Source organism: Amia ocellicauda, chromosome 1, assembly GCF_036373705.1.
Source record: "Amia ocellicauda isolate fAmiCal2 chromosome 1, fAmiCal2.hap1, whole genome shotgun sequence".
Taxonomy (NCBI): Eukaryota; Metazoa; Chordata; class Actinopteri; order Amiiformes; family Amiidae; genus Amia; species Amia ocellicauda.
The window spans coordinates 39,559,048-39,764,765 of record NC_089850.1 but is presented as its reverse complement, the minus strand read 5'-3'; the positions used below and the strand labels follow the sequence as shown (position 1 = coordinate 39,764,765).

Genomic DNA, 205,718 nt, shown 5'->3' with positions numbered 1-205,718 from the left:
TATATATATAATTTTGTTTAAAATAAAGAAGTAAAGAAAATTATCATTACATACTGGAAATCAACATCTCATCACAAAAATTAGGTAATTCATTTTCTAAATCTGAATCTGAATTAACCAAGAAGGAATATTCTCATGACTGTTTAAAAATGTTATACATTAAGCTAATTAAATAACAGATTTGGTTCACCAAAATGTCAAATATGAAATGTAATTCCTTTAAAAGCTGTTTATGTATTTAATTATTTGATTTCAAAGCTAAATTATTATAGGGTCTTCGTCTTAACAATTAATTATGATGTATGGGTCAAAATGGCAATATAATGTTTATAAATGAATTAATATGAGTTTAACATATATATGTAAGAATGTCAAGAATAGTACATGGATAATGTACTAAATAACTGCTTTATCAAAAGTAGACACTAGATGGCAACAATGATGAATTCATATGAAAAAATCTGGAAAGGAAATGACGTTGGGAAGCAGGTAAAGCGTCAGTGTTCGCAGTGTTGTGTTTTTTATGAGAGGACTGGGTGTGGGTTGCATTGGCTCTACATACAGAAGAGTCAAGATAAATGGTCTGCTAGGGGAAAAGCCTCAACTGCATTCTTAAATACTCAACATGGTTGACTTTATTTCCCCATTGAAATATAACTAAAAACTGCATTGCAGTATAGGGTTTTTTTCAACAATGATGGCTTCCCTTGTCGAGAGAGGTTGGACTGCACTAGTGTTGGTCATCAATTTTGGGCACAAGTGAGCTAAACCCTTCCCCAAATTATCTGGACACTAGATGGCAGCCATATTGAGAGCAGAGTCGGCGAACAGGTATTCAGGAAGTGACGTCACTAACCCCGGAAGGCGGAGGGGGGAGCTTCAGAGAGCAAGATGGCAGCGAAATCTGATGGCGTGGGGGTCGTTACCGGTTTCGCCCAACTGCACAACCTGGACGAAACGGTGGGGAACGGCGAAGGGGATCCCGGGGAGAGCAGCTCCATTCACATCTGTCATTGCTGCAACACCTCGTCGTGCTATTGGGGCTGCCGGAGCGCCTGCCTGCGCTCTCTCCTGGGGAAGGGGAAAGAAGCCAGGCGGCCGCCGCCGCAGGAGGAGCGCCTGTGGCTGGACTGCCTGTGGATCGTCCTGGCGCTGTTGGTCTTCTTTTGGGACGTGGGCACGGACCTGTGGCTAGCCGTCGACTACTACTCCAAGCGGGACTACCTTTGGTTTGGGTTGACCCTGTTCTTCGTGCTCGTCCCGTCGGTGCTGGTCCAGATCCTGAGCTTCAGGTGGTTCGTGCAGGATTACACCGGGGGAGGTCTGGGGGCGGTGGAGGGGCTCAGTAGTCGGAGAGCCGCGGCGGGCTTGAGTGCTGGCATCCACGGCAGGGACAGGTGCTGTCAGATCTCCGTGTGGATCTGGCAGTCTGTCATACACATCCTGCAGATGGGACAAGTATGGAGGTAAGGGTGGCCGTTGTTTTTTTTGTACCTAATGCAGACCTGTCCTCCTCTCCTCTCTGTCACACCCCCTTCTTCTTCTGCTGTCTCTCCATGTCACCTGAATTAACCCGGGGTGCATGCCTGAACACACCTGCCAAACTGTCTGGCGCAAAATGGTTAATGGTCTCCCGTTGCTTCGTCTCCTCTTCCCACCGCTGCTCCGTGCAGGGGGTTGGGTTTTTTGGTGTCTGTGAGCAGAGCATACGTGAGCTGAGGGGAGTCTCGGTCCTTTCGAGAAAATACCTTGCTGTCAGTGATGCTCTTTTCTCCCCATTGAACGCCTCTGCTAACTCTACACACGATAAAGTTGTTGGAAAGTTTCTTGTGTTCAGAAAGCTGATAAAAGCCTTGCTATGTGTTCCCTGGGTAGCGCAGTGGGTTTTCTGTGTGCTGCGTGGTGCCTAGTGCATGTAAGGTCTCCCAGCCTTGTTTCTCTGTATGCATGGCATTACTCAACCCATCGACTGGACAGATTTTCCTTTTTTCTTTAGAGACGCGTCTTAGCACAACATAACGAGGGCTTGGGTGATAATCGTGCACATATGATGCAGTAATTACGTTCAGATGCTGCTGTTTTTGTTGTCCTGTAGCCTAACATTTTGGTAAACTGTGCAGTGGAAGTACGTGTCTCGTTGACTGCTCGTTGCAGGATGCATGTACACCGATGTGACAGCCAGTAGCTAGTGCAGTCTTGCAAATGCGGTCTATTGCTACTATCACGGTACAGTGCCCGTGTTTCCAAGCGGATACATGATGTATATATAATCGTTTATTTGTAATGAGATCCTATCGGCGTTGCTGTTGAAGTGCCTGCATACCGAAGTGGTGTGTTGCGTGCTCTTTAAAACACAGGGTCTCATGCCTGCGTGTTGGAATGTGTAATCAATGAGCTGGATAATTAATTTTGCAGGATGACCTTTTTTTTTTTCTTCTTCTCCCTTCTTCGTCATGTTGTGCTTGTGCTAAAGGGATTCCAGTAAGGTGATGATTCATTTCCAGTCTGAATGCGCTGTCTGTGGTTTAGCAATGCTGGCTTAAGAGATGGTGTAATCGTTTTGCAGTGCATAGCAAAGATTGAGTCGCTGCATTTTGTATTTGAAGAGTGCGTTCTTGATTTAAGATCTGCATGAGGCATACATATATTTTTCAATAATGCTGACTTTTATTATATATTTAAATCTGTTACATGCAAAATTGATGAATAATGTACCTCAACCCTGAATGGGGCTTCCACGAATAACCCATGTTTTGCCATTGAAAGGGTAACATTACAATCTGAAATTCAGCTGCAAAATTGCTCTACCTATCTGTGCACTTGGTTCAGTCTCCTGGTTCATTCTTATGAAGGTAAAAACAGTAACCACAGCACTGCCTCTTGAAGCACAGGTTTCAGTCTTTTATGCATTTCAAAATGTAACCGAATCTCCTGTATTTAATTTTTTTCAGCAACAGAAATTCAATTATTTTGATACATTATGTTCCTTTTTTCCTGCCCTGGCATTTTTCACCGTCAGTCTGCCATTGGAAAAATACTTATTTTGTCACTGCACTGTGCCAGGCTACCCAGACAGATGACAAGCTTTGTGTTTGATTTGTTACATGCTTCATGTGGGTAGCGTATGCTGTCTTTAATTAAGCTTGATGCCACTGTATCCCACCAACATGCACATTTAAATTATTTATCCTTTGAAAGCTTTTTTTTTGGATTTGTGACTTAATTGGTGTCTATCCATTAGGTCCCTTTATTTGCTTGATAAATATAACTCTTAACTGATTTTGATCAATTCAAACTTCGCAGAGGAATGGGGGTTTAAAATGTGTTACTTTGATAAAGCAATTACAGTATGAACTGGAACATCAGTGTTTAAATCTTTATTATTTTTAGAATAATTATTATGAAAATTACATGCTTATATGTTCTAAAAACACAAGATTTTAAAATATTTTTCTCATCTGAATACACATCCCTACTGGCAGCTCTGTACCCTCTGTGATGGATTATCTTCATGCAGTTTTATTTGGCAGGACATGAACTACTGACCTGCTGGCTTCTCTGCTGCAGCACTAATTTACCATATCAAAAGTTCTGTATGTTGATGTACATTTGGCTTTTGCCTTTATAATTATATGCTTGGTTGCCAACGATCATACAAGCAGAGATGGTTGCCCAAAGTAGATGGATATATAAGCCTAAAATATTACTTAATGATTCTGGTGATTATGTTGAACTGTGGATGTTGTCTATAGAAAGATTAAATGCTTGAATAGTTTTCACTAAACATTAATCAGTTGGAAATGTCCCTGGGTCAGTGAAAAGTGCTGATTTACTGGACCATGTAAAGTGAACTATGCACAGTTTGTCCTAAATAATAATAATAATGCAAAATCTGTTTTGATTTCAGATTTCTGAAAGCTCTCAACCCCTTAATAGTCTTGTAAAACTAACATTTGGTGTGCTCCATGTTATGCTTTTTCCATGCTTATAATACATTTCAATCAAATTGTAAGCCATAATTCTGAAATCTGTTCTGAACTCTGAAATAAACAGTAGGCGATATAAATGCTATTAAATATGTTCAGCAGTGTTTAGAGCGGTTTTATCCAGTGTATGATGCCAAGGGTCTCCAGACTATTAGAATTAGTGAGAAATGTGAAGCAAGCTGACTGGCAGACTGCATGTCTAAATCCTGCTTTCTAAGAATCTCAGTTGGTACTTTAGGCAGCTGCATGGTCCTTGTTCTTCTCCTGTAGTGAAAACAGACAGCTACAGCAGTTTAAGCTCATCAGAAATCAGTACATAGTGGTTTACAGCACATAATACCAAGGTATTATAATCAGTCTGTTTCTCATCTTTTTGTAATACACAACCGCAAATCATATGATAATGATGAGATATATATATGTGTGTGTGTGTGTGTATGTATGTATATATGCATATACACACTCACACACATATATCTGTGTGTGTAGATGCAGCAGCATTTAAATACATTTCTTTATTTTTGTCTGAGTAAACCAAAAGTATTGCAGCAATAAGGGTTTTCACTCCGTATGGGAAAACATGCAAAAATCCTTCTGAAGCTTATCTCACATTATTATAATATTTTTTACTTGTCTTCATCCAAGCCTCGGTTGTCTTTCAAATAAAATCAAAGCATTGTAAGCATTCTTAAAAGAACACTTTTCCTTTTTTCTTCTTCTATAGTCTTTGAGGCTCTGGCGCTGTCCATAGAGTGTGGTGCTGAAATTATGTATTGTAAAGGTTGTGTGTATGAAGCACATTTTTTCACCCTGATTAGCAGCCTAATATTAGTAAATGGTGAATATGATTTATTTGTTATATTCTGTTCATATTAATGATTACTTAATGCATTTGAAGCACTCTTAACAGGCAGGTTATACAATTGAAGTGCAGATATGGCAGCTGGCAGGCTCTGTATTACTACTGGCAGTATTTTTACCTAATTCGACTGGTATACTGTATACAATAACCTTTGAACCAGATAATGCCAGGTGAATGGTCAGACTGCATGTAGTCTCCAGTGGATTTAACCTATATGCAGTGTCTCTGATAGCTGAACGACAGAGAGAGAGGGAAAGAAAATTGACTTTAAAAGTGTAAAACTCTGCAGTGTTTAATCTCTTAAGGTTTTGTCATCGGTTTGCTTTTGATATACTTCTAAACTTCATCCATTTATTCAAAGTAATTATCCTTTTTTTTCTTTGTGAAACGGCATAGTGAATTTATTTATTTATTTTCCAAGGGGATATCCCTCTCAATGTGTGGAATCAAAGCTTTTAAATAAAAAATGAAAGTGTCTGCACTGGCAGAATGAAAAGCAGAATTCTCCAGTGAATTATTAATGGGATTCTTTTTATTTCTGAGTAGGAAGGGTTGCATGTGGGAGGCTTCAGAACCTGTGGTAAATATGTGTGCGCCATCAGAGTCTGCAGATATCTCCGGCATTTGAGAAATACTTAATTCCTTCTGAACAATCCAGGTTTTCATTTTCCTCGATTTCTTTAACATGTTAATTTTGAGCGGTCTGAATTGGTTTGCATCTCTAGTATCCAGCTAAGCATCTAGTCTGGAGAAATAAATTAAATAATAATCTGTGTGCCAGATATTTTCCAACTCCAGAAATGCCATAACTCTTTGCTAAGGATGATCTGTAGATGATCTGGTAACAAATCACTGACATAATGTCTACCATAATCTTGCAAGCCAGAATGCTAAACCACAATCACTGTTGTTTATATTAATTTAAGGAATAGCCTACAAAAAAGCTTACAATTCTAAATAGTTTTTCTGGTACCAGGATAGTGGCATTTAATACACCTTTTCATGATTGTTAAAGTAAGTTCTCATTACTTTTGTGCTTTTCAAACAAGAAGTAGGACTAAGTGATAAGCTAACAGCAAAATAATAAAAAAAACATTTTGAAACTGTAGTTCAGTGCAAAATATAAGCTTTTGATAATTAAATGTTTTTGTGTCTCTACAAAATTGATGAATTGCTTTCTAAAGGTCTCAAGAATGCTTTTGCAAAAATAAGTACATATTGAATTGCAGTGTGTACTAGTTGTTGTTGGAGATGTATGATTTGTATGTTTGTGTGTACCCTTTTACAGTCTGAAACAAATTTTGGATGATTCAAATGCTTTCAGCATGAGCTGAGTTACTTCACTGGCCTTCAGCACTTTGACAGTGTCACCCTGAAGTGATTGGTATTTCCAGTAAGAATTCCCTGCTTTCTGCTTGGTGTGTCTGAGTTCTGCTTTTTTTTGGAACTGTCTATAATTTTAGTAATACAGCCTAATTCCTATACAGGATACAGTTAAAAATTAAGAGAATGAAATGCATATTTAATAAAATTTAAATGTTGAGTTATAGTTGCAGTACATAGTTGCTAAATATTTTCTTTATCAAGAAAATCTATAAAGATGCATGTAGTAAAAGCACTACTCATTTACTTTTCTGTTTTATTGGTGCTGTTATTACATTTTGGTCATTTAAAATGTTACGTTTCCATAATGTTTTCAACTGTATTGTTTAAATTAGTGCCATAGGTTTCATTAACTTTTTGATTAATGGTAGGATTGCTGGAGTGAGCTTTGTAAAAGTTAGGTGTTAATCGGATAATAGATTTGTAGACTAGGGTTATGCAATAATAATTTTGGGTAGCCCAATATTTTCAGTGCGCACATTATTACTTTATTTACAATATTTAAGATTAATTTGACCTACTATACCTATACTAGTACCTATACTGCACCTATACAATTACATAACCATGGAGTTTATAATCTGCACTATAATCACAATGCCAAGACCAATACCTTGTTTAAGTAATATTTAGATCTTGTAAATCTGGTCTCCAGCTTGCATTTTAATCAAACATAAAGCTGGCTAAAAGCAATGTGACATGGGGGGGATGTGCTTTTCTTGAAATTACAAGCTGTTCAGTGTTATCAAACTGCAGAATACTAATATAAACTGTATTTAAGCCAGAAAAACACTGGGTTAGCGTGCCAAGGCAACAATATGCCAAAGTCGTTGTTCTAGCCAAAGAAGTGTTTTCATAAAGCTTCCCTGCACAGTCAGACATACATTCTGTATTTGATTAAGTCTTTCCTTGTAAGCATTGTAAAAAGTGGTGTCAGTAAAATAAATCCGTGAAAAGCTCCTTTTTGTCAAATGTTTGCCTTAAATTTTATAAAGACATTATGGGTCATTACTGTTTTGTGAAGTCCACGGCAGTTTTCCTAATGAGCATAAAAACAGAAGTTGAGAAATGTCACGTAAATGTTTCATTGTGCTCCTCTTACAGTTAGGAAAGGCACAATTGTTTATTTTTATTTATTGTTGGCCATTGGGTGTTTGTTTTTTGACATGAATATGTTTTTCTACTGAATATGCCCCAAAGTTTTTTTTCTTCTACACAGTAACAATTATCAAGGTTATACAAATTGACCTAATAGTGGTTTCTCAAAAAGAAAGGACATCTTTCCATAAATTAGGACACAAACCTTCTTGTACCGTGATTTTTGCCACCAGGGCTTTAATTCCTGATACTTGTCCTATTAATGCTTTCTGGAACAAGGTTATGAATTGCCCTCCAAACAACATTCCCCTTACAATATCAATGCATATATGCTTTTATTGAGACAGGCTAGACACCTGTTCTGCTGTTAGTCATCTGTTATATTGGTATTCTGCTCAATTTAGTCAAAGTTTGGTCCAAATTGAGCTGCTTCTGGTTACTGACTAATTGAAATGGTTACATTTTAATTGTTTGACTCTTTGTGTATGAGGTGCCTCATGTTTACTCGATTCAAAAGTTGTATAGGCTTGTCTGGTGGGTGTGTAAAACCTTAGAAACAAGTGTTGGACTCTTTCAGCCCAAATTGATGAGCACAATTTACGTGCATGTAACCTTGTGGAATAGATCAAATCTATTTTTTAAACTGAGAGAAAGGTGGTGATTATTAAATTTAACGAAAATACATATTGTTTCCCACTGTAAAGATGTTTGTGCATCTAATCCTGATATTTCTATAATAAGTTAACATCATGTTAAGGGTGTCTCTTATTGTATAAAAGGCACAGTTTGTGCAGCATGAACCATTTGGCTTCGTCTTGCGGTCAGCTCGCCTAAACTACGTATGAAATGACATCTCTTATATAATAAGAGACACCCTTCAAATGACCTGTTAACGTATAAGATAGAATGTTTGTAAATACATAAGATTAAAAATAAGCAAAGTATGTCTTTGCTCCAGAACAGATTTCCACAATTTTTTGAAACCGTCTCCTGCTTTACATGGCTGGCAGGCTTTATTACAGTATTAATTTGCACATTAACACTGATAAAGGGGAGCACCGGTCCTCTCAGCAGCCACTCCTGGAAAGGCAACAATTACCATACAAAGCAGCCTGTCAAGTTAAGGGAGATGCTGGCATTCAGCTGAATAAACACTCATGTTTTAAGAAAGAAATTGCATATTAAGATGAAAGCAAATGAATGCAGAGTTTTATTTATTTATTTAGTTTATTTATTTATTTATTTTTTGTTTGTTTACTTGCCCTTAACCATGTGCAAATATTTCTCTTGCCCTAATTGGTTTTTACAGGATATATAACAGCTCCTCATTCATACATGAACACTGTTATGTCTCCATTGATTTTAGTCTTCGAAATGCATACAGCAGGGAGGTAAAAAATAATAATGCCCAATTAAATCTCCCCAAGCGCTTTGCCGAATAGGAAATGCTGCATTTAATCAGCCCTGGGGGGTTGGCGGAGGCAGAGTGTTACTAGCTGGAGTCAGACAATTCATACTACAACACAGACAGTTGACTCCTTTAGAATAACTCTACCCCCCGTTGCCCTTCCTCCATTCTTCTTTCCCCTGTTTCCTTAGTATAGTAGATATCCAAGGGCCTTGCTTTTTATCCCATAGCTGCTACAGAAAATCACCTCCTGTTTTTGTTTCCCTCCCACAGCATGCAATTAAAAAAAAGAATAAAACCCGGTAAATTCTACCACTGTTCCTTGAGGGATCTCGAGAGCCTTTTCATTTCACATTGAAGTTTTCCCAACCCCATCTCTCTCTCCCTCTGCTAGTTAAAGCCATCATCTGTTAGCTTCACATAAAGCTGCACTTGACCTCCATTTCTGTCAAGGAAAATGGGAACATCTGCCTGCCTCCCCATTATTATTGTTATTTTTTCCAGTGGCAGATAAGAGAAATTTTAAAGCCTTCCCTAAGCTTCTAACTTGTTCATTTTTGCTGGCTGAATACCACTTCAGACTGATACAACATTTTGTCCCAGGGCTTTTTGTGACAACCAGGTCCTGACTTAATTTTAATTGAACCTCCTTAAAAATAAAATAATGAATACAATATTTTTGTCTTGTGTTTTTTTTTTTTTTTGGCTATGTGATTGATCAATTGCACCCAACTATCATAAATCGAGGCTGTCTGGCCATACAAATGCATGAACGGCAAAAAAACAATTAGGAAAGAAGACACAAGCACACATGCTCCGCCCCGTGCTCTCATTCTTGACCAACCACCCCAACAATTAAATAACAGACCACCATGCCTATGTTATTTCTGGGGGTTTCATGGTAATGTTAATGCATCAGTGTAACTTCTATTCAGAATTTGAGTAAGAAAGCTTTATGAAAATTTGTAGTTTTGTCATAGAATAGGAGTTATATGCATTATTTGATTTAGAATTACAAGCTATCCTTTTTTTGCAGTCTCTACCATTAGTGGCATAAACATTAAAAAAAATGGAACATACCTTTCAGTGGAAAGAGGTATTCCTTGAAACTGTTATTCCGAAGCAAGAAAAATCCCTTATCAAATATTGATTGTAAAATAATCATGACTTAGAGCATAGCATACCTCATAATTTGGATACATCTCTGTGCTGAAAGTGTGCAAAATGTTAAAAATATTCAAGCCCATCTCTGCTCGTTGTTTCCTTTTCAGTGATCAATATATCCAATAAGTTTGTGTTTTTCCAGTAAGGCTTTGTCTTGAAAAATAGTAGTACTCAAAGGTGAACTTTTGCAGATCATTAAATCATGTGTGTTATTATGTTTTGTGTTTGGTACTACTGTCTATATCTACTGGTTGTCCTGGTCTGATGTTTATTATACTAGTCTAAATAGTCGACTGAATAAAAGCATTGGTAGTCATGGTGTGACATCAGTCTTTTTTTTAATGTAAGGTGCTTTTGCATCTCTGTCTGTGGTATTGAGAAGAAGAATGCTAATTGTAGCAAACCACATATGTGACTGGGCCCTGTCTGTGTTCCTTTGCTTGTGATGTGATGTAAAGGTATTTGAACTGATGCATGAGGAACATTGCTTTTGATGCTCTTCTACTGTCTGCTTTTCGATTGTTGAAGAATCAAACTAAATAGAATTAACAGAATGTCCCGCAGCTTGTGTTTTGACTAGTTTTGGTTTTCATTTGCAATAAGGAGCTGGACTCCTGCTGAGCAATTGCAATGCCAACTATATGCCAGTCTTTAGTGCTGCCTGTTGGACTAGCAGACCATTGATAGGCTCAGATCAGGCATATCATAATCTTCAGGGTAAGCCATAGGCTTTAGAAAACAAATTGCAGTTTGTCTTTGGATGGTTGGTCTTCTAGAGTCCTTTAAAAGTATTTTATTCAGTGTTGTGGCCTATACCTGCCATATTCCTTGAGGAGAAACATGTTTTCTTATTCTGCCTGTGTACACTAACCATACCATAGTGTTTTAATTTATTTTAATCAGTGAATCGCTGCAGAACATATTCCTCAGAACATGCTGTTTGTGGGGAGTGGTCACAGAATACTTTGTGTGTGCTGATGCATTAGTCTAAATGTGCCTTGTGCCTTGTGCCAGTGTATCACGGACTAACAGTGATCTTACATAAAACGTTCAAACATCTTCATGATAGATAGAATATTTCATCCTTCATTTGCTTTTGACTATGCTTCTAATTGAATTATTTTATGTATGTGTATAGTTTGACATTTGAAAGTGGTATCTGTACCTGAATGGGTTTATGTTTTGTGAAAAATTGTGTAAGTACCAGATTCTGCAGAGACGATGCCCCAGGGCAAAGAGCTGATTTACCACCAAAAGTGGTAGGTGGGCATTGATTTGAAAGAACTGAGATTTTATAGCACTATTTATATGGCATTTTTAACAGTCAGTAGATGAGTAACATTCAGAGCAAAACACATTCAAATAATAAATCGTCAAAAGACTTTAACATAATATGGTAAAAGATTACATATCACAGAAAGCAATTGAACATAAAGAAGTCACAAGGGTGAAGTCGAAGATTTTCAAAGTAGCTGCATAATGTCCCCTGTTTTGCTGTTTTGAAACTTTAAATAAAATAAGCAGTCAATTAAGTTGGGGAGATAATTCACATGTAAGCCCCCCCTTGAAGAAACCATACGGGTGATTAACCATGAATGTTAGATTAACCGTTAGATTACACTTTTTTGTTTTGGAAGCGAAATCCTTTAATATTAGAAACTGGTTGTTTGGCGAATGTTATTTAACATTGATTTGATTAAATGCATGCATAGGACAGATTCAATCACATTTAAAGATCACATGCATAATCTGTAATCTCTTCAGTGATTACTAGATGAAAGACAACATTATTGTTTTTCTTTTAGTTTTGTTACTTTAAAAGCTTGCAATAATGAGCCAAATAAGCACTGTGGTGGCATAAAAATGAGCAACACATAATGTGCCTTCAGGAAATGTTATTTAAAATGGAAATAAAATGGAAATAAACTGGAAAAGTTGCGGATGGGTGATTGTTTTGAATAAGATACTATTGTTTCTAACATTACATTACCACAGTATTTTGCACATACCAATTAATGCAATGCAGATAAGGGGCAAATGATGGTGACATAAATGGGCCCTAAAAATAAATATCACTCTCACCATCACGTTTAATGACCTGAATAAAAACCTCCTCTGCATGGTATTTAAAACCATGTGTGTGCAGCAGTGCGTTCCTAGATAGAAGGACCTAGATTATTTTTTATAGTTATTTCATCTTTTTTGTGCCTATATAGCTGATATAAAAACTCTGCTATTCTTTTTCGCCCAATAGGATCTAATGCAGGCTATTCCCAGCCCTCATTCCTACTGACGGCAAAGTAGCAGTGATGATCGAAATCAACTGATGGCGTGCTGAACCGTGTTGTGCATTCAGGGCATAAGTTTGACATCTGTATTGTACATTACTAGGTTTTTAAAGGTCACATCATTACCCATAGCCTAATTCAAATGCTCAATTTTAAGACGGGATCATAGTGGAAATAAAATATCCATATCTCTATGTACTTGATTTATGTATTTTTTTTCCTTTCTTTGTAATAAGTCTTCTGTATGTGCTTTGAAGAAAAAAAATACATTTTTTTAATTTTTAAATCTTACTCTCCCTGCAGTATTTTCTTTTTATACTCCCTTGAGTGATACAGTGTAAGATATAATAAGAATCATGCAGAGAAATACCTAAGGTTATGAGTCATTTTTTAGTAGTAGTTTGCTTAAACAAAATTCCTTCAAACAATTCAAACAATTTATGGGCAATAGTATGATCATAACGGAGTAAAATGCAATGCATTGTGCAGCTGTTTTCTTTTTTTGTCATTTTTAGTGTACATCTGGGATACTATTTTGAATTCTTCAAAACCACTCATGCAACTCAGAAGCTTTTTTGGTACTAACACTGGCATGTTTGTTTTTATTTTTAATTGATAGCAGAGAGGATATGCTCACAGAAGGCCAGGTGGGTGTACAATATTCATTTTTCTGACCAAACACTAGGCTAATTCTGAGGCTTCTAGAGAAGTCTGTCAGCTGGAGTGCTGTACTGGAAAGGTGAAATTCCTGTCAGTGGTGTACTGGTTCTTATTGCATATATGATTCTTAGACCTCTATTACAAAATATTCCTCAGTTACAAAGGACATAAATGAGATTTTTGAAGCCGTATAATGTTTGCCATTCTTTTTTTGAGCAGCCTACACATGCTCCTACATAAAATTATAGCCCCAATCACACTGAAACAATTGCCGGCAAGGTCTGTGTGAATGGGTTATTGCCGGCAAACCATTGCTGGCAATTTTCCAGCAAGGGTCCTAGTCTAATTGCCATCAATTTGCCGGCAATGGGTCTGTGTGAATGGAGCAGGAAAATGATTGCTGGGAAATTCAGCGTCAAGTCCTTGCGTGTCAACGCAATGTGTCAGCTAACTGCCGTAACCAATCAGAATAGGGGTGCATTTTTGCGACCACAACCCGACAAGGTTAAGCCACCTTTGAACAAGTGACCGTAACGAGAAACACACCAGGTTGTTAGAGCCAACAGGTTGGAGTATGTAATGCAAACTATTGTCACACATTATATACCAATAAGTCATACAAAATATAATCTCTATACAGGCAAACGTGTTACCCCCTCACACTGCGTTTGTTTAAAACAAAATTGGTTGGGTTTGTTTGCTTTGAAACAATGTATCAGTGTGCTTGCCATTCACACTTGTCTTGTGTACAAACTGCTCAGTTTGTTTGGAAACTAATTTGAGTTTGTTTTTGTGATTCACTTCTTTGTTTTCTCAGGACTCCAATCATATTGCAATAATCAAGTGATATTTACATTTTACATGAATAGTGCATATAAGAAATGGCAGCATAACATGTACAATAACAAATACAGTAAACAATACAATGTAGTCATATGTATATTTCCTAAACGTGTGTAAATTGCATTATGCTTTGAACTGTACTGTATTTTTGCACTTTGTATTGCTCTATTTGTAAGTTGCCCTGGATAAGGCCATCTGCCAATAAATAAATAATAATAATAATAATGACAGCAATAAAGTTACTACATGCAGTAGTCTAACACATTTGACTTCTGATACAACCAACACATGGGTGCGTTCACGTTGTGCAGAATGTGTGCAGATCTGACCAGCAAAGCGATTCATTTTCAGTATCTGTGACAACAGTCTGAATAGTGACTGCATCCAACTGTCTATTTTAACACACTGTATGCAGTTTTTGAACAAAACAATAGGCTACTATATTTGTGAATATTATAATCAGCATTACACTGCCAAATGATGATTGTTTTGCCTATATAGAAATATACAATAACAGTAGTGTGACATCTCTTAAATATCCATATTGGCGTATTTTACTGCTACTGCCATACCTTTAAACGGGGAAGTGATCGAACTTGTACAACACATTCAGAATATCGGTCAGTGTTTCCTCTCCCGATTCCACAGGCTTCTGTAGCGTCTCGGTCCCATGGCCACAGCGCTCTTGCCGGCAATCTCCGTGTTCTGTGTAAATGGATCCTTGGCGACAATTTTCCAGCATTCAAACCCAATGTGAATTGGGGCAACAGGAAAAAAGCAGGCAAACGTTGCTGGCAATTGGGCTTATGATAGTCACTTGTCTTACTTGGACAAATGTTAGATGGCTCTAATAATTCATTCATGTAACATTTCAAATATAAGATGAATTTGGACTTTGACTTTGTGCATAGCACTTGCAATTTCCCCACCTCCTCCTAACAGCATTTGAAGCAGTATCACTGCACCGAGAGCTGACCTCTGGCCAAAGTAATGGACACTCTAATACTCAGTGTATTCTCATTTCAAGAACTACAATCCCCACATGAGAGGATATATATCTACAAAGAAATAAAAAATATATTGGATTCACATACACATATTCACTGAGAGGAAAACAGTGAATTTTCACATTCATGTCCTCCCAGACGTATTGGATGTTTAACAGGGAGCTGAAGTCACTATAGCGCCAATTCAGTTCCCCGAAGGATCCTGGGGTTGATCCTTCATACGAAGAAGGTGTGTGGTGCCAACTCGTTCCCACTTTCCTCCAAGCGGCCAAATGCAAAAGGCTGTCAGGCAGAAAATAGCACAGCTAAGAGCTGGAATGCTGACAGAATGTACGATCGGATTCAGACTGGGTTCTTCTCTTCACATTTAAGCATTCTGCTCCAGACCACAGGTAACTCTCTGTTTTGAGAGTCACCGAAATGGCTTCTTTCCTGCTTACCTTTTCCCTTAAAGAAGGAAACGAAGTGGACTCCCCGGCAGCCATCCTCCCCTGGCACTGGAGTCGCACGCAGGCCTCAGAGGGCTGTGCAGCTCCAGGTGTTTTCCTTTGAATCCACTGCTGTGCATTTTCAACATTACGAACTAAAGAGGTTGCAAGAGCTCAAGTGTAGCCCCGTTTCATGTCCACTTCTGCAGCCCTAAACAGACTACCTTTCTCACACAAGCGGAGTGTGTTATTTAAGGATGATTAAAAAGGGGGCTCCTTCATTCATTCCTTTTATATTTCCTACTAAGCCAAAAACCTCTCTTGGACTAGCTGGCCTGGATTGAGCTGTAGAATAATACAAAGAGGAATGGAAAACAAGTGCTCACACCCTTACTGTTCTTGTAATGTGACACAGTTACATTATTTTAATATAACTTAGTTGTTGGCAGCTTTGATTTTACCTTAACAGCTGCTCACCCAGTCCTGATTAAATGTTTTTTCCTGACATGAACATATTCCACTGCTCTAAAAATTACCAATCGGGTAATGGACTTCTGTGACATCTTAAAAAAACAAAATACACCATCATCCACCATTGTCCAGAAACAGATTTTAGACATACGTGTATTTTTATCTTGCCACACACAGTGTGCTTTGGACATTTTTACCATATAATGCTCCCAAGCAACAGATAATCGCTTTCAGAATGATTGCACAGCATGTTTCCAAAAAATAAAAAAGACTTTTCACTGGTGTCTGTCTTTGATGTGGGCAGAGAGGGTTTGCCACACTACCTGGGCCAGACAAATTGTGTGACCCGCATGACCGTAGGCAACAGACAGCACCGCGAGACTATGCGGTGTTGCACAGGGCTCCAGCTGGCGGGGAGTTAAAATATATATATATTTTTTAAAGTGCTTTTCATCCTGAAGCATAAAAGAAAATTGAGAAAACTAGGAGGAAGTGGAAAAAAATGTAATCTGTGACAGCCAGCCTAGACAGAACAGAGAAGGCATCAGTCTTGTCTTTTCTTTTTCCCCTAATAAAGGGAGCAAAGAGCAGCAGAATCCCAGTTCAAGGCTGGGGACTGTCTTATCACTGCTGGTGCCTTTCAAAGTGAGGGCACAGATTGTTGCCAGTGGTCAATAGTAATCTGCTCAGAGGCTGTGCTCGTGTACTGTGTTGACAGGAGTCTGTCGAGAAATTAGCCGTTTCCTCCTGCCAGCTCCCCCGGGCAGCAGCTTTCCTCATACTCACACCTGCACACCCTGCCCTGCCTCAACACTGCAGAGCCCAGCACCTCGAGCTTATTACATTTTCAAATCGCAACAAGGCAGTTTTATTTTGGACATCTGTCAGTTCTAACCCTTTACCGAATGTCCATTAAAGGAAGATATATTATTTAATGATGGTAGTCTAGGGATAATGTATGCTGGTTCTTCAGGAATCTTTTTCCATTTTTCAAATCAGCATGCATTTTTAGTATTCAAATACGTAGCCTGTAAAAAAAGAATTCCCTTTTGTCACTGTAAAGAGGTCAGATTAGATTAATCTATATGTTGCAGACCCCTTTCCTTGGGTGTATTACCTTCTGGGTGTGAATTGTTTTGCTTTGAAACTTTGACTATATTGAAAAGATATATTCCTCTGAGAACACCAGCCTTTGCATCCCTGTTGCAGTCTTGTCATTTCTTTCATTGCTTGGTATACTTTGTAGAACACTTGTTGCCAAAGTTGTTTTACTTTCAGTAACCAAATGATGAAGTGGATTAAGTGGATTACAATAATAAAAAAAGACAAAATACATCCCAATCTGTTGTTTCTGATCCCCTTCGTTCCTCCTGGCAGATGCTGTTGTTGTGTTTCAGTTGTGCTCAAATCTTCATGATTAAACATCTTGACACATGCAGTATGTTTCAACAGCTTCTCTTATCTGGGTGTATCGTAGCTGCCTGAATCATTCCTCTGGAGAGCTGAATAACTATTAACACAGCACTGTTAGCAGAGGAATTACTTTAATGTGACTATGCCATGTATAACTTTTCATTTTTAATTTTATTTTTCCCATATAGAAAGCCATTGTCATTGACATCTTCCTCTGTGAACAACCTGTCTGAGCAGAGCTTTGACCTTTTATTTATTTATTTATTTATTTATTTATTTATTTATTTATTTATTGTAATTAAAACTACCATACGGTTCTACAGCTAGTTTCATATTTTACCGGAAAATTACCATTATTTAAGCTAGTCATTAAAATAATGATGGCATACAGTGACATTGAGTGGGAGCATTGTTAGTTAACTGATGATAATAGTTTATGATCCAGCCAATGTGTATGACCCTTACTGGCTCAATTAGCTCCCGAACCCTGAGCTGCACAAGCAAAGGAAGTGAAATTTGTCGCAGATAAATAGATTCAAATTCCGCACATGGTCTCTGGCACAGAAACTCCACCGCAGCTTGTGACTCTGTTGGTATTGTATCTTTTGAACCAGTGACATAATGCCTTCTTTTTTTAGGTTTATGTCACGTGTACAATAGGTACAAAAATAAAAAAAAAGAACCCTAATGTTATAATGCCTCCCAGAACTTTATCACTCATGATAAGGACGTGGTCTGGATTAACCTGTAGTCCAATGCAGACATTGTATAATATGAGATGTGTATGTGGGAGATCAATACATGGTTCATATCTTAATCCACCTCAAAACTTCAATTATCTAAATGAGATCTTTAATCAAGACCATTTCAACTTCTCAAACCATGAATGTATTTCAATTACTACCCTAATTTAATGCTCAGGATTTTTGTCTGTCCTTTGACCTTGGATATCTTATGTCCATAGTCACGCATCCTACAAGATGCAGAGTGACCAGGTCTTGCAGTACTTATCCTTGAGCCCTCAGTGAACATCTCGGGATGAAGCAGCATGTTCCCATCCATGTGAGGTTGTATAGACGTAGACCCTATTGCCTTCTGAGTTAATCCCAAATCTACAGGGATTGACAAAGGCAAGTGTTCATGGATCTCAGATGCAGGTAGAGTGAAGGACATTCTTCAACTTGTGCAAGGGACAGCAGACAACTGACCAATAGTTATACATCAAATGTTTGGCTTACGCCGTACCCCCCATGTCCATTGGTTTGTTCTTGGATATGAGAGACTTTCTATTCCAAATAAACAAATGCATACTATTGTCTGCAACTGCTAGAGTAATAATAAGCAGAATACCTTACAGAAATGTAGGAAAATAAGTGCATCTTATTAGAACTAACATAACCTGTAATGTAAAGGGGCAGAATTGATCAATTATTAGGAATCGAGTAAAGGGGACCTAGAAGTAAATGCATGTTGTTGTCATTGTGAAGAGGTTAATAAGTGTGTTATATGTGATTTATTTCTGCTAAATAGACTGTGATTCCCTCCCCCGGTGCGTTGCATAGGTCTGGTCTGCGGTGGGTCTTTTTATTGCCGAGCTCCTTGTTTACAGCAGGTGTCTGAGGTTGTAGGTCTCGCAGGCGAGAGAGGACCATCAACTCCACAGGCTGGTTTCCATTAGCCGCCACACTGGGGTCCCCAGGTACACAAGCTGCAGCCCTCCCCCACCATGCTGCATTTGCATGTGTAAACAGACCTATTTTCCCAAGAGGTGCATTTCTCCCTCTCCCTCTCCATGCTTCCTTCCCGCTCTGTCAAAGTGTGAATTACATGCTAATGGCTGCTGATTGCGACTGCATCTGCTAATACTTCTCGCAGACTGCAGGCTTTTGGCCCTGGAGGTAATAAAATACTGTGGCAGTTTTTGTACATGCGCACACACAGGCACACATATACACAACTTCTAGTGCATCACCACCCCCCTTTGCTGAACAGAGATGTGAAGCTGTGATTGCACCTGTGTGATGTGATGGAGGAATGCTGGAGGATGCCTCAGGGCTTTCTCTGTCTGCATAAGAGGGATGTAAGAGCTGGGATTTACCAGGCATTTCATTTATTATACAGTGCTGCCTGTTTCATCATTTGTGGATGAATGCTAGAAAGCTTATTGCTTCAAAAACAAAAAGAACAGAAAAATACCTCTTCGCATTGTCAAGGCAGAATGCTACAGCAGAACGCACCAGTACCAAGGATTAATATACTCGTTGCTTTTAAATGCAGCTGCTTGAAAGGCTTTAAAAACAAATTATCTGGATATTGGCATTTTCTTTCAATTTAGAAAAATGTAGGAGGGCTTTTGATCCTCAGCAGGGGGTTTAGTACTGTGTATGAAACTGCTATTCAGATTGCTGGGTAATAATGAAGGATATGCTGCTAGATAAACTCCTACATTTCCAATCAGGTGTCTCAGATATTGTTGAAATATTAGGAAGTAACAATCTAAACCTGATCATAGAATATGAAAAAGGACATGTGCATGCTCTGCACTCACTTATAAAAACATGTTCTGTGTTTTTCTTCTGTTGCTGTAACAAAGCAAACTACAATCTAGACTTTTCTGGCAGAGATTACCCTTAAGGAATTCATGGGTTCTTCATTGCACTGCTGTTGACTCAACTGTCTGTTTTCAGAGATAATTAAATTCAAGCGCCCTTACAATCTCCAAGTTACTGATCTGTGCTGCAAGGATTCACGAGTACCCAGTGGAAAATGAAGCTCAGCTTGGACGGGTTTTTTTTTTGAGAAAACATGTGATAACCATTGGAAAGCCATAATCTGTTAGTGCAGTTGCTCTGCCATGCATGTATCCAAACTGACAGCGGCTTTAAATGCATACAAAAGTCAGTATATTTTTGGAAATGTCAAATGAAATACAGAACCATAAATATAGTAGATGCCCAGCCCAAGTACAGTTTTGGATCCACAAGAGACCTGTAGCCTGTGGGCATGTTGAAAGATACAGTATTAATAGAATGGTCGGTATCATGACCTCATACTTGTTACAATATTTGAGTGGTCAGTATAATGACCCCATACTTGTAACAGCTCATTCTTGTGTAAAATGTTTTATTGGGTGGGAGTTAACCACATTTTAAACACATCCTTGTATCCATCTGCTGTGTCTTTGTGTATCTACCTGATTAGTTATTGTAATGACAGACTGAAGGGGGGCCTTTTTTGAAGGATCAGGATTTCTAAGGCCAAGAGGCTTCCTTACTCTTGTTTGATTTCTCAATTTGAACCAGATGGTGCTGCATAATGTTGCGGAGCACATGGAACATAGAGCAGCACACAGGAAGCTGTGGCCTTGGTCAGTCTGATGAACTCTTCAACTTGAATTCATCTGCTCTGTGTTTGTGTCACAGTGGGTTCAGATCTTTTGTTCTTTTGGCCAAGCTGATGCTGAGGTGGCCTATGTGTAATATTAAACTAATGATGGAGAGTATTGTATCCAGTCCATCTTGACACCAGACATTTTTGATGCAGTATATTTTGCTATTTGTTAAAATAAATATACAGCTTTGTGTATCCAGACACTCCATCATTAATCACAATAACCACCTTTCCTTTAGATGACACCTGTCTTATAGAGAGAGCCTGCTCTCCTCCTGGATACCGGTCTCCATGTTAAATTATCCAGCTTCAGTTTCCTCTAGTTATTGCTGCATTTTCTGGCCCTCCAACTACAGTAATTATGCTGTAGTTAATAGCATGGATCTCCGCCATCCATACACTTATAACAAAATGTATGCTGCAATTGGAATATTTTGCAATATTCCATATTTCTTGCTTTCTGCACATTTTGAAATTTAAACCAGAGGCAACCTAGCCAAGTGTTTACTTTATTCAGATCTAATATTTCTAACAGATGAATTAGGATTGGAGTTCCCTTGTGTTCCTTTCATTGACAATTCAAGGTAGGTGTTAGTTTTCTTGAAAGAATAAAATGTTGTTGCTTTACTATATCTGGAAGCAATGTAATAGTGAAACAATTGTTTCTGGTTTACATAATGTAAGACAGAATCGCAAAATGTCCCAGTTTCCTGGTATTAGTTTCTCTAATGCTCCATGGCAAGATTTAAGGCCAGTTTACATGTTTCAGCAGTGCATGAGCCTAACCTTTATGATGAACAACACTTTAACAGCTGTGCCACACCATGTAATTCCATATAGGTTTCTAGTGCTATAGTAGGTTATTTCAAAATACAGTGAAGCCAGATGCCTGTCATGTAGAATAAGAGCGGTCAACCCAGTCTACGAATCATACCCATAATGTTCAAGTGACTGGTGCAAGGGTGTGAGAGTGCTCGGGGCCTGGGGCTGGGTAGGTGGGCATCTTCTGTTCTTTGCCCTTGATTTCTCTACAGAGAGGAGAAAGTGGAGGCAATTAAATCCCTGCCGTGATGAAGCGGTCTTGGCAGGTTCAGCACGTGAGCGCCCACAGCACTGGCAGGCAATTGGAGAAAAACGCTCCCTGTCAGCCCTACTTAAGCTCTTCAGATATGCACATATGCTGCCTTTGGCAGGCTTAATAATAATAATAACCCTTTACTACAACTCGGGCCTGCTTTCACGGAGGGACAGCAGGCAGAGACTGAACTGTTTCAGGAAAATGAAACTGGCCGGTATGGTGTGCACTGCGCAGTACCAACCACCATTCTCACCAATTCCTCTCCTTATTATGCCCATCCCTTAAAGAGGTTTCATAATTAAATGGAGGAAAAATACCAAAGAGAAACTGAATGTCAATGTTTGGAAAATGCTAAACTATAATACAAATTTAAAAAAATAGTGTTTATAAACTAAACCACATTTTAATGTATAGATAATGTGATGTCTTAAACCTGCAGTTCACATGTTTTGAATGCCTGTAAAAGATGCAGGAGTATCATCTCTAGACAGCATTGTTCTCCCTTTCAATACAGCCAGTGTAGCATAGTGGCTTTTGATATTGGTTGACCCCAGCTCTGGTGTGGACTAATGGTCTAATTAGGCACTCACTCCTGAAATGTTTTTGCCCAAAGCCAGTGCAATGCTGATAGTGTGTGTACAGTAGAAAGTGATATTAATTTTGTCCAAGACTGTTAATTAATGTAATATGTTAATATATTAAACACTTTAAACGTATACATTCAGAATTGAGCCATTTTCCTTAAAGGCATCATCATATACATATTGTTCTTTTTGAGCAATTTGAGATATGTATGAATGTTTTTTAGATCCACTGGATTTGCTTTGACCACAGTGAAAGTAAGTGCTTTTATAAAATATGCTGGTCGGACAGTGAATCCACAGAATGCTGAATGTGTGGTGACAAGCCTGTGGTATTCATCCTTGACAGTTTTGTCATAACACTTAAGTAGATGAGTGACAGGACTGGAAATAAAGGAAAGGCCTGATTTTGATGGAAGTTTGTTTACACTATAAAGATGGTATCTTTAATTCATTAAACTCAAAATTGTGGAATAGGTTCTTTGTCAGCCCACACTAAAATTCAAATAAGAGGTAGGCTGACTTTTCAGTCCCACCTGATTTGCAAGAATGCTACTGTACCTTCTGCATGAAATAAACGATAATTGACATAATAATAATAAAAATAATTCTAATGAGAAGCCCTGTTTTTTGTGTCTTCAGTCACCATTAATATGTCATCATGCCTTTTTTATGGCTATTTTTTTAAATATATAAATCAATTCACATGAAAACCTTCTAGAATTAATTATTTTGACTATTCTAAGATTAGCAGGGTGTTCTCTTTTGACAAGCTTAACATTTATCCGTGAGCCAGGAAAATACCATGTGGAAATCCTCTCAGAATTGAGGGTATGGTCTAGGGAATTGAAAAAACTAGAGCTCTACTGTATTCTCACTTGGATGTGCTTTATCAGTGTGTGTGGAAAGACTCCAGTTAAACAGCTTGTGCCATTTTAAAATCAGACACAGGGAATTGTAAAGCTTTTGCTTCACTGAATAGTAAGTGTCCTTTTTCCATGTCTTATTTTATGTTTTCACTGGAAGAAAGATTGTGAGGACATTACTAAATATATAGGCCTATATGACAAACAGTAGATGATTTAATTGGTTTATCTTGCCGGTTGTTAGTCCAATGCCTTCGTCGATGTATCCAAGTGTATTGTCCTCTTATGTGTTTTTACAGCACTGTGCAATACCAACACAATTCCCGGTCTATGCTTGTGCTCCTTACTGTGGAGCAAATGCTAAGGATGGTCATTTTCAATGAATGTCTCTTTTCTGGATTGTCTATGAGATTAATCACCTTTGCCACATACTGCAAAACAGTGATCACCAATCAAGGTCACAGAGAACCACAGTACTGCAAGTTTGGTTGGTGTTGTTAAACCTTCAGCACTTGGCATCAGCTGTCCAAACTAAGAGAATTAAACTGTTGAAAATCTCAAATTAAAACAATATTTGAATCCATCTGCTCCATTTTAATATAATTTTGGAATTTGTTCTCAAGGAGGAAAAGAAAAGTAATTTAGAAAGTTCTTTTACGCATTGTATTTGCCATATTCTTGACAGTGTTGCGTTGCTTCTTCATTCCATCGCTGATTGAAACATTGCAGTGATGGTGTAGCTGGGCTATGCATACTACAGATCCTGAGGAGAGTGCGAGTGAGTGCAGTTGGGATGCCCTTCCTGGAAAAGTCATGGGGGGGATTTTTTTTTTTTTTCAAGGAAAGTCACGGGAAATTACCGGAATATTTTAAGTCATGAGAAATAGCAAAACATATACACAGTCAAACCCATTTACAACATACATGGGATATAATGTACACTCATGGTTCATGATGCAGAATAAATTACTAAATCCTGTTTAAATTTTCCTTTTAGTGTGTTCTCTGTAATACATGTGGTTATTATGAACGTCATGGCACACAGTGGTCTGTGCCACATATTGTGTACACACGGATTTCCAAGTCTTGGGAGAGTCTGTGTGAAGCGCATATACAATAAGCACAACTCCTAAAACCATATAGCAACACACAGAAGCTTGGTGCGTTCTTGCAGACTTTCGGCATTCTACACAGATTCTCAAGACAATTTGTTGCATTCTTGTACTACAGTTGTATGTAATTCTGAAGAGAATCTGACCATTTAGCCAGTAAATTCACAGTATATGTGTAGAGTCTGAGCAGAATTGTGTAAATCTGTGTACACGACTAAATTGGTCAGGATCTGCCAGAATGATGATCGCCCTTTTATGTGAAATAAAGTTAATAGTAAAAGTTAATAATGCACACATCCAGCTTACTTAGTAGGTGAAGGGTACAACAAAATCCATATAAAGTAAAAAGAAAGAAATACCCACTTACTTACCACAGCTGCAATGCACAAATTAAAAGTAGTTATGTAACCCATGCTTCACAGGTTTTTATCAAAAACGTTTCGATTTACACAAGATCTTCATCAGGATATGGATCCTGATGAAGATCTCTTGTAAATCCTAATGTTTTTGTGAAATAAAGTTGAAATGCTGTTTTAATTGTTGTTTTCTCATTGTCAAACACGGAAAAAAACAAAACAAAAACACTAAAACCGGGTGAAGATCGGTGCAAAAAAATTATCGGGTTTATTAAGATGAAAAGAAAGGTTTTACTATAGCCTACACCAGTATTTCTCAACCCAGGTCCTGACAAACCACTGTCTCATCTAATGTTCGCTCTCAGCTCTCAGTTATTTAAGCAAATCTGTAATTGAACAAATTGATTAATTTGACATTTCCTGTTATTTTCAGCTCTTATGTGTTGGTTGATAATTCCATTTAAGGTTTCAATTAAACAAGTGAGCGCTCTGTTAGAACAAAAAACAGCAGACACAGGGGCTCGCCAGGACCAGTGTTGAGAACCCCTGCCTACATTAAATGTTCAAACTTAGTGAAGTGTCTGTTTTGCATTTAAATTAAGTAGCCAAATGTATGATGTGCATATTTATTTAAAATCAAGTAAATAATACCAATGCATATTGTTCTATTCAGCAAGTTAAATATTATTTCAAAACCACAAACAAGTTCTACAGTAGTCACCAGTATACACTGTTTATCCCAAACCTCACTTTTGCTGAGTTTCTTGTGCCGTTTGCTTTTAACATGCTGCTTTATTCTGTCAGCACTGTCCTCAATGCCACAATGCTTACCAACCTCCGTATGTGAGCCAATCATAGCACACAATATTAAACGCATCACCTCCAGCAGGCATCTGTGTGAGTTGTACACTGCAGAACAGCTTTGATGTGAGTGCTGACAAGATAATGTTGTAATATCAAACAAGCTTGTGAAGTAGTGTTTCATAAAAAAAATTAGATAAGAAACTGAAAATAAAATTGAGTATGTATAAAATGGGTATGAATCAGTAAAATCCAAACTCCTCAAACACAAAAATCTTCTAATGTATTGGTGAAATCATGGTTTTTTTTTTTTTTTAATAAAAAAATGAATCTTTCAAGTTTAAAACACAGCAGACGTCTAAAATACTTATTTGGCAGCGTACAGGAAAGGATTACTGTAGGCCCCTACTAAACTGACCATTTGTATATTGTAATGTTTGAATGTTTATATATCTGATTTATAGTAGTTTATATTCAAGGCAATTCCGAATCACTCCTAAAATCATTAAAATACAGCTTGTTAATTTTGTAATTAACATTTATACTACATACACCGATCAGCCATAACATTATGACCACCTGCCTAATATTGTGTAGGTCCCCCTTTTGCTGCCAGAACAGCCCTGACGGGTCGAGGCATGGACTCCACTAGACCTCTGAAGGTGTGCTGTGGTATCTGGCACCAAGACGTTAGCAGCAGATCCTTTAAGTCCTGTAAGTTGCGAGGTGGGGCCTCCATGGATCGGACTTGTTTGTCCAGCACATCCCACAGATGCTCGATTGGATTGAGATTGGGGGAATTTGGAGGCCAAGTCAACACTTTGAACTCGTGATTCATCAGACCAGGCCACCTTCTTCCATTGCTCTGTGGTCCAGTTCTGATGCTCACGTGCCCATTGTAGGTGCTTTCGGCAGTGGACAGGGGTCAGCATGGGCACCCTGACTGGTCTGCGGCTACGCAGCCCCATACGCAACAAACAGTGATGCACTGTTTGTTCTGACACCTTTCTATCAGAACCAGCATTCACTTTTTCATCAGTTTGAGCTACAGTAGCTCGTCTGTTGGATTGGACCACATGGGCCAACCTTCACTCCCCACGTGAATCAATGAGCCTTGGCCGCCCATGACCTTGTCGCCGGTTCACCGCTTTTCCTTCCTTGGACCACTTTTGATAGGTACTGACCACTGCAGACTGGGAACACCCCACAAGAGCTGCAGTTTTGGAGATGTTCTGACCCAGTCGTCTAGCCATCACAATTTGGCCCTTGTCAAAGTCTCTCAGATCCTTACGCTTGCCCATTTTTCTTGCTTCTAACACACTTACTTACTCACTTGCTGCCTAATATATCCCACCCACTGACAGGTGCCATGATAACACGATTATCAGTGTTATTCAGTTTATCTCTCAGTGGTCATAATGTTATGGGTGATCAGTGTATATCGATCAGATAGTACTAGGTTTAATTTGTGTACTCTATTAGTTGATGGTAGCTTGTTTTATTAAAGTGGCTGTAAGGGGAGGAGTTGATTATGTGATTCTTTCCTATTGTATTTATCAATATCCTCATTATTTTCTGTGTACATTTCCAACTTTCCAGAATTTTTGGTATAAATGAATAAATAATTTAGTCATGGAAAATGATCATGGAAAAGTAATGTAACCCTGCATTGTCTAAGTGGTGACGAGCTCTATAGCTCTGTGTACATCCCATTAGGCGGTGGTTGCACTCGTTTTCAAAGTGGGTCTCAGGTGGACGAAGGAGCTGCTTTAGGGGTGCCTTGCCTACAGAAAACCCCACTCCTGCTCCTGATGGCTCTGCCCCTGACCTCCTATCACTCCTATTTCCATCTTCAGCTTAGTTATAGCATGTGTCTCCAGTCAGGTGTGGTCCTGTGATATGCCTGCTACAATAGCTATCAGAGCTGTATTTCCTGATTATTATTATTTTTTATTTCTTGGCAGACACCCTTATCCATGGTTGATCTGTGCCCCATGTCATGTGGCTGTCTATTATTGTATTTGGTAATCAAGCGTTTGTTGTTGTTATATGGAATTACATAACTGAACAAATAACATGCTGACTGGAGCATTGCTTACTGTGTGTCGGTGCATACATCTGAGTGAATGTTTTCTTTTTAAAGCATTGAGGAAGCTATTTTTACACTTATTGTGACTGATTACACTTTTATTTTTAGAAACCTTCCTAAACATTATGCTTACCTCATTGGATCCAATTCGGTAGTGTAGTTTGTTCTACAATTCTGTTTGTTTGTTTGTTTGTTATGATTTCAGAAATGCACAGATCCTCCATGTGGTGATTCTATTGGAATGTGCTGAAGTGGAACAAATTGTTTTTGTTGAAACGTACAGTTAGCGAGAGATTATTTCTGTACCAAAACCAGTTATAATGCAGTGTCTGGTTGCCATCCTTTTTGGTGAAACTTGTGCATGTCCAGTTTAAAAATACAAAGAAGGAGAAGCAGTCAAATATATATATATATATATATATATATATATATATATATATATATATATATATATATATATATATATATATATATATATATATATATATATATATATATAAAAATAAAAGTGTAACTTTAAAATCTTGCAACAAAATTGACAGCACTCCTTAGGAATAATGACTACAAACCCAGAGAAAACATAAATGTGATGACGAAACTGATTCTCAGGCATTCATATATATGTGTGTGTATGTGTCTGTGTGTGTATGTATTCATGCATGTATGCATATTGAGCACTATATTGAGTTTTCCTTTGGAGGCTTTTTAACAATCTTTATGTGAAGTGTACAGCAGCTCTTTCAATTACATTGAAAGCTCAGAAAATCATGATTTATCATAGTGTATATTTGATTTCAAACAAACCTTGAAATCCAAAACTTTTGGAAATGAACAGCATTATATATTAAGGCCAGCACACGGTGACACTTGAGCCGTTACACTCACATCTCTGGAAATTATTACAAAGCAACAAAGCGGGCATAGGACACATAATTAAAAATAAGGATGTAATTTTAAAGATATTTATGCTCGGAGGTTTTCTGTGATATGCCCAGTGCAGTGAAGCGTTGGATCCCTTGGTGTGGCACAGCTGGGCTCTCACATCCTGCATGCGAGCGTCCCTCTGCAGCTGCGCAGACTGCCCTCGCCTCTGGTGTTAAAGCCCTTTCCCTTTTGAGGAGCTGACCGAGCCCTGGCCCGGCAAATTGAGATGTGCCTGCAGCATGGAGGGTTGCATGTACAGAGATGCACGTCTAGTGAAAGTGCTTAAAGAGCCGTGTAGGGTGAATTAAGGTCAGTGTGTTAGTGCTGCCAGTATCATTCAGACTGGCCGCTTTTCACAGGCCTCCCAGCTTCACCTGCAGTCTAAACCAATGGCAGCACTCTGCTGCCACACTCTTCTCCAGGAGAAGGTGAAGGGGCAAGTTATTATTTTGTTTTGTTTTTGTGGAGTGTTTGTGTGTGGGGGGTCTTGTTAGCTAGGAGGCTGACTTTCACAGCATGGCTCATACTTTAAACTAGGTCAGCCCTGACACTGCAAACAGGAAACCAAATTAAAAGAGGCCTTAACATGAAAACAAGGGACTGAAAGGGTACTCACGATGGACAAGTAGAGCTGGCACAGGGTTAGAGGTCCTTGTGAAATTATTCAGGTGTTTTCATCCCCGTTTGGATGGCTGTGAAGTGACCACTCTGAAACAGTTTTTCTCTTGGCTTTCCAAACACTTAGTTCTGCCTCCCTACCAGTTGTGGCTTTTTTAAATTTAGTGTAGGAATGCTATATTCCTATAGGACACCAGTGCTGATTCAGCTGCATGTGAATGTCATCAGACCCTGGGAAGTTAACACGTTGAGGACACTGCTTTCCTTACTGTGGTTGGATGCTACACTTAAAGATTACTTTAGATCCTATGCTTCTTGTATCTATGCATACTTGCATAAATTGTGCAGGTCCTATTGCTTTCTAGAGAAAATATGAATTAATTTAATATTGCACACTAAACCAAAAGAAAATGTAATAAAAGAAAAACATGGCCTGGATGAAAATGCACAAAATGTATAGCTGTGCACCAGGAGCAAGAATCATTGGGCCAGCCTCCAAACTGGATGGGGATGGAAACAGAGATTGCTCCTGGCATGGATTAAAGCACAGTACTGGAATAAAGTGACTACTGTAGTGGGGCATGAAACTGAATTATAGGCATCCAGAGCGCGCACACTGTAGGGTCCTCCACAAGAAGTAGGTCAGTGCTGGCACAGGATTCAGGGCACTTCCGTTCAACCGTGCTCCTGTGGAGGGATAGTGAACCCCCGTGTGAAGGAGCCATTCTGCTCACAGACAAGCAGTGCTTTATACTCCAGTCATGTGTCTAATATCAGTTATTACTCATGATTATTTCAGCATTGATCAAATACAATATTGCCTTGATTGTATCCACTGAATTATAATGGTTTTGTTTATTCAAGCTGGATTTATACTGACCTGTTAATAAAGGCTTCAGAGCTGTGATTTTAAAGATGTTTTCAGTTTGCGTAATACACATTTAATATGATAACATACTACGAATATAAAAGTAATTTTTTTAATCTTAATGGTTGTGCACTCTCTACAGTTGATAGACAGGCAGTATGGGGAGATAATGCTTAAATGAGTGCACAAATGATGCATTTGCTGTGCTGTTTTCCGCTCTCTTATTCTGTAAAAAGACATGTGCCATCTCTCTGGTGATTTAATCTTCACCTGCATTATGAGCCCACAAAGATGGAGGCAGCTCATCCACAGACACCTGAGGGCCGTACTGTTCCTTTAACCTGGAGAGAGGGGAGGGGATCTACAATTCCACCACTGCAGTCCCCCACCACCCCACCCCTGACTGATTTGTCTAATGGTTCGATCTTGGTTGTCTGCGGTTGGCAGTTAATAAAACTACCATCACAACCACCCCCCACCCCCCACCATTGTATCAGCTGCCATAGCTTTACAGGCTAATGTAAAAATCTGATTCGACAGACGGACTCCCAGCATAAACTGCCTGTAATCCTGCACTGTGGATCACCACCTCATTCAAATCCCATCTGTGTGCCTCACTGCTGATTGCGGCTGTGTGAAACAGTGAGCTCATCTCTGTGCTCCGAACCCCTCATCTTAAAGGGGGAAGGCCTGTGGTTTTCATTCACCCTTAAAGCATAGTTGTTCCACATGCTTTGGTTCTCCAGTGTTTTTTTTGTTGTTGTTTTGAACAGTTATGTGACTGCACATGTGTGTCAAAGCAGAACAGCCTATTTGTCACAGTGGTGTATGCACAAAAATACTGTTTTACCTGAAGAGATCCCAGGGGCTTGCAGTCAAACCCATCGCCAGTTGTGTTTATCTTTATTAGCAGGCTGCACTAACCAGGCTGCAGGCCTTTGTCATCGTTCGGTGCATGACAAATCCTCTCTTCATTTTTGTGTTTTCCAAAGTGTGATCTTCTCTGCTGTGCATTGGGTCCTCATCTGATAGCTACATTTAACAAAAAAGCACAGGATGTAGTACTACCATGAAATATAAAGATGTTTCCAATTTCCAGGGATGACAAAACAAAACATTTGTCATTGATGTGAGTCTTTTAAAGGATGCTGATTTCTGAGGCTTCTCCATTTTGTGATCTTTATAAAATGTGGTTATTACAAATTCTGGCACCTGAATTGTAATTGATCAGAATGTCGTCCATTTCTTAATTCCTCCATACAACCTATTTAAATTATCCAGTTATCCTTCAGATACCAAATGGGTTAAAAAATAAATGTCTGTTCTCATAAGATGGATTTACGCTCTTCAGACTCACAGCTGTGTTAGGTTTTTAATATTTTCTTTTGTTTTTTTTCCTCCCCCCCAGCAAGGCAACATTTTCTCCTTAAAGCATCTCAAGCAGTGGGCCTTGATAAAGTACTGCCATTGTTCTTATAATCGGACCTTCGTCACACAGGGGTTTGTAATCACAGTGATGGGCAGAGGCTCACAGAGGACACTCTTGCTCCATTTCCATAGGCCAACAGACTTCTCCCAGCAGCTGCCCAATGTGTGGGAAAGGCCATGGATGAAGCTAGTGTCCCCAATGGGATGCCTTGCTGAACTAGCACATTTGTGGGATGTGCAAGGTGAGCCAAAAACACAGCCTGCCAGCTTGTGTCCCACAGGCAGCAACCTTCCCGTTTTTGTCTATGGATGCACACTGGGCTAGCGCTCCCACATGTCACAGTGGAGCACATTAGTCAGGGGTCCTAAGCAGCCAGGAGGCTAAGCAGACCCAGCCATGGCTGAACTTTGAATCCTTTTTGACTTTGACTTTAGCTATGCATCCTCTAGTTATTGGGTGTAAATAATCTGCTGCAATCGGGCAGCAGATAAACCCCTTAACCAAATATAACCAGATTCTGATGTCCAATAATTGTGAATAAGGCAAATTATCCACCAAACATGAAGAATTTGCCATGCAGTTATTAAATGAAAGAAAGAAGGTGGAGGTTGCAAATACAAGATACCTGCAGTGGTGGAATTGTAGATCCCCTCCCCTCTCTCCAGGTTAATGGAACAGTACAGTCCTCAGGTGTCTGTGGATGAGCTGCCTCCATCTTTGTCGGCTCATAATCAAATTGAAATGTAAAAGTATTTGTGGTCTGATTTGCCGTAGTGGGCAGTTTTGAGTAAACTGTGGTTTATCACAAATGTCTTTAATGAGAAATGCCTACATTGTTGTAAGCGTGTATTTGAATTGCCCAGTTTAGAACATGACTCCTCATTTACTTAAAGCTCCCGCTAGGAGAATGTACAGGCATGCCTTATTTACAGAGCAAGCATCGAAGTGAGGCCAAGGAAAATCCAAATGGCACTAAGTGACAAATGTAATAATCTCTTGGAAGGATATTTTTTAGAGTAATAGGGTTAAGCAGATTAACAGATATGTGAGGATTTACTGTGATCTTAATTAGACGCACCGCGGCTTAATTACGTACATCCCAGTGGCTGTTAGCTTAGGTGTAACTAATAAGCTCATATCAAAGCCTGCACCGACTTGAGCTGTGAATTGAAACGGCCTGTATTTGTTATCCTGTGTGGCAGAGTTTTTACTACAGGAAACTGTTCAAATGGTTTGCTCTGCCAGCCTTCACTAGGTGAGTTTCTCCTTACATTCATGGAAGTGCTTATGTTTCTACACAAGGGATTTGTCTTTATCACGGCTTCCTTAGTCTGACATTTGTCAATACGTTTAATTTGATTTTGAATAATAATTTTGTCCCAGTATTACCATAAGGGACATAACACCATGCCGTGCAGCCGGCGGTGTGGCATCCCTCCCTCCTTCTCACTCTCTCTCGTGGTTCCTCTGCTCCTCACCCGCTGCTCGTAGGTCCTCAGAAGTGATGACAGCTGTATTAGCAGTTGATTGCAAGGCTGTGCTCTTTTGGTTCCACTGAGACCAAGTGAGAGAGAAAGCTGGGGAGAGAGACAGAAATTCAAGTCCAGAACTGGCAGGCTGAAATCTGAGGGCTGAGAAGCATGCCGGGGTTACAGTGTGTTGTGCTACATCAGTTCACATTCCTCACGCCAGCATGTCAATAGTGATCCTTTGACACAATGAGCTTTATTGTTATAAGTTATTATTATTATTTGTGGGCACTATAGCTTTCTTACATTCGACACTATCTATTGCTACAAATCTGAGGCAATAGAGACCAAAGGGTTACTCTTTCTTATTTTTGTTTCGCCTTGGGTAAACGCATACACACACTCAAACACAAGTTCCAGACACTGAGTAACAGCACAGTTAGGAATACGAAGGAAGAACAACAATAAAAAGGGACAGAAGAGAAATATTTATTTTTGTATTTTTTCTACCAGACTCTGAACCAATACCTTTGATTTTATTTTATATATGCATTTTATAGCTTTCATTGACATGATATTCTCTTTGTCTCACATATGGAACAAGACTAGCATGGGTTTACAGTAAATAAGAAACAAACCGCTTCTGATTTATAATTCCATTCTATGTATTCCATATAATTGAATTATAATTCCATTTCATTTTGTTATGAGCTTTAAAGATCTGATATGTACTGGAGCCAGTACTTTATATTTGTATTGTATTAATCCTCTCACCTGGGTTTAAGTGCTTAGATTAGATGATCCGCCATTAACAAAAATTACTACTGTTGGGGCTGTGTATCTGCTTTAAAGATGTGTTATATACTAATGAAAGCACCTTCATGTTTTCAGAAGGTTTTAACTTCTCTTCTTCTTAACCCATGTCATAGCCAATAGTTGGGACAGCACTACAAGCAGGTAATCTGTCAGAAATGAACCACTTCTACACTCACTGTAATAAAATGGGGCACTTTGTCTAGGCATGATTTAATGCAGCCAAATTATATAGTTACTGTGTCTTTAGTCAAGCTGTAATGGTAATTCTGAGTACTATTCATTCACTTCTTTAAAACAAATCTGAGACAAAGTTGGGGTCTTTGAAATATAAACCAGGGAACATTCAATATTGTTTTAATTAACCAATGAATTTGCAACACATTTTAAATTAAACAGCTGTAACACACACTGCTTTGTGCCTTGACACAGAAATTTTGAGAAATCGGTTAAATGCAGAAGAGTGACTAGGCCTATCGGGGGTCAATCTTAACACTAGCCCGCTAGCCAATGCCTAGTGCAGATCGCTGCGGGCCAGTACAGATTCTGTAGAACTGTTCCGTGTGGCTTGTGCATATTATCTCACGTTTTAGAGCTTTTACGTTTGAAATCTACGGATTCTTCTGCGATTTTTGCCATAAAACATCATTGACTTTGTCCTTGGTACGCTACTTCCAGTGCAGTAGTTTCGCGCATGTGCACTACCGACCACGTGTTAGCGGTCGTGTTTGGTTTGTGTTATCCAGCCTTACTCCAGTAGTATTTTATATAGAAATGTATTGGAAACAATCGCTACTCGCACACATCAAGGTGTAATTGAATGTACCACTTGCAGCAGACGACAGAGGTGGTCTGTGGAGTGACCAAAGCATCATTAAACGTGAGTATAATCATAAAACAAAGCCAAAAAACAAGAAAACTTGTGTATCAATCCTTAAACACAGTTGCATAGACCATAAATAAGCTACACAGTAAGTTACGATATACAGTGCATCCGGAAAGTATTCACAGCGCTTCACTTTTTCCACATTTTGTTATGTTACAGCCTTATTCCAAAATTGATTAAATTCATAATTTTCCTCAAAATTCTACCAACAATACCCCATAATGACAACGTGAAAGAAGTTTGTTTGAAATTTTTGCAAATTTATAAAAAATAAAAAAACAAAAAAAGCACATGTACATAAGTATTCACAGCCTTTGCCATGACACTCAAAATTGAGCTCAGTTGCATCCTTTTTCCACTGATCATCCTTAATTGGAGTCCACCTGTGGTAAATTCAGTTGATTGGACATGATTTGGAAAGGCACACACCTACTATATAAGGTCCCACAGTTAACAGTGCATGTCAGAGCACAAACCAAACCATGAAGTCCAAGGAATTGTCTGTAGACCTCCGAGACAGGATTGTATCGAGGCACAGATCTGGGGAAGTGTACAGAAAGATTTCTGCAGCATTGAAGGTCCCAATGATCACAGTGGTCTCCATCATCCGTAAATGGAAGAAGTTTGGAACCACCAGGACTCTTCCTAGAGCTGGCCGCCCTGCCAAACTAAGCGATCGGGGCAGAAGGGCCTTAGTCAGGGAGGTGACCAAGAACCCGATTGTCACTCTGACAGAGCTCCAGCGTGTCTCTGTGGAGAGAGGAGAACCTTCCAGAAGAACAACCATCTCTGCAGCACTCCACCAATCAGGCCTGTATGAGTGGCCAGACGGAAGCCACTCCTCAGTAAAAGGCACATGACAGCCCACCTGGAGGACTATCAGACCATGAGAAACAAAATTCTCTGGTCTGATGAAACAAAGATTTAACTCTTTGGCCTGAATGGCAAGCGTCATGTCTGGAGGAAAACAGGAACTGCTCATCACCTGGCCAATACCATCCCTACAGTGAAGCATGGTGGTGGCAGCATCATGCTGTGGGGATGTTTTTCAGCAGCACGAACTGGAAGACTATTCAGGATCGAGGGAAAGATGAATGCAGCAATGTACAGAGACATCCTTGATGAAAACCTGCTCCAGAGCGCTCTGGACCTCAGACTGGGGCGAAGGTTCATCTTCCAACAGGACAACGACCCTAAGCACACAGCCAAGATAACAAAGGAGTGGTTACAGAACAACTCTGTGAATGTCCTTGAGTGGCCCAGCCAGAGCCCAGACTTGAACCCAATTGAACATCTCTGGAGAGATCTGAAAATGGCTGTACACCGACGCTCCCCATCCAACCTGATGGAGCTTGAGAGGTCCTGCAAAGAAGAATGGGAGAAACTGCCCAAAAATAGGTGTGCCAAGCTTGTAGCATCATACTCAAAAAGACTTGAGGCTGTAATTGGTGCCAAAGGTGCTTCAACAAAGTATTGAGCAAAGGCTGTGAATACTTATGTACATGTGCTTTTTTTGTTTTTTATTTTTAATAAATTTGCAAAGATTTCAAACAAACTTCTTTCATTTGTTCATGTGTTGTCATTATGGGGTATTGTTTGTTGAATTTTTAGGAAAAGAATGAATTTAATCCATTTTGGAATAACACTGTAACTTAACAAAATGTGGAAAAAGTGAAGTGCTATGAATACTTTCCGGATGCACTGTAAGCTTGCTTATCTTTGCAAAACATTATTTGAAAACAAAACAAAAACAAGGTACCCTCACAACAGCAAAATTGAACTTGTTTTTCGGCTTGGTGCTGAACTACTCTGAAGTGCCTTCTCAGGGAGACAGAGCCACAAAGGCATACAGCCCCACGCAGTACAGCGTCTTTCTCTTCTGTGTGTTTAATAATTCAGCAATGGAGAGGAGGGGTGGAGTCAGACCCCTGCGGTTTATCTGTGGGTTTAATCGTTCCTAAAGCGAAGGTACAGCGATTACCAGTGACACGCACAGATCCATCCTCGAAGACAGCAGCGTAAAAGCCCCAGCGATGCCCTGTGCCTGCTGGGAACTAGTGTCAGGTTGGTGGCTGAAGTGGGAATCAAGATGTACTGTAAGCAGTAAAATTGGACTTCTAGTCCATTCTCCTTTATTACTAGAAAAAGCATAATTATAGTTGATTTATTTGTTAATAGAACTTACTCTAAGTGTTTTTGTTGGTACTTCTCTGCCTGCCACAGACCCTCGGCTAACTTGGATGGGACTAAAGTGCAGCAACGCCAGTGCACATAAAGAGGATCTACTTGCTCTACCCACCTTGTGTACTTTCTGTGGCCTTGACAGTTCCCATTATATTGCTCAAAAGGCTACCGGAATCGGAAAAGAGCTATTTGTAGGCCTGAAGCTATTTGGAAAAAGGTTTCCTTTTCTGAGGTTGTCCCATGTGGCACTGTCATACAGAATGGAAATGTTCTGTGAAAGTCTAGGGGAGATGATAACAGACACCACCTCGGTCTCTCAGGCTTAAGAGATGTTGCCTGTTTTGTGTGTGTGTGTGTTTTTAGATTGGTATTTAAGAATTAAGAGTAAAAGTGGGTTGTAAGTTACTTACCGAAATAATTGAGTGACAGTAATGCCTTTTTTCTCCGCTGTGTTGAGCAAATTGTTTTGAGAAGAAATACATTATAAAACTGAACAGATTAACAGGGGAATTCGTTTAACATTCTTCAGGGTTGGGAAACCTTCTTGCAGGACCCAGGCTTTCGCTGTGCAGCTCAGCTTTTGTTTTCACGATCAGCCAGTTAGAGCAGCAAAGGTTATTGCTGTCTTAGCACCAAACTAATCTCAGTGCATGCATACACCATAACAAACTGATTTTTTTTAATTTGTCTGTCCGCCTGTGATTCATAGCAAGGGCAATCGCTTCTCATCGGCCTGTTTCTTAACGAATTTACATTTTTAAACTATAAACTGCATATCATGCTCTGTGTAACTATAATGTATGCATGTACCTTGATGTATTTTTAATAGCTTGAGCTCTCTGCGTGCAGTTGGGTTGGCTGTGTCACCATCAATACACTGGGGATGTTGTTACAGAGATGTGCTGCAGAGAAATCAGCTGGTTCCATTTGTTTCCGAGTGAGTAACAGTGGCAACATATGTTTTACATAATCTTGAGAAGGTGGACTAGTGGTATAACCTTCTGTGTCCTCAATGAGACACGGCGTGGCATGGCTAATGTATCTGCTGAACAACGACCTCCGGCTCCTCGGGCCCTCAGAGCTATGCCAGGCAATCAGCCTGCAGAACCACACAGACCCTGAGCTTTTATTACCATCCACCTCCCTGCAGGGACGAGTGTTGCCACTGGTACTTAAGGAAAGCACCTACTCTTTACTGGCTAGCTGCTGCACCTTTTCTTATATAGTATGCTTTATAATCAAGCCCCCCAGCTCAAGGACTAAACTTCAGGGTAGAAAAATAAATACTTATCCAGTGTTGGAATGAAAGCTCAAATTGGCCAATTGTGTAACTGTTTTTTTTAATTATTATTAATAATAATAATAATAATAATAATAATAATATTATTATTATTATTATTAAAAGGATATAGTAGCATTTCAAAGTAAATGAGACTCAATTGCATGGGTATTAACCTGTGTAATGTTATATTAAAATAAATAGAAGACATTTTGACTATGCTCTGTCTGTGTTCTTAACCTGGATGTCTGGAACATAAAGACACTCCAGCCCAATAGTAAATGAATATCTCTGTGAAATAATTTAATTAGTAGCTGTTTTTCCTTTCAAGACTTTGTGTTTGAACATGTTGGCAGTTTTGTGTTGATGCTGCTCACTGCTCTCTATTGCTGCATGGCCAATCATATCACTATTAATTAAAACTATAATCCTAGTGTGTATTGTATATACAGCTGCATTCGATTACCTCATTTAGTACCAGTCCTGGACTACCAAATTTTATTTTAGATAGTGTAATCCAAGAATACAGGTTATCTAGTTCCTTTGAGCTGGGGTTGTTAGAATAACACATGTGTCTGCGATCTCTTTAGTGATTTCTGCACCCAGTCATCTGATGTAATGCATTCTGTATCTTTAACTACTTGTGAGTACTAAGTAATTATCCCATGAAAGTAGCTAGTTGGTAGAGGTCTCTGCATGTAACTAAATCAGCATTGTGGTAGAGAAAAATGCCTCCCCACAAGGTCTGTTGAATAAAAAACTAGTTCTGTACTTATTTTCTGTTTTGTACATTTTCAATACTGCAGTAGATATGTGGAATTTGTTTTCATTGACGCCCGGCCTAGAAATGCCACTTTACATTCATTTCAATCTGTTCAGTGTATTCTATGGGTATCTTGATTTTTTGTAATTTTTAGGATGTTTTGTGCTTCACTGACATAGGATGTTAACAACAATACAACAAGTATTACGCATTGTGATGCTGTTGGTTTTTGTTTATAGCTGCAGTCTGTAGTAGCTGAAGAAGAGTGTGTGAGAAAGGCTGCATGCTTATCTGTTGTGGACATTTTCACAGCAAGCATAATAGATGGCTGTGATTCCCTTCTAAAGCTGAATAATCCATTTGAATGAAATGGGTCTTCGTGGAGGCTCTAAAGGATTGTTGCTCAACAGGGAAACTCAGCCTTTACCATAAATTAGGAGAACTTGTGTGGTTTTAATTTGCATCAGATACAGACATGGTCTGCTTTCAGACTGTGTGAGTGCATATTGCAAATACTGACTGTAGCTGAAGCTTCAATTAATGATTGCATCCGTATTTCCTTTTGAATGCACACCCCCTCTTTCAGCTCTGATTTTTTCCTTTTCTTATTTCTGCATGAATTATTTGTATTATAATTAATATGTTATGTTGTTATTGTAATGGTTGTAACTGTAGTGGTAGTGTATTATGACTTTGTTCAGAAGTTACACTTTCAGGAATTCAAATTTACTATTGACAATATATAATCAAGAAAAGTATTTAAAATCACAAATACAATTAAACACATTCCCAGCCAAGCATACAGGGTTGGCGCATTGTTGGGTTCTAAAATAAATCACCACTGTCCTCCATTTCTCCCAGAGACTCAGTCACTCATAATGACACAAATCAGAATACCAAGGTTCTGTAATATAAAATGGTACTAATCATACCCCTGGGGAAAGAAAACAAATAACTATTGTTTTTTTCACAGAATAATGTATCCTCCCCCAGGGATTTAATAAATAATAAGAATAACATGGTTTTTGCATGTGGATCGTTGCAGGATGCAATGCAGTGTCGCATCCAGGCTCCATTTATTTACAATTACAATTTTATGATGTTTTTTTGTATTTGTGCTTAAATTATCTTCTAACTTGATAGTTATTGAAAAAAACCTGCAATCTGGTATAAATTAATCCCTGTTCTCACCTCCCATGGTACTCCACCGTAGTCATCCCATGTGATGTACCAGGGTTATGTTTAGTTCCACTTTCCAATTCCAATTCCAGTTCCCTTTTTCTGACCCATTCCAAATTCCAATTACAATTATTTTTACTATTAACATAATAGGTAACGAAACGGAACTGGAATAGAAGAAAATGGAATTGACCCCAGCCCAATGATATACACTTCATCACAGCGTCTTAACAACAGAGTGACAACAGTTTTGATACTTTTATTCATACATTGCTAGTTGTTCACCTGCTGCCACCAGGAACTGTTCTGATCAGAACAAACTCAGCGGTATAAAAAATAAATGTAATTATCATTGTTGTTTGCACATCTGCCACAATACAGTGGAATTGCTGAACCAATCTCTGAATGAAAGCTGTGAGTGGGAGAAAATGTGAAGAGCTGTTTCCAGATTGCAGAAGACAAAAGATTCAACATATAAAAAAAATAAAACTCTATCTAAACTGTTTGTTTGAGTTTCTACTTAACTTGAAACCATAGATACATCATCACACCATCGTGACACGCAACACATCATGTACTAAACACACAAAACCCTTAGCTTTTTTTTTATTGCTTACTTTTTAATCCCTGTTGGTGTTTATTTGGGTGCCTGTTGATTTATCCCATATATGTGTATTGTATTTGATTTGATTTGATTTCAGTGTTGTTTTCCTCCTAATTTTTCCCATTCTCATTTCATAAATCCATTATTTTCTGTTTGTTTGCTTTAGTGCCCCAGCAGCACTGCCCACAGAACCTGGAGGATCCCACCCTAATGAGAAGCATGTGGTCTGGGGGAGGGGGGCAAGGTCTGTCACTGAAAAAATCCCAAACGGAGAGACCCTCCAGGCCATTATACCATCCGGAGACCAGGCATGCTGCTCATAATTTCCTGGTAGTTACACACTAACAACTTCATGGGCCCTTCTTGTCTGGAGTGTTGTAAACTACAAAAGGGGGAAAAAACTATAATGAACTAACATTGTATTTGTTAATTTTCTATGTCAATCTTTTAACAAGTTTGAGGATTTATTGCACATCAAATGAGAGGTAGGTCTTGTAATTTGTTTGGTCTTATAGCAATTGACCCACATAGATAAGATTTATATTGAAATCTTCCTGCAGGGAGTAAATAAAGTGAATCTGGCCTTAAGACCCCAGCATTAGTGAAAGCTTCTATTGTTTACTCCTGCTGAGTGTAAAGCAGGCAATCCGCAGGCCGAGCGAAGACGGTGGTGTGTTTTAGTAATACTACACCAACAGGCTAGCAGATACACCCATATCCAAAAAGCTACAGAAACAGTATTTTAATCATTTTACCATCAGCCAGGCAAAATGAACAAAGAAGCAGTTCGTTAACTATCACTTTTTTAAATTTAAATATCTTTTTATTATTTACACAGGCTGTTGTGTTACATACGCATGTACATGTATCTAATGACTATGCACAAGAATAGGGTATAGTAGATGGATAAATGTGATGTACATTGTGTAGGAATGCATTTTCACCTTAAACATCTGTTGTCAAGAACTCATTTGCCTTTGACATGTGGGGCAGTTTGTTGCTGAAAAGAATGATCATTTAAGAGTAATGCTAAAAAATGTCACCCTTCGTCTCTATTAATTTGTGTCCACTTAAAACACCTTTAAGTTCAAGTTGGTACACAAGTACCAGTGATCACTGCAAGAAAAAAATATTTTTCACAAAAGGAATACTTGGTTCTTGCTTCTTTTTGATGTAGATGTTTTTGTTTCCTTTTTTATGTAAGGATACCCAGAACCAACTTTTTAGTTTTTCTGTATATAAGTATATCTGTCCTGCTTTTCACAGATCATAGATTTTGTTTTAAAACTTTGGACCTCACAGGAATATTGTCTATAAAAACATGTGGAAAATGAATAAATTGGGAGTAAATTAAATTAAAATGTTTCACACACTGCATTTTTACATAAAATATTATGACAATCACATAATAAATTCAACCCTAGCTCTAAGGCAAATCATTACTGCTAATGTATTCTTTATTAGTTACAAGGAGCTGATTAGATAAATGCAGCCCCACTGTGAGATTAGACCTAAGAGTTTTAACTCCTCCCTTGGTTTTCAACAAGTTTGCTTCCACTGTGCTCTCATAGTGAAGAATAGCAGATGCACCCGTTTAGCTTCCCTCAAAGAAGCATCCACTACGCTCTGATTTTCACAGTGTGAGGCTGAAAAGGATTACCTGCACATTCTGTAAAAGTGCAGAATAAATAATCCACCTGTCAATTGGGGCCCATTATGAACAATTTGACCATCAACATCTTTACGTCCATGGAGAATACTGAGACTCACACACAGTTTTATTAATATTTAATTTTAAACTTATAAAGTCTTAGTGAGGTGACCTGTTTGTGTTTCCATGGGGAAAAGTTACATGAAAGATCACATAGATATGATTTCATATTTAGTTGAATACCACCTCAAAAAGTCACCACCATCATTCCTCTGATATCATTTGTGGGATGCTAGAATTTTAATAAATGATCATGCCTTCACATGTAAACTTTTTTGTTTGTATTGTTTCTCATTAAAAGGTATATGCACTGTTTGTACAGTACTATTTTTATATTGGTGTATGGTTCCATTTTGTTGTCCCCTCACTGCCTCAGTCACATCAAAAAACATTTTCTTGAATAAAAGCGATTTCTTTCAGATTCATTGTATAGTTCTTTAATGTGGAGGAGAGGAAGAGAAATCCCATTTGATAATCCTCTCTTGTAAAATTTTAATAGGAAAATGCCAAGGATCCCATGGGCTTTTCTGTTTTGTTATTAATCTGAGGTACAGTACAGTGCTTTCACAACTAGCAGCTACAAAGGAGCTTCCCACTGGTCTAATCTGAGTTGTGTAAAACTCGACACAAAGAAAAGGTTAACATTAAAACTGAGGTGTTTTTGCTTTGCATGTCTGTTGTGCTCTATTCTACTGCCTGGTATTCTGTAGTGAGTCTCTGATAGATTCTCCAGGTGTTTTATCCAGAAGAAAATGGAACATGATTTAATTATGTTTTCAGTCTAATGTGTATATTAAGGGTATGCAGAATGATCAGTGTTTCAGGATGTTTTGTTTGTTTTACAGGTTTCAGTATTATTTGTAAAGAAAATCATAATAGCGATGTATTTAAAATGAAAGTGTTGCATCTTACCAAAATAAAATTATGCAACAACGGTCAATGGAAACCAAAATCACCAACTCATTGAGGGCTGGATTCAAACTCCCACTGAAAATCAAAGTAAACAATTGAAATCACAGGCTGCTCCAACTTGCGTGAATTTCATCACGGCAACTCATAATTTGACTCAGTAGTGTGTATGGCCCCCAAGTGCCAGTATGCACTCGTGAAAACGTCTGGGCATGCTCCTGATGAGACGGCAGATGGTGTCCTGGGGGATCTCCTCCCAGACCTGGATCCTGGCATCAGTGAGCTCCTGGACAGTCTGTGGCGCTACTTGGCGGCAGCAGACGCACCGATACATAATGTCCCAAAGGTTCTCAATTGGATTCAGGTCTGGGGAACGTGAGGGCCAGTCAATGGAATCAATGCCATCATCATCCAGGAACTGCCTACACACTCTGGCCACATGAGGCCAGGCATTGTCCTGTGCCAGGAGGAACCCAGGGCCCACTGCACCAGCGTAAGGTCTGACGATGGGTCTGAGGATTTCAACAGCAGTCAGGGTACCATTAGCTAGCACGTTGAGGTCTGTGAGACCCTCCAAGGATATGCCTCCCCAGACCATCACTGACCCACCGCCAAACCGGTCATGCTGGATGATGTTGCAGGCAGCATAACATTCACCACGGTGTCTCCAGACTCTTTCACGTCTGTCACATGTGCTCAGTGTGAACCTGCTCTCATCTGTGAAGAGAACGGGGCGCCAATGGTGGACCTGACAATTCTGGTGTTCTCTGGCAAATGCCAATCGAGCTGCACAGTTTGGAGGTCATTTTGTAGGACTCTGGCATGGCTCCTCCTGTTCCTCCTCGCACAAAGGAGCAGATACCGCTCCTGCTGCTGGCTTGACCCTGTCCATTTCTCCTCATGTAACAGCCCTTCTCTTGGTATCTCCTCCATGCTCTTGAGACTGTACTGGGAGACACAGCAAACCTTATTGCGACAGCACATATGGATGTGCCATCCTGGAGCAGCTGGACTACCTGTGCTACCTGATTGGGCTTCAGGTACCGCCTCATGCTACCAGTAGTGACAAGGACAATATCAAAATGCAAAACTGGAGAAGAATCAGTCAGGAAGGATAAGGAGAGAGCAATTGACTGTGGCCACCACCTGCAAAACCATTCCCTTTTTCTGGGTTGTCTTGCTGTTGCCTCTCCAGTGCACCTGTTGTCACTTTAATTTGCACCAAAACAGGAGACATTGATTCACAATCACTTAGGCTTCCTAACTGGACAGATTGATATCCCTGAAGTTTAATTGATTTGGTGTTATACTGTGATGATTATGTGTTCCCTTAATTTTTTTTGAGCAGTGTATGTATATGTGTGTGTGTGTGTATATATATATATATATATATATATACACATACAGTGAGGGGAAAAAAGTATTTGATCCCCTGCTGATTTTGTACGTTTGCCCATTAACAAAGAAATGATCAGTCTATCATTTTAATGGTAGGTGTATTTTAACAGTGAGAGACAGAATAACAACAAATAAATCCAGAAAAACGCATTTCAAAAAAGTTATAAATTGATTTGCATGTTAATGAGGGAAATAAGTATTTGACCCCTTCGACTTAGTACTTGGTGGCAAAACCCTTGTTGGCAATCACAGAGATCAGACGTTTCTTGTAGTTGGCCACCAGGTTTGCACACATCTCAGGAGGGATTTTGTCCCACTCCTCTTTGCAGATCCTCTCCAAGTCATTAAGGTTTCGAGGCTGACGTTTGGCAACTCGAACCTTCAGCTCCCTCCACAGATTTTCAATGGGATTAAGGTCTGGAGACTGGCTAGGCCACTCCAGGACCTTAATGTGCTTCTACTTGAGCCACTCCTTTGTTGCCTTGGCTGTGTGTTTAGGGTCATTGTCATGCTGGAATACCCATCCACGAACCATTTTCAATGCCCTGGCTGAGGGAAGGAGGTTCTCACCCATCGTCCCTTTGATGCAGTGCAGTTGTCCTGTCCCCTTAGCAGAAAAACACCCCCAAAGCATAATGTTTCCACCTCCATGTTTGACGGTGGGGATGGTGTTCTTGAGGTCATAGGCAGCATTCCTCCTCCTCCAAACACGGCGAGTTGAGTTGATGCCAAAGAGCTCGATTTTGGTCTCATCTGACCACAACACTTTCACCCAGTTCTCCTCTGAATCATTCAGATGTTCATTGGCAAACTTCAGACGGGCCTGTACATGTGCTTTCTTGAGCAGGGGGACCTTGTGGGCGCTGCAGGATTTCAGTCCTTCACGGCATAGTGTGTTACCAATTGTTTTCTTGGTGACTATGGTCCCAGCTGCCTTGAGATCATTAACAAGATCCTCCCGTGTAGTTCTGGGCTGATTCCTCACCGTTCTCATGATCATTGAAACTCCACAAGGTGAGATCTTGCATGGAGCCCCAGACCGAGGGAGACTGACAGTTATTTTGTGTTTCTTCCATTTGCGAATAATCGCACCAACGGTTGTCACCTTCTCACCAAGCTGCTTGGCGATGGTCTTGTAGCCCATTCCAGCCTTTTGTAGGTCTACAATCTTGTCCCTGACATCCTTGGACAGCTCTTTGGTCTTGGCCATGGTGGAGAGTTTGGAATCTGATTGATTGATTGCTTCTGTTTACAGGTGTCTTTTATACAGGTAATGAGCTGAGATTAGGAGCACTCCCTTTAAGAGAGATTTAAGATAATGAGATGTTAGAGCAAGTTATATAGAGAAGTAATCTAGAAAACAACAAGGTATTGCTTATATAGAAAAAAGATAATGAGTGGGAATAGAACCAGGGTCATGAGGACCCCAGACACATGAAGAAACCATCCCTGATGAAAAGGCCAGAGTATGGCTGCCACAAACAGGGGTACTGGTAGGTAAGTTTACCATCATAATGCATGGTTTTTATTCTAGCTACTTTCTTTGTAACATGTTCTTTTAAAATGACAGTGTTGCATCGTGTCAAATGGCCCTATTTCAGGTTGCAGGTAATTAGTTGGTTTAACCTACCTTCTATAAACATACAAACTGCAGTGTACCTACTTGTGCTGCACAACTGTCACAATCTTATTTTTTTTCTCATTTTCACATTTCAGCTCCAAATCATAAAAAAATCAAAAATACTATTATGTAATCTAGTTCTAAAATGTACAACATTTTAAAAAAAGTAACCAAGTGGTATGGGCTTTGGGGAGTTCATGGCTAGCAAGGCAATCCACCCAAACAAAAACATTGTGTCTGCAGGCCACGCCAGATATTATGTGTGAGTGTAAGTGTAAATGTGTGTATGTGTGTGTGAGAATTCATTTATGTGTGTATCTATCTATCTATCTATCTCCAGAGGAAAAATGTCAGATACAGTTAGGTCCATAAATATTTAGACAGTGACAGTCATCATTTTGGCTCTGTACACCACCACAATGGATTTGAAAGGAAACAAGATATTCTTTAAGTGTAGACTTTCATCTTTAATTTGAGGGTAGTTACAAAATTGGGTGAACGTGTAGGAATCACACTCAATTTTATACGTGGTCCCCCCAATTTTAGGGGCTCAAAAGTATTTGGACAAACTAACAAAATCATGAATTAAATTGTGAGTTTCAATACTTGGCTGCAAATCCTTTGCAGTCAATGACTGCTTGAAATCTGGAACCCTGCCTGAAGTGTGGACATTACTAGATTCTTAAAAATAACAGGAGGTAGGTGTATCTGTGTCAAAGTCAACAATTGAGAAGACTTCACCAGAGTAAATACAGAGGGTTTACCACAAGATGGATACAGGAAACAGGAAGACCAGATTAGAGTTGCCAAAAAACATCTAAAGAACCCTGTACAGTTCTGAAACAACATCCTATGGACAGATGAGACAAAGATCAACTTGATGGGTACCAGAATGATGCAAAGAGAAGAGAAGAGTATGGAGAAGGGAAGGAACTGCTCATGATCCGAAACTACCCACCTCATCTGTGAAGTATGTTATGTCATGGGCATGTATGGCTGCCAAAGGAACTGGTTCCCTTGTATTTATTGATGATGTGACTGCTGACAAAAGCAGCAGGAAGAATTCTGAAGTGTTTAGGGCTATATTATCTGCTCAGATTCAGCCAAATGCTTCAAAACTCATTGGACGGCGCTTCACAGTGCAGATTGACTGCGAAAGCTACCCAAGAGTTTTTTTAATCCAATTTAGCAGCATTTCACTTGCTGAAGGCAAAACGCCCCAAGAACAAGCAGGAACTAAAGACAGCTGCAGTGCAGGCCTTTCAGAGCATCACCAGGGAAGAAACCCAGCATCTTTTCCCAGTTTCCTTTCAAATCCATTGTGGTGGTGTACAGAGCCAAAATGAAGATAATTCTGTCACTGTCCAAATATTTATGGACCTAACTGTGTGTCGTCTATAATTATATTTGCATCCCGTAATTGGGTTTATCTTCCCAGCATAATTTGTTTTCAACTCCACAGCATGTTGAGATTTTTTTCCAAGATTTGGAAAACTGTGAAATCTTTAAACCATGTAACTCAATATTGCCTGATTTTATTTCATGCGATGTTCTTGACAGGACTTTGTATAATGTAGTGCCAAAAGAAAAAGTGAAAATCAGGGTGTACTCTACTAGTATTGAAGTGGGAAGTAAATGTATAAAATACATTATACACAATTAAGATTACATGAATTAGTTCATTATGTTTGCATATGACATAAGAAAAACAACATTTTAGACATTTTACAATCCATATTTTATTTAATTGGCTGATTTATTTGTCTTTATTTTTAAATATAATCTGATTGTGACTGCTTGTTTAAGGATTTTATATTTCAAGGAAACAATAAATCAGCTAAAATACAGATCCAGTGCCGATGTTAAAACCGCATAGCTAAGAAACATGCAAGAGACTGTTTCATTCATCGTCTTTTAAAGTCACTCTGTCTTGTGTCTAGTGAATGTGAAGGGCAATTCACAGTCTGTTTTTTTAATTGTAGTTTTCTTAAAGATAATAAGTGGTGTGTTTTCATTTTGTGACTCAGTTAGTTAAAGGCTTCTATCTAGGCTATCTTTTTAATATGCAAATACCAGGTTTGTTCAAAAGCCAATGCTCAGTGTTTGCAGTTTGTTTAGGGGATGTGATTAAGGGGTAATTGATAAGCAGAGCAGTTGGCTGCTGGCCATGTGAGGAGGAACCTCTGACTAGTGGATTCTTTTCTTTTTACTTCTCTACGTTATTACCAGATCTGGCAAATAAAACACTAAACATGAAACGGAAAAAATCAGCTACTGAATTAGAAAAGGAGGATGTATAGTGTATGAGCCATGTTAAATAGATATAGATAATACAAGGGTGGGGGGTCATAAACATTAAGCAGGTACATCATGCAAAACCAAATACCGACAGTCATAGAGAAAGGCTGTATTAACTATAGGAGTCCACAAGTGAACACATTACAAGTGAAAATATACATTAATTGCTCTTTTACACGAAGGAACCTTTCGCTGGCATTAAAACATGTCTTTCTCCAGTCACATTATCACGCCAGGCTATAGTGACTGTACAGCCTGCAGGAGCTGCAGAGCTGTCTCCATGTCAAACTGCACCTCAGCCAGACTGTCAGAAGAGTTGCATACAAGACCAGGCCAGTCAGACCCTCGTTCTTGTCTGGGGAATCTATGCAGGATTTCACACAATAATCCAGGAGTGTCTGCTGCAAGTATGTGTAGATTGGGTAGGTGTTACTTGTGCATTGTGTAATTTGAAGATCTCTGATGATGATGATGATGTTGATGATTTTAATTCTACACTTTTCACTAAGCTTTTGAGGGTTGATAGCTATTTTATAATTCTTCCCCACACTGTCTAGATGGATGTATTCACCTCAGTAGAGCACTGTAGCATCTGCTTGTAAAATGTGTGGGGGTTCACCTTACCAGACCAATATGTCCTTTCCAGAGGCATCCTGAAGACAAGAGATCAAAAAGTGATGGGCTTGTGAATGTAATCTTTTTATTTGGATGGTCTCTACAGAGAGGATTTCACAAATATAAAGAAGGGAAAAAAGGGTCAGTTCAGTTCAGTTGGTTTTTGAACAAAACAAATACAAAGCAGTGTTTATGCAAATATTAGCTCTTTAAGAGTTCACAAGAGCATTAAATAAAACTATCAACTGGCGCAGATATTGCTGGATGATTTTAATGAAACTACTTAAAAAACCTCTTGAAAACCTCAGTACTAGTTCTGGATTAGTCATAAATTACATGAAGTATCTTTCCAGAAGTCTGTAAGTTAGAAAAAACATGTTAAGTTTATTTGTGACTGAGATGATTGCAGTTTTTCACAGATGAGTACTTAGATAAACTACATTAGCCTTGTCTCAAATAAAGTCTATCTTTCTCAACCATTCATGCTTTCTATTTTAATATTTTTTAAGTATATACACATATACATATATTTGTATATGTATCTATATCGTGTATGTATCTAAGTTACTTCATTAATGTTTCTGCCATTCGTATTTATATCATGCACTGTTTTATTGTGTTCTTCCCTACTTTTATAGAATTCTGTATTTTGATGCACACAGGGCTATTTGTGTAAGTGCACTTAGTGCTTTAAACAGCCATGAGTGCTTTAGTGTCTACACTGGGCCCATTGTTCTCCAGATTTCTTAGCAATATTCTGCTCGTGATTTTTTTTTTTTTTTTTTCTTTCATTGCTGGAGGAAAGTCGCTGTGTCATCTCCCTGTTGCGCTGAGCTGGGGGTTTGTGTTTGTTTTTTCTGCAATTTGTTGTTCTCGTTAATCTCCCTCTTTGATCTTTGTTACTTATTTCTCTACATGCAGCCTGCTTGCAGAGTGTCTCTGATGTCGAGGTAGTAAGCATTAGCAGGAGCGGATTACAAAGCTGACGTCTCCTGTGTGGCCTTTCAGGACCCGAAGAGACGCAAAACGATGAGAGGGGGAAAAAACAAACTTATTTAATAGCACGGAAGCTGTATGATTTTATTATTATGAAAGGTAAAGGCCAGCAACAATAGTAGCATCTTTCATATCATTGCACACACACAGCAGTCACACGCTCCGTTTTCTGCTGTTATTTCGATTCAGACATGAAGCTACATACTTAACACTTGGATAGGCAGGTCATTCATTTAGGTGCCGGGAATAGGTGCCAGAAGTTATCTGGTGCCAATAGTCTTGGACACATTTTTAAAACAATGTATATATATTTTAGAACCTGTTATGTTTCAATTACCAATTAAAAAGAAATATGTATAGGCAGATTTTTACCTGCAAAATTCAACTAATATCTTGCTAAATCACTGAATTACCACCCTGCTGATTAAACCTGAATGTTTTAAATTTCCATCCATTTGGCTACAAGAAGTTTCGGTAATACCAAAAAGCATAAACCGTGTGCATATAAGAACCCTAAATTGCAAAAAAGCAGACTAACATTTATATTAGGTTAATTAATATACTCTTCATTGCTGCTGCTTGCTTTTAATGCAAATTGATGCAGATGTTCAAAATAATTTAAGTCATCCCTGTTTTTTGATTACACTCAACATTAATGACATTCATTAACATATTTTTTCAACCTCAAAAGGTGATTGTCACGGCACTATTCCTGCATACGGAAAGGTTCAAGATCCCTTTGTACTGTAGAGTGGTTAGGAGCTTAATATAGGGGCATTTGTAAATTTCACTTTAAGCTGGAATGTCTTGTTAAGCTTTGTAATAATACTTCCACACAAACACAGATATGTATTATTTAGAAACTAATTAGAATGCAGGCATTGAAAGAGGAATTCCGAATATTAATTTGACTTTCATTTTATAATGTTACATCAGATGCTCTCATTGCCTGGAAATGTTTTAAAACTATTTTTCAGATGTATTGCTTCAAAACATGAATACTTTATTTGTTACAGAACTAAATATTAGATCTGAATCGAGCCTTCTAAACAAACCTGATTAATTTCAACAAGTTTCATCAGACAATTATTCAACCGTGCAAGAAGGAAGGCTTTCCCATTTGTAAAGCAATGACCTAGCAACATCAGCTTGTATTTTAACATAAGCTAACATTCTTCCAGTATGTGTCAGGTAACATACTGCGCAAGAACTGAGCCAAGAACAATGAACTCTCATGAACACCTTTCACTGGAGACACTTGCAGCTGCCTGAATGAAGTGAAACATTGATGCGTACCTTTCTGCAGCTTCCAGCATCTTGTAATGTGTATTGCATATTGGAAGACCGAGGCTACTGAACTGCAATGAATTGATGGGGAGATGAGGCATAATATGTATGATTTTGCTTGATCTCCATAAATATTTCTTTTAAATGGTCAATGTTTCCTTTCTGAGTGCCTGCCATGACCAGCAGGGCAGCATCATTGTATTATTACTATTATTATTTATATCTCAGTTGTCACTAAATATACACTTTTCCGCAAACCATCTGCAGAAGAGACATTCAGGGGCACAAAGCGTGTGCAGGCAGAACAGGCTGTTAGTGTGCTGTGCTTTGTGCCCAAATAATGAACTTCCATTCCTCTTGCTTCCGAGGGCGATTACCTTGTGATAATCCTGCCCAGCTCTGTAGCCTCCTCTCCAGTAAGTGTCAGATCAGTGCTGCCTCAGACAGGGGGCTGAGGGACGGCTGTCTCTCCACTCTACCAGCCCCGCCTTGACAACTAGCTGATGAAAGATGGGGAAAGCTGCTGATGCAGGGTGGGTGGGGCCAGGGAAGGGAAATTAGGCCACCAAGTGATAGGGATGGGTGGGGGGGGGTCCTTGTTTGCATCTGTCATCTGAAGCATATTTCTCTGTCCTTGCTGTGCAGTGGGAGCAGGGAGAACGTGATTTATTTGTTTCTTTCTCCAGCACACAGGACCGTCTTTGTTCGCTGGGATGTGTTGATGTAAGCATTTCTGGTGGTGTTGTCTCCTATTGTCTATATGAAGAATTGACTACTTTAGAAACATACCCTTTTTGTATTTTGTATTTTTCAGTGCTTTCAGAATACTATTAATGCACCTCCACCTCAACTGGACCCAGTTTTATACAGAGTATGCAAAGTACAATAGCAATGCAATAAACCCAAAAGGAGCATGCTGTTCTATGCAATGCAGAAGAGTGTTTGTCAAAAGCTGTGTTTTCATTGCTGCCGGACACAGCAGCTTTGATTCTGGGTTTGGCAGGACATGTTTTAAATTCATCACAGACTTTTAGGGGTGATGACAGTGATCTGAAATAGATCCATCTATTTGACTGTGTAAATCTAATCTAATCTAAAATCAGTATGGCTTGAATGGCTTTTCAATAAATAGTTTAGGGTTTTTGGGATGACACTAAACACAAAGGTAACACAATGTTAAGATGGGTTTTGCTCCACCTACTGCCACACTACAGTGAAGGGCAGCTGTCAAGGAAAGCCTGTGAGGTGCATCTTGGTGAAATGCTTTCTTATGAACACAGACTTTATCTTCAGTGATTCATAAGCAGTCGTTTTGACTGATCATGCTCCCAGGCTTCATTTTAAAAGGCAATGTTCAACAAAGCACCAGGTGTGTAGTGAAGATATTGACAGGGAGCGGGTGGTGGGAGGGGGACTGGTTTGATCCGACTGGAATGAGTTCTGTGTACTCGTAAAAGAAATACATAAAAAATAAGCTGCTATCTTTCACTTCTTCGATAGTTTAAAAAGCACTGTTATCGATGCCATACCTTTTGAGGCCATGTTGTTGTTGACAGTGATTTTAAATGCAATACATATTTTCAACCAGATGACTGTAATTAATCAATGTTATATATATATATGTATATGTATATGTATATGTGTATATACACTCACCTAAAGGATTATTAGGAACACCTGTTCAATTTCTCATTAATGCAATTATCTAACCAACCAATCACATGGCAGTTGCTTCAATGCATTTAGGGGTGTGGTCCTGGTCAAGACAATCTCCTGAACTCCAAACTGAATGTCTGAATGGGAAAGAAAGGTGATTTAAGCAATTTTGAGCGTGGCATGGTTGTTGGTGCCAGACGGGCCGGTCTGAGTATTTCACAATCTGCTCAGTTACTGGGATTTTCACGCACAACCATTTCTAGGGTTTACAAAGAATGGTGTGAAAAGGGAAAAACATCCAGTATGCGGCAGTCCTGTGGGCGAAAATGCCTTGTTGATGCTAGAAGTCAGAGGAGAATGGGCCGACTGATTCAAGCTGATAGAAGAGCAACTTTGACTGAAATAACCACTCGTTACAACCGAGGTATGCAGCAAAGCATTTGTGAAGCCACAACACGTACAACCTTGAGGCGGATGGGCTACAACAGCAGAAGACCCCACCGGGTACCACTCATCTTCACTACAAATAGTAAAAAGAGGCTACAATTTGCACAAGCTCACCAAAATTGGACAGTTGAAGACTGGAAAAATGTTGCCTGGTCTGATGAGTCTCGATTTCTGTTGAGACATACAGATGGTAGAGTCAGAATTTGGCGTAAACAGAATGAGAACATGGATCCATCATGCCTTGTTACCACTGTGCAGGCTGGTGGTGGTGGTGTAATGGTGTGGGGGATGTTTTCTTGGCACACTTTAGGCCCCTTAGTGGCAATTGGGCATCGTTTAAATGCCATGGCCTACCTGAGCATTGTTTCTGACCATGTCCATCCCTTTATGACCACCATGTACCCATCCTCTGATGGCTACTTCCAGCAGGATAATGCACCATGTCACAAAGGTCGAATCATTTCAAATTGGTTTCTTGAACATGACAATGAGTTCACTGTGCTAAACTGGCCCCCACAGTCACCAGATCTCAACCCAATAGAGCATCTTTGGGATGTGGTGGAACGGGAGCTTCGTGCCCTGGATGTGCATCCCACAAATCTCCATCAACTGCAAGATGCTATCCTATCAATATGGGCCAACATTTCTAAAGAATGCTTTCAGCACCTTGTTGAATCAATGCCACGTAGAATTAAGGCAGTTCTGAAGGCGAATGGGGGTCAAACACAGTATTAGTATGGTGTTCCTAATAATCCTTTAGGTGAGTGTATATATGTGTGTGTGTGTGTCTATGTGTATATTATTATTATTATTTTTATTTCTTGGCAGACGCCCTTATCCAGGGCGACTTACAACATGAGTGCAAAACAAAGTGCAAAAATACTGTTCAGTAAAGGCATCATATGTATATTAATCAAAGATTCCTATATCTAAAGGATGTTGCTTTTGGCATTCCTATTGTGATATCATGGCATTCAAAGAACAGTAAGCACTTTATCTGTGCCTCACAAGGCATGTTTACTGTAACTCAGTGATACAAAGCTTAACCAAACTCACTTGTGCTTTTATCCCTGTGTAGCCTACACTAGTTAGAGGATTATATCTTCATTATATATCTCTGAACACATACTGTGTTTAGTGCTCCTGTGACCTGCGAGCTTCCAGAGCAGATTGAAAGAGGATTACAGAGTCTGTTGTGACAGGGAGAGAATTAACAAAGTTTGGTGCGCTTAAAGAAAACGCCCTTCCAATCAAAACACAGCAATGTACTTCTTTTGAATCCATTGTTCTAGTACTGCTCCACATTAGATTACGGTTAAGTCTTCATTCAAGTGCAGTAATTCCCCCGCAGTGTAATTTTGTTTCTTCTCCCGTGGTTTTTGTCCAGCAGGGAAGGGGTGAGGCAGGAGGCAGAGGCAGTGAGGGGTGCTCTCGGCCTACAGCGCTAGCTCTCAAGGCCAGCCTCCCCTCGGGGAAGTGGTGTAATAGCAAACGTTCATTCATTATTAATAACGCTGTCCTGACTCAGAGCATCACACACACAATCCTGTTTTGCTTCCGCCTCTCTCCCATGCTCTCTCTCTCTCTCTCTCTCTCTCTCTGTATCTCTCTCTCATTCACTCTCTCTGCTCTCACAGCCTCATCCTTTTCCTTCCCTTCTCCGACAGTGCTGCCACTTATTTTTTGTTTATTTTACCTCTGTCTTGGACTTTAATCATCCTGTTATTTCTCTGTTTTTTCTGTGCCGCTCTGCATTCCAAGTCTCTCCAGCTGCCTTTTCCTTCTGGGTGTCTCTCAGTTGTCAGAGATCAGCAGACAGCATGCACCAGCCTCCCTGTATCAGTGTCTGTGCAGCCAGCTCACCCTCACCAGCGACCGAGGCTCCACACACAGCTCTCTATCCCTTCTGCTCCATCTCTCTCTCATCCACAGTCTGCTGCAGTTTTCTCTGTCTTTCATTCATCACTGTAATAGACACAATCATACACCCACACACACAGGCACAGTAGGAAAGAACCACAATTGTGAGGTGTTAAGGAACTGCTGGAATGGTACGCTGCTGTTAAATTGAGAGCATGGCATAGTGGTGTACACTTTGATATCAATTGTAATAGAACAAGCCTCCCACTGTAGGTAATGCATTGTACCAGCAGAGGTCACAGGCTGTGTGGAGCTTGCTATTTGTGAAGGGCACCATGACCGCCAGTATGTATTGTGATATTGGGAACAATATTGTACTGGTAGCATTGAAGAATTTCAACAGTGAGGGTCTACACATGCCGTATGCGAATACCATGTCATTGCCCTGACCTCAGTCATATAGATTTCCTCGGGAAGAGACATCAGAGACCAGTTTCTCTCACCACACTTAGAAATGCAGTCATATTAATACTAAAGGTTGGCATACACCTTTACCATTATCTCCTGCATAGCTGTGTTCGATTTTTTTTTTTTTCTCTTTTCCCAACATGGTGTATATAAGTCCAGTGGCATTAGTTTCTATATAGATTCGTCTTCCCAACCAGTGTCTGTCCTGGCCCTGTACTGTGCCCTGATCTGAAAAGGCATACACTACTACACTAAGGCCATAAAGCTCATTGTGTGCATAATTCTGGTCATCAAAGGCCACAATCCATCAGGTTTTATATGTCTCTTGTAATTACTGACAGCTTAAGAGCTGGGAAAATATTAAAAGTGGTCCAATTGAACAATTAGCAGTTAAGAGCTCTGGTGCCACAAACAACATAAGAGCTTGAGGACCTACAGGACTGGACCTGCAGTCCACCTCTTCTGCAGAAGCATTAGCTTTTATCGTATTTAAAAAGGAATAAAACTAGCGATTACAACTCCATTTAAGCAACTGAAATCTATTTGAAAAAGGCAGCACAACTGACACAATTTCCACACACATCAAAGCCAGAGCTTGCTTTATTAAACCCAGACAGAAATTTCTTTACAGTGATGCCTAGCGATGTGATTCAAATTAGACTTTAATCAGATATCAACAATGCAGCATAAAGTCCTGCAATATTGCTTTTCCCCATTTATCGTTAAATTTACATTCAAAACTTATTCTAACTTTCCTCAAGTTTATTAAAATACATTTCCATACACTGTGGTTTAATATGTTTCTCTAGGAATCGCTGTACATATTGTGACGGAGTGCTGCAAGTTGCAAGTAGTGTGAGTCTTGTGTGGCGCTTGCCAAATTCAGTTTTTTCAGATGGGTTTTAGTTGAAACCGGGATTCCCAGAGAGCCCAAGTCACTGGAGATTCTTGTGGCAGTTCTATGCAGATGTTAAATAATTGAAGACGAAATGGCAAATGTGTGGGTTCCTAAAGCCTATTTCTCTGTTTACTACCTGACAATGGCTTCTTAAAAAGAAAAACACACACAACTAAATTCCTCTCAGTAAAGTTAAATTGAATGGTGTTATTTAAATACACTAGGAAAATCAGACAAATTTAACCACAATAAAGAAAAGCAATGCAACAGTCTACAGTGCTGTGATTGACATTGTGCTGCAGTTACAATCCTCTGATGTACAAAGAGTTTCATGCAGAATAATTGTCCAATGCATTCCTTATGCATCAGTTTGGCGAGTTGTCCTGTAATTGGTCTTAACCTTATCTGCCAGTTTCTGAAGATACTTCTTTGCAAATTGAAGAATTTAATTTCTGTGCATCTGAGGAGAGCAACAGGGACCTGTTCATCAATGCCACCGTACCTTTTCTATAGGGGCGTAGGCTGTGCTCTTGGGCACCATTGTAGAGCATATCAATACAATGTAGGGTGACTGACTCCATTGACATAGAGCTGTTCCATCCTACAGGCAGGAAATGCTAGCGTCACCACTGTCTGTACCTGATCTGCTATCTGTCTTCTTCTGTCGCTGACTCTTTCACTCTCTCTTTCTCCCTCCTGCTATTTCTCAGTGTAGCTCTCGGATGTCTTGGCACTTTAGCTCCCTGCAGATCAATGGAGATTCAGGGTCCTCTCTTTTCCTGGCTGCTGATGAATTTTTGATGCCCAGATCTGATGTCTTGGGCTGGCCTTCTGCCTGGAGGAGTTCGGGGTGGGGGCGCGGGGCTGCTGAGAGGCTCAGAGTAGCTGGAAGGAAAGCAGAGCTCAGAAGTGGAGTGGAGGCTCTGCATTTTGTGAATGAAATTAAAGCACTGGCACAGTGCCCATGCACTCATTGTTTTTTTGGGGGTTTTGTTTGGTTGTTTTTTTATCAATGAAATCACAAGTTTTTCCAGATCAAGAGATGAGTCACTCTGCGATCTGATTACAGTCTCTTAATACATTATAGAGATTCAAGCAGTCCTCTGTGTTTCCTGACAGCATTTAACTGTTTCCATCTCCACTCCACCTTACTTCGGCCTACTTTGTGAAAACAACAAGGCCTTTTCATGTGTGTATTTCGCTGCATTTACTAGAAAGACATCCAATACATGTAATGTTTATGATATATCAGTCTTGTCCTCTCTAACTTCAAACTAACAAAAAACATATAATATGGTATTTATATTTATATATACAGTTAGGTCCATAAATAAGGACACAAGTTTCATCATTTTGGCTCTGTACACTAATAGATCTGAAAGGAAACAATCAAGATGTGCTTTAAGTGTAGACTTTCATCTTTAATTTGAGGGTAGTTACAGCCAAACTGGGTGACCGGTGCAGGAATTACACCCATTTTTATATGTGGGCCCCCAATTTTAGGGGCGCAAAAGTATTTGGACAAACTAACATAATCATGAATTAAATTGTGAGTTTCTATACTTGGTTGCAAATCCTTTGCAGTCAATGACCGCCTGAAGTCTGAAACCCATAGACATCACCAGATGCTGGGTTTCTTCCCTGTCTTTAGTTCCTGCTTGTTCTTGGGGAGTTTTGCCTTCAGCAAGTGAAATGCTGCTCAATTGGATTCAGGTCAGGTGATTGACTTGGCCATTGCAGAACATTCCACTTCTTCGCCTTAAAAAAGTCTTGGGTTGCTTTCGCAGTATGCTTCAGGTCATTGTCAATCTGCACTGTGAAGCGCCGTCCAATGAGTTTTGAAGCATTTGGCTTAATCTGTGCAGATAATATAGCCCTAAACACTTCAGAATTCATCCTGCTGCTTTTGTCAGCAGTCACGTCAATAAATAAAAGGGAACCAGTTCCCTTGGCAGCCATACATGCCCATGCCAAAACATTACCTCCACCATGCTCATTCTGGTACAAGTTGATATTTGTCTCATCTGTCTCTAGAATGTTGTTCCAGAACTGTACAGGGTTCTTTAGATGCTTTTTGGCAAACTCTAATCTGGTCTTCCTGTTTTGGGGGCTTACCAATGGTTTACATCTTGTGGTAAACCCTCTGTATTAACTCGGGTGTAGTCTTCTCTTGATTGTTGGCTTTGACACAGATACGCCGACCTCCTGGAGGGTGTTCTTGATCTGGACAACTGTTGTGAAGGGGTTTTTCTTCACCAGGGAAATAATTATTCTGTCATCTACCACAGTTGTTTCCCGTGGTCTTCTGGGCCTTTTGGTGTTCCTGGGCTCACCAGTGAGTTCTTTCTTTTTAAGAATGTGCCAGATTTAGATTTGGCCATGTTTTTGCTATCTCTCTGATTGGTTTGTTTTGATTTCAAAGGCAAAACTGAAGGCAAAACGACCCAAGAACAAGCAGGAACTAAAGACAGCTGCAGTTACAGGCCTGGCAGAGCATCACCAGGGAAGAAACCCAGCATCTGGTGATGTCTATGGGTTCCAGACTTCAGGCAGACATTGACTGCAAAGGATTTGCCACCAAGTATTGAAAGTATTTAATTCATGATTATGTTAGTTTTTCTAATTACTTTTGAGCCCCTAAAATTGGGGGATCACATATAAAAATGTGTGCGATTCCTACACCGTTCACCCAGTTTGGATGTAACTACACTCAAATTAAAGATTAAAGTCTACACTTGAAGAACATCTTGATTGTTTCCTTTCAAATCCATTGTGGTGTACAGAGCCATAATGATGACAATTGTGTCACTGTCCAAATATTTATCGACCTAACTGTGTGTATGTATATGTATATACACTCACCTAAAGGATTATTAGGAACACCATACTAATACTGTGTTTGACCCCCTTTCGCCTTCAGAACTGCCTTAATTCTACGTGGCATTGATTCAACAAGGTGCTGAAAGCATTCTTTAGAAATGTTGGCCCATATTGATAGGATAGCATCTTGCAGTTGATGGAGATTTGTGGGATGCACATCCAGGGCACGAAGCTCCCGTTCCACCACATCCCAAAGATGCTCTATTGGGTTGAGATCTGGTGACTGTGGGGGCCAGTTTAGTACAGTGAAGTCATTGTCATGTTCAAGAAACCAATTTGAAATGATTCGACCTTTGTGACATGGTGCATTATCCTGCTGGAAGTAGCCATCAGAGGATGGGTACATGGTGGTCATAAAGGGATGGACATGGTCAGAAACAATGCTCAGGTAGGCCGTGGCATTTAAACGATGCCCAATTGGCACTAAGGGGCCTAAGGTGTGCCAAGAAAACATCCCCCACACCATTACACCACCACCACCAGCCTGCACAGTGGTAACAAGGCATGATGGATCCATGTTCTCATTCTGTTTACGCCAAATTCTGACTCTACCATCTGAATGTCTCAACAGAAATCGAGACTCATCAGACCAGGCAACATTTTTCCAGTCTTCAACTGTCCAATTTTGGTGAGCTTGTGCAAATTGTAGCCTCTTTTTCCTATTTGTAGTGGAGATGAGTGGTACCCGGTGGGGTCTTCTGCTGTTGTAGCCCATCCGCCTCAAGGTTGTACGTGTTGTGGCTTCACAAATGCTTTGCTGCATACCTCGGTTGTAACGAGTGGTTATTTCAGTCAAAGTTGCTCTTCTATCAGCTTGAATCAGTCGGCCCATTCTCCTCTGACCTCTAGCATCAACAAGGCATTTTCGCCCACAGGACTGCCGCATACTGGATGTTTTTCCCTTTTCACACCATTCTTTGTAAACCCTAGAAATGGTTGTGCGTGAAAATCCCAGTAACTGAGCAGATTGTGAAATACTCAGACCGGCCCGTCTGGCACCAACAACCATGCCACGCTCAAAATTGCTTAAATCACCTTTCTTTCCCATTCAGACATTCAGTTTGGAGTTCAGGAGATTGTCTTGACCAGGACCACACCCCTAAATGCATTGAAGCAACTGCCATGTGATTGGTTGGTTAGATAATTGCATTAATGAGAAATTGAACAGGTGTTCCTAATAATCCTTTAGGTGAGTGTATGTGTGTATATATATATATATATATATATATATATATATATATATATATATATATATATATATATATATATATATATATATATGTCATGTCATGCCAGTTAAAAGTGTTCATGAGAATATATATATATGTTTTATTTGTTTTTTCTAACTTTGTAACAAGAGAATGTTTTGCTGCTGAGAAATAATCAGCAGCCTCTTCCATTCTGTTTAGGTTTTTTCTTGTAATGGTCCAGTGCCAGTGGGCAAGAGGTTAATTGACATAACAGTTATTGCTTAGATTAATATTTGAATAATAGCGATGTGATGTATTCCTGTATGGATTATATGCAGATTCCCAGAGTCAGCCCATTGATCGCAGCCCTGAATGGTAGCAGACAGCCTCCAGAGTCATGAACTGTTCCAGGGAGGAGGTTGTTGCCTGTGAAATGCTGGAAAAGTAAAGAGATTATATCCAAGCATAGCTGCAACGCAAGCCTTTGTTTTAATTCAGGATGTAATACTGGAAAATAAATATCCATACTGATGGAGTAGACTCCACCACAAGTCAGACACTGTTAAAGGGACTGACCCTATCAAATCATATATACAGAATATTGGTAAAAATCAGGATGTCTGTTAATGAAGCTTAGAAAAGAATTATACAAAATATTTCTTAATGAAGGTTAGAAAAGAGTGATACAAAATATTTCAATCCTGGCACCAAAACTGCTGAATCTTATCACTGAATGATTCCTGGAAGGAGGGCTAGCACTGCAATTCACTATCGCTGCGAATGAAGTGAAGGGAACATCGGTGACTACCAGCAGATACCATAATGTGCGTTTGAATTTGTGTGTAATCATCTCTAATACTACTTATATGAAGTGGGATATAGGATTAATGATGGGGACCTTGACAAGAGGATTAAAATTCAATCTTAAACACTTTGCTTTATGAAGTGGCACAGATGGTCTGTAAATTAATGTTTTTGTATAAGTAGGACTAGTTCTTCTGTTATCTTCGTTCTGACAAACTTTTGAATGTTAAAATTAGTCTATAATGTATGTATATAGTGTGTTGGGCAAATGATTGTGCCTTACTAGTCCCCAGTTTCTCTCTCAGTATCTTTTTCCCACAGACTCAGTTATCGCGTAAACTGTAGTACAGCGGCAGTGCTAGTTCATAAAAGTGTAATGAAATTGCTGCAGGTAGTTTCTCTGCTGGCTGTGTGTAGACATCGACCTCCTATAAACTGAACCCAGTCCCAGGAGTATATGAGTGTGCAGCCCTGAGCGCCTCTCAATGAGTCTGGATTGCTCCGATTCCACATGGCTGGGCAGCACTCTGATCTGACATGTTTGCGAGTCTACTGACAAGATGACTTGTCACTATCTGTAAGAGCCGGAATTTAACATGGAGGGCAAGGCAGTCTGAGTAAACGAAAAGAAGAGCGTGATTTTTCAACCGCTACCTGTTGGTCAGTGCTGTTTGGAACAGTTGTTGGTTATCCCTGTGCAAGGACTGGTTGCCAGCCAAGTCTACAACATGTGTTTTGCATTGGTGCCTAGCCAGCCAAGTGGGGAAGTGGTGATGTCCATGACAAGTAGTTGACAGTGGCATGTGATGTCCCTAAGAGATATCCATGCAACTAGGCCACAGACTGGAATCACAAATGTGCATTAAAGAGAATTAAAAAACATAAAGCATCTATCAATTTGCTGTGCTCAATATGTCTGACTATTGTATAATAACTGTATGCTCCAAAACACTGCCAGCTTTTTTCATCAGAGCTCTTAGCACACTTTTCTAAGCCAGGGAATTTCCACTTCTTCCACCTCTTGCCTTCACAGGTACTGGTACAGCACATAATGAAAGTTACTTAACTATGTGAATGTTCATTTGTCCATGTGGTAAACATGGTTTGTTCAGGGAAAAATTCAAGGTCAAGTGAAATACAGTCATTAAACTTTCCAATGAATGAAGACTTCAAGCTCTGTATAAATGTACATAAACATACACACACACATACACATTTCTGCATTTCAAATATGTGTCCTCCATAGCAAAACATATTTCACTTTTTCCTTCTTATCACATCTAAGCTATTTCTGGTCATTGTTTCTGTGTGTATTGAGAAACGTGAAGCAGAGTAAAACATAAAACAGTTTCCATGAGTATGGATTGGTTGGGTTTGATTTGTCAATGTTTTTGTGATGCTGACTTAGTAGTCTGTGGAAAGACAGGCTTCAACGTGAAGGAGGTGCTTTCTGAAGGTAATATTTTCTGTTAGGCTTGAGAGTACACTGAAATATGTGATTTAGTATTGAATGGAAGATGCATCCCTGTCCATTGGTTACAGCAGCTTTTTGTATCCAGAGAATTCAGTTATACAATGCATCTGAGCAAAATGTTATGAAGCCACAGTTTTTAAAAGGTGACACATTTGCAAATTTGAAATAGATCATTTTTGAGAGAATGTTTTCCTGGAGGCAGGTACACTGATATTTTGCTGCTTGGAAAACAAAAGGCCTTTACTTCTCTCAAGCGCACCGTAGCAGTTGCACTGACGCGAGGGTTAAAATCATTTCCCCCCTCTGGAATGTGCTTTTATGGTGCTGGTCATGAGGGGTAGTGGTGGAATGGTAGATTCTGATTAAGATAGATAGATCGGTAAGAGACAGGAGGTGTGAGTGGAATAGTAAAAAAGACAGAGTTGTACGCTGAATGAGGAGGAAAAAGGAGCAAGGGCAGAGAGCCAGAAAATTGCATTGTGTGGCTGGTGATTAGTTTACCTCCTGGGTCTTATTTTTTCTCTGTTAACTCCTTTCCTTCTCATAGTCTGTGCTCCTGGTGCCTTGTAGGCAGCCTAAGATGAGCAATGTAAGAAAGAAAACACAGGTGTGGAGTTATACAAACCTGTATGGCCTGATCAGCACAGTGTATTGATTTGTACTTCCTCCTCGGTTCCAAATGGTATTATCAAAAATAGTGTCTCCAAGCCATGAAGCACTTGCACTGTTACCTTGAAGCATTCACAGATACTTTTGATTGTCTCTTTTTCTCCCCATGAATTCCTAGTTTCATCTGTTGGCTGCTGTGACCAATTTTGAGCATGTCTTGCCTCCTGGTTGTTGGATTTTTCAGTGTTACATGATTTATTAAGTCTTCATACGCTAACCAAATTGTTAACTAACACAGTTTGATAACCAGAAAATACCCTAAACCATTTAATTGAAGAACTGCTTCCTTCAGAGACTGAAATTTGATTTAATTTATAAGATGCTAAATGTATATTTGAAATTTATTACAATAATTACTATCTGTGTTGGGTTATGGTTAACAGAACAAAAACAGATCAAGCAGACGTATTGCTTATAGCACTTATTTTCATTGAAAATGTATCTTCCTGTTCTTGTGGCAAAAATAATGGTACAGTGAATATTTTAAATGCTGTTACCCCAGCCATTCATATAAATCATAGAACTACTAAGAATTGATTCCTTTCCATTCCTCCTACCAACTACTAGATCAATAATCAGATGCAGACACTTTCCCTCTGCATCAAAGGTAGATAAGTTTGTGCATAATTCTGAGTGAATTGTAAAGCTTGTAAAGGACTTGAATAAAGTAATAATACCTATTTGCTTTTTTATGAATTCATTCAAATTTGCAACGCAGTGAAACCTATCTACATGATCAACACAGACACAAACCAGACCTGTAATTAATTTCAGAGATAGTATTGTAAGTTATCACCCGGGCCCATTCATCTTATTGAGTTTGCATTGTCTTTTCAAGGCTGGGACACAAATACCCACCTAATGGCTTTGTGGTCTATGTGGATTCCCTCAGATTGGAGATCCATGGCTGAGTGCCACTATAGTGTATTAATCTTGTTGTCTAGAAGACAAATCATTGTTGGTGTTTGGTTGACTAGACTACAGCAAGGGGATAGGACATACTGAATTCTGTACTTCACACCATGCTGCTTTTTTTAAGAAGCTAAGTTATTTTACTACTACTACTACTAATATAATAATAATAATAATAATAATAATAATAATAATAATAATAATAATAATAATTATTATTATTATTATTATTATTATTATTATTATTATTATTATATAAGTCCTGTTGTACTTTCAACCAACACCTGACGATGATTTTATCCATCGATTGGATAATTGTTCACGTAATACCCATCCACAAATGTGTGTCAGCTCATCAGCAAAACCACAGTAAAGCTGTGGTAATACTGCAGTAAAACAATGTTAAAAGTGCCCTAATCCTATGGTAAATTTATTACATTCAGCTTTCATAAGGAGTGACCAGTAAACGGTTAATGTTTCCCTCTTCCCTGCCAGCTCGTTTTCTGCAGACAAGCTGCTATTGTTCACTTGTCCTCCTGTATCCGTGAGGTGATGCTGCCGGGGGGGTTGGGGACTATCTTCCTGCCACCCACAGCTCTGCACTCCTCCCCCTCAGAATAGCATGATCAAAGTTGTGCATGTTAGGCTAATCTTAATTAAGGGCCCCTTGTGTTCGTTATTAGTGAACCTTTGCTAACACTGACAAATTACAGTTATTGTACAGTGGATGCGTCAGCGGGATGTGACAAACGACTGCGATTTGTCTCACTATTTGATCACTTGCTTTACATCCCGCACTGTCTTCAGACTCGAGGAGCAGCTTTGTTGAAATGTCAGTCCTTTCCCTGTTATTTTATTTTAATTTTTAAGGTCAAAGAGCAAAAAGTAACATTCCTCCAAATTCGACTAATTCAGTTCTCTTCAAAAAAATCTGTTAATTGGTCTTGAGGAAAGATATATATTATTGGGGTACAACATTAAAAACACTTTAAATATAATAAACGCCTCAATAACAGTATCCAGTTATCCAGTTTTGATTCCCACTCACTGCCTGTCTAATAAAGTTAAGACGTCTGCTGTACCATCTCAGTAGCTCTTTAGAAAATACAGCTGGCAAAATTAATCACATTTCACCACAAATGGCATCCTTTATCTCGGCTAATCTCATTGGGCTACCTTGGTATCCCTGCCCATTGAAGATGTAGTTGCTCTTTATAAAAGCTTTTGAGGAATGCTTGAGAGCTCTACAAGGTTTCTTGTTCCATGTTTGGACAGCCAACTAATGCGATTACTCTCTTCATTGCATAATTAATTGAACTTTTTATCTTGCTCTTCAAAACATTTTGCTACTGTGTGTCTTTTTTCATTGAACATCGCTGTGTACTGAGCCTGCCTCCACCCGAGACTTCAGAATGAATCAGACTCCGCATAAACACCAGTTCCTCTCACTTGTGTGAAGCAAAGCCCTAATCTGAGGCCACTATCTTTTTAACATATACTTTTCCATTTCTGAGGTTCAGAAAGTACAAATATAGATTTGTTCTTCAGACAAAATCGATATGATCAAGAATATACTACATTATCTAAAGCAGCATGCAGTGCAAAGGAATTCATAATGAAAGTTTTTTTCTCTGTGTGTGTTGGTATGAAGTCCTTGTTATTTTTCTATTTATGGAGACATTTGTGGAAAAACAAAATTTACAACAATGTGTATTCAGAATAGATATATAGTTCCAGCCAGGTTCGTCTGCTCACACATTTCTCTCAGGTTCTCTTCAAATACAGCTTTAGAAGTGAAGCTGTTCATTTTTAAATGGTTGGAGTTGCTAGTCAGTTTGGAACAGTGGGAGACCATTAGCTGTGATGGGTGTCTTCTACTGTGTTGTGCCAAACTCTCACTCAGCAAGTGGTCTTGAATTTTTTTGAGTAAACCGACTGATAAAGGTATGCATTGTGATCAATATCAGTCATGTACATTGCCTCCATTACGTTGTAAATCGGAAATTACTTTATATACCTACACAGTTACACGGCACAGGTCCTTCAGATGAACATGGATTCAGGTCGGAGAACAGGGCACTCTTTGATTCTCAGTAATCTTTGCTGACTTTTATCAAGGCAGTGTCAGAACAATTTGGTCCAATGAGCCTAGCAATACAGGCAAGACTGACATGGGAAATGTTGAAAAAAATAATAGGAAGGAAGATCCACTACTGCAACTTCAATTCTTTACAGAGATTTTTTATACCTCTGTTCAATTTGAATAATTGAATTTGCCCTGAAAGGCAAATGCAGCTTTAAAGAAGTACAATAAAGTGTGGGTTTGTCGGTTAACTATACATAATGATTGAGCACCTTAGACAATATGGGTATTTTTCTTTGTGCAATTGTCTGGCACAATATTCAGCAGAGTAGCTTTTCCAATATTACATTTTCCAACATCAATGTAGCGATTTATAGCATGTCAAACACAGTCTCTGCATTGTCTAGTATAGGTGTGGACCAAGTGAGAAGTTCCCTATTTTCTCATTGTCTTAGAAGGGGAAATCTGAAGAAGTGCTGAACAAGAGATTCACCAGAACATATGAATCATTTGAAAGCTGTGATTATCTTTCTACACCATCTGTAATCAGCAAATCTTACTTTGCTGTTGTTCTAAATCGAGATGAGTTGCTTTGATGCATTTCAATGCCAAAAAATCAACCCTAATTGTAATGTGGGTCACTTTTTTTTTTATGTTCTTCTCAGATGATTCTTCATTTGCATTACAAATGCTTCAGACACTTCCCCCTTTGTCATATCTTTATGTCTCACAAACACATTTTGTATCATACAGCAAAATGCATCAGAGCTAGGGGAGAGAGGAGTTGCCTGCATATGCACACTGCTGTCTAATGAAAAAACATTGTCATGAACGTGAACACAACATGGAAACCGCCCTAATGTTTGCTTCAGTAGCTGCCCTTGTACTGGATGGGATCACGTTATAGTAAAGGTCATGACTTTTATATTAATCAGCTAAGAAAACAGTAGACTGTACCCTAAAGAAAAGGTATCATCTCATCAGACAGGTTTGAGTGTTCAGCACTTACTGGCCTGCTACAACACTCACCCAGCAAATTTGCAGATACATTTCCTCTGCTTGTTTAAGTGCGTGTGTTATTTATTCATGGATTTACATTTCTTCGCCCCTGACTTTCGTTACGATCACACAGAAGACACTTTTGACAGATACACACAGAACAACATGGAGAAGAGTCAGAGGCAGCCGGGTTGCTGTAATATAGGCTGCAGACAATACAAATCAGACTCTGGTATCAGCTGTGGGATCCAGTCCAGAGTCCAGGATGAACGTCTTTTTCAGGGATAAGCATGTATTGTGGGTGTACATATTTCTCAGTGTGGATGTTTTTGCTGACGCAGGTATGTTTCCAGAAAGGGCTAGATGCTGTCCTTTCTGCATAGCGAAGTAATAAATTAGCCCATTTTGTTCAAGAGCCTCTTGCTATTTGCTATCCTTTACTTTTCATATGTCTTCATAGGAAAGCTTAAGAACAAGAAAAGGCCATTCTTCCCTTTGTGCTGGCAATTCATCTCTCCCTTTTGTTTTCTATTCTTACACTGCCTCCAAACCTATGGCAGGAGACACACAATAGACTGTGTGACCCTGCGCCAACCTCTTCACATTTAATATAGCGGAACAAGAGCTTGAATAAATGTTTTATTAATTTGTGCTAAATGAAGGTTATCAACCATGAGATGAATACATGTATTGCCATCTAATGTAACCCCAGGGACATCTCTTAATTGCCCTGATGAAATGAGACCAGGATTGTTCAAGTTGTTATGGCAGAGAGCTTCTGGAATTGACTGGGGGCTCAAAGGCAGAACCGTGGGGCCAACACCCCAATGGAAGGTTAAATGCCAATAGAATTGTTACACATGGGTTTACCACAGTGTTGCAGTGGTTTCATATGCTGTGACTCTGCTGTACTACACTGGACCATGAGTTTACCATGGTGTACTAAAGATAAGCATGCTTTAGAAACTTTGTCATGGCATGTCATTGTATTCTCATGGTCCAATGTTGTAAAACACAGTGTAGGCATGTTAAACCTATAGTAAACCGCTAAATAGCTGTGAGAAGTACAGAGTAAAACTATTAAAAAGTGCAAGTTGGTAAATGTATTATTTGTCAACTTTTACCAGGGACATTTTTCCCTTAAAATTGTAAAGCTTTTTTGTGCTCACCACAGCTAGTCTGTTCTTTCTCTATAGCCCAAAGACCCCCTTTTCACAGCAACACTCTTTGCATGGAGAACTTCATGCCGTTTGTTCACACCTTTTGGATTGACATGACCATAATAATTAACACACACATGCATCTAATTAAATAGATCTCTTGCATACCTTACTGGTGTCTCAAGAAATAAAGGTACATAAGTGTACATTTATAACTATAATAACAGAGGGTTTAAATATTATAACTCTTGGCTTTGTGTTAATAGTGTAAACTCATTGGTAGAGGACAGTTTAATAACTGGTAACTATACATTTATATAATCTGTGTATCATGATCTAAAGTATTACAATGATTAATAAAATAAAAACTCTAACATCTAGGTTTTTATCTACTGTCTAAACTGGGCACAATATTCAGTGTATCTGTTTAACCTAGAGTCTAGAGGTTGAATTGCTGAGCCACATGTTCTGACTTTACAGCATTCAGTGAAGCTGAATGTTGAATGTAAGAACAAGAGGCATGGTTAGTTACATGTTGACTCAGGGACAAATGTATCCAGACACGCTGTGATGGGAACAGACCTTTCAAGAACATTTGCTGAGGGAAAAAAAAAAAAAAACTGTTGCTCTTTCTTTAGTCTCAGAACCTAGAGAGCCACTGTGGTCTCTCGAACTGTCTCTATCTCTGCCAATGCGAGGGCCTTGAGTGAGTCAGTAGAGAGTTCAGAGGAACCCATGCAGAGGAGAAGATAGAGACAAACTCTGCCAGGCTGGGGGGAGATGGTATTTTCCTAAGAGATGTCATGATGGGATAATCGCTCACACTTCACACAAGACCACAAGGAATGCATAATGGACAATTACTCCTATTCAGTCTTCCCACCTCCACTGACAAACAGCTCATCCGTAAAACATGTGTCAGCGACACATAATTAAGATTAAAAGACTCACGATAACTCTGAAGCCCCAGATCAAAACTAATGAACCATATGTGGGGGGGGGTTTATCACAATTACCTGGTGTAGCACACTGAGAGCTCTCTTTGTGTGATCTCTTCCTGTGTCCCCCTGCTGGGCTACTTGTCTTACTCTTAAGCCCCTACTGAACTGCAGCACTGCCTACATGCCAGCTAGAATGTCAAACTTCAGTGTTTGCTTCCTAGATCTAATGACTGTGTCTACAGTTGCTGTTGTATTGGACATAATAGGTGAGATTTACAGAAAGTGTTTTGACATTTTATTTCCTCTGAAGTGGGGAGATTTGGGGGCAATAGTATACCCCCTCTCATTGGGCAGTTGTAACTCTATATCAGTGAAGGAATGCAAAGTAAAATCCTGGTAAAGCATGCAGAGGTATAGTAAAACATGATGGTATGTTAGTGATTGTTACATCAATACTTTACCTTGGATGAAAGTGTCTGCTAAATGGTAGATAAGAACATAAAGTTTACAAGCGAGAGGAGGCCATTCGACCCATCGTGCTCATTTGGTATCCATTAATAACTAAGTGATCCAAGGATCCTATCCAGTCTATTTTTAAATGTTCCCAGATTTTCAGCTTCAACCACATCACTGGGGAGTTTGTTCCAGATTGTGACAACTCTCTGTGTGAAGAAGTGTCTCCTGTTTTCCGTCTTGAATGTCTTGAAGCCCAATTTCCACTTGTGCCCCCGGGTGCGTGTGTCCCTGTTGATCTGGAAAAGCTCCTCTGGTTTGATGTGGTCGATGCCCTTCATGATTTTGAAGACTTGAATCAAGTCCCCACATAGTCTCGTCTGTTCCAGGGTGAAAAGGTTCAGTTCCCTCAGTCTCTCAGTAGGACATTCCCTTCAGACCTGGAATAAGTCTGGTTGCTCTCCTCTGAACTGCCTCTAGAGCAGCGATATCTTTCTTGAAGTGTGGAGCCCAGAACTGTACACAGTATCCAGATGAGCTCTAACTAGTGCATTGTACAGTCTGAACATCACTGCCCTTGTTCTCAATTCTACACTTTTGAAAATAAACCCTAACATCCTGTTTGCCTTTTTTATTGCTTCCCCAATATGTTAAAACTGCTAATTTGCCATGCAAAATTACTGTGGTAAACTTTCATAAAGGAAGGTGGTTGTATTCACGTTAAGAATATCAAACAGTGAGTACTTCAGATTATAGCTGGACATACAAGTACATTACGATAACCTAATACTGTCAGATCATGTTTGTTTCTAAAAGTTAGCTTCACAGCTACTGCATCGAAGCTAAATGAATGGGACAAATCTAGATTAACATTTATTTCTGAGTGGATAGAATTAGTAGAGAATGCCTAAAGGCCAGTCGCAGGGTTTGGTCTAGCAGGAGGCAGGTGCATTAACCCTTGCTAGTCCGGGATGTACTGGCAGTGTTGCACTTAGTGCTTTGTGACTCAGATTGTTCTTATCAGATCTGCAGGCTTATTGTCTGTGTTGCAGATCAATTTTTAAGCAGAGGAATCTGAGAAAAACATAGTGCCAGTGTGAGGATATTTTTCTAGACATGCACAGCTCCCAACAAACATGCTGGATGGTGTTGCTTTGTGACTGTGGAGGTGTAATAGTGTCAAATTGAGATAAATGAATTCCACACTCTTTGCACTCTCATTGTGGAATGGCACCAGCATGCTTCCTGTGTGAATAACACTGGCTGTGTGCCCGACACCCAAGTCTCAGTGAGCTCGGCACTTGATACTACCGTCTCATTAACAGGATAACAGAACGGAGGAGGGAGGAAAGTATACAGTATATATAGTGCCAAGGTGTTTCTGCATGAATCTTGATTATTCACTAGTTTTAATTATTTAGGAAAATCAAGGAAACATTGGAAAAAGAATGAAGCTGCATTGTTGATCAGAGCATTGGTCAGAAGGAGCAGTCTCTTACCTTGGCAGCATGCAGAGAGAGCAGTGACTCACTAGCTGACTCATCCGATCATGCGAGAGCCGCTGCTGTCCCAAGAGGGCCCTCCATAAAACAAGAGAGCCAGCTGAAGTACCACTGTGTCTTCACAATGATATCTTATATGCATATGTGCTGGTGTATGTGCAAATAAGCTTAAGTGGATTTAAAAGGCCTCAGACACACACAAATACAATTTTCATATCAAGAAAAGGTACGTAACAGTACTGTGCAAAAGTTTTAGGCAGGTGTGAAAAAATGCTGTAATGTAAGAATGCTTTCAAAAATAGACGTTAATAGATTATTAATTAACAAAAGGCAGTGAGTGAGTGAACAGAAGAAAAATCTACATCTAATCCATATTTGGTGTGACCACCCTTTGCCTTCAAAACAGCATCAATTCTTCTAGGTACACTTGCACACACTTTTTGAAGGAACTCGGCAGGTAGGTTGGCCCAAACATATTGGAGAATTAACCACAGTTCTTCTGTGGATTTAGGCAGCCTCAGTTGCTTCTCTCTCTGCATGTAATCCCAGACAGACTCGATGATGTTGAGATCAGGGCTCTGTGGGGGCCATACAATCACTTCCAGGACTCCTTGTTCTTCTTCACGCTGAAGATAGTTCTTAATGACTGTCCCTGTATGTTTGGGGTCGTTGTCATGCTGCAGAATAAATTTGGGGCCAATCAGACGCCTCCCTGATGGTATTCTATGATGTATAAGTATCTGCCTGTACTTCTCAGCATTGAGGAGACCATTCATTTTGACCAAATCCCCAACTCCATTTGCAGAAATGCAGCCCCAAACTTGCAAGGAACCTCCACCATGCTTCACTGTTGCCTGCAGACACTCATTCGTGTACTGCTCTCAAGCCCTTCGGCAAACAAACTGCCTTCTGCTACAGCCAAATATTTAAAATTTTGACTCATCAGTCCAGAGCAACTGCTGCCATTTTTCTGCTCCCCAGTTCCTGCATTTCCATGTATAGTTGAGTTGCTTGGCCTTGTTGACCACACTTCTCCGGACAGTAGATGGGTGTACCAGGGTCCCACTGTTTTCTGTCAATTCTGAGCTGATGGCACTGCTGGACATCTTCCGATTGCGAAGGGAAGTAAGCATGATGTGTCTTTCATCTGCTGCAGTAAGTTTCCTTGGCCAACTGCTGCGTCTACGGTCCTCAACGTTGCCTGTTTCTTTGTGCTTCTTCAAAAGAGCTTAGACAGCACATCTGGAAACCCCTGTCTGCCCTGACATTTCTGCCTGGGAGAGACCTTGCTGATGCAGTATAAGTACTGTGTGTCTTGTTGCTGTGCTCAGTCTTGCCATGGTGTATGACTTTTGACAGTAAACTGTCTTCAGCAACCTCACCAGCTGAGTTTGGCTGTTCCTCACCCAGTTTTATTCCTCCTACACAGCTGTGTCTGTTTCAGTTAATGATTGTGTTTCAACCTATATATTGAATTGATGATCATTAGCACCTGTTTGGTATAATTGTTTAATCAGACACCTGACTATATGCCTACAAAATCCCTGACTTTGTGCAAGTGTACCTAGAAGAATTGATGCTGTTTTGAAGGCAATGGGTGGTCACACCAAATATGGATTTGATGTAGATTTTTCTTCTTTTCACTCACTTGCATTTAGTTAATTGATAAATATAATCTATTAGCATGTCTATTTTTGAAACCATTCTTACTGTACAGCACTTTTTCACACCTGCCTAAAACTTTTGCACAGTACTGTATATCCTGCAGTTATGGATTGGTCCAGAGTTAGTATGCTGGTAGAAAAGGTTTTCTTTGAAGGATACCATCAACACCAGTAAGTACTGATGTATTTTGGTAAACACAGTTCACTTCAAAATTAATGGAATTGCATATTCAGGAACTGTATCTATCAATAAGATTACATCATATAAGAACATAAGAAGAAATAAAGTTTACAAACGAGAGGAGGCCAGTCGACCCATCATGGTCATTTGGTAGCTAGCATGCACGACAACACCATCAGCAGCACACCCCGCTAGCATGAATGAAACCCTCCGCCGCCTCCAAGTGGCGATGGCCCCCCTACATTGGCCCTGTTCCCCCAATCGGCCACCCCATTGAAAATATTCAGTAAACGCCCCTGTTTGTGTCCCTGTCCTGTTTGAGCAGCGAAATCTTTCTTGAAGTGTGGAGCCCAGAACTGTACACAGTATCCAGATGAGCTCTAACTAGTGCATTGTACAGTCTGAACATTACTGCCCTTGTTTTAAATTCTAAATAGAGTCCACATAGACTCCTAGGTATTTGTCTTGCGTTTCTTCTGCAGTTTTATTCCTCCCATAGTGTAATTATAGTGGCCATTTTTATTACCTGTGTGTAAAACCTTGCATTTTTCCATATTGAATTTCATCTGCCAGGTGTCGACCCACACCTGAATATTAAGTCCCTTTGAATAGCCTGTGATGCAGAGGTCCTAATACTGATCCCTGTGGAACTCCACTAACAATCTCACTCCACTTATTATTATTTTTATTTAATCATTGGCAGACGATCTTATCCAGGGTGACTTACAAAACATGAGAGCAATACAAAGTGCACAAATACAGTACAGTTCAGAGCATAATGCAATTTACAAATTTCAATATTAGCAAATATACAGTAAACAATACAAGTCCTAGATAAAAGCTGGTAAGCGCAGGTATCATTAAGAGTTAAGGGAAAGGAGGCATAGGGGAAATCAAAATACACAATACAAGTACTGGTAATGCAAGCAAGCGGTATGTCAAAGTATTACATTGAATCAGTGCAATTTTACAGTATAATAAACTATTAGATTACAAGTAGAGTCTGAACAGATGTGTCTTTTGTAATCACCTGAAGGAGGTCAGGGACTCTTGACGTCAGTGGGAAGGTCGTTCCACCATTTAGGGGCCTGGGATGAGAAGGAGCGGCTCTGGAGGAAGGAGAGTGGAGAGGAGTTAGTCTTCTGGCACTGGAAGAACACAGTAGTCTGGAGGGGATGTATGGGGAGATTAGGGACTGAAGGTAGCACGGCGCAGTCTGGTCCAAACAATGGTAGGTAAGAGTGAATGTCTTGAACTGAATGCGAGCCGGGATCGGGACCCAGTGGAGGGAGCAGAGCAGTGGAGTAGCGTGTGTGAATCGGGGTAGTTAGAAGCAACACCTCTTATCAACAGCCTCTGTTTCATATACATCAGCCAGTTCATAATCCATCTACTTACATTACCCTGAATGCCTACAGCTTCCAGTTTGAGGAACAGTCTTTGGTGTGGAACCTTGTCAAAAGTTTTTTGAAAATATAAGTATATCATATATCATTTAGAACATTTGCCACATCTTGTTTGTTTTCCAAGATACTTCCATTTTTGCCCATTTTCTGTTTCACTTCCTCCTTTATTGACCTCTTGCTGTTGTAGTATTGAAAAAAGTTATTTGCATTAGTTTTAGCTATGTTTCTTTGTATTTCCATCTTTGCTTTCCTGATCCCTTTCTTAAGATCTCTTTGCAGTTCAATATATTCTTTGTATTTTTTTGCATCTCTATACTTTGTATGTGCTATACAACCTTTTCTTTCTCTTAATTTTTTTTGCATTCTTCTATTAAACCATTTTGGCCAATGTTTTTTGGTCCTTAGTTTGCTAAGTTTTAGTACAAATTTCTCCTGAGCCTCAACTTGTATATTCTTAAAAAATAACCATCCATTTTCAACTGAATCTGTATCCAGTATGCTCCAGTCTAACTCTAAGTGCTGCCTCATACCTTCAAGGTTTGCTTTTCTAAAATTGTAGACCATTGTTTTAGACTTGGTCCTTGTTCTTTTTAAAGAATGCCTCAAAGCTAACCAAATTGTGATAACAGTTTGCCATTGGTTCTCTAACTAGTGTCCCTCTGACTCTATATTGGTCATTGAAAAGATCAAGTCAATGCATGCGGTCTCTCTTTTTGGGTCCCTAACAAATTGAGTTAGAAAGCAGTCATTTACCATCTCAACCATTTCTATTTCTGCTTCTGTTGTCCCAACTGGGCTTTCCCAGTCTATGTTTGTAGAACAGGGGATGTTCCAACTGACTGGAAGACAGCAAATGTCATACCAATCCACAAGAAAGGGGACAAAACTGAGCCAGGAAATTACAGACCAATCAGTCTCACCTGCATCACTTGTAAAATGTTGAAGAAAATTATTAGACAGAAAATAGAGGAGCATCTTAATGAAAACCATATTCTTGGAGATAGTCAACATGGGTTTAGACGAGGCAGATCATGTCTTACTAATCTATTAGATTTTTTTGAACATGCAACTGCAGCTGTAGATCACGTGAAAGCATATGATATGATATACTTAGATTTTCAAAAAGCTTTTGATAAGGTTCCACAACAAAGACTGATCCTCAAATTGGAAGCTGTAGGCATTCAGGGTAATGTAAGTAAATGGATAATGAACTGGTTGATGTATAGGAAACAGAGGGTGTCGATTAGAGGAGTCGCTTCTAACTGGAGTGAGGTTGTTAGTGGAGTTCCACAGGGATCAGTACTAGGGCCTTTGCAGTTTCTAATCTGTATTAATGATCTGGACTCAGGGATAGTTAGCAAAGTTGTCAAATTTGCAGATGATACTAAAATACTAAAATAGGTGGCTCAGCAGATACAATCTTGGCAGCACAGGTTATTCAAATGGACTCAGATAATATTCAGTTGTGGGCCAACACCTGGCAGATGAAATTCAATGTGGACAAGTGCAAGGTATTACATGCAGGTAATAAAAATGTCCACTATAATTACACTATGGGAGGGAAAGAACTAGATGAAGTAATGCATGAGAAAGATCTAGGAGTCTACGTGGACTCCTCACTTTCTCCATCCAAACAATGTGGGGAAGCAATAGAAAAGGCAAACAGGATGCTAGGGTATATTGTCAAAAGTGTAGAATTTAAAACAAGGGCAGTGATGTTCAGACTGTACAATGCACTAGTTAGAGCTCATCTGGATACTGTGTACAGTTCTGGGCTCCACACTTCAAGAAAGATATCGCTGCTCTAGAGGCAGTTCAGAGGAGAGCAACCAGACTCATTCCAGGTCTGAAGGGAATGTGCTACTGAGAGACTGAGGGAACTGAACCTTTTCACCCTGGAACAGAGGAGACTACATGGGGACTTGATCCAAGTCTTCAAAATCATGAAAGGCATCGACCACATCAAACCAGAGGAGCTTTTCCAGATCAGCAGGGACACATAGACCTAGGGACACAAATGGAAATTGGGCATCAAGGCATTCAAAATGGAAAACAGGAGACACTTCTTCACACAGAGAGTAGTCACAATCTGGAACAAACTCCCCAGCAATGTGGTAGATGCTGAAAATTTGGGAACATTTAAAAATAGGCTTGATAGGATCCTTGGATCACTCAGTTATTAATGGACACCAAACGAGTATGATGGGTCGAATGGCCTCCTCTCGTTTGTAAACTTTCTTATGTTCTTATGTTCTAAATTGAAATCCCCCATGAAAACAGCCACATCCTTGCTACATGCAGTCCTGATTACATTATATAGTGCAACATCTTCCGGAATATCTGAGTTGGGTGGTCTGTAACACACTTCTACCACTAATCCTCCGTATCTTTTATTCAAAAGTTTAATCCACAATGATTCCGTTTCGTTAGCAGGATGCGGTTTATGCCAAATTCTGACTCTACCATCTGCTTGTTGCACCAGAAATTGAGATTCCTCAGACCAGGCGATGTTTTTCCAATCTTCAATCGTCCAGTTTTTGTGATCATGTGCCCACTTAATTATGAAAAAATGCTTCCATGAATGAAAGAAAATAACCTTTTTCTCACAAATGGTTCCAAATTACTGAACTAATTAGCAGACATTTTAAAAGCGTCGTAGGTTGTATTAAAGTGACAAGATTTAATGTGTATAGTTGCTTAATCATACTGTTTGACTTCCTTTTCTAGTTGTGTATTGTTTTTTGATGAGACCAAAATGATCTGTCATTCCTTAAGTTAATCTTATATATTGTAGTGCCGTCTCCCTGCCAAACGGCACTGTGCTGAGAAGGGGAGCTGCTCTAGCATTAGCATAAGGGGCATGCTGGGAGCGGCACTATCTGAGTTTTCCTGTGAGTCCTTTACTGTGAGTCCTTGGTTTTGACCCTGTTGTGAACCGTAACTGCAACAATATGTATTCTTGTTTTCACTCATCATCACTTTGACTACATTTCATTAATGAAAATCAAATATTTATGGAAACAATAGACTATATTTGTCATCCCCAAATTGGGTACAACACAATACTGACTTTCCATATACTGTTGTATGTCCTTTATTCAACATTTGTGTGTTTCTCAATTTCCATTTTACAGTCACTAATTTCAGTAGTTGCTATGAGTGAAAGCTTACACCGATCAGCCACAACATTATGACCACCTGCCTAATATTGTGTAGGTCCACCTTTTGCCGCCAAAACAGCCCTGACCCGTCGAGGCATGGACTCCACTAGACCTCTGAAGGTGTGCTGTGGTATCTGGCACCAAGACGTTAGCAGCAGATCCTTTAAGTCCTGTAAGTTGCGAGGTGGGGCCTCCATGGATCGGACTTGTTTGTCCAGCACATCCCACAGATGTTTGATTGAATTGAGATCTGGGGAATTTGGAGGCCAAGTCAACACCTTGAACTCGTGATTCATCAGACCAGGCCGCCTTCTTCCATTGCTCCGTGGTCCAGTTCTGATGCTCACGTGCCCATTGTAGGCACTTTTGGCAGTGGACGGGTCAGCATGGGCACCCTGACTGGTCTGCGGCTACGCAGCCCCATACACAACAAACTGCGATGCACTGTGTGTTCTGACACCTTTCTATCAGAACCAGCATTCACTTTTTCAGCAATTTGAGCTACAGTAGCTCGTCTGTTAGATTGGACCACACGGGCCAGCCTTCGCTCCCCATGTGCATCAATGAGCCTTGGCCACCCATGACCCTGTCACCGGTTTACCGCTTTTCCTTCCTTGGACCACTTTTGATAGGTACTGACCACTGACCGGGAACACCCAACAAGAGCTGCAGTTTTGGAGATGCTCTGACCCAGTCGTCTAGCCATCACAATTTGGCCCTTGTCAAAGTCTCTCAGATCCTTACGCTTCCCCATTTTTCTTGCTTCTAACACATCAACTTTGAGGACAAAATGTTCACTTGCTGCCTAATATATCCCACCCACTGACAGGTGCCATGATAACGAGATTATCAGTGTTATTCACTTCACCTGTCAGTGGTCATAATGTTATGGCTGATCAGTGTATACTGTTGTGTATACAACAATAATAAAGTTATTGAAAGTGGGGCAAAATTAAACTAATGTATTGTATAAATCAGCTTTTATGGATGAAAAGGGTGTTTCACAAATTGCACCATACATGGTTTCATTTTGATGTGGAACCTCTAGGGTTCCTACCAGAGAGCTTCAGAAAATGGTTCAATATGGAAGCGAACCACGGAACCCTTTTTGGTTTTATATTGCACCATCTATTTTAAGAGTGCAGAGACTGTAGTCCGTGAAAATCCCAGCAGGTCAGCTGTTTCTGAGATGCTGGAACCACCACGTCTGGCACTAACAATCATACTACAGTCAAAGTGACTTAGATCATGCGTCTTCTCCATTATAATGTTTGGTCAAACACCAACTAAACCTCTTGACCATGTCTGCATGCTTTATATATTGAGTTGCTTTCACATAATTCACTGTTTGGCTATTGGCATTAATGAGCTGGTGTACCTAATAAAGTGGCTACATGTGTATGATGCTGGATTTTGGCATGCTGACTGTTTTGAGACTGTTCTCTTTGAAAACACACACACACACACACAAAAGTGTTGTCAGATCCAAATAGAAGGGAAACTAATTAAGCTCTGATGACTGTAAGCGCGAGGTTGCTTTGCAAAGCCTTTTTCAATCTGCTGCTGGTTGGCGTTGTTTACTGTGCATGAAAGACACAGAAATAATTTATCCCCGTGAGTGAAGTGCTGAACAGAGAGCCCATCGTTTCAGTGAGCTGAGTGTTACAGCTGTTGGAGCAGCCTGCCGGAGGAGCAGCTCCACTCGTCACTCTCGGTGTCAGTCCCTCACATCCTGTCCACTTGCTGGATTTTCTCCAAATTAATTGGATGGGTTGGTGTTTACTAATTACACTAAGTGTTTTGATTTAAGTGAGGCTAATTATGTTGTTCTTTGAAATGTTTTTACATCATTGGCAAGTTTGCAGTTAAGGAAGGAATTAAGAGGCCCGTGAATAACACATTAATTTTAAACCATTAACCTGTGTGATGGGCATATTCAGCTTTAAACAAATGTGGATTGACCAAGTAAGACATGGATTTGCAAAAAAATAAATGTATGAAAATGAGATTTTAAACACAATGTTCTTCTGTGTTATCACATTGTTAATAAATGTAAATTGTAAACTGCAGTTAGAGACACAGTTATAGAAACAGGCTATTGTTTCTAATGTATCTTCTACTGTATCAAAGCAGAGACTTTTTACCACATATGTAATGTGTATACACTATAATTGTTACAAATTCTCAATATATAGGTATGTAGTCACTGTATATAATGTTAGTTAAGACATGCTGCCTGAGGGGCACTTAACATTGACAGAGGCCAGTAACCCAGTGTTTGGGCCTGCTACATCAGACAGAAGTACTTAAGCAGAGGGAGAGTTCAAAGTCCCAAACTCAATAGGTCTATAGGAGACACAACTATGGGTCAGGTTAGGAGTTTAGATAACAATAGACCTGACAGAGAACCCTAACTAGTTTATCTGACCTGTTCACAGTTCACAGGCCATTGAGATTCCAGTCTATTGCCTGGTGGTGAAGCTGTCCTTCAATTCTGTGTGAAACCAAGTCCCATTATCACGGTCCCTCCACCTGTAGGAATGAGAGGTCTGAGCACAGCATACCAGTGTTGTTTCTCCAATTACACATCTCTTTATCTGTAACTCATATTTGCTTATATTAGACAATGGGGGGGGGGGGATTGGTCTAATATGGAAAACTGAATGAAGCAGTTTACTCAGGGGAGGATGTGGTTGTGTGTGATAGGGAAAGATGGAGGTATATCAGTCCTCTGTTTAGTCTAAAGATCTCTTGATGAGACAGTCAATGTAGGTAGGCAGAATTTATTGGAACAAACAACTCTCAAATATTCAAATCAGTCTTATACGCAAAGGCATTATAACAGCGGGTGGTCCTTCTCAAAGTACGGCTAGCTTACAGGTACAAAGTAAACAATACAAATGATAATAAAAATCCCTGACAGCTGAATACTATATCAGCGTATCTCTCTGTTTATTACATTTCACTGGGAGACCCTGTCAGGAACTTCTGCAATAGCGCTGTAGTCTATTTACTTTTGTATTGAATGCAGTGAGGTGAGAACTGGGACTAGCCAACCCTGAACTGAAACTGAAGAAAGACTCTACTGGGGAAAGGCACAATAAAGGTGGGCGTGTGTATGTCTGTGTTCTGACCATTGTAACCATATACACTGGGTAATGAGAGTCATGAGTCCCACAGCAGTGATTGAACTCTGGGGGAAAGATATTTGTTGAGGTGGTGCTCCTACTCCAAATCTCTGTGGGCATGAACTCTGCATGGCTATAAGTGCACTTGCATAGATTACCACAGATTTGATTTCCTTTCCAAAGAGGATTTCAGAACTCCTACAAATGCTGTATGATTTCTGTTTTTGATCATTCCTTTAATTTGTAAAATTCAGAATATATATTTAGAGAGAGAGAGAGAGATCTTGGTATACCATAGCAAAATCCAACACACACAAAAAAAGTTAGATCATGGAAAAGCAGAAGTTCTCTTGTGTAATTGCTGGGGTGTTCCCTGTGGGAATTAATATTTAGAAACTGACAGAAACCATTATATCCAACACTGAGAAATCTATGAAGGTTAAAGGTCAAGCTCTGAATGTACTTGGCCAGTGAGTGTGTGTGGCTGGAAAGGGGATTCAGATGGATTTTGAGCTCTTTGTATGCACTTCTTTTTACATAACAGCAACTCTCATCTACACGACAGGTTTATACAATGTTCCCTCCTCGATTTCTTCCAGCCCACGGTGTCTAAAAAAATGCAGTATAATTGCAGCATTATTAAACTGACAAGATGCCTTTCCACCAAGGAACTCAGGGGGGAATCTGCAAAATGAGCACTTGCTTCAGAAGTGGCTTGTTCTGTTCTAGCAGAGGAGGAGAATGGTTGTATTACTATTACTATTACTATTATTATTATTATTATTATTATTATTATTATTATTATTATTATTATTATTATTATGTGCTGGTTACTTAAGTCTTAAGCAGTGGTAAATCATTCACCACAGGGCATATTAATTTGTTAATACCATGGTACACCATGTTACCATATGTTTACTATGGTACACCACTATACACTTTATAGTGTTTTCATCACACTCAGTGCAAGTACACATGGCTTTATTTCAATGGTAAATATTTAAGTTTATGGGAATTGTTTCAATAAATCAAAGAGAACAAAAACCTATACAGAACAAACTATTATTTATATCCAAACAACACTGTTTGGTGTCTCTGTGATGTTGTTAAGCTGCACATGAGTGTTTTGCAGTGCGGTGCAGTCTATACAGGGGTGCCGATTGCAGCAGTGCACTGACTAATTACCCACATCGAGTAGAAATGCATTTTGAGTATGTTTACCAACTTATTACTTTGTTTTTTTGTTATTGATTTTCTTATAAGTCTCTTTGTGAATGTTGGTGAGCATTGACCTCTGTTGTTACATGTAATGAGAAAATGATATACAGACTGTTATAGGACTGTATTTGCCCAGCAATTCATTCATGAGCCATTAAACCCTGATAACTAATTCATGTTCAGTACGTATCTTACAAAGTGGAAGGCTGCCTACCCGGGCTTATTTGTGGAATGGCCATTGAGAGCTGTTGCTTGAAATGCAGCCTGTGTGTGCAGCCCTCATAGTATGACTCATCTTTGGAATAACAAGGAGGGATGTGAAGACGGGAGTGACAGCCCTGGGACTCACATGCAGCCTTGCAATTTGAAGGTTACTGCCCCCCACTCCTTCCACCCCCTCCACCCCTTCACTGTTATTCGTTCACCACACTGGAGCAGCCCGTCAAACCCGGCCTCCGCTAGACTTGGCTTTCAGACAGGAGCTGCCACGAACAATACAGCACAAAGCAAATGTATATTATTATTTGATTTGATTATTATTATAGTAGTCTGCAAAAATAAATATGTATCTTCCAACCTCTAATGAATTCAAGGGATATTCAGTGCATGTGTTTCTGATAAGAGAGAAATCTTTTTTGAATATCCGAATATATATATATATATATATATATATATATATATATATAGCCTTCAGTGTTCATGCTGGTGATGACAGAAATACATTACAGCACCTGCCTCGGTACAGAGCCCATGTAAGCCAAATTTAGCCCAAGCCAATTTCACTTCCTGAGATGCTGTTCCTGGCAGGCATCCACTGCGAGAGGAGGTGCATGTCTGCCCTTCTGACTGCTCTCAGCACATCTGATTACGACTTTCAATGAAACCGACTTTTTTCTGCACATATAGTTCATATAAACAATCCTCTCCTTACAGGGCCTTCACCTACTAAAGCACGACAATCAATGCCTGAGTGGCGGATATTAAACCAGACAAAACCGGATTCTACGTCGTCAGCTATAAGGTGTTTAGTTGAGCTGACTCTCTTTTGAATTCTGTACATCGGTCCCCTTCAATAAACGTGATTTCTGTTTCCTGTTTTGCTTTGTTTGTTTTCATGTTTGTGACAAGTTCTAAATCAGTAAGAAAAAAACTTTTATCTGGGAAGAATGGACTAATTTAAGAGCTGTCAAGTACATCTTAAAAATAAGGCTTTGACTTTTCATGAGAAGGAGGCCTGTGTGATCAAAGTTTTATTGATGTGCTTAATTCGAAATGAGGGGACTATACAAGGGCTCCGATTTAATTGTTGAAATCTGAAGGTGTAACTGTCAGTTGAATGAGTGAAATCATGCCGTATCGTAGGTGAGAAGGAGGGGAGTCTCTTATGTCTCCTTATTTTAAGAGAGAAATCATAAGAATCCCCGGTACCTATCAGATGCCCTGAGCTTAGACTGCTGAGTTTATGAATGCTGATCAATGAAAATCTCACTTGTTGTATCAGATTTATTGGTGTGGGCCACCCCTCACTCCACCCTCCTGTCAGGAAGTCCACATTTTTGCACTTAAGCATGTATTACTGTGACTCCAATGACCATTACAGAAATACACAATCTATTTAGAAAATGCCAATTAATTCAACCTAATTTCATTCTAAAAGTGATTCTACTAAAGCATTTCAATTCCACTTCATTGCCACAGCACAGAAAATCTGCTCTGTCACACTTTTGCAGGGGAAATAGTCATTGTGTGTTTTTCCAGAGCTCATGACTTCTAGACATGTTTCCTTTTTCTCCAGGCTTCTCATATCGTGAAAGTTATAATTCCAAGTACAAATGTCGAGACGCGGAGGCACTGCAATAGAGCAAAGGCTGAACTACAGTTGGGTCCATAAATATTTCAACAGTGACACAATTGTCATCATTTTGGCTCTGTACAACACCACACTGGACCTGGAAGGAAACAATCAAGATGTACTTTAATTTTAGACTTTCATCTTTAATTTGAGGGTGGTTACATCCAAATTGGGTAAACGGTGTAGGAATTACACCCATTTTTATATGTTTACATCTTGTGGTAAATCCTCTGTATGTACTCTGGTGAAGTCTTCTCTTGATTGTTGACTTTGACACAGATACGCCTACCTCCTGGAGGGTGTTCTTGATCTGGCCAACTGTTGTGAAGGGGTTTTTCTTCACCAGGGAAATAATTCTTCTGTCATTCACCACAGTTGTTTTCCGTGGTCTTTTCGGCCTTTTGGTGTTCCTGAGCTCACCAGTGCGTTCTTTCTTTTTAAGAATGTACCAAATAGTTGATTTGGCCACACCTAATGTTGCCAACAGCTGCAGTACAGGCCTGGCAGAGCATCACCAAGGAAGACCCCAGCATCTGGTGATGTCTATGGGTTCCAGACTTCAAGCAGTTGTTTCCTTTCAAATTCATGGTGGTGATGTACAGAGCCAAAATGATGAAAAATATGTCACTGTCCAAATATTTATGGACCTAATTGTACATGCAACTCATCTATACCCCCTGTATGTCCTGACGGGGTGTAAAAATGACACTGTCCCAACAAATTCACACTGCTTAACGATGCATAAACTGCTCCTATGATTTTTGACACAAATAATTCATAGGAAAGCATGTTCTTGTGATGTTGAGCTGAAAGGAGTAACACCGTAGCACAGATGGTTTGAATCCTCTGTGGTACAGGGACAGGCGCACTAAGAAAGTGATTGAACTGACAGCACCTTAAGAAAGATGTGAGTGTAGGTTTAAAGGCTGTTTGCCATCCTGAATTCTCCATTAAACCCAGATATGTCGCTTTTAATTTAACCCGCCACTTCCCCACACCTATAATACTGTTTCTCATTACATGAGAGAGTGAGAGAATCTCTCCAGGCTCATTTTAATTCTCAGCTTTTTTTTTTTTGCTTTTTTTTTTCTCTCCATGTTATGTGTTTCCCCATCTCCCTTTCTTGCTGAACCTGGGAATGAGATCAAATGAGAGCTGAATGGGAATGACTACAACAATTTGATTCATGTGCAGTATGTTCAACATATAATGCAAGCAGAAGACTCACACATGTCATTATACATCTGAATATGTATATGCTTTGGTCTAGCCAGACTGCAGAGGATGCAGACAGAAACGTGTTATTTTCTAAAGCACAAAAGTGTGAAATGTTTTTTTTCTTAGATAGTGAATTCTTGACTCTTTTATAACAGATAATTTTCAGTCATTTTCAACTTGGCTCTTCGGAGATTTCAGCCTTAACGGTTAGGAGATTGCATTTTCCATATGATCACTGGCTGCGTTGTTTAGGCTATCTCTTGTGAAGCATGTATGTTGTTCATTCTCTCACTTAGGACTCAGGACACACACTGCTGGGCAGTGCATGCTATTACACCTACCATTCAGATGACGGCCCTTAAATCTGTTGTAATTCATCCACCCCATATCATATAGCCCTGCTACCTGTCAATCTCAGCATATACCAGAAGGACGCATAGCACTTCCATCCATAGCTCTTCACATGCAAATCAAGGTCTAGCTTATTGGAACCACAATAAGTAAACTCATCAAAGTATCCTTTATTGTGTATCAGGTGTGTATTGTGTATCTACATCTTGATCCCAATGGTCTGTTCCTTTATCACAGTGGCGGACAAAGGTTTATATGTCTTTTTGCAACTTAAACTGATTCACATAGGACATTAAGAAAAAAATATATAATTCTACAGGTCTGGCAAGCTTTGTTGACCTCTTGACTGTGTTGTTAACTGTAAAAGATTCTCTGATTTTATACCCATGGCTCAGAGATTACACAATCTCAAAAGCAACTCGGGACCAGTTTTTGCATAAAATTAAATCTTAAAAAAATAACAATTTATTCTCTGTTGGTTACAATCTCTGGGGATCTAAATAAAGTTATACTCTCGATAACGAGTATTATTTGACAAGTTCCCCCTTTCCATTTACACGATAAGAGATTAAATTAAAAGGGCATATATGATTTAAGTACTAGACTCCAAATCAAAACTATTATCGTCCCTGTGAAAATGTTCCTAATTTGCAACTTCCAATTATCAACACCAAACGAAAACCTTTCTTTACAATGAAGTAATGCATCACCTGAAGTTGAAGTGTGCAGGACATTGGGAAGGTAAAAAAAGAACACCTGTCGACGAATCAGCATCTGATATTTTTAATATTTTAGAGGAAGTGGAAAAAGGACTAAAGGCAGAGATATTAAATAGGCCTACTCTATTGTATTTGTCTCTTTCTCTGCATTCCACCTCTATTTATTTAATTCCACACATCCCTTATAGATTTGTGGTAGTAATAAAATGAATTCTCTGATAGAAACAAATAATATATACAAAATTATATAGAACCTTGCTTTAAAGTAGCCTAATTCTATTTGTAGTTGGAGAGCAACATCTTCACCTATGACTTTTCTTTAAATTCACATTAAAGAGCCTTCAGTGAGGGTGGCACAGCGGTGTGGTGGTTAGCTCTGCTGCCTCACAGATCCATGGTCCCGGGCTTGAGTCCTGGCTTGGGGGGCATGTCTGTGTGGAGTTTGCATGTTCTCCCCGTGTCTGTGTGGGTTTTCTCTGGGCACTCTGGTTTCCTCCCACTGTCCACAGACATGCAGGTTACGTTGATTGCCCTTTAATATGCTGTGTGTGTACCTGGTAGCAGTGATAGTTCTTAATGATTAAGATTGCCCATGATCTCAATTTAAGATTTTAAGTATTTTTATTTTATACTGCTTTATATTTATGTTCATTGAATAACTATTCACTGAATATGGTGTTGTAACTGTATAAATTATTCACATTTTGTTACTTTGAGTGTAATAGAGGTGTGTTGTTCTTTTTATTATTTATTTCTTAGCAGACTCCCTTGTCCAGTGTATAAAATATGGTGTCTGACTAAGGCATGTTGTCCCATTTCCGTTGTTCTATGTGATAATGCTTCCAAGTTGCTCGATTCTCGCCTTTTATACAAATTAGAAAGGTTGAAGTATTTTTTCTAAAAAGTGCACAATGCAAATATATATATATATATATATATATATATATATATATATATATATATACACTCACCTAAAGGATTATTAGGAACACCATACTAATACTGTGTTTGACCCCCTTTCGCCTTCAGAACTGCCTTAATTCTACGTGGCATTGATTCAACAAGGTGCTGAAAGCATTCTTTAGAAACGTTGGCCCATATTGATAGGATAGCATCTTGCAGTTGATGGAGATTTGTGGGATGCACATCCAGGGCACGAAGCTCCCGTTCCACCACATCCCAAAGATGCTCTATTGGGTTGAGATCTGGTGACTGTGGGGGCCAGTTTAGTACAGTGAACTCATTGTCATGTTCAAGAAACCAATTTGAAATGATTCGACCTTTGTGACATGGTGCATTATCCTGCTGGAAGTAGCCATCAGAGGATGGGTACATGGTGGTCATAAAGGGATGGACATGGTCAGAAACAATGCTCAAGTAGGCCGTGGCATTTAAACGATGCCCAGTTGGCACTAAGGGGCCTGAAGTGTGCCAAGAAAACATCCCCCACACCATTACACCACCACCACCAGCCTGCACAGTGGTAACAAGGCATGATGGATCCATGTTCTCATTCTGTTTACGCCAAATTCTGACTCTACCATCTGAATGTCTCAAAAGAAATCGAGACTCATCAGACCAGGCAACATTTTTCCAGTCTTCAACTGTCCAATTTTGGTGAGCTTGTGCAAATTGTAGCCTCTTTTTCCTATTTGTAGTGGAGATGAGTGGTACCCGGTGGGGTCTTCTGCTGTTGTAGCCCATCCGCCTCAAGGTTGTACGTGTTGTGGCTTCACAAATGCTTTGCTGCATACCTCGGTTGTAACGAGTGGTTATTTCAGTCAAAGTTGCTCTTCTATCAGCTTGAATCAGTCGGCCCATTCTCCTCTGACCTCTAGCATCAACAAGGCATTTTCGCCCACAGGACTGCCGCATACTGAATGTTTTTCCCTTTTCACACCATTCTTTGTAAACCCTAGAAATGGTTGTGCGTGAAAATCCCAGTAACTGAGCAGATTGTGAAATACTCAGACCGGCCCGTCTGGCACCAACAACCATGCCACGCTCAAAATTGCTTAAATCACCTTTCTTTCCCAATCAGACATTCAGTTTGGAGTTCAGGAGATTGTCTTGACCAGGACCACACCCCTAAATGCATTGAAGCAACTGCCATGTGATTGGTTGGTTAGATAATTGCATTAATGAGAAATTGAACAGGTGTTCCTAATAATCCTTTAGGTGAGTGTATATATATATATATATATATATATATATATATATATATATATATATATATATATATATATAGGCCATTTATGTGTGTATGTATGTGTATGTGTGTATATATATAATTTAGTAAAATACCAGATAATTGCATTATCCTTTTGAAGCTGCATACAGTTTGTGTGAGGTGAGAAACATAAAAGTGACTCAGGTATGCGTTCTTCTCTGAAATCATTAGTCTCTGTAACAGGTTAAGGTTTTGCCTGGGGATCACTGAATTTTGATAGAATCATTTCAGAAAACCTTTAGTTTTATTTGATCAAATCCACCATGACCGCAGCCACTATTATTTTTCCAATAACGTATAGGAAGGTTACAAAGGTGTCTGAACACCCCAGCACAGGGTTTAGTGCAGTATGAGAAAGGTTAGCACTCTGCAGTGGAAGCAGGAGAGCTCTGGGAGGCTTGCTAACCCATATTGTAAATTTCACGCATGAAGCATCTACCTGCATCTATTAGAATCAGTGAAAAGTCACAAGATGATCTCCGTATTTGCTGAAACTACATTTTTTCTCCCTTTGTTTGCATGTTATCTGCATTTAGAAGGCTACTTTTGTTCAGACTAAATCATCCATACAATCAAAGGCTCTAGATTAATGGCTCTAATAGTCTTTATATATATATTATGAGCTACATGATGCTATACTTACTCCTCAAAATCATAGACAGAACCCCTTGAATTCTAATTTTGAAATGAAATATTTCCTGCTCAACTACTGTTTTCAGTTATTTATTTTCAACATGAAACCAATTCACAACTGTTTGACAGTGCATTAACAATCACACAATATTCTCCTGAAGGCAGTTTCAGTCACCAAGCACCAATGGCTAGAGGTGTAGAGTTAAGAGTTTTTAGCCACTTAAACAACAATGCCCTTCTCCTACATCTCCACTACGTCTCTCCTGTCTAACAGCTTTTCAAGGAAGGACACCAGATGTTGATACAGACAAAACTGAAAAACCTGCATGCACTGTATACATATTGTGTTAGAACATAGGAAAGTTTACAAATGAGAGGAGGACATTGGACCCATCATGTTCATTTGGTGTTCATTAATAACTGTGTCCCCGGGTGCATATGTCCCTGTTGATCTGGAAAAGCTCCTCTGGTTTGATGTGGTCGATGCCCTTCATGATTTTGAAGACTTGAATCAAGTCCCCACGTAGTCTCCTCTGTTCCAGGGTGAAAAGGTTCAGTTCCCTCAGTCTTTCAGTAGGACATTCCCTTCAGACCTGGAATGAGTCTGGTTGCTCTCCTCTGAACTGCCTCTAGAGCAGCGATATCTTTCTTGAAGTGTGGAGCCCAGAACTGTCCACAGTATCCAGATGAGCTCTAACTAGTGCATTGTACTGTCTGAACATCACTGCCCTTGTTTTAAATTCTACACTTTTGACAATATACCCTAGCATTCTGTTTCCCTTTTTTATTGCTTCCCCACATTGTTTGGATGGAGAAAGTGAGGAGTCCACGTAGACTCCTAGGTCTTTCTCATGCATTACTTAATCTAGATCTGTACCTCCCATAGTGTAATTATAGTGGACATTTTTGTTACCTGCATGTAATACCTTGCACTTGTCCACATTGAATTTCATCTGCCAGGGTTGGCCCACAACTGAATATTATCTGAGTCCATTTGAATAACCTGTGCTGCCAAGATTGTATCTGCTGAGCCACCTATTTTAGTATCATCTGCAAATTTGACAAGTTTTGCTAACTCCCAGAGTCCAGATAATTAATATAGCTTAGAAAAAGCAAAGGCCCTAATACTGATCCCTGTGGACAGGGATTTTACAAGTAATGTAGGTGAGACTGATTGGTCTGTAATTTCCTGGCTCAGTTTTGTCCCCTTTCTTGTGGATTGGTATGACATTTGCTGTCTTCCAGTCAGTTGGAACATCCCCTGTTCTACAAACATAGACTGGGAAAGCCCAGTTGGGACTACAGAAGCAGAAATAGAAATGGTTGAGATGGTAAATGATCTTTTCAAATGAACAAGATAGAGTCAGAGGGACACTAGTTAGAGAACCAATGGCAATCTGTGATCACAATTTGGTTAGCTTTGAGGCATACTTTCAAAAAACAAGGACCAAGTCTAAAACAATGGTCTACAATTTTAGAAAAGCAAACCTTGAAGGCATGAGGCAGCACTTAGAGTTAGACTGGAGCACACTGGATACAGATTCAGTTGAAAATGGATGGTTATTTTTTAAGAATATACAAGTTGAGGCTCAGGAGAAATTTGTACAAAAACTTAGCAAACTAAGGACCAAAAAACATTGGCCAAATGGTTTAATAGAAGAATGCAAAAAAAATTAAGAGAAAGAAAAGGTTGTATAGCACATACTAAGTATAGAGATGCAAAAAAATGCAAAGAATATGTTGAACTGCAAAGAGATCTTAAGAAAGGGATCAGGAAAGCAAAGATGGAAAAAGAAAGAAACATAGCTAAAACTAATGCAAATAACTTTTTTCAATACTACAACAGCAAGAGGTCAATAAAGGAGGAAGTGAACCAGAAAATGGGCAAAAATGGAAGTATCTTGGAAAACAAACAAGATGTGGCAAATGTTCTAAATGATATATGATACACTTAGATTTTCAAAAAACTTTTGACAAGGTTCCACACCAAAGACTGTTCCTCAAACTGGAAGCTGTAGGCATTCAGGGTAATGTAAGTAGATGGCTGATGTATATGAAACAGAGACTGTTGATAAGAGGAGTTGCTTCTAACTACCCCAATTCGATTTGACCAGTGTTTTTTGGTCCTCAATTTGCTAAGTTTTGGTACAAATTTCTCCTGAGCCACAAGTAGTATATTCTTAAAATATAACCATCCATTTTCAACTGTGCTCCAGGCTAACTCTTCCAATTGCCGCATCATACCTTCAAGGTTTGCTTTTCTAAAACTGTAGACCATTGTTTTAAATCTAAAACAACAGATTAAATCTAAAACTTTGACCCACCCACTAATAGAAAACTACAGAACTGTACTCAGTTGTGGTTTCATTTTCAGTAACTTCACTTTCTTCTAATCAGAAATGTAATTACTAGGATCTAATTTGAGTTCTGCCTCAATGTCATTTTTGACATATAATACTACTATAATACTCTTTGATTTTGCCTGTCCCTCCTAAACTGTGTGTATTCTTACCAACATTTTCTGTAAGCCATGTTTCTGTCACTCCTACAACATCATAGTCACACACCAGCACTGTGGCTTCTAGGTCTAACATCTTGTTCCTTATACTCCTGACATTGAGGTACAAACACTTTCCTACTAGCAGTTTCCCTCTGTTTTCTTTCTTTAGTGGAACATCTCCCATTGTCAGAGCTCCCTGCCCCCCTGGTCCCTAGTTTAAAAGATTCTCAATTACTCTGCGCATACGCTCTCCCAATCCATTAGCCCCCCTTCTGTTTAGATGTAGACTGTCCAGTTTGTACAGGTCCCATCTATCCCAGAAGAAAAAACAATGGTCCATACATCTAAAACCCTCTTCCCTACACCAAGATTTCAACCACATGTTAAACTTTCTAATCTCTGCCTGTCTCCCTGGCCATGCACGTGGTACCGGAAGTATTTCAGAGAAAACAACTGTGGAGGTTCTGCTAACTCTTTAAATGTGTCTTGCAGAACCTCTGTCCTACCTTTTCCTATGTCATTGGTTCTAGTGTGGACCATGACCAGTGGATTCCCCCCGGCTTTAGCCAGTAGCCCATCTACTAGTTTAGGGAAATCTGCAACCTGAGCACTAGGCAGGCAAGATACCATGCGGGTCTCCTTATCACTAGAAAGAGTGGCGGTTGCAAGGGGGGGCCAGTGCCCCTGTGACAGCAAGCTTGGCCCCCCCTGTGGCCCCCCTAACTAGCACTGCGGCCAAAACACTGTCAACACCCACCCCAGGTAACGTCACGGGAAAAACACCCCCCCCACTAACATCGCGGACAAAACACTGCAGGTCCACCCCCAACATTGAGGACAAAACACCGCCAGCACCCCCCCGCTAACAGCACGGAAATAACACTGTCAACTCCCCCCCACCGCTAACATCACAAACAAAATACCGTCAATACCCCAACAACCCCCCTCCCCCGGAGAAATTCATGGCCCTCCTAATATTACAAATGGCCCCAGCCATGCCACCCCAGTTGAAAGCATCTAGAACTGCCACAGACTAGAATACACTGTGTGATCTACGCCTCTAAGAATCGAGTCTCCTACTATATGACCTACTGTAACCCAGCAGTTCTGTACAGTGTCCTGCTCTAAGATCTCAACTCTCCTAGGTTTTGGCGGGCACACCATCTCTCTCAGGTGCTGATTGACCAATTCTTCCATATCACTATATACAGCGCAGATCAATAAGCTGGGCCTCAAAATCACAGACTTTGATCTCTAGGATTTCAACATGTCGACTACGTTCACAAATGAGTTCGCCCAGGAAGGCAATCATTCTGCAAACCTGACACTGTAGTGGCCACATTCTTCTAAATGATAGTTTTTTCAGTCTCTTGGTTCCTGTTCCCTAGTTAACTGCTCAACTTTTTGTGACCGAGAAACAGCGCATCTCTTTCTCAACAGCAGCTTTAAGTAGCTTTTGTCTACTTGCCTCCAATTCACACCTAACTGGCCCCACCTGGCTCCACCTGGAACAGAATTCCTGCTAGTCCTAGACAAAATCTCCCTTCTACAACCAACTCAGCAGCTGAACTGAATTGACTTCAATTTAGGCAAACTACAGATAATGCCAACTTCAATTAAGGCAAACTTAAAACAGAATGAGCACTGTTAAGACTGGTCTGAAACTAGGAAAACAACAAGACCTCTCACCTGTACTCTCCTGTGTCTGTCTGTGGCAACGTCTGTTGCTTAACTTTTGCAGCACACATTACTCAGGTCTACTGAACAGAATTTCACTCCAAACTCCTAGAACAGGTGACCTTATTAATAAGTGCTAAAGCTAACAAAAGGCACACTAACACAAATAAGGAAATATATTGGTTAGTGTCAGTATTGATTATTTTATGGTGAGAAAGGTTAGTAGTCTTTTCAGTACTAGATTTTAATCTAAAGAAGATAAAAAAGGGAATGATGTTCTCTAGGGTGATTAGTTAATGATATTTATTCCCTTTTACTACTTACTGAAACTATTTAATTGTATTTTATAGTATTCATTTTTATAAATGCTTTTTTGCTGGGAATCCAGCCTCTTTAGGTTTGTAATATCAGTTAGTGTTTGTATTGTTAAATGAATAAAAGGCCATAAACAGGGAACACATGTGCACTCTGTGTATTGTGATCATACTAACTGTGTGGGTCTGGTATTGTGTCTTGTGAAGAATGTATGATACAGGCTTGAGTTTTACACTAGATTAGATCCTGTCACCATCTTGGAAGCCAGTCACCTATTACTGTAACAAGTGGAGGTGCTGTACAGTTTCTCTATTGTCTGTGCCCCTTGGGACACCCTTAAAAATGAGATGATTAATCTAGCAAGGTTTTAGCTGGATACTTTTTTGTTTTTTTAATGGAAAATAGGAAATGGAGCATATTGATCATTTCTGCCTACCAAGGAGTACCAATTCCTGTTCTGATATGTTTATGTAATGCCGTTTTATATTTTGTGTTGTCAATCAATTCTTTATCCCCTGTCTCAAACCCAGCTTTCCTCCTTGAAGGCAGAAACATATTACACAGAAGACCGTATCCAATCATGTGTCATGGTATTTAGTCAATTGTCAGTAGTGGGTGACTGTACAATAAACACAGGAATCATTTTGTTAATTATAAGTCATAACAAAGTGTTCTGCCTGTACTGAAACCATTTTCTTTTTTATACACCAGTATTTACTAATAGTGTCCCGATATAACTGTCCATCAGTTATTGTTATTTTTAACCATTCCTTAATGGGCATCTGTTTCAAAATTAAAATATGATTGTATATGATTCAAAGACATTCAGAAAACAACATGTCTTGGACCTAATGGTCTTAAACAATTCAACTGATTTCTGTTGTTGTTTTTGGGGGGGTATGGCAATGTTGGTTCTTATTACAAAGTCAACTCGAATAATAATCTGTGGGTATAATTTTGTTTTATGAAGTGTTGTGGGTAGCGCAGGGGTTTTGCTATCTGTCGTTCTGTATTTAGAACCATTTACAAGCTTGATAACATCTTCATTCACTATGTTTTTAAAACGCATCCATGATAAAGTCATTGCTTTGCCAGCTGGAAAGTGTGAACAAAATCGAACACTTGAAAAATGACACGTAAAAATCAATTGCCTTTGATTAATCAATCATAAATGTACAAGTAAATATAATTTATACATTAGTTTTATGAATGCGAATGCACTGGTGGCCTATTGCATACGTTTATTTTCAAATTAATCTTTCATGCTCATCTGTGATTACATTAAGTGTACTGCTGACTCCTGCACCACAATTGGAATGAGAGTTGCAGGAGTTTAAAAATAAAAAAGGAGCTTATAATGTAACAGATCTCTCATTTCACCTCTCTACAACTTGATAGGTAAAGATGACCCCCAGAAATTAATTTGACCCCTGGAAACCACAGGAAACTATGCTCTCGGGAGTGAATTGTCAGCAAAAAAATAAGGGTTTATTGTGTTGCGACCAACATAAAGAAAACAGATTAGTTGGATTTATTAGCCTCCCCTTTAGTTATGTCAGTCTCATCACTTTTTCCTCTGTCTCTTTTTACACATTTTTTCTTCTGAGACCACATCATGTGCTTGGGTATCTTCGATTGAAAAAGAAAGAAAGTAACATAATTATGTTTAAAGTTAAACCCTTTTCGAGGGTTTCTCTTTGTTTTGTCTCAGGTTCACCAGTTTGGAAATTATTTGTGTACTGATATCGCTTTTTTTAATTGTAATTAATTAATGTCAAGTCAAGTCAAGTCAACCTTTATTTATAGAGCACATTTAAAAACAACAACAGTTGAGCCACAGTGCTTTACAGATCAAACAAACAAAATAAGATTAATATAGAAACAAATTAATTTAAAATTAAATGTAAAACATTTGGAATACAGCATCATAAAATGTATCCCTTTCGAAATATTCAATAATCTATTCAAAAGCTACAGAGTAAAAATAAGTTTTTTAAAGAAGATTTAAAAATGGCTAATGATGAAGCTGACCTCACATGGAAAGGGAGACTATGTATATATTGACTCTTCTACACTTTCCTTACAAAATAAGTCCCTCATTGTGTGCTGTACTTTTAAAATAATAATCTTTCCTATGGAGGTCTATAACAACAGAAATATCAGTACATGATTGTTGTGTCAATGTGCTTGGCTATGATCAATATTTTTACACCGGATGGGCAGCTACTTTGTGCTACTCTATTTCTGAGTGTCTCTGGATATACTTGTAGGCGAAAATAAGCAGTTCCATGCTGTGTATTTAAAGTGAGAATATAATTAGTAAAATCACAGGAAACAATGTTGTAGTAAGAAATGTGAGGGGTATTTCCTTACAAATGTTTTATGTACCATGACGACTATGTCATTCAGCATAATCTATAACGACTGCAGTGAACAGTGCCACCTAGTGGTTTATTGATTATATTATCATTATTATTATTATTATTATTATTATTATTATTATTATTATTATTATTATTATTATTATTATTATGTTAGTTTTCACATAAGCACAACATTTATAATATTAATAATATTAATAACAACAACAACAATAACAACAACAACATACATTAACAGTGCTACAGACCTGCTGAGTGTTTCTTAATTCTTAACTCTTACAGGTTACCTAGTGGAAAAAATCCTGAAGGAAATGCCAAAGAATTGTAAAGTAATGAGTGTGATTTCTCTAGTGAAGGTAAGGGTTCCTTCATTAAGCATATTTGCTTTGAAATTAATCCTTGCTTAATTCAGAGGAATCCTTAAAGCACTCACATCTTTGAATTCCTTGTGGAGAACCACAGAGTTCTTTATTAGTAATGTATCTTGGTTCTCTGTTACTGGTTCCCAACCTTTTTCAAAGCAGGAGACACATGGTACAAGTAATTCTATTTGGGTGACTTTACATAGCTTTTTGCTCCAGAGAAACATTTGCTCCATATGCCTTGAAATTAGACATAATTGTGTTCACTGTGAGGAAGAGAAAGTCAAGTAGTCATTGTCAATATCTTACAAGCTTATATTTAATTATAACTAATGTAGCCATCTGCTTTAATGCAGCAGTGGATCAAATATTACACTGGAGCAAACATTTCATAAGTCCTCTGATGTATTGATATTTTTACAATCAAGTTAACCATTGGTGCTCTTGTAAATGCTTGTAGCCTCATTAAACTGACCATAATTAATTCCTGAAATTGATTTAAAAAAATATCCCCTGTTAAACTTTGGGGGTGACAATAACTCACTTTCATTTCACCCCAGGCAAAGTAGAATGAAACTGATTATCTTCCAAATCTACAACAAATGAACATACAGATACTGAGGAACTAGACAGCTTTTCAGGTGTAAATGCTCAGTGAATAGAACAAATGTGTGTGATCTGATGAATATGTTAACTTTGTAATTCTTGGATTTTCTGACAGCTCAGGTTGGGAACCATTGTTAATATTTAATCTTTCATCCAAGTCTTTAAGGTTTCCTTAAAATCTGAGTGTGAAATATTTTCTTCTGTGACTTAAACATGTATTTGTTTGTTTGTTTGTTTGTTTTTTTTAGACTGCCATGCTCTTTATGTTCATATTTTTACAGGGAAGCTGTGAAGATTTGAATCACTGCCAATGTTGTCCTTCTGACATATTTACAAGCAGAACAGGATTGTTTTGTATCTCTTTTTCTGCAGATTATTTTTATTTGTAAATTAGCATTTGTGGGACTGCTGTCAATTACACATGATTACATTTTAACAAGGAACTTATCTCAGTCATATGTATCAGTGCATCTGTAAAAACCAAACAAAATCAAAATGGTTATATTTTACTATTATATGAATGTGGTTATAACCATTATTACAACTAAACAGTACAGCTATTATTAGTTATAAACAGTTATTCTAACTAATGGCCAATAGTTTTTTCTGTAGTTATTTGGGAAATGTTATATGTTTAAATTTGAATTAATGGTGGACATTTAGAGGCCCTGAAATGTATGTGTAGGCCAGTGAACCTCAGAATAACCAGAGGATGGTCATAATTGTACCAAGCTGCTGTACAACCTCAGTCCTTCATCACTATACCCCTTCACACGTTCCTCAAGGGAAGTACTTTCACAAAAACTGTTGAGCTATACCTATTTCATAAGCCGAATCAGAAATTCAGTCATTTTTTATTTATAAATAGCACACACACACACAGATATATATTATATATATACAGTGAGTGAAAAAAGTATTTGATCCCCTGCTGATTTTGTACGTTTGCCCACTGATAAAGAAATGATCAGTCTATAATTTTAATGGTAGGTGTATTTTAACAGTGAGAGACAGAATAACAACAAAATAATCCAGAAAAACGCATTTCAAAAAAGTTATAAATTGATTTGCATGTTAATGAGAGAAATAAGTATTTGATCCCCTATCAATCAGCAAGATTTCTGGCTCCCAGGTGCCTTTTATACAGGTAACGAGCTGAGATTAGGAGCACTCTCTTAAAGGGAGTGCTCCTAATCTCAGCTCGTTACCTGTATAAAAGACACCTGTCCACAGAAGCAATCAATCAATCAGATTCCAAACTCTCCACCATGGCCAAGACCAAAGAGCTGTCCAAGGATGTCAGGGACAAGATTGTAGACCTACACAAGGCTGGAATGGGCTACAAGACCATCGCCAAGCAGCTTGGTGAGAAGGTGACAACAGTTGGTGCGATTATTCGCAAATGGAAGAAACACAAAATAACTGTCAGTCTCCCTCGGTCTGGGGCTCCATGCAAGATCTCACCTCGTGGAGTTGCAATGATCATGAGAACGGTGAGGAATCAGCCCAGAACTACACGGGAGGATCTTGTTAATGATCTCAAGGCAGCTGGGACCATAGTCACCAAGAAAACAATTGGTAACACACTACGCCGTGAAGGACTGAAATCCTGCAGCGCCCGCAAGGCCCCCCTGCTCAAGAAAGCACATGTACAGGCCCGTCTGAAGTTTGCCAATGAACATCTGAATGATTCAGAGGAGAACTGGGTGAAAGTGTTGTGGTCAGATGAGACCAAAATCGAACTCTTTGGCATCAACTCAACTCGCTGTGTTTGGAGGAGGAGGAATGACCCCAAGAACACCATCCCCACCGTCAAACATGGAGGTGGAAACATTATGCTTTGGGGGTGTTTTTCTGCTAAGGGGACAGGACAACTGCACCGCATCAAAGGGAAGATGGACGGGGCCATGTACCGTCAAATATTGGGTGAGAACCTCCTTCCCTCAGCCAGGGCATTGAAAATGGGTCGTGGATGGGTATTCCAGCATGACAATGACCCAAAACACACAGCCAAGGCAACAAAGGAGTGGCTCAAGAAGAAGCACATTAAGGTCCTGGAGTGGCCTAGCCAGTCTCCTGACCTTAATCCCATAGAAAATTTGTGGAGGGAGCTAAAGATTCGAGTTGCCAAACGTCAGCCTCGAAACCTTAATGACTTGGAGAGGATCTGCAAATAGGAGTGGGACAAAATCCCTCCTGAGATGTGTGCAAACCTGGTGGCCAACTACAAGAAACGTCTGACCTCTGTGATTGCCAACAAGGGTTTTGCCACCAAGTCGAAGGAGTGCTCCTAATCTCAGCTCGTTGTCTGTATGAAAGACACCTTGGAGCCAGAAATCTTGCTGATTGATAGGGGATCAAATACTTATTTCCCTCATTAACATGCAAATCAATTTATAACTTTTTTGAAATGCGTTTTTCTGAATTTTGTTGTTGTTATTCTGTCTCTCACTGTTAAAATACACCTACCATTAAAATTATAGACTGATCATTTCTTTGTCAGTGGGCAAACGTACAAAATCAGCAGGGCATCAAATACTTTTTTCCCTCACTGTACATATGCACGTACAGTGTCTATAGAATGTCTACACCCCCTCGAACATTTTTCATATACATATACATATAATTTGTTCACCCCCTTGTTGGACATATTGCCACCCTCTCCACCCCTGCCTAACCGGTCGTCAGCAATGCCGCCTCTCAACCGGTCACTTGACACCCCCCCCCACACTCAAATGATTGCCAGCAACCCCCCCCATTGACAGATCACCTGCACCCCCACCCCCACTTGGCCACGGATTGCCAGGAAGTGCCCCTTTTGGATATTAGCACACATGCCCTCCATACACATTTGCATAGGCCTGCAAATATATACACATATGCACACGCACACACACACACACACACACACACACACACACACACACACACACATATATATATATATATATATATATATATATATATATATATATATATATATATATTATATCAACATCAGCCCATATCGATCCAGAGCCGGATGAAGGCCTCCCCCAAGTGTTTCCACTTGCTTCGATCTACAGCTTCTCTTTTCCATGCTACACCTTCAAAGTTTATGATTTCCTATCTTTTAGTGGTCGTCTTCTAGGTCTTTTTTCAATTCTTGGTATCCATTCAGTAGCTTCCTTTGTGCATCTTTGATCTGTTCTGCTTGCAATGTGTCTGGCCCATTGTAATATTTTTAGTTATTCAATGGAGTCACATATTTTGGTTTGTTCTCGGATCCAGATTCATTTATTTTTCTATCTATTCTTGTTATGCCAAGCAGACATCTTTCCATGCTCCTTTGTGTCGTCCACAGTCTCTATTATTTTTTTATTGATCAAATACTTTTCTCTTCAGGCAAGTGGATAGATTTCCTTTCAACAGCATGCTGTTTCTTCCAAATGCACTCCATCCCTTTTTACTTTTCTTTTGATTTCTTCCATAATATCTTCATCTGTGCTGATTTGTTATTCAAGCTAGACATAACTTATGACTTTGAGTATCTGTTGATCTACTTACATTTTCTTTGATTTAACAAAGCTGTTAAACATAACTTGGGTTTTACTCAGGTTCATTTGTAGTCCAGTTTTCTTGTTTGCACCTGAAAGCTCTTGAAATTGAAGCTGCAGGTCTTCAGGTGTTTTTGCAAATATTACATTGTCATCAGCGAATCGTAAACTGTTCAAATAATCTCTGTATAACTTGATTCCTTTTTTCTTGCCAGTCCAAAGTCTTGAATACTTAATCATGTGTTTCCTTGAATAGTTTTGGAGAGATTGTGTCTCTTTGGCGTACTCCTTTACAAGTCTTGATCTGGTCAGTGTTTTGGTGGAGTCAGATAGCTGATGTAGCATAGTTGTAGATACATTTAATAAGAGTTATGTATGTTTCCTCAATGTTTTGATTTCCTAGAGCTCTGATGACTGTGTTTGTATATACTGAATCCAATGCTTTCTCATAGTCAACAAGAATAGTTATCCAGTTAACAACGGGATGTCAACTCCAGGTTGTCCAAGCCTATGCTGCTACAACTAGTGACTCTGACAAGGATTTATACAATTTTTATGAAGAAACAGGACAACTACATGAAAAAGGAAGAGTACACATTAAAATCATGGGGAGACTTCAATGCAAGAATTGGAAAACAACAACATGATGAGTCCTCAGTAGGTAAATATGGACATGAAGACAGGAATGAAAGAGGTGATAGATTAGTGGAATTTGCATAAAATAATAATCTTTTTATCACAAATTCTCTCTTCAAGAAAAAGCCAACAAGAAAATTGCCCCGGAGAAGTTCTAATGGTGGTCTTTTCCTGCTTTATCATTGAGGAGGGCCAGTCTTGGGGGAGTAGTGGGTCAGGTACAGTCTCCCCTCACGGCATCACTATATACAGACAGGTCACAAAGGAAAAGAAAAACCTGAATAAATGAGTGGAGGAACATAACAAATGCAGATGCCTCCAAACAGGTGTACTGCATGATACAATTAAGCAATTAACATCCTATCATGCTCTGTGGCATGTATACAAATGCTGAGCAGGCCCAGCTGACCTCAATTTTGGATCAAGATGGCAGTGCATAAACCCCTCATTACAAAGACAAATGCACATTTTTGAGTTCAGTCGTGCACTCTCTTATCTATCTATATACACTACCGAGTTTTAGAACACCCCAATTTTTACAGTTTTTATTGAAATTTAAGCACAGTTTTTAAGTACAGTTTCCAACACCATCAAAAGGCATTTGGAAACTGGAGGCAACTCTGACAGGAAGAGGTCTGGCAGACCCAAAGCCACAACAGAATCAGAAGACAAGTTTCTGAGAGTCAACAGCTTCAAGCACAGCTTAACACTTGTCGAGGTAAGCAAGTCTCAGTTTCAAATGTTATGAGTGGACTTCGAGCTGCAGGTTTGAGTCAAGGTCAAGTGGTGGTAAGAAAGCCATTGATAAGATGGCAAAATAAGAAAAAGAGGCTTGCCTGGGCCATGAAGCACCGCCAGTGGATTACTGAAGACTGGAAGAAGGTCTTATGGACCGATGAATCACAATTTGAAAACTTCGGTCCATCACGCAGGGTTTTTGTACGCCGTCGAGTAGGCGAAAGGATGGTTCCTCAGTGTGTGACACGAATTGTCAAACATGGAGGAGGTGATGGTCTGGGGCTCTTTTGCTGGATCCAGAGTCAATGACTGCACAGAGTGAGTGGCACCCTGAACCAAAACGGCTACCACAGCATTTGGCAGCGCCATGCAATACCCTCTGGTATACACATAGTTGGGTACAGCAAGTTAATGACCCAAAACATGGGATGAACTGGACAGAAGGGTGAAAGAAAAAGCAACCTACAAGTGCAACACATTTGTGGGAACTTCTGCAACAGTGTTGGGAAGAATTTTCCAAACACTATTTCATTTCCACTGTAGAAAGAATATATTGAAACATTAAACTGTGTACATTTCAATAAAAACTGGAAAAATTGAGGTGTTCTAAAACTTTTGACCGGTAGTGTATGTATATACAGTACTGTGCAAAAGTTTTAGGCAGGTGTGAAAAAATGCTGTAAAGTAAGAATGCTTTCAAAAATAGTCATGTTAATAGATTATATTTATCAATTAACTAAATGCAAAGTGAGTGATTCGGTGTGACCAAAACAGCATCAATTCTTCTAGGTTCACTTGCACAAAGTCAGAGATTTTGTAGGCATATAGTCAGGTGTATGATTAAACAATTATACCAAACAGGTGCTAATGATCATCAATTCAATATGTAGGTTGAAACACAATCATTAACTGAAACAGAAACAGCTGTGTAGGAGGAATAAAACTGGGTGAGGAACAGCCAAACTCAGCTAACAAGGTGAGGTTGCTGAAGACAGTTTACTGTCAAAAGTCACACACCATGGCAAGACTGAGCACAGCAACAAGACACAAGGTAGTTATACTGCATCAGCAAGGTCTCTCCCAGGCAGACATTTCAAGGCAGACAGGGGTTTCCAGATGTGCTGTCCAAGCTCTTTTGAAGAAGCACAAAGAAACAAGCAACATTGAGGACCGTAGACGCAGTGGTCGGCCAAGGAAACTTACTGCAGCAGATGAAAGACACCTCATGCTTACTTCCCTTCGCAATCGGAAGATGTGCAGCAGTGTCATCAGCTCAGAATTGGCAGAAAACAGTGGGACCCTGGTACACCCATCTACTGTCCGGAGAAGTCTGGTCAGAAGTGGCCTTCATGAAAGACTTGCCAAAAAGCCATACCTCCGACGTGGCAACAAGGCCAAGTGACTCAACTATACACGAAAACACAGGAACTGGGGTGCAGAAAAATGGCAGCAGGTGCTCTGGACTGATGAGTCAAATTAGAAATATTTGGCTGTAGCAGAAGGCAGTTTGTTCTCCGAAGGGCTGGAGAGCGGTACACGAATGAGTGTCTGCAGGCAACAGTGAAGCATGGTGGAGGTTCCTTGCAAGTTTGGGGCTGCATTTCTGCATGTGGAGTTGGGGATTTGGTGAGAATGAATGGTCTCCTCAATGCTGAGAAGTACAGGCAGATACTTATCCATCATGCAATACCATCAGGGAGGCATCTGATTGGCCCCAAATTTATTCTGCAGCATGACAACGACCCCAAACATACAGCGACAGTCATTAAGAACTATGTTCAGTGTAAAGAAGAACAAGGAGTCCTGGAAGTGATGGTATGGCCCCCCCAGAGCCCTGATCTCAACATCATCGAGTCTGTCTGGGATTACATGAACAGAGAGAAGCAACTGAGGCTGCCTAAATCCACAGAAGAACTGTGGTTAGTTCTCCAATATGTTTGGGCCGACCTACCTGCCGAGTTCCTTCAGTAACTGTGTGCAAGTGTACCTAGAAGAATTGATGCTATTTTGAAGGCAAAGGGTGGTCACACCAATTATTGATGTAGATTTTTCTTCTGTGCATTTATCCAGCATTCACAACTATCTGTAGGGAAAAGTTTTTTAATCATTGGGATTTACATGTTCTTTGAAATCAAACAATCAATTAACAGTCAAGTCATTTTTCAGTGCTTTGAAAATATCAATGAAGGATTATTCTATGTAGAAATATTTATTACTTGTCAGTTGCTGTATATTTCATATTGGTTCCATCAATTCTGGTTTTAGGGTATTTGGTGTATCTCAGCGTGATAAATAATTTAAATGAAATTTTAGTATTTGCACAATAAATGACTGAAGCAATGTACAGTTAGGCTCACATAAAATTAAGAGATAATACTTTGATAATGTATTCTTGTCTAATTAATCTGTACATCATAACTAACGTGATCAGTACTTTATGGACATTTTAGCTAAGTTTAAATTCTAAGAAACAAGTATGTGTTGCATAGTGTAAGCATGGGGCCATGTTAGTTTTGAAGAGTACAATGTGATCTTTTAGCAGAAAAGCACTAGACTGTGGTGCATATGTTATTAGCTTCAATGCGCACATGTTATGAATGTTATGGTGATGTCACTCCCATAGAACTACTGTGATGTTCAGTCACTGGGGTTGCTGTGGTGTTTAGATAGGGAAAGCGTAACAGGTATCACTCCCCTGGACTTGGGAGGATGTTCAGACTCCCACGTCAGGGGTCTTTCAGTGTAGTTGTTTTGTCTCTTGTTTTTGCTGGCTGTGTGAACCAGGTGTGCCTGAGATGGTGCTTGGTATCCTGACTGTACACACTACAGGCAAGTCTGTTGTAATCTCACGTTGTCTCTCTGTGTCTCTGTGTATATGTGTATACCCCAGAAAGGAGTGTCAAGGATTTTGCAGTGATTCTGTTTCTAGACGCAGGAGTGTAAATGATAACAGTTTATTATTATTATTATTATTATTATTATTATTATTATTATTATTATTTCTTGACAGACGCCCTTATCCACGGCGACTTACAACATAAGTGCAAAAATACAGTTAAGTACAAGGCATCAATCATTACAAATTCAATTTAACTAAAACATAGTAAAAATACATTTTACAAATTCCAATTTACAATTTACACAAGTACAGTAAGTGAGGTCCTACATCCTGGATGGTAAAAGCTAAGTGCTGTCAAGATGTAGTGTCACAGTCAAGGGCTACGGGAAAGGGAGCAAATTCTCTTGGAACGTGTGGCTATGTCGTCGAGGTCTGTTCCCTGCTCGATACAGCCTTAGCACTTGAGGATCCACAGGCTGGGATAAGAGAGAGTACCAGTGTGGCTGAGCAGTCGTCAGGGTCTGGCTGCCATTACTGCAGTGTATTCAGACATGGCCAGACAAGGGAGAGTCATCTGAGGACAAACCAGGCATGCTTGGGAAAGAGAAAAAAAATACAGAAAGAATGTATTACTCCACTCTTTTTCCTTGGGACGTAGTCATCTTCCTATAAGTCTCAGTAAAGCAGTGAAGTACTGGAAATCAATACAGGTGGAATTTAACACTGTGTGTACCTTATTGGTTTCAAATTGGTGAATTCCACTCCTTGAATGCTATTGTTAGTATACACCAGAGTTCATGTCAATTGCAATTATAGTGCACATCCCAGTTAGAAGAAATTAGTGAAGCCTAATGGCACAACAGGGTGTGTAGTTAAAATTTGTTTAATCACACTGGCCCTATGAGGCACAACTCTATAAAAGACAGGCTTTTAAGCCTTGTTTAATGTATAAATTAGCAAACCATGGAGAAAATAACATTGCTATTGAAATGAAATTATTTTCTGTGTTTGGTGATTTGCATTGTAAACCATCATAACCCTGGAGTATATTGTGTGGACTGGATTTCTATTATTTGTTTAAGGTGTGCAGAAATGCAGGAGTCACAGGATTGTTTGTTGTTGAAACAGTGCTTTTGATATACTGTGTCATATCAGAATGTTTTTATATAGGATCAGTGAGTTTTTTTGTTTTGTTCAGTTTAACTTTCAGTTGTTTCTTTTTCTGATTTGGCATTGTTTTATCATTTATCTTTACTTAGATTTGAAATGCCCTGTGGGGAAGTCTGGGATGTCAGACTGTTCGTTGCTAGTGGATTCACACTGTAACAAAATATAGTTGCAATTATTGTCTCTTTTAATTGGCTTGATATTTATATATTTTCCACCGAAAATCTTTGTTCAGATCATTAAAGGAACACTTGAAAAATAGTGGATATAAAAACACTTCACATTGCCACGATCTTTACACATTAAGAGTTGGAATAGGCCTTTTGTTTGTGTCAAAGTCTCTCCAAAACTGTGGTATTGATTATATAATGTCGCATTCTGACATGCCTCTAGTGTCATGATGTCTGTGAGACGACTGCAGTTCAAAACTTGTATTCCTCAAGGTGAAATGTCCCTACAGAAACAAGTGATGGTTCGCATTGTAATCTGTAATCTGTAATCTATCGCTTCACAGTTGGATGAATATATATATATATAAACAAAGTGTATGCAAATTTGTGTAGGTGACAGATCCAGATATTCAGAATATGATAAAATCGTGTTAATTCATTTTTAGGCTAGCTATCTCTTTGAACGTAATGAATATGGATATGTATCCATTGCCATTGGCAGTAAAAAACTTGGAAACGATTAGAAAGCACTGATAATAACATATATTTCACAGTGATTTTAGCTTGCTTGTCCTAGGTATAATATTCGATTGTATATTGTAGTAACCTAGCAGGCTGAACTACACTGTCCTTAATGCCACCAAGTCAACGCGTCAGGGAAATAGCAAGGGACCAGCATAGGAGGGACACTACTGTCCCCGATGAACATCACAAAGGTGGCACACATATTGGGCAAGAGTCTTATCCACTTGGAGCAGTGTATTATGGGCAGTGTATTCTGGGACTGGACTTCCTACTGTCTGCAGAGGGAGACATAAACTTAAAGACCATCAGAATGGGTTTCCGGGCCAAACCAGCACTACCTCTCACCCTCACTGGGCGCGTAAGCACCATGGCCAACTGCCTGGAGCACCTACTGCGGGAGGAACCAGCCCCACCTGACCCCCACCAGCACCCCAATGATGTGCAGGCTGCCCCAGATGCCAACATGGCACCTTTTCCCTTCTGCACCACCCCTCCCCAGCAGCCCCCAGAGCACCAAGAGGAGAACCTGGCCATCCAAGCCATCCAAGCCATCCAAGCCATCTGGAAGCGGAGCTATGAGGGACTCCAGCCCCAACAACATCGCCAACTCTGGGACCTGCTGGTTGAATTTCTCCACAGCTTTGCCACATGGCTTTGCCACATGGCTAGGGCACGTAGGAGAACATACTGCTCACAATGCCCAATCATCCTCAAAAGCCATGGAAATATAACTTTTATTATTAGCCTGTTATTTTGTCAAGTTGATATCAGCTATAGTCAACGTTGTTTGAATGAAAGGTGTAAGACTTTATATCCAAACAGATTACATGAAGAAGTATATTTAACAATTGAAAAATAAGCGGCTCTACCTTCCAACTCCTCCAGCTCCCGTGTGCCTCTATCCCGAAGATAGACAGAATCAGATCAGTCAAATAACACATTTCACGGTTTGTTTTATTCGTTTTAAGTCCAGTAGCTGAGGCAATAATGATCAATTGTTTCTGAATGGATCCCTGAAGTGTGAAAAGTATAGGTTTGTGTTCATTTGTGTTCAGAGCTCCAAATAATGTCATAGCTGTGGTACTAATAAGTGTCAACGATATCTATATTGTCAATAACAATTTTATGTTTGTAGCCTATATCACAGTCATGCAAATTCCATCCAGTTCTTTTCTTCTGGTTTGTTAATCTTAAAACAGGATTTCCTTGCCTCCTAAATTATTCCTCAGATAATTATATATGTATTGCATGTGTGTGTTTTGTTTTCCCATTCTTATTTGGTTTGTTCATATTGCTGCCACCAAATACAGTTTTCAGGAAATTGTTGTTGAACTGTGAAATATAGAATGTGTCATACAGATGTTTGTTTCCTGTCCATGTATGATGAAGTTATTGTTTAGTTTGTCTGGACTGGTAGTGTTCTTCTGTTTGGAAACAAGCATAATATAAATCTAATCTGAATATGTACCATTTGGTATGTTTTTCTGTTTAATTCAAACCAACGCATTTTACTTGTCCATTTTATAAGCCTGCTTTTGATGTATAATAATACAATATACACTCACCTAAAGGATTATTATATTATATTACATACTAATACTGTGTTTGACCCCCTTTCGCCTTCAGAACTGCCTTAATTCTACGTGGCATTGATTCAACAAGGTGCTGAAAGCATTCTTTAGAAATGTTGGCCCATATTGATAGGATAGCATCTTGCAGTTGATGGAGATTTGTGTGATGCACATCCAGGGCACGAAGCTCCCGTTCCACCACATCCCAAAGATGCTCTATTGGGTTGAGATCTGGTGACTGTGGGGGCCAGTTAAGTACAGTGAACTCATTGTCATGTTCAAGAAACCAATTTGAAATGATTCGACCTTTGTGACATGGTGCATTATCCTGCTGGAAGTAGCCATCAGAGGATGGGTACATGGTGGTCATAAAGGGATGGACATGGTCAGAAACAATGCTCAGGTAGGCCGTGGCATTTAAACGATGCCCAATTGGCACTAAGGGGCCTAAAGTGTGCCAAGAAAACATCCCCCACACCATTACACCACCACCACCAGCCTGCACAGTGGTAACAAGGCATGATGGATCCATGTTCTCATTCTGTTTACGCCAAATTCTGACTCTACCATCTGAATGTCTCAACAGAAATCGAGACTCATCAGACCAGGCTACATTTTTCCAGTCTTCAACTGTCCAATGTTGGTGAGCTTGTGCAAATTGTAGCCTCTTTTTCCTATTTGTAGTGGAGATGAGTGGTACCCGGTGGGGTCTTCTGCTGTTGTAGCCCATCCGCCTCAAGGTTGTATGTGTTGTGGCTTCACAAATGCTTTGCTGCATACCTCGGTTGTAACGAGTGGTTATTTCAGTCAAAGTTGCTCTTCTATCAGCTTGAATCAGTCGGCCCATTCTCCTCTGACCTCTAGCATCAACAAGGCATTTTCGCCCACAGGACTGCCGCATACTGGATGTTTTTCCCTTTTCACACCATTCTTTGTAAACCCTAGAAATGGTTGTGCGTGAAAATCCCAGTAACTGAGCAGATTGTGAAACACTCAGACCGGCCCGTCTGGCACCAACAACCATGCCACGCTCAAAGTTGCTTAAATCACCTTTCTTTCCCATTCAGACATTCAGTTTGGAGTTCAGGAGATTGTCTTGACCAGGACCACACCCCTAAATGCATTGAAGCAACTGCCATGTGATTGGTTGGTTAGATAATTGCATTAATGAGAAATTGAACAGGTGTTCCTAATAATCCTTTAGGTGAGTGTGTGTATATATATATATATATATATATATATATATATATATATATATATATATATAGAGAGAGAGAGAGAGAGAGAGAGAGAGAGAGAGAGAGATTAAACATGAAGTGCTACAGAGTCTGCTGTCTGTCTGCTTCCCCTTACCTTGCACGGAATAGCAACATCAAGAAAAGTTTAAAACAATGCTGGTTCATTCTTAAAACTGGGCCCCGGAAGCATATATGAAGAGGGGTAAGCAAGCATATTGTTCACCTACCAGTGAACCATCATGGGGGATGTTTTTCTGGTTTGCTGGTCAGTCAGACATCACAGCTGGAAATCTGTATCCAGTGCAGCTCAGAGTTCCCTCTCAATTAGGGAGTACATAAAGTTTCAGCTTCACACACGATACAGTCAGTTTGCATTAGTAAGCCATGTCGGACTTTGTGATCCAGGAATTCTTGTTGGGGAGAGAAGGCACCGTGTCAGAGACCTTGCTCTGCTTATGCACATTTTACTGTTATTTTTATTTTTAACTTTTTTTTTAACGTGATTTAAATACCTTGTTTGTGCACATTTCCTTGTTGTTGTCTGTTGGGTTTTCAAAGGTGAACTCAATGGTTCACTCACCAAGACTCAGTCTGTTAGCTTTTGTTCCTCGCTTATTAACTGTTAATACACTGACACTACATAGTATACAACACTGGGAGGAGGAGTGAGTGAGTAAGATCTGAGTGAGTTAATTGTCTCATTCTGAACCTGTTTTGTCTCCCATCTTTTACTAACAAGCATAGAGATCTGCCACAGTCAGTTGGGACTTTTCATTTGTGTATGTTCTTGGCCCCCAGGCAAGGCATTCTTGTGGCATTCTGTCCCATTAAATATAAAACAAGGACTAAAGACTCATATTTAAACTCAAGACTCACATTTAATACTGCAAGATGTAAATGATTCCACAAGCTCAGCTCATCTGTACTGTAATGGCACAAAGCGAGGAGAGTGTACTGCATCTGATTAGCAGGAAGATGTATTTTTGTGTTGGTTATTTTTATTTAGTTTTTGATTTACTCTCTAAAGAAATCAAGACTGTGAAATCATTTGAAAGACTCATTACCAAAAAGATTATTGTTTTGCATTTGTAAAAATGTCAGGATCTTTAACAATCTGTCTATTGAAGTATCATCATGGATTGTTCACTTGAGTGTTTCTAATTATGCATTTATTAATAGTGTAATTCACACTGTAGATATTTTATGATAGATTTTACTAACTACATTCCAACACTTGGGGAATCCACAGTAAAAGTAACTGGAAGAAGACAACATTTGGCATATGTGAGTGATCTTGGCAAATTGCAGTTTAATCACGCATTAGAACTATTTGGAAATATATGTAATTATAAACCCATTGATGAACAGTTGCACATCTGTGCTGGGATTAGATGAAGTGGCAATCAAAGATGCCCTCTATATATACTGCCATTTTATTCGAAGTAAAACAGTATTTTTATTCAGGCCACCATCTGGTTAGTTTCAGTAATTAATAACAAGGAATTTAAAAATGTGAGAATATGACCAACTTAAACAATTACACCTCTTTCATTATTTCAGAGGAGCACTTTTGCTTTGGCTCACTGTGCTTTGGTAATGTTACTTACTTAAACCACCTCAGTTCAGTTTCCACTTGAATACAATACAATTAATGATAAGCAAACTGAAGTTTAGTATTTGATTATTTGAAAACACCTTTTAATACATACCACCCTGTGTACGATGCATACCTTATACTTTGTGTAAGGACATATATCCTAGATTTTGTCCTGATTCTGTTTCCCATTTGTGTGCAAACATTTCCTCTTATTCAAGACCATTTATTAACTTTGAATTAGTTTCCAATACCCCACCAATACCCCCACCCCCTGCCCGCAGATTATTTTTTTCTTGTGGTTTTGTTTTTAGTTTTTTGGGGATTAAGAAAATCATATAGGCTTCATGATCTTGAATCTATTTTACAAATAGGAGGTAAAATAAAATGCATATATGAAGTTCAAAGAATAACAGTTGCATAAATACAAAGCGATAAAATACACTCTCTAAAATTTGTAACCAATAAAAAATACCATTCACAAACAGATGTTTTACCTCTGGAAACAATACTGTGTAACTAGTTTATGTGTCATATAAATAATGATATACTGCATTGCACTGTCAAAAGTATCAATGCATACAAATACCATAACAGCTGAAGACATTTAATTTGAGTTACTTATACTCCTCAATAAATAATTTAAAAGCATTAATTAGCATGCAATAAATGACATTCAAAATAACCATTTCAAGTAAATACTTATTTTTATTGAAATGCAGGGCTTTAGTTTTCAATTATAAAATATAGGGAAGAAAGGGGAGAATATTAGGTGGTTTAATTATAATGTAATCAGGGTATAATTAACCTTTGAGATGTGTTGATTGGATAATTGCATGCTATTTGGAATTACACCCTAAAATTGAATTGCCAGTGACAAAATATGTGGTATTTGTATACTGGTATATGTTGTTGGAGGGCGTGGAGCTGTCTGTGTGGAGATTGCATGTTCTCCCTGTGTCCGTGTGGGTTTTTTCCGTGCACTCCGGTTTCCTCCCACCATCCAAACATATGCGGGTTATGTTGATTGGTCTCTCTAAATCGCCGTGTGTGTGTTGCCCAGCGATGGATTGGCATCCCGTCCTGGGTGTATTCCTGGTTCCCCGCGACCCTTGCCAGGATAAGCGGTTTTGAAAATGGATGGATGGATGGATGGATATATATTGCTGGAGCTATCTTCAGTTGTTTAGGTAGGACTATCTGATGATGTCTTGGACCACCTTAGTCATTAGTGTCATGTTCTCCTGTTCGCTCAAATGTCCATTGCTGTCCATTGCTATCTCTAACAGGCCTCTCCCTCTCCTCTTTTGTGTCTGGGCCTGCAGGTATATCCGTACCATGTACCTGGGCATTCAGAGCCGGCGACAGAAGGAACACCAGCGACGTTTCTACTGGGCCATGATGTACGAATATGCAGATGTCAACATGCTGCGCCTCCTGGAGACCTTCCTGGAGAGCGCTCCCCAACTGGTGCTACAGCTCTGCATAATGATCCAAAAGAACCGGGCGGAGACACTACAGTGTAAGGGGAGCTCCTGGGCTCCACTCCCAGGGCACAGGGGGCTGGATCACAGGAGTGCAGGCTATTTTTAGCTGGTGTGCTAGTGGGGGGTTGGGTGGTGGTGGTAATTGTATTGGTCAGGGAGTAAATTAAGTACTATACTCTCCTGGATGGCTGTTGTAGACTTGTGAAGACTTGATTGAGAAAGTAAATGAGTATACTTTGTTAGTGTTTTAATAGCATGTACCTCTGTTTGTGTGTGCATATACAAGATGGTCTAAGAGTCCTTTGCCCAGTTTTTGTAGTGAGGAATGTCCAACGTGAACTGATGATGAAACCCAGGGAAAGTGTTGCTTGGCAAATCTGACTACATGCACACATTAAAATGAACTTAGGCTAAGAGAGGAAATGAGCCTTGAAATGAGAAACCACAGCTTTTTAAGGTCTGATATATGAAGGATTTGCAGATAACCAAGTCTTGTATTGTGTGCTTTTTCAAATGCAACTCCTTTATAAGTCTGAAACTCTTTTCATGCTCATTTGTTTAAGGACATTTCACATTTGTTGGTTTATTTTCGGTATGGGTTTCAAAATTGAATAAATAACGTCTGCTCTTTTCACTATTTGTTCCCCGAGTTTCTAATCATTCTGATTCTGACACATGGTTTTGTAGGATGAGGAAAAGGAAACACAGGAAACTGCAACTAATTGGGATGAGTCTATGATTGTGTCTGTGGGGTCAGGCCTAGAAACTGCTAAACGACTGAGGTAAGATTAGGAAAATGTAGGATTTTCCAGAAAGGGATAACACAATAGTGGGCTTGCGTTTGATAGGTTAGTCTTTGTTTTGATATTGGGATCATTAGGGAAAGACTAGTTTATTTTTTAAATGGAGAAGGGTGTTGAAATTAGCAGGCATCAACGGAACGACCAAAGGCAGAACATTTCTTATGTACCTACAAGGAAAGGGACTGTCTGTTCCAGCTGCTGGCCATGATCTTTTCGCTGTTTGCCTTGTTGTCTGGCTCCATGGCACATTGATCCCCCACCCCAGCATATCTGCGAACTGGCCGTCAAGTGACTATTGAACCAGCCTGTATGTGTGTACATAAAGTTCTGCTGCACTTCAGCATATCAATTCATAATACAGGTACATTTCTCACATTTCAGGTGTCAGCGTTGACAGCAATGATGGCGCTGCTATCAACATGATGGCGTCTTTGGAAGAAACAAAGGTTCAGTGTATAAAGCAGGACTTTATGTAAACCATTTGTGAGGAAAATGTAGAACCAGTAAAAGTCAATTTGAGAATCACTTAAATATACAGGCACATTAACTACACTGCAGCGTAATTGTATTAATTTATTTTACATAGCTTACTACAAGCATTTGCAAAATTTACCCACGATGGGCTTTGTCAAACTCATTTGTTTTTATTTATTTATTAGCAGATGAAATGTTAACAAATGTTAAAGTATTATAACTTAATTATCCACATATGTTATATGCTTATTGTAGTAAGTGCCAAAGAAAAGTATAACTGCAACGTAACAGATGGTAGCTAATGTGCCTGTACAGTAGACTCTAGTGTATCCAATATATGTTTTATATTGTTAATGTAGGGACATTCAATTAGGAAGTGATTTGAAATGTGAAAGCAAATACTACAAAAAAAAATCTGAAAAAGACACCAAGCCATAAGATAGATCAATTTCAGTTTGGATTGATTAAAAATCAATGGCAAGGGGAAACAGCTCCCTTTACATTCAAAGACACGAATATTTACGTTTCTGTATACACTAGGCAAAATACAAATTATATGGGAGAAAACCATATATATTTTTGGAATGTAGTATATTGCTCCTGATGTCTAGTTTATGCAGGTATGTGAATGTCTTTGTCTTTGAATGTATAATTCAACAATTAGGCAGATGTGGCTCACTGCAAGCTTGATTGTCATAGCTCGGTAAGTGTATTTTGAGTATTATTAAAATTGAACTATTTTTAGTAGTTTAAATGTGTTTTTTAATATTTTTCTTAGGTGTGTGGGCTGTTATACTTAATATTTTCTGTGTGTGTCCAAAATGAGTAATGCTTTTAGAGTGAAATCCTTGCAGTACAAGGCAAACCTGGCAATAAGTACAACAGTTATTTAGGCATTAGTACATTTCTGAATGTCGAGTACTGTCTTACATGGATTTTATCGTTTGCAATAAAAGGCTTCCTTTTTTCTTTAGTTTATATTCAGGCATCTTGGAATAAAATAAAATAAAAAGCTTTCTTCTTTAATGACCATCGTGGAGGGTCAGCATGGTCCCGGGCTCTTCTAATAGAGTCTGTCTGCAGAGACAGACACAGAAATGTTGTGTGCTGCAAAAGCTAGATTGATTTACAGTGCAGGAGTGATATAAAATGGAAAAAAACAAAAACAAAACCATAGCTCTTCGTTGAGCCAAACTAAACTTGTGCAGGTCCCTCATGGAAATGAACAAAATTTACTGACAAAAATAAACAAATCGAAGCAAACAGTCCAAAGTTCAATTCCAAAAAGCAATGTTTTTGCTCTTTATTCTCTCTCTGGCCCTCTGGCCCTCTGGCACTCTGGCACTCTGGCACTCTGGCACACTGGCACCTCCCACTGACTTCTACTCCCCGCAATCAGAGACGTGCCTGCTTCTGCCTTTATATAGGCCCTACCCAATAATGGGAGCCTTGTGGGTCCCAGCTGCGGTTTCACTCTGCCAGGGCTTCTGGGAGGTGTTGTGTCACGTACAAAAATGTAATTGTGATTAAAACATACATATTAAAAACCCAAAACTGAAAAATCATATTTGGATAAGTGTCCAATAAGTGAATACTTGGTGTAAGCACCTTTGGCAGCACTTTCAGCTGTGTCTGTTGGGATAGGACTCTACCAACTTTGCACACCTACATTTGGCAATATTTGACCATTCTTCCTTACAAAACTGTTCAAGCTCTGTCAAGTTCCTTGGGGAGCGTTGCTGGACAGCAGTCTTCAAATCATTTGGCCAAAAGCTTGCAACTCTTGCAAAGTTGCCATTAGCCTGTTGGTAGCCTTTCTGATCATTCTCTTCCTTGCTCGGTCATCCAGTTTGGGGGCATGGCCTGATCTAGGCAGGGTCTTGGTGGTGTCATACACCTTCCACTTTTGCGGGGTAGGATGTGTAGTTCAATTAAATAAAAAATAATATGCATTTTAATTCAAGACTATAATGCAACAAAAGGTGAAAAATTGAAAGGGGGGTGTAGGCACTTTAAATGGGCATATGTATATAAGAGCATAAGAACATAAGAAAGTTTACAAACGAGAGGAGGCCATTCGACCCATCGTGTTCATTTGGTGTCCATTAATAACTGAGTGATCCAAGGATCCTATCCAGTCTATATATTGTCCAAATGTGCTCAAACAACTAACTAGGCAGAGGTGGGGTCTTTATCAATCAATCAATCAATTATTTGTATAGCGCCCTTCGCAGGGTAGCCACAGAGCACTTTACAGCAAAATAAAATACATAAATACAATAAAGTAAAATAAATAAATATAGACCTGTAAACAGTTTACATGGTCTAAAATAAAGTAAGTGAACATTTAAATAAATAAACCATTTAGGCACGGAGGAGAGAAAAACAAAAAACTCCTATGGATGGCATATAGGAAAAAAATGAACCTCTGGGGGTCCACGGCTTAGGGCCTAGGCCTAATGGTTGCCTCCCCTCCAGGCAGTATACAGTGAGGGAAAAAGTATTTGATCCCCTGATGATTTTGTACGTTTGCCCACTGACAAAGAAATGATCAGTCTATAATTTTAATGGTAGGTGTATTTTAACAGTGAGAGACAGAATAACAACAAAAAAATCCAGAAAAACGCATTTCAAAAAAGTTATAAATTGATTTGCATGTTAATGAGGGAAATAAGTATTTGACCCCTTCGACTTAGTACTTGGTGGCAAAACCCTTGTTGGCAATCACAGAGGTCAGACGTTTCTTGTAGTTGGCCACCAGGTTTGCACACATCTCAGGAGGGATTTTGTCCCACTCCTCATTGCAGATCCTCTCCAAGTCATTAAGGTTGCGAGGCTGACGTTTGGCAACTCGAACCTTCAGCTCCCTCCACAGATTTTCTATGGGATTAAGGTCTGGAGACTGGCTAGGCCACTCCAAGACCTTAATGTGCTTCTTCTTGAGCCACTCCTTTGTTGCCTTGGCTGTGTGTTTTGGGTCATTGTTATGCTGGAATACCCATCCACGACCCATTTTCAATGCCCTGGCTGAGGGAAGGAGGTTCTCACCCAAGATTTGGCGGTACATGGCCCCGTCCATCGTCCCTTTGATGCGGTGCAGTTGTCCTGTCCCCTTAGCAGAAACCCCCCCCCAAAGCATAATGTTTCCACCTCCATCTTTGACAGTGAGGATGGTGTTCTTGGGGTCATTCCTCCTCCTACAAACATGGCGAGTTGAGTTGATGCCAAAGAGCTCGATTTTGGTCTCATCTGACCACAACACTTTCACCCAGTTCTCCTCTGAATCATTCAGATGTTCATTGGCAAACTTCAGACGGGCCTGTACATGTGCTTTCTTGAGCAGGGGGACCTTGCGGGCGCTGCAGGATTTCAGTCCTTCACGGCGTAGTGTGTTACCAATTGTTTTCTTGGTGACTATGGTCCCAGCTGCCTTGAGATCATTAACAAGATCCTCCCGTGTAGTTCTGGGCTGATTCCTCACCGTTCTCATGATCATTGAAACTCCACGAGGTGAGATCTTGCATGGAGCCCTAGACTGAGGGAGACTGACAGTTATTTTGTGTTTCTTCCATTTGCGAATAATCGCACCAACTGTTGTCACCTTCTCACCAAGCTGCTTGGCGATGGTCTTGTAGCCCATTCCAGCCTTGTGTAGGTCTACAATCTTGTCCCTGACATCCTTGGACAGCTCTTTGGTCTTGGCCATGGTGGAGAGTTTGGAATCTGATTGATTGATTGCTTCGGCTCCCAGGTGTCTTTTATACAGGTAACGAGCTGAGATTAGGAGCACTCTCTTAAAGGGAGTGCTCCTAATCTCAGCTCGTTACCTGTATAAAAGACACCTGGGAGCCAGAAATCTTGCTCATTGATAGGGGATCAAATAGTTATTTCCCTCATTAACATGCAAATCAATGTATAACTTTTTTTAAATGCGTTTTTCTGGATTTTTTTGTTGTTATTCTGTCTCTCACCTACCATTAAAATTATAGACTGATCATTTCTTTGTCAGTGGGCAAACGTACAAAATCAGCAGGGGATCAAATACTTTTTTCCCTCACTGTAGTTGTTACAGCAGCAAGGAGATCAGAAAGTTCTTTATCGGTGCTGCTGGCTGTGGTTTTCCCTCTGGAGGAGGCCTCTCGCCGGCCATTGGGGGTGGGGGGGTTGTACCATCAACAGCCTTTGGGTGGCGATGGCTCATCAGACCTTGGGTGTGGATGCTCCACTGGCCCTCCGTGATGGGGTGCCTCAGAGGAGGGTTGTGCCTCGTCAGACTTCCATGGTGGGAGATGAGGTGCCTCGTCGGCCCCTCAGAGTGGGGTGTTGCTGGAAGACAAGAAGACAGTTGTGCTCAGATACTGGTCATGCAGTGCAGGACATTTCCAAAGACAGTTGTGCAATTGCATGTCCATGGCACACCGGCGGCACTATGGGCTAGAAAAACAGAGACTAAACAGATGAGTCTTCAGCCGTGATTCAAAGGCTAAGACAGAGGGGGCATCTCTTACATTGGCTGGAAGATCATTCCACAGTTTCGGGGATCTATAACTAAATGCTCTACCACCTATAGTTTTTTTGTGTATTTTATGGAGCACTATGTAACTGTCTTCTTGTGATCTCAGTGGCCTACCTGGAGTGTATTCGATAAGGAGATCTTTTAAGTAGGGAGTTGCCAGTCCCTTTAGTGCTTTAAATGTTAGTAAGAGAACTTTAAAGTCTATCCTGTAGCACTCAGGCAGCCAGTGAAGAGAAGCCAATACTGGAGTGATGTGTTCATGTTTTTTTGTTTTTGTAAGAATTCTTGCAGCAGCATTTTGGACTAACTCAAGTGCAGAAATAGCTCTGTTTGTGCTGCCTGACAGAATGGCATTACAGTAATCCAATCTAGATTTTTCTCAGTGTCCTGTAATGAGAGAAATTGTCTCAGTCTAGCTATGTTTCTAAACTGGAGGAATGAAGATCTCGACACATTCTGGATATGTGGTTCAAAGGATAGATTTAGATCACAGATGACACCCAGGTTTCGTGCCATCTCCTTAGGGGAGAAACTAAAGTTATCAGTACTTAGATTTGTCAGTGCATGATGAACAGTTCGATTTTTGTCCCCTAAAATGAGGACTTCTGTTTTGTCAGAATTAAGCATAAGAAAATCCTGGATAATCCATGTTTTAATCTCGGACAGACAGCAGATTAGATTTTCTAGGTCTATGGTATTGTTAGGATGTACTGACAGATATAATTGTGTGTCGTCTGCGTAACTGTGAAAGTTAATATTATGTCGTCGAATTATATCACCTAAAAGGAGCATGTACAATGAAAAAAGTATAGGTCCGAGGACTGAACCATGTAGCACTCCGTACTTAACCTCAGTTATGTTTGAGTGGTTCTCATTAATCTGTACATATTGGAGTCTGTTTGACAGATATGATTTAAACCATGACAGCACATTTTGAGACAGGCCAACAAGGTTTTCTAAGAGATGTAACAAGATTTTGTGGTCGATTGTGTCAAAAGCCGCGCTTCAGTCTAATAAAATAATAACAGTGGTGTGCCCTAAATCGGAGGACTGAAACACGTCATTTAATACTTTTAACAGGGCCGTTTCTGTACTATGGCCGGAACAGAAGCCTGATTAAAATTTTTCATGAAGATGATTAACAGTTAAAAAAGCTTGCAATTATTTTGCAACTACTTTCTCTAGAACCTTAGAAAGGAAGGGAAGGTTTGTGATAGGTCGATAGTGATTAAGTTGGTTAGGGTTGGCACTGGATTTCTTAAGAAGTGGTTTAATTACAGCTATTTTAAACGATTCGGGAACAGATCCTCAGGATAAAGAGGCATTAATAATATTGTGTATTAGGTGAATAATTAATTTCAGAGATTGTTTTAGCAGTTTAGTGGGTATAGGGTCTAGTGCGCAGGTTGTAGTTTTCATTTTAGTAATTAAGGAGACCAATTCCTGGTGATTTTATGTATGGTACTATGGTTACGTTAAATATATATGAAGTTGAGGTGTCAGTACAAACTATAAGATCAGAATGTGAGAACAGGAATGAATGGTTCTGTGTATACAAAGAAGTCACTTGTCAGCACACTCACTTAGGGAAACAGGAAACAGTAACCGGACAGTTCAGTGTATTCTTTTGAGCATGTGTGTTTTGTTGTTGCAAATGTGTTTTGTTGCTGACTTATGATTGAAAAATAAAATAGTTACCATAACTAATTTAGAAGAAGTGGCGATAACTTTCAAGCTCAGGGCTGTGTGTGTCTGGTGCCAAACAACTTGAACTGATAGAAAGCAACATTATTGGAACAAATGTACAGTGGAATTTGATTAAGTCAGGTTGGAAGTATAAAATAAGGTTATTTTAATCTCGGTCTCAAATGTATATCTCAGCTCAGCTCTGCTTCGGTTCAGCATGCATAGCATAACTGATATTGTGTGAGCAGAACTAAGTTGCACTAAGTTGTCTGCCTATATACTAAATACAAATAAGTAACTTATTTGCAACATCTGTGACCTGCTTTACTGGTAAATTAAATGAAGGGAGCACTCGACTCGATTTGCCTGAGAAAAGCAAGAACACAACGAAGAAGAGCAAAGAGACTCCCTGAACCTTATTAGGCAGTTTAAGGGGTTTACAGAAATCTTGTTAATAATTAGAGTTAAAGTTAGAAAGCTTGTACTTTATTTTGGAAATATGCCTTCATTTTGAAGATGCTCTAATTTGTTACAATTGAATTGCTGATTTTTTTCCTTCCTTCCTTCCTTCTTTCCTTCCCTTTCATATCTTGCTGTATTTGGCAGTCAAAACACCATAGAGATTGAGAATCTGTTTTCATAACTAGTTATTTGATCATTCATTTTCAATGCACGTGGAAGAAGGGAAGCAAATGTGCATAGAATATGTGTCGGTAGTCTTGTAGAAATGCAAGGCTATGCACATGTTTCATGCAGTATGTAAAAGCTTTCCTCATTTGTAAGAAAGCCATTTACTTTGGTGCAAAGATCATATATCAACAAAAAACTCCCAATGTCCCAGGCTTCAGAAACAGACAGGCAGGGAAATTAAAATATTCCCTATATCCTGCATTATCAAGGAAGCCTAATCATTTATGAATTGTGGTTGTGGTTTGTTGTCTCCTGCTACAAATTTAACAGTGGAATCATTCCATCTGTTAGAAGTCTACGAAGTAATATTCATGGCTGATGGAAATTCAGTATTTTTTTAATCCCTTTGGAAGCTTCACACTCTGCGTAGGATAAAACTGTCTGTGCAGATGAAAAAAATACTTCTTTGCTGCTGTGTTTATCTTAGATAAGCCTTATTACATGTGTGATTTCTCTGTACCACGCCAAGCTAAGTGTGTGTTGCTGTGCTTTCATCATGGATTATAGCTCTGTTGTAACTTTCTGTCAGGCTCTGAGAGGTGTTGCTTTATTATACGTTTAAGGGGATGGTGAATTTAAGACTAGTTTGTAGAGTCTCAAGCTAAAAAAAAGCTTTGTGTTAGCATTAAACTGGATTATTCTGATTTATCTTGTATAAGATTGAATTGGCTTGGTAATGTGATTAAGTGTATGCCACATTATTCCACATGGTGTTGTATATCTACTAAGGATTGTGGAATCATTGTGACTATAGTTTATGGTGCTGTACCTTAGAACTAATAGCCCATTATTACCCCCATATACAAAACAGTGGATCAAAGACTTCTACCTCTTTAAAAAGACAGCTAACTCTAGCCTTTGTCAAAACAGTGACAAACCTGTACACAATCGACAAATAAGCAGTGTATTTGTTTACCAACAGTAATTAAACAGAATTTAAACTAAACAGATAATCACAGGACATATGAATGGATCAATTTGATAAATAAAAACAAAACAAATATCTATGTTACACTATCCTTAAATAGTCCTGGATAAAAATATTATTGTGATGAGTCTAAAGCAAGTTGAGAGATTGAAGATTGAGCGTGAACCAGGATTCAATTCAGAGTGTTACTGCTCTGACAATGGAGCCAGACTCCATGACATAGCAGTAATCAGCTGTTAAGTGCACATCTTGGACATACTCCAAGACTATGCATGTTAGGATATGAATGCAGTCTTGTATTAGAACAAAATACTTTATTGGTAATATCAAAAGATCTAACGATCTGAGTGCCCCATCTTTGCTGTTAAAGGAAATGTATTAAAGGTGACTGATATTGTTTCTATCATCATCAATAAAGACATTTCCCCCGGAGCCTTTTCAAATGTAAATGTGCTTCATTGGGAATTGACGTTCACAGGTAGTGAGTAGTATGAACTCTATACTTCTTCACATGGATCTGTTTCTGATGGCTTTAAAGTTGTATGGATATATTGAAACCAGCAAGGATTCTGATAAGATTGTTATTTTATATAATCTCATATATTTCATGGACTAAAAATAAATTTATAAGCACAAGCAAATACATCTGTGAGTTAAAAACACTGCAATCCAGAAAATACCCAAGTCTTCATCTGAATAAGGGGGAAGAAATATATTATTGCAATGATCAAAAAGAAGGTGTTTTTTCCATCTGAATTTGAACAAGGAACAGGTGACTGTAAGTGTTTGAACCATAATTTAAAGATACATTTTAAAGTATTGAAACATTGGACTGTAACAATGTTCAATAGGAAAATGTAACAAAACATTACCCATTAGAAATATGATGTTTAGTGGGAAAACTGAAATATTGAACAGCCTCTTTAACATAAATATGTTTTATACCATTTTAAAATGTCATTTGCATGATACTGTTGCCCACTTTATTTCTCATTATGCTTTTTTGTGAATTTTAAGAGGATAAGCAGTGAGTAGTTTTAGCTTGAAGCTGGGAGTTGTGAAAGGTCTAACAGGGGTTTGGGGGATGGAAACATAGTAACCCTCACCAGTTCCACTTTAGGATCAGAACTGTAAGCCTAATCCATCTAATGTCACCCTTTTGTTCTCACATGCAGCTGCCTTGTTACCGTCCTGCTGACTGTAACACACAACCAGTTGTGTCTTTTGAATATTTTACTTTTGTAGAACAGCTTCCAGAAAGATTCTGCTCAAATTCTAATTGTCAGTAATAGTTTCTGAGAAGAAAGTAAGAGCCGGGAACAAGAAACACCATGGGATGAAAAGAAAGACCCTTCAAATTATTTCCCCTTTAATTTTGTAGTTGAAAAGTGCAAAATTAACAGGGTGCTTTTGAAAAATGGAAGTTAATAAAAATGCTCTTAATGACTTGTGGCAATTGTTGTCATCTGTTGTGTAACTTAGCGGTTTTTCCTCTCTTTGTGTATTCTTGTACTGTTCCAGGTGTCTCATCTGTGGCCTCCCTACTCTCCCTGGCCTGGGTGCTGGCGTCCTACCACAAACTCCTGAGAGACTCACGGGATGATAAGAAAAGCATGAGCTACCGGGGCGCGCTGATCCATATCTTCTGGAGGCTCTTCACCATCTCCTCCCGGGTGCTCTCCTTTGCCCTCTTTGCCTCCATTTTCCAGCTCTACTTCGGGATCTTCGTGGTGGTCCACTGGTGTGCCATGGCCTTCTGGATTGTCCACGGGGGAACCGACTTCTGCATGTCTAAGTGGGAGGAGGTGCTTTTCAACATGGTGGTGGGCATTGTCTACATCTTCTGCTGGTTCAACGTCAAAGAAGGCAGGACCCGATACCGCATGGTGGCCTACTATGCGGTGGTGCTCATCGAGAATGCCATCTTGACGTTCCTGTGGTATTTCTACAGGGATCCCACCACCACCGACTCTTACGCCGTTCCCGCGCTCTGCGGTGTGTTCCTCAGCTTTGCCTCGGGGGTGGTTTTTATGTTCCTCTACTACGGAGTGTTGCACCCCATGGGCCCCCGGGTCCGGATCCTGGCCAGCTCCTGCTGTGCTGAGTTGCTCTGGGGGCTACCTCTGCCTCCTGAGGCTGAGCCCATGGCCCCCACCCCAGGGCCAAGAGGCTCCCATGCCACCCCTACCCGGGGCTCCACTGGGGACCACCAGCAGCATCAGGAAGAGGACCTGACTGCCGACACTTGCCTGCCCGTTTTCCAGGTGAGACCAACGGTGCCAACCACCCCCATGGGAAGGCCTTACCACCCCGAAGGTCCCCTCATCAAGATCGATATGCCAAGGAAGCGCTACCCAGCCTGGGATGCCCACTTTGTGGATCGCCGGCTGAGGAGGACTATCAACATCCTGCAGTACATTACCCCCACAGCGGTAGGGATCAGGTACAGGGACGGGCCCTTGCTCTATGAGCTCCTACAGTACGAGTCTTCGCTCTGAAGTCGCACTCTCTCTCTTTATTTCTCTCTGTCTCTTTCTCTATATCCCTCTCTCTCACCATCTCTCGTTTTATGTTTCCCACCCCAAACATGTTCTAAAACATAATAAAGCGTTCCTCAACATGTATGTTATATATCATTAGAGGTCTCACACAACAAAGGTGAAATATAAAATGTTTTATTATAAAAAATCTAACAAACAACATGAACATAACTGTGAAATATCCCAACCAATTCAAATAATTGCAGATAAGCTTTCTTTTTTCTGGCTACTGTATATATATATTTTGTATGTATGGAAAAAATACATTTTTTTCCTCCATTTTTTTATACAGGAGATATAATAGTAGTTAAATTCTGTGCTTCACTATGTGGTGCAGAGTGGTGTCTCCGCCCTGTTATTTGATATAGCACCACAGAGCATCATGGGAATGATGGAGACTGAAAACAGGGCCCTGCTCAACACCCATGTCTTAGGCAGTGGTTTCTCTCACTTCTAATTCTTTTGGAGTTTTTACTACAAACCTTTTCAACCGATACCTGAAAAATACAGCAAAGAAGCAGACCTGTTTTGTTGGCAAGAAGATCCACTTTGAACGTAAGAAAGCACACGTTTGCACATTTGTTTTCCACACAGTACATTGTTCATTTTCTGTTGGAGCAGGAGAATTCAAACTCCTGCTCTAGATTTTAAAAAGGATGGCAAACTTGTGTGTGACACGTTTCTCTGAAGCCTTAAAATGAAGCTCTTTGTCTAAAGATTGTCATGGTGAGGAGACCCATTACTCATTTTCTTCTTTGTTTGTTTTTGTTTTGTTTTTTAAAGTGTCCCTTATTTGTACATTTAACGTAACTGTAGATTTGGTGCATAGACAACTTGAGTTGTTATTGATATCACAGTGACCTCTGCAGGTACTAATTCACTGAAGATCCACCAAAGCTAACAAAATCGGTGCTAACAGCATTATAATGGCATTCAATGTCAGACAGGTTTCTTATTGCCTTAAATCTTGTCTCTTGCTATTAACAAGGTGTCAGTGTCAGGTTCAATAACCCTATGTTATTTCAAATTAACAAAACAATAAATGCGGCTTCAACCTTCCTTACTTTTGTCCCGAAAATGTCTTCAGGACAGGAAGTATACTATTCATTGACAGCTATTAAAAACACATGACAATATTAATTTATTTATGTATGTAATGTATAAATTTTTTGACATTCATATATCTACAACAAAATCCTAAAATAATTTGCTTACACATGTATCAAATCTAATTTATAGTGATATTCATCACACAGCAACATCACGACACACAGACAACACATTGCATTCGTATTACAGAAATTCACTCAGAAAGGATTATATATGTATATGTATATGTATATATATATATATATATATATATATATATATATATGTATATGTATATGTATATATATGTATATGTATATGTATATGTATATATATGTATATGTATATGTATATGTATATATATGTATATATATATATGTACATATATATATATATATATATATATATATATATATATATATATATATATATATATATATATACACATGAGGACTATGTTTAGATACAGGGACACCTTTTATTGCTTAATTGTGGAGTACGTTTGGCGTTAAAGGGGGCTGAAGGGAGAATGGCGATAATGTAATTCAGTGGTAATGAGGCTTTGCCCAATTTGATGAGTCATATCTCCTAGTCAGTCAGTGTTTTTATAAATAGCAGCTAAAGTTAAAGCATGCACATCATTATTTTTTTACTTTTATTTAATTCACATATAAGTAAAGAAATGCATTTTATGCTTGATAAACACATGAGCCTTTGGCATCTATAGAGAGTAAACCTGGTGAGCACAACAGTCCTGTTCAATGGTCTTCTGAAAATCTTCAAAAAATGACCTTTTAGTCATTAAATCTGATGCGTGACTTCAGCACTAAAGGACTGCATGTGTTTCTGTTTTCTGTTTTTCTTTTTTCCATCAAACTTTGTATTGTTTCAGAATACAAATGAAAGCAATACACAACACTGGTGCTCCCTCCATCACCAATATGGAGGTTAAGGTAAGGACATTAATGGGCAAATAGGTCTTTGCTTCAACAGTCTCCATTTGTGCCTGAGTTGACACTATTATAAAATGATGACAAGGATTATTATTATTATTATTATTATTATTATTATTATTATTATTATTATTATTATTATTATTATTATTATTATCCTGATTATTAAGATTAAAAAGTCCCTTGAAATGCATTTTGTAGAGTACAATTAAAGCTAGCATTACAGATTGTAGGAGATAAGGGTTCAATACTGTATTAATGTTAGGGAAAACCAATATGTCTTACAGTGTGATTCTTTAACATTTTGTAAACCTCCCAAGTGTAGATGTGAAATTGATTTTGATTATTTTGTTAATCACAGGAGGGCTGCGAGTCAATATCTGGGATTTCTCCTCATGATTTTACAATAGACGTGAGCTATAAAAAAACAAAAAGTGAACAATTTTACTGAGGAAAAAACAAACATATATGCATTCCTTTCCTTTACTAGAAAATGTATTTTTGTAAATCCATTACCTAGGTTCAGAAGAGAGCACAATGTTCTGATCAGGTGTTTACACCACAAAAGGCACAATGCACGCAGGGGTGTCAGTTCAGATGGATCACAGTATTTACTTTGATAACAATTACGTTATTGTTGCGGAAGAACTCTGCGCTAGTATTGCCTTCAGGCAGAATCTTTGCAAGTCTGCACACACAATGAAAAACAACATCCACATTGAAAATACCAATGATTTTGAATTTTACAGTAGAGCAAAAGCAAAGCACACAGTGAACAAAGACAGTGGTGTCTGGGGGCTTTTTTCATCCTCCATCATTCCCTGCTCAAAGAAAAAAGTGATTTTCATTCTTTGTGCTTTTCTTCTTCTTCTTCTTCTTCTTCTTCTTCTTCTTCTTCTTCTTCTTCTTCTTCTTCCTCCTCTTCTTCTGTTTATTCTACTCCTTTTTCTTCTTCTTCGTCTTCTTGTTCCTTTTTTAAACTGAATTAAATTCAAGTAATAAACTTAGAGGGTGCAAATGCATGTGAGTGATTCCAGAGTGAATTACGACATGCATATATTTTTCTGTTGTCTTCTTTTTAAGCCTTGTTTATTTGTATTCTGAATCTTTCTGTTTTTAGTTTTTTTCTTTATTTTTAAAACTTCTTAGATACAACAACGAAAATGTTACATTTTAAAGATGATGAAACTAGAAGTTATCTTTGCCTGAATATACCTGAATTTTTACACAGTTTAACAACACGTTGCAGTGTTACCACAGAATACTTTTATAAACGCAAAATGTTACATAAAAGAGGTTCCTCTCCCTCGGCAAACAGGGCTTACTGCTAATGGCTTCTGCCATACAGTGATGATTAAAGCCAAATCACACCTTTTACTGTAAACCTGTCCCTGGTTCTGGTGTACCGAGGCTTCTGCAGTAAAGCTGTTGTCAGTGTGTGTGGATTGGCATGCATGTATGTATGAATGTGTGCTTGTAAAAGGCTGTCAACATGAAATTAAAACTACCACTTTCATTTGTCCATACTTTTTTTAAATAATATATCATCATTATCATAATAATAACACATGCAGATATATCTATAACATTTTAAATATACAGTCTGTATGAAAATCAACACATCAGTATTGTGCTTAAATAATTGACATTTGATATTGTATAATTTCACGTACACATACAATATATCCATCCATCCATTTTCATTAACCACTTCATCTAGTACAGGGTGGGCACAAGGCAGAGTACAGCCTGGATGGTTAACTTCACATGGGAAAAAAAAAAACAGTGGGTTGTATTTCATTGTTTGTAAAGCATTTCATTCCCAGAAGAGCTGAGTTTGTATATCTATATTAATCCACTGCTGGATGAAGGCCTTCCCAAGAAGTGTTCACTTCTTTCAATCTGTATATTCCATGCCACACCTGCAAAGTTTATTATTTAATCTTCCCATCTTTTATATGCAGTCAATAAGCATGGTCAGGATAATTGATTCCAAGTCTTTTTGATAAATTCTCAGAAAAACTAACATTATGATTTAGCCTTCACCAATATACAGTAGGGGCTCAAAATTAATTCCACTAGAAATGCAACCTATACAGTTAGCATCAGAATAGTGAGTAGATGGCATGTTAGGAAAGGTTTCAGTACCATAAACAAATTAAACGTGCATGAATGCTAACGAGGTTAAATTACTAGGATATTCAACTCCATTAAGTTGCACAAGACTGTATTTTAGTGATAATTATTATTATCAAGCTTATCAGAAAAGCTCAATCATGCCTTCCTTTTTATCTCCTGTGTAGTTGAAATCAAATATATTTTTAATTGAGCACTAAAAGCACAATACTCCACCCTGAGACTAATGAAGTATGAAATGTAGACAAATATGTATCTAACTAACTAGTTTCATTAAATACCTCAACCACCTAAATATTTTGCTGAAAAACCTATATTGTTGTTTTCTGACTCTGTTGGATGTTGCCGACTCCTTAAGCAGAAGCTAGTTTCATAGACTCCATAGTGAGCATGTTTCAGTTTTTGTGTAAGAGTGTGTATGTGTATACAGTATGTTAGAGAACATGTAGGTATAGAGTACACAGGCTCATAACAAAACCATGTATGTGTACCTGCATACATGTCTTAATTCATACACATGATCAATGCTGAAGCAGTTGCCTAGATGCACCACACAAAGGAAGACACTGCTTTCTTTAACCCTTTTGTGCCTGCTTAGGTCTTTGCAAGCAGATGTTGTGTGGTTGAGATCTTGGGGTAAAGGGGTCTTGCCAGGGATGGATGAGAACCCGAGGGCATCCTGTGCAGCTGAGGTTTTATGTACCGCTAAACCTGATGCTGTCATTTTAGGCACATTGTACTCATGAAAGCTTATTTGCTTTGTGTTTGTCTCTGTTATTTTAACTGTACAAGCCACTAGATCCAAAAGAGCTGATTATATGATTATGTGGACTAAACTTTCCGGGACAAGTGAGAGTGGTGCCGATGTAGTAGAGTGAGGCCTTTCACCTAAAGAACCAGTGCTTCCGTTTAATCCTGTATCCTCAATTGGTCAAGCCCAGAAGCCATATATTTTTATTTTCAACAGTTTATTTTACCAAGAATGGAGATTATAGTTAAAGATATGTTAATGGCTACTACAAATATATGGTTTATTGTACATGAGCATCGTTGTTTCAGTCAAAACACATTTTGCACTTAGTTAAGACCAGCAAAAATAAGTCGATGTGTTCATTTAAAAAAGTCTCCAAACAGGGGTTAGGATTTAAGAAATAATGGTTAACTTGGCTTCTGAGCTGCTTTCCACAATAGAGGGAACAGATAGGAATTCAAGCATTTATTCAAGAGGTAAAGGTCAACTACTCATCAGTGCCATTCTAAACTCTGATTATAATCAGCTCTATAGGCAAACTGAGGTAGCCCTCTAATGTTCACCACATTGGGTTTGTTGTTTTCTGGGTGCACTGTAAGGTGGTGTCAGTGGTTGCTCTTCTCCACTGGCTGGTGCTCAACCTAGGTTCAACAGGTTCAACTCCATCCTTGGTTGCTGCTTTCCCTTTTTCCCCATCAGTGTGGGGATCAGGTGTATTCTGGTGCAGAGATTTCCACTTTAGGGATTTAAAGTGGAACAACTGGAAATCCTCCACAAGAATGTCTGACAAGCACTTGTCAGCCAGGGAAGAGGCATCTTGCAGACCTGTTGCATTGGGCTGTATTAAAGACACCCTGATTCATTAACGAAGCTGACCCAAGAGCCACCTGTTGGTAGCATGGGTACCTGCATGTCCTCCCTCGTCTCCTCATTTCTAGAGTCCCACTGCTTGCTAAGCATAATTGTATGTGTTCTTCAATGTAGCAGGCACAAAGCCTAGCCTCTCATCATTTTGTCATTTGGTGATGCAGATGAATAAAAAATGTGCTGTGCAGGGTCATCTCTAATACAGTACCACAGTACCTTGGAGTAGAAACAGCTCTGCAAGAAGCCAGTCGTTGAACTATCAAGATGATATCCCACTGCCGATAGACCTGGGCAGTGTCACACAGGCGCTATCCTTTCAGGTACATCCTGACGTCCCCCAAGAAACAGCCACGTGCAAGTGCTTGTCTGTGTTCTTCTTCAGGGGTTTCTGTTTTACTTTAAACATTCTGGTACACTGTTGTTTGCTGGGGAATCGTCGATCTTTAACGTTCATGTTTGAGAAGTTATCATTTTATTTATTTGATTAAAGAAGAGCATTTGCGGTTTTCAGTTCCTAGACTGCCCTGCGCAGACTAATCTACACGGTGCATCTTCATTCATGCATAATGTATGTTCAAAGAGAGGGAGATGGAGGATTCCTCTGGGTGCTAAAACACTGTGATTATTTTCCTTCACTACATCAAGTGTGCTTTCTAATAAAGTGAGAGTGCTTGCTCCATGTGTTATCACAATAACTGTTCTCAGTGCACTTGCCTAATATGCAGAGACAATAGTCTTAGTAACCAGAGGGTCTTTTGTCGAGTGGCAGATTGGTTATTATATCATGCCTTTTTAGCCTAGAAAGGGGTCGTTTACAATTTCCAAGCTTTTTATGACAAAAAATATCTTAATACAGAAATGCTTTCCTTCATCCTAGCCCACCAGTTCAGGTAATTTTAAGTGCATTTACAGAGATTGTGTCTAGTGGATCTAATGTCGTTTCAAATTAATTGTAGACTGAAAATGTTCAGTTGTATTTTTTCTTGCTGATGTTCATTTGATTATCCCTAAAAAGGAGGTGGGCATTACTTGTGAGGTTATTTCAAAGACATAATTTCCTTCCCTTTAGGAACAAGCTTAACTTTTGTCCATTACTTGTCACAAACTTTCAATTGGTGCATCCTACAGTTGTTGCATGCCTTAAAGAACTCTACAGAAAAGGCATTATATGATAAGCACATATAGTTTTTTAAAGCTTTATTGCTAAAGTACAAACCCAACTTCTGTTCATTGCAGCTCATTTTTCCATTTCATTGCAGCTCTGTACATTACCATTGCATATTTTCATTTTATCGAAGCAAGTCTCATTAGCACGATCAACGCAAACCTAAAAATAATAATAATATGTACAATATTACTGTAAGCTGCAGGAATCACAATGCTGCAGCCTTAAGGGACCTACACAGTAGCATTATCATCAAATAATCTCTTAATTTATGTGTTGAGTATTGTTCAACAAACAAGGACTTTCAGTGTTCCATACATCAGTACAGTTTCTAAAACTGCTGAAATACTATGAAAATGATTGATTGACTAGTCAAGATTTGCACCTTACAAGGAGTGATTCTCAACACTTTTAGAATGCTGTCGATTACATCAGCTTGTAAAACAGGCAAACAAAATATAAGCACTCTGAAAAGAATGACATTACTGTAATTGCTTTGTAGTTCAGGGGAAATTACTCATTTTTTTATTGTACTGGTTAATAGTTAAATCATGAAAATCCTCTATCCAAATAAATGCAAACACAAGGTCACCTGAATTTTCAAAGTCTCATATACATATATAAAGAAATATATAAATTCTTAAAGGCTGGCTGCCACCGTGTTACAAAATAATTAATTGAACAATGAAAAGATGTTGCTTTCTGAGTTTGTTTTTCTTTTCCCTTGTTATTGTTAAAAGCCATGATACTTGTATTTAGTAATTAATTAATTAATATGAATTACAAGTAATTACAGTTTTCATCAATTAAGTCTATAACAATGATGTCTATAACACTGAAAGTCCACAATTAAGTGTAATCATATTTTGCGTTTGAACATTTCACAACTTATTTCACAACCGATAAACACAGCAAAAACAATAAAACAATCTTCTGCTTCTCACACCTCGTGGTGCCTTTACTTTAGGTGCTTATAACCCTGTCAAGGCAGCCACTTTCAGCAAACAACAATGCCAGTATTTTTTTCTGTATTATGTGCCAGTGCAGTAACAGAGTTAAATGTACATATATATTATATATATATATATATAAAATATATATATTCTAATGTTATTCTTATGGTTATAATATTCTAATAGATGTGAGGTTCTGATGTGACTGTAATGGGAATTGAGTATTTCCCTGCAGTTCTCTATATACTGTTCTCACAGTGACAGACAGCTGTTTTGTAAAAAGGCAATACTGGACATCTGCTGGTGAACTAGATTTTTGTCTTCTGATGGTCCTCTTTTTAAGGATTTTGCATGAAGTTAAAATGCACCATGTAACCAAACTCTTATTTAATTTTGCTTCCTGTAAGGGGCTTGGGTGAAGCACATAACAGGTTATTCCTAATTTCTGGGGCATCTATAAGTAAAAGGGATGTTTCTCTTTTGTTTTTGTTTTCTTGTTTTTTAAAGAAATGCCTGAATATGGTAGATTCAAGCACTTTTATTTCTTTAAATATCAGTGTGGGAGATAATCTGTTTCCAGCCTTGGCTGTATAAAGGAATTAATTTTTGAACGGTAATAAACTAGGCTCTGTCAGATACAAAGGCTTTAGCAGGACCATTGATTACGATTGAAGAACATAAAGAGTAGGTGTTTTTTTTAATCTAGAAAACTGATACTGATTTGCCTTCAATCTTAATACACAAGATGTTTAATAGTTAGTGCCAACATTAAACAATCCCAGACTACAGTAAAAGCTCCACTGTGATTGTGCTTGTCTACAAATAATGTAATTGATACATGGAATATTGTTGCAGATGTATGTGATAACTGATTTTAGATGTATGTATCAGGAAGAATTTAATCCTAAACCTTTAATTGTATTGACATGACATAGCAAGCAGATCATCCAGTGGTCTTTTTAGCATGAAACAATAGAGAAATGTCAAGGTAAATCTGGCATGAGCATTCAAGCCTTTTTTTTCTTTTGCTCCTTTTTCTTTTTTAGAAAACCTGAATTCTAAAATGCATTTGAGTATGTCCGCTTGTCTTTTTGTCCAGGACAGTGAGGTGTGCTATATAATGCTGTTCTGTTATGAACTTTAACCAAATTATGTGAGAATGTGTGATTTAATTTATTTAATCTGGTGCTGATTTACACACCTGAAGGTGCTACAACAATGTGAACAACAGGAATGCATTATACTTCTGTAATATCTAGTCATGCCATCATGAAAGGGCCTGCCATTGACACACGCAGACTTGATTAGCTCGTGAGGAATGTGCACCTCAAAAAGATCTTTCTGAGACCTGGTTTACAGCCATGCACTTATTTTTGCAAATGGTGCCATGCTTTGTATTCTGCCCAGAGATAATCACATGGGTGTGTATCTGTGTTCATATCTCATTGTGTTTAATGTATTGTATTGAGTTTGATGTTGGTGTTGCTGATGTTCTGTCTGTTTTTCGTTCTTGTTGTTGTTGTTTTTATTTATTTATTAGGTCATTTATGACAATAAAATCAAACCACAAATACTTCTTCTCATTAAATCCTCTTCTACACAATATAACATAAAAAAGGTTTTAAACTTACTAACAGCATACATACAAAATCTTTACATTATCACCTGTGTTGTGATTTTTTTTTTTTTTTATATATTTTTTTAGTTTCGTTTTTTTAGGTATTCGGAGTCAGGAATTTATTGAAGTTGGCAAGTTGTTTGTAAACTGTATATTTGTTATTTATTTTGTATATCATTTAATCTCATCTTATTTAACTATAATAAATTGGAAAAGTTCACAAACCCTAACTTAGCAAAATGCTTACTAAATGCTGACCCTAGTGTTACTTTTATTTAAAACAGTTACCTGTTTCACTGAATTAGTAAATCAGATTCCTTTAAATGAGATTAAGCAATTTCTATTTTGTGCCAGTTAATGAACTCATGTTAAAAGACCATTCAAAACTCTCCTTTCTTGCAATTAAGGATGTCCAGTATTGCCCTCCCCTCTTATTTTTGGGAACAATATTAATTACACAAGGTGCTAAAGTTGAACCTCATTTTATATACTTTGGTTTTTAGTTTTAAAGAGAAATATTACACAGAGAACTTCCTGTGAAGCCTTACTGTAGATTGATATATGAGACTGTTCAGAACCCCTCCCCACCCCCCCAAAGAAAAATAAGAGAAAAAAATGTATATAATGTATGACAAGAATTATAGTTTCCAAAATAAATGTCCATGGTATGTCTGGTTGCTGCCTATGGGAGACAGCAAATACGATATTAAAATGTCTTTGTGTGTGTACATGTATATATATGTATCTATAAATATATATGTATACATAATACATACATATGTGTGTGTATATTATATATATATATATATATATATATATATATATATACACACACACACACATATATAATAATTTGTGATTCCCTAATGGGCAAATTTCTTGTTGATGCTTGCAATAGCATTCATGTGCCAGCAGGTCATGCTGATGTAAAAGACTGTCTGTCCCGTATGTCTTTTACTCTGCTGTTATCTTCTGGATTCAAAACAAAACCTGTGTTGAAAAGTTTTTTTTTTTTTTTTTTTTTTTTTTTAAAGCATAATATAATAAGAAATCTCCTACTGGCTATTGCAGGCTGTATATTGCTTGTGATCTGAAGCTTAACTTTGAACTATTTTTAATTATTGTTGCCTCGTTGGGGCATATTAGTAAACTTAAACTTCTCTTACCTCAAAAGATAGCCGAATACTTTGAGAAACAAATATGAATAAATATTACAGAAATGGAAATATGTTGAAAACATACAAAATAATGTCTGGCTTGTGTCAAAGTCAGCTACTGCTAGGTGCTTTCACCCCTTTTGTCTTTTGAAGTAAACAGTGGAAAAGAGGTGTGTCAAGGAAAATCTATTTAAAAAAATGGTGGAAAAAGGTTCATTGTTAAAAAAAGTGCATGAAAAATATGGTTGGACTTTTGATGAAAATGGCTGTTAAAATGGGGAGTTAAATGTTAGCATGAGCGTGTGTACTGTATATATCGCTACCTTCCTTGAGGTTACACAGCTGACAAATGAAACTAATGTTGAAAATAAATTTGAATCATAAAACAATTACTTTTAACAGGAAGCAAATTGCACTTTTTCACCTTGATGCAAAGCCACAACTCAAAACTATGCAATCTTTCTGTTGAATTGATAGTCTCAAATCACCAGATTTGAGAACTTTTTCCATATTCCAAATAGTTATTTTTAAAGAAGTTAACTTTCAGTATTTCAGAGTTTCAGTGTCCGGTTCAAGGTGAGAGTGCTTAAACCACAACTAACACAAAACAACTACTACAAAAATAAAAACGCAAAACAATCACACAATAACAAAAGACTCTTCTTAGAATTTAAACAATTATATTTAATTTCAAAGTGGCAACTTGGTGTGTCCTTTTCCGTTTTCCCCTGTCAATCCTTGTTAAAGATAAAATGTCCTTTACATGTATACTTTTTGTGAGTATTCTGTTTCTATGTTTAAAATAATTGTAAAATGTTTTTTAAACTGTTAAATCTTAATTATATATATAAAAAACAGTTTTGAAAAAAAGGTCTTTGTCAAACATATTAGGAATGTTTAATAAATTAATTTCTGTATAACTACAACATGAAATGATGACCAGTTTCCAAAGATACCAGTGGAGCAAGAACGTTACTGTCAAGTATTTAAACTCTAAGAATAGTTACTATTTTTTTATGTACGTGATTTTTCTTGGTCTTGGTTTCTTGATCACAGATAGATGAAAGGTTATGCTACTGCTCTACCTTATTCATTCATGTTTTGATCAGTGCAGTTATCACTTTACAATATAAGAAATGTAATGGTTAAATTATGATTAGGAGGTGCTAATGAAAGCCTGGTGTAGTCCTTGAGAAGGATAATGTCCTGCAACAAAAAGGTCAATTGCTTCTCCTGAGCTTGTCAATGACAGGCATTTACAGATTTTTTTTTAGCAAAAGTAGCTATGGAATGGAAGACATTTCTTTCATAATTTAATTTCTATAATTTTTTTATATATACGTCTTACTCCCCTGAAAAGCAAAAATATACACACACCAAAAATAATATCTATTTGTCCATGAAGGTGCCTCCTATCTGATTGTATAGTTCATTACACCACATGTAAATCCACAGTCATGGTCAGATAGAGTGGCTGCCTTCATAGACATAGATATCCATTCAAAAACATAAATATAGACAATTAAATATATATAGAGAACAAAAATAATAATAATCTCCTGTCTAGGTAAACAGCTGAAATTCACCTCAACAAATAGCTCTCCTTGAGCATTTTCTTTAGATATTATCACTGTATTAGGAATACAAAGACTTTTTTTTCAAAACTGCAATGTAGCAAAACTTTGAACAGGGCTAAAAGTGTGAACAGGAATGAACAAACAGCCCTTTTAATGCGCTGCCATGTGGACTACAACATTCCTTTTCTTTTCATTTAAAAAATGTTTTCTGAATGTCCTTTGTTGTTCTTATAAGTATTATTAGTATTATTATTCTATACATCACAGCTGCTGAGGAGATGGAAATAGAGTAGTACTAAAGCCCTTCCCAAACTGGTTGAGAGCTAACACTGCAAAAATTCCTGGGTTCTGTAATATCGACCTTGATTTGATTTGGCCACTTTCAACTGTATTTGTGTTGCAAGGTTGAACTTTGACCGAAAGACCGTAAGATTCTCCCAAAAGACAGTTATTGTATGGCAACATGCAACCATCATTCTTTTGTTGTAATCTGCTGTTTGTCATAGTGAGTGGAGATGTATTCAACTACAGCAGTTCTGGAAAGCACTGGTTAAATCTTTGGTTATATTATGATACACTGCTGCCAAGAAATTATACACAATCCAGTTATTAAACGGATACATTTCATGAGGAAATGTTGGAGACTTTCACAGGCTGACCACATCCAGTTCCTGAACTTTATAACTGATCAAAAGATTCCATCAAATCTTATTCATCCTGAATGTTGCAAGCTCTCTCCATTGGTCTTGAAGAAATCTACACACAAATAAACTACAACCACTGCATCGTGTAAAACCACTGTAAGGAACCCCCGAAACTGCAGCACTCCAATTCATAACTATCGCTGTGGCAGCAGAGTAAAAGCACTTGATTTTCCAGAACGTTGGCGGAGGGCTTTTTGAAGAAAGCAGGAAGCTTCCATTTTCTTTATATAAAATTTAGTCTGATTGCATGACAGAAGTTATAACAATACAAGTCGTTTGGATGTGCATCACCAGGACAGAAGCTACAATGGGAAGCATTCAAAAACAACACTAGCACAAAGGTCTGTGAGCTCTTCGTCACTGTTGCAAGGTCTTCAATTCAGCCTGCTTTGGTAACATCAGAAGAAGTCACAATGAAGATCTGTAACAGTTTTTTTTTTTTTTTTGGGTTGTTTTTCCCCCAAGACTGGGTACAAGACCTTTATCATTTGCCTACTATATTATAATTCCCAAAGAAGGTCATTATAATTTCAATCCCAGTTTTAGTTTGGGTCATATATATAATGTGATGAATGAATAATTCCATTGTAGGTCTGAATATTTCATGAGGCATTCGGTGTGAATGCCTGCCATGTTGGGAATTACATAGAATACCACAGAGGCTTCTACTGTCTGCCTTTAAACCAACTGTATTTTGTTTGCATGGTCAAAAGTTCCTCTCAAATGGTTTGAAAATTCAATGAGATTGCTGAGTGAGAGAATGATGAACTTTTCTTTTTTTTCTGCATGAGAAGGAGCAAATGCAAATTTCCTCCTGAATTACATTTTTGTTCTATTGATATCTTATCGTTTTCAGCTGTTTCTGGGATGATTAACAAGTAGGTCATGTTCAGTTCCTTTTTAGAAAATATTATTTTGCTCCTTAACTTGCAGCACAAAAGTACTAAAACTTGGGAAGCCATGTTTGGGTTGGGTTAGCCATTGTGCTCTGCCTTCTCCTCCCTCAGTTAATATGTTCCTACCTCATTCTGCTTTCTTGTTCTTTTTGACATTTTTTGGTAAAATGTAAAATGTCTACAATCACTCGTAAATGCTGTTCCAAGACAAATGGTCACGTTTTGGTGTTTTGCTTTCATTGCCCCATATTGACATAGCAGTGGCTTTTGTTAAGAGTGTCATGTTTATGTCTATAGTGGAGTTGAATGGGACACGGTGTTCTGATGCACTGCTCAGACTGACACAAGTATCCACTGATTTTGCTCTTCATTGCTAAACTATTCCCTTTGCAAACTTGGACCTAATGTCATGCATAAACAATGTAACATTAATTGATAGAATTCTGCTTTAAAAAACTGTAAAACAAAAGGAGAGAGTATCAAGGTCTTGGCATCAAATATACAACACCCATATCCATTTACAGTTCTGAATGACTGCACCTATAGGACGCAGCCAGTCAGCTCAAGTGGCACAAGCAGAGACCTTGGCCTGGAAAGCAAAGTTATTACAGTACCAAATTGAAATAAAAAAAGACCTGTGAATTATCCCTGTATTAAAACAAGCCCCTTTTGCATAAATACACATTCCCACAGGTTCTTTGTCAGCAGGAGAACACTAGGAATGCTCCCCGATCATCTTTGAGTTGGAAGGGCGACAAATGGAAGACTCATATATTTGCAACATGTATTATAAAATTATAGTGTATTCAGAATGTATTACAAGTATATGACAAATAATCAAATGTATATTATAAATATATGAGTCTTAATTAGGGGGAATAATACGTTGTCAAGTGATAATTTCCCAACTTTTGGGATAGGATTTTTACTTGGTCTAGACCCCTGTTGGAATCATAATCATTGTACTGGACTCCATAAGGATATGTTTTATGACTATAAAATAAAATATTTTGGATCTTGAGATTAAGCAATACACAAAATCAGCATAAGCAGTCCATGGGTTGTCTAAGTGGACAGCTGTAGTGTCACATCTTGTTCTTCTTTGATTTTCATTTCACAAAATGCAGCTCCAACTATACATTGGTGCCAAGCCCTCGAGGATCCTGTTAACGAGCTCACTGATTTGTTTATGATTGATTATAATACATTATATTTATTGTACACTCCCAGCAATCACTTAGCACTGGACGAAAATATTTGAAATCTGAATATTTACCTCCTGGTTAACAATTGCTTTTAGTCAGTTGTCTTCTAACTTTCCCCATGGATTCAGGGAAAGGAATCACACCTAAATTGTATGTTTTAAAAGTAGACAAACATTATCTAATGAATGTTAAGCAAAAAAAATAAACTTCACAGTTCAAATTACATTTTAGCTTTCTGATACTCAGCAAGTTTGCAGTTAATATATTTTTTTAATTTATCCCATTGTAAACAATCTATGAGGACAAGCCTTTAAGATATCTAATTCCCAATAGATAAGTTTATGTCCATAATGTAAAAACAGGCAGTTTTGTGAAAGTGTGAGTCATTGCTGGGACACCTATTAAAACAAATATCACACATGCATAAGATAGTTTTATAAACATATATATTTTAAACTACCCTCTATTCCTTACATGTTATCTCTTCAGTTCATACAACTTTGTTTCTTGTACAACTTGTTTAATTGTGTTGTAAATGGTGCTCTTTTAATGGCATGCCACACAGAGCAGAAGTCAGGTTGATTCAGAGGAGGTCCAGCTGATTGTGGGAGTCCAAGAGGTGCTAATATTTTCCTTTTATATTTCTGTTATTTCAGTTCAGATGGGAAAGGGACATGTCACTTTGTTGTGCTCTGATTCTTTTCATTGATTGGCAGCCAGAAATAAATCTAAATTGTAAGAATACAAATGCAGATTCTTTAGTAATGGTCAAGTCTGATTGTGGCAAAATGGCCATCTCCACTTTTTCCATGTTTCACATCAATAATTTACACATTTTTTATACCAACATCTATCAATGTCGCTTTATATTTAAAGAGTGATATGTACAGTATGTGTGATGTATAGTATATAATAAGTATATAATATACTTATTTTGCCATATATTTTTAAATTAAATAAGATTTACAAGTGAAGGTACACAATTCTTTCTTATGATGGCGCACATATGAAAGTGTTCTAACTCATGTTCCTATATTTGTGTATGTTTATTGTGAAAATTGCAAATTTAAAACTTTCTAGCAATTTGTGCAAAACAAATATTCTGTATTTATAATTTTAAATAATATTACATCCATAAGAATATAAAAAAAGTCATGAATGAGAGAAGTTCATTTTATCTAACAGTCTGGCACATGTTTTATCTTTCTGTAAACTCTTCAGTTCTGAAAAGACAATGAAAAACCTGAAAGAAAGAATATATATTATTATAATTAATTTTATATGCAAACATGTGCTACTTTAACATTTACAAATTCTCCTCTCTGCTTGAGTTGGAAACTCATACTGCAGTCAAGTGCAGTATGGATACCTTTGCTAACATTAAAATGTTTATAAATGTATAAACTTTCTTAAATGCAATTTAATCACACAGCATCTTATATACACTCAAGTTTGACACAGGAAAGAAAAATGTAATTGCAGATAACAAGAATGGATATGCCAATTAAAACTTTGCAGAAGTTGTAATACTGTTGAAGCTTATATTTCAGAAACACAACAGTCTGGGCAAAAGATACCAATGCATTGCAGCATAGGCAAACAAAGTATTTAGTTTAATTTTTGCAATAGATTGGAATATTTATTTTCAGTATAATGAGTCTATAACAAGGATTAATAATTTTCTTATCATCAAGACACCTTGTTTGTCTAAAAACTCAATGGCACAACAAAGTAATATTCCCATGTCTCTAAAATTGCAGTTCTTGGACCCAGTTCACAGTGTACAAGAAACTGGGTTCTGGCACAAATATTTTCTACAGAAAATAAAATTTAATATTTTTTTTTATTTTTTTTAATTGTAACATAGTTTGAATTCAACTGAAGGACACAATGGTTCTCCATTCGTTTTTGCTGGATTTCATTCAGTCTTGTGCAGGAGTGTTCTGTCAGGGACCTCAGTACACTCCGTATTCTACCAATTAATTACTGTAACAATGAAATCCAGGACAGTCTTCATTCCTATATCCTTTCATGTTTTTCCTGTGTATTTTTTTGTACTGTATTTAAACAAAAATGGAATCCATCATCTTATATTTGATTCCCCATTGTAAAGTGTATGTGCAAAATTTATATATCTGTGGATATATTATGTTGGACTTAATTTTCAATTGGATCTGATGTGCATTGCTTCAAAGACGTCAAAATGTATTTGCTTTCTATGTCCAGTAAAGTGATCAGGGTGGAAGGAAATAGGGTTAGTGATGTTATTAATGAACTTGGGATTTTTTTTTTTTAATACTATATGGAGCCACTTGCCAATTTGAATGTGCATGAGTTTACTGTTGGTTTAATTTCCAATAAAAGCAGTTTAAATTTCCAAATATTTAAACCAGACTGAAGCATTATAGTACTGTGTAGTTTTATTATTCATGTAAATGTCTTTATTTTCAAGACCATTACTTAAATTGTGTGAAATGCAAACTTTCCACACTGTATTGCTAAACAGCTATAATAATCTAACTCCAAAACTTCAGAGTTTGCAAAAAAAAAATACAACTGCAAAACAAAGACACTGGAATGATAGTCAGAAAACAAATCAACCAAGCAAACAAAGAAAATGCACATATCTGTTTTTAATTAATTACTGTAATTCATAATTTTTTTGTAAAGAATTACCTATTGAAGAAAAAAGACTCATTCTCTTACATCTCAGCAAAATTTTGTTCATTTTCTCTCAGGCAATATTAGGTCAGGAAGCAATGCATCATGGGTCTGAAATTCAAGTTATTAAGGTAAAATGTGCCCTAAACATATGTTGTTAACCTTCATTAAAAAAAGGAAGTATAAATGATGATGTAACTAAGTTTTTGTTGGTGTTTTATAATACATTTATACCCTACTGTGTTTGTTGTCTTGATGTTCTTCAGCTTTTAAAAAAGAAATAATAATAGCGAATAAATGTGAAGCTAAGTTGGGGCCATTTTATAAATGATGAGTACTGTGATTGGAAATCTTTTGTTGTGTTTTATTTTGGGTCGTAGTAATATTAATTTTCTGTTTTTGTTTGATCTTTTTTTATATTAATTTAGTATTTCAAAGCAAAATGAAGAATAATTAAAAAAAAAAAACAATATACTGTTTTCTAGGATTGTGTAATGTTGTGTTGTCCAGATCCTGTATAAAACAAAACTGTATATGATGTATCTGATATCTGGCAGTCAAAAGATGGCTGTGTCTTTATCTGATATAATTAACAAAAAATGCATAATGTCAGTGTTTTAAAGTTAAAAAAAAAAATCAAAAAAAAAAAATCTAGTTAAAGATGTTTGTGTAATCTTGCATGGTTAAGATGTACTTAGTGCATTGAGAAATGTTGTTGAGGTCTTCAGTGAAAGGGATGTTTTGTTTTGTTCTTTTCTCCTTTCCTTAGACTAAACAGGTCTGCTGTGTTGACCAGAACATGTCCCCTTTTTCTGTAGGTCACCACACACTCCAGCCATCTTTCCTTTTTAGTTGGGTTCTTCACTCTTGGGTATTTTCTTCCATATTAGGACATAACAACACTATTCCTTTAAACTAAGATATGGAAACCAGAGAAATACTTGAAAAGGTCCTAACCACAGCCAGTTAAGTTGTCATCAATACCTTTGGCTATGTCACAAGCCCAGAATTTAAACATATCTGTTATTTTTCTTGTATATATATCACTGAAATTTCCAATACCAGTATAAGCATTTAAAAGTTCCTATGCTGCGTTGTGAAATAAATTGAAAGCTAAATCATTAAGCTCTTCAAAAGTTGCAAATGAATTAATAAAAGTTTACCACAACAACAAAATAATAATAATAATAATAATAATAATAATAATAATAATAATAATAATGAGACATTGTATGATAATGATGATTAACATTTATGTATTCTGAGGCCAACTTGCAAATTCTATCATAATTTTAAAAATGTAGTCATTTTATTGTGGTTCAACCATTGGAAAGGAAATTCAAAAGATTATTCATCAGACAAGATTTTTCATTCTAAGAATTGGACCAAATAAAAGCTTTGGCCCATCAATCACAAATTACAATTACAATACTTCACTTTGCTCAACACAGTATGATTCTTATTTCCTTCTAAAGCAAATGTGGCATCAACTAATATGCCTTGAATTTCCAGGGAGTGGGTGAGTGGATTGAGGATGTGAGGATTATTTGACTTTTACCTTTAACCAAAATCAAAACTTTGTTTTCCCCTGGCAGCTGGAGTTTTAATTACTTTAAATATAGAATGAAACACTCCCACTTTAAACTATAATCTGATTTAAACAGCTCATCCAGTTAGACAACATTAATTTGAGAGGTTAAAGGTTAAACGTTTAACTGCATTGTGTTAATAACAATAACAACAAATAAATATTAAATATCAGTCAGTTGGCTCGGCCAAGTTTATTAAACACTTATCAGTTCTATAAATGTGGCTTACTGCAGTTTAAACAAGACAGAGTTTGGGATAACGTTATCCCTCTTTTCACTCGTGAATCCAGATGTGGCTGTTCCGAGTGATACATGATGACTAGAACAGAATGGGCTGAACTGCAAAAGACATTGCCTTCAAACCCTTAGCCTTTCCAGATTAAGTTTTCATTTGGTGAAGTTATGTAATTGTTACCTAAGTATTAAGACTTGGGTAACTGATCAATTTCTAATTTATAACCAAATAGATTCAAAGGAAATGTGAGTACAAACATCAGTAATTTAACTTTTTCTTGTCCTTTGATTTTATATCCTCTTTGGGTATGTTCTATCCTTCACTTAGTCTGAACACATGAACCAATGCACAGAAGGTCAGATCATTTTACATCACAGAAGTTCATATATAGTTGCCCTGACAAACTAAGTAAAGTAAAAAAAACTAAAAAGAAAAAGGAAAGAAAGGAAAAGAAGAAACAGACATGGGGGGGTTACAAACATCCCACTCTCAAAGGCACCCATCTTAAAGTAATTAAAAAACAAATAGAAGAAGAAAGCATATACAGTATATTACAGAGTTGAAACATATCCAAGCAAAAGAGTATCAAAACTCTATCGAAAAGTATTTAAAAAAACTCTCAGTTAAGCACAGTTAAAACATTTGAATAAAAACCAATTAATTTAAATATATATAATATATAAATACAATTCATTAATAAAGCAAGCATGTTATCATAAATAAATAATTCCTGATAATATATGTATATTTATCTCAGTAACAAGATATATAGTTTGTGTTTTATATATAATTTATAATTAACTTACAAATATGTTTTCTTAAACCTTAAATCAGAGCTTTGACCCGAGCTACCAACTGCAAATTCCAAACTAGATACTTGATGGGAGATTTCAGTAGAAAAGTCACTATCATGTGACATGGCTGGAATCTGAAATGGGCAAGTTTGTTAAAATGTGTATTTAATCTGGCCCTTGAATAGTCGCTGAACAGATTTTAAATAGATTTTAATTGTATTATTAATTAATGTAAATCAAATTATGTAACAAAAGCTTTCCTCCTAAACTATAAATTAGAACATTTTTCCCCTCCATAGATATGTTTCAGGTCTGGGCTTTCTTGAATGACAGCAAAATTAATAAATAAGCAATTGATGACCTCCATCCCCAGTGTTCCTTCCTTTGTTTTCCTATATTTTGTATTATTATTGTTATAAATCTTAATAATAATAATAATAATAATAATAATAATAATAATAATAATAATAATAATCCGGTTTTCCTGTCTAAATCATTGTCATCCACACACTGCTTCTCAGTTTACTCCAGAGAATTTTTAATATCAACCATCTTAGGCTGTCTTCCCTCGGGACAATAATGAATGTATCTAATGCACAAGAACGTACATGGAATGGCTGATCGGAATATAAATCTATTAAATTTAACCTTTTGTTATTTTTATTTATTTTTAATTTACCAATATAAAAACTTTAAGTACAGAATTTATATTTTATAGTTGCCAACTCACATGGTTTTGGGGAAACTTGACAATATAATCATGCCAATACTGATTTCATTATTATTATTTGTGCTATTAGTTTTTTAATCTTATTTTCATTCCTGCAAGAACCGTTTTAGATAATGATAACAATGTCATGTCAGAGGTTTAATTGTTGAAAATATATAAAAACAAAAACCATGTACAGACTCAGATCATCTGGATAAAGAGAAAAGATTTATACATGAATCAGAAAGTATTTATTTCAATTTTGTATCTTTCCATTTTAATACATTATAATGTTGTGACTGAAATGAAAAAATATATATAAACAGTTCATTTTAGTAAAACATCTGTGTGGCTTTTGTTATTTATTAAAACTGCTTGTCTACAGGGATTTGTTGGGCCAAGTGACCCAATACATAAATCAACAAAAATGCATATTTATTATATTATATTTGTATTCATTTATACATGTATTACATTAGCAAATTAAAATCCATTTTACATTTTAATATATTCATCTATTTTCTGTAATCTGCAAGGAAACAATTCTCCACTTGATGGCTCATGAATGATAGGGTCCTTGTAATATCCTGATGAAGGGAGTGGTACTAAATAGAAAACTCATCAGTAACAAAAGCAAAGACATGAGAGATGGCCCTCTCACCTTACATGCACTCACGAATATAATCCCTCTAATAAACCCCAGTGCCAAAATGCCTGCAATGACCTTTATGAGAAGAGAGAAAATGTCTTGGGCAGATACAAATTCTATACAGTTCTATACATTTCGGTTCATAATGCCTCATCAATTGGCTTTATTTAAAAGCATTTTTCTGACTAATTTATTTCCTTTGCCTACTGCCATAAAATTAGCTTTCAAAGGTATTTTCATGGTTTTAGTACTGTAAGGTAACAGTTAGCATTGAAGTAACAGCTGAAACAAAATAATTTTAACTGTTTTATATACTTAAGTAATTAAAAGCATGTTTCTGATTAATTGAGTTTCTTTGCCTACTGCCTCAAAATGTGCTTCCGAAGCTATATTTTAGGACTATAAGGTTACAGTTAGCATTACAATAATAGCTGCAGCAAAATTATATGAACTGTCTTATACATAAAGAATTACATACAATTTGATAGAGAATAAAAATACTTATATAACAATATTTAGCATTTTGTTAAATAATAATTATACAATATTGGTGCCGTCTGTATTATGTTCATGATGTCATTCACAAAAAGTGTATTCAAAGGTGATGCCCACATATGAAGTGATATCTGGGTCTTGTTTATTATAACAGGCAGATTATAATGGATGGGTTTAAGGTTCCTAGGAATATGATCAGCTAGCTGTGGATCAACACATACTGGTGATATACACTCACCTAAAGGATTATTAGGAACACCATACTAATACTGTGTTTGACCCCCTTTCGCCTTCAGAACTGCCTTAATTCTACGTGGCATGATTCAACAAGGTGCTGAAAGCATTCTTTAGAAATGTTGGCCCATATTGATAGGATAGCATCTTGCAGTTGATGGAGATTTGTGGCATGCACATCCAGGGCACGAAGCTCCCGTTCCACCACATCCCAAAGATGCTCTATTGGGTTGAGATCTGGTGACTGTGGGGGCCAGTTTAGTACAGTGAACTCATTGTCATGTTCAAGAAACCAATTTGAAATGATTCGACCTTTGTGACATGGTGCATTATCCTGCTGGAAGTAGCCATCAGAGGATGGGTACATGGTGGTCATAAAGGGATGGACATGGTCAGAAACAATGCTCAGGTAGGCCGTGGCATTTAAACGATGCCCAATTGTCACTAAGGGGCCTAAAGTGTGCCAAGAAAACATCCCCCACACCATTACACCACCACCACCAGCCTGCACAGTGGTAACAAGGCATGATGGATCCATGTTCTCATTCTGTTTACGCCAAATTCTGACTCTACCATCTGAATGTCTCAACAGAAATCGAGACTCATCAGACCAGGCAACATTTTTCCAGTCTTCAACTGTCCAATTTTGGTGAGCTTGTGCAAATTGTAGCCTCTTTTTCCTATTTGTAGTGGAGATGAGTGGTACCCGGTGGGGTCTTCTGCTGTTGTAGCCCATCCGCCTCAAGGTTGTACGTGTTGTGGCTTCACAAATGCTTTGCTGCATACCTCGGTTGTAACGAGTGGTTATTTCAGTCAAAGTTGCTCTTCTATCAGCTTGAATCAGTCGGCCCATTCTCCTCTGACCTCTAGCATCAACAAGGCATTTTCGCCCACAGGACTGCCGCATACTGGATGTTTTTCCCTTTTCACACCATTCTTTGTAAACCCTAGAAATGGTTGTGCGTGAAAATCCCAGTAACTGAGCAGATTGTGAAATACTCAGACCGGCCCGTCTGGCACCAACAACCATGCCACGCTCAGAATTGCTTAAATCACCTTTCTTTCCCATTCAGACATTCAGTTTGGAGTTCAGGAGATTGTCTTGACCAGGACCACACCCCTAAATGCATTGAAGCAACTGCCATGTGATTGGTTGGTTAGATAATTGCATTAATGAGAAATTGAACAGGTGTTCCTAATAATCCTTTAGGTGAGGGTATATAGACTGTAATCTGCATGATAAATTAATGTTAATGAGAATAGATGCAGTTGCAGCAATGTGCTCACTTAATTAAGAGGTCAGTTAATTAAATAGATGTTCTTTAGTTAGATACAACAGTTTAAAATTAAAAATCAAATTAAAAAAAAAACCGAAGGGTCGTTTATTGTATACAAATTGGCATTATTTACTAGACGTAAATAATACACGTTAACAATAGTTGTGTGTGTGTGAAACATTCTGCGGCAAAGCCAGGTGCAGCCACCGAGCAACTGTTTTTTAAGTCTGTATTCATTTTCTGTACATATAAAGAGAAACAAAAAAAAAGACTTGGAAGTTTCAAATCCTTTCGCGAAGCACAAGTTCACGCAGCGCGCCGGGCAGACGCTCCCTGAGGCAGCGCTGCGGCGGCCTGTGTGTGGGTGCAGGGCGGCTGCGCTGTCACTCCTGCGGCGCGGGGGACGCCGGGATTGCTTTCTACGCCCAAGATGGCTGCGGGATTGAAAAGTTGACGGTGTTTTTGCTCCGTTTCGAAGCTCGTTATATCGGGATAAACTGTGTTTGGGAGTACACCGAAGGTCTGTATCGGGAGCGGAAGGGGAACAGTGTGGAGAAAGCGGGACAGGGACACGGAAGGAGATGCCGGACGCTTGTGAGGCAGCGGCTTGCTGGTGACGGGGGTCGGGCGGCGGGGCGTGAAGTGCCGCTGCTGGCTGCGATGTTGTTGTGGCAGCAGCAGTGATGTCATCGGGGACTCCGAGAACTCTTCTGCTGCGGAGGTAATGAAGATGATCTGCACATAGACATGGAGGAGGATGGAAAGAAAGCAAAAAAGGTAACTTGTCCCGTTTGCCTGTGCACAAGTTCGCGAGACTTTACTTTGTAATTGAAACGAAATTAATGAATTGCTGCCGCAGCTTTAATTGTTTAATTCCAGATGCTATTGGTATAGAACCCCCGTTTTACGAACTAAACGCTCGAAACATTTTAAACCGATATCTGTATTAGAGCCACAAAATGCCCAATGGTTTCCTGATATGAAAGCACAAGATATAAGATATTGGAAAGTGTATTCTGCAACTGTGCGAACTTGTGTGCAGCATCCCATTGGTGTCTGTCGGCTTTTAAAATGATTAGTTTTTATTATTTTGATGCCTGTTCATTGTTTGTTTACCAGTTGTTTAGATGTAAAGCTGATTGTACTCATCCTTCAGCACAACACTGTTTTCAATTACATTTTAAGAGATTCCCATTCTTATTATAGTACAGTGTTGTACTTAAATATAGCAATTGATTTTCAGAAGTTTAATTACAGAGTATCCATAAGATGAGGTGTGTCTGATCAATTAGATGCATTAAACATAGCTTCCCCATAAAGCTAAGCATTCTAAATATAAGAGTTCTAAATAAAAGGGCAACAATCTTATTAATTACAATATTCTCAGATTAAAATGGTTCAAACATAGGCTATAGATGAGATACTGACTGATTATGTGAAAATGACGTATCCCAATTCTATAGCACAACCGACAATGTATGTATTCTGCCTCTTAACAATTTAATTTGTATAGACTAGTGTGACTTTTAAATTGCATTCACATAAAACGTAGCTTACACAGCTGGTTGGGTTTGCACGGCAACTTTAAATATAGGCTGTTTTTCTAGAAACGCCATTTTACAAAAATGCAAGTAGGAGAGAATGTGAGAAATATGATAATATGTTGTGACCGAAATCAAAGTTTACATGCTTGTGTAAAATATTCACTATCCGAGTTCAACCATTGATGTATATCTGAATTATGTCACCATTGGTACATTTGTATTAGCCTGGGTGAATTGATCATGTGGTTAATTCTATAGCCCTTGTAATTTCAGAAATCCCACACTTACAATACCCCATACATTCAATACAAGCCTGCACAGCTGTGGGGTTTCACATTTCAGCTCTTAGCTGAGTATCCAAACTAAGCAAGCTAAACAGTGGTATCCACACTAAAACTGACCTAGTTGTACTAAATCAATACAGCCATATGTGCAATTTTCTTCTTCTGTGTGCCCTACTATTCTGTTATGCAGATTTTACATTTCTATTAGTATTAAGATTACCACTGCTTTGCCAGTCTCTGTCCAATTGGTGAAAATGTTACTCTTTGTCACACACAACTGCCCTGCTCTGGTTCAAATCTGGTTCGTGTCTGAAGAAAGTGTCAACACAGATATGAAAATTCAGTTAACATAAAAATAACCTTTGTTTATGTGAAATGTATGGTGCAATTACACCATACAAGTCTATAAACAAACACACATCAATAATAATGAGGTGGTGTTATTGTGTTTGCTCTTTTGAAAACTTTCCAGAGGAGACTGCTGGCATTTTCACACTGTAAGTGAATGGGGTTGTGTGAGATTGATCCAACCCCTCCCTGTGCACAGCATTCAAAGTATAAGCTTTACCTAACAAGTTAAAAAATGATGGTTTAACATCCTGGCAGATGATGCAAGGTCTCGAACCATTCTCTCTCAACCAGAATTTAAAATGACTGCTCCCCCCCAGCTGAACATCATGTGCTGTACAAAGTCCTTATTTGGGAATATTGTAGTTTTTATTCTGGAGTAATTTCAAGGTCTCTTTTTCGTGAGCCAAAACATGGGTGAATGGGGGCAAAAACAACATACAGGGCCCCAGTGAGCTGTAACCCTAATAGGAGAGACCAGCAGATTCAGTATCTAAAACACCTGAATTTGAGTAAGAGGTGTATAGTATTGAGTGTTTAGAAATGATTGAAAATACTGTACTAATCAGCCCTGGTTCTGGGAGGCCTGGCAAGATCTTTGTATTTGAAAGATTTCAGTAGTGTACATGTTGCAATGTCTGTCATTCTGTTCTACACAACTTTATTTTCTGGATCTTCTAAACCCTACCAGTGGAGCAGTGTAGATATTTTTAGTTCTAGCATTAAGAACTCCCCCACCTTACTGTCCAAAACATGTGGTCAGCAGAGACCACTGGAAATTTCCAGTTGTATTATTTTTATCCAAGCAGTGGTCACTCATGAGAGGAATTGTATGGCACACAAATGTCATTTTGTGCAGTTTACCAATACGCTAAACAGTATCTTAGCTGTCATCAGTCTGCAAATGGTAAAGCTAAAGTCCTGTTACACATAATGCTTAATGTGAACCATTTGTAGGTATTGTATACTGCAGAAGCCTCCTTGTATTCTCTGGTGTGCACCGTATAAAAGTTTTCTCTGCAGTTATGCTCCTTATGACTCTATTCCCAGTGGGGAATATTCTTACGCATTCCCAGACTTCACGTTATATTCCCAGACAAAAGTTTTACGGAATTTTACATGGAAATTCCTTCATGTTCTGGTTCTGTGCTGATGTAGATCACTCCGCAGGACAGATGGGTGAAGGAAAAGCAGATTCTGACTTTAAATCCTTACCATTCTGTGAATGACTTCACTTGGATGATGTTTGACTTTCATGAGAGAGCTACTTTTTTTGGCACTCGGATATATTCGCAACTAGGTAGTTTCAAATTGTAGTACAACAAAGCCATGCCTTCTATGTCTGGCTTCTTTAAAATGTCAAGAAATCTGCTGCAGACTTGAGGAGATCCAGATGTGCAGCCTTAGGTGAATGTTAAATTAGTTTTTACTCACAGTCTCAAATGTAAGGCAGTTGTCCTCTTTTATACTTTGATATTTTACATGCCTCTTTCTAAATGATCACTGACCAGTAGTCAAGGGGAAAACACAAAGGGAAAATAGAATAGAGAAAATTAGTCAATGTGAGTCTCCTGGGTGACAAATTCAGCATGATTTTCAAAAGAGGCCTACAAAAAATTGTTTCAGTGGAATTTCTAAAATCACATTTGGCACAAAAACTTTAGGCTACCAAACGCCTTAAACTAAAGGGGTAAGAGTTCATATATTAGCATGTCCAGTCCATAGAATCTTAAGAACTAGCTTTGTAGCTAATTTTGTAGCCCCCCCTCCCCCAAAATGACATGAAGGAAGAAAAAATAAATAAACAATGTGTGAATGGCAAAAACACCGTAAAAAACAAAACAGACCACCCTGCCTGTGCATAATTTTTGGGGGAAATGCTGATGTAGCATTGTCATAGATTAAAGTATTCTAGCCCTACATTTGAAAGTTACTCTCAAAATCATTAAGTGCTGCATGTAACCCTATTTGCTCAGGAAACTTATTTTTTGTACCAAATAACTCAAAATAATAAACAACCTGAAACCTTAACAACATTTAGGCCTATACCTTCATCTGTATGTAAGATTTACCAGTTTGAACTTTCAATTTATTGAAAATTTTCTAAATCCTGAAAATCTTCACTTCATTCTTCATACAGAAAGTAACCTTAATGGAAGTCTAGCTTTATTGGGGACTCTAACCCTAGCCCAGACCAAAACATAATCCTAATTTAATATTTTAATTTTATTGGAATGAAGAAGTTCTATAAATTATTCAAAGTAATGCTAAACAACATATGTACCTGTTAGACCTTTCTGTATCTGTATCTCTAATTAGAATATAGCTTTGGCAAATTTCCTTATTCACGATTTGCCTTTATAAAAGGCCCATATGAATCTAACGCAAATTTATTTAAGTCAGAGTAAGCGGCACTAATCTTGGCAAAATCCTCAGTTTACTGGTGACTCCTTGTGTAGTAAATTCTGTGTCATTACTGTAAATGCTCCTCCTTCACCAAGTTCATCAAGGGGAGCACATTCACAGCTTGTGGCAGCATTTATAAACTCAAAACTTAGATTTGTCACTCTGTAGACACACCAATAGACATGGATTTGTGCCAGATTAACCTTAATAAATGTATTGCAACTGTAATTCTGTGTTTCCAAATCTAAATAAACCCTTTGTATCAGTTTGATCTGACATCATATTGTTTCTGTGTTTTGCTCTAACCCCCCCTAGTAGAGTGCAGGGCCGGCAGTGTGAACTAAGGCAGGATGCAACGCCCTTCTATTTTAGCTTACACAGTGAACTCCTTTCCAGTGGGAAACCCTGCAAGCCTGTTGTCACTAACCGTAACAGTCCCTGTCTCCACCTTATATCCCCTCTTCTCTTGCTTCAGTCTCCCACACAGCGCTGGAGAGCGTAGTTCACCCTTGCTTATTTCCTGGACATTTCTTTTTCTGCCAGAGCTCGGTCCCAGTTTTGTAATCTATTAGACCAATTGTGATGTAATGGTACGTATACCTTTTTAAAATGCACTTTTTAAAAACAGAGACTGTATTTTCAGTAGAATTAAGGTAAAAAAAGCTTTTGGTGTTGTGGTTCTTTTCGTACATTGAAAAGTGAGAGTGAGAGTTCTTCGAGGAGGTCTGTATGGAAACAGCATAGATTAACTTGCTCCCTGTTTACAGGAAGTCATATTTAGCTGCTGTTGAAGTCCGTTGTTGCCATGGTTGACAAATATGTTTGAACTCAAAGGAAGCAGCTTGGACTTTTATTCCGTGCTGTGTTCATTCTGCATGTGAAACATCCAGGATATGGCGTTTGTATGGCTGTGGCTCTGTGTACAGAGGTTTTTCAGTTCCCTTATGTCCATTTTTGTTTTAACCTCACACTCGCTTGGAACACTTAATAAATGTGTAATGTATGCACAGATACATAAGAAAAACACTAAGGAAGTGGATTTTGGTGCATTTTATTAATAATAAGAGTTATTTCCTAGTTTTCATGTTTGCATCTGTGTATCTGTACTTCTAAATACATTAAGACATGCTTTGTAATTCTCAATCACAAATCTGGTTTACTTTTTTAATGTAATAAACTGAAAAACATGAATTGAAATGTATTTGATGTTAAAGTTATCACATGATTGAAAGTCTAATAAAACAAACTATGTGTACTTCTATTCAGAATAACCAGTTATATTACATTTAGGTAGAAACCCATCTACGGTAGCTTTGTTTCTGGTCTTTTCATTGATGCAGAAATGCAGGGATTGTGGTGAAAAAGGATATTGAACGTTTCTGCGTTCCTTTCCAATTATTATTGGTCCCATGCAGACCAAATAAAAAAGAAACAAATCTATGGCACTGAAGATTAGTGTGCAACATTTTGCATGAACGTGTCTTATGGCATGTTTTAAAGACCATATATACATATGTATATATACATGTATATATGTAGGAGCCCAATAAGGAGGTCTATTCCAGTACTTTGTGGAATTTAATCAAAGAGAGACATGAATGGGTTCAAATTGAGAATGTTTTGTGACTTCTGCACTTCTAGATTTAATTCCTCTTACTATACAAACAGCCACTTGATGGTGCTGTTGGATTGTTACTGTTAGTGAGTTTTGTAGATAACTACTTTTCAGGAAGAACACACTTGGTGGTTGTGTGTAAGTGTTTCATTTAATTTGGAATTATTGCCTTCATTTGGGGGGGAATGGTTATGAAGTCACCAAAAAGAGTATGATTTTCAAGTCTAAGGGATCACAGAAATAATGTTAATCATATTCTTACAAGCTACTATGGGAGTCAAGAATACAATATGTAGTGGAAACAGGACCAATGTGAATAAAGTCCCTGAGAGAATATGATTGGATCAGATCACAGCTCAATTAGGCTACATCTTTTAAAACAAACTCATATGATAATACATGTACATCCCTGCAGCCCTACATGACCAGGCACAGATGAATCTACATAGTGATGGATGTCAAATTCAGTATGTTGTAAACACTTGTCACACAGCTATATCTGCCTCTACCTTCTCAGTCTGTCTTTGATAAATTGTCTTAATTAACAAATGACTTAGGCCTGCATTTGTGCAACTTTGCATCTTTATCTTGAAAATATATATTTTATATTTTTATTTCAGTTTTTTTCCATGAAACTGCGCTATCTCCAGGTAGCAAGACATGTAGGCCTTTTCAAGTCCCATTCATAGCGATACTTGCTATACAAACCTGACTTCTGGTCTGGGTGCAATACAGTTCAGTGTAGCTTTCATTTTTATTCTTATGCTTTTCTTCCTGTTCACTCTACAGTTTATTTGGTTCTTGGTGTTTTGGCATACTTACTCATGACTTTCTATTATTTTATATTTATTTATTTATTAGCAGCCATCCTTAGTCAGGGCTACTTACAGTTGTCACAAAATGTGTGCATTCCTGAAAACATAATCCAGTAAGAGTACTTCTGCAGTATGATGCTGGGCGGACGAGAACTGTCACAGCAGGAAGCAGCGGTTACCCTGTTTCCGGCGTATCTGCCACGGGGTTGATCAACAGTTAAGATGAGATTTCCTCGCACAGGGGGAGGGAGCCCTGCTGTACGTAAAGTCTGGGGACTGCCAGGTGTAAACATGCTCACAGAGCCGGAATTCATCATTCAAGTTGCTTTCAGCTTAGAGGCACGTGTGGTAGAATCTGTCATCTGCTGAGAACTGCCAGCTACATGTGAAGTTTCATGGAGAATGAGGTAGGATATTTCCTGTCCGCATGACTGGTGCAGGTAGCAGGGACCAGCAGGCAGATTACTGTTCATTTAGAATTTTAAGCGTGTGTTTTATAATTATTAATTGCTTTCTTCCATCTATATTGTTTTGTACTTCCGTGTATATGTTTATTTGCGGGGGCGGTCGGGAGCATCACCAGATTATTTTGTAACAAAGGAAGGAAGAAGTACTAGCTGTAGAAACACTTATGTTTCCTTTTTTCATAAATGTCAGTTTCTCACCAAATGGACTAAAGTTGTACAGGTAGGAGCTCAGAAGAAATAAGATAATTGGTCAAAATGCAATGAGGTGCTTGTTTTTTCCCATTGTAAAAACTACAAAGTGAGTAGATTTCACTTTTTCATTCCACCATGACAATGTCTCATGGTGGTGAATGAGTTCCTGCCTACCTGGCTTTATATTTTATCGTCTGAATGCATCTTGGTTGTTACAGCCAAAGCAGCGTTGTCCTGAGCAGTCCAAGAAAGAGCAACCCAACCTATTTCAGTGAGGGCCTGCCCTGTTTACCTCTGGATCTCTGGCATGGTATCTCAAACTGCCTGCTTACAATCATAACACTAAAAACATTGATATCGGTTATGAAGGTGAATCTCTGCTGCATCCTCTACATCACGTACCAAGCCTTTCGTCACTGTTGCATGCCTGCATGGTTTTGTTAGTTGCCATGTTTTTTGTTTTTAACACCCCTGCTTCTTGCTTTCTCCCTCAGCCTGGTATCGTGTCACCATTCAAACGTGTGTTCCTGAAGGGGGAGAAGGGGAGGGACAAAAAGGCCCAGGAGAAAGTGACCGAGCGAAGGGCTCTGCACACCGTCCCCCTGTCCCTCCCAGAGCACCGCGTTGACCCCGACATACTGCTCAACGACTACATTGAGAAGGAGGTCAAGGTCTGTGTGCTACTGTTCTTCATTTACATTAATTTTTACATATTATGGAAGGAAAATAGGGCTGTGCGATATGACGATATATATCGTATGACGATAGAAAAACGTCTATCGTTTCATATTATGCTTTATCGTTTATATCGTGGTGTCGCAAATTGCAATCTTTACAGCAGTATTTTTCGTCATTAGGACGCTTTGCGTTCTTCCCGGTTCTTCCACACGTGCTGGATGCAGGTAGAAATGAGCATCAGAAACACAGACAGACATGAGGAGAGTGAAGTCACACAATAACCAACATAACCAAGAGACACTTCAGTGCACAAGCACAAACGGTCCGCCTCGCTCTCGTCGCCGGGCTAAACTCGATCTGCAAGCACCCCCCACCCCCGCTAATTTAGATTGATATCATTTGTATAAAAATAATAATTCAACAGTTGTATATTATTATTATTATTTTACTATTATAACTATTTTGTATTAACATCATGCTGTATTTGTAAGTAGAATCAAAACGCGACAGTCAGAGAAGAAATGTCTCTGTGTAGCAGATGTTAATGTGCCACTATAAACCCGGCTGTGCTAAATCTCCCTGAATCTGGACCTTTACAGCACATGTGTTGCGTGATCACTATTACTTGTGTTATTGTTGTTATGTGACAGTAAGTCATACTGTGTATATGTATATATGTGCTCTGAGGAAGATAAGTCGAAACACATAAGCATTATGATGTTCACTTTTTCTCTAATAAATAATTTGAGACATCGGTGAATATGGATTGTTTTTAGACGGGAGCTGCTGTTCTTCCTTCTTTGACCGGATAATTGTTCTATATAAAATCACTTGGGATAAGGCACCCCGCATTTAAGATTTATTAAAACTATTGTAACGCCAGCTATTTTTAAACGTGTGTGTGTGTGTGTGTGTGTGTGTGTGTGTGTGTGTGTGTGTGTGTGTGTGTGTGTGTGTGTGTGTGTATATATATATATATATATATATATATATATATATATATATATATATATATATATATTATATATAATTATACATCCCATAACAACATAACACACGTAATAGTAATCACACAACACTTGCCCTGTAATGTTTTGCATTCTGCATATATTTACTATGACAGCCTGCATGTAATATTTGTTAGTTTTGCTTATTGAAGGATTAACGAAATACTTGTAGTTTGAATGTCTTTGGTCTTATTTTGTGGCTTGATTGGATAAAAGCAATCAAGAGAGATATCGTGTATCGCCCAAACTTCTAAAAATAGAGATTATTTTTAAGTCATATCGCCCAGCCCTAAAGGAAAACAATCATGAGTAAATACAATGCCATGTTTGTATGTGTTACTGTTTATTTGCTGGGGAAATGCCTATTTTTTAAACTGTTCAGTTTAAATGTAAGGATAATGTAGTAGTGTTTTAAACATCTTGGCTTTTGTAGGTCTCCATTTGAAACTGGACCTAAGATCACATTTTAATTTTATGGTTGATCCCTTGTGAGACAAATGTTTTTGCTTAATCCCTAAAGTTAAATGCATTATCTGTCAAAGGCTGCCAAGCTTAAGCGACTGTGCTCCCAGCTTGATATTTCATTAAAGTTGTGTACGACATCTTCACTGTGTTCTTGAAACCAATAAAAGGGACACAGAATTTGTGACACAAGTAATACTTGTAGGATGGTTTTCTCAGATTAATTGCCATCGACCTAAGAACAGTAAAGCTTTTCCAGTTCAAGTTATCTGACAACATTGTTAATGAAAAATAATTAACTTGGACACCTGAGTGTAAAACTTCAATATATTTTTTGTAACTCGAAATCACACATGTAAACTGAAGCAGTAACATCTGTTTTCTTGCATAATAAAGCTTTTCACATTCTTTGGCTGGTCCTAAGGATGTGTTTTTTAGGCGTGTGTAAAGTGGTTTTAACATGCAAAACAAAACTAAAAACAGGAAGTGTAAGCCTTTGTCGTACACTCAACATAGAGTGAATAACAAGAATAGTTATGAAAAGAAATATTCTGTTTCACAAAGGCCACAGACTTTATAAATAGGGCTGTGGGGGGGGGGGGGTTCATCATTAAAAGTTAATGTATAAGTAAGTTAATGTATAAAATAATTAAATGTGCAGCACACCAATTATTTGCAGTTAATGATGGTGTACTTTTTGTTAATTTTGCAAACTTTCTTTTCTGCAGTATTTAGGGCAGCTAACATCAGTACCAGGATACCTGAATCCATCCAGTCGGACTGAAGTATTGCACTTAATCGACAATGCAAGGGTGAGGAGCTTGATATCAGAGTCGTTTTACTTTTCCAGGCTTTTGATTTCAGTTAAAATCATATTTAACATACGTGTCATTTATTGCTTATTATCAAGGTTTTTGCTGGTCTGTGTAACAAGACTGTGTTGAATTGCACTGAATAAAGTGTGTATTTTATGTTTTATTGCCTTAGTGTGTGGTTCCTGTACAGTTTTCAGAGGAAATCAATCAATCCTTATTTAATAGATGGGCAAGTCTGTTATCCTCATCTGGGCAAACTTAGCTGAAAGAGAAACTGACATGATTTATTTATTTTCTCCAGAAAGCTCACCAGCTTCCTGGCCAGTTGACAACAGATCAGGACGCTGTGGTCAGTCTTTCTGCATACAATGTCAAACTGGTGTGGAGAGACGGCGAGGATATCATACTCAGGGTCCCCATCCACGACATCGCTGCCGTGTCCTATATCAGAGACGACTCTCTGCATCTAGTGGTGCTCAAGACAGGTAACTGGGCAAGATGGGTACAAGAGCCACTGAAAAACACAACCCCCCGTTTCAGTTCTAGATGTGGAATTGAAAAATATCAGGGTTATAGAACTGAGGCACAAACTTCATTTATCTCAACTCCGGTGATGACTGTGTTTAAATGAATGTGGTCTGTTGTTGCTTACTAAACTCAGACACTTGCTAAAAGCTTTTAATATTAGAACTAAACCACTAAGTATAATAAAGTATATTTGAAATAGGTGTGTGAGAATCAGTTGGATTTGAAGTTGATTATAAAGATCTACACCACCATGAATAAGACAGTGATGGTGGTGACGATTTATACATTTATTTTACAAGTTCATGAATTTATACATGATAGTAATAATCAAATCGGTGTACTTGGAAGGAAACCAAAAATATACAATTTTAGGTTAATCTTGGTCGGAAGTGATTCTTTTTTTGTCTTGGTATTTTTTGTTCTTTGGCACTTTGTGGCATTTGCTCAATGATGTGTACATTTGAGTCATGTGAGAGAAAATGAACTTAATAAAGTACTGTGGAAATGATGGTTTGGCCCAGATGTTGACAAGATTAATCAAGCATAATAACGGTTTCTCTTTATTTAAGTTGTTCAGAATCAAAAAGCTGACATCCTTTTTATACAATAACATCCATTTTGACATCTGAGGTTTCTGACGCTCCTGTGGCTGTAGACACGCTCTGTGTTCTGCATGCTCCAGCTTGTATTTGAAGAGCACTTTCTGTTTTTCCTAGCTCAGGAACCTGGAAGCTCACCCTGTCCCAGTACGTGCCCTGAGGTTTCCAAGTCCCAGACGCTGGGCTCGCTGACCGAGAGCGGAGCTGTGCTTGTGGAGGTCTGCTGTCTGCTTGTGCTCGCTGCAGAGAATAAGGTAGTACAGATGTGGGACTCGTTTATGGACTTCTGCGTCTCGTCAGCACTCGTGGTGGCTGATGGCTGGCTGATCATCACCTATCATTTTGGCCACGGTCCTTTGTGTGTTATGTTTGCAAAGCATTTTTCAGTTAAACTTGCATCTGTTCTGTGTCTAAAAAAAGCTTAAGGTGGTTAGTGGGAGGCTGTGATGAGCAAACAGGCAGAAAAATAATTTAAAAACAAGTTTTCATCTGTGTAATGCTTCCTTATTTTATTTTACATATTCTAAAAGTTTACACATTTCTGCTTTCATTCTAGGTAGCAGCTGAGGAACTATGTTTGCTTCTCAGCCAAGTCTTCCAGATTGTTTACACAGAATCTACTATAGACTTTTTAGACAGAGCAATATTTGATGGGGCCTCCACGCCTACCAGACATCTGTCTGTGTACAGTGGTGAGTACGTGCTGCTCGTTTCATTGAAACCACACTGCTGTGGAAATGCACCTTGTGTGCTGGTCTGATGCATCCTTTGTATCGTCAGCTGTGTGAACGTGAAGTATGGTTATTTTTCTCGGAAACGTGTCTGCAGAAACGTATTTACTTTTCTGGTGATCCAATCTGAAATGTATAGTCATGTAGTTTTTATGTTTCCTGCAAAAGCTCAAAATAATGAGTTCAGTATAAATAGTTATTCTTTAAAGGCTGATACTCTGCAATCAATTCATATATTTTCCTCTTTGTTTTGCTCATTGTTGGGAAATGTATTTTAAATTATTATTTTTGTTTTATTTACTAGACGATTCCTCTAGTAAAGTGGATGTTAAAGAAGCCTTCGATACAGAAGCAAGTACATTGTAAGTATTTGAGCCTTTTTATTGCTTTTTTGGAGACCCTTCAATCAGCAACATGTACCTCTGGAGACTGACAGGAACAGTTTAATGTTTCTAGGTCTATTAAATGAACAGAGGAAGCAAATTTCCTTTCCCATCATGAATGGAGGTTAGATAGGGAATACCTGTCTGTCAGCTCACCAGGCCACACTGAGATATTCTGAAAAGCTCGTTTAATGCCTCATCTCAGATGGCAATAGCATGTCAGATTCTCTATATACCTTGTGGAAAACGAAAGCACAGCACCGCATTCAGAATTGATCAATATCCCAGCACAACAACCGCCACACTGCTCTTTGCAGGTGAAATGTTTAAACCCAAATCCCTGCTGTTGTCCAGCTCCTTCCAGGGCTCCCTAGACACAGGAGGGAACTCCCCGTCCTCCTCCTCAACGCCAGCCTCCCCCCAGGCCAAGACTGTGAGCGAGAGCGAGCTGAGCACCACTGCTGCTGAGCTGCTGCAGGACTACATGCAGACGGTAAGGCAGGACCCCGGCCTCACAGCTGGGCGGCACAGAATATCAGCATCTCTGTGCATGAAATCTTTGGCAGAGATTTTATCCTTAGAGGTTTTTGTCCTCAATGTTTTTGTCTTTTTGGGGATATCCCACAATCATGTAAACTGAGCATCTTCTGTACAGCTTCACTTCCCCCGACTGGAATGCAACAACTTGGTTAGAAAATCCAATCAAATTGATTTCCAAACACCGAGCAGTTTCAGTTGTTGTTTTTTTTTAAAGGCTGTCCTCAGGTGGTGTAACGCTGCCCTCTGTTTGTCTCTGTAGCTGCGAACAAAGCTGTCATCCCATGAGATCCAGCAGTTTGCCATGCTGCTCCATGAGTACAGGAATGGCTCCTCCATTCACGAGTTCTGCATCAACCTGCGCCAGCTCTATGGAGACAGCAGGAAGTTTCTCTTACTAGGTGATTATACTGAACAACAGGGTCTGGGTAAAGAGGTATAAGGCTGATGTATGTATTCAGTAAGGTTTCTTAAAAAAAAATAAACAGTCCTCTTTAAATTGACAGCGTCAATCTGTGGCCATTCTGGTGTTCTGAGCTTCAGTGTTTAACTGTGGAATGGGATGCTTGCATCTGAAACCGAGAATTACTTTACTTTTTTTTCCCCCAAGTGGTTTTTAATAGTCACCCATTCAAGAAGTCCTCCAGGCCTTTGTCTTTGCAAACCCCTCTCATTTTCTTTCCAGGACTCAGGCCTTTCATTCCAGAGAAGGACAGCCAACACTTTGAGAACTTCCTGGAGACGATTGGTGTGAAGGACGGCAGAGGTATCATCACAGACAGTTTCGGGAGGTACCGACGGGCCATGAGCACCACTTCCAACTCCACCACCAATGGCAATGGAGCGGCCGGCGGCTCAGACGACCAGTTAGCCCCCTCCGAAGGGGACGAGTGGGACCGCATGATATCGGACATCAGCAATGACATTGAGGCACTAGGGTGCAGTATGGACCAGGACTCTTCCTGAGGAAGTGGGTGGGGGTGGGTGTTGATGGTCGGGTGCCTGGAAATTTGAATATGGACATCATTTGGTTGTCTTCTTAGTTCCACCGTTTTGTACTGCCCTCTCTTCTTTAACCCCGTTTTGAGAGTGTGCTCCTCTAACGGATGACCAGATGGCTTCTACTTAAACTGCTTTGTATGGATGAGTAGACTTTGTTATGAACATTCACAAAAAGAAAAGGGGTAAGTCATAGCCTTATCTTTCTAATTTGAGCCCATGCATACATTGTGACACTCAACAGACCCACATGCGCATCTCAAATTGTAGCAAACATGTAGACGTCTGTCTCTGTTCAGTCTAGAGAATACTACAGTGTTGTTTTCAACTAATCTGAGCCCCATTTGATGCAGGCTATCATACGTTTACTGTCCTTGGTCCCTTAAACATCAGCAGGTTTGCTTTTAAAATAACATTTCAATCCATATGTGTTCTATTTTCATGATAGCTAACATTATAGACATCAGTAATAGCAAATAACCATGCCGGTATTAATCCTAAACCAACACAAAAACCAACAGCCTTGCCCTCAGCAGTATTTCCTAAATGTATTGCATGTTATTCCACTGCTTTGTTGTCTAAAACATTCTCACTTTTGTTGGACAATAGCCTTTCTTTCAGTGGCTCAGTCACTTCTGGTCTTGAAGATTTATTTAATAACTATGACACTTTGCTGGTCCACTATCTTCAACAGAATAATTTGTCAATACTTTTGTAAAGGAAAAAAGAAACAAAAGACAAGACGAGACCACTCCATGGTTGAGTAAAATGTTGTGAATGTGTACTGCATTTTAGATTTTTGAAATTGGTACAACACTTCCTTTCCCTTCAATTTCAATTTTATTTTTTATTTTATTTTTATCCAGAAACGTTTTAACTTAAACGAGACGTGGGAAACTGAGACATGCAATATTCACATTAATGTCGTGAATTAAACCAACACGGGAAGGTGAGAGAGATCCTGGCAATTTATCTGTTGCGTAAAACTGCTTTATTGAGTTTTGATTTCCCATCATTTAACTATTTATTTATTTTTGTATACAATGTGAAACCTCTGCAAAATGGAGTTCTTAGTATTTGCAAAATACTACTAAGTTGTTCTTTTTAAGTGTACTTATTTTCTTATAATAGGAAGCAAACCGGTTCCAACAGTTTGTAACAGGCTAATGAGTAGAGCACACCCCCGTGAGAAAGTCTAGATCGTTTTTATTCCCAGTGATCCATGGGAGCTGGATCATCAGTTTTTCTTCTCTCTGCCCTTACTCAAGATCTAGGCTTCACCACCACCAGGACATTTGGAAACAGTTAGTGAATGAATAATGTGACTTAATCCCAACTAATTAAGTGGTCTTCATTAGTTCTCTATGTCTAAGAAATTCAATTAAAAAACAAATATTTAGTTTCAAGTGCGTTACATAGCCAGTTCATTTTATACAAGCAGTAGACTTTTGTATTGAAGCCAGCATCAGCTGCTTGGTATTTCAGGTGGACTCGCACAGACAGACAGCAGTTCAAATAATGTAGTATTTGCCTTCCAAGTGTAACACAGCCTAAAGCTCGCTACAATGCTCATACAGAGCAAAGAGAAAGTAAACAAGTGTTGACTAACGCAAATTTATATTTTTCCTCTGCTTAACATCCTGACATCATTACTGCCAACCATTTTGCTTTCCATTAATTTTTCTTTCTGATTTATTTTAAAGTGAATTTAAGTGATGATCAGTATTTAAGGTCTATTTGAAACCGACCTAAATGTTCTGTCATAAAGCTCATGTTCTCTTTGGTTTAGGGGGACATAATCGTCAATATGATTATAACAGCAGTGCTCATATGGGATTGTAAAAATGCCAAATATTTTAAAATGTGGACTTTTGAGAAATGTAATGCATTTTCCTTGTCTGCAGTCTTAATCACCCTTCTCAGTCTTATTCTTTATACGCTTGGTAGACACAATCCGCATATAGCTAGTCCTTTGTGTTTTTTCCCTCTTTTCAAAACCTATAGTAAAAACATTAATAGAAAAAAAAATATATAGTGTGATTTAAGTTACAGACGAAAGGTTTGAGTAGCTATTAACTAATGATCTTAGTTAATATTTAAGTTTACAAACTATTCTTATTGAAACAAAAATAAAATCCTGTGTCTGATTTGAACTTCTGCATTGCAACATACAGAAAGGAAATATCAGAGTTTCAGACTCCTGTTACTACTGTTCCCTTTATTCCTTTGTTTATATTTGAAACTATATTCAAAGCAGTGTAGGAGCCACTGTGAATCTCACCCCTGAGCTCATCAGCCTTTCTGGACAGACCACAGTTGATTTATCTGAATTTGAAATCAAACAGCAACCAAAGATTTAAATGAAGTTAAACCTATATAGAATCACCTAAGATGGAGGACACATGTCGTCTTGTGTGTTTGTTATGGCCTAATGTTAGACAGGTTGAAAAGACAACACAGCATTCAGGCATGCCTCTAGATTTTAAGAACTAAAGATAAAAAAGAACACCTGTAAAGAAACCCTTAAGGTTTCTGTTCAGTTGTTTGTGTCCAGCTGTGTTACAGAGTGGCTTTTATCTAATCTCCTGCTACAGCCTTGTCTTTTACACTATTTGCTCATAAAGCTGCACCGTTTGGACTTCGGTTTCACATAATTAAAGGAAAATCACTTATTACTCAGCATTACAGTCTTCTGAATAATACGTTCTATTCCATGTTTTGACTCGTGGGGAAACTCATAGGTACTTTGGGACCAGATCAGGGCCCTGTCCTTATGCCGTGGCAGTTGACAAGGCTGTGTAAACAGTCTCAAAACTGTTGTACTTACCTTGTAATCTTAAGAATCAACGTTTAACCGTGTGAAGCACCATCACAGTCTCCCAGAGCTTGTTAAAATCATATATATGTGTGTGTATGTGTTCAATCCTTGCTATGTGCACATAGACCAATTTTACCATTGAATAGTGCAAAGCGCACTTAACACATCTGTAACCCTAACCAACCTTTGAGGGCAGCATACTACATGGAAGGAATTCACACCTTTTTTCAAGCTGGAGAAGGTGTCAAGTGATCTCTTAATAGCTGATTTGCATACCACAGAATTACCTTTGCTGCCATCCTGAAGATGTTTCAGCTGGGTTTGTATGGTTTGTTTACTGGGCTTGCATTGGCTCATCGTGAAATAGTTGCTGACCCGGGGACATGCGTGAATACCCAGCAGCCTCAGGTCAAAATGCATTGTGGGAAACTGGAGTAAAATGTGAAGTTCATAGTGCAATTGCTTGTTAATTATCTTCAAAGGAATAGGGATGTGTTCAAAATTGATGAAAGTCTATGTATTTGTTTTCTTAAGCTTTGTTAATGTTCCTGTTCTTGTGCCTCAGCACTATTGCTTTACAATCAGTTATGTTTTTCTTGCCATTTGATCACTTTCTATTGTTATTACAGTGTTTTTGTTATGTTTACCCCATATTGTGTTGAAAAATGCCTAAAATGGTTTGTGTTCTGTACTTGCATTAGATTTTTTCCTTTCCAAGGTTCGCTTCAAGCACCTTCTGTTTTTTTTTGTTCATTTCCCCAATGTTTTTTGTACACCTTTCCCAACTGGCAAAGATACAAATGTATGGTTTTCGCTCCCCCTGTGTCTTCACACTGATTATTGTGCAGACCCTGTGCTTCTAAACGGTTCCAGAGAGGGCATTTGTTAAAGTACTCGTATCTCTTTATAGACAGATTTTAAGAATTTGTTTGCATTTCCTCATGTTCTATAGAGGTACGTTCACATGTGTTTCTATGTAAAGTTGCAGAAGTTTTAATTTATCAAGACTCAGACCATTTATTTTTTACAGAGCTGAATAAAAAAAAAATCCCCCCTTTGTTTAAAAAGTTGGGGTCACCATGAGTGCCTGTGTAAAGAGAAAATTTAAGGTTATTTTGTTTCCCTTTGTGTCCTCTGACTCCTATGAAAGTGGGGGGCTAAGCTTTATTTTCTGTCTTACTTTCCACTTGAAGCAATAATGAGTAATGAACCAGAGACCTACGCATCCAGGAGAGATTCCCCATCCATGCATACTGTCCATGATTTCCTGTGGGGTCTTGTCGAGTCCATGTCCTGCACAGGGATTGCCATTCTGCTTTTGCAAGGAGAACATTTATGGCCAAGTGGCTGGAATTTCAGCAGTCCGAGATTTAAACCCAGTTCCCTTATTATAAGAAGTAAATGCAGTGCCATCTTGTACCCATGCATGTAAGATGTACAAAAGAAGATATTGACTCACAGAGAGACCCTAAAGGATACTATTTTCAATTAATTTTATATTTGCAGATTTATATATGGCTGTATATAGTGAAATGCCTTTTCAGTTTGTGCTTTCTTAATTTTTATCCTACAGCTTTGTGTATAGTTTCCCCCAACCCTTTTTTTAAAAGATAAAGATTGTACGATATGCACTGGTGTTTTGTGTGTTATTTGCAGTCTTGGACAGTGGGCTTAGGAGTTGATTTATGAAATAAATGTATAAGGCCTTTTGGTATTTCATATTCAAGTGTTGACCAGGTGTTTCTAGAAAGAGACATTTATATTTGCAAAGACCAAACTTGTTTCACCTGCAGATGGTGCCAGAGTCATTCTGAGAAAAGAGGACTTTTCTGCAATGATCTGTGTCCAGGTCTAGACATGAGCAAGTATTTTTTTGAAGAAAGTACAGCAATAATCTAGCACTGCTGCCCCCCCTTTTTATGACAGAAATGTAAAATAGCCCCCACAAATGCCTGCTTCTAGTCTTCTAGTATACAAGAATGTGTCTTTCCAGGTAAGGTGTGTGTGTGTGAGTGAGAGTGTGTTTTAATTTGTATTTATTTCATTTACTTAGATCAATAGATTTCCCACAGAGAATGAACACCTCACTTGTGGTGAAAAACAACTGCATCAAGAGCTAAATGTTGTAACATTTGCCTCATCAGTATGTCAGAATAAGCTGCTTATAGGTATAAAATCTAATAATTGTACCTCCCTTGATTACCTTGTTTGTACTTTCCTCAGCCTATATTAACACGGATGCATTCTAGTTAGTAAATAAAATTAATGTTCATAAAGAACAAACGTTGATTTTGCATATCTGTGTATTTGGGGTGAAATGGTGGAGTCTAAAGCCGGAGTTGTTTAAAAATCTTGACACAACTTGTACACATACACGCACACATATCCCTTTTATATAACTTATTTAAGTCGTCTTGTATGTCCAGGGCTTTTCTTAAAATAGTTCCTGTAAGACGCAAGGTTAATCCTTTTTTGCTTGGAACATTACTACACCAGGGCCTCATTCTAACCAAGTTCTTAATCATTTAATGTATCTTACTTGACTTAATTATAACATTAAAGTACAAAAAAGCAGCAGGACTTGAGCTGGCTGCCCGGGAGAAGGGAGGGTTGCTTGGGGAGTCCGAGCTGGTGATAAAAAGAACAGAAATGGTTTGATATTGATTGGGGTTGTCAGTCTAACTCTCTCCTCATCATATGCATTATGACAAAATAAAAATGAGCTTTTGGCAAGTTATTCTTTAATTACCAGCTTTTGAAATAGTAAGGTCACAGTCTGTAAGGTGGAGTCATAATCACATGTGAATCAGTCTATGTTCTTATGTCTATAATTAATTCAGTGTTGAAAAATATTACTACATTGGATTTAGTTTTGTTTTCTTCATATCTTGCAAAAAAATATTATTGGTTAGACTATAGTCAGGTAATATTAAATTGATTGAATGTGAATTTGCCTTTGCCCAATTTTGTTATGGTTATGATTTATTTGGTGGACACGTTTATGCAACAAGACCTGCACTGAACAACTAGACTGCATTATAATATGAAAATGTTACACAGGGTGAAGGTTGTCTTGCGTGTACTGCTTTAATGAGGCATAGAATGCGACATAATGGAGTTTGTTGTGCAGTGATGCAAAGGGCAGTAAATTACAGCAAATGAAATGCACAATCACCTCAAAGATCCAGTTTCTTGCACTGTAGAATGCTGAATGCCAACATAAGAACTCCAAGAATATTGTGAACAATTAAAACAAATCTGTCTAGAAGACTACTTCAATTGACAATTGTAAACAGTACTCCCACATATATTTTAAAAGTAGTAGAAAGTGACTTCTGATAAAATATTTAACATTGGGTATAACTGTAATTTGCAATTCAGGGATTGGACAAAGTTTTGATTTGGTATAGGCCTACGGCTAGATTACTGTGTTTAGTTCATTTAATGAGTATCGTCAACGAGGGAGAAATGCCTTCTGGGAACTCTAAACAATGAAGCTTCTACCCTTGCTAACGAGAAGAAGAGGCCCATGACACATGGTAAACATGGATTAAGAACATTTTCAAGAAAACCATTATTTTCCAAGTTCTTCAGTGTTCATCATCTTCTGCAGTTTTCTAATAGGCATCTTTACAATAAATTGTTTGCATCAGCAGTTTTTGGAAGGAGGTAAAGCAGTCCTGTTTAATGGATCATAATGAATGCTTATACTCACCAAAGATAGAATGCAGTGCATTACATTATTTACATCCCTCTTTGTGGTCAATATAGAACATTAGTGGACTAAATTAGGCCCTTCAAAGAATTTTTAATGTGCCTGTTGACATGCACTTAAATTGTCATTTCGTAAAGGAGACACTGTGTCTTCTAAAATTGATGAACTCACAGAACAAGAATGAATGTATGCTTTTGATCTTCACCTCACTGCAGGGCTGGTAGGTAATTAATCTGTAATTAATATTGGGGCAGTTTACAATTAAATGAAGGTGCTATCACGTTACTGCTGTTCAACTTTGTAAAGTAACTGCAGGGGAAAAATAAAGACAGTAAACGTTTACAGTGTCAGCATAATCTAATAAAATCACAGAGGGATGCACTCTGGGATTTATGCCCATAGTATAGTTTATAGTCGTATGGAATAGATCTAAGTGATAAATGGTCATATCCAGTTCACTTGCATCATAAGCTTATGAACAAAATAAACAAAATGGTAAAATAATACTAACACTGTATCAGAACATATTCCTAAACTTTGTTAGTTAGTTAAGAAAATTGAAGGTTTTTATATTTATTTTATTGTGGGGGGGAGGGGGTTGACATTAAACTACATCCTGGTGAAAGATTAGAGGCTATGGCACAAGTGTGTCTTCAGAATCGAATAGTTTAACCTTAATGCTGCACCTTAAGCAGGAATGGCAAAGAAATGCATGAACATCTACATGTTTGAATAGGTTGTGTGCATCAGCCTACAGGCCCCATTCCCTGTCTTGCATTTTACTGATTCTCAACAGCTAGAGAGAAAATCAGAAAAGCTTACAAATTGAAGTTTGCTCACAATAATAGTTACCTGACAAAATATGATAATATGGCACTTTGTATGAAAAAAAAAAGCACTGCATATTGAGTGAATGAGTTTTAAATACATGTGTATGCATCCTCACTGATGTCATCAAGTTTCAATCAAAGAGTGAATGGTAATGTGATGCGTCAAAAAGGATGGGCTAAATCCTCTCTTAAAAGGACATTATCTGAACTGCATTCATGGACCTCCTTTCAGCTCCATCTCTCCTGGGACTACTGAAACACTGAGCTGCTTTCTGTATGCAGAGAAAGCAGTAATTGTCATTATAATACGTACTATTCAGATAATAGTGATTGGTCAGTCCATGGCATTGTGGCCCCCAATAAAGACCCTCTGGAATGAAGTGTATTTCCAGGTTGGATTACTGTCAAATGTTAAACAGCATTAGGTGTGAAATAGCTCTCTCTAAGTGTCGGTCTGACCCAGATTCTTAAATAGTCCTCATCACTTACCTCTGGGGAGATTAGAGGAGCACCGCAGCCTTGTATCCTCATAATGCCTCAGATCTACACTGCCGGTCCCTCATCAGCAATGCACAACACGCTGCACATCACTCCTGCTCAACATTTCACTCTGAATAGCCACTGGGTGTATATATATGTGATAAAATAACAAAAAGATTAAAAGTAAATCACACCCTCTCTGCTGTCTTTTTATTTCTCATCTATCCTGAAGAATTTCAATACTCTTCCCATATAATCTGCACTTCAGTTAGTCCAAAATGCTGCTGCAAGAATCCTAACAAAAACAAAAAAACATGAACACATCACTCCAGTATTGGCTTCTCTTCACTGGCTACCCGTGCACTACAGGATAGACTTTAAAGTGCTCTTATTAACATTTAAAGAACTAAAGGGACTGGCACCTCCCTACTTAAAAGATCTCCTTATGGAATACACTCCAGTTCGGCCATTGAGATCACAGGAAGCCGGTTACTTAGCGCTCCCTAAAATACACAAGAAAAGCGCAGGTGGTAGAGCATTCAGTTATAGGGCCCCGAAGCTGTGGAACGATCTTCCAGCCAATGTCTTAGCCTTTAAATTACGTCTGAAGACTCATCTGTTTAGTCTCTGTTTTTCTAGCCCATAGTGCCGCCGGTGTGCCATGGACATGCAATTGCACAACTGTCTTTGGAAATGTCCTGCACTGCATGACCAGTATCTGAGCACAACTGTCTTCTTGTCTTCCAGCAACAGCCTCCTCTGAGGGTCCAACGAGGCGCCTCGTCCCCCACCATGGAAGTCTGATGAGGCACAACCCATCCCAGAAGCACCTCACCACGGAGGGTCAACGGGGCATCCACACCCAAGGTTTGATGAGCCATTGCAACCCAAAGCCTGTTGATGGTCCAAACCCTCCACCCCCGATGGCCAGCGAGAGGCCTCCTCCAGGGGGAAGAGCACAGCCAGCAGCACCGATAAATAACTTTCTGATCTCTGCTGTAATAACTATACTGCCTGGAGGGTAGGCAACCATTAGGCCTAGGCCCTAAGCCGTGGACCCCCAAAGATTCATTTTCTCCTACATGCCATCCATAGGAGTTTTTCTCTGCTCCGTGCCTAAATGGTTTATTTACTTAAATGTTCACTCACTTTATTCTAGATCATGTAAAATGTTTACAGGTCTACATTTTATTTTATTGTATTTATGTTTTTATTTTGCTATACGTTTGTTGTATGTTTACCTGTCTGTAAAGCGCTCTGTGGCTACCCTGCGAAGGGCGCTATACAAATAAAAATTGATTGATTGATTGATTGAATATCACATCTGAAACCTTCCTACAGTGTTCCTACAACTACCTAACAGTGATCCTGGCAGAGATCATTTCAGACAGGTATTTGTTTTTGATTGCAAGCTTTCTGTATTGGAAAGGTAGAAATTAAGTACCCTAAATTGGAAACTCCCTGCCTAAATCCAAAGATAACATTTTGGGGTGAAGATGATGTTATCTTTGTGTTAGCAATGGTGATAAAATATTCCAATGTTTGTTCTCTTCTCTCTGCATTAAACCAAGTAGGTTATAAAAAGACAACACATAGTGAGTTCCCTCAGCCTCGGTGTTGTTGTATTTGGTGTCACCACCACTGCCTTGGAAATCCAAATGTCCACTGCCATTGATGCCCGAGACATGCCGAACAATATCTGAGTGTTTTGTGTGGTCAATTTGTGATGTGGACACAGGATACTAAAGACAAGTACCAAATTCCTCTTGCATGTGACCCATGGTGGAATCCTGACCCTGGAGATCAGAGGTCATGGAAATCTGGAATGGGGAGACATGACACAGAGGACCCTGCCCTGGGTATTTCAGAGAGCTGTGGGACAAGTCACCCCACAATTGCATTTGTCTCCAAGCATTGACATGCTAATAGGAATTACAGGCATCAATGCCGTTAGGGGTTTCCATCTAGTCTTCAGGCCGTAGTTTTAGCAGCATGTATTGTCCAGGTCAGGAAGTCCACAATGACCTTATGATGACCTCGACAGCACCAGGTCATTTCAATGATAATGCATGTGATTCTATTGATCATCTCTCCCTTCCTCTCTCATTTCTGCCTGTGATTGCCTTCCAGATTAGAAAAATCTTCCCATGGATGCAGAAAAACACACACTATGGATTTCGAGATCCTTCATGGGTTTTCAAGGGGAATAGAATCAGAGAGTAGTGGTGCAGATTTTTGTAAAGCAATAAGTGCAATGAAAGTAATGTGCTCTAAGCCAAAGTGTTCACTGAAGAGCCACTCATTTATCAAAGCTGAAATGTCAAATTATGATACATTTAAGATTTTGTACACTCCAGGATTTATAGCTTTAGTGTGGCTTGTTCAAGTATTAAAATACCAAATCTAAACAATTATTGCTCCTGGCAATCCGAAAGGCAGAGCATTTATAGCTTGTTCCTAATTTGCAACTAATGAGAAAGTAGTTTTAGTCATTTACTGTTATTTCATAGTAGGTGGAGTGTCTTCGTCTTACACGGCAACAATAAACATACCCACTGATTTAGGTGTGGCCCTCCAGCATACATAAACTGTCAGGGTCAGAGCGTTCCTTGTCACAGTTGGAAACCTCAATATTTAATGGAACAGTGCAAGCACGGGATGTTTTACTGCACTCCCGTAACCACAAAGAGTGATTGACTCTGATTAATAGGCAAAGCTCTAGAATGCTGTAAAGTTCTACAGGTTTTACTGTTAGTCGAGTGTTCAGGGTGAAGTTCAAGTCAAGTCAAATCTGAAATATCACTAAACAAAGGCAACCTTGTGCTACATTGCATTTATTGTGACATGCTTTCAGAGTTTAAGATCTTCTATATGAACTCTACTGACAGACCAAGGGCAGACCATTATGGTTGTGAACTTCAGCAGCTGAAAAGGAGCTTAAAGGGTTGCAAAGGCTGCCGAGTCCCCCCCCCAACGACCCATTCTGACAGCTGCCACCTCATGGCGCTTACACATGCCTTCCGTTCTGCATTTCCAGAAGCATAACTTGCTTTGATGGCTTTAATGAGAGTGTCTAAAGTGAGGTTTCAGGTGGCCGCGTTTCTCCCTGCTTTCCTGTGAGCAGACGTGAGGAAACACATTTCACTGCAGTGCCCCAAATCTTCCTCTGCTGCAATGCTGATGTTGTGTCTGTGCTTGCTGGTACTTTCAGAATGGGATAGCTAGCTTCACCAGGAGGGAGCTGTTTTCCATCTTAAACACCGGACACTGATTTGTCTATAATGATTCAAGTTGTTGCTTGAAAGTTTGATCTTTTAAACAGAAATGTAACAAGGATAGAGTATTATTATTATTATATTCCTGAATGTAGCAAAGATGTGTCTTTACCCCACAGAGAATGCTTCAAACATGTAAAGGCAGTATAGTGTCCAACAGTAAATACAACCTTGGTTTGCCATAACCTTTCATAACCAAACTGAATTGGCCACACAGTTTAGCCCTGAGACTCCTTCAAAAGCCCTTCATAGTCAAACTCATTCTCCTGGATCTGTTGCCTACCTTGTAATCCATAATGCTGGGGCAAGAGTGCTCAAGATCAGTTCAAGTTCAGCAGAATTATTAATGGTTATTGAACCCATAATCATATTCTCCATTACACTTCAGATTAGTTGGCTCGTGCCCACAAGGGCTAATGAACTGAAGAGGATCCTACATCTCTGGGAGTTTCTATTTATAGTCTCTGTGCTGTCAGCCAGCCTGTGAAGCAGGGGGAGTATGAACTTCATCAGGAAAGAGGAGTGACCCAGAACACGTTCGAGGTGTCTGCTTTTATACAGGGCTAGACCTGAAGGATTTACCAGGCTATTACATTTCACAATTTCCACGCCTTTAAAAACAGATACCAGGAAATAATATATTCCTTCCTCTGGGAAATAGTTCTACTGAACATTTCTGTGTATTTATGTTTCACATTCTGTAAACAACAAATTATTATTATTTGCAGTTGTTTTAATTAACTTGCTCACAACCCCAAACCTACACCAGTGTGCATGTCAGCATGTGGGCTGGGTATCTGCTTGCCAGAAATAAAAACCATGAAATTGCTTCTTCCCCTTCCCATGCCACAAAATGACCCAAGCAGAATGAGAATAGACAGAGAAAAACAAAGACTCAAGCACTGAGTAACAGAGGGGCCCCAAATTGCCCCAGACGATCCCAGAAGGGAAATAGTTCTAGTGTAAGGCGAGCTGTCAGCTTGCAGTATTAAGTACGCACATATACAGTAACATAACCATACACAAATAAAGCTCCAAGCTTAATAATCAAAGTCTAAGGGAACACAGGAAAGATTCACAAATTGCCTACAACTGTATTAAGTAAATACTAACTTAACATGTTTATCATCACATAAGTTGTTATTAATTAGTATGTGGTTTAGCCAAGTATATTAATTATTTGCTACATTGTGTTGCTTCTGGCACTAATACAGCACAATTATTTTTTGGAAGACTTCTCCCATAATGGAGTGCTCATATGAACTCATGCAGAGACTGGATTGTAAAATTGTCTTGCAGAATTCCTGTGCCCATGCAGAGATATTCCTGGTGCAAGGATAATAACCATGCTATTTCAATGTCACGGCAGGGCTGCTTACCCAAACAGTTATTTTATTGACTATCTGACCACAGCTATATAAGGAGAAGTGAAGAGGCTAGATTCTCAGTTTAGCTGTGGATGGTGGGTACAGAGAAACTTCACCAAAACTGGCATTGTGTTGCAACCTAAATTAGATTTTTTTTTTTTTACATTTGTCATAGGTGAAACTCCTGACCAGATGGGTCTATAGGTTTAGGAGCAAGAAACCTCAGTTTTTGTCTTTTGGTGGAAGATGGCTAGCTGTGAGTTATTGTTTCACCTTTTGTTCTGTGTTTGAGAATTGTTCTTGTTTCCCACTCCCCACATCCCACTCCTACATCTGCACTTTATCCTATTCAACTTTCTACATTTACAAGGTTAATTAAAAATCAACTCCCTTTTGAGTACTTTGTCCTTTCATCACTAACTATTTTCTTAGCAAGGAATCTAATACAGAAGATAAAAACAGTAACACCCCTGCCACTGCATTTCCAAAGATGCATAGCACACATTTGTGCATATGTTGAGCTGCAGAGAGATTTTAAGAAAGGAATCAGGAAAGCAAAGAAGGAAATAGAAAGAAACATAGCTCTTGGAGCTAAAACTAATGCAAATAACTTTTTTCAATACTACAACAGCAAGAGGTCAATAAAGGAGGAAGTGAAACAGATAAAGGGCAAAAATGGAAGTATCTTGGAAAACGAACAAATGTTCTAAATCAATATTTCACAGAGGTTTTCACAGAAGAAAAAACAGATAACATGCCACAGGTTGACAATCAGTCCAGTCAAACCCTAAGAGAGATCAGGATAAATGAGGAGGAGGTGCTAAAGGGACTAGCAGAATTAAAAACAAACAAAGCACCTGGGTCAGATGGGATATTTCCAACAGTACTTAAAGAAATGAGGGAAATTATTTATAGGCCGCTAACTCAAATATTCCAAATGACACTTAGAAAAGGGGATGTGCCAACTGACTGGAAGACAGCAAATGTCATACCAATCCACAAGAAAGGGGACAAAACTGAGCCAGGAAATTACAGACCAATCAGTCTCACCTGCATCACCTGTAAAATGTTGGAAAAAATGATTAGATAGAAAATAGGAGAGCATCTCAATAAGAACCATATTCTTGGAGATAGTCAACATGGGTTTAGACGAGGCAGATCATGTCTAATTTATTAGAATTTTTTGAACATGCAACTGCAGCTGTAGATCACGTGAAAGCATATATGATATACTTAGATTTCCAAAAAGCTTTTGATAAGGTTCCACACCAAAGACTGATCCTCAAATTGGAAGCTGTAGGCATTCAGGGTAATGTAAGTAGATGGATTATGAACTGGTTGATGTATAGGAAACAGAGGGTGTCAATTAGAGGAGTCGCTGGAGTGAGGTTGTTAGTGGAGTTCCACAGGGATCAGTACTAGGGCCTTTGCTGTTTCTAATCTGTATTAATGATCTGGACTCTGGGAGTTAGCAAACTTGTCAAATTTGCAGATTATACTAAAATAGGTGGCTCAGCAGATACAATCTTGGCAGCACAGGTTATTCAAAGGGACTTAGATAATATTTAGTTGTGGGCCAACACCTGGCAAATGAAATTCAATGTGGACAAGTGCAAGGTAATACATGCAGGTAATAAAAATGTCCACTATAATTACACTATGGGTGGAATAGAACTAGATGAAGTAACGCATGAGAAAGACCTAGGAGTCTATGTGGACTCCTCACTTTCATCATCCAAACAATGTGGGGAAGCAATAAAAAAGGCAAACAGGATGTTAGGGTATATTTTCAAAAGTGTAGAATTGAGAACAAGGGCAGTAATGTTCAGACTGTACAATGCACTAGTTAGAGCTCATCTGGATACTGTGTACAGTTCTGGGCTCCACACTTCAAGAAAGATATCGCTGCTCTAGAGGCAGTTCAGAGGAGAGCAACCAGACTCATTCCAGGTCTGAAGGCAATGTCCTACTGAGAGACTGAGGGAACTGAACCTTTTCACCCTGGAACAGAGGAGACTACGTGGGGACTTGATACAAGTCTTCAAAATCATGAAGGGCATCGAGCACATCAAACCAGAGGAGCTTTTCCAGATCAGCAGGGACACATGCACCCGGGGACACAAATGGAAATTGGGCTTCAAGACATTCAAGATGGAAAACAGGAGACACTTCTTCACACAGAGAGTCGTCAAAATCTGGAACAAACTCCCCAGTGATGTGGTTGAAGCTGAAAATTTGGGAACATTTAAAATCAGACTGGATAGGATCCTTGGATCACTCAGTTATCACTTGAACACCAAACGAGCATGATGGGTTGTTTGTAAACTTTCTCATCTTCTTATCTTCACTTACAACAGCAATAACTGCAGCCTATGAGATGCAGCACAGTAAATGCAATCTTAAGCAATCTTAAAAGAAGCAAGTAAAAGCTCACTGTCCAAGATTATTTGGAAATGCTGATCAGTGCATTTCTAAAGATGATGCTTCATCTGAAAAAAACAGTTATGTAACCTAAAGTGAAAACATCACCTCCTTAGACCATTCCAGTGGACTAGATTCATCTTGGAAGCTAAACTTGTTGATTGACTTGTGCTGTATGATCTGAAGTATTCCTCAGCCCATTCTTTCCAAATAAAGATTTTGCATTTACCCAGTTAAACATAGCTATAGTTTTAAAAACATAGAGAAGAAAATCAAGTAACTTAGTAACCTAAGTTGAGTTGTTGAAACAGGATTATCAGTTTGACCAAAAGTGATTAGTTTAACTGCACATAGAGGAAAATCGAAAGACAAATACTTATAATCCACCTATCTGGATTTTGAGAAGTTCTCCTTGTGTGAACGTGTTATTTTCTTCTTGGAGCAAATGGACTTATAAACCACGCTTTTACTCTATGGTCTGAAGTTAAACGTCCTTGTCATTAAAATTCCTGTTCGGGCCCTATTGTCCGGCTCTCCCTCAGGATAGTGCAGCTCTCAATGAAGATCATTCACTGTGCCAGTCTTGAAATGAGATCCCCCTTCATTAGCATTCAGGGGGCCTTGTCTCAGACCACAGCCTTTCAATCATTGTTTTCATGGGATTTACTTGAAGGCTTATTAAGAACGGAAAATTAGCATTGAGGAGAAATTAGCAAGATGAAAGAGAGAAAAAAACTGAAGAAAAGGGCCTCACAATGGGGCAGCAGCGTGAGAATGTGAAGGGAGAAAAATGGAGATGAATGAAATGATTTTATTAATAAGGTTGTTGCTATATTATCATTATTATAAGTATGTGGAATGAGAGTTGGTTAATTCATTATTGATTTATTGAAGGCTTGTGTTCTGCGAACCAAAGAGTCTCTGAGCAGTCTCGCAGTGAATCCTGATTAATAATAAAATTAAAAAATCAATGAACATTGATGGATTGATGCCCATGAACTCCCTAAAAAACAGCAGCACGAATGACCACAAGTCAACTAAACCTGATGAAAAACAAAACACACAGACACTATAGGGGTACATTTTCACTGGAGATGTTGGTGTTTCAGTTCATTTTGTACCTATCACTAGTTGTGTCTTGGATTCTCATTTATTCATACTGTGCTGTGTTAATTACCTCTACTACAGAAAAATAGTAGTTGCCAAGGTACTGGAGTCCTGTTCTTATGTGAGTTCCATTTTTAATGATTGGGGAGTTCTTTCTCTGTGATAATGGTGAGTCATCTCTGTGTGTTCAATCAGGACAGACACCTGATATTATTTTTGAATCTGTGTCTTTTGTCTCCCTTGGTTTTCCATATGTAGGTTGACATATAAACACGTTTAATCTGGACATGCAAATAATCAAATGTAAGAAAAGTGCAAAAGTGATTCATAGGACCATAAGAAACATTTCATATGACAGGAAGCCCTTCAGACTTCTTCTAGCTAATTGATCCTGATTCCTACAATCCTACCACTGTTTAAAATCAGTTCTCTTATCTTGTAATCTAGTTATAATTTAAACACTAAGGAGATCAATAGCAAGTGAATCTAACACATTTAGATCTCTGAAGAAGCAATAGGAGGTTGAGTTAGCAACAATGACAGTATAGGATTTAAGAAATCTCTGCTAATGTATAAACTGTGCATTTTGGGGCTGAACACTTGTCATATTTGAACACTCCGTGCTTCTAACTGGAGTGAGGTTGTTAGTGGAGTTCCACAGGGATCAGTACTAGGGCCTTTGCTTTTTCTAATCTATATTAATGATCTGGACTCTGGGATAGTTAGCAAACTTGAAGATTATACTAAAACAGGTGCCTCAACAGATACAATCTCGGCAGCACAGGTTATTCAAAGGGACCATACGTGAGGATGGGGATGTAGATTGACGAGTAAACCACGAGCCTTGTCCGAGGACTCAGCTCCCGCTTCACCACCACGGACCGATACAGTGCCCACAATACTGCAGATGCTGCAGCAATCTGCCTGTCAATCTCACGCTCCCCCTTTCCATCACTCGTGAACAAAAGCCCAGAGGTACTTAAACTCCTCCACTAAAGGCAGCTGCTCCCCCCTAACCTGGAGCGAGCAATCCATTATTTTCCGAGAGAGAACCATGGCCTCAGATTTGAAGGTGTTGATTCTCATCCTAACCACTTCACACTCGGCAGCGAAACGCTCGAGTGCATGTCGGAGATCAGTCAGATGGGGCGAGAAGCACAACATCATCTGCAAACAACAGAGATGCCAACTTTAAGCCCCCAAACTGAATACTCTCCCTAACTCGGCTGCACCTTGATATCCTATCCATGAAAATCACAAACAGGAGTGGGGACAAGATGCACACTTGGCGGAGTCCAACACCCACCTTGAACGTTTTCGACTTAACACCGAGAATATGGACACAGCTCTCGCTCTGAGAATAAAAGGACCGGATGGCACGCATAAGCAGCCCTGGCACCCCATACTCCCACAACATCTCCCACAAGACATCCAAGGGAACGCAGTCGTATGCCTTCTCAAAGTCCACAAAACATATGTAGACTGGATTAGCATACTCCCATGCCCCCTCAAATATCTGTGAAAGGACAAAAAGCAGGTCCGTTGTTCCATGGGCCAGATGGAATCCACATTGTTCCTCCTGAATCCGAGGTTCAACTAACTGATGAAGTCTCCTCTCCAGCACTCTGGCATAGGCTTTACCAGGCAGGGTGAGGAGTGTGATCCAACTATAGTTGGAACACACCCTCTGGTTCCCTTTCTTGAAGATGGGGACCACCACCCCAGTTTACCAATCCAGAGGAACTGTATCCGTCTTCCACGTAACATTGAAGAGGCGTGTTAGCCACACCACCCCAACAGTGTCTAGCGCTTTCAACATCTCCATACGAATCTCGTCTACCCCTGCCACTTTACCACCGCGGAGGCCCTTGACCGCCGCAGCAACCTCAGCTACAGCAAAAGATCTGATCTCGATGGAGCTATTCAGCACTGCCTCCTGCAAGGAGGGTGTTTGAAGAGTTCCTCAAAGTCTTCCTTCCACCCCTCAGTGATCTTCCCAATAGTGGACAGTGTTTCCCCACCCTTGCTGAGAACAGCTTGGGCGACACCCTACCATCCCCTCCTAAGGCACCGTCCCCTCCTAATGATTTGCCAGAACAACTTTGAAGCCATCCAATAGTCATTCTCCATGGCCTCTCCAAACTCCTCCCATACCCGGGCTTTCACTTTAGTGACCTCTACTGCTGCCAGCCAGTACCTCTCAATTGACTCCGGAGACCTATGCTCAAGCTTCGCTCGGAAGGCCTCCTTCTTCACCTTGATAGCTTCCCTCACTGTCAGTGTCCACCAGCGGGTCCTAGGGTTGCCACCTTAACAGGCACCAACCACCTTCATGCCACAGCTTGTTGCAGCCGTCTCCACAATTGAAGTCTTGAACAAAGTCCATTCAGACTCAATGTCCTTGACCTCACTTGGGATACAGGAGAAATTTGTCTGGAGGTTTGAGTTGAAATCTGTCCTGTGCATAAGTGCAGACAACAGTCAAAGTTTTCCTCTCTGAGACACGAAGCCTCATCGAAGCAATCCTCTCGTCTACAGGTACAAACTCCAACTGTGTGGTACCCAGCCTGGGACTTTTATTATTATTATTATTATTATTATGTATTTTTCTTAGCAGACACCCTTATCCAGGGCAACTTACAAAATATAAGCACAATACAAAGTACAAAAAATGCAAAAATACAGTGCAGTTCAAGGCATAAAACATTACAAATCCAATTTACATAATACAGTGCAATTCAAAACATAATGCATTTACAAATTCCAATTTACACAAGTGTATACAATATATGAGGTCTTACATCCTGGATTGTAAGAGCTGAGAGCAGACATGATGTTAGGTCACAGAAAAGGGCAAAGGGAAAGGGAGTATAGGGGAAATCAAAATATCAATACAAGTATTAGTAACATAAGGCAAGAAGTATGATACAACATTGTAAAGTGCTATCTTACAGGAGAGTAAATTACTAAATTACAAGTACTGTCTGAAAAGACTAAATTACAAGACTTGTGAGTATCCCCACACCTGCCCGGGGCCACTCACACAGGTCCACTCCAGAGTAGGAAAGAGACCACCCCCGATCGAGAAGTTTGGTTCCAGAGCCAATGCTATGCGTGGAGGTGAGACCAAGTTGGTGCCTTTCTACCTCCTCCACAAGCTCCGGCTCTTTCCCCACAAGTAACATGACATTCCATGTCCCACAAGCCAGTCTCCATCACCAAGGTCCAGTCCGTCTAAGTCCATCCCTACTGCTGCCAATCTGCCATCGCACCCAACCCCAACCCTTTGCCTTCAATGTGGATAAGTGCAAGGTATTACATGCAGGTAACAAATATGTCCACTATAATTACACTATGGGAGGAACAGAACTAGATGAAGTATCGCATGAGAAAGACCTAGGAGTCTATGTGGACTCCTCACTTTCTCCATCCAAACAATGTGGGGAAGCAATAAAAAAGGCAAACAGAATGTTAGGGTATATTGTCAAAAGTGTAGAATTTAAAACAAGGGCAGTGATGTTCAGACTGTACAATGCACTAGTTAGAGCTCATCTGGATACTGCGTACAGTTCTGGGCTCCACACTTCAAGAAAGATATCGCTGCTCTAGAGGCAGTTCAGAGGAGAGCAACCAGACTTATTCCAGGTCTGAAGGGAATGTCCTACTGAGAGACTGAGGAACTGAACCTTGTCAACCTGGAACAGAGGAGACGACGTGGGGACTTGATTCAAGTCTTCAAAATCATGAAAGGCCTCGACCCATTTAGACCCATTTAAGTATAAGAAGTATATCAGATGCATTCATGTATTTATATAGTCGGAAGGGCAATAAAGAACATAGATAACATAATGTATATTCTACTATATAAAGCATTATAACAAAAGGGTTATACAAATTGCAATACATTTTAAAGACTGAATATGTACTTTTAAGGAGCTCATTAACTATTATTTAAAGTTGAAATACAAAAATAATCAATGGTCACATAATTCTGCTTTTTGGCAGAGACCGGAAATTCCATTTATTGTCAATTTATTTGATTAGACTGATGTTTAACATGCAATGAAGTCACCTGATGTATTCCTCTTTTATTCAAGGTTCATCTGAGGGTCAACAATCCTTTTTAGTTTTCAAATTCATGGCCAACAGAGGGAAAAAAAGCTTTTTCTAAGCTGCCACATGATCAGCCTGATTTCTGCTATACGATCCTCTTATGAGATTTGTCCCTGACTGTTGTGGGCAATGACTGTGTCTGGGAGACCACTGCGCTGTTTCCTTAGTATCCACCTTTCTCGTACTATCTCCGTGATAATGTCAACACTGAGCTGGGCCACCAAGAGCTACTCAAAGCAACCAACAGCAAACAGGATCCAACAGAAATGCACTGAATCATGTGTAGAATATATATATTTTTTTAATTATTTTTTCTTTCTACTTGGAATTATGCACAAACCTCTCCAAGACCTTCAGTCACTGGTAATGGAGACTTCTTTCAGAAAGTGAAGTCAACCATTCACAGATTTAAGCTCCAAGTGCAAAGTGCTTGCAGAAATCAAAGACTATGGACATCTGACAAAAGATTATTTTGTTGCTGCTAATGTATTTTAAGAAGCACATAGACACCTTTTTTGCTTTTCTTTCAATGAGGCGGGCACAAGAAAGAAAATGCATCTGGTAGATGTTTTATTCCTTCATGTTTATAGGCTACATTCACATCAACCATAGCAATATGTAGCTGTGTGTTGTCACTGTACCATATTAATCTGCCACTTTCCCTCTTCTTGTCTAATAAATTACACATAATATCCTGAAAGGTGAAAGGTCACATAGTCACATATCGTAAACTCAATTATCAACCCAAATCCCAAGTTTCCCAGTTGTAATTACAATTTGATCGGCTGTTCGAGTGCAATTTACAAGTAGGATATGTGTTATTTCCCAGTTTCCGATACCACATGAACACAGCATCACAGCTTCACAGCATCGCAGCATCACACATCACACATCACACATCACTCATCACACATCACACATCACACATCACTCATCACACATCACACATCACACATCACTCATCACACATCACACATCACACATCACTCATCACACATCACACATCACACATCACTCATCACACATCACACATCACACTCCTGCATCGAAGTGCGAACTGCCAGGGTTGCTTAGCAACAGAAGCATAACAAAAAATAAAATGACCTTGGTTACACATTGGAGCAGGCAAAACGTGTTTCATTCGACACAAACACCATTAGAGTACGATGCTTTGTAGTCCTTGCTGAACTGGAGTTTGATTCACTATACACTGAAACCTTTATCTGTTGCTCTCCACAACTAGTGTTTTATCAGCTTACATTTTGTACATGATTGTACATGAATATTAAAATAGTAATGCTTGATTTATTAGTCTATGAATGGAACTTATTTGTATGCTTTGTGTATGCCTAGCATTTGATTCAGTTTGAGAACAGATTCACAATATAGTTCCCATAAATATAGATACACACTGTTTATGGTTAGACTGTTCTAGAAGTATCGATCTCATTCAAAACACTGCTGCAGAAAAACATATTGGTATATTCATGAACCATTACCCAATTCAAACCAGAAAACTGGATCTGAAAACTAAGGAAGAGACTGAGAAGTATTTCCTTTTTTGCCTTTTTTTTTGGGGACAAGGATATTATATTGGAGGGTTAATGTATAATAATCAGGTGAGTTATTTTGTAATTGTTTTAAATTTTAGAACATTTTTTTTTTTTTTGTTCCTGTGCAATATAAAGTGCATCCGCCTGGAAAAATAACACAATGACAGACTGCTTTGTAAAATTTTAAGTTGAATGCCAGGCTTTTGATTGATTAAAAGGGATAGAATAGTGCCAGCAGGATTTTCCTATTTTACTTTCCACAGCAACAACAAGGCACCACATTGACCTGGTGTGGAGATTTTGTGTCCTTACAATTGTGTCTGAAAGGAGGATTCTCACTGGGATGTTGCAGGAGTACCATTCCAGTAATGCTACTGAACTGGAATAATGACCCACTAACATCACATTGAAAATAAACATGTTTTCCATCTAAAATCCTTTGTGCAGTTTATTGATCATAACGAGGTTTTGAAACATTTTCCCCAATCCTGTGAATACATGGCAAACATAAACATATATACATAAAAACACCATGCACATGCCAAACAAAACACAAGAAAATAAAAACAAAACAGCAGCCTACTTGAAAAAATATTCAACAGTATGAAGCTTAGAGGTGAAAATAATCAGGGTCCAGCCTTAAAAAGGTTACCATAACAACAAACTGATCTTCCTGGTTTCACCCGCAACCACAGCCAGACGTCTTGGGTTTTGGCTCCTCGGTGTTCTCGAACTTCAGTGGAGTGCCAACTGTCAATCCATACCAGCCGTCATGCATAGGAATCTGCCCCAGGTGAAACTGGTTGTAGATTTCTTTGGTGAGAGTCTCAAAGGCAAGGTCCACATTCATATTGTTCTTGGAGGAGACCTCTATGTAACCTGTCATGCCCAGGCTCCTCGCCAGGGCCTCCGCCTCATGTTCGCTCACTTCTCGGAGTTCATGAAGGTCACTCTTGTGCCCGACTAGGGTGAATACCATAGTGGCTGGTTTCACATACTCCACAACCTCCGTGTGCCAGCTCCGCACATTCTCAAAGGTCTTCCTCTGGGAGATATCAAACACCATGAGGCAGCCCACAGAATTTCTCATGTAGGACTTCGAGATCGACCTGTGCGTCAAATTAGGAAAAACAAAATCACAGGGGGGCTGTAATAAAGTTACATTAAGGAACTCTCTTGCTTTGGGTAAGTCCTTGTAGAAAACACAAAAGACAACAAAAATATACACCCTGCTCTAAAAGCAAGATACCAGAGTGAAGAACAACTGTCTGCCTAAGCTACTTAAGCCTTTTCTCCGGTTAAAAGAGTTAATTATTAACCGACTACTCTAGATCTAATTATCTGAGTCACTGTATCCATTAAATAAAGCTAACAGATGTTATCAGTAAGAATAATAATAATATGTACAGATAACAGCATAACCTATTGCAACAGCAAAAAGATACCACTCTAGCCAGTAAATACCACCGTAATCTGTGTAAATTAATCTTTTCATGCTAAATTATGAGCACAAGTACTACAAAATTGTTTAACTGATCTAACAAAAGAGGAAGAGGATGTTTATTTTATTGAATGTACTGTAATAATAATTATGATATCTTAATCAGAACACTTTGTTTCTGTGTGTCAAGCCCGGGCAAGCAGAATCAGACTCTTACCTGAATCTCTCCTGCCCAGCTGTGTCCCAGAGCAGGAGTTTGATCATGACCCCTGGGTCGAAGTCTAGGTGCTTCACTTTAAAGTCAATGCCCAGAGGAGACTGCCTAGACTCCTCAAATGTGCCTTCCGTGTAGCGATGCAAGAGGGAAGATTTCCCTACAGCCGAGTCACCCAGGATAACAATCCCAAACCTAAAGTTCCAGGACAGCTCCATTGCAGCTGAATTAACAGATCCACAAGTGTTGATTTATATTTAAATGTATATGTATACACACACACACAGGCACCTAAGAATCACAAACGTCTTTTTTTTCCATAGATCTTTTTGTACGTGACAGTGCTCTATACTTTGCAGATTTCAAATGTGTAATTGTGAAATATACCTTAACTTCTTTGGCTTTGCAATTATAGTCTGCTGACAGAACAGGCTGGTTTAACTTGTTGAGCAAGAAGCTCAAAAAAACATTTTGGTAAACTTAAAAAAAACTTCAGTGAATATGCAATACAGAACACACCTTAGAAGCAACAGATTATAAGTGAAAAGTAGGATTGTACTATAAAGCTGTTTAATATAAAAGACTGATAAACTATTTTAGTGCGATCAATTATTCTCTCAGGAGAATTGCAATTGTCACGATTGGGTAGAACATTTAATCAACTTAGAAACACTGGTATTAGATATATTTGTGTTGTATCTGAAACTAACAAGAAACCATTGCACAATGAAATGGTGTGTTTAGTATCTGATTTGCCAGTGAAATAATTACTAATGTAATTAAACTTGCAGAGGTTTAGCTTTCTGTACCAGCTAGTGTGGGCAGTGACAGTTTCACTACATAACAAAATATTAGGATATCTATACAATTTAAATAAAACAGCACATATCTACTTTATTTTCTCAATACATATACATAATTAACATTAATTTGTGCAGGATACTTTCTTTAATTAAGTAGCTGAACTGGACCTTCCTGTTTCAAACTGCTAAATCAGGATGCTTCAGTCATTGCTGTAACAGGAAGTACAATACACATTTGTCTCAGAAAACCAGTAGTTTTCCTTTCAGTGCAAATAAGTGCATTCTCAAAAAGGCCTTCACTGTGAACTTCTAGGATGTAACTGATCAAATGAATGTACTTTTGTCAATAAACGTGTTAAACTAGGACACTTATCAGATATATCCAAGATCTTGCAACATACTGTATGTCAGCAGCTATAGTTTAAAATATATCAACCATCATTTCCCTGGAACTCACAAATTTCTTCCAACTGGCTTTATGTCTACAAGAGGCCATATTTGAGAACCATGCTGCCCTGCGCTCAGTAAAACCCACATTGTTACACGGTGCTGAATTGTAACTGTAACCTATAAGCAAAGTTGTCAAACAGTTGGCAAAGACTGCATGCCCTGCCCACACCTACACAAACCGTCAATGGAGGACATCCCATAGCCTGAGAGGCAGAAAGAAGGGTTACTATTATGATTCATCTCATAATGTCTCACTAATTTTACAGTCTGTGCTTTTGCCGTCTCTCTTTTAGGTATCAGCTTTCTTATATTTGATTCACAAAACAAGTTTCACATTCTGCCATCAGCAACAAGGGCTTTTGTTTTTCTTAAAGTTTTTTATTTTTTTATTTTAGGAGCCTGAAAAAACAACTCTATGGGAAGTGATTAAACATCTGTTCACTTGTCAATGGTGTTAATTGTCAATTAATGTGCTGTGTAGGAATGCATTTTCCAGGAAAGCTTGCAATGAACAGTGTGAATGTGGAAAAAAAGGCTTAGTTAATGTTATTTTCAGAAGTGAGGAAATCATATTCTGTACCTGTAATGAAAATGTTAATGTTAACTTCAGGGTTAACATGTAATTTCATTAAATATGTAATTATTCAAGATAAAATTAACATTCATACATTGAGTTATTATAAAGGTTCATCTAATTATTTATGATGTGTAATGTCAAATTGTGAGAAACAGAGACATTAAGACCACATACTGATGAGTATTCAGAATAATAGGCATTTTATTTTCTAAAATTATATTTAAAAAATGAAATTAGATTTCAGCAATTACAAAAATAAAAGAAAAATAAAGGGAAATGTCATGAAAAGAATCAGTCCGATTCTCATTTTCTACTAATACTGTGAACTTGACAAGATTGTCACAACATGGGGTCAAACCCCGACAATTCAGCTGCCCCTGTCCCTCCGGAGGGTTCAATTTACAACTCTTTACAAACAATACACAAATTCAATTCAATATTAAGGCATTACAGACACAATTACAAATTGTACGCAACCATATCTAAAGATGCTTTAAGAATGACTTAAAACACCTTCCCATATCACATAACTGAGTTTGTGCTCTCTAAGACCGGCTGCACACAGACCTGTGGTTCCCCGCCTGCAGAGAGTGAAGTGGGGAAGTGAACATGTAGACTTTGTGATGAGTCGAAGAAGTAGATTGAACCAGCACTCATAAACCTGGTGCTCCAAAAAACATTTACTATACCGACATGCAAGGATTTCAAATTTCCAATCCACAGGAGGTCTTCATCAGAAGGATCATGTTGTGCTGATATAATAAAAGTTTTTGGGAGCTGATGTATTAAGCATGCAGGTACTATCACCTATTTCTACTCTATTGGATTACCTCTGTACCTCACGTTGAGAACAGAAACAGGACGTGCACGGATTTCTCTTGGTTTCTCAGCACAGATGGAGAACAGAGCCCTGGAGATGTGGCGATGAGGGCCTTTTGGGATGGTGTGGCTCCAAGGACCTGTGGGAGCCTCCGGGGGCCCCTTGCTCTGATAGACTGGCCAGCTGGCCAACTAGCAGAGGGAGAAGCGCCGGGAGTTGATGTTCATTTTGGTGACACCGATGAGCTTGAGTGGCGTGGAGAGGCTGAAGCCGGGGGTGACAGGGAAGTCGCACAGCAGGTCGGACAGCTCGTCCCGCTCCTCAAGCTCGTAGGTGGCGTCGTTGAGCATCTTGCGGTGCAGGTGGCACGTCTGCTCGATCTTCAGCTTGTTGATGTCGCTGCGCAGACGCATCAGCTGTCGAGCCAGCTGCTGGTCTTGGAGACGCATTTCAGTCTGAAACAAATAATACATCTCAATAATAATAATACAAAATCCAGTGCACATCCAAACTAAAGCTGCAATGCTTAGTTTGTTTCCTATGTTTTTGACCCCAGAAAACTGCTATTATAATCTGCGTGGAAAACAGGCACCATAATCATTTACAATAACCTTTCATTTATACAAGTACACTCACACTGCTAGTCAGTTTCTGTAAACCAATTAATACAACAAGGGATAAAGATTAATAATTAAATGCACAATGTGTTTTATCATATCCCTGTCCTGTTCATTGTGTACATAGTACTGTGCAACAATTCAGAAGGAATTACATTACAATACAACTTAATCACTTAAGAAATCTAGAGGAAAAAAACTGTAAATGAAACTAATTGCATCTTAAACGTGTGATCAGATGGACAGAACAAATGAAGTCATTTAGTCTATATTCTGGTTGTTAATGAGCTTTGTGATTAAAGGAAATCATTAGCAGCGTTCTTCAAGGATTTCAGTGAACTATCAACTAAAACACGGCTTGGCAATTTGTTCCCTGCACAACCTTCTATGCAAAGACATGCCTCCTGTCTCCTGTCCTCAATCTGTCCCCATTTCCCTGGTTGCTTTGAAGAGGCTGCATTCTTTCATGTATGCCAAAGTCTGAAGATCCCAAATTAAATAATACTCAGAAATTAATTTCTCTAGAAAGCAGATTTCCACAAAACTCACCATATTCCAGTCCATATTAATCCTATTATTACCCATATTAATCATATTAGTCCTCTTTCTATCAAGGCTTTGAGTATCAAAGCCTGTAGTTTATTCTATAACAATTACCAGTACATACATTTTGCAGAAAATTACTATAATATGTTCAACTTTGTTCAGAAATTATTTAAATTATAGATAATTAATAATGATACAAAAAAGAAAGAAAACTTTGGAGACCTAGAATCATTACGTTGGAATTGATAATCCTTTTTTCTTTTTTGATGATGTTGAATTACTTTGGACACCAAACAAATAAAAATAACTGAATTATTATTCGGGTATTTTTGGCCTTATTCCTTCCTGGCTGAGGAAAGACAACACAATGAGGCTGATTGTAAAGGCCTGGCAAAACAGTTTTTGTTGTTAAGGGTTTTGAATTTGAAAACAGATCTTTCGGCCGTCAACTTATCTAAAGGTGGGTGTTCACTGGAATATAGGAAAATAAAAATTCTGCAAAATAATCTCATGCATGGTTTTACTAGATATGGTTTTATCAGAAAAGCTAAAGCAGAAATATCTCCCCCAAAAATAACTCTTTAATGCTGCCTTTATATATAAAATAAACTCTACTATGACTGTACATAGATTGCCATAAATCTCTTTGTAGCATTAATAACATGGCTCGGTGCAGCCAGCACAGACTGGAATTCAGATTAATATACAGAAAAGGCAATTTCTTCCCCTTGTAGATACATGTACTGTAGTAATATGGAAAAAGCTTACAGCATACAACCACAGAGGGCCAAGACAGACAAATTGCTTTTCTTGACAAGCCCAAGGGCTTAACTTTTTATCCCTAGTTTTTTATTTTTTCAAATGCTTTCTTGCTGGTTTTAATGTAATTCTTAAAATGTTTTAACAATGTTTCCTCATCTTATTTAAACAGTTGTCAAGCTGTGGTTAGTTTTTTCCCTGAAAACAAAGCTAAATAAACGGCACTGGCAAATTATTAAACTTAAGTGCTTTAGCATTTGCAGACCTACCCTATCTGCTCCTTTATTTGCTTCACTGTTTTCATTAACTGGAAGAAAAATGATTCAAGCCACAAACCGAGCAATGTGTACTACAATTTGCTTGAATATTAAAGACTTAAAAAACACATACAGTATCTTAGTATTTTCTTTTTTTAAACTCTTTTGTAATATATCTTCTACAAAATACATACGCAGTACCAACCTTTCTTGGAGAAAGTAACGAATAATACTTTAATACGATTTTTACTTTTATATTCCATTATTCCATAATATATTATTCCAAAGAGCACTGCCACTAAGTTTAAACTTTGTACAACACTTGAGTATGGTGCGGGATAATGCAAGCCACTCCTCTGTAACAAATAGCAGAAAAGCTTGTGTAAGTACCATAAATCCTATTTGGAGAGGGAGGAGGGAAAAAAATAAAAGTGTTTGGTGTAACACCTACTGAATTGTACTGTAGTGTAAGACCCTGTCTCAGCCTGTGTATCCCGTCTCCTGACGCCGAACACATACTCCTTAATTCCTCAAAGTAAGTCACTCGTCTATGAGATCAGGATTACCCGAGACAATTTACCAATTCCTTCCTGAGCCAGCTGAGTGCTTCGTCGATGCTCCCAAAGCCCTTGAGGTTCCCTGAGGGCAGGCTCTCCTCTCTGACAATGCTGCTGCTTTGCAGGTGCTGCTTGGGATGCCTCAGAGAGCCCACAATCTCCTCACTGGCTTTCCGCTCCTCTTTAGGCATGGCTCCCTCCTCCCGGGTCTTGTGGTCCCTGGAGCTGTGGGCCTCCAACTGGGCCTTCCACTCCAGATAGGAGGGCCTCCTGGTCTCCAGTCTCAGCTTCTCGGTCAGAGCCTTCAGGCTCCTCAGGTGGTCATCGTGAGTGACAGCTGGGCCATCCTGTCCAGTCCCATCGGCTTCCTCCACACTGATCTTTGGCAGCGACATTGTATCCATTGACAGTAGTGACTCACAGCAAGGCCAAAACCAAAAAAACAAACTAGCTCAGTTTTTTGCAAATGTATCTCTAAGGTTTGGTTTCCTTATAGGAGTTTCTTTTGTCTACAGCCCTTAAAGCCCTCTTCCTGTAAATCCACACATTTGGTATAATTAGTGTTTTGGGGGCTTTTTATTTTTACTGTAGGATGTTCATTACTAAATGAGTGGATGAAGAAAGTGATCCCAACTGGATTAGACACAAGCTTCTGTAAGGCAACAGGAGTTAGGTTTGCCTACTGTGACCAATTTGGCGTATTATTTCTAGGAATATCCCTTAATAATAGACTGTAATCCAGTTAGCAGTGCACTCAGTACAGATAACATATACAATCATAATGGGAATCCACAATTTGAAGGCACAAAACAGCAATACTTATGATCAAAAACAATTCAGGGAATAAGGGAGAAAAAATGGTATGAGTTGCTGTTTTAGGCTTCCTTCTTCATTAGGTTCTTTACGAAATCCAAAATCACAAAAATGCTTATAAAAGATAGTCCTTCCTTACACTTCCTTGTAATTAATCCACTGAAAATAAAACCTCCAAGATCGGAACTGTGACAGTAAATGGCAAAGAAGAAATATTCTTTACATTCCCTTAATGGATTCGATCCAATACTTACAGCAGCTGCAACAGTTGTGAGATTATCTAAAAAAAGAAATATAAAAAGAGGTTAGCTTCCATATTTCCATTTATTTAAAGACAAAAATGGTTACCAGCGTGAATACAAAAGTGTTCCAATGCATTAGCACAATCTGACGACACAGCTTCATGCAACCATGACCCAATAACGATAACACACATTTTAGTGGAGTTGAGAAGGATTATTACATGGTAACAGCTGAGTGGAGAAAAGTCCCAAATGGACATATTACACTTAATTTATATTACAAATCTGAAAACCAATTTCCATCAGATCCAGTGACAGTCAGTCATTGTTTCATGGTTCTCAAATTCATCAAGGACATTTTCCATGGCCTTTGTCTTGGTATTCTTGAACAGTTCCACACAATTACAGGGGCAGCGGAGCCTCACCAGCTTTGGTTCATTTACAGTGCCACACACTTTAAAATAGCAGCTGTTCAATACAGTAAACACTTTCACCGGCAGTGTTAACACATAGCAGCATTCTACAATCTACTTCAGAAATTCTGTCAGCAAAATTCTTCAATTGAATTGACTTTCCAGGTCTCGAAATTAAATATACAACAATATACAGCCCTACTGTAAAGGTACCTTTTGTACAGAATAAGAAGATTAATTTGCCTTGCATCTCCTTATTGTTCATATGGACACACATGTTTGATGTATATGGCATCCACCTGGTTAACTCTTTGGTACCAAATATGGATTATGCTCTGTGGGTAGTGTGAACACAAAATTATTTGTACTGACAGTTCTAAACTCATCACCTTCTTGTTACAAATTCTGGAAAGGAAGAAGTACATTAATGTGTGCGTAAGCTGAAGAGGACAAAACCTCTTTCACACTCCTGTTTTTAAAAGGTATATTGCTATGGTGACACGTTGAAAAGCATAAATCTTAAGCCTTGTGCCATCAATACTGGCTCAGAAAGTGAATTTAATCTACATACCAACAAAGATAACTGAAGAGGTCCTAGAGTTAAGTCTGATCTGAATATTCAGTAGTATTTTTCTAAATTCTAAAATTGCAATTTATATGTTCAGTCTATGAAGTATTCAATTTTTCTGACTGACTGTTATGTTACCTACCTAAACACTTACCATTAAGTCCTTTCTGTGTTTCCAGCATTCACTTTCTCAGTCTTAGCCTTGTGCGTCACTCTATTGGTTCATTTTTTACCCTTTGTTACAGTTGTTCAGACACATAATAGATGTACTGTAAGCAGGTCTCTGCTGCCCCTCAGCAGGGAGATTCTTCTTGGGTAAGCCTGAATTTCTGGCAGTGACAGTAAACTAATAAGCATCAAAAGTGAAAGAAGAGAAAAACAGAAAGGCAGACTTATAACTAGGAATAGTTATCAAATACCTAGGGCGGGGGGAAAAAATCAACACTCATTTGAAAAGAATCTCTTTGGCTTCCTGAGCTTGCTGGTCAAATTGCCTGTTATTTAGAGCAAGATTTCAGAGACAGACGTATCTTATCACACTGCGAATCACTGCCAGGCATGAACAAGCAATTTCTATGGTAACAGACAGCAGCTGAAATGTCAGCACTTTCTACTGTCTTCCTGGTGATTATATTCAAGAACTTTATGCTCGACTTACTGCTCATAAATGCTAACTTGTGTGCTTTTAGTTGTGCCTACATGATAGCGGGAAAAAATAACGACAACGTAATACATAAGGACTAATAGCCTCTCATCACTTTTGACAGAAATCTCTTGGAATACTCAAGCAACACAACGGAATGTTCCACAACTAACATTCTGATGCACTATCCATCTCTAATTAGATCTGAGGACTGAATACTTATGTTACAGCAGGCACTATGCACACCTGTGGAGCTGTGGTGTTGTTCTCTCAAAGAGTGTCAGCTGGTTAGCTGGCTGGCTTACTAAGGGTTCAGTCAAGAAGTTGCAGATGCCAATGAAACTGCTCCCCAGTGGAAATCTCCTCTTAAACTCACTTAAAAAAAAAGTTTAAATGTAAATAGGACAGAGCTGTATATCTACATGGTATAATCTACAGTCAATCTCCTTTCATACTAAGAATTTCACTCCAAAACTCAAAATCTTATCAACTGTGTTGACACAAGTCTTGTGCAGATACAGAAAGCCCACTTTGGCATCCATGCCCACCAATTAGTGAAGAGGTCTCTGGAATACACAGCACTATACTTCACAAGTTTGAAAAAGATTAAATAAAAATAAATGCAGGTGGTGTTCCACTTTATGCAGAAAAAAGTAATGCAGTCGAGACTTTCCACCCCCAAAAGACAATTTATACTGAATCTGGGACACTGTGTTTCCTATGTGTGGTGCTATACTGGGATTCCTCCAGGGCTTAAATGAGGTTGGCACCTTCATTTTTATCATCCATCTAGCAGTGTTTTTTCTGATCCATAAAAGAGGCGCCAGTCTAACTAAAGCATCCATTCCTTCCTTTATAGCTCCTCCTGAACCAACACATAAAGCAAGGAAACTCTAGATTTCCTGCAGCATTTTCACCATGTGCTAAAATAACTCCTGTAGAAGAAATTAAATTCATTTTAGATCAAAGTTCCAAAAGGGCTGAAAAGACTTATCCCTTTCTAGGAATATGATTTCTAAAACTGCATTCCCAATAGCGATAGACAAAATTCAGGCTATGTTTTCATAATGCACTAGGAAAAAGAAAGTCAGCCCATCTCCAAAATACAGACAGGTGACAAATTAAAGGAAAAACCTGAATAAATGAATGGAGGAACACAACGAATGCAGATGCCTCTAAACAGGTGTATTGCATGATACAATTAAGCAATTAACATCCTATCAAACTATGTGGCATGAATAAAAATGCTGAGCAGGCCCAGCTGACCTCGATTTTGTATCATGATGTCAAGAGGAAAGTATCTAATTGACTTTGAAAGAGGGGTCATTAATGGTGCACCATAGGCACTGGTCTACAGAGCACAATTACACTACAAAATACCATGCTGATCACAGCTCAGAAGCAACTAAGGAATTAAACAATGACTAACCAGCCCACCACATCCATTTAGCTATTCAACAGCATTAGGTGTCTGCCATTAACTAGGGGCCTGAAGGCAAAGCATAGCATTTCTAGCAGCTGCTGGGAGAATGTCCTGTGTATTGAAAGCGATATTGGTATGAAATCAGATATTTTAATGCCATCAAATGCAAAATGGTTTTACATTGCTTGGCATGCCTGTGCTTAAATGTTGGAAACCATTTTAATGTGACCATATAAAATTTCACAGAAGGGTGTTTTTCTTTTTAATGAGAAAGACGTGCAACACTAGCCACAGTAACAGGTTTGTAACAACAGTAGCCACAGTAACAGGTTTGGGTTTTTCCGCAAAACATGGGTGGATGGATAGAGGCATTACTGGAAAGCACATGGGGTGTTGCTGTGACAACGTGGGCTGTTCCCTCTCACAGAGATTGGGAAGGGGAGCCTACAGCAGGCTGGGTGAACCTTTTTGAATTGAACAATAAATAAATTAAAGAAGCCTCCTTTGATTTCTCAACCACGTTTCCTTCCTGGACACAAAGAGTTCTTTAGACTGAACATCTGCTCAGGAATTTTCTCCTGAAAAGAAAGGCCTTCAGTAGCCCTCTTTGTGAAAATCACAGTGGCTTATGATCTTCTTAATACATCGCCTATAGGCTGACCTTACCCTTTTCCACCCAAGAACAAAAAGCTTACCCACTCATGAAAAGCTTAACTCTGGAATATATGTAAATCCTTGGGCATATTATAGATTCCTTTACCTATTTATTTTATAGCAATATAAATTCATAAACCAACCGTTTTGACATTAACTAGAAGAATGTGTAACTGAAGAGCAGACCTCTCCGTGGTGAAATCCTGTCTTTCACTTCTGTAATTACTGTAGAACAAGGAAGGCAGGAGAAGAGACTTCAGAGGGGGGACATGGGTTTTTTTGTCCTTTCCAACAGAGCTAATGATAGAATGGTATAACTTTCCCTGTTACAAGTAGCTGCCATGGAAACAAACACATGAAAAGAAAAAAACATTTTAAATGGAGGAAAACTATTTACTTAAAAATCTGTTTTCTTAGAAGTGGAATAAGCGAATCACATACTGTGTCCTATCTATGCCTGTATCTATGTGATAGGAGTCTGCTTTGGATGACAGAATGAGAAAGCAACCCTGTCTGTCAATCCTGCCTGGCCTGTTGCATGTGAATGCGTTTTGCAGGACATCCCTAATCAGATTTACTGAAGGAGGAGATGCCTAATTTGTAAAAAAAAAAAAATATATATATATATATATATATATAGGTTACATAGATATTTTGTTTCTTTCATTGCTGTGTGCAATGCATAGTGTTTTTGAATTACAGAGTTAACTAGATGTTTTATTTTATGTTAGCCTAAATCAGAAACAGGAACAAATATAAATGAAAATGTTTTCACTCTTTTTAATCAAATAGTAACACTTGGATTAAAGCAAATTATGCACAGTAGTTAGTTAGTTAGTTAGTTAGTTAGCAGTTAGTCAGGTGTTTCTTCCAGTATGGGTTGTACAAAAATATATGCTAGATCAATCTGTCTGACAAGACAAAAGGGTTAATATGAAAACATAAATTCTTTGTCCTTTGTCTGCTAGTTCTGCCCTTAGTTTTCATTATTATGTGACTCAGAGCTTGCATTCACACCTCCTAAATCTAGTGTGATCAACACGTCCAAGAACTTCCTTGTGAATCATATGAACTGTTAATTACACATTATTCAGGAAGTGTAAATCGAGTTTTTACTTGTGACATGCTCAGTGGGACTTAAGCATAGTTAAAAAATACCTCAGATAGATGCAAATGAAAAATGTATCTTCCTTTGGTTTAACCAGAGACCTTTCAGCTATATGAAGTGCTTATGTTTATCTGTCAATAATATCAACAAGTATGGACAGAATTGGTTCAGTTATTGCTATAATACATGTTGTCTTTTGTTTTTCATCTTTCATCACATTAAATCGGTATTTTAGAAAATAAGTCAATCCACAAAGAGTAAAACCCATTGAGCTCAATTTAATTAACTTTTATTCCATTCTAATCCATTACCACTCAGGAGAGGAATTAAAAAAGGGTAATTTTAGGAGAAAAGAAAAACATCTATGGCTGAAATAAATCATTCCTCTTCCAGACAGGCAAGCTAATGGTCTTACATGGCCAAAAAGTGATAATATGTTAATGCTCAGGGGAGCTTTGAGTCTGTTCTTCCACAGCAATCAAATGGTTCTGCAGGTTCGCCACCCTTACTGTGAGAAATTCCTTCTGCCTCCAGTCAGGAGTTCCACTGCACCGCAGCATCGCAGGTCACATGACTGCACAAAGAAAGCCATCACCTATTGTTACGTTTCCCATGTATTCAACCACAAAGCACATCACAGGGGGTGTGCTGAATGGCTTGTTCAGAAACATACACAATTGGACAGTGAGGCGTGGACAGAGGAGGAGACAGGAGACCCAGCTGTTGAAATGAAACCAAGGCCCTAGGCTGTTCCTAAGGCCGGCAGTGATGACCCTGTCATTCTGTGGTCTGGAGACCGCCTGCTCAGCTGCACTTCCTGACAGTCATTAAAAGGAGTGGGTGTCAGGATAAGCATGGCCAGGGGACACCTCCCTACCCACTGATACTCTTAGCTGATGCTCTATAATTGGGGGTTTCACTTTAATAGAAGTTGAAGAGGGCCACCCCCTACTGTGTGAGGATTAAACACAGCCATCTGATACATCCTTTTGGTGAATCACCAGGGTTCCAGTCTGCACATTTAGAAATATTTCTAACATATCCGCGTAGTACTGGTGTAAATACAAGCACAGATGTAAAACAGAATAGACATGGGAACAACGGACTTGAGCTGGACTGTTGGAGGGAGGATTACACAAGCATTAAGAGATCCATAGAAGAAATCACAAAATTATAATGTTGTATTTTCAACAGGAGTGCATTATGATGTAGAGCGCACAGTTAACAGATTCTGTCAAGACACTGCCAGGAAATCAACACGATTCTTCTTCAAGTCTTCTCAAAATCCTCCTTGCTGAGAGACAGCACGTAAATCCAAGTTTGAAGCAGGAGATTTAAGTCTGGCATCGGACAAAATATATGAGAGCAGAATGTTAATTTGTGTAATTACAATCATTCTATTGGAGATTTTTTGAATGGATTTACAAGAGCTTTATATTAATAATAATAATAATAATAATAATAATAATAATAATAATAATATAAAATAAGTCTATAATATGCCTTTAACAATTACTGAGTTATATGAAAAACATGGATTCTGATTAATAACCCATTAGCTGTTTCTCAGGAAATTACTATTTTACTCAGCGTGATTTAATTTGCACAGAAGTAACATGCAATTAAAATGTGCTTGGGTATATTTTTCTTAAGCAGATTACAGCGCTGGTATACACAACATGAACGGTCTTCTGGGTTCTCCACCACAAATGTATCACAGTTTCCTCAGGGACATCCTTCGGAAAGAGATCCTTATAGTCATTAAGTTTATTTCTACAAGTCCTAGAGATCAGTTAAAAGCAGGATTTGTCTGCCTTTTGCCACATCCGAAATTTAAATACATGGAGAAATTAATGTGGCATAAATATATAGTTAGTATTATACACTGATCAGCCATAACATTATGACCACCTGCCTAATATTGTGTAGGTCCCACTTTTGCCACCAAAACAGCCCTGACCCGTCGAGGCATGGACTCCACTAGTTAGTCTGGCACCAAGACGTTAGCAGCAGATCCTTTAAGTCCTGAAAGTTGCGAGGTGGGGCCTCCATGGATCGGACTTGTTTGTCCAGCACATCCCACAGATGCTCGATTGGATTGAGATCTGGGGAATTTGGAGGTCAAGTCAACACCTTGAACTCGTGATTCATCAGACCAGGCCACCTTCTTCCATTGCTCTGTGGTCCAGTTCTGAGCTCACGTGCCCATTGTAGGCACTTTCGGCAGTAGACAGGGGTCAGCATGGGCACCCTGACTGGTCTGCGGCTACGCAGCCCCATACGGCCATGCGATGCACTGTGTGTTCTGACACCTTTCTATCAGAACCAGTATTAACTTTTTCAGCAATTTGAGCTACAGTAGCTCGTCTGTTGGATCGGACGACATGGGCCAGCCTTCGCTCCCCAAGTGCATCAATGAGCCTTGGCCGCCCATGACCCTGTCGCCGGTTCACCGCTTTTCCTTCCTTGGATCACTTTTGATAGGTACTGACCACTGCAGACTGGGAACATCCCACAAGAGCTGTAGTTTTGGAGATGCTCTGACCCAGTCGTCTAGCCATCACAATCAGGCCCTTGTCAAAGTCGCTCAGATCCTTACGCTGCCCATTTTTCCTGCTTCTAACACATCAACTTTGAGGACAAAATGTTCACTTGCTGCCTAATATATCCCACCCACTGACAGGTGCCATGATAATGAGATTATCAGTGTTATTCACTTCACCTGTCAGTGGTCATAATGTTATGGCTCATCAGTGTATACTATAATAACACTGACTAGACTGATGATTATGCATAAGACAAGAATACAGAAGTATACATTTTGTATTCTGTTGTTATACCTAACTATGGTTAAAGAAAAATTACAACCTACTGTAATTGCCCTGTGTATACCTGCTCCAGTCTGCTTAGGCTACATGGCATTGGGTATTAAGAGTCACAGGACAGCTACACATGTAGTTCCAAATGAGTTCATTACAATTCTGCTCTGCAATCATTTCATGTACTGAAGGATGAGTCAACATACAGCCCTCACTGGGAAGAAATTTGTATTTTAAATCGGGCAGTTGCACAGGCTTTCCCCAGAGACAGTGAACAGGCCATTGAATTCTGATTGTTAGTCACAAGGCACAGTATTGAGTATGCTGTGGCGGAGAAATATACTTTTAAATGGAGATCACACACATCATTTGTAAACTTTCATTCCATGGGGCAGAGTAACAAATGGTGCTTTGAGACTAACATTTTTGAGTTTAAACCATCTTCAAACCCACAGACTCATCTCCCTTAAAATGTCATGTATTGTGACACAAGCCCCCACCTGCCTGTCTGAGACCACAGCACCCAGCTATCACGACATCCTCTGATGCTGGCCCCAGCCGAGGGAAGCCTTAATGGACTTTAGATTCACTGCCTGGAGGAAAGGCAACCATTAGGCTCTGGAACCCCAGAGATTTATTGGAGTCCAAATTTGAGGTTTTTTTTTTTCCTCTGTGTCTGATGGTTTGATCTGTTTTTACTGCCCTTGACTCTTTGAAGTTACCGTTTGCTGCAACTGACTTTGTGCTTCACAGACCCTTTCTGTTTGTTTATATCCTTTTTTGACTCTGCAAAGTGCTCTGTGGTGATGTGTTCACCAAGGGCGGTATAGCAAATAAAAATGGAAATACATTGATTTATTCATAAACTGAATGACTGTACAGGAACAGCAGGTCTATCAGATGTATCACTTTTTCTTTAAACATCCAATGTTCGCAGATTCATGAGCATATTATTTTAATTTAAAGTTTCCTTATCTGGGAGAAACAGATAATGTAAGAATAAATGCAGACACGGCAGTTACAGAAGCTTCAGTTGAAATCCACAGGTGTTAAAGCTAAAAAGACATGTTTTTAAAAACAAAAAAATGCAGTAGCCCCATTTCAAAATTAACAGAATTATAAGAGAGGAAAGATACTAAAGAATACTCTGAAACCAACATTTTCCCAAAGAGGTAGCATCAGCAATCTGGACATTGTTTACCTGCAACAGACCATTAAGAGGTTAGTCTCTATTCTATTACCACAATGCCTCATTCTCTTACCAAAATACATCCATTGTACTGATTCACAGACCATCCCTGTCAGGGTGAAGTAAAGGCAGCTTGGTGGACAACTTAATGTTAAAAAAGTTCACAATCAAAAAAAGCTACAAATAAAAAACAAGGGAGCAGACTGGTTAACACTGTTACAGGCATGAGACTTTAAGGTTTATTGTAATGTGGTGAGAGACTGTCAAAACTGTTGAGTGTTGCAATGTCAGAGGCTGATCTGGAACACAAAATAAACTGTTATTATAAATACAGTGGCTGAAAGGCAATGAAAAGCTCCTGTCCATATACACCATGCTAACAAAGCTCTGGCAGCAGTGCAAAGCTGCACATTGGATTTAATTAATTAGATTTGTTTTGAAAGAGACCACTTTGCTGCCCACACTGTAGGTTTCTTCAAATTTCAATCATTTACTTACAATATTCCAGAAAGTACCACATATTGCATATGGTTACTGCTCTAATTTACATTATCACTGCAATGTTGTATTGGGGTTAAGCAGATGCCAAACAATCCTACAGCACAGAAATGTTACTAAATTAAAGACTCTGTGTTGACAAAGGAACAATAAGCAGTTTTCGAATTGAGGGGGGGCTGGGGGGGTCTGGGACCCCACATAAGAGGTAAGGGACCCCCCATAAATTTGAAGTTGGGGGGTCCCGATATTTCATTCAATTAAAATATTATTTTTTGTGGAAATGAATGCCCTGCCACGAGACGACTGTCAGCTTCTTCCAATTCTCATCAGTGTTCCAGGTTCCATTGTTTTTTATTCAGTGACGTTCTAGACGCGCACGTGGGGAGCACGTCAATTCATCCCCGTCATGGACCCGCGCGTGTGCACAAACTCGCAGTGTTGCGACTCAGTTACAGCAGCGACTGACACAGCAGAGGCTGCTCGAGTTTTCACCAGCTAAGTGTAAACATCAAATTCTTTTCCGATTTAGGATTGTTTACACTTTAGTTACTATAACTATGGAATTTTTCACCTTCGTGCTGAACAGCAGCTCATTTGTAATGTAGCTGCTAGCTGACTGTTTTTATCTTATCTATCAGACAATTGTAGGTAGCTATGCTAACATTACTCTGAAAAACGCGGTTACATGGAGCAAACTTCGTCATTCTGAATGAAATTATTCAAGTTATTAATTTCTCCTCATTATGATTGAAGAGAAAATAATGCTTAGACAGTTAGACACCAATCTTTAATTTAATGGATTAGGGTACCTCCCATAAGCTCTAAGCCAATTCGAACACTGGAGATAAGGCTTGTGTTTCTTGTGCTGCCAGTCAGCATTTCCAGACAAGCCTTAATGTGCTCACATTAACATGTGTAAATTGAATGCATTTTGTTTACAACATGTCATGTTTGATGTAATTCTAAAAAGCAATATTTGTTAAAGCATTCTTTGCGTGACTAGTGTTTTTTGTATAATATGTATGGTTTCCTATAGGCTTGTCCATGCTCCCCTTCCCTTTTCATTTACCTCTAATATTAAGTAGATCTAATAATTATAAAATTAATAAATGCCTGGTTGTCAGATACTGTCACTGTGATCCCAATATCCTGAATCATATTGATGAAATGTGTTTAAGATTCCAGCAGTGATCCCCAGAGAATTTCAAACTGCAAGAAAACACAGCTCCACTGTTTGGGACAGAATCATACCGGTGGTAAATTTCTGACAAAGTAGGGGGGCAAACAGGCCAGAGACAGAAGAACACTTATTTTTCAATAAGACAAAAAACGTCAAAAACATGGAAAATGCCGATTTAAAAACTCAATCAAAAATCTTGTGAGGCCCCTTTCTCAAAAACTGCTGACTTTTTAAAAACATAATACATTTAAAAAACATATAATTGGGTATTTTGAATGTCCCCGAAGTTTTAACCATAGTATCTAATCACATGCCTGAAATTATCTACATTTTAAATTGCTTTCAATAAAGCCATTTTTTTTTTCAATGTAGGTTTGGTCACACTACCCTTTCAACATGTTGAGCCAAACAGATTTCATATCAAACTCAAGAGGAACGCATTAATAGTAGTGTGCCCTCCAGGAGCAAAGTCATTTTCTACTGAAAGAAGGAAAAAGAAGAAAGAAAGAAGTTGGTCATGTCATACATAACAAGACCATTGCTTATCCCCTTGGCAATGCAGCCTAGATTTCAGGCACTTATACAACATCCCTGCCTTCTTGAAGTATTTGGGATTCAGCTCGAGACAGAACTCCCATGTACCATGAAACCGCAATGCCGGGAATGTTAAACACATTAATGAAACACATAAAGGACTTGTGTTGAACCGAAGGCATTTACGCTTTAGAATGAAATGATAGGCCCTTTAGTGATTTTAACAGTAGACAGATTAATGAACAGTTGCCATGCTTAAATGATTAAAGGGTGTCCTTTGGTGCACATTACTGGATCTTATCAAAATGACAACATGAGAAGCCCTCTGTTTCTTTTACAGTGGAAATCATACTAAGTACATAGCTATCATAAAGACACCATGATTATCAGTTAATGCCTCAAACGCCCCCTTCATCCAAAGTTGGCAGAAATTAGAGTTATTTCATCCACTGATAAGTTACAAATAACAGCGTCCAAATCTTTACTCCATAACAAATGCCTAAAACACTTAATTTTAGTTCTTCTTGGCTATCTAAAAATAAGTGCAAACTAACACACTTGCTTTCAAGCCCTGGCACCTTGGTAAATTCTAATTCCAATGGGAAAGTCTTGCAGCGGTCTAAAATGCATCAAAAGGTGATGGGTTTGCAACACCATTCAGTTTTTAGAAGAACAAAAACCAACCAATACAAAAAAGTTCCAACATAATGCCATACTATATGACTGCCATATAACCAGGTAAGCCTTTTTCTCTTTAAACCACAATTAAATGGAATGGTCATCAAATTGTTTACTTCACTGTAAATCTTCCATTAATATACCACTAGCAGTCTGTATGCTTTTTATGCATTTCCATGCAAATGGGGACAGATTAAGGATCGGAAACTAAACCTGAATTATTCAACATGTATTTAAAAAAGAAAATCCAGATCATAAAACTGGGGTTTGAAAAATATCCCGAAAAGCTGAAGCTGAATATAAATACCAGACATCCCAGGGTACAAATGTGTTACGTTTGCAGAAAAATAACAAACCCTCAAAAATTCACAGACATTACTGCTAATGCACAGAAAAAAATGCAAAATCCACCACCAAATGCCAAGAGGTATTAAATCCTTCTAAAAATGCATTAGGCTTATTCGTCTCAATGCTAGTTTAAGGTCTTTGGCCATGAAAGGTTATTAAACTACACATAGTGAAACACTTAGAATTGACTTCACTCGACAGATCCTCTGCATATTGGTCAGTTTAAATTGACTTTTTAATAAGATTAACACTTTTCATAAAATGTTAAACACTGTACAGGAAATATAACTCGATTCCACAATGAGTCTGAAGGGAAAGATTGAACAAGCAGAATACTGGAAACTGCTCAATTCTCATGACAAGCCCTTTAAAAGGAAAAAGACTGCACAAGATGCTCCTAAAATGCAGCCTAATCACAAGACTTGCAGAAAAGAGGGATTCCACAGGATAAACACTTGGAGTCATTATTTACCCAATTCATTGTATACCCCTTTCTGATCATTTAAATGTAATCATTTGAATTAATAACCAACAAAAGCACAGTTCCCATATTTTATTATTTCTAAATATGAAGCTTCATGAGCTTAAATTGACTTTAGTATGCATGTTTTAAATGTTCCAACAAATATGTTTTTGAAAGCTCTACGAATTCAACAGAGATACTTCTGAACCTTTACACAGATCCAAGATCACAATCCTGTAATCTGAACATAGTGCTCTTTTGATATTTGTCCACATCTCGTTGATACAATGCAATCTGGCACAATCACACTTGGCAGAGGCTCAGAGCAGAGCAGTGGGTTGCCAGCAGAAGACAGGGTCTTTGTCCATTGCCTGTAGGAACATTAGGAATGTTATTTTCTCATGATGTTATCATGTTACTCCCAGAGGGTGGGATACCACGGCAGGCTGGGCCGGGCCAGGGCCAGTACAAATGTATTGAAGAACATATCTTATTTGACCGGAAGCATGACCCTAAAAATTGATTGGCCGGATCTGGTATTTATTTATTTTAATAATGTAAGCTTTTATTTTGAATGTTCTTCTCTTTATTATTTTAGATTTGCTTCTCTTTTTCCTGTTATGTAGTTAGTCCCCTGTGTCAGAAATAATATTCTAGTTAAATTGCTTATTACCAGTCATACATCATATGATATATTTATAAAACAGCTTCTTAATAATAAAACACTACAAAGCCACACACAAAGGGGTTGGTTACACCACAGGTAACGCCCCTGGTCTAAACATATTCAGTTACCTGTTTGTCTATCAATACCTTGATCTCAAGGTGCTAAGAGATGTTGGATCTTTCCTGGCTTTGTGTGTGTGTATCTAAGCAAGTGGGATCATTTTTGCGGCGCCTTCATCCAGCAGTGAATCAATATAGGCTGGTGATGATAACATTATAGTGACATGTGTCTATATATTGGATCACATTTATGTGATTTCCCTTCACCTGCTTCTAGAAATAAAACTACCTATTCCCAATTCTC

The 205,718-nt window shown here is 38.7% G+C and overlaps 4 protein-coding genes across 6 annotated transcripts in view; 2 read left to right on the top strand and 2 right to left on the bottom strand.

The window, feature by feature from the left end:
* Window positions 1-511: 511 nt before the first annotated feature.
* Window positions 512-124,375, top strand: LOC136749894 (XK-related protein 6). Of its 2 annotated transcripts, XM_066704530.1 has the most exons (12): window positions 512-1,332; window positions 26,407-26,457; window positions 29,992-30,019; window positions 41,911-41,923; window positions 65,271-65,307; window positions 70,943-70,946; window positions 79,624-79,657; window positions 85,895-85,928; window positions 86,820-86,826; window positions 92,229-92,253; window positions 112,473-112,669; window positions 123,253-124,375. In XM_066704530.1, the coding sequence occupies exons 1-12, from the start codon at window positions 892-894 to the stop codon at window positions 124,227-124,229; spliced, it is 1,848 nt and encodes a 615-aa protein (XP_066560627.1). In that variant the 5' UTR covers window positions 512-891; the 3' UTR covers window positions 124,230-124,375. The 2 variants fall into 2 exon arrangements, with proteins under 2 accessions (XP_066560627.1, XP_066560617.1); XM_066704520.1 differs by lacking the exons at window positions 26,407-26,457; window positions 29,992-30,019; window positions 41,911-41,923; ... (4 more) ...; window positions 86,820-86,826; window positions 92,229-92,253 and having other exon boundaries at window positions 515-1,466; window positions 123,253-124,367.
* Window positions 124,376-148,391: 24,016 nt separating this feature from the next.
* On the top strand, window positions 148,392-166,844 carry ccm2 (CCM2 scaffold protein). 2 transcript variants are annotated; one of them, XM_066704498.1, is made up of 10 exons: window positions 148,392-148,762; window positions 156,151-156,327; window positions 158,532-158,615; window positions 158,920-159,103; window positions 159,863-159,999; window positions 160,302-160,437; window positions 160,781-160,838; window positions 161,214-161,352; window positions 161,659-161,797; window positions 162,082-166,844. In XM_066704498.1, the coding sequence occupies exons 1-10, from the start codon at window positions 148,733-148,735 to the stop codon at window positions 162,360-162,362; spliced, it is 1,365 nt and encodes a 454-aa protein (XP_066560595.1). In that variant the 5' UTR covers window positions 148,392-148,732; the 3' UTR covers window positions 162,363-166,844. The 2 variants fall into 2 exon arrangements, with proteins under 2 accessions (XP_066560595.1, XP_066560603.1); XM_066704506.1 differs by lacking the exon at window positions 148,392-148,762 and adding an exon at window positions 155,073-155,404.
* A 17,660-nt stretch (window positions 166,845-184,504) lies between these two features.
* On the bottom strand, window positions 184,505-186,144 carry LOC136749876 (ras-related protein Rab-39B). The gene is made up of 2 exons (XM_066704487.1): window positions 185,733-186,144; window positions 184,505-185,183 (listed from the first exon to the last, which is right to left on the bottom strand). The coding sequence occupies exons 1-2, from the start codon at window positions 185,945-185,947 to the stop codon at window positions 184,754-184,756; spliced, it is 645 nt and encodes a 214-aa protein (XP_066560584.1). The 5' UTR covers window positions 185,948-186,144; the 3' UTR covers window positions 184,505-184,753.
* Window positions 186,145-187,740: 1,596 nt separating this feature from the next.
* The window catches only part of LOC136749868 (protein FAM167A), a 19,427-nt gene continuing 1,449 nt past the window's right edge, over window positions 187,741-205,718 (bottom strand). The window contains exons 2-3 of the mRNA XM_066704474.1: window positions 191,139-192,208; window positions 187,741-188,834 (exon numbers count right to left, since the gene is read on the bottom strand). Coding sequence (XP_066560571.1) covers window positions 188,571-188,834; window positions 191,139-191,519 — 645 coding nt within the window. The 5' untranslated portion in view covers window positions 191,520-192,208 and the 3' untranslated portion in view covers window positions 187,741-188,570. The remainder of the gene's footprint in view (window positions 188,835-191,138; window positions 192,209-205,718) is intronic.

Coding starts and splice junctions, on each gene's coding strand:
- LOC136749876 (XM_066704487.1), bottom strand. CDS start 185,947: ATGGAGCTGTCCTGGAACTTTAGGTTTGGGATTGTTATCCTGGGTGAC. Junction 185,184..185,732: donor GCTGGGCAGGAGAGATTCAG/GTAAGAGTCTGA, acceptor TTTGACGCACAG/GTCGATCTCGAAGTCCTACA.
- LOC136749894 (XM_066704530.1), top strand. CDS start 892: ATGGCAGCGAAATCTGATGGCGTGGGGGTCGTTACCGGTTTCGCCCAA. Junction 1,333..26,406: donor CCGGGGGAGGTCTGGGGGCG/GTGGAGGGGCTC, acceptor ACACCCCACAAG/AGCTGCAGTTTTGGAGATGT. Junction 112,670..123,252: donor CCGGGCGGAGACACTACAGT/GTAAGGGGAGCT, acceptor GTACTGTTCCAG/GTGTCTCATCTGTGGCCTCC.
- ccm2 (XM_066704498.1), top strand. CDS start 148,733: ATGGAGGAGGATGGAAAGAAAGCAAAAAAG. Junction 156,328..158,531: donor ACATTGAGAAGGAGGTCAAG/GTCTGTGTGCTA, acceptor TCTTTTCTGCAG/TATTTAGGGCAGCTAACATC. Junction 161,798..162,081: donor CAGGAAGTTTCTCTTACTAG/GTGATTATACTG, acceptor TTTTCTTTCCAG/GACTCAGGCCTTTCATTCCA.